Below are 288,358 nucleotides of genomic sequence, written 5' to 3' on the forward strand. Positions count from 1 at the left end.
CTCATAACAGGCTCCTCAGGTCCAAACAGGTTCCCTAGGTAAAAGTTATTTCGGGCACTCTAATGTGAGGTCCAACCAGGACCCCAACCACTCCATTAGGCATCTCAGACGAAATTGCCACCCATATGTGAAGTTTTCATTCAAATCCATCCAGTGGAAGGTCCAGAACAGGCTCCCTGTCAAAGTTCTGCCCAGCATAAACCAACGGGAGGTCTGACCAGGACCCTACCCCACCTAAAACCTAGCCATGGTTCAACTGGACTACCTTACGTTGGTTTCATCCCAATCGGTGCAGGGGTGCCCGTATGCACACCGCCACAGACAGACAAACAAGCAAACTATTTTTTTTATGTAAGATATAGAAGTTCGAAAACTATCTATTTAAATGTTATTTTTATTGTGAATTCAAGATTAAGACTAGTACTGTATTATTCATATGTATTCTGAATAATTGTAATTTTTTTTGTTCATTGCAAATACATAAAATTGATTCCACATAGGAATTTCTGATAAGTGAGAGTAATCATTCCAGGTATTGTATTATACTGTATATTATAAATTCTGTTATCATACATATTTCCCTCAAGCCTAAATGAATTCTGTGTCAGTATGAATCATTATTTTTTTAGAATGTATTTACTCGTGTGCAGTGGGCCCCCTCAACTGAGCAACAGGGGCCCCACACCTTACCTTGTGCAGGCAAGAAGGTCCCTCCTCTTCCACAGTGACATCTTCCCAGTTATATTTGAGAAGATGCAAAGATGGTGAATGCGAAGTTGTCACTAGAAAGATGGCACCACGAAGTAGGAGGGACCTGCTTGCTGGCTCGCGTTAAGTATGCTATGGGTGCAAGATGTTAAGTATGGGGACCTCTGGACCCCATGTGAACTGCACAGCCTACAACCATTATAAATATAACTATGTTATAAGGCTTTCTTATCACATCACCAATTTTAGACCTTTTTTCCATATGGTGTTGCTCAGTAGGTGAAACATTTGGTTTATGTCCTTGAGGAAGTTGCTTTAAATGTTTACTATCGGTTATAAATAATAGTTAATGTATTCTGAAAGAAACTATGTGAGTGACTAAATGCCTGGGACACCCGGTGGATGGGTTTTAAGCTGCTTGGACCATGAATTTTTGGAAACTAATAAAAACTGTCATTCTTGGAATTCTTTCTACTATGTAACCAAATTTTTTTGTAATCAATGTTTTTGGAGTCTCTCAAATCACATACAAGGTCAGCATAGTATAAAGGTAAACAAATTCTCTTAAATTGAGTATTTCTTTTTGTTTTCCTTCTTGAGTAAATTATGTTAGTGCTTTCTGATATTCCTGTATTGTTTTAAAACTTTAGGTATAGAAGTATGATATAAGGGCCTGATTCAGAGCTGCTCGCTGTTTGTGAGCGCACGCTCTGAATCAGGGCGTGGATTTTTTTTTTTCGGCCTCCAGGCTGCTCGCTAAGCTGTGGGTGACCACCCACAGCTTTTGCGAGTGGCCTGGCGATGGTCGCGATTATCACAACCATCAGGCTTGCGAGGAGACCCTGTGGTAGGGTCTCAGCTCTCGCAAGCCTGAGTGGACTTCCTGCTCTAATAAAGCAGGAAGTCCACTACTGATATCACAAGTGATGTCAGTAGGGCCGCCCACAAATGCCAGGCGTTCCTAAGGGAATGTTTGCTTTTGTGCAGCCAAGCCCCCTCCCCGCCTACAAAACAGGGCGAGCTGTCAATCAACATCGACAGCCGCCCCGTCTTGTTGCGAGACCCGCTGCTACGGAGCTGCGGTCGTAGTACCGGTCTCGCGCATGCGCACACCGGAGGCGGTGCATGCGAAGTCGGGGACCATCGACCCGCTTGCGAGCGCTGTGCGCTCGCGAGTGGGTCTGAATCAGGCCCTAAGTCTGAATGCTTCCTTTAATAGTAATTTCTATTTAGTAACACTTTCCCTCTCCCTTCATCGGCCTTTAGCTTAGAGTATATGCAGAATATTTATTTTTTTTATAAATCTTTGAAGATCAATATACTGTATGTGTTGAATGTATTTATTTTGTATTATAGGTTTAAATTGTAATCCTTTATTTAGTAGTGTTATAAAATGATGTTGATTATGTGTTACTTCAGTTAAAATCCCAGTTGAATTGATTTCCTGGGGTGTATTTACTAAAGGTTGATTTTAATAAATTTTGATCAATTTAAGATTAATGAAAATCAATCAACATCGATGTTGTGTTTCTGGGGTTAAATCACAAATGTAATAATACTTAAAAAATCAAATAAAAAATGATCTCGTAGTGAATGTGTGATATAGCCCCAGAGACACAAAATTGGTGCCGATTGATTTTGATCAATTTTCACTGATTTTGAAGCTATTAAAATTGACCTTTAGTAAATATACCCCCTTGTCTTTTTCCATATAATTTACCCTTTCCCACCCCAAAATTGTTTGCACTATTTTGACATTTTATTTCATTTTTTAAGGGTGCGGAGGCTCCCTGTTTCTTTTTCCACATATTTAATTATTAATATTCGATCATTTTAATTTTTTTCTACTTTTCATATTGTTCATTTTGTTAATGTTTATATACTTATACAGTATATTGTTTATATAAATTTCATTAATATTTTCTATCAACTGTATGTTTTCTTTCTTCAATTGTAAGTTAGATGAGTGTTCTTTCCAACTTATTTAATTTGTTATTACATTTCTTTTTTAAATCTGATTCACCATAATTGAATGTAGATTTGGGAAAAAAAAGTTACTTTAGCATAGAGTATTGTTTTCCACAAATATTTGATTTCAAGTAAAAGTATGTTTTACATCCTAAGGAATTATGAACAGAAATTAAAGTCACGTCTTTGGTTACTTTAAAAAAAATCTGTAGATTTTCTTTAAATTTGTTTTCTGCTTATTTTCCATATTAATATAGCACAAGTTGAATGAGCACATGTTTGCTTATAACTAGCTGCCTTGGTAGTTTTGGAAGTTTTAAAAATCTTTTTATCCTTCTGTAGAAATTGGTGATTCCTGCAGCCTGTGGGATTCCATTGAAATAATTCCCAACCTCTCAAAGGGTTGGGTATGAAATCCTGGCTTTCGGGATGCCACTGGTCAGAATACCAATAGCGGCATCCCGACGGCCAGAATCCTGACACCCATAGGAATGCATGGTAAGTATTTTCCCATCCACTGCCCTAACCCCTACCCTAACCCTAACCCTCCCTCCCCGGTGCCTAACCCTAACCTCTCCCCTAGTGCCTAAGCCTAACCTCCCCCTCCCCGCACCCTAATTATAGCACCCCCTCCCCGGTGCCTAAACCTAACCTCTCCCCTAGTGCTTAAGCCTAACCTCCCCTAGCCTAAACCTAGCACCCCCTCCCCGATGCCTAAACCTAACCTCCCCCTAGTGCCTAAACCTAACCTCCCCGCACCCTAATCCTAACACTCCCTCCCCAGTGCCTAACCCTGACTCTCCCCCTACTGCCTAACCCTAACCCCGCTACCTAACCCTAACCTCCCCCTAACACCCCGATGCTTACCTTTGGGATGCCGACAGTCGGGATAGTGGAGCTGGGACCTCGACCTGTTGGGATTTCAGCGCCGGTATTTAGACCGTCAGCATCCAGCGCGATGAGATGCCAACTACATCCCCTCTCAAAGATGTGCATGTGTTACATTCAGGTGCAATGTGACTACAGTACAGTACTAAAATTTATAAAAATGTACATTATTGTATGTCTGTATACATTGTTAAAACTAATAGTGCTTTTCCTATTTCATTATACTTTTTATAATAATAATTGTTTGAGATCCTACACGCTTAGAGGTATATTTCTGTTTTCTTTTAGTTTTGCAAACCGACAATTCACTAAAGGCACAACCGACAGACCACTCGCCCAAAATACTGACTTTAGAACATCGTAGTAACTATCGATTATTTTACATAGACCAGTATAGAAACCGGAGATAAAATAAGCATTGTTTTTAAAACTGAGCAAAAACCAACACTAAAATGACAGCAAATCCATCCAAACAATAGACTCAGATGACTGGGGCTGGTTGTGGATTTGGGGGTGGACCCCACGCATATTATTTTCTAATTTTAACCATTTTTGTAATATTTAAAGCTAACAAAACCTGCACAGATAATAGTGAAGTGCTTCACCTCTGCAGCAGATTGACAGCAGGTTTGCCATTGAACCTGCTGCGGCATAAGGGTTTAAAATCCTACAGGTACCCACCAAATGACAGTCAAAACCGGTGCATAGTAAATGCTGGGTTGTAGACTGCAATTCGAAGTCGATACCCATTGTTGACTGTCGGTTTTGAAATAAACTCTAAACCGATGGTTAGTAAATTTAGGGCCTGATTCAGACCCGCTCACAAGCGCTATGCGCCCATGAGCAGGTCAATGTTAGGCCACTGCACATGCACATGCCGGAGCCGGCTCCAACGTGCGCATGCGCGAGACCCGGCTAGCGAGGGGCGCTCCGTCACTCCGGGTCTCGCACCAAAAGGGGGCGGCTGTCGATTTTGCGATTTTTTTCGACAGCACGCACCGTTTTGGAGATGTGGCATGGGGGTGGCTTCACAAATGGAGGCGTTCCCATGCGAACGCCTGACGTTTGTGGGTGGCCCCACTGACATCACCAGTGATGTCAGTGGGAGAGCTTCCAGCTCTATTAGAGCCAGAAGCTCTCTGGGGCTTGCGGCCACGAGACCCTACCACAAGACCATCGCGACCATCATCCTGGCCACTCGCAATAGCTGTGGGTGGTAACCCACAGCTATGCGAGTGGCCAGGAGGCCGCTCCAAAAACAAAAAAAAATGCCCTGGTTCAGAGCGAGCGCTCTTTCAGAGCTTCCGGCTCTGAATCAGGGCCTTAATCTTTAGTGTTTTGCAAATATTTGTTCATCACATAAGCCACAATATGTGAAAATGTTCCATTTTACTCCATTTTAATTTAAAATAAATAATAAACATTGCTGAGATGAACATGAACCTTGAGATGTGAGCAGATCCCATGTTTTGGTTTTGGTGTAGGTTCTAGTTCATCATTGTGTTTTTGTTTTTGTTTTGGCAAAATCACCCTGAAGTGTTTTGGGTTGGATTCGGTTTTGGCTTTGGTTTGGATGCATTCAAAATCAATAAAAATCAATAAAAAATTTATAAAAATCATGTTACTTGGACCTGTTCACATTCAATCCAAAACCCAAGTTTGTTTTCTAAATCCAAGTTCCAAACTGACAGCAGACCCGAGCTGGGACTCGGTTCCACTCGGAACCCCAAAGTAATTCCGAACTGGGACTCGACTCAACTTGGAACTCCTAAGTTCGGGTGCGTTTCTACTTCAGGAAAACCGAACCGCACATCTCTAAATTACAAATGTCCTGTCAATAAAAATAGGAATAGAACTTTTAAAACCTTTGAAATGTTTATGGACTATTTATTTGCACTTGCTTTTTCTAGAGAAACCAGGTCTATGTTGACATGAATTATATATCTGTAATGATTTTTCAATATAATTTGCCTTCAGTTTCAATAATACATTATGTAAGGTATTTAAAAAATGTATATACAGTATATGAATTTTAGTAGGGCTATGTTTAGTCAACGAAAAGATACAGTGAATATTGTAGACTTTGTTAAAGTAAAATTTTAAACTGAATGAAGTGCAATAAAATAGAATACTTTCTGTACATTATTATACATATATCTTTATTTTTTTCATTATATACATAAATTCTCATTTCTATAAAATTAGCATAACTGTATGTATTTAGACTTCTTTTAATCAGCATATGATTTGCATATATCGCTTTGTTTTGTGAAAATACCGCTTATCTTCCGCTTGTAGAAATGTAATATTATAGATGTAATGTTTATACATCCATTTATTATGAATGTAGCCATGTAATGTTTACACTGTCTCTGCCCCTGAAACTAATTCCTCGACTCACCCATGTTACTGGAAGACAAGGACATCCAGCATTGGTTACTCTTTGGTGGGACCCTCAGGCTTCATCGAGATCCGCTTCATCGAGATCCAGCCACTCAGACAAAGAAGAGGATCCTCACCTATCCAACAATGATTATACCCAGATTCCTACCTGTACCTAATGATGTTATTCCCCAAAGACTATTTGAATGTAAACCTTTAAATTGTACTGCACTGAGCCTTGGAAATCAGTGCTTTCAGACTTAAAGCCTTGTGTCGGTGCCAGCCGCACATTGTAATGGTGGTACATTTTCTCTTTTCTTTGTGCAAATAAATCTTTTGGACTTTGGAACGCCAAGTAACTTGAACAGTGAAGAAAAGAAAAGGTGTAATTTTCTACCACTAAATGATCTTGCAGGAAAAATAATTGCTGAAGATAACCCTTGACCTCTCTCACTCCTGGTTTTCCCTTTAATCTTTGCTCCCCTTCTCCTCCACACTTCAGCACACGTGAGGATTGTGCTAGATCAGTGTTGGGTAACCTTGACACTCCAGCTGTTATGGAACTACATAACCCAGCATGCACTGCTACAGTTTTGCTATTAGGGCATGCTAAAACTGTGGCAGGGCATGCTGGGATATATAGATCCACAACAGCTGGAGTGTCAAGGTTAGCCAACACTGTGCTAGATGTTGGGCAAGAGACAGACAGGAGTCTGATTCACAGCAATCAGTTGCAAAACAGCCTAGCAGGAACGTGTGATAGATGCAGTATTAATGTGTTGTGGGAGAATAGGTGCTAATGTAACGTAGTATGTGGTATGTTAAGGAAATATGGGGGGATTAGTAGAAGGCAGTAGGGACTAATAAAATTATGTAGATGGGTTATTAATATTATGTGGTGGTTTTAGGGAGCTTTTAATATTATGTAAAGTGTGCAATGTTACTGTGATACAACAGCAAATAGGAAATACTCATTTAATATGGTGTCTCTCTTTTTATTATATGTTGGGGCTATAATTATATGTTTGCTGTGAGTTATTATTATGTTATTGTTACAATTACAACCAATAGAATGAGGTATCTATGTTAAATGTGAGAGCAAATAATTTAATGACAGTGATATTTAAGGAATGAGGCCTATTTAGAAATACGGTGTTACTGATTTAATGTCATCATTGCTGGTTGTTCCCTTGTTTTTTAAAGTTTCAGGAGTTTCTCTTCAACATTCCATAATCCAGGCAAGCAGCCATGGAGCTTAAGACACATCAGTTGTCTAAATGCCAAGAACAGGTAAGAGAGCAGTACAGTCTACAGTCCTGATACCGCTGGGTCCATTCTGATTTTAGGGAATTTGCCTGCACATTCTGAACTTTGTCGTGACCGCTGGGACTGTAAGGAGGTACTGTATGTCCTTGCTTCAGACTGTTCTTCACCCCTGGCAGAGGAGAAGACAGTGCTTCATTACACAGCAAAGCTGAAGTACACACTGCAGTTCCACAATGTAAGTGAGAGCATATGTCACACTCTCCCCAGCTATAGTACATACTCTATATTCTCTAACCAGTCTGCCTTGTCACAAATGACCCCTACACTACCTAGGAGCTAAAACGCCCCTGCTAAGTGATATTTGTTCCACATATTAGGCTGGTATGTAAGATCTACAGTACTATGTCTACAGGTAAAACTATGAACAGGGTGAGGAGAGTAGACAGGTAGAAAACAAAGAATAGTTATAAATGGAATATATTGTATTGTGACTAGGCTAAAGCTTTTAGTGCTGCACCACAGGAATTCACTTGTACTTTGTCTCTTTCAATATTTTATTAATAAGCTTGATAGTGGCTTAGAACAGAGATATGAGTAAAATGTATCTTTATTTTGCCCCTTACCGCAAAATTTGGCATTTTCATCATTAGAATTTGTCATAAAGTGTACTTGTATTTCTCTGATACCCTGCTAAGTGGCATTCCATGTGGGATGCAGTCATTATGTCGACATTAACAATGTCAGCAATCCTAATGTCAATTACACAATGTCAACAGTTATGATTTTGACATTGTTGGAATGTTGATATGGAACATGTCGACGTGAAATGCCAAAATTCTGCAGGGAGTGGAGGGTTAGGCTGTGGCAGTGGAAGTTTGCGGTTAGGCACTAGGGGAGGGTTAGGGTTAGGCTGTTAAGGGGAAGATAGTGTCGAAGCTGAATAATTGGCTGAGACAAGTTCAGTTTAAAATTGAATCGCAGCGATGCCATCTTGTGAATGGCCGCAAGACGCCATCTTGAAATTGAGATCGCATGATGCCATTTTACGAATGGCCGCCTAAGCGCCATTTTAGATAAACTCACAGTTTAGTACATGTGGCGATAATACTAATAGCACCATGCATTTGCATCTTTCACCATTTCTCATATACACATTAATACATACAATAGCGCTGTTAACTAGTCGCATATTAGCGAATGCATAGGACTTTGTATGAAACCGCTGTTTTATTAGCTTTATGCACATGCAACTGCCCCAAGTTAACTAGTGTCCTTATATCAAACCCTCAATACCCACACATTACATATCCACACATAAGGTTCAATAAGCTCTAAAGTGTATGACTTAAGTTGGTTCAGTTAGTTTAAATGCTGAGAAATAAAGATATTTGATAACTAAGGTATTATACATGCTAAACAAGTCATGTTTGGAGTTGTACTGATGCGTATCCTTTTTACAGTATTCCGGTGTTATCGGTGGGGAGATCGCATCACGCATTCTCGAGTTATGGATCGCAGAGTCTACAAGCAACAAAATGTATATTTTAGAAGCAACTGTTAGGATGCTGATGAAGGCGTGAAGAGGAAAACCCCCAGCTGTGAGAGGCAGGGAGAGTCTGTTTGAACCAGCCTGTTAAATGTTCTGTAACAGATGCTTCACCCCTGGGAACCAATGATCTCAGCAATAGACTTCCCTATTGTCCTGTTTATTCTGGGGGGGTATAAATATGAGTGTATGAACGCTGGTTCTGGGTCTTCATGCTGAATGCTGAATGACAAGGGGTCTCTTGCTGATGCCTATCTCTGGGTCTGGAAGCGCCTGCGTATGTATACTGTACTTGCGGTCTGTATAATTTCCTTTTGCGCCTAAATTGTGTCTTGATCAATTGCGTGTAACTGTCTGAACTTTTACCTGAATATCACTTGTGCTTTGGAACCACAGATTCCACGTCTAAGTCTTTATTTATGGTATGACTGCGTACGCAAATTAGCATCATCCTTAGAAGGTATAGGCAGGACATTAGAAGGTATAGGCAGGACATTAGAAGGTATAGGAAGGTGTGTATAGAGGTTCTGATCCAGTATCGTTAATAGGTTTAGGTGTTAGGGTTAGCGATACCACCAGGAGAGCTGCAGAATCAACTGGCAGTCACTGTCAGCTGACCCCCTGAGCTGGAAGACACCGCTGAAGCTGCTGGACCTGCTAAACTAGGTCATTCACCACTGGAACACCAGGAATGTTTTTTAACCATGTCGACATTTCACCATCATGACCAGATGAATGTTTATGTGGTGATTGTCATCATGCCAAGTATACCAACATTATGACCATGTCAACAAAATATATCAAACCCTTCCATGCAATAGGGAAGCAAAACCCTTTCGTCAAGAATGTAATGCCAGAACTTGGCCTGTCTTGTGGTGATACTGGATTCCCATGATATTTTGAAGTGATTTTGTCACCAACCTCTTCGCTTGAGTTGAGTCTGATCTTGATGACAACTTCACCAATAGCAGCCTCCATTCCCATGAAATATGATTGCTGGTACTTGGTGTTTCCCAAGCCTTAATCGCAGGTAGTGAAACTGAATTGGTTATAATTGCTGCTGCATTGTGTGTAAGGGAAATAAATGTGTATATTCACCCGAATACAGAGTGCCATGCAATTTTGTGATGTACTAAGATTAGTTTGATAATCACCATCATCATTCGGGTGCACTTGCACCAGCCTATACTTGGTGCAGTTTAAATGCCTGGAAACCAACATATTAATGCGTGCTCCTGAAATGTGCATGAATTTGCACTGCCCATAGTTGTGTATGCTTGGTTCTGGAGCATATGCAGTGTGAATACTTGCAAGATACACTCCGCAAACAGGTGCACATCCAAGTCAGCATCAAGTACAAGAGTCTTCTAATGTGCACAATGCATGACCTAAGTGTGACCAGTAGCTCCTCCTTACACTATAGACTAACTTGAAAGGTCACAGTGTAACATAGACCATTAGATGCAGGTTGTAGTACCTGTTTAAAGCAGTGTGGAGACGTTTCATGTGATGAATATTACCTTTAAATTGTTACCCCACTCCCTTTACCTTATGTTCTCTGTTAGGGCCCTCTTCCCTCTTGTCCCTTCCCTTACACTATTCTTACCATCATATTTTGTCTCCCTTTCCTCTCTGACACTGTCTACGACCATATAACAGCATCATTGAGAGGTTTTGTGCCTTCCGATGCCACCCACCACTAACTGGGAACTCTAGTTACAATAAGTTGCCCTACCATTTCCCCTGTACTTGTCACTTCTTATCTGTGGTTTTATTGCAGTGTTTGTATTTATGCTTTGTATTGTTCACCGTGGTGCATTGTATTTTATGCTGTTTATTGTACTAGTTTTAATGTTAATTCTTGTACGCCCCTGCTTACACCTTGTACACCTAACAAATAAAAGATAATAATAAAGATTGCACTGCAGATCAAAGTAGGCAATCCATAAGTTATGGGAAAAGCACTAACGCAAGTAGGGAAATGTCTAGTAATGTCCTCAATGAATTCTGTTTATATACTGCTATGCAAATCAAGGAGCCTCTTCCTTACTTCAGTGTGAATGGCTCCCCTCATCCAACACTTCTTCTCTGCCTGTGAAAATATCTGTACTCATCTAATTGGTAATTATGTTCCACAAATTTAAATCCAAAGCTGTATTTGTTCTGTAGAGTGCTTATTATGCCCTTTGCAAATGTCATCCAAAGAAATGTAACACCTGCTTACTGCTCTTCTGTAGCCAGAGCCGCAACTACGGCTCGCGCAGCCCGGTGCAGGCCACACCCCTCCACGTGATGCCTACACCAAGGGGGCGGGGCTACTAACACCAAGCATTACAACAATGCCCGGAGCATCCTGAGGATTCTCCGGGCGGCTGTTAGGGCATCGATGTGCCTGCTCCAGGCAGTACTGCTGCAGAGATTCTGGCTGCAGAGTGCCATTCAAGGCACCCTGCTAGCCAGATACAGGAGCTATGGGTGAGCGACGGTGCCGTCCACAGGGCTCTGCGCACTGTGCGGCTGAACCGTTCGCACACCCTTAGTTACGACCCTGTCTGTAGCATCCCTCTGGGAATCAGCAGGGTTACACAAGGTCTGTCACTCTCTCATCTTAGAGATGCCTCCACCGGAGTTGGTAAAGCTTCCTTGATGAACTGGACTAAGGGGTACGCTCGAGAAACACCTGACAATAGCGAATGAGTGTAAAGTTAGGGCTAATACCTATTAAGGTCTCAGACATTAACAGCACAAAAACTTTGTGCCTCCGAAGTGAAATAATGTTTATTTTGTTACACAGGAAACCTTGGTACTTCACTTCTAAAATAAAGTTACTGGTAGAATGTTCAGGCATGAAACTCATATCACATAAAAATAACATTTAATGTCTCGTGAGAAACAGACACATAAAGACTAGTTTCTATATCTTTAGGTTACTTACTCCCACACTGGATAATTATTAACCATAATAAGTCAGAAGAACTATTTCATTACAATAACCTCTAGGGCTAAATTAATTTGACCTACCAGTTTTAGCCTCCTACTCAGTTGTAACTAACTACTGTCCTTTACACATAAGTAACTTGTATATAGTATAATGTTATACAAGAAGCTGTACATTCATACATAAATATGTATTTCTGTATGATATTATATTTATCAACCCCTTTACACAGTTCGGCTTATTTGGCACTGATGACAGAAATAGAGTAATTTATGAAAGCCGTTGTGTTTCTCCATAAATGTTACTACAAACAGCATAAGGTCAGAGTATCCTTATTTATCTTGCAGGTATATATAAAGTTAATTGGTCTGTTTGTTTGTTTATTTGTCTATCTGTATGTCTTTCCAGTTACGCATTCGGACACCCCTGAACCGACTGGGATGAAACCAACGTGAGGTGGTCCAGTTGGATCCTGGCCAGGTTTTAGGGGGGTTAGGGTCCCGGTCGGACATCCCGTTGGTGTACGCTGGGCAGACCTTTGTCCCGGGGAGCCTGTTCTGAGCCTTCCACTGGATGGATTTGGATAGAAACTTCATCAGAGTGGTAACATTGGATCCCAGAAGACATACTACGGGGTTGAGATCCCGGTCAGACCTCCTGTTGGTATACAGTATGCTGGGTAGAACTTTGACCCGGGGACCCTGGGCAGAACTTTGACCTGTTCTTGTCAGGGTTCAGCTAGGATCGTCCATCTCTTACCTCCGCGATGGCTTCCCCTGACTTCTCGGCGGGTGATGCACTGAGTATTCTGTCTTAGGCATATTCTCGGGCAACCATCTGTGTTTCTCTATTCCCAAGGGGTTTGGATACCAGATCATAGGACCGCGACCTGCCTGCTGGGTGCAGTTAAAACCCATATCCCGATTGGTAGGGGTCACTAGTGAACACCTCCCAGCAGGTTAGACTCCACATCAGTCATAGGGTCTCTTTAACGTCCAAACTCTGTGGATGAGGAGATCACACATTCAGGCTCCTCGTCTCCGATTTCTACCCCAACCTGGGACATCTGCTTTCAACCCTTCAGTGGCAAGCGTGACAGTTCTGGGCCTTCCACTGAATGGATTTGGATAAAAACTTCACATCGGGGTGGCAATTGGTCTGGGATGGAGTGGTTGGGGTCCCAGTCAGACCTCACAGCGGAGTGCACCGGGCAGAACTTTTACCCTGTGAGCCTGTTTTGGGCCTTCAACTGGATGATGTGGACGACATCACATAATAAAACTTAATAACTTGAAAGGTACTTCAGCTAGTATTCAATAACAATGTTCAACACAAGGTAATTGTTGTTAAGGACATCACTTGTTGAGCTTGGCTACTAGGTATAGATATATTTAGTTGTAACACTGTACTTCAAATATATAACAACAATATATTTTCCTTTATGCAGTTACTGTTTTAGGCCTTGATGGTGCACATTAAATTATCTCAGACACAAGCCCAGACTTGATAATTACCACAAGTCCTGTTGTTTATGGAAGATTATGGAGACACTGGTATGACTGTTGAAGTTCCTCACCCTCTCCCTCAATTTCTGGTACTTGTTGTTATATTGTTTCCTTTAGAGGGAAAATTTGGAAAGAGTACTGATGACACTGTATAATGTAACTCCCTGGAACTGTGTCAATATATCATGAAATAGTTTCCACTCAGCAAATACTCACTAAGCACGTATTTTTAGCTTATACTTATTGCTAGCTAGGGCGGCCAGGGCTTTCCTGTCAACCCTCACAGTGCTGCTAATGATGACAGAATAGCTATAATTAATTATGGTGTCCCTTTAGCATATATTCTGCATGCAGTCAATAGATTAAATTAGCATGCCAAATTGGCAGTGCTCGGTTAAACTGCCCACACACATAATGATTTTTTACCCGATTTGGCCGATTTCGACAAATTGGGAGGACAATCATGTAAAATATGTCCAAATCGTAAGTTTCTACTCACGATCACGATGCCAATGCGAGTCCCCTCTCGTCGTACCTTGCATCTTCACATCTGCCATGCTGTAGGGCAGATTTGCTAATCTGCAACATGATGATGCAAATCGGGAGGTTTTTTTTTCACTAGATCATCGCACAATTCATCGTACATCGCGGAATTTGACGGACAGGACCCTGTACATGTCCATCCGCCATCTTGTGCAGTATCGTGGAGAGAAGGACAACGAAGGACAATTTGAGCAAGCACAACAAGTCTGCAAATCTTTATTTTGGTGAGTATATTGCTGCTGTTGATGCACCACCACTGTCCACCAATGTGAGCCACCCACCTATCCTCCATATAAATGCATGATCCAGCCACCGGCCGCCGAAATGAGGCAGGCGGTGGCTAGGTCATGCATTATACACCCTGTCCACCAATGTGTGCCACCCACCTACCCATGTGTGCTAGCCACCCACCTACCCACCATATTAATGCATGAGCCAGCCACCGCCTGCAGAAATGAGGTAGACGGTGGCTGGCTCATGGATTCACCTCCCAGCTACCCACCCATGTGTGCCAGCCACCCACCTACCCACCATATTAATGCATGAGCCAGCCACCACCTGCAGAAATGAGGTGGCCGGTGGCTGGCTCATGCATTCACCTCCCACCTACCCACCCATGTGTGCCAGCCACCCACCTACCCACCATATTAATTCATGAGCCAGCCACTGCCTGCAGAAATGAGGTGGCCGGTGGCTGGCTCATGCATTCACCTCCCACCTACCCACCCATGTATCTCACTGGCCACCTATCCACTCACTGGCCACCAATGTCATGGACAACCTAATAAATGTCCGAAAAATCATAAAACACTCAAAAAATAATAAAAAGGCAAAAACAATAAAAAACATTACAATATCAAAACATATCTAAAATTTGTTTTTGTTATTGTGATACATGTGTTTATAATGTATGAATATTCCACCATAAACAATTGTATGTCGACAACATAAACAAATACATTGCAATTTATATTACAATACTAGTAAAAATACATTACATTCCTGTAAAAAACATATTACAATACAATAAAAATACATTAAAACCCTGTAAAAAAACATAACAATACTAATAAAATACATTACATTCCATTAAAAAAAAAATAACAATACTAATAAAAATACATTACACTACATTCCGGTAAAAAAAAGTACAATAAAAATACCTTAAAACACTTTAAAAAAAACATTAAAAATGCACAAAACTATTTAAAATTTTAGCTTAATAAAATGTCCATATTTGTTTTTCTTCACAGCAATGTCTATGGATACCGAACAAGAGTTTGTGACTGGATTTTTGGAGATCCTCCAGTCAAAGGAGTGTCTATGTCAGATATCCAGTAAAAAGTACCACAACAAGTCTCAGAAGTTGGCAGCTTTGGGGGTGTTGTTAGACTACACCAAAAAGTATATTGCGGATGCTGACCTCAAAACAGTCCGGAACAAAATTCAGAACCTGCGTACCATCTACATAAAGGAGAAAAAAAAAGTTGAAAATTCCAAAAGTTCCGGAGCAGGCACACATGACTTGTACCAGCCAATACTGTGGTACTATCACCTCATAAGCTTTCTGGGTGAACAGGAGCCACAACGTCAGTCAATTGTCCTGATGGACGAGCGAGAGGGAGAAGAAGCGGCAGAAGTGAGTGGACCATCTGCGGAAGTTTTGGTAAGTAGAGACACAGTTCGTAAACCAAAACCTATTATTGTTTTATGTAGTTCAATCCAAATTGTCCAATATAGTCATTTATCTCACAGACAGTCCTCCTGCCATGGCACCACACCTGGTCAGTTGAAATAGGCCATGTACTCCTCCCTCACTTCTTTGGCACGTGCGGTTGATGTTGTAGAAATTGTTGGTGCAGACACAGAAGTAAACTGGGCAATGTCCTCCGGAGGTCCTACATCTTCTGGTGTAGCTGGGACTGGTCCTCGTTGGGTAGTTTTTCTTCGCAGTAAGTTACACTGCATGCCATCACAACCCAGTCTCGGCACATATCAACAGTCGCATGAGGAAAATGGATCAGCAAAATAGGAAAAACTTCCACAGGTTCACCTATGACCTTTTAAGTAAGTCTCTCAACAACATCTTACACGACTCCACTTATATTGCTGACCCACTGCTTTATTCCCCTGACCCAAACACCTATGTCAGCCCTCCCCCCAGCCCAGTTGGAGATTACTCCCCCAACCAGCACCCCAAGCACAAGCCATACCATTTTTAGCGCTCTGCTGGATGCGGCAGATAGATCTCCCAATTATTCCCAAATTTAATTAATTAACTTTTTTTTTCTTGCCTGTACTATTACCAAATTTTATCACTCCCAATAGGTGCTGGCTGTATGCTATACGGTGGTGATGAAACTAATTGGACAAGGTCACTACACACATGGCACAAGTACAGATTGCTGGAAGCTGGGGCCACCAATCTGTACTTGTGTCATGTATGTATTGGCCTGTTCAATCTGGTGTCTGACCCACCGTACAACATGAAACAGGCTACCTATTGGGATTGAGAAAATTTGGTGATAGTTTTTTTTTATTTTTCTTTATGTTGCCTGTACTATAACCAAATTGTATCACTCCCAATAGGTGCTGGCTGTATGCTATACAGTTTTGATGACGCTAATTGGACAAGGTTACTACACACATGGCGCAAGTACAGATTGCTGGAAGCCGGGGCCACCAATCTGTACTTGTGCCATGTGTGTATTGGCCTGTTCAATCTGGTGTCTGACCCACCATACAACATACAGCAGGCTACCTATTGGGATTGATAAAATTTGGTGATAATGCTATTTTGTACAATTTATATCCCTGTTTATTTTATATATTCAAAATATACAAATGTTATTGCATACAGTTCAGTGCTCTGTTTAGTTTGCCAACAGTTCAGTGCACAGTTTGGTTAATGCAGCCTTATTAGCAGTAATAATAAAGAGTTTAATTAAAAACCAACGCAAAAATTGTGAGTGACTACTGTGCAGTGTTATTGCCACAGTGGCTGTGTTATAATGAGTAAAAATATAAAACATCCCAAATTATGTAATTGACTACTTTGTTGTGTTGTTGACATACAAATGTTATTAATGACTGCTATGCAGCACAGTTTTGTTAATTGTACCTTATTGGCTGTCACAGTTAAATAGTTAAATTTAAAACAAACAAAGAACAAAAACAAAACAAACTTTTTTCTTTGACAAGAAACAAATGTGTGGTGTGTTTATTTTCTTACCTTGCAATACTGGTACTGCAGCACTTTAACGATAGCCTTGCAAGTCTCCGGAATGATGCACCCCAACGCCTGGGGGGAAATGAGGGTCCCAAACTTCAGGTCTTCAAATTACCTTCCTGTAGCCAGGTACCTCAGGGTAGCCACCAGTCTCTCTTCAGCATGACACACCTTTTACTTCCTGAGGAAGCCGCTGATTTGGATTAAAGGCGGAGAAACGCATTTAAGTGGATACGGTACATGCCGGTCTGTGTAAACCTTTGTCTCAGCGGGAGACCAGAGAGCAGCGGTATTGAGTTGAATACCGGTACCTCTGTATTTAAAACGCCCCTTAAGAGGGCTTTTTTGTATGGACAGAATATATATGTGAGTGCACCACATTTGTCAATTACCGCACCTCTGGCTACATATGCTGTTTAATACCCTTATTAAAGGGAAGAACTAAATACAGTTATACAGTCTGTTAAAAATCCCTACACCTAAACTTTGGAAATACACCATCGCTTACCTGCTTGTATTGTGGAGAACGGAATTCTTTTAAGGTGGACACTGTATAGCAATATATGCTACTAACTGTATCAATTTAGTTTCAAGGGTGTCTCAAAACAATGTTTTGTTGCCAATAGCGCTTGGAACTGATACGGATTCAGTTCACACTGTGTGATTAACTGCCTAATAATTCTGGACACAGCATGCATGCATTCAGTTTCAGCTGTATTTAAGACCGGGCTCTATATTATTTTTTTTCATTATTTATGAATCAGCTATTTTGGAAGAGGACATATTTAATAGGGTCCCATTGATGTCATCAGATTGATCTGAGCATAGCTCTTACTTTTTATTTGTGATTAAAACATTGTTTTTACATTTGGTCATACAGACAGTGCTTCATTTCTTTATCTGTAATATTCTTTTCTTTGTTTGGTAGGAAAGGTATAACCTATCCTGATGTGATAGCAGCAGTCTGAGAGCCTTAAATTCAGCAGTGCTAATTTCAGTGCCAGATTCTATTTCTTTTTCTCTTCAGCAGGGATTGCCCTCTGCCACCTTGTGTCCTGTCTCCGGATGTGGGGGGTCACAAGATGCAGCAATTCCTGGAAGGTGGCGTCATCCATGTGCAGGTAGTTACGATAGTCCTCCGGGTTGTTCTCCTTGATCTCCATCAGCAGGGACACGTGAGAGCGGGTATCCCTTTGCAGCAGCCATTCCTTAGTTCCACATGTTCTCGTCCTTCTTTGCTGGGCCCTCTCCTTAATCACCCGGACCCCAGCTTCGGCGACCCACACTCTGTACTGATAGGGACGCAACAGCACAGAATTCAGGAACAGGATAGAATGCAGGTAGGTAGAACACACTTGCAGGTAGAAGAAACTTTGTAAAAGGCAAGCCAAATACAAAGAGCACAGTAGCAATGTACAGGATTCAGCAGGAACACACCTAGCCTCACTAGTAACAGAGCTGAATGTGCACATGGCTAAAACGGCGCCTGCTTTTTATACTGACTGGCTAGCCCCTCCCATTGTTATTATTATTATTTAAATTTCCCACCAATCGTGAAAGCCTCTGGTGTTGTTTTGTAAAACTCACGAATCATCGTGCACATTCTCATGATGTGTAAGATCCGATAAATCGTGAGATCGTGATTCAAATTGGGAGCTTTTTTTCCCAAATCAGGATCACGACTGCCGGGGAGCTCCCGGGGAGAGTTCAGGGGAAATCTTGTATATCGGCTGATTGGGAACACGTCGCTATGTGTGTGGGCAGCTTAAGTAACGTATACCACATAAAGTACCCCAGCTGCTCAGACAATGAGAGTAGTCCAGCCCCACAGAATATTTGACCAATGTAAATCAGAGCATTCCAATATACTATGAATGAGAAATTGCTGGTGCCACAATCAGCCTATGGCAATTAATATAACCAAATCTTGAACAATAGGTGCTAGCCGCCACACAGTACAGATGTAGGACAAAGTAACAGGCTTAAACGCTGGTATGGATGCAATCAGGGGCGGGATGCATCACATCCAAAATGCGATGCTTGATGCATCAAGCCCTTTATCTCCTCCTCTGTCACGTGCCCCTCTCCCTTCCTGCCAAGGGCATGCGGCATCCTGGCCCCGGTGCTTCCATCGCCTTCTTCTGCATGCAGGGCTGTGTCTAATAAGTTTCCATCCACTGCCACACTGAGGGGGAGATGTGTTAAGCCTTGGAGAAAGATACATTGGGGAGAAAGCACCACCCAATCAGCTCCTAACTGTCACTTTACAGGCTGTGTTTGATAAATGTTAGGAGCTAACCGTTTGACACTTTATCTCTCCCCAAGGCTTAGTACATCTACACCTGTGTCTCCATTAAACTACAAACTATACAACATATATCACACGAGGCAAGATAAAATAAATACATCTATATACATTAGCCACAGATCACCCTTTCAGGGGGTTACAGAGACAATAGGCAGGGCCGGATTAAGAACCACATGGACCTGGGGCTGGATATTATTAAGGGCCTATTGTGAGAAGTGGAGCTGTGATTAGTGCTGTGTGGGTGTGGCGGTGTCCTGTGGGTGTGGACACACCCTACACTGTCAGCCCCAATGTCTCCCTAAATATGTAAAATTTTAAGAATTGCATTATTTTGTGAGGGAAATAGAAGTACAACTTTAATACTTATGATTTATGGTCGACCATTTGGTTAGCTTGGCAGCTGGTCATTATCATGATGGTGGGCCTATGTTTGTGTGGAGGCCTGGGGATGTAGATCCACCTACCCCATTATTAATCTGGACCTTGAAATAGGGCATATTATTGACAAACTAATGTTTTTTCTTGACAGATATTTTGTAGGATATGGTCCTATAGTTAATACACTACATTAGCCTAAATTGGAATAGCTATTTATAACTGCCTTTGAGCATTTTTTTCTAGGTGAGACAAAACTCCAGCATGTCAGTAGTCATTATCATCTATCAGCTTCATTATCTGTATATTCTGGTGTCGCCCAAACACAAAATGAAATATGAGCATATATTTCTGTTGACATAAGATAATGGTATGTCTAATCCTTTTTATTATTATATGTGACTTCTGTATGACTTGTTAATTGGAAACTAAATAAAGGCACTACACAATTTTGCAATAAATATTAATTGAATAAACTACAAAAACTATTATAAATTTTTTAATATGTATGGAATATAATTTGCCTATTTTTATTTCTTATATCCAAAGGGAAACTAAATATTTTTATAAATTTTTTGATCTATCATACTTAGGGCCGAACTCAAATAGAGGTGAAAAGTCGTGGCCGGCGAAATGCATTTGCTGCAGCAATCTTTTTGCCTTATTCGCCTGTTTAGACGCAAATTTTTTGGGTACTTTGACAATGCGCGCTTCCGCTTTTCATCCTATTCAATTCCACAAAAGGTGAAAAAGCATATGTGCGAATGCAGCGAATGGCAAAACTAGCGAAAAGGACAGTATATTTTGGGGAAATCAGTCTGTACCCCATAAAAAACCTAACTGACCCTGGAAATCAATATAAAAGTGTATTAATAGCCCTAATACAAGTATTCAGGGTTCTTCAATTAAGTCAAAGGGTTGTTATATGTATATTGCATAATTGTGAAAAAATTATCTAAAGCAATTTCTTTTGTGAAAAATAATTGCTGTAGTTAAATTGAGGGTACATTTAAATGGGTGCTAGTAGTTTGTTAAGTCTATAAAGTGCCTTTTAAAAACTTAAATAAAAACACCTGCTGCAGCCACCTGCAATCCTAAAAACGCCCGTCCCATCCATACAGCACCCCAAAATACCAGACCCAGAACTTTATACCCATTTTCAAACACTTTTAACATTTTCACTGCAAAAATGACATTAGTTTTTTTAGGGGAAATTAAGATTTTTTTTTATTTTTTTAGCCTGATTAGTCATTAGGAGGGTGTTCAAAGGGTTCTGAACCAAGTCCCCAAATTTTTAGCCCAAAATAGGGATTTTGCACAACTTTTCTCCTGCCTCTGGGTGGAGAAACTTTTACGCTTGTTTTTGTCTATGGAGTTTTTGCACATGCGAAAACGTCCTGGAATTGAATAGGGCGATACGCTGGAATGTGGCAAAAACATCGCATCGACAAACGCTTTTCGCCAATCACGGCTTTTCGCCTCTAATTGAATCCGGCCCTTAAATGGAAAACAGAAGACCATGAAAATTAAAATTTTAAATACCTGTCACGGTCCTGCGTACAGACCCTCCAGATACACCAATCTGAGAATCGCCACCCGTGACTTTTACAGGTTACCTCAGCACATGTGGTTAAATAAAGCGGGTAACTGCCACCAGCAGAATAAACTGTAATGCTAAAGGTAGGCTTCTGCTCCCACCTGCAGACACAATTATCAATACTTAGAGAAATAGGTAACATGAGCCATATGTGGCCTTGGGTCATAAAAGCACAGGTCCAGAACTAGAATTAAGGTTTTAATTCAAGAATATCTTCAAAGCTTAGTTACAAAAATTACAATGATAATAATGTTAAAAAGGAATCACACAATTACTCGCAAGTTCAGAAATAAAATAAAATGGAATAAACAAATCACTCCATTGATTTTGAGTGGTTTTGGGATGGGTCCGTCACACTGGCGAATTATGGAACAATCTGTACCTTTCGATAGCCTCATGCAGAATGAACACTGAACTACCAGTGTGTCACATTTTTATGCCTGCTTCTCCAGGCATCCCCCTCACCCCCCTCCCTGGGGTGATTTTAACCCTTGTCAGCTCAGGGTGTATTGTCCAGCTGGCTGAAGCTATAGGGTTCCACGGTCATGTAAACAGGGGTTATTTTAATTATACATTCAGCTCTCTTAGAAGTTGAGAGGTTTGGGATCACAGACTTATGTCAATAAACATACCCCAGATTTAGGTGAAGGAATACACACCTTTGAAGACTGTGTGTCTCTGGTATAAGTAACCTCTCTTTGAGCTCTATTCCTGAACAGAACACAAAGCTCTTAATGACTTATTTTAAAAAGAGCCTGGTCAGATGTCTTGTAATTTCCATGAATATATTTCTTATGCCCTAAACATCCAAACAGTTTTATGGCTGGCCCAGGAAGATAGACTTTCCTATGACCTTACTTGCTCATCTTCAAAGGGCATTTGTCCAGAGGAGTTTTGTCATCTTTCACACACAAATGATATTACATACAAATTTACAAGGGGACGTTACATGTTTATACCAACACAGAGTTTTGTCTCCTATCCATATACAAAGGATGCTACACACCAATTTACAGTATAAGGGAATGTTACAGGTTTCTACTAATGCAATATCATGTGCAGTTATGCGCATGCGGAAGCGAAATCAATTTTTCCACGACAACCAATACAAAATGAGTATAACTGAGAGTTACTAGGACTCTTATTCCCCACCAGCCAATCACAGGTAACAAGGTTGTGATTGATTAGAGGGAAAGGGAGTCAGTTCTGATTACCAACATACGTTTGTACCGTATGCATGGGTAAATATCATGGGGATTTTTCAGGAGAACCTTACCATTTGGAATAAAATAGACCAATATATATATATATATATATATATTCAATGATGTAGTGAATTATTTGTTCAGTTGCTGTTTATTTTAACATTTGGTATAATAAGTAATGATGCTGTTCCAATCCTCCTTAACCGCCACATGCAAAACGAATTACAAAGAGCGCCAGCTCTTTTCAGGATGGGACCAGAAGCCCTTGAATGAGGTTGGCTTGTTGCTGCACATGAGTATTCAAAATTGATTACAATTTCCACTAAATACCGCATGACTTGCAGAATTCTCCGGGTATCACCCTTCTTGGGGGTCAACGAACAACATCTTTGATAAAGCCTTTTATTTCTGATAAAGCCTCCGTTGTGGGGGGTGAAACACATCAGCCCAGTACCTTGACTGGATCCCCAATCACATTTGTCATTTGTGATCATCTTTAACAACTTGAACAAAGAAAGAGTGTATCGCTGGTAGACAACAAGAATAATTTAATACACAATGAAACAATAATCATAAATGCACATTTACATATAATGGATGCGCCTAATGTCTGTTATAGTAAAATAACCAAGCTGCTGTGAAATAGGGGTAGTGAAAAGTACCTTCAATATAACTTCCCTAACGATATCAGTCCATATATTGGGAAATTATATGTGTTGAATAAGGGTCTCACCCAATGTAGAGATGTCCACAATGTCCAATCCACAATAGTAAAGGATTAATTCAATAGGCTTGACACAGGAGTGTAGGAGATGGAGGTAAAATGAATGTTCGTTACTCTGAGGGTGCCGTGGTATATTCCCCGCTTGGGTCCGGATAGCTCACCTCAGCTGAAAGTGGTAACTAGGTAAGATGGTCTCCTCTGAAATCTCCTGGGACCTCAGAGGCGATGTAAACAGTCACCTGCCTGGACTGGAAGGTGTGTCCGCTCTGTCCACTCTCCTCCTTAGTGCCAGCGACCTGCCGGGCTGCTTCCATGTAATGCAGCCTGCTGGGCTGCCACCGTGTACTTCCGTCTGTGAACAGCTGAGGTGAGCTATCCGGACCCAAGCGGGGAATATACCACGGCACCCTCAGAGTAACGAACATTCATTTTACCTCCATCTCCTACACTCCTGTGTCAAGCCTATTGAATTAATCCTTTACTATTGTGGATTGGACATTGTGGACATCTCTACATTGGGTGAGACCCTTATTCAATACATATAATTTCCCAATATATGGACTGATATCGTTAGGGAAGGTATATTGAAGGTACTTTTCACTACCCCTATTTTACAGCAGCTTGGTTATTTTACTATAACAGCCATTAGGCGCATCCATTATATGTAAATGTGCATTTATGATTATTGTTTCATTGTGTATTCAATTATTCTTGTTGTCTACCAGCGCTACACTCTTTCTTTGTTCAGATTCCATTTATTGGGTTGCAGATCCCATTACGTGTAGCAGCTCAGTAGCACAACTGATTTTCACACAGAATCCATTGCGCACCTACTTTTTATTATCTATGACAACTTACCTGGACCACTGCAAAATTTCTGAGATGAATTCACATACTTGATTACTGTTCATGGAGATCCACATGAAGGAATGGCTGAACTTCCATCCGACACTGGTCAGAGGAAGCGACATAGCTACAGCAGGTTGAGTCTTTCTATACTTGGGTGGCCACTCCACTGCACAGTATATTTCTTGGACTATTTTCACAGCCGGACTTCATGGTAATTATACCCAGTTTATATGTCAGCGATCTAACTTCTGGGACAGTTTGTTCCTCAACTGTGGACTTCTCATTTAACATTTTTGCCTGAAAGGATATCATCACTTGTGTTGCGATTTGCTATGGAGACTAAGACTGCATCGGGATCTCAATCTAAGATTCTTTATAAAATTGCTCATAAGAAAGCTGAATACTTTGAATCTGGATATTTTATATTAATATTTTTTTATATGTTCTTCTTTTTAGATATTTATCTTATATATTAAGAAATATTTGAAAATTATGATTTATTGTTTACTGTCTCCTGATCACCAGGGGTATGTAGAATATTTTTTTCAGTAATTATATTTATATATTAGCGCTGTTCTAAAAAAAAGTTGATTTTCTTTTTGTGTGTAATGCTGAACTACTCATGTACTGTAGTTTGTTTGTGCTGACCAAACTCCATCTACATGGAGGTTTAAATGTATTTTCATCCAGTGCATTACCCTATGTACTAAAACCTACTACAGTATTTGTAATCTCCCCCTGTTCTTTATCTGTACCTATAGCGTGAAGGTTTAGTGGATGGTGATCATTTGTTGGAGCAGCAGCATTCATGGAACTAGGTGGAACTATATGAATTTATATCTATATACCATGTGTTATATCTATGAATTTTATATATTGTACTTTTATGGATAAGTAAACTTAATAGATGATGTCCCTTTTAGTAGACAACATTCTGTATGAGGAACTGCCTCTTAAATGAATTGTTGATAAGATCAGACTGTGGGCCGTATTCAATTAGTTTCGCACCCGCGATTCTTTTCCGCATGCCGCACTTTTTGCCCACTTTGCATGTTTTTTACGCAAAAACTTTTCGTGCACGCCCTCGTTATTCGCCGTATTCAATTCCAAAGAATGCAAAAACGAGTCCAGGCGAAACTCAAACATGCGAAAAGTGCTGTCCTTTTTGGGGAAATCAGCCTGACACCCACCAAAAGATGCACTAACATTGGGGATCAGTATAGATATCCCCGATTAGCCCCCTGGAGCTATTTGGTGTACTTAAGTGCTTTAATTTGCCTCTATATTGCGTCTTTGCAGAAGTAGTGAAGAATAGCATTTAGCAATTTTTTGGGGTGGAAATAACTATTCTCAGCAAATTTGGGGTACTTGAAAATGGGTGCAAGCATGGTTAAAAATTGCTAAAGTGAGGTCTTAAAAAGCGTTAAAACGCACCTTCAGCAAGAACATGCAATCAAAAAACACCTCCCCCATACTTGCAGACCCGCCCAAAGTCTATTTTGCTAGTTTTTAAGTTGGACCTTCAACTTTTTCACCTCCTTTTTCAAAGTCATTTTTTGGGATGTTCTTTTTTTTTTTAGTTTTTTTACCCAGTTATCCTTTGGGGGGCTGTCCAAAGGGTGCAGAGTGGTTTCCGCACCTTTGCACCTCAAAAAGTGCACTTTTTTCCGCCGGGTATTCATAGGCGAAACTTTTTCGCCTATTACATTGCTTTGACTTTCCGCGTACGCGAAAAGACTTTGCAATTGAATACGGTGAATAGTTTACGCCAGGCGAAAAGATGCAATCGGTGATACTTTTTCGGCGATCACGGCTTTTCGCACCTAATTGAATACGGCCCTGTGTGCACTACAATATTATATGGAAGGTTTTTACTGAGATCAATAACTTGAAGAACCCTATTAAACAAATACACAATGATAAAATCTCAGAGGCATTCCTGTCTTTAAATAAGAAGTCGATTAGTTTACAGTGAAAATGGAATATGAAATCACCCAGGTATTTTAGAACAAGGCCAGAGAATATATTAATATCATTTTGGTTAAGTGTATCTGATACCGTAGTTCATAAGCCTGTTGTAGTCGCCAGATTTGTAGATTAAGCTAGCCATAAAAATAACTGAAAGGAAGCAATGAAGCGTGAAATAGGCATAAAGATATATATTCAAAAGATGAAAGAATACTGTGTTCAGGGTTGTAAATAGTGACTCTCCGTATGCGCGGTTATGAAATATTATGTTGTGTATCTGATCCAGATAATTAGGCTAATGCTGCCTGGGAGACTAAGGTTTGGAACTCTATCAATACAAAAACAACAATAAGTCTGTACTACTTAACACTATACTGAAAAAGTAATATATGTACCATGTTGCACCACATTAGCTGTTTCTCAAACATATGTTAGAGAGGGGGCGCACATGGATGAATAGTGTCATCTGTTTACAACAAGGTTATTCCATCTGTACATAGTGCCTGCACAGTATAACAAGATTTCCTCTTGCAACATCCTTAGGAATACAGACATTACTTACTGTACCTTGCATTTATTTGCCGTTTATTTCTACAAATGTACTGTTTTATTTGTTTTCCTGATAATATGGTTTACAGGTCACTGGCAGCAACATCTTCCTGATTTCACCATTTGTCTTAGGTATTGTAGCACGCAACTTACTGAGACGTATTAAGAGGGTGGCTGTTTGTGTTTGTGTAAAACAAATATAGATTGTGGTTTTATTTGATATCATGCTCCTTAAATAGCTGGAAAAAGGACCTTATTACATGGTTTATTAAATGTAACATGACAGGCAAGCAATTTCTATGGTAGGAACTTGCATCTATTGTGAGTGGAGGGTGTGTAGATTTTAATTACAGTTTATACAACAGAGGCATAAAATATGTTTTCCATTTGAATATCATTTTAAAAAAATCTAGTTTTAATGATCTTTTGTTACTTCATGGCATTCATGTAGTAAATTATTGCTTAATGTGCAATTTCAGAGGTTTTAGGGACGTATATATTGGGGTTTGTATGGCCTGCAGTATTTTACAAGTAAAGTCAAACACAGATGAGCTATTATATCTGTTGGTGTAGTTTGTTTCCAAGTGAGAGAATACAATTTACCGTAACTACTGTGTATGATGGAAACATGATGCTATTATGAAAATGACATTTTATCACATAAAATATAAATCAAAGACACTTGCAAAAATGTAACACAACATATACAGTATAAAGTCTCATACAGTACTGTAAAAAAAGCCTCAGCCCACTTTCAACTCACGACTTTTTCCACATTTATTTGTATTTATAGAAATTTGCATAGAGACAAAGGGCTTCATTCAGAGGCAGCCGTACGGTCTACGACCGCACGGCCGCCTCGATTTTTGGCCAGTGCGCATGCGCACGAGGGAGCCGGCTCCTTTGTGCGCATGCGTGAGACCCACTACGACCGACAGCGCCGGTCGTAGCGGGTCTCTTTCCAAAGGGGGCGAGCTGTCGATGTTGATTGACAGCTCGCCCCGTTTGGAAGGTGGGCCGGGGGGGTGGCAGCCCTAACGGAAGCGCTCCCATGGGAACGCCTGCCGTTTTGGGGAGGCCCCACTGACATCAGTGATGTCAGTGGAGAGCTTCCGGCTCTGACAGAGCCAGAAGCTCTCCGGGGCTTACGACAAGTGAGATCATACCCTAGGGTCTCGTCGTAAGCCCCGATGGTCGCGATGGTCTATGACCATCGCGACCATCACCCTAGCGGTCGTTAGAGCTGTGGGTGTAAACCCACAGCCTAACGACCGAAACAGAGGCGGGCGGTCAGGATGCAAGCGGCCGCCCAGTTTCTGAGCGACCGCTTGCATCCTCCGACCGCCTCTGAATGAGGGCCCAAATACCCTTAAGGAAAAACATTCTATAATTAAAATGTATATTTTCGATTTTGGCTACATTGTGGGATAAAAATCCGGGCGCTGTACTAATTGTATGAAAGTGGCTTTGGGAAAAATCATGGATCTTTCATTTCTTATTTTCTGTTTTTCTGTATATAAAAGTACAGTAACTATCAGGCCCGCCGAGAGCCACGGTGGGCCCGGATAAAAGCGGCGCTGCGCGCTGGGGATGGGGGCGCTCTGAGCCACCTCAGCCTGGCGCATAACCAGTGGGGGGCACTATCAGCTTGACCGCTCCCCCCAAAGGCATAGGAGACTGCTGTGGCTGCTTCTTAGCAGCCGCGAGCAGTCTCCCAGTGCAGCCCAGCACACAGCAGCGTGTGCTGGGCTGCTGTGATGTAAGAGGGGGGGAGTGGTGCCGGACCCGGGCCCCCGCCAGGCCCCTCCAGCAAGCCCGGGCCCGAGTAATTTGTACCCGCTCACCCCCCTCCTCTCGGCGCCCCTGGTAACTATACAGGCTCACAAAGCACCAGTGTACACTACACTTTTATTTCCTGATCAGGTTGAACAATGGGAAAAACAACTTTCTGTAATACGTGTCTGTTCTTCTTTCATACAAAGTTACAGGTTGAGAAATATTTTAAAGTTTTGAAAGTTGTATTATTTCTTTGCTAAATATAGAGAAACAAGAGGTCACAGAATATGTATTTAATATTAAATGGTATATACACCTATTGTTGGGTAACACTGTCAACCTTTTGTTATACTAACACTCAATTTGGGCTTTTTTATTTATAAACAGTATAAAAGAATCCTCATCGGAAAGTGGTGCTGCAAATATGTGCAATCCAGGGAACACTATGTCACTTTTCTTTCTTTTTTTCTTTCTCAAATCCACGGTCATCTCTAAAGCATATTTTTTTCCTGGCTTTGTTTTTGGTTAATTTTAGTTAAAGATGAACATATAACAATCCTAGGGGGTATATTTACTAAAGTGAGAGTTTTTACAATTGGAGATATTGCCCACAGCAACCAATCAGATTCTAGCTATTATCTTCTAGCAGGTACTAGATAAATGTTAAATAGAATCTGATTGGTTGCTATGGGCAACGTCTCCACTTCTAAAAACCCACACTTTAGTAAATATACCCCCTAAAGTATAATTAAAAAACCTTTTGAATTAGGTGAATAGGCAATGTTGTTAACATGACATTTGATCAAATAAATGCCAACATGTTGCTGCTTATTATACTGGATCCTAAAATGTACAGAGAAAAAGAAATAAATAAATAAATATATATATATATATAATATATATATATAATTTAATTGAAGCATATACAGTGCCCTGCCAAAAGAGATTATTTCTACGACACTACAGGTCCCAAAAGTTGCAACCTGGATACAGTACATGTGGCAACATAAACAGTTCCTGGACAATAATCCTTATGACAGCTGCTGTCCGAGGCTGTGTTTGACTGGGTGACAGTTTTATAGACTTTTATGTCGGTATCTGGGTGTCTCCGTTGAAATATCATGTTTTATAGGTGTGACTAAAGTTAAGAGAACAAGAGTTAGTAGTAGATATGGCCCTGACTGATTAAAAACTCTTAAGTCGGAGAAATTCTTTTGAAGCTTTCAGTGAAAAATTACTTCTTGCACTAATGGTTTTCGTGCTTTGCGCACACCTTTCATTCTAGCTGTGCTATTGTGGTTATTCATTAATCCACAAGACTGGTGCTCTGGATAATACCACTCAGTAGCTCACAAAGACTTCAGTGTGGCCATTCTTAAACTTGATTGTTTCATCAATATTTGTAAATGTTGTCTGTTTCTAAAATTGATTGATTTATCTGAGAGTTCACTTAACAATTTTTAATTTATATGTGATGTCAAAGAGTTAGTCAGAACTTTGTTGTGTGAGCTTGTGGGTCACAAGTAACCCTTTCTACATTTCTGTACATAAAGCACAATTGGGGGAGATTTATCACAGCTTGGAGAGAGATAAAGTGGAGAAAGGTAAAGTACCAAACCAATCAGCGGCTAACTGTCATTTTTCAAACACAGAGAGGGGTATTCAATATGGGAGCGAAAAGTCCGTGCTGGACTTTTTGCTCCACATCGGAGAATTTTCAGGGATAAAGTATCGGGCGCGCGCCCGCTTTATCCCCGTATTCAATATAAAACCTCCGAAAACGGGACCTGGCGAAGTGGGATTTGCGTAAAAAAGTGAAATTTTCCTTAAAAAAATTGTAGGACCCCCCTAAAGTAGTAAAAACATGGGGGATCACTATGGGTACCCCCATTTTAGCCTGCAAATGAAAGTCGGGGATTTAAACAGCTGCGGCAGGTGCTTTTTTCCCGACATTGAATAAGTGATGCAGAAGAGCACTTAGGTTATTTTTTTCGTTTTTTTAAGTGGTCCCATCAAATTTGGGGTACATGAAAATGGGTACTAGCATATTTTGATGTCCCTAAAGTAATTTTTTAAAAATTCTGCAATTGTGCACCTGCCGCTATAAATCTATTCTAGAATACACCTGCCGCATACTTGCAGAATAGCCTTGAAACTATTTCCCTATTGTTAAACAATTTTTTCCCTTTTTTTTTTTTTTCACCCCAATTTTTTTATACATTTTTTGGGGTGTCCATATTTTTTTTTAAACTTTTTTTGACACAGTTATTTTTTAAATGACATTCCCAGGGGTGCAGGCTATTTATTTTAAGCCTGCACCCCTAAACCCCAATTCTGCACTTTTTTTCGACACCTATTCAATGGTGAAAAGTTATCCCCTTTTTTTATCAAAGACTTTTCGAACCTGCGAAAAGTCTTTGAAATTGAATACGGTGTAAAACTAAAACCTGCGATAATGACGTCATAGGTGCGAAATTAATGCAAAAACTGAGTTTTTCGCTCCATATTGAATTCCCCTAAGACTGTAAAATGACAGATAGAATCTGATTGGTTGTTACTTCTCCAATTTATCTGTCTCGAAGCTTTGATAAATCTCCCCCATAATGTTTGTAATAAAACCGATGGTTGCCTGTCTGTGTCTACCTGTAACAGAACAAGGCCATTTCATATACTTTTAGCCCATAGTGAGAGCAAAAGTAACACGTTTATCCATTAATACTAAGCAGTTCAACTCACCTTACAAACAAACATACAGTAGGTGAGTCATATCTGAAAAGTAGCAAGACGAGAACCATTTTTAAAAAAAGGAAATGACCTAAGATTTCATTAGAAGACAACACCTTGTAAGTGCTGCAAGTAAAAAAGAAAGAAAACATATAGGAATCTTCATAAACAAAACATCCTATCAAAAAAAAAAGTGGAAGGGACAAAAAGGGCCATTATATTTTTGTTAAGGGCACTTACCTCGCATATGCTTGCTCATCCTAACTCAAGCCTCCATGCTCCTCCTTCATTGTCTCTTCCCTCTGTGTCACCTGTGTCTGTTTGCCCCTCCCTTCTACAGTGTAAGCTCACACGAGCAGGGCCCTCTTTGCTCCTTCCATGCCCACATTTTAGCCATAGGGTCAACGGGCAGAGCTACCTCAATGGGGACAATCCAAGTAGGTGTGAATTGTGAGTAGTGACTTTGTTTCACGAAACTCAGCAACTTTGCACGAATGCGCGCACCTGAGAATTCTCCAATCCAATTAAAAATGCCTATACGTGATACTCACAGTGGAGGTTTGTGAAATGACTGCCAAATGCGCTGTGAGAGATGTGCATGAAAAACTGGGGAGACCCTCCAGGACCCCCCAAAATTGATCATTTCATTAGCAAAACAACCTGCAGTGTGCTGTCCCCAACTGCAGGTCAGTGTCCCACGAGATTTCTAGAGGGAAGTGCAGGATTGAAAAAGACTCATTGTTTTACCTCATTGGCATTATAAATAGAAATTAAATAATACCCATCATTTACAGTAGCCCATCAGTACCCTCAAAGGCACCAGCCCTGTAGTCAGAGCTGGATTGAGGGCTACATGGGCCTGGAGCTGAAAATGATCAAGGGCCTATTATGAAAAGCAAAGAGGTGTGACCATTGTTCTGTGGATGTGGCCAATGCCATGTGGGCATGTACACCCCTATTCTCTCAGTCCCAATGTCTCCCTAAAAATGTAAAAGAAAAAAAAGCTTAATTTTGTGTGGTAAATAGAAATACAATTTGATTACTTATGATTTATGGCAGATGGCCAGCCAACATCATGCTGTCATGACTATGGGCCTATTTTTATGTGGAGGCCTCGAGCTGTAGCTCTCTCTGCCCCATTATTAATCTGGCCCTGCCTGTAGTAGTGACCAGCACAGTGAGTTAACACTGAGTTATATCACTCACTCCCCAAAACCACATCTATCTGGTAATCTGGAAGATTTCTGCATTTGATGTATATAGATAATTATTCTTTCTAATACCTGGAGTAAATTTTTATGTGACATTTGGTGGTTCTCAATTGAGCAGCAAGCAGAGTTTACTGCGTAGCACATCCACTTTGATAACCAATTGGAGAATATCCTCCATTTTAACCAAATTTAGCATCCCACCTACCAAACAACAACACTTGGGTCTCATTTATCAACGAGTTTTATCACTCAAAACGAGTGATAAAACTAGCTGTGTATGATAAATGGTGCTCCAGCCAATTAGCTCTCAACTGTCATTTTTCAAACATATGACAGTTGGGAGCTGATTGGCTGGAGCACCATTTATCATACACAGCACGTTTTATCACTTGTTTTGAGTGATAAAACTTGTTGATAAATGAGGCCTTGAGAACTACCATCAAAACTGTATGTCACGATATATACCATCTATTACAACTAATAGGAGGGACACATTTGGGAGCACTCATGAACTGATCGGATGCTATTACACAGTAATCTCTACAATAGACTTTAAGTGCACCACCGTAGCATGGTCATGTGCATAAGCTGACAATGGTTAACTCAAATAGGGGTGAGTAGGTTTGAACATCTATTAGTGAATGAAGTAAAACTTTAAAACTTTAAAGTAATTTGTTAAAAAATATATTATATTATTGGTTACCTAACTACCTAGGGAGGATTACTCAAGGTCAAGTAATAATGAGGTAACACTGTGATTATTTGTAAAATAGTTAGGTTAATGCTAAACTATTTGCTCCACAATTGTTAAATGACTTTGCATTGTAATGTTTTGCCACCTTATCTGCTGAAACAATTGAACTGTAATATAAATGTGCATGTGTATAAAGTGCATGAATAGAGAAGCTAAGCTTTGTTAATAAAATCCTAATAGGAGTAAAGTCATTTACTATGAGCAACGTGACATTTAGCAAGGTGAAGCTGCTAAAATAGTAAAGGGGCATCCCCAAGCCCTGGTGGATTGTGGATCAACATGTAGAGGCTTGGGTGGAGGAACAGCCAAGAGAAGATCTGCAGCAGGAGCAAGATTACCCTGAGCAGAGGAAAGTCTGAAGATCTTTGTAGGTGAGTATAACATTTTTATTAAGGTCGTGAGCAACATTTTCAAGTTTAGCACAAATCAATAATATAATTTATAAAACATGTTCACAATGCAGGGAATTATCCATTGCTACTTGCAGTTGATGTTAAAAAGACATATGCCGCGTACACACTAGACGATATGCTCCATGAGCGATATCATCTAGTGTTTCCACTGCAGTGTCGGGCTCAACGTCATTAACAGCATTGAGCGCACACACTGAACGATATCGTTAACGATATCGTTCAGTGCCGGCATCCTCTCTCATCCCTGAACATGCAAAACCTGATGATATTGTCAGGTGGGCCTGCATGTTTAGGCGATGAATGACATCTTCAATGACCCATGGGAGCGTGCATCATTGGCCATTCACCGCGTACACACTGGACGATATTTGACTCGATGAACGATAACGATATCATATCATTATGATATCATTATCGTTCAAATCGGGCAACTTATCGTCTAGGGTGTACGCGGCTTTAAATATATTTAATGGAGTCTTTGTGGTATTGCACAAAATGGGGATCACCCCAGAATTTCAAACAATTCATTAACATACTTTATACATACCTGGTTTTCTGCATAATGATAAGTGGAGTCCTATCAGAGACATTCTCCATATCAGATGGATAGCCCATTATTATCAATCTATCCTTATAAAGGAATCTTTGGCAAGTGCACTTAGGGGTTCATTCAGACCAACTCGCGAGCGGCAGTACGCTCGCAAGTGGGTCGATGTTCCCCACTGCGCATGCGCACGACAGAGGGAGCTCCGTCGTGCGCATGCGCGAGACCCGGGGAGCGACGGGTTTCCATCGTTCCGGGTCTCGCACCAAAGGGGGCGTGCCGGGGGCGTGGCGGCCAGAGAGAGGCGTTCCCATGGGAACGCCTACCGTCTGAAGCCGGCCCCACTGACATCACTAGTGATGTCAGTGGGAGTGATTTTGGCTCTGATAGAGCCAAAATCACTCCAGGGCTTGTGGCAGGGAGACCCTACCGCAGGGTCTCCATCGCAAGTCCGATGGTCGTGATGGTCAAGACCATCGCGACCATCTTTTTGGCCGCTCGCATATGCTGTGGGTGGTCACCCACAGCTATACGAGCGGCCAGGAGGCCGCTCCATTTTCATGGAGGAGGGCCCTGATTCAGAGCGAGCGCTCTGGTCAGAGCATTCGGCTCTGAATCAGGCCCTTAGCTCCAATAAAAGTGCAAGCGGCATTAGCTATCCATGTTGATAGTACACTGTTGATGATTTCAAGCCAATAATCTTTCTTCCACACATTCTGGGCTAGCTCACTCTGCTTTACCACATTATGCTATTTCACAATGAATACATTTAAAACTGAGACAATGAATCAAATATATCTCCAATGTTCCTTGGATACCTGAAGAGAAAATTTCCATACCAGTGGACTAAGGAACTCATTCAGAGCCGCTCGCAAAATGCGAGCGCTCGCTCTGAATGAGGGCAGCCTCTTCTCTGTCAAGAGCCAGCCTCCTGGCCGCTCGCTAAGCTGTGGGTGACCACCCACAGCTTTAGCGAGCAGCCAGGTTGATGGTCGCGATGGTCAAGACCATCGCGACCATCGGGGCTTGCAACAAGACCCTTGTGGTAGGGTCTCGTCTTCCGCAAGCCCCAGTGAGCTTTCGGCTCTAATAGAGCCGGAAGCTCACCACTGACATCACGAGTGTTGTCAGTGGGGCCACCCCAAACGCCAGGCGTTCCTTCGGGAACGCCTCCGTTTGGCCAGCCACCCCCCCCAACCCACCTACAAAACAGGGTGAGCTGTTGATCACCATCGACAGCCCCCGCTTTTGTAGTGAGCCCCGGAGCGAGAGAATTTTTCTCTCGCTCCAGGGCTTGCACACACGCACTGCGGCCTCAGCATCGACCCGCTTGCGAACACTCAGCGCTTGCGAGCGTGTCTGAATGAGACCCTAATGCTTACATTCCTTAACAGGGCACAAAACTTACATCTAAAACCAGGAACCTATTCAGAAGTCCGTCTAAGTAAAGTTCTAGCTGAATAGGACAAACTATTTATTTCATGTTTTTTGGATTAATTAGTAGACTTATAATGACTGTAACACCAAAACTACTATAATTATTTCAATAGGATACTCAAGTCCTCTGTATGTAAGGCCACAATGGCACCCAGCAACCAGTATCACTGATGCAGTGCAGCCCAGTGCGTCCTTTGGATGGTTACACTCCAGGCACGTACCCTGCTTGTACCATCCGAAGACCCTCCAGGCAGTGCCGTTCTTCCCAGTGCTGGCGGGCCCACCCCCTCAGCACACTGTTGTGTCATCATGCACTCAGTGGGGCGGGGCCAACACAGGGCATAGTGCCGCCCTGTTCCAGCACTGTCTGTATGGGACATGAATGTTCAACTAACTAATCTGGAGTCAAGGACCCCATGTTTAAAATTCTGAACATTAACAAGATCAGAGAAAGAGATGGCTAGGGAGTCCCAAATGTTATGAATTACTACGGAGCCATTCTATTGAAAAGGTTAGGGGAATGGCAAAATAAAAGTCTAGACAAACTATGGATAATAGATGAGAAAGGGTTGGAAGAACAGTTCCCTTAGACATTCTACCATGGCTACAACTACAAGAAGGTCAAAAGGAATAGGAATTCTTTCTAATCCCAGCATTAGAGCTGGTTTGAGTTTGGGATGGTGCCTGGAAAATCAGAACCCTTCCATCCAAATATCCCATTACACTAAATCCTAAATTCCCACCATCATTAGATGCATGTGATATCTCGAATAGAGGGACCAAATACTGCTTTTTCACACGTTTATTAAATTAGGGTTGGCAGATAAAACCCAGCTTCTTCATATTCCTCTTCTTATGTGACACCTAGGGGTAAATTTACAAAAGTGAGAGTTTTAAAAGTGAGTTTTAAAAGTGATGTTGCCCATAGCAACCAATCAGATTCTAGCTATTATCTTCTTGAAGGTGCTAGTTAAATGTTAAGTAGAATCTGATTGGTTGCTATGGGCAACATCACTTTTGAAACTCACTTCTAAAAACTCTCATTTTAGTAAATTTACCCCCTAGAATATCTCAGACATGGGATCTTGTATTTTTCCTAGAAATGAGATTAGTGTAAAGTATTTATTTGCTTATATTTATGATACCTATATCATAATGGTCTGATTCATAGTTGTATGTAAGTAATTATACAGTAAGTTTTTTCTAAAGATTATTTCTCCTTTAATGTAGTACAATATTTTTGCTGCAAAGAAAATAATTGTAGAGCATAACAAAATAAATACAGGTTAATTCCCGCTGAACTTAGAATTTAAAATTGTAAGCAGGTTTTGCCTTACAGTGATTATGAAATTGATATAATGATAAAGATCTGCATTCTTTATTCTTATCTTATCACTTCTGCTTGGCCTGAATAACATATGTACTTTCATATCAATATGACCCAATTTACCCAAATAATTGCTTCTATGTTCCTATTTTATTAGTGAATAAGCTAATTATATATTTAATATTTTATATAAGTTACCAAATGTTATAACAGCTATACAAAACATTTATTTAAAAGTAATCTTTCTGTATGTCACCTCTTTATAAGACCACGCTTATAACAACAGTTTTACAGCAGACAGATATATGCTGGTTCTAGTACTAGAGAGTGGCATGGCTGAACATGGGAGTGTGGTCATACATGCTTTGATAACTAAATGCCCCTGGATATTAAGTGCACCTCCATTGCTGACCCAGTTCCTAAGATAAAGGTGATATAGAAAGAATTGATTAACTGCTTTATATTTTCTTACTCGCCGAGAGGTGACACCAAGGTGCAGACTCCCTCTTCCTGACAGGAGCCGGGTACTGCACTGTAGCATTAAGTGCAGCACTCGGCTCCTGACACTGAGGGAGAAGGCCAGCACTCCACACAGGTACTTTCTGCACCCCCCCCATTTCCACCCGAAGTAATATGCATGGGGGTTTGGGCCATGAGGCCACACCCCCTGCCCATGTGGCCACCCCTTTTCAGCAGTAGCGGCCCTCCCCGCACCGGGTGACACTGATGGGAGGGACGCCACTGGTGTTTTATGACTTAAGTATTTTCAAAAATAATTTACAGGAAAAGACAGAGGGGGCAATGTATCACGCCTTGGAGAGAGGTAAAGAAGTTGCCCAAAGCAACCAATCAGCTTCTAACTGACATTTTATCTAGCACAGTCTATGAAATGACTGAAGTTGATTGGTTACTTTAGGCAACTGCTCCACTTTATCTCTCTCCTAGGCTTGATACATCTCCCCCAGTGGAAGATGGCAAGTGTGGTTTTTCCTAGGTATTGTTATAATAATATGAATTTAAAATGTCTTCAGTGTATAGATCAGTGGTTCCCAAAGTGGGTGCTGCTGGGTACTTGCAGGGGTGCCACGGGTGGGTGGTCAAGGACCAAAGAAAATTATTTTTGGTTAAAACCAAGCACAACCCTGTCCACCACCATGGAGGTAGTGGGAGCACTCATCAACTGAAGATGGCGAATGCTCCCGTAATCAAGCTCCGAAAATATATTTTCGGAGCTTGATGAATTTATCCCCATACGGGCCATTCTGTGAGAGAAAGGTAAGTATACCTGTGACATCTCCTGCTTTACCTTCTTGAAGAATGACCCGATAACTTAATTTCTACAATTGCAGGTGAAAATGTTCATTTTCACCTGCTTTTGTAGAAATTAAGTGATGATGAATAGACCCAAATAAATAAATCCACAGAATCCAGGTTACTCTTAGGTGTTGGAACTCAACTTAGTCTAATATTTGTATTCAATTAAAAATATTTCATGTGTAGAAATAATTATGAATGCCCCAACCCATCATGTCGAAATTTGGTTGAATCTAAAATGACTTGGGTTTAATTTTTAAGATTCAGATAACATACCCAAATCAAGATTTTGTGCAAATTTGCTTATCAGGCCCTTCCTGCTTTTAATATTCAAAGAAGTAAAAATGAATGGTACATTTTTTAGAAAACTGAACTGACCCGAATTTAGGGGATCCTAGTGGATCCGAATGCTGACTCGGGTCTTCCCGCTAAGCTCGAATCAGTCAGATCTCGCATGTTTTGGGTTGCATATAAAAGTCCCTTCCTCATGATCGGGCACCATTTCACACAGGAGAGCAGAGGGAGAGAGTGTGGCACTGTGGGCTGTAGTTCTGCACACACAAAAAAAACCACCATTAGCATACCACCAAGGCACCGGGATCGGTATGAATGTTCAAATCTCGACTGGCACCAATGAAAATCCTGATCGGTAAGTACTCTAACTTTACCTAACCCTTCCCCCCCCAACCCTAACCCTCCCTTAGGGGTGCCTAACCCTACCCTCCCCCCCTAGTGCCTAACCCTAACCCCCCAGTGAGTGCCTAAACCTAGCCCCCCATCTCCGCAGCCTAAACCTAACCGTCCTGGGGGAGTGCCTAACTCTAACCTACCCCTCCCCTAGCCTGACCCTAACCTTCCCTGGGGGTGCCTAACCCTAAGTCCTCCCCGGGAGCCCCTAACCTAACCCTCCCCCCCTCCCCCCCCACCCCCGCGGCTGTCTGCACCCTCCGCCTGGCTTACCTTCATTTGGTATGCCGGGCGTCGGGATAATGATAGGCGTCGGGATTTTGATGACTATCATTTGTCCCGTCGAGATTTCACAGTCGGGAAGCCGGCAGTCGGCATTTCGACTGCATGCCCAGGGCACCATTAGGGTGCCATTAGGACAGAGTGTAGGACAAATAGTTATAATAGTAGTACATAGATAGGGTAGGTGTCTGGGAAGGGGACTATAGGCATCATTGTCAGCAGGGTCAGATCCAGAAAAATATTACAGGGGGGGCACTGTGATTTGGAGAGAGTAATTGCGGGGTTTGGCCAGGTGGGGGAGACGGAGAGGGGATGTGGCCCCACACGTCTGCTGTAAATACATTGGGGGTCATTCAGACCAGCTCGTGAGCAGCAGTACGCTCGCAAGCAGGTCGATGTTCCCCCACTGCGCATGCGCAAGACCCGGCGAGCGACGGGCTCTCCATCGCTCCAAAGGGGGCGTGCTGTCGATGTTGATTGACAGCACGCCCCCTTTGGTGGGCGTGCCGGGGGCGTGCCTGCCAGACGGAGGCGTTCCCATGGGAACGCCTACCGTCTCAAGCCGGCCCCACTGACATCATTAGTGATGTCAGTGGGAGTGATTTTGGCTCTGATAGAGCCAAAATCACTCCAGGGCTTGCGGCAGCGAGACCCTACCGCAGGGTCTCCGTCGCAAGCCCGATGGTCGCGATGGTCTTGACCATCGCGACCATCATCATGGACGCTCGCATAAGCTGTGGGTGGTAACCCACAGCTATGCGAGCGTCCATGAGGACGCTCCTAAAACAGGTAAGTGGGCCCTGATTCAGAGCGAGCGCTCTGGTCAGAGCGTCCGGCTCTGAATCAGGCCCATAGTGTCCACCTAAAGTTGTTGTGCCAAATGTTATAGCAAATGAACATCCCACTTATATTTTGTGCATCCCAGTAATTGACATTAGTAAGTATGTAAATTTAAAGTAGATAGGCAGGGGTCTGGGGGCCGCCCAGGCCCCCTGACGCTTTATGGATTTTGATAGTGTGAAATTAAGTTTAGATGCATTTTCTACACTTCTGCCACCAACTGAGACTCAAATGTTGGGCCACTTAAAAAAAATTATAGCAACTTACTTTTATTAGTCTGTCACACTCTTTAATGGACAAAGTGTGCTGACCTTACCTGGCACCTTTCTATGACATTATACTGCAAACTTTTTAAACTCAACTGTGCTGACCACAGGTTGCAGCCCTCTGGTCAGGTTTCCCTATACAGGTGCTGGTGAACTTTGGACGGAGTGCAGGAGACTTTAGCGTAGTCGACAGGTCGGGTCAAAACCAAACAGACAAGATGGTACCAGGGGGCAGGCGTAAATGGGTCACAGAAAATAGCCGAGGTCAGATCCAGATATCAATGGAGAACCAGGGGTCAGACAGAATCAGAGTCACAAACAAAGGCTAAGTTAGAACCAATAATCAGGATATGCACAGGAACGCTGGAGTATGGTAATGGAGCCTATATTCTGGCACCTGTCATTTGCCAGAGACTCCCTCTTATAGGGAGGAGTTCAAATCTTCCGCCAAACGTGAAATATATAATACTGAAGGAGGATTTAAAAATACTGGATTTCACCATAAACTGGGACTTCTCAATTCCAAAACTCAAGTACCACCAACAGATCATTTTTTGTGCATGTCTATAATCATGCACATGTGAGTTAATCTATTTGCTGGGTCAGTAGTTATCCCACCTGCTTCCACAGACAGAAGTCCTCAAAACATGACCTGGTAGGGGTACTTGACACTTGAGGCTGAGAGGCTGAGAAACACTGCCATAAAGCAATTTAAAAAAACACAAAAAAAAATAAAACCATAGAATGAGAAAATAAAATGTACATAAACTGAACACGGCCTACAGTATACAAGTCATGTCCTTCAGATATCAGGCAAATCTTCACTAACACAGACCATTAGAGCAAGGTCTGTCTCCTGCCTGGAGGAGGAGGCGGCGTCACACGGAGAAAAGGAGAAGGAGGCGGCATGGAAAGGAGGAGGCACTGTGGTCTCTCACCACACACAGGAGCCAGGAAAGTCACAGGTGCCAGGAGGAGATGCGGAGTCAGAGAAAGGCTGCCGCTGCCTGGGCGCACTGCTGCTTAACATCCATCGCAGCGGCCACCTGGCAAATACATATTATGGTGGGGACTAGACAGCCCCAGGGCATACAGCACTTTGTGCGACAGCACTGGCCGCACCACCCTAGTTACGGCCCTGAACAAACGGCAGATTTAAAATTGTGTCAGAGGTATCTTGCAGCAATCTGTATTGCACAGAAAAGTTTCTTGACAAAATAACATTTGTTTTCAGTTGGATTCCACTGGTTTTCAGTTGGACAACCTGTACTACGGCAATCCATTGCCACAATGTTACTGACAAATTATGAGTTACTCACTGTACATATGCCTGCTGCCTAAAAACTGGTCATTTCAGATTTTTTTACTTGAGGACACTAGAGGGAGCTAATTAGACTTGTTCAGTGAAATCCTGTCTCAGAATATAAAGCAAGTACTGTAAGTACTGTAACTGAGCTATTACAATTGTGATTCATCATATTTTAAAGAGTGAACTAGCTATAGCATAGTGAAAGTATGAACAATTGTGTGCAAACCATACTGGGGGTTGTGTTTTTTTATACATTTATTAGTTTAATTGACATAATCAATTTAAATGTTAAAAATAAAAATAAATTCCTTAATACCCCTGCATAAGACCAAAACACATATGCACTCATGGAAAAATAAAAGTACTGAAAGTACAAGAAAAAAATCCTTTAATTTCCTGATAGTTCAGTGGGTCTGTAAACGGTATAGATATACAAAGAAACACCCGTGTTTGCTTGCTGCAATCCTGTTTCTTTGTTGCAGACTGCAACACTTCAAAGTAAACTAAGGCCCTCATTCAGAGCCGTACACTCTGAGCAGAGCGCACGCTCTGAATGAGGGCCGCCCTCCATAACTATGGAACGTCCTCCTGGACGCTCGTATAGCTGTGGGTCACCACCCACAGCCTATACGAGCGTGCAGTTTGATGGCCGCGATGGTCTTGACCATCGCGACCATCGCCACTGCGAGCCGGAGCCTGCGGTTGAGTTTTTCAACCGCAAGGCCCGGAGTGATTTTGGGTCTATCAGAGCCAAAATCACTCCCACTGACATCACTAGTGATGTCAGTGGGCCGGCTTCTGACGGTAGGCGTTCCCTTGGGAACGCCCCCGGCAGGGAGGCACGCCCACCAAAGGGGGCGTGCTGTCAATCAACATCGACAGCACGCCCCCTTTGATCAGACACAACGAGCGAGGAAAGTCCTTCGCTCGTCGCGTCTGGCGCATTTGCACGACGGAACTCCCGCCGTCGTGCGCATGCGCAGTGCACAACATCGACCCACTTGCGAGCGGACAGCCGCTTGCGAGTGGGTCTGAATCAGGTTCTAAGTTCTAATTGCAACAGTTTCTACTTGTTAGTTGTAAATCCTTATATCTATCCACAGGATTATTATAATCATCAGCCAGATGCTAATTATTATGAGGATGCAATAAATGGCCTTTTGCCACTTCCTTATCTGTGTATTTGTACTAAAGTAAATGTCACCCGCTTGCAGGTCATGGGATCCGGATCACCATATTACCTGATGCTGTCTGCGCAGCGGCGCCAAGAGGAAGGGGGGAGCGGGTACACTATTTACCAGGTTCCGGGCTTGCTAGAGTGGCCTGGCGGGGGCCCGGGTCCAGCGCCGCCTTCCTCCCTCTTCCCCACCCACACAGCAGCCCAGCACACAGTGCGCTGAGCAGCAGCAGTCTCCTATACCTGTGGGGGGAGCGATCACACTGATCGCGCCCCCCAGCTTTGCGCTGGGCTGAGGGGCACACGACGCCCCCCTCCCCAGTGCACAGCACCACGCAAAAGTGTTATTGGGTTTTTTTTACCTCAAGAGGGAGTGGAAATGCCTCCTGTGATTAAGCCACGTCCCCTTCACCTGGGCCCGGCCGGGATCTCTATACCCCTGTATCTGCATGTTAGATACTCATGATTGCCTGGTTCCGCCAGTTTAGCCCTTAATGCTGGCCGACCCGGGGCTTCATAGCGGTGATATTAAAAAGCATCAAACTGTAATGTCAGCATCTGAGTAGTATCACTGACTGACTGGTCCATTTGTGATGTACTTTGGCAAGCCGGTCACAGAAGTGCTGGAGGGGCCCGACTCCATACTTCTGTTATTCAGCGCCGATAAACTGTATTTCCAATACTAATGTATCAGCTCAGCACTCACAGGGCTGTTGAAGGAGCCTGTCTCCGTACTTCTGTAATCAGCACTGATTGGCTGTGTTATCAGTGCTGATGGACCGTCTGGGAAAATAAAGGAATGGAGCCAATTTCCGACGTAGGGTAGTTGTGAATTGTCACAGTCAGTGGCAGGGCCGGACTGGGACTAAAAATAGGCCCTGGCATTTTAAAGCACACAGGCCCACCTCGCGTCAGCACCTGGCTCCTGGCATAGACTCCTCCCCTTCCTAATCCTGACTCCTCCCACATCTTAGTCTATGCGCTTACACATATAATTAATATTAGAACATAAAAGTGTACATCATTCTCTGTATTAAAATACACACAAAAGAGCACATCCTGCAGGGGATTCATACATGTGCCATATTTAAACATTTGGTATTTGGTTAGTTCTGTTAGGTAAAGCTGGCGCTACATTGGTATATGTCACGCACAAAGTAAAGGAAAGGCATTTTCCCAATTGACCAAGGCCTAGCCTAGCAGTTGTAGAGGATTAGATGGTGTTCACTGTAGGAATTTTTTAGGGCATGGCTGCTGAGCAGAGGAGGACACGTCTGTGCCACCAAAGCAGAGCTGTTACCTCACATTTTGATGCCCTGTAGACATAAAGAGCTTTGGTTTTTGGTAGTATGCGCACCGTAGGCACGTGTCAAAAAAAACAGTTGTGTGTTCGCTGAGGAGCGTGAGCACACAATAGTACCCCCAATTCAAATTATTCCATTCCATTGTCACATAACACTGCAGAGTAGTGCCCCTCATTCAAGTTACACACAGTAATGCCCCTTACACCCAGTGATCGCACTAAATGAAAAAAAGTGTGGGTCCCAGGGACCCCTCACTTTAAAAAAAATGGGGTCCTGCTCCATAGTGTCTGGGTCCTATGACAATTTATGCCTCACTGCATGTAGCACATAACAAAAGCACAGAACAGCAGAAGGGGTACAGACATGAGGAGAATAGGGGGCACTTAGTACACAGAAGAGCAGAAGGGGTACAGACATGGGGACAGGGGAACAGGGGTCACAGAGGTGGGAGGGCAGAGTACACGGGAGAGCAGAAGGGGTACAGACACGGGGAGAGGGGAACAGGGGTCACAGAGGTGGGAGGGCAGCATACACGGGAGAGCAGAAGGGGTACAGACATGGGGAGAGGGGAACAGGAGTCACAGAGGTGGAAGGGCAGAGTACACGGGAGAGCAGAAGGGATACAGACATGGGGAGAGGGGAACAGGGGTCACAGAGGTGGGAGGGCAGAGTACATGGGAGAGCAGAAGGGGTACAGACATGGGGAGAGGGGAACAGGGGGCACAAAGGTGGGAGGGCAGAGTACACGGGAGAGCAGAACATGTAGAGACATGGGGAGAGGGGAACAAGGGTCACAGAGGTGGAAGGCAGAGTATACGGGAGAGCAGATCATGTACAGGCATGGGGAGAGGGGCACAGGTGGGAGGGCAGAGTACACAGGAGAGCAGAACATGTACAGATATGGGGAGAGGGGAACAGGGGGCACAGAAGTGGGAGGGCAGAGTATACGGGAGAGCAGATCATGTACAGGCATGGGGAGAGGGGCACAGGTGGGAGGGCAGAGTACACAGGAGAGCAGAACATGTACAGATATGGGGAGAGGGGAACAGGGGGCACAGGTGGGAGGGGAGAGCAGAACATGTATAGACATGGGGAGAGGGGAACAGGGGGCACAGAGATGGGAGGGCAGAGTACATGGGAGAGCAGAACATGTACAGACATGGGGAGAGGGAAACAGGGGGCACAGATGGGAGGGGAAGGGGGGAGGGTAAGTATGAAAAGCTCAGTTTTCAACAAACAAAAAAATTTGGTGAAAAGTGAGAAAAATATGGGAAACAATATGTGTATATATAGTTCACACTAGCTGTAATGTGTCCAAGCAGAGCCGGATTAAGGTCTGTGGGGGCCCCTGGGCAACAAACTTGACAGGGGGCCCTATCAATGATCCAAATATATATATACACACATTATACACACACATACATATATATATATATTAGGGATGTGCAGGCTCGGATAGGTTCGAGTTTGCACGTGGAGTTCGGATTTTTCCCTCCAAAAAAACGGAACTCAGAACGAGGCAAAACGTCATCTTACATGGACGAACATCATCATTCCTGGTCTTTTGTCCAGGAATGATGATGTTCGTCCATGTAAGATGACGTTTTGCCTCGTTCTGAGTTCCGTTTTTTTGGAGGGAAAAATCCGAACTCCACGTGCAAACTCGAACCTATCCGAGCCTGCACATCCCTAATATATATATATATATATATATATATATATATACAAGCAATCCAGAAAACCCGGCACTCATACCATGGGGACAAAGATACTTGCTATGGTGCCTTTCCAAAGGTGCATGACGCCTCCTCCATGTAAAATAAGAAAGACGGACGGCACTCCATAGACTGATGTAAACAAATAAAGAGGTCGTTTAATGTGGAGTGCTGTCCGTCTTTCTTATTTTATATATACATACATATATATATATATATATATATATATATACATATATCCATATATATATACACACATATACACACACACTATAGATATACTGTATATATATATACACACACATACATATACACACTATATATATATATATATATACACACATATACATATATACACACAACACATACACAGTGGGTGTATAATATATATATATATACACACACATACATATATATATACATACACACACATATATGTATATATATATATATACACATATACACACACACACTATAGATATACTGTATATATATATATATATATACACACACACATATACACACACAACACATACACAGTGGGTGTATAATATATATATATATATACATACACACACACATTATACACACACATACATATATACACACACACACTATAGATATATATGTATATATATATATATATATATATATATATATATATATATATACACATACTGTCAGGTGCATAAATTTTGGGACATTGACAGAATTTTCATATTTTGGCCTCTATTCACCACCACAATGGCTTTGAAATGAAACAAACAAGATGTGCTTTAACTGCAGACTTTCAGATTTAATTTGAGGGTAATTACATCCAAATCAGGGGAACGGTGTAGGAATTACAACGGTTTCTATATGTGCCTCCCACTTTTTAAGGGGCCAAAAGTAATGGGACTATCAACTCAAAAGCTATTTCATGGACAGGTGTGGGCTATTCCCTTGTTATTTCATTATCAATTAAGCAGGTAAAAGGTCTGGAGTTGATTCTAGGTGTGACATTTGCATTTGGAATCAGTTGCTGTCGACTCTCAATATGAGATCCAAAGAGCTGTCACTATCAGTGAAGCAAGCCATCATTAGGCTGAAAAATCAAAACAAACCCATGTTGTGCAGTCAGTTCTCCATAGGGGCTGTGTCCACTCCAAAGTCCTGTGCAGTGTCCCAGTCCTAAAGGAGTGCTGTAGTGTTGTCCAGGGGGTGCTCTGTCCATCAGGAGTGCTCCCCCCAAGTGCTAAAAAAATAATATATTTTCTGTGTTTGTGAATTGTGTGCGCAGTAGCCGCACGTGCATCAACAAAGTAGTGCCAAGCGTGCGCCTGTGTCATAAGTAAAGGGCCGGCTGGCTTGACCGTTAAGGGTGCTGTAACCCCCGAAAGTACACTCCAGTCCAAACCAAAAAAAAAATTATTTTTTGTGTTTGTGAATTGTGTGCGCAGTAGCCGCACGTGCATCAACAAAGTAGTGCCAAGCGTGCGCCTGTGTCATAAGTAAAGGGCCGGCTGGCTTGACCGTTAAGGGTGCTGTAACCCCCGAAAGTACACTCCAGTCCAAACCAAAAAAAAAATTATTTTCTGTGTTTGTGAATTGTGTGCGCAGTAGCCGCACGTGCATCAACAAAGTAGTGCCAAGCGTGCGCCTGTGTCATAAGTAAAGGGCTGGCTGGCTTGACCGTTAAGGGTGCTGTAACCCCCGAAAGTACACTCCAGTCCAAACCAAAAAAAAAATTATTTTCTGTGTTTGTGAATTGTGTGCGCAGTAGCCGCACGTGCATCAACAAAGTAGTGCCAAGCGTGCGCCTGTGTCATAAGTAAAGGGCCGGCTGGCTTGACAGTTAAAGGGTGCTGTAACCCCCAAAGTACACTCCAGTCCAAACCAAAAAAAAAATGATTTTCTGTGTTTGTGAATTGTGTGCGCAGTAGCCGCACGTGCATCAACAAAGTAGTGCCAAGCGTGCGCCTGTGTCATAAGTAAAGGGCCGGCTGGCTTGACCGTTAAAGGGTGCTGTAACCCCCAAAGTACACTCCAGTCCAAACCAAAAAAAAAATTATTTTCTGTGTTTGTGAATTGTGTGCGCAGTAGCCGCACGTGCATCAACAAAGTAGTGCCAAGCGTGCGCCTGTGTCATAAGTAAAGGGCCGCCTGGCTTGACCGTTAAAGGGTGCTGTAACCCCCGAAAGTACACTCCAGTCCAAACCAAAAAAAAATTATTTTCTGTGTTTGTGAATTGTGTGCGCAGTAGCCGCACGTGCATCAACAAAGTAGTGCCAAGCGTGCGCCTGTGTCATAAGTAAAGGGCCGGCTGGCTTGACCGTTAAAGGGTGCTGTAACCCCCGAAAGTACACTCCAGTCCAAACCAAAAAAAAATTATTTTCTGTGTTTGTGAATTGTGTGCGCAGTAGCCGCACGTGCATCAACAAAGTAGTGCCAAGCGTGCGCCTGTGTCATAAGTAAAGGGCCGGCTGGCTTGACCGTTAAGGGTGCTGTAACCCCCGAGAGTACACTCCAGTCCAAACCAAAAAAAAAAATTATTTTCTGTGTTTGTGAATTGTGTGCGCAGTAGCCGCACGTGCATCAACAAAGTAGTGCCAAGCGTGCGCCTGTGTCATAAGTAAAGGGCCAGCTGGCTTGACCGTTAAAGGGTGCTGTAACCCCCGAAAGTACACTCCAGTCCAAACCAAAAAAAAATTATTTTCTGTGTTTGTGAATTGTGTGCGCAGTAGCCGCACGTGCATCAACAAAGTAGTGCCAAGCGTGCGCCTGTGTCATAAGTAAAGGGCCGGCTGGCTTGACCGTTAAAGGGTGCTGTAACCCCCAAAGTACACTCCAGTCCAAACCAAAAAAAAAATTATTTTCTGTGTTTGTGAATTGTGTGCGCAGTAGCCGCACGTGCAGCAACAAAGTAGTGCCAAGCGTGCGCCTGTGTCATAAGTAAAGGGCCGGCTGGCTTGACCGTTAAAGGGTGCTGTAACCCCCGAAAGTACACTCCAGTCCAAACCAAAAAAAAATTATTTTCTGTGTTTGTGAATTGTGTGCGCAGTAGCCGCACGTGCATCAGCAAAGTAGTGCCAAGCGTGCGCCTGTGTCATAAGTAAAGGGCCGGCTGGCTTGACCGTTAAAGGGTGCTGTAACCCCCAAAGTACACTCCAGTCCAAACCAAAAAAAAAATTATTTTCTGTGTTTGTGAATTGTGTGCGCAGTAGCCGCACGTGCATCAACAAAGTAGTGCCAAGCGTGCGCCTGTGTCATAAGTAAAGGGCCGGCTGGCTTGACCGTTAAAGGGTGCTGTAACCCCCAAAGTACACTCCAGTCCAAACCAAAAAAAAAATTATTTTCTGTGTTTAGCCGCACGTATATATCAAATCGATATAACATAAATGGAGGACCAAACTTTCTCCGATAAAAATAAAATAGTGAAAGATCAAGAACCACTTCCTCCTAGTGCTGAAGCTGCTGCCACTAGTCATGACATAGACGATAACATGCCATCAACGTCGTCTGCCAAGGCCGATGCCCAATGTCATAGTAGAGGGCACATACAATCCCAAATGGCAAAGTTCAGGAAAATGACCTTAAAAAAGACATTTAAATCAGCTGAAGAGAAACGTAAACTTGCCAATATGCCATTTACGACACGGAGTGGCAAGGAACGGCTAAGGTCGATCCCTAGTATGTTCATGACTAGTGGTTCAGCTTCACATGACGATGGAAGCCCTCCTCCCACTAAAAAAATCAAAAGAGTTAAGCTGGCAAAAGCACAGCGAAGAACTGTGCTTTCTAAGAAGATATCACAAATCCCCAAGGAGAGTCCAAGTGTGGTGGTGGTTGCGATGCCTGACCTTCCCAGCACTGGACGGGAAGAGGTGGCTCTTTCCACCATTTGCACGCCCCCTGCAAGTGCTGAAAGGAGCACCCACAGTCCACTTGCTGATATGCAAATTGAAGATGTCACTGTTGAAGTACAACAGGATGAGGATACTGGTGTAGCTGGCGCTGAGGAGGAAGTTGGCGAGGAGGATTCTGATGGTGATGTGGTTTGTTTAAATCAGGCTCCGGGGGAGACAGTTGTTGTCCGTGGGATGAAAAAGCCCATCACGGTCATGCCTGGGCAGAAGACCAAACATTCCACCTCTTTGGTCTGGCAATATTTCTATCCAAATCCGGACAACAACTGTCTTGCCATATGTACCATATGTAAAGGTGAAATAAGTAGGGGTAGGGACGTCAACCACCTAGGAACATCCTCCCTTATACGGCACCTGCAGCGCGTTCATAAAAAGTTACTGTCAAGTTCAGAAACTTTGGCTAAGACCGTAAGCAGTCCAGGGACACCTAAATCCCGTTGTCCTGTTGTATCCAAGCGCCTGCAAACCACACCGTCAACTCCCTCCTCGTCAATTTCCTCCTTAGTCAGGATCGGAAGTAGTCCTGCAGGCCATGTCACTGGCATGACTGACTCTCCTATCCGGGATTCCTCTGGAGGATCCTGCATTGCTACGCCTACTGCTGCCGCTGCTGCTGTTGCTGCTGCTGGGAGTCGTTCATCATCCCAGAGAGGAAGTAGGAACACCACTACTTTTACTAAACAATTGACCCTCCAACAGTCCTTAGCGAGGAGGATGAAGTACGACAGCAGCCATCCTGAAGCAAAACGTATAACTGAGGCCTTGACTGCTATGTTGGTGTTAGACGTGCGTCCGGTATCCGCCATTAGTGCAGTGGGATTTAGACAATTGATGGAGGTAGTGTGTCCCCGGTTCCAAATCCCGTCTAGATTCCACTTCACTAGGCAGGCGATACCGAGACTGTACAGAAACGTCAGAAAAAGTGTCCTCAGTGTCCTGAAAAATGCCGTTGTACACAATGTCCACTTAACCACGGACATGTGGACAAGTGGAACAGGGCAGACTAAGGACTATATGACTGTGACAGCCCACTGGGTAGATGTATCACCTTACGCAGCAACAGCAGCAGCGTCACCAGTAGCAGCATCTCAGAAACGCCAGCTCGTTACAAGGCAGGCTACGCTGTGTATCACCGGTTTCAGTAAGAGGCACACCGCCGACAACCTCTTAGAGAAACTGAGGGAAATCATCGCCCAGTGGCTTACCCCACTTAGACTCTCCTGGGGATTTGTGATATCTGACAACGCCACCAATATTGTGCGGGCATTACATCTGGGCAAATTCCAGCACGTCCCATGTTTTGCTCACACAATAAACTTGGTGGTGCAGAATTTTCTGAAAAGCGACAGGGGCGTGCAGGAGACGCTTTGGGTGGCCCGAAAAATTTCTGGCCACTTTCGCCATTCAGCGACTGCGTGCCGAAGACTGGAGCGCCAGCAAACACTCTTGAACCTGCCCCGCCATCACCTGAAGCAAGAGGTTGTGACGCGGTGGAACTCAACCCTCTATATGCTTCAGAGGATGGAGGAGCAGCAAAAGGCCATACAAGCCTATACATCCACCTATGACATAGGCAAAGGAGGGGGTATGCACCTGACTCAAGCGCAGTGGAGAATGATTTCCGTGTTGTGCAAGGTTCTCCAGCCCTTCGAACTTGCCACACGTGAAGTCAGTTCAGACACAGCCAGCTTGAGTCAGGTCATTCCCCTCATCAGGCTTTTGCAGAAGCAGCTGGAGAAAGTGAAGGAGGAGCTAAGACGGAGCGATTCCGCTCGGCATGTGGGACTTGTGGATGAAGCCCTTCATTCGCTTTGCCAGGATTCCAGGGTGGTCAATCTGTTGAAATCAGACCACTACATTTTGGCCACCGTGCTCGATCCTAGGTTTAAAGCCTATGTGGTGTCTCTCTTTCCGGCCGACACAAGCCTGCAGAGGTGCAAAGACCTGCTGGTGAACACACTGTCAGCTGAAGCGGAACGTGACACGTCAACGGCTCCTTCTTCATTTTCTCCCGCAACTGGGGCTGCCAGGAAAAAACTTAGGTATCCTAAGCAACCCGCTGGCGGTGATGCAGGGCAGGCAGGACCAAGTTTGGACATCTGGTCCAGACTGAAGGACCTGGCAACAATTTCTGACATGTCTACTGTCACTGCATATGATACTGTCACCATTGACAGAATGGTGGAGGATTACATCGGTGACAGCATCCAAGTAGGCATGTCAGACAGTCCATACCTGTACTGGCAGGAAAAAGAGGCAATTTGGAGGCCCCTGTACAAGCTGGCTCTATTTTACCTGAGTTGCCCCCCCTCCAGTGTGTACTCCGAAAGAGTGTTTAGTGCAGCCGGGAACCTTGTCAGCGAAAGGCGTAGGAGGTTGCTTCCACAGAATGTGGAGAAGATGATGTTCATCAAAATGAATTATCAGCTCTTCCAGGGAGACCAGCCTCCAGAAGGTACAGAGGGACCTGTGGTGGTGGATTCAAGTGGGGACGAGTTAATACATTGTGAGGATGAGGATGTACACACTGAAGAGGGTGAGGAATCGGTGGATGAGGAGGATGAGGATGACATCTTGCCTCCGTAGAGCCAGTTTGTGCAGGGACACATTAATTGCCAGCTTGTTTTGTGGGGGCCCAAACGAACCAATCATTTCAGCCACAGTTGTGTGGCAGACCCTGGCGCTGAAATGATTGATTTGTTAAAGTGTGCATGTCCTGTTTATACAACATAAGGGTGGGTGGGAGGGCCCAAGGACAATTCCATCTTGCACTTCTTTTTTTTCTTTGCATTATGTACAGTTTGGGGCCTAGTTTTTCTAACTGCCATCCTGTCTGCCACTGCAGTGCCACTCCTAGATGGGTCACGTGTTTGTGCCGCCCACTCGTGTCGCTTAGCATAGTCATCCAGCTACCTCGGTGCAACCTTTTGGACATGAAAACACTATTGTGAGGTGTGAGGTGTTCAGAATAGACTGGAAATGAGTGGAAATTAAGGTTATTGAGGTTAATAATAGCATAGGAGCAGAGAAACCAACAAATTCTGTGATTTTAGCTGTTTTTATGCTTTTTAAAAAAAAAATACAGATCCAAAACACAAAACCCAGAACCCAAAACACGGAAGGGTGGTTTTGGCAAAACCAATCCAGATCCAAAACACGAAGAAAGATCCAGATCCAAAACCAAAACACAAAACACGAAAAGTGGCCGGTGCACACCCCTAATACACACTATATATATATACACATATATACACACATATACATATATACACACAACACATACACAGTGGGTGTAAAATATATATATATATTTCATTTAATATTGTGCCCGCCCAACCCCACAACCAGTAGCACCACCACACACATAAAAAAAACATTATTTGACTCACCTTCCAGGCTCCACGCCAGGGCAATCACACAGCAGCAGACCCGGGGCACCAGCTGCAGGTCCTGTATTTTCACATCCGCGGTCTTCAGATGCAGCTGTCGAGGAAGTGGGCTGGCGTGGGGCTGCGCAGCGCGACCTTTGACGTCATGCCTGCAGTGCCGCACAGCCTCACCGTGCAGCCTGCCCGCTTTCCAAAGCAGCGCTGCGCTCTGATCTAAAGTGCTCAGTGAGCGCTGCCCGCCTGCAGTCATCGGTGACTGCCGAGGAGGACCGAAGCGGAGACAGCTAAATGCTGTACTCCGCCGGTCTTAGTATTGGAAGGGCAGTAGTGGCAGGGGACAGGGTGTGGGGGTCCCTGGACGACCGCCCCTGTCACCCTGCCTTTAATCCGGCCCTGTGTCCAAGGCACACAGTAAACAACACTCAGAGAGGGCTGTTGCAGCAATCCAATAGAACATGTTGTGGATATATAAATAAGCATATGGTACAGTACACAAGCCTCCTCCTCTATCCTGCCCAGTCACCAGCAGCTTGCAGAATTCCAGCCATATAGACAGGGGCGGCCCTAGCCCAAATTTTTTGGTAAGCAAATATATTTTTTGGTTCTCCTATGCATATTATTGCGCGTGCCCAAACAAATTAAGGGGCCGTGGTCTCATGAAAAAAGCCATAATAATTACACATACCCCTTTCTCGTCACTGTGGGAACATTCTTTTCCATATGTACCTTAATGCAGTCCCCCCAGTCATTCCCGTTATACAGTACTCCCAGTATGCAATGCCCCCAGTAGTGACCCCCTTATACTGTGCCCCCAGTAGTTGTCCCCCCCTGTGCAATGCAGTGCCCCAGGAGTGGTCCCCCTTATGCAGTCTCCCAGTAGTGCCCCTTATATAGTGCCCCCAGTAGTAGTCCCTCCCTATGCAGTACCCCTTATACAGCACCCCCTGTAGTGGTCCTCCCTTTTCAGTGCCCCCAGGAGAGGTCCCCCTTATGCAGGCCTCCAGTAGTGCCCCCAGTAGTGATCCCCCTATGCAGTGTCCCTTATACAGTGCCCCAGTAGTGGTCCTCCCCGTGCAGTGCCCCTTTTGCCCCCAGTAGTAAGCCCCTTATATAGTGTCCCCAGTAGTAGTCCTCCCATGCAGTGCCCCCAATAGTGGTACCCCTTATGCAGTGCCCTTTAAATAGTGGCCCCAGTTGTAGTCCCCCCCTATGCAGTATCCCCAGTATTGCCCTTTATATAGAGCCCCCAGTAGTGGTCCCCCGATGCAGTCCCCCCAGTGGTAGTCCCCCCCTATGCAGTACCCTCAGTATTGCCTTTTATATAGAGCCCCCAGTAGTGATCCCCCGATGTAGTGCCCTTTATATAGAGCTCCCAGTAGTGGTGCAGTGATCCCAGTGGTAGTCTCCCCCCTATGCAGTGCCCCTAGTAGTAGTCCCCTCCCCTTGTAGTGCCCCTAGTAGTAGTCCCCTCCCCTTGTAGTGCCCCTAGTAGTAGTCCCCCCTTGTAGCCCTTGTGGTGCCCCTAGTAGTAGAGTAGTAGTCCCCCCCTTGTAGTGCCCCTATTAGTAGTCCCCCCATATGCAGTACCCCCAGTAGTGGTCCCCCAATGCAGTGCCCCTACTAGTAGCCCCCCCTTGTAGTAGTAGTCCCCCTAGTAGTAATCCCCCCACAGTAGTACCCCTAGTAGTTGTCCCCTCCCTTGTAATAGTAGTCCCCCTAGTAGTAATCCCCCCACAGTAGTACCACCCCTGATGCAGTGTCCCTAGTAGTTGTCCCCCCCCCTTGTAGTAGTAGTCCCCCTAGTAGTAATCCCCCCACAGTAGTGCCATCCCCCAGTAGACACACACTTAATGGAAAAAAAAAACACTTACCTGAAAAGCAGGGGAGGCAGCATGCAGGTCTTGCTCGGGATTTTGCAGAACTAGCTGCTCAATGTTACGTGAGGTACAGCTGGTCCTCTAGCGTCTGGCAGCAGAACATGGCAAATGAAGACCTCTCAAATGTCAATGTGCTACGATGTCTCCTATGAGGCGGCGGCCATTTTGGGAGAGACAATGTCAATAGTACTGTATCCATGTAGACGGACAGACCAGCCCACGCAGCCATCGGCCCTTCTGGCATTTGCATCATATAATTGTTTAAAATGAGGAAATCAATTAATTACTATGGTTGTTGCTAGAAATGGGCAGCTGTCAAATATATAAAAATATATCCAATTTCCTTTACCAGAGTGTACTGATATAATTGTAAAATCTAAAAACCAATATGAAACCTAATATTAATTTTGATAACAGCCCAACAGATGAGGCGCAAAACCCCAATGTGCTGAAACAAGAGATATATTTAGACTCATCCATCAGACCCACTGACAGTCCGTGCCACTATTTGTTAAGGTAATATACAGTATGTAAGGAATACACCTACTGGGGAAATTATGCATAACTAATGATATACTAGAGGGGTAGGAGAGATGACCCTGATTCCATCATAAGGACTTACTAGTGCAATAATGTAAGGACACCATAAATTAACTAGATAGGAAGAGAGTTCAAAATTGTAATAGTATTAAGGACATATAATGCGCATCACACCAGATAAGCTGGAAGGAGAGATCTGTTAAAACTCATCTACCAGACAAGCCCTCAGGCCACACTCCTACCCGTCTATGTGATGTATTATGAGAAATACCCCACCATATGACCTATAGATCCAGCTACTAGATGCACTAGGGGAGCCCCATATGGACGTTAGCAATTAAGGTCCTAAGGTGTCAATGGTCATTGGGAATCCCGCCATATGCATTGAACTGGCATAAAAGGACAAGGCTATGAGGATCTTTATACTAGAGTTGTCAGACTATATGTTGTTATGTTCCTCCGAGTCATTTAAGCCATAGGGGGATAGGGTGTGGAGCAGGAAGATCCAGAATGCTTCTCGTTTACAGACTCTATTGAACCTATTTCCCCCTCTTAGAGTTGGTTTAATGTTTTCTATAGCTCTCACTGTAAGGCCCTTTAAGTTCCCTTTCTGGAACAGAGCTATGTAGCTTGATAGACTATGTGTTTTTAAATTTTTTAGGATGTTCCATTTATGTTCTGAAAATCTTGTATGTAGGGGGCTTATAATCCTCCCTACATACTGGATGCCACATTTGCATTTTGTCACATAAATGGCAAAATTAGAACTACAATTTAGAAAACCGACTTTATCAAACTCTTCTTTAGTACTAAAAGGAACAAATGATAAAGCATTTGTTATCTGTAATACATTTATCTTTACAGCATTTAAAGAAACAATTTGGTTTTGGTGGTAATTGAAATTTCAGGTCGGTTTTATTAACAGACCTTAGATTTCTTTTAAATTGACTCATGGCTAATTTTTGTTTTAGTGTGTGAGCTTTTCTGAAAGCCACTAGATTATTTTTGGGCAGAATTGGTTCAAGAAACCTATCTGACGGTAAAATCACAGAATTTTTTAAAATAATTCTCTTGATATCTTTGGCCACCATATTATATTGAGTAATAAGAGCCAAAGACTTCTCAGTTTTGAGACCATTTGTGTTATTTACCTTCTCCTTTTGAATTAATGATGTTCTTGAACAGAGTAAGGTGTCTGTCAGAGCTTTTTCAAGGATATGGATTGGATAGCCAAGTCTAACAAAGACAGCAAACATGGTGTCTGCTTGGCTTTTGAAAGCCTCCTCCATTGAACAGTTTTGCCGTAAACGAAGAAACTGCCCATTGGGTATATTGATTTTCCACGGGTTGTAGTGGCTACTTTTATAATGTAAATAGTCTTTATAATCTACATCCTTGATACATGTCGAGGACCCAATTTTATTATCACATATAGAGATAGTTATGTCAAGAAAATTCAAGGTGATTTTGCTGAAATTCTGAGTAAATTTTAAGCCAAAAGAAGTGGACTTTAGGTGATTTGTGAAATTAGTGATTGAAGTGTCAATCCCATCCTAAATAAAAAAAAAGGTCATCTATATATCTGCCATAGAGGACCAGATTTGTCCCGAAATTGCCCTTCCAGATATACTTCTCTTCAAGCCAACCCAAATAAAGGTTGGCGAGGCTCAGGGCGAACCTGGTCCCCACAGCGTAAATAAATTTGTGCATCATAAGAAAATAAATTGTGTTCTAAAATAAATCTAATAGATTATAAAATGAAGTTTCGTAAGGTCCCTTCTACTTACGATCACAACTAAGGTCATAATTAACTGCTAGAAGACCTAATTCATGGAGTATATTGGTATACAGAGATGATACATGACATGTTAGTAATGTATAAGAATTTCTCGGAGATTTTCTAATTTCTGTAAAACATTAGTAGTATATTTTATATATGAAGGAAGGGACATTACATAGTTCTGTAAATGTACAGTACATCAACAAGGCTGACAAATTTGTGGTAAGTGAACCTACCCCTGAAATTATAGGATGCCCTGGTGAAGAAACAAGTGATTTGTGAACTTTGTGTAAGTGGTAATATACTGCTATAACTGGATGTGAAAGGGAATTGTGGGGTCTGAAGATAATTTTCTATTAAATGATTTCTCATTGAGTTATCTAGTGGTTTCAGATACATAGGGGTAAATTAACTAAAGTGAGAGTTTTTAGAAGTGGAGTTGTTGCCCATAGCAACCAATCAGATTCTAGCTATTATCTTCTAGAAGGTGCTAGTTAAATGTTAAGTAGAATCTGATTGGTTGCTATGGGCAACATCTCCACTTCTAAAAACTCTCACCTTAGTAAATATACCTTATAGTCTTCCAAACTCTCACCTCAGTAAATTTACTTTATAGTCTTCCAAATTATTTGCTGGCTTGTTTAATTATAATGTCTTTATCCTTAATAAGTTTTTTGAGAACCACTTTTTCAGATTTTGAGAGTTTATCCTTAATACCAAATCCATCTGATCTATCACACAAGTTCTTAAAATTTCTCATTGTGGTGGTGTAAAAAACCTCCAGAAAGGGACCTCTATGTTGTAAAAGATAAAAATCAGATGGTTTTCTTAAATTTAGTGAAATTTGGTACTTTTATATCAAAGATCATACTTGGTTTGTGTGGCCGGAGGCTGGCCACACGTGGTCAATGGCTGCCGCGGCACTGAAGGAGTTAACCCCTGTGCTGCGGTGCCATTTTCTAAAGGGACAATGGGCGCTAGGTGCCAATTTTAAATGTACTAATAGGCGCTCGGCACCCTGTTGTAAATTGTATCATCGGCGCTAGGTGCCGGATGTGTGAAATATGTTTTAGGCTGCCGTGGCCAGACCCGCTCTGTGGCCACGGCAGCGCTATGGTTAACCCCTGGTGCGCTCCACTGGGGGACTGTCTGAAGTGCCGCATACTGCCGGAGTTGAGCTCCGGCCGAGCAGCGATGGCAATGTTAAACTCCCCAGCGTGCTAGACTGGGGGTGGGGGATATATGTTGGCGCCGTAGCCCCGGGTCATCTCCGGTGGCTGCGGCAGAGTGACAGGAGTCCCAGCTCCACAGGACAGTGCAGGGAGCAGTTAAGTGCTCCACGCTGGGGCGGGAGCTTAGCTCCCGGCGCCCCAGCAGGCTGTAGCTGACTGCCTGGGACCAGGAGCAATGCTCCCGGTGCTCCTGGGCAGCAGGAAGCCACTGCAGCCGGGACAAGTGTCCCGGCTGTAGGACTAAGCGCAGCAGGCAGGGAGGACTGGGCTAGCCGGCTCCCTGCACGGCGCTGGTTAACCCCGGTGCACGGCACCGGGGGCACAGTGTGCTGCCCTGGGGGATGGGAGCACTGCTCCTGGTGCCCCAGCTCCCCAACGCAGCGTGGCCAGCAGTTAACCCTCGGTGCGCTGCACCAAGGGGAGAACTGTGGTAGCCGCACGCTGGGGGTCGGGAGTGCTAGCTCCCGATACCCCAGTGCAGAGGATAGGCCATATGTTGGAAGACTGGAGAAGCCGGCTTCCAGTGCAGCGGGGTTGTGTGGGGGCAGTACAGAGCGCTCAGGAGGAAGCAGCAGCTGAGCGCTGCTGAGTAAAAGCACAGCTGCTGCAGCCAGGGCATGGTCCCAGGCTGCAGAGCTGAGAGCCCTATGCTGGGGACTGGGAGCTCGGCTCCCAGTGCCCCAGCATGGAAGGACTGAGTTAAGTAAAGCCCAGCGCTGGGCACAGTTAAAAGCACACCCCTAGGTACATATTGTTAAATGAAATGTATAATATGAAATGCATGTATGTTAAATGTATAATTTAATGAAAAGTGCACTTACCTGTGGTCTGTGGAGGTCCAGGGGGATCCGGAGCTCTCTGTGGGCTGCCGGGTCCCCCAGCCTCTTCCCTAGGGGAATAAAATGTTGTCCTATGCAGCCTCATGCCTGGAAGTGGTATGAGGGGGTGCATAGGGAGCTGGCTAATGCAGCCAGCTAAGTGGATTTAGGGAGCTTCAAATCGCTTCCCTTCCATGGTCAGGAAACCGTGCCCGGGGACCCTGTTTGCCTACCTCTGGGTTCATTCCCAAAGTTACAATAATTGGGCCAACATAAAAGATTTATGAAATGTAGAACACAAAATTAAAAACAATTCGCAAGAAAGGAGAGGGGAGTTTTGACCAGAAAGGAATATGAGCCAAGCACAGAAGGAGTGTGGGAAAAGTCGCCATTGCTGTCACCGTTTTTTCACCCGTTTGGCTGGGGGAGGGAGGGCGCCAGACCGGGTCCGGGATGTCATCGGGTTTGCCTGTCCAGAGGCAGATGTTGTGGCCTCTGGACTAGGCACAGGGCTAGGCACATTTGGAGGATTGGCTGATGTTGTGCCAGAGGTGGAGGATCCTGATGTTCCGGCAGGAAGGGAGGTCGGCTCCACCATGTGCTGGCGAACGAGCTGCTCCAGGGCATTGGCGATGCGGATGTTGGCCCTGGTATTTTCCGCCAGGGCCTGACCAATGGTCACGTTGGCCGCAGCATTTTGCTCCAGGGCCTCAGCCACCCGTAGCAGACTGGCGTCCATCCTCTGCAGAATCTCCGTATGGAAATCCGATTTGAAATTGAGTTCTGTGAGGAGGGCCACTGCCTGCGAGGGGGATTGCCCTGGACTGGCTCCTGCAGGGTCCTCAGCCGGATGTACTGGTTCCTCCCCTGCAGAGCCAGCAGAAATTCGGCGGCCAAGGCTCCCCTCTGGAGCAGACTCATCCGCCTGTGTCTCTGTTAGGAAAAATGAGAAAAGACTCACATTAGAATCTACATATTGGCCCACTAACATTTCAGAGTTGGTGACATCACAAGATTTACCTAGGACAACATGAGGAGCCGCAAAGTCTGGCATGTCCGTATCCATGTTGGACACGCCAAACACCTCCACAGGCTGCACACACCCCTGTGCCAGCTCTTCTAAATCCGTCAACTCCAATGACACAGGGGTGGGTCCCCACCTGTCCCCCTTGCATGCCTAGCCCTGTCCGCGAGTTTTTGCTTTAGGCGATATTTGAAGTCGCCCCATCTGTGGGATAAAATGGGAACCATTATCCTTTTGTTTAAAATGGGGTTTGTTTATAGGGGGGGGCAAGTGTTTACTTACCGCCGTTTGACATCCCGGGCTAGACGGACATAATCACCCACCCTATTGACAGCAACGGCTACCTCTTCCCACATTCTCCACTTCTGGCTTGTACTCATATTCCTGTCTGCCTGTGGCAGGATGTCCACACACTTCTGAATCAAAACCTCCATCTCCTTTCTTGTGAAATGTGGCTGCCTTTTCTTTTTGGCAGCTTTGGCCGGAATACTGGGCCCAGCAGCCTCTTCCATGTCATCCTCCTCACCTATTTGTGTAAATATGCAGATTTCTCAAATTCACAACTTGCCCAATCTTATGTTTCAAATTAATCATTGAGACAAAATGCATGAAAGACTTACCGCCTGACTCTTGTCCATTGTTTCCCTGGTCTGTAGCCATGTCTGAGGTCCAAACAAGAAATACACCAGAATTTAAATGTTGTTTCGTGACGTATTTATACATGCGTCCTTATTTTGCGGCCGCATCATTGATTGTGCGTTCCTATGATCCCTCCTTAATTTGTGCGGGAAACGAAACACTATTTATGGCTTGGTGTGTCTCAAGTCGAGGTGGCGTTTTTGGATTGTTGGAGGTTACCTTGGTTGGAGTTTCTTGTTTGCGGATTAAGGAGTTGGCGTTTGGAGTTTATTTTGTTTGCTAGATTTGCGTTTTTATTTTCCGTTCGCTTTTTTGGGGATTTTTTTTTGGCCTCGTTTCTTGATTTGGTAAGTTTTGTGAAGTCTAACTTTGGTTCAATTGGTGTCTCCTTTTGTTTGTTATTGTTCTTAATTTTTTGATCCATAATTTCATCTCTTTTAGGTTTTTTTTTATTTCGGACCCAAAGACCTTTTGATTGGGAATCTTATATATTTGCTCTTGGTAAGTCCATTTTTTAACTTGTATTTGTGAACTAATTAGCGCATTTTTCTATGTTTGTTTATTAACTTGTATTTGCGAACTAATTAGCGCATTTTTCTCTGTTTGTATAGTGACTTGTATTGGCGAACTAATTAGCGCATTTTTCTCTGTTTGTTTATTAACTTGTATTTGCAAACTAATTAGCGCATTTTTCTCTGTTTGTACAGTGACTTGTATTGGCGAACTAATTAGCGCATTTTTCTATGTTTGTTTATTAACTTGTATTTGCGAACTAATTAGCGCATTTTTAAATGCTTATTCATCCTGTAAAATTGTTTGTGGTTGCCCTTTAGCATTTTTGGCTTACATTTGACCCCATTTTGATGTACTGTGTGCAATGTCGTTTTGCTCTTTGCCCAAATGTGTGTTTCGCCTATTTTATGTTTTGTCTAGCACAAAATTTAGAAACATAAATGCACAGACTAAACTTTTACAAATTAATATTGGGATTATTTTCAGTTTTGACGTATCATGACAATACCCCGGCATGTAAGCAGCAATGGATGGTATCATCAAGCTAAGTTGTTTTAATTTTCTTTTGGGGTGGGTCCAAAGCCTTACATTCAAATCTTGCCATTTCAGGTTGATCTTGGGCGGATTGTTCTGGCCATGCTCCCGGAAGCCGACCAACCTCAATCTCGTCCAAGGCGTAGGCATCGTAGGCGTGCAAGGCCCCAGATATTTCGAACACGTGTCACCCTTTTTGGAATGCCCGATGATGAGGTTTTAAGACGCTACCGTCTTCCTCCCAAAATCATCATAGACACTCTCTCATTAATAGAGAGTGATCTTGAGCGGCAAATTGACAGTCCAACAGCAATACCACCACTTACGCAATTTATGGCGGTGTTACATTTGTGTGCCTCAGGATCGTTTCAAACAACGGTGGGAATAGTGGCGGGCATCTCACAATCCTCCTTTTCCAGGATCCTGAGGGCAGTGATGGAGGCACTTTTCAAGCACCTCCATCATTTTATTAAAATGCCTTTGCATATGGGTGCCCTTAGTGTGGCCAAGGCCAATTTTTACCAAATAGCTGGCTTCTCACACATCATAGGGGTTGTGGATGGTACTCACATACCACTTCAGCCTCCAGCACGGCTGGAGGCAATATTTCACAACCGTAAACACTATCACTCCCTGAATGTAATGGTGGTATGTGATGCCTCCCTCCAGATCCTGTCCCTGAATGCAAAATTACCAGGAAGTGCACATGACTCCTTCGTCATCCGGCAATCAGGGATATGGCACAAATTAAACAACCTACAAGCTGGTGATGCGTGGCTTCTGGGTAAGTGGAGACCTTTAGTACATAACAATGTTAAGCTTGATACACAGTGATCCTGATGTTGTCTATTCTTTTTCACAGGAGACAGTGGATACCCTTGCATGCCCTGGCTGCTCACTCCTTATTTGGCTCCCACACCAGGCCCACAAAGTGAGTTTAATACCACACTTACAGCCACCAGGCAAGTGGTGGAGCGCTGTATCGGCCTTTTAAAAGGCCGATTCAGATGCCTCCACCGCTCTGGTGGCGAGCTCATGTATTTGCCGGATATGGTTTAGAAAATTGTGGTCCTGTGTGGGATATTTCACAACATCGCCATAAGGAGTGGTGTCCCAATGCAGCCAGAGGATGCCTTACCTGAGGATGCCCCCCCCCGAGGTTGGTCGGAGGTCAGTATGTGGGGGGGCCATATGCGATGATGTGGTGGCCCGATATTTTAGGTAATTATTGACCAAACAACAGTGTGTATACCCAATGTGTTACGGTTTTTTGGCGTTCATCTTTTTTGCTATTAATTCTTGCACCATCTTCTGTTTGTTTGCATAATCTTTGCCACTCCCACGATGACTACTTCCTGCTACCCTTCAAAAACCTTTATGTGGAAACTTCTGGAATATATTATGACACCCATATCGCAACGCCAAATTTTTGAAATCATGTGGGCATGGACCTTCGTCAACCAGTTCTTGATTTGTTGTGTGTTTGTTTCCTGTTTTTGGTATGTGGTGTATTTCTGATTATCACTGTGTGTTTTGTTTGTGAGTGACCACTTTGTTTTTTGATTTCTGTTGTGAATAAATATTTGGAGAGTGTAATTTGTTTCCTTTTTGGGCACGTTAGAAGCAAGTGTAAACAAACTCCCAAACGTTAATTTTACCTAAGGGGTAACCCAGTAATGAAGCAAGTGGAGCTAAAATGTAATATGTTTTCGGGGTACTAACCAACACACCAAGGAATCCTGTACAATCAGTTGCCTTCGTAAGATTGGCCGAAGCAGATTGGCCACCAAATAGGAACCTGTAAAATGTTGTAAACTATCATGTTGTCCACCCCAAAAATGGAAAATGACATTGGTACTGGGAGGTGTTTCTTGTGCCTGTTTGCCTTCAAAATACAACACACAATCTGTAGTGAGATTCTTTGGCAATCCTTGCTTGAAGAGTCTACTTATGTCAGTGTAAAGAATCTTGGATTTACTAAAAACGCATGAGACAGAGCGTGAATTAAAACTGATTTATTTGTAAACAATTTGAAAAAAAAAAAAAAACTAATTCCTAAGGAGGACCGCCAGATGGTCAAGGCCCTGCAGAAGCCCGGTGACTTGCTCCCGCATACGTGCCACACACTGACAGATTTCTGCCCGATGCCTCTGTTCCTCTGTGGGTGACAAAAGTTTGGGGATTAATACATCAATAATGAAGCAACATTCAAAAAAAACACAAAACAAGCAAACCAAAACTTAAAAGCTTGTGGCAAAAAAAAACATTACACGGATAAAACCCAGCACCCCAAAATGTCCAAGGCCAAAAATACAAGGGCCCTAAAAAAATGCACACAGGTGTGATATGTGTATGGTGAAATCAGCAGGAACAGGTAAAGACAACCCCCAAAAATACCCTAAGGCGACAGAAAGCCAACAAAAATGGGGACGACACATGATTACATACAAACAGTTTGTGGTGACCAAAAAAAAAACATACCGTTCGGCAAAACGCCAGAGCGAGAAGCCACTCCCTCGACCACCTCGGAGGTGGCTACATTCCCCAAACCTAGGGGCAGGGTGTTGGAAGAATCCTGGGAGGGGGTATTTGGAGGAGGGGCGGATGGAGGAGAGGGGGATTTGGGCTGGAGGGGAAGTAGACCAGAAATCTCGGCCACAGGGTCTGGGGAGGAGGGGGTAATTGAGGAATTGGGGGTTGGAGAGAGGGGCCGGGACCGGCGTCTTGTCTGCCGATGACGCCGTAGTCTTTGCTGTGCCCCTAAAAGATGTAAAAAATATTGTGGTTAGTTTCAACAGGAATCCAAATAAAAAAATATATATATATATAAGTACAATGACTAAATAGGACAGACATGAAAACATGCACATGCAGATATGACTACAATGACTAAATAGCACAGACATGAAAACATGCACATGCAGATATGACTACAATGACTAAATAGGACAGACATGAAAACATGCACATGCAGATATGACTACAATGACTAAATAGGACAGACATGAAAACATGCACATGCAGATATGACTACAATGACTAAATAGGACAGACATGAAAACATGCACATGCAGATATGACTACAATGACTAAATAGGACAGACATGAAAACATGCACATGCAGATATGACTACAATGACTAAATAGGACAGACATGAAAACATGCACACGCAGTTAGGGCCCACAAGATAAACTTGAAAACCACAGTCCATAAAACTTACTTTCCTCGATCTGCATGCGAAAGCATGCCAGCAAGCGGGGCATACGCCGGTGCAGGTCCGACCACCTGCGCTCCAGCTGGCCAATATGTCGGCGTGAGCCGAAGGAGCGCAGGCGGCGACGTACCTCCGCATATGCGGAACGCTTTCTGCTATTTGAGATGGGTGGAGGCTGACTGGTGATCCGCCTGTCCATCACCTCCGTGAGCACCAGCAGTTCGCGCCTGGTGAATGCGGCGGATCTCATGATGGCAATGGTGTATTTTTAGAAAATAATTTTTAATAAAGCACCAAAAAAAAATTTGATTGGCTAATGTATTTGGGAAATTAACAGGACAAATTCTATTGGTTAGTGTATGAGTCATGTGTTCGACAGGGCCACAAATCTCTTGAGAGTTATGATAGGCTTGATGCAGTGACATGCGTAAGCAAATTTAAATAAAGAAATGAACCACAGAAAATTTGTGGGGATACAAACAAATAGAACAATTGTTTAATTGTGGCTTACATGTCTTTTGAACAATAAAAGCTAAGGTTTTAGCCCTATGTATTCTGCGAGTAAACACAAACACGGACAAGATTAAAGTTTATTGCATTGTGTTGAAAAAAAAAAAACAATTAAGCTAATTGATACATTGATTGGCATGATACGATTGAGGGAGGTAGGCAGAAAAAACGAGCAGGTAATCGGAATCTGACAGTCCCACTTCCGGTTTGTACTTGTGCGTGCGTTCCCTTCAAGCCATTTCGGGGATGTACGCTCGCTATTTGGCACGCTCGTTAGTTAGAGGAGGGGTCGCCTGAGTTTGGGGCGGATTTTTAGCTGCGTACGAAAATACGAGCGAGTGCTTGAATTTAAATATTTTTTTACGTACGCCGAACATACGTACGCCCACTTGCGAGTGGGTCTGAATCAGGGCCTTTATTCCTTTGGAGTTGCATCATCTTTTAGTTATTATAAAGTCATCTGGGTCAAGGATGGAACTCTCCTAATGGGAATAAAAAGATACCTTTTTGTGAACGCCTATACCTGATTTCAGGTGAGTGTATTCCCAGTGGGGAATAAGCGATGAAAATTGGTGTGTTTGTCTATGACCAGAGTAAAACACTTCAAAAAGATACCTTTATATGAACGCATCTCACCTACTTTAGGTGAGTAGCTTTTAACATTAATTGCGGACCATTGGAAGTAACACATCATTTGGAGTATAATCGTGTATTATTCTGTCTCCCTGTTTTGAGATCATTGCATTATCCATGAAAGAATAGGAGAAGACGTGACCTATGAGGGACAGCGCTCTTTGGACCACTCATATTGTTGTATTTCTGCTCGTTCAGAGCGTCCGGCTCTGAATCATGCCCACTGTGTGCTAGTGTGTATGTAATATATACACTTGCTACATATATATATATATATGTGTGTGCATGTATAACATATATATATATATATATATATATATATATATATATATATATTAGGGGTGTGCACCGGCCACTTTTCGTGTTTTGTGTTTTGGTTTTGGATCTGGATCTTTCTTCGTGTTTTGGATCTGGAGTGGTTTTGCCAAAACCACCCTTCCGTGTTTTGGGTTCTGGGTTTTGTGTTTTGGATCTGTATTTTTTTTTAAAAAAGCATAAAAACAGCTAAAATCACAGAATTTGTAGGTTTTTCTGCTCCTATGCTATTATTAACCTCAATAACCTTAATTTCCACTCATTTCCAGTCTATTCTGAACACCTCACACCTCACAATAGTGTTTTTATGTCCAAAACGTTGCACCGAGGTAGCTGGATGACTATGCTAAGCGACACGAGTGGGCGGCACAAACACGTGACCCATCTAGGCGTGAAACTGCAGTGGCAGACAGGATGGCAGTTTGAAAAACTAGGCCCCAAACTGTACATAATGCAAAGAAAAAAAAGAGGTGCAAGATGGAATTGTCCTTGGGCCCTCCCACCCACCCTTATGTTGTATAAACAGGACATGCACACTTTAACAAACCAATCATTTCAGCGCCAGGGTCTGCCACACAACTGTGGCTGAAATGATTGGTTCGTTTGGGCCCCCACAAAACAAGCTGGCAATTAATGTGTCCCTGCACAAACTGGCTCTATGGAGGCAAGATGTCATCCTCATCCTCCTCATCCACCGATTCCTCACCCTCTTCAGTGTGTACATCCTCATCCTCACAAAGTATTAACTCGTCCCCACTTGAATCCACCACCACAGGTCCCTCTGTACCTTCTGGAGGCTGGTCTCCCTGGAAGAGCTGATAATTCATTTTGATGAACATCATCTTCTCCACATTCTGTGGAAGCAACCTCCTACGCCTTTCGCTGACAAGGTTCCCGGCTGCACTAAACACTCTTTCGGAGTACACACTGGAGGGGGGGCAACTCAGGTAAAATAGAGCCAGTTTGTACAGGGGCCTCCAAATTGCCTCTTTTTCCTGCCAGTACAGGTATGGACTGTCTGCCATGCCTACTTGGATGCTGTCACCGATGTAATCCTCCACCATTCTGTCAATGGTGACAGTATCATATGCAGTGACAGTAGACATGTCAGAAATTGTTGCCAGGTCCTTCAGTCCGGACCAGATGTCCAAACTTGGTCCTGCCTGCCCTGCATCACCGCCAGCGGGTTGCTTAGGATACCTAAGTTTTTTCCTGGCAGCCCCAGTTGCAGGAGAAAATGAAGAAGGAGCCGTTGACGTGTCACGTTCCGCTTCAGCTGACAGTGTGTTCACCAGCAGGTCTTTGCACCTCTGCAGGCTTGTGTCGGCCGGAAAGAGAGACACCACATAGGCTTTAAACCTAGGATCGAGCACGGTGGCCAAAACGTAGTGGTCTGATTTCAACAGATTGACCACCCTGGAATCCTGGCAAAGCGAATGAAGGGCTTCATCCACAAGTCCCACATGCCGAGCGGAATCGCTCCGTCTTAGCTCCTCCTTCACTTTCTCCAGCTGCTTCTGCAAAAGCCTGATGAGGGGAATGACCTGACTCAAGCTGGCAGTGTCTGAACTGACTTCACGTGTGGCAAGTTCGAAGGGCTGGAGAACCTTGCACAACACGGAAATCATTCTCCACTGCGCTTGAGTCAGGTGCATACCCCCTCCTTTGCCTATGTCATAGGTGGATGTATAGGCTTGTATGGCCTTTTGCTGCTCCTCCATCCTCTGAAGCATATAGAGGGTTGAGTTCCACCGCGTCACAACCTCTTGCTTCAGGTGATGGCGGGGCAGGTTCAAGAGTGTTTGCTGGCGCTCCAGTCTTCGGCACGCAGTCGCTGAATGGCGAAAGTGGCCAGAAATTTTTCGGGCCACCCAAAGCGTCTCCTGCACGCCCCTGTCGCTTTTCAGAAAATTCTGCACCACCAAGTTTATTGTGTGAGCAAAACATAGGACGTGCTGGAATTTGCCCAGATGTAATGCCCGCACAATATTGGTGGCGTTGTCAGATATCACAAATCCCCAGGAGAGTCTAAGTGGGGTAAGCCACTGGGCGATGATTTCCCTCAGTTTCTCTAAGAGGTTGTCGGCGGTGTGCCTCTTACTGAAACCGGTGATACACAGCGTAGCCTGCCTTGTAACGAGCTGGCATTTCTGAGATGCTGCTACTGGTGATGCTGCTGCTGTTGCTGCGTAAGGTGATACATCTACCCAGTGGGCTGTCACAGTCATATAGTCCTTAGTCTGCCCTGTTCCACTTGTCCACATGTCTGTGGTTAAGTGGACATTGTGTACAACGGCATTTTTCAGGACACTGAGGACACTTTTTCTGACGTTTCTGTACAGTCTCGGTATCGCCTGCCTAGTGAAGTGGAATCTAGACGGGATTTGGAACCGGGGACACACTACCTCCATCAATTGTCTAAATCCCACTGCACTAATGGCGGATACCGGACGCACGTCTAACACCAACATAGCAGTCAAGGCCTCAGTTATACGTTTTGCTTCAGGATGACTGCTGTCGTACTTCATCCTCCTCGCTAAGGACTGTTGGAGGGTCAATTGTTTAGTAAAAGTAGTGGTGTTCCTACTTCCTCTCTGGGATGATGAACGACTCCCAGCAGCAGCAACAGCAGCAGCGGCAGCAGTAGGCGTAGCAATGCAGGATCCTCCGGAGGAATCCCGGATAGGAGAGTCAGTCATGCCAGTGACATGGCCTGCAGGACTACTTCCAATCCTAACTAAGGAGGAAATTGACGAGGAGGGAGTTGACGGTGTGGTTTGCAGGCGCTTGGATACAACAGGACAACGGGATTTAGGTGTCCCTGGACTGCTTACGGTCTTAGCCAAAGTTTCTGAACTTGACAGTAACTTTTTATGAACGCGCTGCAGGTGCCGTATAAGGGAGGATGTTCCTAGGTGGTTGACGTCCTACCCCTACTTATTTCACCTTTACATATGGTACATATGGCAAGACAGTTGTTGTCCGGATTTGGATAGAAATATTGCCAGACCAAAGAGGTGGAATGTTTGGTCTTCTGCCCAGGCATGACCGTGATGGGCTTTTTCATCCCACGGACAACAACTGTCTCCCCCGGAGCCTGATTTAAACAAACCACATCACCATCAGAATCCTCCTCGCCAACTTCCTCCTCAGCGCCAGCTACACCAGTATCCTCATCCTGTTGTACTTCAACAGTGACATCTTCAATTTGCATATCAGCAAGTGGACTGTGGGTGCTCCTTTCAGCACTTGCAGGGGGCGTGCAAATGGTGGAAAGAGCCACCTCTTCCCGTCCAGTGCTGGGAAGGTCAGGCATCGCAACCACCACCACACTTGGACTCTCCTTGGGGATTTGTGATATCTTCTTAGAAAGCACAGTTCTTCGCTGTGCTTTTGCCAGCTTAACTCTTTTGATTTTTTTAGTGGGAGGAGGGCTTCCATCGTCATGTGAAGCTGAACCACTAGTCATGAACATACTAGGGATCGACCTTAGTCGTTCCTTGCCACTCCGTGTCGTAAATGGCATATTGGCAAGTTTACGTTTCTCTTCAGCTGATTTAAATGTCTTTTTTAAGGTCATTTTCCTGAACTTTGCCATTTGGGATTGTATGTGCCCTCTACTATGACATTGGGCATCGGCCTTGGCAGACGACGTTGATGGCATGTTATCGTCTATGTCATGACTAGTGGCAGCAGCTTCAGCACTAGGAGGAAGTGGTTCTTGATCTTTCTCTATTTTATTTTTATCGGAGAAAGTTTGGTCCTCCATTTATGTTATATCGATTTGATATATACGTGCGGCTAAACACAGAAAATAATTTTTTTTTGGGTTTGGACTGGAGTGTACTTTGTGGGTTACAGCACCCTTTAACGGTCAAGCCAACCGGCCCTTTACTTATGACACAGGCGCACGCTTGGTACTACTTTGTTGATGCACGTGCGGCTACTGCGCACACAATTCACAAACACAGAAAATAATTTTTTTTTGGTTTGGACTGGAGTGTACTTTCGGGGGTTACAGCACCCTTTAACGGTCAAGCCAGCCGGCCCTTTACTTATGACACAGGCGCACGCTTGGCACTACTTTGTTGATGCACGTGCGGCTACTGCGCACACAATTCACAAACACAGAAAATAATTTTTTTTTGGTTTGGACTGGAGTGTACTTTCGGGGGTTACAGCACCCTTTAACGGTCAAGCCAGCCGGCCCTTTACTTATGACACAGGCGCACGCTTGGCACTACTTTGTTGATGCACGTGCGGCTACTGCGCACACAATTCACAAACACAGAAAATAATTTTTTTTTTGGTTTGGACTGGAGTGTACTTTCGGGGGTTACAGCACCCTTAACGGTCAAGCCAGCCGGCCCTTTACTTATGACACAGGCGCACGCGTGGCACTACTTTGTTGATGCACGTGCGGCTACTGCGCACACAATTCACAAACACAGAAAATAATTTTTTTTTGGTTTGGACTGGAGTGTACTTTCGGGGGTTACAGCACCCTTTAACGGTCAAGCCAGCCGGCCCTTTACTTATGACACAGGCGCACGCTTGGCACTACTTTGTTGATGCATGTGCGGCTACTGCGCACACAATTCACAAACACAGAAAATAATTTTTTTTTTGGTTTGGACTGGAGTGTACTTTGGGGGTTACAGCACCCTTTAACGGTCAAGCCAGCCGGCCCTTTACTTATGACACAGGCGCACGCTTGGCACTACTTTGTTGATGCACGTGCGGCTACTGCGCACACAATTCACAAACACAGAAAATAATTTTTTTTTTGGTTTGGACTGGAGTGTACTTTCGGGGGTTACAGCACCCTTAACGGTCAAGCCAGCCGGCCCTTTACTTATGACACAGGCGCACGCTTGGCACTACTTTGTTGATGCACGTGCGGCTACTGCGCACACAATTCACAAACACAGAAAATAATTTTTTTTTGGTTTGGACTGGAGTGTACTTTCGGGGGTTACAGCACCCTTTAACGGTCAAGCCAGCTGGCCCTTTACTTATGACACAGGCGCACGCTTGGCACTACTTTGTTGATGCACGTGCGGCTACTGCGCACACAATTCACAAACACAGAAAATAATTTTTTTTTTGGTTTGGACTGGAGTGTACTTTCGGGGGTTACAGCACCCTTAACGGTCAAGCCAGCCGGCCCTTTACTTATGACACAGGCGCACGCTTGGCACTACTTTGTTGATGCACGTGCGGCTACTGCGCACACAATTCACAAACACAGAAAATAATTTTTTTTTGGTTTGGACTGGAGTGTACTTTCGGGGGTTACAGCACCCTTTAACGGTCAAGCCAGCCGGCCCTTTACTTATGACACAGGCGCACGCTTGGCACTACTTTGTTGATGCACGTGCGGCTACTGCGCACACAATTCACAAACACAGAAAATAATTTTTTTTTTGGTTTGGACTGGAGTGTACTTTCGGGGGTTACAGCACTTTAACGGTCAAGCCAGCCGGCCCTTTACTTATGACACAGGCGCACGCTTGGCACTACTTTGTTGATGCACGTGCGGCTACTGCGCACACAATTCACAAACACAGAAAATAATTTTTTTTTTGGTTTGGACTGGAGTGTACTTTCGGGGGTTACAGCACCCTTAACGGTCAAGCCAGCCGGCCCTTTACTTATGACACAGGCGCACGCTTGGCACTACTTTGTTGATGCACGTGCGGCTACTGCGCACACAATTCACAAACACAGAAAATAATTTTTTTTTTGGTTTGGACTGGAGTGTACTTTCGGGGGTTACAGCACCCTTAACGGTCAAGCCAGCCGGCCCTTTACTTATGACACAGGCGCACGCTTGGCACTACTGTGTTGATGCACGTGCGGCTACTGCGCACACAATTCACAAACACAGAAAATAATTTTTTTTTTGGTTTGGACTGGAGTGTACTTTCGGGGGTTACAGCACCCTTAACGGTCAAGCCAGCCGGCCCTTTACTTATGACACAGGCGCACGCTTGGCACTACTTTGTTGATGCACGTGCGGCTACTGCGCACACAATTCACAAACACAGAAAATAATTTTTTTTTTGGTTTGGACTGGAGTGTACTTTCGGGGGTTACAGCACCCTTAACGGTCAAGCCAGCCGGCCCTTTACTTATGACACAGGCGCACGCTTGGCACTACTTTGTTGATGCACGTGCGGCTACTGCGCACACAATTCACAAACACAGAAAATAATTTTTTTTTGGTTTGGACTGGAGTGTACTTTCGGGGGTTACAGCACCCTTTAACGGTCAAGCCAGCCGGCCCTTTACTTATGACACAGGCGCACGCTTGGCACTACTTTGTTGATGCACGTGCGGCTACTGCGCACACAATTCACAAACACAGAAAATATATTATATTTTTAGCACTTGGGGGGAGCACCCCTGATGGACAGAGCACCCCCTGGACAACACTACAGCACCTCTTTAGGACTGGGACACTGCACAGGACTTTGGAGTGGACACAGCCCCTATGGAGAACTGACTGCACAACACAGTCCAGCCAGCCCCTATGGACTTTGAAGTAGTGGACACAGCCCCTATTAACAACAGCAGCACAGCACAACACAGCCAGCCCCTATGGACTTTGAAGTAGTGGACAACAGCAGCACTACACTACACTACACTACACAGCCCTAACTCCCACCCTCCCTCTTCACTGTCCACAGCCGAGTGAGAAAATGGCGCCGACGTGGGTACCTTATATAGGATCCAAAACCCGCGAGACTCGGAAGGCGGGAAGATGACGTTTTGCCTCGATTTCAGAATCCGAGTCAGGCGGGAAAAGTCGAGCCTGATTTGGATCGGACTCGGATCGGGGGGGCTCGGGGGGGTTCGGATTTCAGAAATCCGAACCCGCTCACCCCTAATATATATATATATATATATATATATATATTAGGGGTGTGCACCGGCCACTTTTCGTGTTTTTTGTTTTGGTTTTGGATCTGGATTGGTTTTGCCAAAACCACCCTTCCGTGTTTTGGGTTCTGGGTTTTGTGTTTTGGATCTGTATTTTTTTGAAAAAAAGCATAAAAACAGCTAAAATCACAGAATTTGTGGGTTTTTCTGCTCCTATGCTATTATTAACCTCAATAACCTTAATTTCCATTCATTTCCAGTCTATTCTGAACACCTCACACCTCACAATAGTGTTTTTATGTCCAAAAGGTTGCATCGAGGTAGCTGGATGACTATGCTAAGAGATACGAGTGGGCGGCACAAACACGTGGTCCATCTAGAAGTGGCACTGCAGTGGCAGACAGGATGGCAGTTTGAAAAACTAGGCCCCAAACTATACATAATGCAAAGAAAAAAAAGAGGTGCAAGATGGAATTGTCCTTGGGCCCTCCCACCCACCCTTATGTTGTATAAACAGGACATGCACACTTTAACAAACCAATCATTTCAGCGCCAGGGTCTGCCACACGACTGTGGCTGAAATGATTGGTTCGTTTGGGCCCCCACAAAACAAGCTGGCAATTAATCTGTCCCTGCACAAACTGGCTCTACGGAGGCAAGATGTCGTCCTCATCCTCCTCATCCACCGATTCCTCACCCTCTTCAGTGTTGTGTACATCCTCATCCTCACAGAGTATTAATTCGTCCCCGCTGGAATCCACAACCACAGGTCCCTCTGTACGTTCTGGAGGCTGGTCTCCCTGGAAGAGTTGATAATTCATTTTATGAACATCATCTTCTCCACATTTTGTGGAAGCAACCTCCTACGCCTTTCGCTGACAAGGTTCCCGGCTGCACTAAACACTCTTTCGGAGTAAACACTGGAGGGGGGGCAACTCAGGTAAAATAGAGCCAGTTTGTACAAGGACCTCCAAATTGCTTCTTTTTCCTGCCAGTACAGGTACGGACTGTCTGACATGCCTACTTGGATGCTGTCACCGATGTAATCCTTTAACAGACAGACGCACGCTTGTCGCTGCTGCTTTAAGGATGCAGGTGCGGCTACAGCCCACACATTTCACAAAGACAGAAAAAAAAAGAAGAATATTTTTATTGTTTGTGGAGCGCACTTTGAGGGTGTCACCACCCTTTAACAGACAGACGCACGCTTGTCGCTGCTGCTTTAAGGATGCAGGTGCAGCTACAGCCCACACATTTCACAAAGACAGAAAAAAAAATAAGATTTTTTTTATTGTTTGTGGAGCGCACTTTGAGGGTTACACCACCCTTTAACAGACAGACGCACGCTTGTCGCTGCTGCTTTAAGGATTCAGGTGCGGCTACAGCCCACACATTTCACAAAGACAGAAAAAAAAATAAGAATTTTTTTATTGTTTGTGGAGCGCACTTTGAGGGTTACAACACCCTTTAACAGACAGACGCACGCTTGTCGCTGCTGCCTTAAGGATGCAGGTGCGGATACAGCCCACACATTTCACAAAGACAGAAAAAAAAATAAGAATTTTATAATTGTTTGTGGAGCACACTTTGAGGGTGTCACCACCCTTTAAAAGACAGACGCACGCTTGTTGCTGCTGCTTTGAGGATGCAAGTGCAGCTACAGCCCACACAATTCACAAAGACAGAAAAAAAAAGAAGAATATTTTTATTGTTTGTGTAGCACACTTTGAGGGTGTCACCACCCTTTAACAGACAGACGCACGCTTGTCGCTGCTGCTTTGAGGATGCAAGTGCGGCTACATCACACACAAGTCACAAACACATTAAAAAAATAGTTTTTTATTTTTTGGAGCACTTTGAGAGTTACACCACCCTTTAACAGACAGACGCACGCTTGTCGCTGCTGCTTTGAGGATGCAAGTGTGGCTACAGCCCACACAATTCACAAAGACAGAAAAAAAAAGAACAATATTTTTATTGCTTGTGTAGCACACTTTGAGGGTGTCACCACCCTTTAACAGACAGACGCATGCTTGTCACTGCTGCTTTAAGGATGCAGGTGCGGCTACAGCCCACACATTTCACAAAGACAGAAAAAAAAAGAACAATATTTTTATTGTTTGTGTAGCACACTTTGAGGGTGTCACCACCCTTTAACAGACAGACGCACGCTTGTCGCTGCTGCTTTGAGGATGCAAGTGCGGCTATAGCCCACACAATTCACAAAGACAGAAAAAAAAGAACAATATTTTTATTGTTTGTGTAGCACACTTTGAGGGTGTCACCACCCTTTAACAGACGGACGCATGCTAGTCGCTGCTGCTTTAAGGATGCAGGTGCGGCTCCAGCCCACACATTTCACAAAGACAGAAAAAAAAAGAACAATATTTTTATTGTTTGTGTAGCACACTTTGAGGGTGTCACCACCCTTTAACAGACAGGCGCATGCTTCTCGCTGCTGCTTTAAGGATGCAGGTGTGGCTACAGCCCACACATTTCACAAAGACAGAAAAAAAAAGAACAATATTTTTATTGTTTGTGTAGCACACTTTGAGGGTGTCACCACCCTTTAACAGACAGGCGCATGCTTCTCGCTGCTGCTTTAAGGATGCAGGTGTGGCTACAGCCCACACATTTCACAAAGACAGAAAAAAAAAGAACAATATTTTTATTGTTTGTGTAGCACACTTTGAGGGTGTCACCACCCTTTAACAGACAGACGCACACTTGTCGCTGCTGCTTTGAGGATGCAAGTGCAGCTACAGCCCACACAATTCACAAATACAGAAAAAAAAAGAAGAATATTTTTATTGTTTGTGTAGCACACTTTGAGGGTGTCACCACCCTTTAACAGACAGACGCACGCTTGTCGCTGCTGCTTTGAGGATGCAGGTGGAATCTAGACGGGATTTGGAACCGGGGACACACTACCTCCATCAATTGTCTAAATCCCACTGCACTAATGGCGGATACCGGACGCACATCTAACAACAACATAGCAGTCAAGGCCTCAGTTATACGTTTTGCTTCAGGATGACTGCTGTCGTACTTCATCCTCATCGCTAAGGACTGTTGGAGGGTCAATTGTTTAGTAAAAGTAGTGATGTTCCTACTTCCTCTCTGGGATGATGAACAACTCCCAGCAGCAGCAACAGCACTAGGAGGAAGTGGTTCTTGATCTTTCCCTATTTTATTTTTATCGGAGAAAGTTTGGTCCTCCATTTATGTTATATTGATATATACGTGCGGCTAAAGCGCACACAAACACAGAAAATATTTTTTTATTTTTGCTGGAGAGTAGTGCACTTTGTGGGTTACACCACCCTTTAAGAAATGAGCCAGCCGGCTCTTTACTTATGGGACACAGGTGCACGCTTGGCGCTGCTCCTTTGTTGATGCACGTGCAGCCACAGTGCACACAATTCACAAACACAGAAAATATTTTTTTTTTGTTTGGACTGGAGTGTACTTTGGGGGTTACAGCACCCTTTAACGGTCAAGCCAGCCGGCCCTTTACTTATGACACAGGCGCACGCTTGGCACTACTTTGTTGATGCACGTGCGGCTACTGCGCACACAATTCACAAACACAGAAAATAATTTTTTTTTTGGTTTGGACTGGAGTGTACTTTGGGGGTTACAGCACCCTTTAACGGTCAAGCCAGCCGGCCCTTTACTTATGACACAGGCGCAAGCTTGGCACTACTTTGTTGATGCACGTGCGGCTACTGCGCACACAATTCACAAACACAGAAAATAATTTTTTTTTTGGTTTGGACTGGAGTGTACTTTGGGGGTTACAGCACCCTTTAACGGTCAAGCCAGCCGGCCCTTTACTTATGACACAGGCGCACGCTTGGCACTACTTTGTTGATGCACGTGCGGCTACTGCGCACACAATTCACAAACACAGAAAATAATTTTTTTTTGGTTTGGACTGGAGTGTACTTTGGGGGTTATAGCACCCTTTAATGGTCAAGCCAGCCGGCCCTTTACTTATGACACAGGCGCACGCTTGGCACTACTTTGTTGATGCACGTGCGGCTACTGCGCACACAATTCACAAACACAGAAAAAATATTATTTTTTTAACACTTGGGGGGAGCACCCCTGATGGACAGAGCACCCCCTGGACAACACTACAGCACCCCTATAGGAATGGGACACTGCACAGGACTTTGGAGTGGACACAGCCCCTATGGAGAACTGACTGCACAACACAGTCCACCCAGCCCCTATGGACTTTGAAGTAGTGGACACAGCCCCTATTAACAACAGCAGCACAGCACAACACAGCCAGCCCCTATGGACTTTGAAGTAGTAGACAACAGCAGCACAGCACAACACTACTCTGCACTACACTGCTCCTTTGTTGATGCCGGCTGGCTCATTTCTTAAAGGGTGGTGTAACCCACAAAGTGCACTACTCTCCAGCAAAAATAAAAAAATATTTTCTGTGTTTGTGTGCGCTTTAGCCGCACGTATATATCAATATTACATAAATGGAGGACCAAACTTTCTCTGTTAAAAATAAAATAGGGAAAGATCAAGAACCACTTCCTCCTAGTGCTGTTGCTGCTGCTGGGAGTTGTTCATCATGCCAGAGAGGAAGTAGGAACACCACCACTTTTACTAAACAATTGACCCTCCAACAGTCCCTAGCGATGAGGATGAAGTACGACAGCAGTCATCCTGAAGCAAAACGTATAACTGAGGCCTTGACTGCTATGTTGGTGTTAGACGTGGGTCCGGTATGCGCCATTAGTGCAGTGGGATTTAGACAATTGATGGAGGTAGTGTGTCCCCGGTTCCAAATCCCGTCTAGATTCCACCTGCATCCTCAAAGCAGCAGCGACAAGCGTGCGTCTGTCTGTTAAAGGGTGGTGTAACCCTCAAAGTGCGCTCCACAAACAATAAAAATATTCTTCTTTTTTTTTCTGTCTTTGTGAATTGTGTGGGCTGTAGCCGCACCTGCATCCTCAAAGCAGCAGCGACAAGCGTGCGTCTGTCTCTTAAAGGGTGGTGTAACCCTCAAAGTGTGCTCCACAAACAATAAAAATATTCTTCTTTTTTTTCTGTCTTTGTGAAATGTGTGGGCTGTAGCCGCACCTGCATCCTTAAAGCAGCAGCGACAAGCGTGCGTCTGTCTGTTAAAGGGTGGTGTAACCCTCAAAGTGCGCTCCACAAACAATAAAAATATTCTTCTTATTTTCTCTGTCTTTGTGAATTGTGTGGGCTGTAGCCGCACTTGCATCCTCAAAGCAGCAGTGACAAGCGTGCGTCTGTCTGTTAAAGGGTGGTGTAACCCTCAAAGTGCTCCAAAAAATAAAAAATATTTTTTTTATGTGTTTGTGACTTGAGTGCGATGTAGCCGCACGTACAGCAACACAGTAGCAGCGCCAAGCGTGCGCCTGTGTCATAAGTCAAGGGCCGGTTTGGACATCTGGTCCGGACTGAAGGACCTGCCAACAATTTCTGAAAAGTCTACTGTCACTGCATATGATACTGTCCTCAAAGCAGCAGCGACAAGCGTGCGTCTGTCTGTTAAAGGGTGGTGTAACCCTCAAAGTGCGCTCCACAAACAATTAAAAATTTCTTATTTTTTTTCTGTCTTTGTGAAATGTGTGGGCTGTAGCCACACCTGCATCCTTAAAGCAGCAGCAACAAGCGTGCGTCTGTCTGTTAAAGGGTGGTGTAACCCTCAAAGTGCGCTCCACAAACAATAAAAAAATTCTTATTTTTTTTTCTGTCTTTGAGAAATGTGTGGGCTGTAGCCGCACCTGCATCCTTAAAGCAGCAGCGACAAGCGTGCGTCTGTCTGTTAAAGGGTGGTGACACCCTCAAAGTGCGCTCCACAAACAATAAAAATATTCTTCTTTTTTTTCTGTCTTTGTGAATTGTGTGGGCTGTAGCCGCACCTGCATCCTCAAAGCAGCAGCGACAAGCGTGCGTCTGTCTGTTAAAGGGTGGTGTAACCCTCAAAGTGTGCTCCACAAACAATAAAAATATTCTTCTTTTTTTTTCTGTCTTTGTGAAATGTGTGGGCTGTAGCCGCACCTGCATCCTTAAAGCAGCAGCGACAAGCGTGCGTCTGTCTGTTAAAGGGTGGTGTAACCCTCAAAGTGCGCTCCACAAACAATAAAAATATTCTTCTTTTTTTTCTGTCTTTGTGAATTGTGTGCACTTGCATCCTCAAAGCAGCAGCGACAAGCGTGCGTCTGTCTGTTAAAGGGTGGTGTAACCCTCAAAGTGCTCCAAAAAATAAAAAATATTTTTTTTTATGTGTTTGTGACTTAAGTGCGATGTAGCCACACGTGCAGCAACACAGTAGCAGTGCCAAGCGTGCGCCTGTGTTATAAGTCAAGGGCCAGTTTGGACATCTGGTCCGGACTGAAGGACGTGCCAACAATTTCTGACAAGTCTACTGTCACTGCATATGATACTGTCCTCAAAGCAGCAGTGACAAGCGTGCATCTGTCTGTTAAAGGGTGGTGTAACCCTCAAAGTGCGCTCCACAAACAATTAAAAAATTCTTATTTTTTTTTCTGTCTTTGTGAAATGTGTGGGCTGTAGCCGCACCTGCATCCTTAAAGCAGCAGCGACAAGCGTGCGTCTGTCTGTTAAAGGGTGGTGTAACCCTCAAAGTGCGCTCCACAAACAATTAAAAAATTCTTATTTTTTTTTCTGTCTTTGTGAAATGTGTGGGCTGTATCCGCACCTGCATCCTTAAGGCAGCAGCGACAAGCGTGCGTCTGTCTGTTAAAGGGTGGTGTAACCCTCAAAGTGGGCTCCACAAACAATTAAAAAATTCTTATTTTTTTTTCTGTCTTTGTGAAATGTGTGGGCTGTATCCGCACCTGCATCCTTAAGGCAGCAGCGACAAGCATGCGTCTGTTAAAGGGTGTTGTAACCCTCAAAGTGCGCTCCACAAACAATAAAAAAATTCTTATTTTTTTTTCTGTCTTTGTGAAATGTGTGGGCTGTAGCCACACCTGCATCCTTAAAGCAGCAGCAACAAGCGTGCGTCTGTCTGTTAAAGGGTGGTGTAACCCTCAAAGTGCGCTCCACAAACAATAAAAAAATTCTTATTTTTTTTCTGTCTTTGTGAAATGTGTGGGCTGTAGCCGCACCTGCACCCTTAAAGCAGCAGCGACAAGCGTGCGTCTGTCTGTTAAAGGGTGGTGACACCCTCAAAGTGCGCTCCACAAACAATAAAAATATTCTTCTTTTTTTTTCTGTCTTTGTGAATTGTGTGGGCTGTAGCCGCACCTGCATCCTCAAAGCAGCAGTGACAAGCGTGCGTCTGTCTGTTAAAGGGTGGTGTAAACCTCAAAGTGTGCTCCACAAACAATAAAAATATTCTTCTTTTTTTTTCTGTCTTTGTGAAATGTGTGGGCTGTAGCCGCACCTGCATCCTTAAAGCAGCAGCGACAAGTGTGCGTCTGTCTGTTAAAGGGTGGTGTAACCCTCAAAGTGCGCTCCACAAACAATAAAAATATTCTTCTTTTTTTTTCTGTCTTTGTGAATTGTGTGCACTTGCATCCTCAAAGCAGCAGCGACAAGCGTGCGTCTGTCTGTTAAAGGGTGGTGACACCCTCAAAGTGCGCTCCACAAACAATAAAAATATTTTTCTTTTTTTTTCTGTCTTTGTGAAATGTGTGGGCTGTAGCCGCACCTGCATCCTTAAAGCAGCAGCGACAAGCGTGCGTCTGTCTGTTAAAGGATTACATCGGTGACAGCATCCAAGTAGGCATGTCAGACAGTCCGTACCTGTACTGGCAGGAAAAAGAAGCAATTTGGAGGTCCTTGTACAAACTGGCTCTATTTTACCTGAGTTGCCCCCCCTCCAGTGTTTACTCCGAAAGAGTGTTTAGTGCAGCCGGGAACCTTGTCAGCGAAAGGCGTAGGAGGTTGCTTCCACAAAATGTGGAGAAGATGATGTTCATAAAATGAATTATCAACTCTTCCAGGGAGACCAGCCTCCAGAACGTACAGAGGGACCTGTGGTTGTGGATTCCAGCGGGGACGAATTAATACTCTGTGAGGATGAGGATGTACACAACACTGAAGAGGGTGAGGAATCGGAGGATGAGGACGACATCTTGCCTCCGTAGAGCCAGTTTGTGCAGGGACAGATTAATTGCCAGCTTGTTTTGTGGGGGCCCAAACGAACCAATCATTTCAGCCACAGTCGTGTGGCAGACCCTGGCGCTGAAATGATTGGTTTGTTAAAGTGTGCATGTCCTGTTTATACAACATAAGGGTGGGTGGGAGGACAATTCCATCTTGCACCTCTTTTTTTTCTTTGCATTATGTACTGTTTGGGGCCTAGTTTTTCAAACTGCCATCCTGTCTGCCACTGCAGTGTCACTCCTAGATGGACCACGTGTTTGTGCCGCCCACTCGTATCTCTTAGCATAGTCATCCAGCTACCTCGGTGCAACCTTTTGGATATAAAAACACTATTGTGAGGTGTGAGGTGTTCAGAATAGACTGGAAATGAGTGGAAATTAAGGTTATTGAGGTTAATAATAGCATAGGAGCAGAAAAACACACAAATTCTGTGATTTTAGCTGTTTTTATGCTTTTTTTAAAAAAAATACAGATCCAAAACACAAAACCCAGAATCCAAAACACGGAAGGGTGGTTTTGGCAAAACCAATCCAGATCCAAAACACGAAGAAAGATCCAGATCCAAAACCAAAACACAAAACACGAAAAGTGGCCGGTGCACACCCCTAGTATATATATATATATATATATATATATATATATATATATATATATATATATATATATATTAGAACCCCCCAGAAAATCCTGTGTTTGCCGATGCCCACATAGGGTCGGTGTGACCCTGCCGAGGCTCCATGTGGCTTGGTGGGGGCCCCCACAAGTTAGTTGCCCCAGGGCCCCCACAAGCCATAATCCGGCCCTGTGAGTCTGAATTTGTGTATAGAGAGCTCTGATGCAAGCGGCCATGGATTTTCATCACGCTAAGTTTCATTGCCACTACTGTATGTTTGTGTATGAACCAATTCCTGTGTGGTTAATGTTACAGCCTAGCATCTCTAGTACATTGTGAGTAGCTTCTCGATGCAGCTGCAATGCATATAACACACAAACGTTAAAGAAAAGTATGGTACGTTACCTCTCTTAGGGGTCTATTTACTAAGCAGTGTTAGGAGACAGAGTGAAAAGTGATAAGAAAGTGATAAGGTGCCAGCCAATCAGCTCCCAACTGTCATCTCACATGTTGTATTTGAAAAAATAACAGTTGGGAGCTGATTGGCTGGCACCTTATCACTTTTCACTGTCTCCTAACACTGCTTAGTAAATAGACCCCTTTGAGCATCTCAGTCGCGTCAGGCATATCACAGTATAGACAGACACCAGGTGTATAAGGAAACATCTGTAGTGACTAGGGGTGAGCGGGTTCGGATTTCTGAAATCCGAACCCCCCCGAACCCCCCCGATCCGAGTCCGATCCGAGTCAGGCTCGACTTTTCCCGCCTGACTCGGATCTGAAATCGAGGCAAAACTTCATCATCCCGCCTTCCGAGTCTTGCGGGTTTTGGATCCTAAATAAGGTACCTGCAGTGTCCCATTCCTAAAGGGGTGCTGTAGTGTTGTCCAGGGGGTGCTCTGTCCATCAGGGGTGCTCCCCCCAAGTGCTAAAAAAATAATATATTTTCTGTGTTTGTGAATTGTGTGCGCAGTAGCCGCACGTGCATCAACAAAGTAGTGCCAAGCGTGCGCCTGTGTCATAAGTAAAGGGCCGGCTGGCTTGACCATTAAAGGGTGCTGTAACCCCCAAAGTACACTCCAGTCCAAACCAAAAAAAAAATTATTTTCTGTGTTTGTGAATTGTGTGCGCAGTAGCCGCACGTGCATCAACAAAGTAGTGCCAAGCGTGCGCCTGTGTCATAAGTAAAGGGCCGGCTGGCTTGACCGTTAAAGGGTGCTGTAACCCCCAAAGTACACTCCAGTCCAAACCAAAAAAAAATTATTTTCTGTGTTTGTGAATTGTGTGCGCAGTAGCCGCACGTGCATCAACAAAGTAGTGCCAAGTGTGTGCCTGTGTCATAAGTAAAGGGCCGGCTGGCTTGACCGTTAAAGGGTGCTGTAACCCCCAAAGTACACTCCAGTCCAAACCAAAAAAAAATTTATTTTCTGTGTTTGTGAATTGTGTGCGCAGTAGCCGCACGTGCATCAACAAAGTAGTGCCAAGCGTGCGCCTGTGTCATAAGAAAAGGGCCGGCTGGCTTGACCGTTAAAGGGTGCTGTAACCCCCAAAGTACACTCCAGTCCAAACCAAAAAAATAATTATTTTCTGTGTTTGTGAATTGTGTGCGCAGTAGCCGCACGTGCATCAACAAAGTAGTGCCAAGCGTGCGCCTGTGTCATAAGTAAAGGGCCGGCTGGCTTGACCATTAAAGGGTGCTGTAACCCCCAAAGTACACTCCAGTCCAAACCAAAAAAAAAATTATTTTCTGTGTTTGTGACTTGTGTGCGCAGTAGCCGCACGTGCATCAACAAAGTAGTGCCATGCGTGCGCCTGTGTCGTAAGTAAAGGGCCGGCTGGCTTGATCGTTAAAGGGTGCTGTAACCCCCAAAGTACACTCCAGTCCAAACCAAAAAAAAATAATTTTCTGTGTTTGTGAATTGTGTGCGCAGTAGCCGCACATGCATCAACAAAGTAGTGCCAAGCGTGCGCCTGTGTCATAAGTAAAGGGCCGGCTGGCTTGACCGTTAAAGGGTGCTGTAACCCCCAAAGTACACTCCAAACCAAAAAAAAAATATTTTCTGTGTTTGTGACTTGTGTGCACTGTGGCTGCACGTGCATAAACAAAGGAGCAGCGCCAAGCGTGCGCCTGTGTCCCATAAGTAAAGAGCCGGCTGGCTCATTTCTTAAAGGGTGGTGTAACCCACAAAGTGCACTACTCTCCAGCAAAAATAAAAAAATATTTTCTGTGTTTGTGTGCGCTTTAGCCGCACGTATATATCAATATAACATAAATGGAGGACCAAACTTTCTCCGATAAAAATAAAATAGGGAAAGATCAAGAACCACTTCCTCCTAGTGCTATTGCTGCTGCTGCTGCTGGGAGTTGTTCATCATCCCAGAGAGGAAGTAGGAACATCACTACTTTTACTAAACAATTGACCCTCCAACAGTCCCTAGCGATGAGGATGAAGTACAACAGCAGTCATCCTGAAGCAAAACGTATAACTGAGGCCTTGACTGCTATGTTGGTGTTAGACGTGGGTCCGGTATCCGCCATTAGTGCAGTGGGATTTAGACAATTGATGGAGGTAGTGTGTACCTGGTTCCAAATCCCATCTAGATTCCACCTGCATCCTCAAAGCAGCAGCGACAAGCGTGCGTCTGTCTGTTAAAGGGTGGTGACACCCTCAAAGTGTGCTACACAAACAATAAAAATATTGTTCTTTTTTTTCGGTCTTTGTGAAATGTGTGGGCTGTAGCCGCACCTGCATCCTTAAAGCAGCAGCGACAAGCGTGCGTCTGTCCGTTAAAGGGTGGTGACACCCGCAAAGTGTGCTACACAAACAATAAAAATATTCTTCTTTTTTTTTCTGTCTTTGTGAATTGTGTGGGCTGTAGCTGCACTTGCATCCTCAAAGCAGCAGCAACAAGCGTGCGTCTGTCTTTTAAAGGGTGGTGACACCCTCAAAGTGTGCTCCACAAACAATTATAAAATTCTTATTTTTTTTTCTGTCTTTGTGAAATGTGTGGGCTGTATCCGCACCTGCATCCTTAAGGCAGCAGCGACAAGCGTGCGTCTGTCTGTTAAAGGGTGTTGTAACCCTCAAAGTGCGCTCCACAAACAATAAAAATATTGTTCTTTTTTTTCGGTCTTTGTGAAATGTGTGGGCTGTAGCCGCACCTGCATCCTTAAAGCAGCAGCGACAAGCGTGCGTCTGTCCGTTAAAGGGTGGTGACACCCGCAAAGTGTGCTACACAAACAATTAAAATATTGTTCTTTTTTTTTCTGTCTTTGTGAAATGTGTGGGCTGTAGCCGCTCCTGCATCCTTAAAGCAGCAGTGACAAGCGTGCGTCCGTCTGTTAAAGGGTGGTGACACCCTCAAAGTGTGCTACACAAACAATTAAAATATTCTTCTTTTTTTTTCTGTCTTTGTGAATTGTGTGGGCTGTAGCCGCACTTGCATCCTCAAAGCAGCAGCGACAAGCGTGCGTCTGTCTGTTAAAGGATTACATCGGTGACAGCATCCAAGTAGGCATGTCAGACAGTCCGTACCTGTACTGGCAGGAAAAAGAAGCAATTTGGAGGTCCTTGTACAAACTGGCTCTATTTTACCTGAGTTGCCCCCCCTCCAGTGTGTACTCCGAAAGAGTGTTTAGTGCAGCCGGGAACCTTGTCAGCGAAAGGCGTAGGAGGTTGCTTCCACAAAATGTGGAGAAGATGATGTTCATAAAATGAATTATCAACTCTTCCAGGGAGTCCAGCCTCCAGAACGTACAGAGGGACCTGTGGTTCTAGCGGGGACGAATTAATACTCTGTGAGGATGAGGATGTTCACACTGAAGAGGGTGAGGAATCGGTGGATGAGGATGACATCTTGCCTCCGTAGAGCCAGTTTGTGCAGGGACAGATTAATTGCCAGCTTGTTTTGTGGGGGCCCAAACGAACCAATCATTTCAGCCACAGTCGTGTGGCAGACCCTGGCGCTGAAATGATTGGTTTGTTAAAGTGTGCATGTCCTGTTTATACAACATAAGGGTGGGTGGGAGGGCCCAAGGACAATTCCATCTTGCACCTCTTTTTTTTCTTTGCATTATGTACAGTTTGGGGCCTAGTTTTTCAAACTGCCATCCTGTCTGCCACTGCAGTTTCACGCCTAGATGGGTCACGTGTTTGTGCCGCCCACTCGTGTCGCTTAGCATAGTCATCCAGCTACCTCGGTGCAACCTTTTGGACATAAAAACACTATTGTGAGGTGTGAGGTGTTCAGAATAGACTGGAAATGAGTGGAAATTAAGGTTATTGAGGTTAATAATAGCATTGGAGCAGAAAAACCTACAAATTCTGTGATTTTAGCTGTTTTTATGCTTTTTTTCAAAAAAATACAGATCCAAAACACAAAACCCAGAACCCAAAACACGGAAGGGTGGTTTTGGCAAAACCAATCCAGATCCAAAATACGAAGAAAGATCCAGATCCAAAACCAAAACACAAAACACGAAAAGTGGCCGGTGCACACCCCTAGTAGTGACCTTTATCTGATGGTCTCAATTATGTTGTTGTTGTTGCTTTAACTTCTGCATAGAGGAGTGAGTTATGCTAGACGTTCTAATACAGAAAGTGCCATGTTAAAAATCCATATTAATGTGTAATCCCATGGTAATTTGTTTGCTTACTCAGGTATTCCTGTGCTTTTTTAAAATACTGCTGTACTTTTCCATAATTGCTTAGCAGTGGATTTATACTGCAGTGAGCAGGTATGTAAGATAATAATGTGCATGATCCAAATAGATAAATATGTGTTTGTTTGTTTTTTAATAATTTCAATCTGTGTTTCGGAGGCTATAATTGTAGTGTTATGAGAGGGTTTTGGAGACTTTGGAAGATGCTTTGTGTACCCCTGGTGTACAGATGGGCTGAGAGAATTGAAAATATATATACATATGTAACCCTGTTTCGCACTAGGGTAATAAACTATAGTGCCTCCACCCAAGCTAAGTGTGATAGTAAATGGTTATGCCTGCTTGGGTGGACCCAAAGAACATTTTTTTTACCCAAAAAATATGTAATTTATCCTATATGTATGGGCATTTATAGTTTCTTTTTCTTTTCCTTACAGAGCTCTCTTCTCATGTAATTTCCAGGTCGTGCACGAGGTAAGTGACCAAACAACGTTAGTTTTCTTTGTTTTTTAAATAAAGCTTTATCACATATTTTAAATATATATAAGGGATAACACTTATAACATTAATACAAAACACAATATGCCTTTTATGTGATTGACAGAAAGTTTCACAATATGGTGATAATGTTATTACTCACACTGTATTTTGTTGATCTAATACCATGGAAATACCTAAGTTTGTCACTGTCTACTAGCTAAACTTCACAATGTAAATGCCGCGCAGCATCACTGGTAAAATTAATTATAAAGTTTATAAGCATACTTCTTTCCCTAAAGCATTCCATTCCTTCTATAACACTTTTACATAGTAACTCCTCTTTATCTCATAGGTACGGTGATATAGTAATTGAAATAAGTATTTTGCTGTATCTGTGACCTGAATCCTTTAGAAATAACAAGTCTTTGCTCCTGCAGATGGGGGTTTCTAAAGACAGTTCAGCTACACTGAATGAATATAAATTAGTTGAATTTCCTATAAGAGTGTAACTTCCTCCTGTACTATCACTTTTGTCCATTGCTATTAGATTAGTACTTTCAGGAGTAAAAGGTTATGAAGACTAATGCTAGGTACACACTAGATGACTTGCAAACGATTGCAATGTCGTCAACGATTTCCCCTGAACTCTCGGGCAAGTTATGTAGTGCATACACACTGTACAATCTTACAAACGACCAAATTATATATCTTGCGTCGTTTGGTGGTTAGATCTTTAACTATGTAATGTAACCATATCCCCTGATTGTCCGGTAGTGCATACATACTGCACGATCTGCGGCAAATTGTTAACGAGATTGACAGATTTTCTGTACAAAAAATCTTAAGATGCGACGAACAACACCGCAGGAACACGCATAGTATGTACACACTTGGCGATTTGAATGATTTGTCGTTCCGATGCATTGGAATCGGCCAAATCGTTCAAAATATCGTCTAGTGTGCAGGGACCTTTAATTGTATATAACGTTTGAAAGATGCTGATAACTGTAAAAAGGGAATTAGTAGCTGCTTTTCAATTGTATAAAACTCAGCATAATGGTGCCTACACACGGAGCGATCAGACAGCGATACCGATATCGCTGTCTGATCGTCATGCACCCTCCCTGGTGTGCTGGATGATCGACATCGATCATCCAGCATACCACCTACTCACCAACGACTAAGCGACCCGCGATTGCGGGTCCCTATATTAACTTGCTCGATATTGAGCAAGTTGACCTGCATGCACAGCTGATGGACGATATCGCTATCGTCCATACGTGGCCGCATATCGCTGGTCGTCGGTGAGTTTGCAGGGACCTAAAAAATTAGCGATTTCAACGATAATGATATCGTTATCGTTCAAATCGCTCATTTATATCGCCCCATGTGTATGCACCATAAGTCTTTTTTTAAACCAGTACATACAAAATATTATTTATCAGTATTAATCCATTTGGAAATCAAGAAGTCGTAACAGTTGCAGAATTAAGTCAACCCCTAACTCTTATTAAAGCAGTACCATTAGCTTCCTTTAATAGTTGTGAGACTGTCATTTACTTTTATTCCACACAGACTAGAGAGTGCTCAAATAACAGGGGTAGGAAACCTTTTTTCTGCAGAGGGCCATTTTGATATATATAACATTATTCGCGGGGGCAGTGCAGGCCACGCCCCCTCCATGTAATGTCACACGGGGCGGGACCACAATTGCCGGTGATTATAGCAATGCCTGGGGCTTCCTCAGGATGCTCCGGGGAGCTGTAAGGGCAGAGGTGTGACTGTCTGAAGCATCCTAAGGACGCTCCTGGTGTCACTGCTGTATAGATTCTGGCAGCAGGGTGCCATTCTAGGACCAGTTGAGGCTAGCAGAAAAAAGCTCAGAGGGCCAGACCAAATGATTCCGGGTGCCTTATACGGCCCCCAGGCCTGAGGTTCCCCATCCGAGCTCTAGAAGGTGAACCACAGCCCCAGGATATAGTTGGTGTGCGTGCTGTAAAACTTGAAATAATATGTATAATTTTTCATTTTTTTAATGCTGTAATTGTGTTTATATGTTTGTTCTAATTTTATTTTTGTAAATATTGTTAACATACAGATGTGTCCTCATTCACCAAGCATCTACACGCAAGCTGGGCTGCAACTTTAACTGCACAGGGATTAGTTTTATACACGTATAAAGTTGAAGCACAATGGAACTTGGCATGAGAAAAAGCACTTTATACAGATTCAGACGCAGTCACTCATAATTGTGCAAGTCATACATCAAATAGATCAGTGTAATCTAGCAAAGTAGCTTTGTTGCTTCCAGTTTCTTTATTTATGTGAATGAGATGCACATTTTGAACGAGAAACCCAGAAACCACTGGATGGCCTTCAGCGTAGTGGGTTGCTCCCAGTTCAAGATGGCCTTCACCTTGCCAGGATCCATGGAGAAACCTTGCAAAGAAATACTGTACCCCAAGAATGACACCTCTTTAACATCAAACTCTCATTTCTCCAGTTTGACATACAATTTGTTATCCAGTAATCTTCGCAAGATCTGCCTGACATGTCTCAGATGTTCCTCCACAGATTTGGAATAGATGAGGATGTCATTTAAATAAACCACTGCAAAGACTCCAAAGAAATCCCTTAACACTTCATTAATAAAATCTTGAAAAATGGCTGGGGCGTTGGAAAGGCCAAACGGCATAACCAGGTATTCAAAATGTCTCGAATGAGTGTTAAATGCCATCTTCCACTCATCCCCTTCTCTGATGCGAATGAGGTTATATGCACCTCTGAGATCCATTTTTGAGAAGTTGGAAGCCTCAGGCAGTTGGTCAAAGAGAGCAGAGATGAGCGAAAAGGGATACACATTCTTGACTGTAATATTTTTCAGTCCACGGAAGTCAGTGCAGGGTCAGAGGGATCCATCCTTCTTCTGGACAAAGAAAAACCCCACTCCTGCAGGGGATTTAGAAGGACAAATGAACCCCTTATCCAGAGCCTCTTGAATATATTCCTGCATGGCTTTATCCTCAGGAATGGACAATGCATATAATCTGCCCTAAGAAAGCCTAGCACCTGATAACAAATCAATGGCGTAGTCGAAAGAACGGTGAGGCAGCAGAACATCAGCTTTTTTCTTGAAGAAGACCTCGGCTAGGTCACGATTTGGAGCCGGAACAGATGAGGAGATGATAGCAGCCAGACGAATAGGTCGGGACAGACATTGGGAGAAGCAAGTCGATCCCCATTCAAGAATTTCACCATTTTGCCACTAGATCAAGGGGTTGTGTTTCTTCAGCCATGGTAACCCCAAAACAACTGGGGCCAACAGACACTGTAGAAGAAGAAATGACAATTCTTTCCGATGTAGAGCTCTAATTGACAGCTGCAAAGGAGGAGTCCGGAAGAGCACTGGGAGTTCAGAAAGACTGGCCCCATCCAGACCATTCACTAACACAGGAGTGGACAAGGGCCCCAGACTCAGGCACAAAGTTTTAAAAAAGGACATGTCCATGAAATTACCTGCTGCTCCACTATCAACAAATGCAGCGACAGCGACATGCTTGTTGGATTGATGGATGATTGTGGTTAAAAGGACAGAATTTTCTGGGGAGATGGATGCAAGATCTAGATGTACCTCCCCTAGCTCACCTAGACCTTGCCTTTTCCCGACTTATGCGGACAGAGCTGGGCAACATGACCTCTACCGCCACAGTAAAGGCACAAAACCAATTAGTGTCTCCTATGTTTCTCTTTGGCCGAAAGACTAAACGCTCCCAGCTGCATTAGTTCTTCAGACTCGGATGGAGCCATCCATAATGGAGATCGTGGGGGCCGAGAAGGCAATTTCTTTTCAACTCGGCACTCCCGGAGCCATCGGTCGAAATGAGTAGTCAAGTTTATGAGATTGTCCAAGGAACTCGGAGCAGGATACTGGACTAGGATATCTTTTATTTCATCCCTGACAAACACCAACAAAACTGGCTTCGTAAGGCTGGGTCATTCCAGCCAGCATCGACAGCCCATTTACGGAACTCCGTACAATAGTCCTCTGCGGCTCTGTTCTCCTGTTTCAGAGACCCGAGACAAGCCTCCACCATAGCCGCTTTATCCGGGTCATCATAGAGCAGTCCCAATGCAGCAAAAAATGATTCAACTGTCAATAATGTCGAACTGGTAGAGGGCAGACCAAAGGCCCAGGTTTGTGGGTCGCCCTGTAGTAAAGAGATATTTATCCCCACTCAGGGCCGGCTCTAGGGGTGTTCGACCAGTGCGGTCGCACAGGGGTGCCACCGGTAGAGGGGCGGCACCCCTCCCCAGCATCCCGATTTCAGCGGGACAGTACTGTCCCGCTGTTCCACCCGTGGGCCGAAGTGGCCCGCTGGTGGTCAAATTGGGAGGTTGGAGACCCCCACCGCTGCAGCTGTGTGGCGGTGCCGGACCCCCGGAGTGCCCCCGGAGTGTGAATGGATGACGCACGCATGCGCACGGCAACCATTCACTGACAGGAGAGGGCTGGGGGAAGCCCAGCCAATGACGGAGTGCTGGGCTTTACCCACAGCCTGACGTTATTTGGAGGTGTGCCATGCGGGCACGCCTACAAATAACATCACAGAGGGGGCGCGCGATGGTAGGGCACCTTCTCGAGGGCCGGCACAAGGTGCAACGAACCCTGGAGCCGGCCCTGTCCCCACTTGTTTGGTTTCAGAAACTGAGGACCTGGGTTGGAGCCTAAAGTAAAGCTTGCAGCTCTCTTTGAAATTTTAAAAATCTTTTCGGTTCCCTGAAAACCAATCAGGCAGATTTAATTTAGTTTCTCCTACAGTGGGAGCTGTAGCACCACGAGTCTCCTCAATCTGGAGGACCACAAAAATACCCTAATAATAACTTTTTTGGGCCAGTGATAATGTTAAGCCACAGGTGTGCTCTATGGTAATTGTCCTGCAACAGCCTTGAGGGCTGGTATGGTCTTGGCTAGATGCAGCCGTGGAGCAGCTTTGGGAGCTGAGATGACTTGCTTGATGGACCCATGGGCCATATAGCAGCCTTGAGGGCTGGAAGAGCCTTGGCTGACTGTGGCCTGTGGGCCTTGAGATGAGATTCGGCCTTTGGGCCATGAAGCAGCCTTGAGGGCTGGAAATGCCTTGGCTGGCTGTGGCCTGTGGGCCAGAGATGAGATGCAGCCTTTGGGTCGTGTAGCAATCTTGAGAGCTGGAAGTGCCCCGGCTGGCTGTGGCCTGTGGCCTTGAGATGAGGTGCGGCCTTTGGGCCGAGTAGCATCCTTGAGGGCTGGAAGTGCCTTGGCTGACTGTGGCCCGTGGGCCTTGAATTGAGATGTGGCCTTTGGGCCCTGTAGCAGCCTTGAGGGCTGGAAGTGCCTTGGCTGGCTATGGCCTGTGGGCCTTGAGATGAGGTGCGGTCTTTGGGCCGTGTAGCAGCCTTGAGGGCTGGAAGTGCCTTGGCTGGCTGCTGTTTCTGAAGACTGCTGGAGGTACATGGTTTGCGTACTGAGGACGCTGAAGTGCGACCTGTCCTGCCGGGTTGACACAAGCAGCTGACGCTGGAGTGCAGCCTGTGACGTCGGCTTGACACAGGCTTGAGTACTCTGGCTTGCGTACGAAAGACGCTGGAGTGCGGCCTGTGCCGCCGGGTTGACACAGGCAGCTGACGCTGAAGTGCGGCCTGTGCTGCCAGGTTCACACAAGTGCGAGTACGCTGGTTTGCATGCTGAGAACGCTGGAGTGCGGCTTGTGCCACCGGGTTGACACAAGCAGCAGATGCTGGAGTGCGGACTGTGCCACCTGGAAGACACAAACAGCAGGTAGATGGTATGTGAACTGCGCCGCCCAGATGATACAAACGACAGGTATACAGAACAGGCAGGAGGACTGGATACTCGACTGGATAACAGGAGACAATGCTAGAACCGGAAACACGTGAAACACTATCACCGGCATCGGGGCAGCGTTCACAGCAGAAGGACATAGATGCAAGAGCCAATACGGATTGACCCCAGAATGATGGTCATGAGGTAAGAGCAGCGTTCGCAGTGTGGCGGCTTGTGACAGTAGACCCCTATGGGGTCTATTTACTAAGCAGTGTTAGGAGACAGAGTGAAAAGTGATAAGAAAGTGATAAGGTGCCAGCCAATCAGGGGTGTATCTAGGGGTCCGAGCGCCCATGGCAAAGTAATGGAATGGCACCCCCTCCCCCCATATTTTCTGTATAAATACACACACTGTACTTAAAACCTCTCCCTAGCCAGCCCCCGTGTCTCACCTGCCAGTTACAGTAACACTACAGAGGATAATATATATATGTATATAAGGCGCTGAAAGAGGGTCACTGAGGGTGGGTCTCACCAAAAAAAATCAATTGAATAATGTAAAAATAAATGTAATTATAAATATATAATGCGTATAAAAATCAATAAACACACTTAAATTTGCAGGCCGTATACCAGAGTAGTCTCTCTGGGAGACAAACACAACCAAAAAATGTCTATAGACAAAATTGTATATAAACACTACGGTGCACGTGTGACTTAATGCATGTAATAATAATAACCAATATGAGTAATTAGGGCTATTGTAAATGGCTACTGGCATGAAAATAGAGTCGTGTGAAAACCTTCATAAAATGCACAGTTTAATAAATATCATAGGCATAATGACATGTAAATAATATAGGTAAATACATAAATGTATATAAGATAAAAAGTGTAGTATATAATCAGAGGTAGTTCTCTCACATGGAAAATCAATCGTGTGCTGTTAAATAGTCTCGTATATAGTTACCAGTACCACTCTCAAGTAAAGTGTGCAGGTGATATCCCAGCTGGAAATAATCTCTGCAGCCTGTGTAGTCCTTCAGAACTTTTGTGGAGAAGGCATTTCATATGGCACGGTGTCACTTCAAATGTAGACAGTGTGAATGGTGTCCAAGTGGGTTAATAATATCCTGCAGCTGGTGCAGTCCCTTGTATCTTGGTCTCCAGTGTCCCAATCGGGAGCAGGTATGTCCAAATGACACTGTCTGAGGTCCGTGATGTTCCTTTTCCCGTTGCTATCTCCGCCTCCGACAACTTCTGCTTCTTCTTATCCCGCACTTGTCTGACGCAGTCTCACCGTCTACGGACAGCGATACAAGATACAAGGGACTGCACCAGCTGCAGGATATTATTAACCCACTTGGACACCATTCACACTGTCTACATTTGAAGTGACACCGTGCCATATGAAATGCCTTCTCCACAAAAGTTCTGAAGGACTACACAGGCTGCAGAGATTATTTCCAGCTGGGATATCACCTGCACACTTTACTTGAGAGTGGTACTGGTAACTATATACGAGACTATTTAACAGCACACGATTGATTTTCCATGTGAGAGAACTACCTCTGATTATATACTACACTTTTTATCTTATATACATTTATGTATTTACCTATATTATTTACATGTCATTATGCCTATGATATTTATTAAACTGTGCATTTTATGAAGGTTTTCACATGACTCTATTTTCATGCCAGTAGCCATTTACAATAGCCCTAATTACTCATATTGGTTATTACATGCATTAAGTCACACGTGCGCCGTAGTGTTTATATACAATTTTGTCTATATACAGTAACACTACACCCTGTCACATACTCACACTACACCCTATCACCTGTAACACTACACCCTGTCACATACTCACACTACGCCCTGTCACCTGTAACATTACATCCTGTCACATACTCACACTACACCCTATCACCTGTAACACTACACCCTGTCACACACTCACACTACACCCTGTCACATAGTCACACTACACCCTGTCACCTGTAACACTACACCCTGTCACATACTCACACTACACCCTATCACCTGAAACACTACATCCTGTCACATACTCACACTACACCCTGTCACACACTCACACTACATCCTGTCACATACTCACCCTGTCACCTGTAAAACTACACCCTGTCACACACTCACACTATGCACTGTCACATACTCACACTCAGCCTGTCACACTACACTCTGTCACATACTCAAACTCTACTCTGTCACCTGTAACACTACACCCTGTCACATACTCACACGACACCCTGTCACCTGTAACACTACACCCTGTCACACACTCACACTACACCCTGTCACCTGTAACACTACACCCTGTCACATACGCACACTACACCCTGTCACCTGTAACACTACATCCTATCACACACTCACACTACACCCTGTCACCTGTAACCCTACACCCTGTCACATACTCACACTACACCCTGTCACCTGTAACACTACATCCTGTCACACACTCACACTACATCCTGTCACCTGTAACACTACATCCTGTCACATACTCACACTACACCCTGTCAAATACTCACACTACACCCTGTCACACACTCACACTACATCCTGTCACATACTCACACTACACCCTGTCACACACTCACACTACATCATGTCACATACTCACCCTGTCACCTGTAACACTACACACTGTCATCTGTAACACTACATCCTGTCACACACTCACACTACATCCTGTAACATACTCACACTACACCCTGTCACACTCACACTATATCCTGTCACACACTCACACTACATCCTGTCACATACTCACACTACGTACTGTCACATACCCAAACTATACCCTGTCACCTGTAACACTACACCCTGTCACACACTCACAGTACACCCTGTCACACACTCACACTACATCCTGTCACATACTCACACTACGCACTGTCACATACTCACACTACACCCTGTCACCTGTAACACTACACCCTGTCACACACTCACACTACGCACTGTCACATACTCACACTCAGCCTGTCACACTACACCCTGTCACACACTCACATTCAGCCAGTCTTACTACACCCTGTCATATACCCACACTCAGCCTGTCACACTACACCCTGTCATATACTCACACTACGCACTGTCACATACTCACACTCAGCCTGTCACACTACACCCTGTCACATACTCACACTCAACCTGTCACACTACACCCTGTCATATTCTCACATTCAGCCTGTCACACTACACCCTGTCATATACTCACACTCAGCCTGTCACACTACACCCTGTCATATACTCACACTCAGCCTGTCACACTACACCCTGTCACACACTCACACTATACCCTGTCACATACTCACACTACACCCTGTCACATACTCACCCTGTCACATACTCACACTACACCTTGTCACCTGTAACACTACACCCTGCCACATACTCACACTACACCCTATCACCTGTAACACTACACCCTGTCACATACTCACACTACACCCTGTCACCTGTAACACTACACCCTGTCACATACTCACACTACACCCTGTCACATACTCACACTACACCCTATCACCTGTAACACTACACCCTGTCACATACTCACACTACACCCTGTCACCTGTAACACTACACCCTGTCCACACTCACACTACACCCTGTCACATACTCACACTACACCCTGTCACCTGTAACACTACACCCTATCACATACTCACACTACACCCTATCACATGTAACACTACACCTTGTCACATACTCACACTACACCCTGTCACCTGTAACACTACACCCTGTCACATACTCACACTACACCCTGTCACCTGTAACACTACATCCTGTCACACACTCACACTACATTCTGTCACATACTCACACTATACCCTGTCACACAGTCACACTACATCATGACACATACTCACCCTGTCACCTGTAACACTCCACCGTGTCACACACTAACACTACACCCTGTCACCTGTAACACTACACCCTGTCACACACTCACACTACACCCTGTCACCTGTAACACTACACCCTGTCACACACTCACACTACACCCTGTCACATACTCACAATATACCCTGTCACACATTCACACTACATCCTGACACATACTCACACTATATCCTGTCACACACTCACACTACATCCTGACACATACTCACCCTGTCACACACTCACACTACACCCTGTCACCTGTAACACTACATCCTGTCACACACTCACACTACATCCTGTCACCTGTAACACTACACCCTGTCACACACTCACACTACACCCTGTCACATACTCACACTACACCCTGTCACCTGTAACACTACATCCTGTCACATACTCACACTACACCCTATCACCTGTAACACTACATCCTGTCACATACTCACACTACACCCTGTCACACACTCACACTACACCCTGTCATATACTCACACTCAGCCTGTCACACTACACCCTGTCATATACTCACACTCAGCCTGTCACACTACACCCTGTCACACACTCACACTATACCCTGTCACATACTCACACTACACCCTGTCACATACTCACCCTGTCACATACTCACTCTACACCCTGTCACCTGTAACACTACACCCTGCCACATACTCACACTACACCCTATCACCTGTAACACTACATCCTGTCACATACTCACACTACACCCTGTCACACACTCACACTACACCCTGTCATATACTCATACTCAGCCTGTCACACTACACCCTGTCATATACTCACACAGCCTGTCACACTACACCCTGTCACACACTCACACTATACCCTGTCACATACTCACACTACACCCTGTCACATACTCACCCTGTCACATACTCACACTACACCCTGTCACCTGTAACACTACACCCTGCCACATACTCACACTACACCCTATCACCTGTAACACTACACCCTGTCACATACTCACACTACACCCTGTCACCTGTAACACTACACTCTGTCACACACTCACACTACACCCTGTCACATACTCACACTACACCCTATCACCTGTAACACTACACCCTGTCACATACTCACACTACACCCTGTCACCTGTAACACTATACCCTGTCACACACTCACACTACACCCTGTCACATACTCACACTACACCCTGTCACCTGTAACACTACACCCTGTCACATACTCACACTACACCCTATCACATGTAACACTACACCCTGTCACATACTCACACTACACCCTGTCACCTGTAACACTACACCCTGTCACATACTCACACTACACCCTGTCACCTGTAACACTACATCCTGTCACACACTCACACTACATCCTGTCACATACTCACACTATACCCTGTCACACAGTCACACTACATCATGGCACATACTCACCCTGTCACCTGTAACACTCTACCGTGTCACACACTAACACTACACCCTGTCACCTGTAACACTACACCCTGTCACACACTCACACTACACCCTGTCACCTGTAACACTACACCCTGTCACACCCTCACACTACACCCTGTCACCTGTAACACTACACCCTGTCACATACTCACACTACACCCTGTCACCTGTAACACTATACCGTCACACACTCACACTACACCCTGTCACATACTCACCCTGTCACACACTTACACTACACCCTGTCACCTGTAACACTACACCCTGTCACACACTCACACTACACCCTGTCACATACTCACAATATACCCTGTCACACACTCACACTACATCCTGACACATACTCACACTATACCCTGTCACACACTCACACTACATCCTGACACATACTCACCCTGTCACACACTCACACTACACCCTGTCACCTGTAACACTACATCCTGTCACACACTCACACTACATCCTGTCACCTGTAACACTACACCCTGTCACACACTCACACTACACCCTGTCACATACTCACACTACACCCTGTCACCTGTAACACTACATCCTGTCACATACTCACACTACACCCTATCACCTGTAACACTACATCCTGTCACATACTCACACTACACCCTGTCACACACTCACACTACACCCTGTCACATACTCACAATACACCCTGTCACCTGTAACACTACACCCTGTCACATACTCACACTACACCCTATCACATGTAACACTACACCCTGTCACATACTCACACTACACCCTGTCACCTGTAACACTACACCATGTCACATACTCACACTACACCCTATCACCTGTAACACTACATCCTGTCACACACTCACACTACATCCTGTCACATACTCACACTATACCCTGTCACACAGTCACACTACATCATGACACATACTCACCCTGTCACCTGTAAAACTCCACCGTGTCACACACTAACACTACACCCTGTCACCTGTAACACTACACCCTGTCACACACTCACACTACACCCTGTCACCTGTAACACTACATCCTGTCACACACTCACACTACACCCTGTCACCTGTAACACTACACCCTGTCACATACTCACACTACACCCTGTCACCTGTAACACTATACCCTGTCACACACTCACACTACACCCTGTCACATACTCACAATATACCCTGTCACACACTCACACTACATCCTGACACATACTCACACTATACCCTGTCACACACTCACACTACATCCTGACACATACTCACCCTGTCACACACTCACACTACACCCTGTCACCTGTAACACTACATCCTGTCACACACTCACACTTCATCCTGTCACCTGTAACACTACACCCTGTCACACACTCACACTACACCCTGTCACATACTCACACTACACCCTGTCACATGTAACACTACATCCTGTCAAATACTCACACTACACCCTATCACCTGTAACACTACATCCTGTCACATACTCACACTACACCCTGTCACACACTCACACTACATCCTGTCACATACTCACCCTGTCACCCGTAACACTACACCCTGTCACACACTCACACTACACCCTGTCACCTGTTACACTACATCCTGTCACACACTCACACTACATCCTGTCACATACTCACACTACACCCTGTTACACTCATACAACATCCTGTCACACACTCACACTACATCCTGTCACATACTCACACTACGCACTGTCACATACTCACACTACACCCTGTCATCTGTAACACTACACCCTGTCACAAACTCACACTACACCCTGTCACACACTCACACTACATTCTGTCACATACTCACACTACGCACTGTCACATACTCACACTACACCCTGTCACCTGTAACACTACACCCTGTCACACACTCACACTACATTCTGTCACATACTCACACTACGCACTGTCACATACTCACACTACACCCTGTCACCTGTAACACTACACCCTGTCACACACTCACAGTACACCCTGTCACACACTCACACTACATCCTGTCACATACTCACACTACGCACTGTCACATACTCACACTACACCCTGTCACCTGTAACACTACACCCTGTCACACACTCACACTACGCACTGTCACATACTCACACTCAGCCTGTCACACTACACCCTGTCACACACTCACATTCAGCCTGTCTTACTACACCCTGTCATATACCCACACTCAGCCTGTCACACTACACCCTGTCATATACTCACACTACGCACTGTCACATACTCACACTCAGCCTGTCACACTACACCCTGTCACATACTCACACTACACCCTGTCATATTCTCACACTCAGCCTGTCACACTACACCCTGTCATATACTCACACTCAGCTTGTCACACTACACCCTGTCATATACTCACACTCAGCCTGTCACACTACACCCTGTCACACACTCACTCTATACCCTGTCACATACTCACACTACACCCTGTCACATACTCACCCTTTCACATACTCACACTACACCCTGTCACCTGTAACACTACACCCTGCCACATACTCACACTACACCCTATCACCTGTAACACTACACCCTGTCACATACTCACACTACACCCTGTCACCTGTAACACTACACTCTGTCACACACTCACACTACACCCTGTCACATACTCACACTACACCCTATCACCTGTAACACTACACCCTGTCACATACTCACACTACACCCTGTCACCTGTAACACTACACCCTGTCACACACTCACACTACACCCTGTCACATACTCACACTACACCCTGTCACCTGTAACACTACACCCTGTCACATACTCACACTACACCCTATCACATGTAACACTACACCCTGTCACATACTCACACTACACCCTGTCACCTGTAACACTACACCCTGTCACATACTCACACTACACCCTGTCACCTGTAACACTACATCCTGTCACACACTCACACTACATTCTGTCACATACTCACACTATACCCTGTCACACAGTCACACTACATCATGACACATACTCACCCTGTCACCTGTAACACTCCACCGTGTCACACACTAACACTACACCCTGTCACCTGTAACACTACACCCTGTCACACACTCACACTACACCCTGTCACCTGTAACACTACACCCTGTCACACACTCACACTACACCCTGTCACATACTCACAATATACCCTGTCACACATTCACACTACATCCTGACACATACTCACACTATACCCTGTCACACACTCACACTACATCCTGACACATACTCACCCTGTCACACACTCACACTACACCCTGTCACCTGTAACACTACATCCTGTCACACACTCACACTACATCCTGTCACCTGTAACACTACACCCTGTCACACACTCACACTACACCCTGTCACATACTCACACTACACCCTGTCACCTGTAACACTACATCCTGTCACATACTCACACTACACCCTATCACCTGTAACACTACATCCTGTCACATACTCACACTACACCCTGTCACACACTCACACTACACCCTGTCATACACTCACACTCAGCCTGTCACACTACACCCTGTCATATACTCACACTCAGCCTGTCACACTACACCCTGTCACACACTCACACTATACCCTGTCACATACTCACACTACACCCTGTCACATACTCACCCTTTCACATACTCACTCTACACCCTGTCACCTGTAACACTACACCCTGCCACATACTCACACTACACCCTATCACCTGTAACACTACATCCTGTCACATACTCACACTACACCCTGTCACACACTCACACTACACCCTGTCATATACTCACACTCAGCCTGTCACACTACACCCTGTCATATACTCACACAGCCTGTCACACTACACCCTGTCACACACTCACACTATACCCTGTCACATACTCACACTACACCCTGTCACATACTCACCCTGTCACATACTCACACTACACCCTGTCACCTGTAACACTACACCCTGCCACATACTCACACTACACCCTATCACCTGTAACACTACACCCTGTCACATACTCACACTACACCCTGTCACCTGTAACACTACACTCTGTCACACACTCACACTACACCCTGTCACATACTCACACTACACCCTATCACCTGTAACACTACACCCTGTCACATACTCACACTACACCCTGTCACCTGTAACACTACACCCTGTCACACACTCACACTACACCCTGTCACATACTCACACTACACCCTGTCACCTGTAACACTACACCCTGTCACATACTCACACTACACCCTATCACATGTAACACTACACCCTGTCACATACTCACACTACACCCTGTCACATACTCACCCTTTCACATACTCACACTACACCCTGTCACCTGTAACACTACACCCTGCCACATACTCACACTACACCCTATCACCTGTAACACTACACCCTGTCACATACTCACACTACACCCTGTCACCTGTAACACTACACTCTGTCACACACTCACACTACACCCTGTCACATACTCACACTACACCCTATCACCTGTAACACTACACCCTGTCACATACTCACACTACACCCTGTCACCTGTAACACTACACCCTGTCACACACTCACACTACACCCTGTCACATACTCACACTACACCCTGTCACCTGTAACACTACACCCTGTCACATACTCACACTACACCCTATCATATGTAACACTACACCCTGTCACATACTCACACTACACCCTGTCACCTGTAACACTACACCCTGTCACATACTCACACTACACCCTGTCACCTGTAACACTACATCCTGTCACACACTCACACTACATTCTGTCACATACTCACACTATACCCTGTCACACAGTCACACTACATCATGACACATACTCACCCTGTCACCTGTAACACTCCACCGTGTCACACACTAACACTACACCCTGTCACCTGTAACACTACACCCTGTCACACACTCACACTACACCCTGTCACCTGTAACACTACACCCTGTCACACACTCACACTACACCCTGTCACATACTCACAATATACCCTGTCACACATTCACACTACATCCTGACACATACTCACACTATACCCTGTCACACACTCACACTACATCCTGACACATACTCACCCTGTCACACACTCACACTACACCCTGTCACCTGTAACACTACATCCTGTCACACACTCACACTACATCCTGTCACCTGTAACACTACACCCTGTCACACACTCACACTACACCCTGTCACATACTCACACTACACCCTGTCACCTGTAACACTACATCCTGTCACATACTCACACTACACCCTATCACCTGTAACACTACATCCTGTCACATACTCACACTACACCCTGTCACACACTCACACTACACCCTGTCATACACTCACACTCAGCCTGTCACACTACACCCTGTCATATACTCACACTCAGCCTGTCACACTACACCCTGTCACACACTCACACTATACCCTGTCACATACTCACACTACAGCCTGTCACATACTCACCCTGTCACATACTCACTCTACACCCTGTCACCTGTAACACTACACCCTGCCACATACTCACACTACACCCTATCACCTGTAACACTACATCCTGTCACATACTCACACTACACCCTGTCACACACTCACACTACACCCTGTCATATACTCACACTCAGCCTGTCACACTACACCCTGTCATATACTCACACAGCCTGTCACACTACACCCTGTCACACACTCACACTATACCCTGTCACATACTCACACTACACCCTGTCACATACTCACCCTGTCACATACTCACACTACACCCTGTCACCTGTAACACTACACCCTGCCACATACTCACACTACACCCTATCACCTGTAACACTACACCCTGTCACATACTCACACTACACCCTGTCACCTGTAACACTACACTGTGTCACACACTCACACTACACCCTGTCACATACTCACACTACACCCTATCACCTGTAACACTACACCCTGTCACATACTCACACTACACCCTGTCACCTGTAACACTACACCCTGTCACACACTCACACTACACCCTGTCACATACTCACACTACACCCTGTCACCTGTAACACTACACCCTGTCACATACTCACACTACACCCTATCACATGTAACACTACACCCTGTCACATACTCACACTACACCCTGTCACCTGTAACACTACACCCTGTCACATACTCACACTACACCCTGTCACCTGTAACACTACATCCTGTCACACACTCACACTACATCCTGTCACATACTCACACTATACCCTGTCACACAGTCACACTACATCATGACACATACTCACCCTGTCACCTGTAACACTCTACCGTGTCACACACTAACACTACACCCTGTCACCTGTAACACTACACCCTGTCACACACTCACACTACACCCTGTCACCTGTAACACTACACCCTGTCACACCCTCACACTACACCCTGTCACCTGTAACACTACACCCTGTCACATACTCACACTACACCCTGTCACCTGTAACACTATACCGTCACACACTCACACTACACCCTGTCACATACTCACCCTGTCACACACTTACACTACCCCCTGTCAACTGTAACACTACACCCTGTCACACACTCACACTACACCCTGTCACATACTCACAATATACCCTGTCACACACTCACACTACATCCTGACACATACTCACACTATACCCTGTCACACACTCACACTACATCCTGACACATACTCACCCTGTCACACACTCACACTACACCCTGTCACCTGTAACACTACATCCTGTCACCCACTCACACTACATCCTGTCACCTGTAACACTACACCCTGTCACACACTCACACTACACCCTGTCACATACTCACACTACACCCTGTCACCTGTAACACTACATCCTGTCACATACTCACACTACACCCTATCACCTGTAACACTACATCCTGTCACATACTCACACTACACCCTGTCACACACTCACACTACACCCTGTCACATACTCACACTACACCTTGTCACCTGTAACACTACACCCTGTCACATACTCACACTACACCCTATCACATGTAACACTACACCCTGTCACATACTCACACTACACCCTGTCACCTGTAACACTACACCATGTCACATACTCACACTACACCCTATCACCTGTAACACTACATCCTGTCACACACTCACACTACATCCTGTCACATACTCACACTATACCCTGTCACACAGTCACACTACATCATGACACATACTCACCCTGTCACCTGTAACACTCCACCATGTCACACACTAACACTACACCCTGTCACCTGTAACACTACACCCTGTCACACACTCACACTACACCCTGTCACCTGTAACACTACATCCTGTCACACACTCACACTACACCCTGTCACCTGTAACACTACACCCTGTCACATACTCACACTACACCCTGTCACCTGTAACACTATACCCTGTCACACACTCACACTACACCCTGTCACATACTCACAATATACCCTGTCACACACTCACACTACATCCTGACACATACTCACACTATACCCTGTCACACACTCACACTACATCCTGACACATACTCACCCTGTCACACACTCACACTACACCCTGTCACCTGTAACACTACATCCTGTCACACACTCACACTACATCCTGTCACCTGTAACACTACACCCTGTCACACACTCACACTACACCCTGTCACATACTCACACTACACCCTGTCACATGTAACACTACATCCTGTCACATACACACACTACACCCTATCACCTGTAACACTACATCCTGTCACATACTCACACTACACCCTGTCACACACTCACACTACATCCTGTCACATACTCACCCTGTCACCTGTAACACTACACCCTGTCACACACTCACACTACACCCTGTCACCTGTAACACTACATCCTGTCACACACTCACACTACATCCTGTCACATACTCACACTACACCCTGTTACACTCACACAATATCCTGTCACACACTCACACTACATCCTGTCACATACTCACACTACGCACTGTCACATACTCACACTACACCCTGTCATCTGTAACACTACACCCTGTCACAAACTCACACTACACCCTGTCACACACTCACACTACATTCTGTCACATACTCACACTACGCACTGTCACATACTCACACTACACCCTGTCACCTGTAACACTACACCCTGTCACACACTCACACTACATTCTGTCACATACTCACACTACGCACTGTCACATACTCACACTACACCCTGTCACCTGTAACACTACACCCTGTCACATACTCACACTACGCACTGTCACATACTCACACTCAGCCTGTCACACTACACCCTGTCACACACTCACATTCAGCCTGTCACACTACACCCTGTCATATACTCACACTACACACTGTCACATACTCACACTCAGCCTGTCACACTACACCCTGTCACATACTCACACTCAACCTGTCACACTACACCCTGTCATATACTCACACTCAGCCTGTCACACTACACCCTGTCATATACTCACACTACGCACTGTCACATACTCACACTCAGCCTTTCACACTACACCCTGTCACATACTCACACTCAACCTGTCACACTACACCCTGTCATATACTCACACTCAGCCTGTCACACTACACCCTGTCACATACTCACACTACGCACTGTCACATACTCACACTCAGCCTGTCACACTACACTCTGTCACATACTCAAACTCACCCTGTCACCTGTAACACTACACCCTGTCACATACTCACACTACACCCTGTCACCTGTAACACTACACCCTGTCACACACTCACACTACACCCTGTCACCTGTAACACTACACCCTGTCACATACTCACACTACACCCTGTCACCTGTAACACTACATCCTGTCACACACTCACACTACACCCGTCACCTGTAACACTACACCCTGTCACATACTCACACTACACCCTGTCACCTGTAACACTACATCCTGTCACACACTCACACTACATCCTGTCACCTGTAACACTACATCCTGTCACACTACACCCTGTCACATACTCACACTACACCCTATCACACAATCACACTACATCCTGTCACATTCTCACACTACATCCTGTCACATACTCACACTACACCCTGTCACCTGTAACACTACATCCTGTCACACACTCACACTACACCCGTCACCTGTAACACTACACCCTGTCACATACTCACACTACACCCTGTCACCTGTAACACTACACCCTGTCACACACTAACACTACACCCTGTCACCTGTAACACTACACCCTGTCACACACTCACACTACACCCTGTCACCTGTAACACTACATCCTGTCACACACTCACACTACACCCTGTCACCTGTAACACTACACCCTGTCACATACTCACACTACACCCTGTCACCTGTAACACTATACCCTGTCACACACTCACACTACACCCTGTCACATACTCACAATATACCCTGTCACACACTCACACTACATCCTGACACATACTCACACTATACCCTGTCACACACTCACACTACATCCTGACACATACTCACCCTGTCACACACTCACACTACACCCTGTCACCTGTAACACTACATCCTGTCACACACTCACACTACATCCTGTCACCTGTAACACTACACCCTGTCACACACTCACACTACACCCTGTCACATACTCACACTACACCCTGTCACATGTAACACTACATCCTGTCACATACACACACTACACCCTATCACCTGTAACACTACATCCTGTCACATACTCACACTACACCCTGTCACACACTCACACTACATCCTGTCACATACTCACCCTGTCACCTGTAACACTACACCCTGTCACACACTCACACTACACCCTGTCACCTGTAACACTACATCCTGTCACACACTCACACTACATCCTGTCACATACTCACACTACACCCTGTTACACTCACACAATATCCTGTCACACACTCACACTACATCCTGTCACATACTCACACTACGCACTGTCACATACTCACACTACACCCTGTCATCTGTAACACTACACCCTGTCACAAACTCACACTACACCCTGTCACACACTCACACTACATTCTGTCACATACTCACACTACGCACTGTCACATACTCACACTACACCCTGTCACCTGTAACACTACACCCTGTCACACACTCACACTACATTCTGTCACATACTCACACTACGCACTGTCACATACTCACACTACACCCTGTCACCTGTAACACTACACCCTGTCACATACTCACACTACGCACTGTCACATACTCACACTCAGCCTGTCACACTACACCCTGTCACACACTCACATTCAGCCTGTCACACTACACCCTGTCATATACTCACACTACACACTGTCACATACTCACACTCAGCCTGTCACACTACACCCTGTCACATACTCACACTCAACCTGTCACACTACACCCTGTCATATACTCACACTCAGCCTGTCACACTACACCCTGTCATATACTCACACTACGCACTGTCACATACTCACACTCAGCCTTTCACACTACACCCTGTCACATACTCACACTCAACCTGTCACACTACACCCTGTCATATACTCACACTCAGCCTGTCACACTACACCCTGTCACATACTCACACTACGCACTGTCACATACTCACACTCAGCCTGTCACACTACACTCTGTCACATACTCAAACTCACCCTGTCACCTGTAACACTACACCCTGTCACATACTCACACTACACCCTGTCACCTGTAACACTACACCCTGTCACACACTCACACTACACCCTGTCACCTGTAACACTACACCCTGTCACATACTCACACTACACCCTGTCACCTGTAACACTACATCCTGTCACACACTCACACTACACCCGTCACCTGTAACACTACACCCTGTCACATACTCACACTACACCCTGTCACCTGTAACACTACATCCTGTCACACACTCACACTACATCCTGTCACCTGTAACACTACATCCTGTCACACTACACCCTGTCACATACTCACACTACACCCTATCACACAATCACACTACATCCTGTCACATTCTCACACTACATCCTGTCACACACTCACACTACATCATGTCACATACTCACCCTGTCACCTGTAACACTACACCCTGTCACACACTCACACTACACCCTGTCACCTGTAACACTACATCCTGTCACACACTCACACTACATCCTGTCACATACTCACACTACACCCTGTCACACACTCACACTACATCCTGTCACACACTCACACTACATCCTGTCACATACTCACACTACGCACTGTCACATACTCACACTACACCCTGTCGCCTGTAACATTACACCCTGTCACAAACTCACACTACACCCTGTCACACACTCACACTACATCCTGTCACATACTCACACTACGCACTGTCACATACTCACACTACACCCTGTCACCTGTAACACTACACCCTGTCACACACTCACACTACACCCTGTCACCTGTAACACTACACCCTGTCACACCCTCACACTACACCCTGTCACCTGTAACACTACACCCTGTCACATACTCACACTACACCCTGTCACCTGTAACACTATACCGTCACACACTCACACTACACCCTGTCACATACTCACCCTGTCACACACTCACACTACACCCTGTCACCTGTAACACTACACCCTGTCACACACTCACACTACACCCTGTCACATACTCACAATATACCCTGTCACACACTCACACTACATCCTGACACATACTCACACTATACCCTGTCACACACTCACACTACATCCTGACACATACTCACCCTGTCACACACTCACACTACACCCTGTCACCTGTAACACTACATCCTGTCACACACTCACACTACATCCTGTCACCTGTAACACTACACCCTGTCACACACTCACACTACACCCTGTCACATACTCACACTACACCCTGTCACCTGTAACACTACATCCTGTCACATACTCACACTACACCCTATCACCTGTAACACTACATCCTGTCACATACTCACACTACACCCTGTCACACACTCACACTACACCCTGTCACATACTCACACTACACCCTGTCACCTGTAACACTACACCCTGTCACATACTCACACTACACCCTATCACATGTAACACTACACCCTGTCACATACTCACACTACACCCTGTCACCTGTAACACTACACCATGTCACATACTCACACTACACCCTATCACCTGTAACACTACATCCTGTCACACACTCACACTACATCCTGTCACATACTCACACTATACCCTGTCACACAGTCACACTACATCATGACACATACTCACCCTGTCACCTGTAACACTCCACCATGTCACACACTAACACTACACCCTGTCACCTGTAACACTACACCCTGTCACACACTCACACTACACCCTGTCACCTGTAACACTACATCCTGTCACACACTCACACTACACCCTGTCACCTGTAACACTACACCCTGTCACATACTCACACTACACCCTGTCACCTGTAACACTATACCCTGTCACACACTCACACTACACCCTGTCACATACTCACAATATACCCTGTCACACACTCACACTACATCCTGACACATACTCACACTATACCCTGTCACACACTCACACTACATCCTGACACATACTCACCCTGTCACACACTCACACTACACCCTGTCACCTGTAACACTACATCCTGTCACACACTCACACTACATCCTGTCACCTGTAACACTACACCCTGTCACACACTCACACTACACCCTGTCACATACTCACACTACACCCTGTCACATGTAACACTACATCCTGTCACATACTCACACTACACCCTATCACCTGTAACACTACATCCTGTCACATACTCACACTACACCCTGTCACACACTCACACTACATCCTGTCACATACTCACCCTGTCACCTGTAACACTACACCCTGTCACACACTCACACTACACCCTGTCACCTGTAACACTACATCCTGTCACACACTCACACTACATCCTGTCACATACTCACACTACACCCTGTTACACTCACACAATATCCTGTCACACACTCACACTACATCCTGTCACATACTCACACTACGCACTGTCACATACTCACACTACACCCTGTCATCTGTAACACTACACCCTGTCACAAACTCACACTACACCCTGTCACACACTCACACTACATTCTGTCACATACTCACACTACGCACTGTCACATACTCACACTACACCCTGTCACCTGTAACACTACACCCTGTCACACACTCACACTACATTCTGTCACATACTCACACTACGCACTGTCACATACTCACACTACACCCTGTCACCTGTAACACTACACCCTGTCACACACTCACACTACGCACTGTCACATACTCACACTCAGCCTGTCACACTACACCCTGTCACACACTCACATTCAGCCTGTCACACTACACCCTGTCATATACTCACACTACACACTGTCACATACTCACACTCAGCCTGTCACACTACACCCTGTCACATACTCTCACTCAACCTGTCACACTACACCCTGTCATATACTCACACTCAGCCTGTCACACTACAACCTGTCATATACTCACACTACGCACTGTCACATACTCACACTCAGCCTGTCACACTACACCCTGTCACATACTCACACTCAACCTGTCACACTACACCCTGTCATATACTCACACTCAGCCTGTCACACTACACCCTGTCACATACTCACACTACGCACTGTCACATACTCACACTCAGCCTGTCACACTACACTCTGACACATACTCAAACTCACCCTGTCACCTGTAACACTACACCCTGTCACATACTCACACTACACCCTGTCACCTGTAACACTACACCCTGTCACACACTCACACTACACCCTGTCACCTGTAACACTACACCCTGTCACATACTCACACTACACCCTGTCACCTGTAACACTACATCCTGTCACACACTCACACTACACCCCGTCACCTGTAACACTACACCCTGTCACATACTCACACTACACCCTGTCACCTGTAACACTACATCCTGTCACACACTCACACTACATCCTGTCACCTGTAACACTACATCCTGTCACACTACACCCTGTCACATACTCACACTACACCCTGTCACACAATCACACTACATCCTGTCACATTCTCACACTACATCCTGTCACACACTCACACTACATCATGTCACATACTCACCCTGTCACCTGTAACACTACACCCTGTCACACACTCACACTACACCCTGTCACCTGTAACACTACATCCTGTCACACACTCACACTACATCCTGTCACATACTCACACTACACCCTGTCACACACTCACACTACATCCTGTCACACACTCACACTACATCCTGTCACATACTCACACTACGCACTGTCACATACTCACACTACACCCTGTCGCCTGTAACACTACACCCTGTCACAAACTCACACTACACCCTGTCACACACTCACACTACATCCTGTCACATACTCACACTACGCACTGTCACATACTCACACTACACCCTGTCACCTGTAACACTACACCCTGTCACACACTCACACTACACCCTGTCACCTGTAACACTACACCCTGTCACACCCTCACACTACACCCTGTCACCTGTAACACTACACCCTGTCACATACTCACACTACACCCTGTCACCTGTAACACTATACCGTCACACACTCACACTACACCCTGTCACATACTCACCCTGTCACACACTCACACTACACCCTGTCACCTGTAACACTACACCCTGTCACACACTCACACTACACCCTGTCACATACTCACAATATACCCTGTCACACACTCACACTACATCCTGACACATACTCACACTATACCCTGTCACACACTCACACTACATCCTGACACATACTCACCCTGTCACACACTCACACTACACCCTGTCACCTGTAACACTACATCCTGTCACACACTCACACTACATCCTGTCACCTGTAACACTACACCCTGTCACACACTCACACTACACCCTGTCACATACTCACACTACACCCTGTCACCTGTAACACTACATCCTGTCACATACTCACACTACACCCTATCACCTGTAACACTACATCCTGTCACATACTCACACTACACCCTGTCACACACTCACACTACACCCTGTCACATACTCACACTACACCCTGTCACCTGTAACACTACACCCTGTCACATACTCACACTACACCCTATCACATGTAACACTACACCCTGTCACATACTCACACTACACCCTGTCACCTGTAACACTACACCATGTCACATACTCACACTACACCCTATCACCTGTAACACTACATCCTGTCACACACTCACACTACATCCTGTCACATACTCACACTATACCCTGTCACACAGTCACACTACATCATGACACATACTCACCCTGTCACCTGTAACACTCCACCATGTCACACACTAACACTACACCCTGTCACCTGTAACACTACACCCTGTCACACACTCACACTACACCCTGTCACCTGTAACACTACATCCTGTCACACACTCACACTACACCCTGTCACCTGTAACACTACACCCTGTCACATACTCACACTACACCCTGTCACCTGTAACACTATACCCTGTCACACACTCACACTACACCCTGTCACACACTCACACTACATCCTGTCACATACTCACCCTGTCACCTGTAACACTACACCCTGTCACACACTCACACTACACCCTGTCACCTGTAACACTACATCCTGTCACACACTCACACTACATCCTGTCACATACTCACACTACACCCTGTTACACTCACACAATATCCTGTCACACACTCACACTACATCCTGTCACATACTCACACTACGCACTGTCACATACTCACACTACACCCTGTCATCTGTAACACTACACCCTGTCACAAACTCACACTACACCCTGTCACACACTCACACTACATTCTGTCACATACTCACACTACGCACTGTCACATACTCACACTACACCCTGTCACCTGTAACACTACACCCTGTCACACACTCACACTACATTCTGTCACATACTCACACTACGCACTGTCACATACTCACACTACACCCTGTCACCTGTAACACTACACCCTGTCACACACTCACACTACGCACTGTCACATACTCACACTCAGCCTGTCACACTACACCCTGTCACACACTCACATTCAGCCTGTCACACTACACCCTGTCATATACTCACACTACACACTGTCACATACTCACACTCAGCCTGTCACACTACACCCTGTCACATACTCACACTCAACCTGTCACACTACACCCTGTCATATACTCACACTCAGCCTGTCACACTACACCCTGTCATATACTCACACTACGCACTGTCACATACTCACACTCAGCCTGTCACACTACACCCTGTCACATACTCACACTCAACCTGTCACACTACACCCTGTCATATACTCACACTCAGCCTGTCACACTACACCCTGTCACATACTCACACTACGCACTGTCACATACTCACACTCAGCCTGTCACACTACACTCTGTCACATACTCAAACTCACCCTGTCACCTGTAACACTACACCCTGTCACATACTCACACTACACCCTGTCACCTGTAACACTACACCCTGTCACACACTCACACTACACCCTGTCACCTGTAACACTACACCCTGTCACATACTCACACTACACCCTGTCACCTGTAACACTACATCCTGTCACACACTCACACTACACCCCGTCACCTGTAACACTACACCCTGTCACATACTCACACTACACCCTGTCACCTGTAACACTACATCCTGTCACACACTCACACTACATCCTGTCACCTGTAACACTACATCCTGTCACACTACACCCTGTCACATACTCACACTACACCCTATCACACAATCACACTACATCCTGTCACATTCTCACACTACATCCTGTCACACACTCACACTACATCATGTCACATACTCACCCTGTCACCTGTAACACTACACCCTGTCACACACTCACACTACACCCTGTCACCTGTAACACTACATCCTGTCACACACTCACACTACATCCTGTCACATACTCACACTACACCCTGTCACACACTCACACTACATCCTGTCACACACTCACACTACATCCTGTCACATACTCACACTACGCACTGTCACATACTCACACTACACCCTGTCGCCTGTAACACTACACCCTGTCACAAACTCACACTACACCCTGTCACACACTCACACTACATCCTGTCACATACTCACACTACGCACTGTCACATACTCACACTACACCCTGTCACCTGTAACACTACACCCTGTCACACACTCACACTACACCCTGTCACCTGTAACACTACACCCTGTCACACCCTCACACTACACCCTGTCACCTGTAACACTACACCCTGTCACATACTCACACTACACCCTGTCACCTGTAACACTATACCGTCACACACTCACACTACACCCTGTCACATACTCACCCTGTCACACACTCACACTACACCCTGTCACCTGTAACACTACACCCTGTCACACACTCACACTACACCCTGTCACATACTCACAATATACCCTGTCACACACTCACACTACATCCTGACACATACTCACACTATACCCTGTCACACACTCACACTACATCCTGACACATACTCACCCTGTCACACACTCACACTACACCCTGTCACCTGTAACACTACATCCTGTCACACACTCACACTACATCCTGTCACCTGTAACACTACACCCTGTCACACACTCACACTACACCCTGTCACATACTCACACTACACCCTGTCACCTGTAACACTACATCCTGTCACATACTCACACTACACCCTATCACCTGTAACACTACATCCTGTCACATACTCACACTACACCCTGTCACACACTCACACTACACCCTGTCACATACTCACACTACACCCTGTCACCTGTAACACTACACCCTGTCACATACTCACACTACACCCTATCACATGTAACACTACACCCTGTCACATACTCACACTACACCCTGTCACCTGTAACACTACACCATGTCACATACTCACACTACACCCTATCACCTGTAACACTACATCCTGTCACATACTCACACTACACCCTGTCACACACTCACACTACACCCTGTCACATACTCACACTACACCCTGTCACCTGTAACACTACACCCTGTCACATACTCACACTACACCCTATCACATGTAACACTACACCCTGTCACATACTCACACTACACCCTGTCACCTGTAACACTACACCATGTCACATACTCACACTACACCCTATCACCTGTAACACTACATCCTGTCACACACTCACACTACATCCTGTCACATACTCACACTATACCCTGTCACACAGTCACACTACATCATGACACATACTCACCCTGTCACCTGTAACACTCCACCATGTCACACACTAACACTACACCCTGTCACCTGTAACACTACACCCTGTCACACACTCACACTACACCCTGTCACCTGTAACACTACATCCTGTCACACACTCACACTACACCCTGTCACCTGTAACACTACACCCTGTCACATACTCACACTACACCCTGTCACCTGTAACACTATACCCTGTCACACACTCACACTACACCCTGTCACACACTCACACTACATCCTGTCACATACTCACCCTGTCACCTGTAACACTACACCCTGTCACACACTCACACTACACCCTGTCACCTGTAACACTACATCCTGTCACACACTCACACTACATCCTGTCACATACTCACACTACACCCTGTTACACTCACACAATATCCTGTCACACACTCACACTACATCCTGTCACATACTCACACTACGCACTGTCACATACTCACACTACACCCTGTCATCTGTAACACTACACCCTGTCACAAACTCACACTACACCCTGTCACACACTCACACTACATTCTGTCACATACTCACACTACGCACTGTCACATACTCACACTACACCCTGTCACCTGTAACACTACACCCTGTCACACACTCACACTACATTCTGTCACATACTCACACTACGCACTGTCACATACTCACACTACACCCTGTCACCTGTAACACTACACCCTGTCACACACTCACACTACGCACTGTCACATACTCACACTCAGCCTGTCACACTACACCCTGTCACACACTCACATTCAGCCTGTCACACTACACCCTGTCATATACTCACACTACACACTGTCACATACTCACACTCAGCCTATCACACTACACCCTGTCACATACTCACACTCAACCTGTCACACTACACCCTGTCATATACTCACACTCAGCCTGTCACACTACACCCTGTCATATACTCACACTACGCACTGTCACATACTCACACTCAGCCTGTCACACTACACCCTGTCACATACTCACACTCAACCTGTCACACTACACCCTGTCATATACTCACACTCAGCCTGTCACACTACACCCTGTCACATACTCACACTACGCACTGTCACATACTCACACTCAGCCTGTCACACTACACTCTGTCACATACTCAAACTCACCCTGTCACCTGTAACACTACACCCTGTCACATACTCACACTACACCCTGTCACCTGTAACACTACACCCTGTCACACACTCACACTACACCCTGTCACCTGTAACACTACACCCTGTCACATACTCACACTACACCCTGTCACCTGTAACACTACATCCTGTCACACACTCACACTACACCCCGTCACCTGTAACACTACACCCTGTCACATACTCACACTACACCCTGTCACCTGTAACACTACATCCTGTCACACACTCACACTACATCCTGTCACCTGTAACACTACATCCTGTCACACTACACCCTGTCACATACTCACACTACACCCTATCACACAATCACACTACATCCTGTCACATTCTCACACTACATCCTGTCACACACTCACACTACATCATGTCACATACTCACCCTGTCACCTGTAACACTACACCCTGTCACACACTCACACTACACCCTGTCACCTGTAACACTACATCCTGTCACAAACTCACACTACATCCTGTCACATACTCACACTACACCCTGTCACACACTCACACTACATCCTGTCACACACTCACACTACATCCTGTCACATACTCACACTACGCACTGTCACATACTCACACTACACCCTGTCGCCTGTAACACTACACCCTGTCACAAACTCACACTACACCCTGTCACACACTCACACTACATCCTGTCACATACTCACACTACGCACTGTCACATACTCACACTACACCCTGTCACCTGTAACACTACACCCTGTCACACACTCACACTACACCCTGTCACCTGTAACACTACACCCTGTCACACCCTCACACTACACCCTGTCACCTGTAACACTACACCCTGTCACATACTCACACTACACCCTGTCACCTGTAACACTATACCGTCACACACTCACACTACACCCTGTCACATACTCACCCTGTCACACACTCACACTACACCCTGTCACCTGTAACACTACACCCTGTCACACACTCACACTACACCCTGTCACATACTCACAATATACCCTGTCACACACTCACACTACATCCTGACACATACTCACACTATACCCTGTCACACACTCACACTACATCCTGACACATACTCACCCTGTCACACACTCACACTACACCCTGTCACCTGTAACACTACATCCTGTCACACACTCACACTACATCCTGTCACCTGTAACACTACACCCTGTCACACACTCACACTACACCCTGTCACATACTCACACTACACCCTGTCACCTGTAACACTACATCCTGTCACATACTCACACTACACCCTATCACCTGTAACACTACATCCTGTCACATACTCACACTACACCCTGTCACACACTCACACTACACCCTGTCACATACTCACACTACACCCTGTCACCTGTAACACTACACCCTGTCACATACTCACACTACACCCTATCACATGTAACACTACACCCTGTCACATACTCACACTACACCCTGTCACCTGTAACACTACACCATGTCACATACTCACACTACACCCTATCACCTGTAACACTACATCCTGTCACACACTCACACTACATCCTGTCACATACTCACACTATACCCTGTCACACAGTCACACTACATCATGACACATACTCACCCTGTCACCTGTAACACTCCACCATGTCACACACTAACACTACACCCTGTCACCTGTAACACTACACCCTGTCACACACTCACACTACACCCTGTCACCTGTAACACTACATCCTGTCACACACTCACACTACACCCTGTCACCTGTAACACTACACCCTGTCACATACTCACACTACACCCTGTCACCTGTAACACTATACCCTGTCACACACTCACACTACACCCTGTCACATACTCACAATATACCCTGTCACACACTCACACTACATCCTGACACATACTCACACTATACCCTGTCACACACTCACACTACATCCTGACACATACTCACCCTGTCACACACTCACACTACACCCTGTCACCTGTAACACTACATCCTGTCACACACTCACACTACATCCTGTCACCTGTAACACTACACCCTGTCACACACTCACACTACACCCTGTCACATACTCACACTACACCCTGTCACATGTAACACTACATCCTGTCACATACTCACACTACACCCTATCACCTGTAACACTACATCCTGTCACATACTCACACTACACCCTGTCACACACTCACACTACATCCTGTCACATACTCACCCTGTCACCTGTAACACTACACCCTGTCACACACTCACACTACACCCTGTCACCTGTAACACTACATCCTGTCACACACTCACACTACATCCTGTCACATACTCACACTACACCCTGTTACACTCACACAATATCCTGTCACACACTCACACTACATCCTGTCACATACTCACACTACGCACTGTCACATACTCACACTACACCCTGTCATCTGTAACACTACACCCTGTCACAAACTCACACTACACCCTGTCACACACTCACACTACATTCTGTCACATACTCACACTACGCACTGTCACATACTCACACTACACCCTGTCACCTGTAACACTACACCCTGTCACACACTCACACTACATTCTGTCACATACTCACACTACGCACTGTCACATACTCACACTACACCCTGTCACCTGTAACACTACACCCTGTCACACACTCACACTACGCACTGTCACATACTCACACTCAGCCTGTCACACTACACCCTGTCACACACTCACATTCAGCCTGTCACACTACACCCTGTCATATACTCACACTACACACTGTCACATACTCACACTCAGCCTGTCACACTACACCCTGTCACATACTCTCACTCAACCTGTCACACTACACCCTGTCATATACTCACACTCAGCCTGTCACACTACAACCTGTCATATACTCACACTACGCACTGTCACATACTCACACTCAGCCTGTCACACTACACCCTGTCACATACTCACACTCAACCTGTCACACTACACCCTGTCATATACTCACACTCAGCCTGTCACACTACACCCTGTCACATACTCACACTACGCACTGTCACATACTCACACTCAGCCTGTCACACTACACTCTGTCACATACTCAAACTCACCCTGTCACCTGTAACACTACACCCTGTCACATACTCACACTACACCCTGTCACCTGTAACACTACACCCTGTCACACACTCACACTACACCCTGTCACCTGTAACACTACACCCTGTCACATACTCACACTACACCCTGTCACCTGTAACACTACATCCTGTCACACACTCACACTACACCCCGTCACCTGTAACACTACACCCTGTCACATACTCACACTACACCCTGTCACCTGTAACACTACATCCTGTCACACACTCACACTACATCCTGTCACCTGTAACACTACATCCTGTCACACTACACCCTGTCACATACTCACACTACACCCTGTCACACAATCACACTACATCCTGTCACATTCTCACACTACATCCTGTCACACACTCACACTACATCATGTCACATACTCACCCTGTCACCTGTAACACTACACCCTGTCACACACTCACACTACACCCTGTCACCTGTAACACTACATCCTGTCACACACTCACACTACATCCTGTCACATACTCACACTACACCCTGTCACACACTCACACTACATCCTGTCACACACTCACACTACATCCTGTCACATACTCACACTACGCACTGTCACATACTCACACTACACCCTGTCACCTGTAACACTACACCCTGTCACACACTCACACTACACCCTGTCACCTGTAACACTACACCCTGTCACACCCTCACACTACACCCTGTCACCTGTAACACTACACCCTGTCACATACTCACACTACACCCTGTCACCTGTAACACTATACCGTCACACACTCACACTACACCCTGTCACATACTCACCCTGTCACACACTCACACTACACCCTGTCACCTGTAACACTACACCCTGTCACACACTCACACTACACCCTGTCACATACTCACAATATACCCTGTCACACACTCACACTACATCCTGACACATACTCACACTATACCCTGTCACACACTCACACTACATCCTGACACATACTCACCCTGTCACACACTCACACTACACCCTGTCACCTGTAACACTACATCCTGTCACACACTCACACTACATCCTGTCACCTGTAACACTACACCCTGTCACACACTCACACTACACCCTGTCACATACTCACACTACACCCTGTCACCTGTAACACTACATCCTGTCACATACTCACACTACACCCTATCACCTGTAACACTACATCCTGTCACATACTCACACTACACCCTGTCACACACTCACACTACACCCTGTCACATACTCACACTACACCCTGTCACATACTCACACTACACCCTGTCACCTGTAACACTACACCCTGTCACATACTCACACTACACCCTATCACATGTAACACTACACCCTGTCACATACTCACACTACACCCTGTCACCTGTAACACTACACCATGTCACATACTCACACTACACCCTATCACCTGTAACACTACATCCTGTCACACACTCACACTACATCCTGTCACATACTCACACTATACCCTGTCACACAGTCACACTACATCATGACACATACTCACCCTGTCACCTGTAACACTCCACCATGTCACACACTAACACTACACCCTGTCACCTGTAACACTACACCCTGTCACACACTTACACTACACCCTGTCACCTGTAACACTACATCCTGTCACACACTCACACTACACCCTGTCACCTGTAACACTACACCCTGTCACATACTCACACTACACCCTGTCACCTGTAACACTATACCCTGTCACACACTCACACTACACCCTGTCACATACTCACAATATACCCTGTCACACACTCACACTACATCCTGACACATACTCACACTATACCCTGTCACACACTCACACTACATCCTGACACATACTCACCCTGTCACACACTCACACTACACCCTGTCACCTGTAACACTACATCCTGTCACACACTCACACTACATCCTGTCACCTGTAACACTACACCCTGTCACACACTCACACTACACCCTGTCACATACTCACACTACACCCTGTCACATGTAACACTACATCCTGTCACATACTCACACTACACCCTATCACCTGTAACACTACATCCTGTCACATACTCACACTACACCCTGTCACACACTCACACTACATCCTGTCACATACTCACCCTGTCACCTGTAACACTACACCCTGTCACACACTCACACTACACCCTGTCACCTGTAACACTACATCCTGTCACACACTCACACTACATCCTGTCACATACTCACACTACACCCTGTTACACTCACACAATATCCTGTCACACACTCACACTACATCCTGTCACATACTCACACTACGCACTGTCACATACTCACACTACACCCTGTCATCTGTAACACTACACCCTGTCACAAACTCACACTACACCCTGTCACACACTCACACTACATTCTGTCACATACTCACACTACGCACTGTCACATACTCACACTACACCCTGTCACCTGTAACACTACACCCTGTCACACACTCACACTACATTCTGTCACATACTCACACTACGCACTGTCACATACTCACACTACACCCTGTCACCTGTAACACTACACCCTGTCACACACTCACACTACGCACTGTCACATACTCACACTCAGCCTGTCACACTACACCCTGTCACACACTCACATTCAGCCTGTCACACTACACCCTGTCATATACTCACACTACACACTGTCACATACTCACACTCAGCCTGTCACACTACACCCTGTCACATACTCTCACTCAACCTGTCACACTACACCCTGTCATATACTCACACTCAGCCTGTCACACTACAACCTGTCATATACTCACACTACGCACTGTCACATACTCACACTCAGCCTGTCACACTACACCCTGTCACATACTCACACTCAACCTGTCACACTACACCCTGTCATATACTCACACTCAGCCTGTCACACTACACCCTGTCACATACTCACACTACGCACTGTCACATACTCACACTCAGCCTGTCACACTACACTCTGTCACATACTCAAACTCACCCTGTCACCTGTAACACTACACCCTGTCACATACTCACACTACACCCTGTCACCTGTAACACTACACCCTGTCACACACTCACACTACACCCTGTCACCTGTAACACTACACCCTGTCACATACTCACACTACACCCTGTCACCTGTAACACTACATCCTGTCACACACTCACACTACACCCCGTCACCTGTAACACTACACCCTGTCACATACTCACACTACACCCTGTCACCTGTAACACTACATCCTGTCACACACTCACACTACATCCTGTCACCTGTAACACTACATCCTGTCACACTACACCCTGTCACATACTCACACTACACCCTGTCACACAATCACACTACATCCTGTCACATTCTCACACTACATCCTGTCACACACTCACACTACATCATGTCACATACTCACCCTGTCACCTGTAACACTACACCCTGTCACACACTCACACTACACCCTGTCACCTGTAACACTACATCCTGTCACACACTCACACTACATCCTGTCACATACTCACACTACACCCTGTCACACACTCACACTACATCCTGTCACACACTCACACTACATCCTGTCACATACTCACACTACGCACTGTCACATACTCACACTACACCCTGTCGCCTGTAACACTACACCCTGTCACAAACTCACACTACACCCTGTCACACACTCACACTACATCCTGTCACATACTCACACTACGCACTGTCACATACTCACACTACACCCTGTCACCTGTAACACTACACCCTGTCACACACTCACACTACACCCTGTCACCTGTAACACTACACCCTGTCACACTCTCACACTACACCCTGTCACCTGTAACACTACACCCTGTCACATACTCACACTACACCCTGTCACCTGTAACACTATACCGTCACACACTCACACTACACCCTGTCACATACTCACCCTGTCACACACTCACACTACACCCTGTCACCTGTAACACTACACCCTGTCACACACTCACACTACACCCTGTCACATACTCACAATATACCCTGTCACACACTCACACTACATCCTGACACATACTCACACTATACCCTGTCACACACTCACACTACATCCTGACACATACTCACCCTGTCACACACTCACACTACACCCTGTCACCTGTAACACTACATCCTGTCACACACTCACACTACATCCTGTCACCTGTAACACTACACCCTGTCACACACTCACACTACACCCTGTCACATACTCACACTACACCCTGTCACATGTAACACTACATCCTGTCACATACTCACACTACACCCTATCACCTGTAACACTACATCCTGTCACATACTCACACTACACCCTGTCACACACTCACACTACATCCTGTCACATACTCACCCTGTCACCTGTAACACTACACCCTGTCACACACTCACACTACACCCTGTCACCTGTAACACTACATCCTGTCACACACTCACACTACATCCTGTCACATACTCACACTACACCCTGTTACACTCACACAATATCCTGTCACACACTCACACTACATCCTGTCACATACTCACACTACGCACTGTCACATACTCACACTACACCCTGTCATCTGTAACACTACACCCTGTCACAAACTCACACTACACCCTGTCACACACTCACATTACATTCTGTCACATACTCACACTACGCACTGTCACATACTCACACTACACCCTGTCACCTGTAACACTACACCCTGTCACACACTCACACTACATTCTGTCACATACTCACACTACGCACTGTCACCTGTAACACTACACCCTGTCACACACTCACACTACGCACTGTCACATACTCACACTCAGCCTGTCACACTACACCCTGTCACACACTCACATTCAGCCTGTCACACTACACCCTGTCATATACTCACACTACACACTGTCACATACTCACACTCAGCCTGTCACACTACACCCTGTCACATACTCACACTCAACCTGTCACACTACACCCTGTCATATACTCACACTCAGCCTGTCACACTACACCCTGTCATATACTCACACTACGCACTGTCACATACTCACACTCAGCCTGTCACACTACACCCTGTCACATACTCACACTCAACCTGTCACACTACACCCTGTCATATACTCACACTCAGCCTGTCACACTACACCCTGTCACATACTCACACTACGCACTGTCACATACTCACACTCAGCCTGTCACACTACACTCTGTCACATACTCAAACTCACCCTGTCACCTGTAACACTACACCCTGTCACATACTCACACTACACCCTGTCACCTGTAACACTACACCCTGTCACACACTCACACTACACCCTGTCACCTGTAACACTACACCCTGTCACATACTCACACTACACCCTGTCACCTGTAACACTACATCCTGTCACACACTCACACTACACCCCGTCACCTGTAACACTACACCCTGTCACATACTCACACTATACCCTGTCACCTGTAACACTACATCCTGTCACACACTCACACTACATCCTGTCACCTGTAACACTACATCCTGTCACACTACACCCTGTCACATACTCACACTACACCCTGTCACACAATCACACTACATCCTGTCACATTCTCACACTACATCCTGTCACACACTCACACTACATCATGTCACATACTCACCCTGTCACCTGTAACACTACACCCTGTCACACACTCACACTACACCCTGTCACCTGTAACACTACATCCTGTCACACACTCACACTACATCCTGTCACATACTCACACTACACCCTGTCACACACTCACACTACATCCTGTCACACACTCACACTACATCCTGTCACATACTCACACTACGCACTGTCACATACTCACACTACACCCTGTCGCCTGTAACACTACACCCTGTCACAAACTCACACTACACCCTGTCACACACTCACACTACATCCTGTCACATACTCACACTACGCACTGTCACATACTCACACTACACCCTGTCACCTGTAACACTACACCCTGTCACACACTCACACTACGCACTGTCACATACTCACACTCAGCCTGTCACACTACACCCTGTCACACACTCACATTCAGCCTGTCACACTACACCTTGTCATATACTCACACTACACACTGTCACATACTCACACTCAGCCTGTCACACTACACCCTGTCACATACTCACACTCATCCTGTCACACTACACCCTGTCATATACTCACACTCAGCCTGTCACACTACACCCTGTCATATACTCACACTCAGCCTGTCACACTACACCCTGTCATATACTCACACTATGCACTGTCACATACTCACACTCAGCCTGTCACACTACACCCTGTCACATACTCACACTCAACCTGTCACACTACACCCTGTCATATACTCACACTCAGCCTGTCACACTACACCCTGTCACATAATCACACTCAACTTGTCACACTATACCCTGTCATATACTCACACTACGCACTGTCACATACTCACACTCAGCCTGTCACACTACACCCTGTCACACACTCACATTCAGCCTGTCACACTACACCCTGTCATATACCTACACTCAGCCTGTCACACTACACCCTGTCACATACTCACACTACGCACTGTCACATACTCACACTCAGCCTGTCACACTACACCCTGTCACATACTCACACTACACCCTGTCATATACTCACACTCAGCCTGTCACACTACACCCTGCCATATACTCACACTCAGCCTGTCACACTACACCCTGTCATATACTCACACTACGCACTGTCACATACTCATACTCAGCCTGTCACACTACACCCTGTCACATACTCACACTCAACCTGTCACACTACACCCTGTCATATACTCACACTCAGCCTGTCACACTACACCCTGTCACATATTCACACTCAACCTGTCACACTACACCCTGTCATATACTCACACTCAGCCTGTCACACTACACCCTGTCATATACTCACACTCAACCTGTCACACTACACCCTGTCATATACTCACACTCAGCCTGTCACACTACACCCTGTCATATACTCACACTCAGCCTGTCACACTACACCCTGTCATATACTCACACGCAGCCTGTCACACTACACCCTGTCACACACTCACTCTCAGCCTGTCACACTACACCCTGTCACACACTCACACTCAGCCTGTCACACTATACTTTATCACATACCTCTGGGGTCCCGCTGTCAGCCCGCACAGGAGCATCCGGAAGGTACCCTCCCACATTCTCCGCTCCTCGGTTCCCGGCGGCATGTGAGATGGATCCCTGGGTGTCCTGCTGTCAGCCCGCACAGGAGCAGCCGGCAGGTACACTCCTTCATCCTACGCTCCCCGGCGGCATGTGAGACAGAGTCAGCCGCGAGCCCGGGTGTCTTGCTGTCAGGCGCACAGGAGCAACCGTCAGGTACCCTCCTTCATCCTCCGCTCCCCGGTGCCCGGCGTCATGTGAGAAGGAGACTCAGCCGCGGCTGTCGGGGAGGCCGAGCGGGGGAGGATCCGGGGACAGGGAGGAGGAGGCTGGGGGAGGACGGGCGGGGAGGTGCTGGGGTGGGTGAGGAGGTGGTGCCGGGAAGTAGGGGGTGGGTGACTCCCTCTCACTCACCAGCGACTCCCAGGTCCTGGACGGACATCATAGGGGCGTACCTAGGACTCCACAGCAGTCCTGTCTATTTCTACCCCTTGACCATGGGAGGCACTGCCGGACGGCGCCCCCTCCTCGGCCGGCGCCCCTGGCGAGTGCCATCCTGGCCAATGGGTAGATACGCCCCTGCAGCCAATCAGTTCCCAACTGTCATTTTTCATACACAGCCTGTGAGATAACAGTTGGGAGCTGATTGGCTGGCACCTTATCACTTTTCACTCTGTCTCCTAACACTGCTTAGTAAATAGACTCCTATATCTTATATGTCTACAGTACATTTCAAATCCTTTGCTGTTATTACAGAGAGAGAGAAAGAGAGCCTGTGTTTCCGAGTCCCAACAGATGCAGAGAGGAGCCAATGATACTGCCATGCAAAACAGTCTGTGGTGAAGCCAGGTGTTGTCAGCCTGATTTGCTTAGTGAGCCGAGTGTGCAGAAGTTTCAATGTCCACTGTAAAGGCACATATCCACTACACGAATAATGAATGACTGTACGATTACAACATCGTTATCGTTCAATTGTTCATAATACTGTGCAGTGGATATTGTGCTGACACTGAACGATATGTCGTTAAGTGCAGACACCCTCTCTCATCCCTGAACATGCACAACCTTGGGCATTATGTTCAGGTGAAGACAGATCCCTACAACGACCAGCGGGAGAGCGTGCATCACTGGTCGTTGCCGGCATACTCACTGCACAATTAATGAACGATTGAACGATAATGATTTCGTAATTATTCAATCATCCATTTATATCGTGTAGTGGATATGTGCCTTAAGGGGCATCCAGAGAGCAGCATCTGTACTAGACTTGTCCGCCCCTGATTACTGATTGGGGCAGAAGGTAGGATAGCTAGAGGGGAGAGATGCTGTAACCTGTGGTGAGGTGAGATCAGGTCAATAAAAGAGACAGAGTGACAATACCAGGATATCATAGTGTCAGCTCTGGGGTCATCAAGTGAAGTAATGTATAGTAATTGTGATTCATGCAACAAAGTGCTGTACAGGAAAGTAAAGTTGTAATAAAAATGATGCTTTATTTCATCTGAGAGATGGTCTGTCACTCATTCATTTTGTTGTCCATAATTGTACTGGGCTATCATGCTTGTTATGTCAGCTCCACACTTAACTTTAGCTAGCTACTAAGCCTGCATGTGAAGGTGCAACTGTCTATGTACTCACTGTATCCTGGGCAAAGAGAACGGAACTAGACCTGTATGGTGAGTCCAGAGGTTTGGACCCCATGGGATATCCCTGTGACACCTGCCTGTGGAACTCCTGAGAGAAGGATGTGCGGTGCACTGTTGGGCACACAGCGATATTGAGGTTAAGGCTGGGACTGAGTCGCGGCTGATGCAGGATATAAACTGAGCCTAACAGGTATCTGCCATGTACATTCTCTGGGGATTAGCCTCCCTCCCTCTCTGCCCCCTAATCGACACACAAGGGATGTATCAGGTCTCCCAAAGTGGAGACATATTTTCAACTATATACACTCTACAGTATTAATTATATGGAGTTCTATAACAGGCATCACATTTAAGTGACTGATATCACGGTCTCAGGACTGAGAGATTTGTACATCTGGAGCAAACAGGATATTGTTATACTTGAGATTGCTTTGATATAGGTGTGGACACAGCAAATATCTCTTTAAGGATTTATGTAGATACTTGAGATCCACCTCCTTTAGCAACCAAAACGAGCTGAAGTCTAATGTTTGTTGTGTTTTATAAACTAATATGTAACAACTGTTTTTATTTATATCATTTGTTTATGGAGAATATATGTGAATTTTGAGTAATTTTATTTGACCGGTCAATTTATTATTTGAGATAATAAATCTGTTTTGTAGGTTATTTCTAATTAGTTTGTGTTTTCTTTCATACCTATCTTCTCTTGTACGATCAGCGCAGAGCCAATTTGTAAATTTCTGTAATAAAAATTATGCTTTATTTCATCTGAGATATGGTCTGTCACTCATTCATTTGTTGTCCATAATTGTACTGGGCTATCATACTTATGTCAGCTCCACACTCACCTAGCTAGATACTAATCCTGCATGTGAAGGTGCACCTGTCTATGTACTCACTGTGTCCTGGGGGAAGAGGACGGAACTAGACCTGGATGGTGGCAGAAACTAGACTTGGGTGGATGATCTCCATCCGTAGATGCCTGACAATCTCAGAGACAGAAAGGGGGCTAGATTAAACATATTCACATAGAGTCATTATTTAACACAGGTAGATTTTGTTGTTTGAATTGACTTCAGAATCAAGGAGCTGTGCTATCTGGTCCATCAGGTGTGTAGCCAAACTTTGCAAACTTTCAGCCATAGGTAATTAGGCCGAAAGTAAATACACAACCCTGGATACATATTGTTTTCAAATAGTGGCTTTAATTACAAGCACACTAATTGATCTGTTATTTCACAAAATACACCCGTCTGCTTCTCTCCGCTGAAAACCCTCTTTACAGGTCATTGGTAATTTTCCCAGCCAGGGCACTGCACGTCACAATAAATATTCTCTAACAGTACATTGTGAGCCAAGCGGAGAGATCTAGGTCACTGACAATGCCCTGTGGACAAGCACATCACTCATCCTCTGGGCACCTCTGTTGGTATTGTTCAATGCAGTGCACACATCCAGAGGGCATTAAACTGTTGATGATGAGAGAAATCATGTGCTCAGCTGCCAAGAATGAAAACTCCAAGACTGGGAAGAGCAGTCAGAAAAGTCATTTTAGCTAAATTTTTCATCTAAAAATATACTATACTAGTAATGTTTGCAATAATATTCTATTACAGTTAGTGCTAATATGCAATCTATAGCCTAAACATTAACACATTACATGGAAGATTGTTCAAAAACCTATTAATATGGCCAGAGTCGGACTGAACTCATTAAAATCTGTAGGCACAGAGCTTTGGCGCCTCAAGCCTCACCTTAGCCACTAATCATATCCCTTTGATGTATAACATTCTGCAGTTTTGCTGGACCTGTCAGAGCCTGATGTATAAACCCTACTTGGCAAGATGCATTTTGCTTCAGCTATTTCATTAAATTCAGGTATACTGTACCCTTCTCCTACCTAACTAATTCTAAACTCCAAAACCTCAGTTGTGCTAAAATCAGGTGATTCTTCTCAATTCCTTCTCTGATTTTAATTCTTTTGCTTAAAAAAAAAAAGGAGAAAAACTTTCTCCACAACTAAAGGCCCACATACATCTGCAATGTATTGGAGCAATTTCCTGATCCCCAGATACATCAGAGAAATACATCTGTGATGGATTGCCGCGATCCCGCGTTGCTGCAACCCGACATTGCAGGATCGCAGAAATCCAACATGTTGGATTTTCCCGATTTGACGATCGTGATCAAAAAATGATCGTGATTGTCTAATCGGGGACATTTAACATTTAAAAAATCAGCGATCCTGCGACGGATCGCTGAGCATTGATGGTGGGGGGGTCGGCGTCTCCACCCGGAAACGTCGGCATTTCCCATCGCATTGCTTCATCGCGACAATCCGTCGCAGATGTATGGGCAGCTTAAGATTTCCCTGATTTGCCGATCCTGACCAAAATATGATCGAGATCGACAAATCAGGGATTTTTAACATGAAGAATTAACAGATTCACCGACGGGTCATGAACATTAATAGTCGCCGATTTGAGTTTCCGACGGGCAGATCGGCGGTTTCGGGTGCATCAGGGAAATGGCAGGCAGATGCCTTTTATCCTAGCACTCAGTACTAATGATTTATAAAGAAAGCTGTAGGTGATAGTGTGGTTATTGTAAATACCTCAAGAGGAGGGGAAAAAATAAATACCTAAAAAGTTTAAATTATATCACTGCACTATATAATAACATAAAAAAGAGACAACTAAAACTAGTGGTGGGTATGTATGCTTCTGGGCATGCAAACACAAAGAGGCTTTTATAAATCTCACAATATTTAATGGTAAGTAAAAAAACATATATCACAATTTATTATCCACATATAAAAAACACAATTATATTAATTTGCAGAATTGGGATCCTGTATGCACCAAAAAGATAGTTGTTGATTTTCAGCTCCTCAGCACATGTCTACCAGGGCATATTGCTAAATGCAGGCATCTATGCAGATGTGTCCTTACTTACCAATTATTTTACTGGCACATGATGTGGCACATCAAGATGTGATATGGCTTCCTAAGAGCATGATTCAGCAATGCTGAGCACAGATTCCTGATTATCGGGAATCTGGGCATGCGCAGGATCTGTTCATGTGCACAATGGATCCTGCCTGATCGCACACATCCCCTCCTATGCCTTTGCCTGACTCACAGACAGATGCATTTACAGTGCGGTGTGGGGGCAGGGATGGCCAGCATTCCCGGAAATGAGGGCATGTCACGGATGCGGTTTCCTGGCCTTGCAAGCCTGCATGAGCTGAGACTTACTCAGGTGGGTGGCGCCGTCCACCATCGCGAGCGACAGTCGCGATGATGATCCCAGCCTGCAACGTTGGACATAGTGCTGGGATCGTAAATGCATCAGGCGGTGTCAGACATCGCCTGCCTCTTATAGCATTTCAGTGTCTGGCTTGTTATTTCCTTTGTAAGTTATCCTGCTCACTGCTGACCCTGTTTGGTCTGACTATTTTGCTTGTTATCCATTCCAACATGTTAGCCATGGGATGTAGTTGGGATACCTACAGCCGGGATGCCTGCTCTTGAAATCCCCGCGCCGGAATCCCTACGTCTGTCCAGAAGACCGGCACCGGAATCCCACCAGTAGTGGAGATGCCGACGCCAGAATCCCGACAACCGGAACCCTGTTCGTAAGTACAGTAGGGCCGGTTAGGTGTTAGCCATGGGGGGGGGGGGGGTGAGTTAGGTTTAGGTGCCACAGGGAGGTTAGGGTTAGTCTGGGGGGATTAGGGTTAGGCTATGGACAGGGGGGTTTAGGTTTAGCACCACTGAGGGAGAGTTAGGGTTAGACATTAATGGGGGGAGGGTTAGGTTTATTCACCAAGGGGGGAGGGTTAGGTGTAGGCACTAATGGCGAGGGATAGAGTGCGGGGTAGGGAGGGATAGGGTTCGGGTGCAGAAAAGGAGGGTTAGAGGATTAAAAGGAGGGGCTTAGGATACTTACCTAACCCATCGGGATACCGAGCATCAGGATTCAGCTGTTGATATTTTGACAGCTGGCATCCCGACTGCTGGTATTTCATACCCACACCGTCAGCCATGACACACTAAAGGGATATAAAGTCTGCCAAAGCTTTCCCGCAAAGTAGAACTACTTTGGCAAAAGTCTTGTACTACAAATTGATTCCACAAATGTTTCTGTTATCTACCACTCCTATCAGCACTAAACAAATACAAAAGCACACACACCGCGCTGGTATAGAAATAAATGTAAAATTAAATTTAATATACAAGCAAAAAATATTGCAAATGAGATAGTAATAAATAATTATGACATATATCAGAAACAAACAAAATTAATGACAAAAAATAAAATAAAAACTGAAGGATAAAAATAGTAAATATGTAAATAACTAGCAGATGTGCAAATGATAATACTAGTTGTGCTGGGTTGGAATAAAAAATGATGATTCCTGCATGGAAGAGTTCCAGATGAGCATATGAAAGATGTTTTGAAAAAGTCCCAGGAACGGGACGAAACGCGTTGCTGCCCTTACCTATTCAAAGCGTCTTGTCCTGCAACTTGCTCCTGCAAAGTGCTGCCAGTGCCCGCAGTGTCAGATCCCGGCGCAAGGATAATCCATAAGCCGCGGCCGCGCTTAATCATTTACCCGGATCTCCTCTCAGCGTTTCCTTGGCCCTGGTTTCCGGCAGGTATCCACACTATGTAGCCGGACGGAGAGCCACTGCACCGGATCTTTGAGACAGCGCATCTCTGAGTGTATTCTGACCTGGTCAGTGATATATTGCTTAGCAGGTGAGACACTACATCATCTTTACCCTGCAATTGATTGAGACTTTGGAACTGGTCAGTACTTTTAAATTATTTCAGCATTGTGTGCCCGACGGGGTTAACACTCCAAGCATCCAAAAGCCATTAATTGCTATACAAGCTCCAGATTATCTATCATTGTGGATATCTCAACTGATACATTGTTTGCAGACAAGCGGTTACATAATTTCAAAACTATGAATTAACTAGCCAAGTGTGTCAAAACATCTTTCATATGCTTGTGGGGTTGCAATTATTCCCCTTTATCGCACCGCTGCAGGTTTGTCCTTGACATAGGTTTCAGTGTGGTATTCAAGCGCTAGGGTATTTTCTTTTGTACTCCTATCAGCACTGCCAGACACACTTACTTCCAGGATTCTAACTACAATCTCTTATCCCCACTCAGGTTCCTAACCCCAAGCACCTTTATCAAATGTTTAAATCTCTTCTGTTAGCAGAGCTGTTGTATTTACCGGATCAAATCCTTTACTTTCATACTCTGTCAGTAGCTACACACTAGGAAGCTCTCTGTGTGGTAAAACTATTTTTGTTTAACAACATACAGAGATGACAGGATTAACATTAATAACAGACATTACTTCATCACATCACATCTTCTTTGATGTCACACCAACACTTTGTGTCACTGCCACCTGCTGTCCTTCCAGTGTAATCACTCAGACACTTAAGCTGGCCACACACTAGACCAACTTACATCCAACCAGCCAACTTGTTGATTGGTTGGAATGAAAATCTGGTAAGGAATGGGAGTAAATGATGATCAGCAATTGCTCCTAAATGCCAGAAAACAGATGAAAACGGTCGTCAGACAAGTTTGTTAAATGTTTGATCTAAACAATTTGTTCAAACAACAGTTTTTGTTAATTTTCCGGCGTTTGGGAGCAAATTGCTGATTGTCATTTGCTTTCATTCCATACCAGATTTTCATTCCAACCAATCAACAAGTTGGCTGGTTGGATGTAAGTTGGTCTAGTGTGTGGCCAGCTTTAAGCTTCAGGGGCTTATTCATCAGCACTTAATTTTCACAAAAGTAGGTGAAAATGCAGTTTCACCTGCAATTTTAGAAATTTAATTATTGGGATATTCATCAAGAGAGTAAAGCAGGAGATATCACAGATATCTCCTGCTTACCTTCCTCTTGCGGAATGGCCTGCTGTCCCCATACACTAGTATCACTGATATCTCCTGCTTACCTTCCTCTTGCGGAATGGCCCGCTGTCCCCATACACTAGTATCACAGATATCTCCTGCTTACCTTCCTCTTGCGGAATGGCCCGCTGTCCCCATACACTACTATCACTGATATCTCCTGCTTACCTTCCTCTTGCGGAGTGGCCCGCTGTCCCCATACACTAGTATCACAGATATCTCCTGCTTACCTTCCTCTTGCGGAATGGCCTGCTGTCTCCATACACTTGTATCACTGATATCTCCTGCTTACCTTCCTCTTGCGGAATGGCCCGCTGTCCCCATACACTAGTATCACAGATATCTCCTGCTTACTTTCCTTTTGCGGAATGGCCTGCTGTCCCCATACACTAGTATCACAGATATCTCCTACTTACCTTCCTCTTGCGGAATGGCCTGCTGTCCCCATACACTAGTATCACAGATATCTCCTACTTACCTTCCTCTCACGGAATGGCCTGCTGTCCCCATACACTAGTATCACAGATATCTCCTGCTTACCTTCCTCTTGCGGAATGGCCCGCTGTCCCCATACACTAGTATAACAGATATCTCCTACTTACCTTCCTCTCACGGAATGGCCCGCTGTCCCCATACACTAGTATAACAGATATCTCCTACTTACCTTCCTCTTGCGGAATGGCCCGCTGTCCCCATACACTAGTATCACAGATATCTCCTGTTTACCTTCCTCTTACGGAATGGCCTGCTGTCCCCATACACTAATATCACAGATATCTCCTGCTTTCCTCTTGTGGAATGGCCTGCTGTCCCCATACACTAGTATCACAGATATCTCCTGCTTACCTTCCTCTCATGGAATGGCCCGCTGTCCCCATACACTAGTGTCACAGATATCTCCTACTTACCTTCCTCTTGCGGAATGGCCCATTGTCCCCATACACTAGTATCACAGATATCTCCTACTTACCTTCCTCTAGCGGAATGGCCCGCTGTCACCATACACTAGTATCACAGATATCTCCTGCTAACCTTCCTCTCACGGAATGGCCCGCTGTCTCCATACACTAGTATCACAGATATCTCCTGCTTACCTTCCTCTAGCGGAATGGCCCTCTGTCCCCATACACTAGTATCACAGATATCTCCTACTTACCTTCCTCTAGCGGATTTGCCCGCTGTCCCCATACACTAGTATGGGGATAGAATTCATCAAGCTCCGAAATTATATTTTCTTGACTGCTCCGGGCTTGCAACCCACTCCTTCCCTATGGGATCCCTCCACCCCTGTCCGTCTCCTTAAGCCAGATGTCGGGGCTCTTGTGCGCATGTGTGACCTGTAGGTCGCACACGCGCAGTTCCGTCACTGCTCAGAAAGGAGCAGTGAAAAGATTCACTGCTCCAAATGCACTACACGATCTTGACGATTTGTCATTCCGATGCGTCGGAATCAGCCAAATCGTTAGCAATATTGTGTAGTGTGTAGGGGCCTTGACTTGAATGACAAGATTGACATGATCCAATGTGAAATAGTATCCTTTATCTCAACCATAGATCTGTTTAATTTAATCCCTGCACATTTGGCACCTTCATTTAATTTCACAAATTATCTACTCTCTTTTTATTATTATAATCTACTACCTGTCCACTTGTGGACCGGTAGGTCAACAAATCAGTATATCTCTGTTTCTGAGCTCATGCCAGCCTGAATTAAAATCTATTTTCTAATTCTCATTCCACTGGTAACTTTCTATCATTATTAGTATTAAGGTATTACCAAGGCTGGCAACAGAAATCTCAGGGCCCAGCACACTGATGTCTATCGGTGCCCCACCTTCTCACCACCACCCCTGACCACGCACTCACACTTCCCTCCCCTGCATGAGTGATATGTGATGCGTGATAATGTTAACTGAAAGATATACCAGCCTTTAAATAAAGTTAAAATACACTATAACTTGCCACACTGTCTCTCTGTCACTGATGATGCAGGCTGTAGTTCTTGTCTGCCATCTCTTCCAAGGTCTTCTTGATGACAGTGCTGTTGATGCCCCAGGGATAGGAGGGATGGTGTCTGCATCCAGCTATCCTCAGTCCTCAGCCCCTCATCATCTTCCTCAAATTTAGCATCTCATAACCATGCTCAGGCCAAAAGCCCCTCATCACCTTCCTCAAATTCAGCCTCTCATCACCATCCTCAGCCCAAAAGCCCCTCTTCACCTTCCTCAACCTCAGACCCTCATCACCATTCTCAGCCTCTCATCACCATTCTCAGCCCCTCATCACCTTTCTCAGCCTCTCATCACCATTCTCAGCCTCTCACTACCATGCTCAGCCCAAAAGCCCCTCATCACCTTCCTCAAATTCAGCCTCTCATCACCATCCTCAGCCCAAAAGCCCCTCATCACCTTACTCAGCCTCAGACCCTCATCACCATCCTATGACCTCAGCACATTTATCAGACACCTATCACCTTCCTCAGCCCTCAACCCCTTCACTTTCTTCAGTCCCCAACCCCTTCACCTTGCTCAGACCCCAACCCCCTTCACCTTCCTCAGCCCCCAACCCCCTTCACCATCCTCAGCCCCCATCACTCCAACCCCTATACCTTCACTAAGACTGTCCTTTTTTAACCACATCTAATCATCTCCATTTACTGTTACATTTATCTTAGAAACATTCTCACAAAAGACTCTGCAAAAACTTTAATTCATGCACTTATTATCTCCCCCACTGATTTATGCAATTCCTTACTTACTAGACTTCTGCACACTATCCAACTATTGGGCCAATCAGGTGATAATTGGCTGATCGGCCCAATAATTCGATAACGTGTATGCAGTAACGTTGGAGTGTTTGAAGCCGATAACCAGCTTCAAATTCTCTTGCAATGCTAAGATCAGGGGAACGGCATTGCGTGTGCTACACACAAGATTTCATTCATGATGTCCTGATCTCCTTCAAAAGATGAAAGGAAAGTGCACATTTAGTAAAAAAAATTCAAACATATTTACTCTTGCAAACTGTTAAATTATTGTAATTGTTAAATAATTATTTACAGGTTTTGTTTAACTGGTGATCATGTGACACAAGATCCTTTAACCTTTCATGGATATAACACTGGGCCTGATTCAGAGGCGCTCGCAAAAAGCGCTGTTTTTTTTCAGAGCGTCCTCCAGGCAGCTCGCATAGCTGTGGGTTACCACCCACAGATATAGCGAGCGGCCATGATGATGGTCGCAATGGTCAAGACCATCGGGCTTGCGACGAGACCTTTGTGGTAGGGTCTCATAGCCGCAAGCCCCAGAGAGCTTTCGGCTCTAATAGAGCCGGAAACTCTCTCACTGACATCACTGGTGATGTCAGTGGGGCCGCCCACAAACGGCAGGCATTAGCTTGGGAACGCCTGTTTATGAAGCCACCCCCCCGGCCACGCCTAGGGTATTTGGATCCCAGGGCAAATTTTAAAATGGAGCCCCCCTTCCCCCTATGTGCGTGTGCCAAAGGCGCAGGCGTCGAAAAATGGGCATGGTCAAAATGGCATGGTCACTTAAAAATGGGCGTGTCAACATGACACACCCCATTCTCGTCACTCTGCACTATGCACCTTAATGGAGTGCTCCTTATACAGTCCCCCCTATACAGTGCCTCCAGTAGTGGTCCCCCCTATGCAGTGACCCTTATATAGTGTCCCCAGTAGTAGTCCCACCCATGCAGTGTCCCCAGTAGTGGTACCCCCTATGCAGTGCCCTTTATATAGAGCCCCCAGTAGTAGTCACCCCTATGCCAGGCCCCCAACAGTGATCCCCCTTATACAGTGCCCCCTGTAGTGGTCCTCCTTATTTAGTGGCTCCAGTAGTGGTCCCCCCTAGTGCAGTGGTCCTTGTGCCCCCAGTAGTAAGCCCCTTATATAGTGCCCACAGTAGTAGTCCCCCCCCATGCAGTGCCCCCAGTAGTGGGTCTCCTTATGCAGGCCCCCAGTAGTGATCCCCCTATCCAGTGCCTCTTATACAGTTCCCCCTGTAGTGGTCCTCACAGTGTAGTGTGCCCAGTAGTAAGCCCCCCCAGTAGTAGTCCCCAGTAGAGGTCTCCCCTTACAAAGCAGTGCCCCCAGTAGTAGACCTCCCCAGGAGATGTTCCCCCCCCAGTAGTAGTCCTCCCACCACAGTTGTACCCTCAGTAGAGCCAACAAATACAAAAAAAAATAAATAAAAAAAAACTTACCTGAATCCGCGCTCCGGCTCCCACTGTGGTCCGCGTGTCAGTCTTCCTGGGCTGACGCGCTTTGCATTATGGGAGAGACATCATGATGTCTCTCCCATTACTCACTGCAGGAGCCGGAAGGCGGAGCTCTTGAGTGAGCTCCAGCTCGGCTCTGGCAGTGGGCGCTGCAGCAGTTAATGAGAGTCTGTCTGACTCTCATTGGCTGCTGGTTAACACACACATCGCCACCGCGCTGGCGGCGAAGTTTGTGTAAAAATGCACAGCCTCAGCCCGCCTCCAACCCTTCTTCTAGCACTATTGGGTAAGCGCTCAGGGGGAGGGAAGGGGCTCGCCTGTGGAGCACAGGACCGACGCTGGGCTCAGGGAAGCCTAGTGCCGGTCCTGTGTAAATGTGTAGTACTGACCGCACTCACTGCGGTTGGTACTACACTGGATAACTAGGCCGGCCCCCTCCCGCACTGCCAGTCCCACGGCGCCCAGGACACGTGCCCCACCAGCCAGTGGCAGACCTAGACTTATCTTTTGGGGGGGGCGGCTTTCCGTTTGGTCCTGACTCCTCCCCTCTCCAGTCCCAACTCCTCCTCTTTCCAGTCCCCCCCCCCTACCCAATGTAAAGAGCAGGAGCGAGGAAAAACTCGGGAGAATATAACAGCAACCCCCAATAGTTAGCTGCAGCGTTAGGCTCACTCTCCAGGGGTGGGAAAGATATTTGAGGATATCTATAAGTTCCTGATATGAGATATCAGGGAGTGTGGATCCCCTATAGCTGTGAGCCCAGTACAAGGAGCCTCCACCCACCAGTCATTACTCTATGCATTTAATGTGCCACTTACCCCAAAGCTCCAGCAGCAGCCAGATGCCCCAGCAGCCGACTCTCCTCATCCACAGTGAAGTGACCCCACCGCCTGACACCCGGGTGTGATAATACTGCACCAGCCCCGGTGGTGAGATGGGAGTCAGAGGCCCAGGGAGGATGTGCACAGTCCAGGTGACCGGGTAAGATGGGTTCAGAGCCTGGGGGCCCCCACTGCCGTATGCCTGGTGTAGTCCGCACCCTACCCTCCTGCCTGCCGCTGTCTCAAGTGTCCATGTGTTCCTCCATCGACGGAGCCATCTCCTGGCAACCTGCGGATGCCGCCTCCCCCTGTGCCTGGCCAGCCCCTACCAGCCCTCTATGCGAACTGCAGTTCGGGGGGATGTGCCGCATCGGGATGTGGCCCTGCCAGCCAATAGGTTAAGTGGGGAGGTGGAGGTATCTGTGAGACGCTGCAGCATGGAGCTAAGCCCGGCGCAGCGGTAGACATCTGAGCTGACAGGAGAGAGCATCTGTGAGATGAACTGCCGGGACACTGTACATCCGGTCGCAGTCACACTGGTGCTAGGGGTGGCGATCGCCCCAATCGCCCCCCTGGATCCGCCACTGCCGCCAGCCCTACCCTAGTTACGCCACAGATTACAGGAAACAAGATTATTGTTGGATAAAGGAGCAAACAACAGATGTGGGAGAGTTTGTTTTACATTATATTTTATGTGGAATATGACATTTCCACATTTATTAATAACATGCAAGACACTATTTTTTCTTGTGTAGGTGACAGTTTATTACATTACACATTGTGTGTACTTTTTACTACTAATGCTTTATTATCGTAAAATAATCGAGAAGTCCGCATTTCAATTTTTAATGTTGTGGTTTATTCAGCATTTTAAATGAACACAAAGTGCCAACAGCATCCCCAGTTGTCACCAACACAAGGCTTCAATTCAGAACGCACTGACCTCCAACAGCCAATGCAACATAACTTATAGGGTAACCGTTACAGATTCCACAAGTCATTGGTTGAAAGTAGTGATCCAGATACACTTGAAGCTGCCATCAGCCGCTAGGGCGTTTATATTAACAAACATTATATGAATATAAATATATGACTTGGTGTCATGCAGTGTACTTGACCCTTGACAGCTCTGTGTACTTGATAAAATAAAATGTATTGAAGGAAAACTGTTTAGGATGAATCATTACCAACCTTCATACTCATGGGGAGATGTATCAAACTTCTAAAGAAGAAATTGGCCACAGCAACCAATCAGCTTCTAGCTAACATTTATCAAGTACATTTTATAAAAATCTGATTGGTTTCTATAGGCAGCGCCTCCTCTTGTCCTCTGTACATCTCCCCCTTAATAATACAAGGTAATTGTATTCTTTGTTATTGCTGGATAGGTATGAACATTTTTATTTACCATATTTTAAGAACCTGGGCCCCATTTATGAATGTGTTTTATAAGGGGCACAATATAGCGCTGCTGCTTGCCGCATTTTTTTCTAGTTATATATAACACTAACCTGCTCGCCAGTGAGTGGTAGTGTTAATGAAGCTGGCAGCAGTGTTTTACTGTGCCCGATTGCGCTGAAAAATGTAGTCGGCTTGTAGGATGTCCTGGATTTCACGGCTTGTGCAGGCTGTTTGGGAGGATGCCGAGTGTGTGTTCCTTAAGCAGACCATACATAAGGATGATATTGTTCCAACCAGCCAACTAGTTGGCTGGTTGGAATGATAGTTGAGCCGTGTGTGGGAGCAAACAATAATCGTTCATTTGCTCCCCCACACCTAAAAACGGCCAATAACAGTTGTTCCAACTAGTTTGATTTTTTTCCCAACTAATCGTTCTAGTGTACCCCCAACTAAATGATAAGTAGGTGAACAATGGTCGGCAGTGCCCACCTACTTTTGTCACCATCCTCATGCCGATCATGCTGGACTGCTGCCCCTGTCAGCCCATGATTGGCAGTGGCGCAAAAGCCGGGAGAAGGATCAGCAGCAGCTGCGTCGGTCCATCACTGCCGGGCTGTTGCCCCCGTCATCCCAGGACTGGCGGCAGCTGTGGAGCAGGAGCCATGTGGAGGATCAGCAGCAGCTGCGGCACTCCATCACTACCGAGCTGTTGCCCGTCATCCCGGGCTCGGCAACAAAGGTGGAGCAGGAGCCGGGAGGTGTATCAATAGGACACAGAGATCACAGGTACACCCCCACGTTCACAGGTGCAGCGTGGGTGCCCACCCCAGAATCGGCAAACCCCTTCCTCCGCAATGCAACCAGTCCTGTGGCAGACATACTGCAAGTACCCAGCACTGAGGTTACCTGCTTACATGCTGGGTATAATTCCTGTACTGTATATGGAATATAGTGTCAATGTGTTTATATAATGAGCCCATGTATAGTGTCACTCTGTATATAGGGGGCCCCTGTATAGTGTCAGTGTGTATATGGAACCCTGTATAGTGTCAATGTGTGTATATATAAATGAACCCTTATATAGATATACCCCATGACCACCACCAGCAACAGCACCTTCAGTGCCACCTGCCCACACCAAGCCCCTCCCGTGCGATCACCACCCGCAACAGCACTTTCACATTCTTCTACCTTCCTGCGATCACATACAACACACCCCACCACCACTCCCTGCAGAAGCACCTTCAGTCTCCCCTGCCCACACCCCCGTGATCACCCCACCCACCCGCAATCACTTCCCCGCGATCACACACATACACGCGATCACCCCCTTGAGCATGAGTTAATATTTTCACTTGAATTTACCATTCTGCTCTTGCCAGGAGACGGGTGCTGATAAGAGCCGATGCCGGCCAACAGCTGGAAGCAGCGTGATACCTTATGCTATCACACCGCTTCCTAGTTTGGGTCCTTGACATACACTGCACAGGCGTTACTTTAATCCTTAATTTATTACATACTCCCGCTGTACAAAAGTATACCAAAGGGTACATTTTAATAATTTTAAATAATAAATAGACATGCAAAAAAATAGTTCTTTAAAAAAAAAAAAAAATGTATTCGAATCATGCAGAAGTAAGCACAACCTTGCCGCCTACTTCTGCAACATCACAAGTTGGAGAGAAGTTGGCTGGTGTGCTCGGCTGGTCAGTTGGACGGTTGGAGGAAAGTTGGTCTGATGTATGGCTAGCATTAATCAGAAAAAAAATAAGTAAATAAAGCTACTTCTGGACTTCAGCCTGTTGCGAGGTGACAGAGGTGCAGCAAAGGATTCTGGGTATGGACCCGGATGCAACCGCCTCCCTGCCGAGACCTTAGCACTCAACAGCGCTAGATAAAAACAGCAGAACCCTGGAGAGATTCAAGAAACACAACGAGCAGTAAGTAAAAAAAAATGTTCGTTGTTAAATACCAAATCCTGCTGCTGTCTGTCATTAGAAAACCTGCGCTATCAGTGTTGATAGACAGCAGCAGCTCCATTTACCGTAGGTAAGGATTGGTAAGAAAAAAATAAATCACTCATTCATAAATGGGGCCCACTGTCTTTTAATTTTATAAAGCCACATCAGCTCCTAATACTGTTAATAAAGACAAGTATACTGAGAAATATGGGTCAATAACCTCCGTTATACTCAGACAGTGATATAAACTGTCTCTCACTAAAACTAATGATGTATAGGAGAATAGGTTTCCCCATCTCTGGAACCCTTCTTATAAGAGGAGAAGTTGCACCAAATCAAGGGAGAGATGAACCAAACTTTGGAAAGAGATAAAGTGGAGAAGTTGCCAATAGCAACCAACCAACTTCTAACTAGGGGTGTTCACCGGCCACTTTTCGTGTTTTGTGTTTTGGTTTTGGATCTGGATCTTTCTTCGTGTTTTGGATCTGGATTGGTTTTGCCAAAACCACCCTTCCGTGTTTTGGGTTCTGGGTTTTGTGTTTTGGATCTGTATTTTTTTGAAAAAAAGCATAAAAACAGCTAAAATCACAGAATTTGTGGGTTTTTCTGCTCCTATGCTATTATTAACCTCAATAACCTTAATTTCCACTAATTTCCAGACTATTCTGAACACCTCACATCTCACAATAGTGTTTTTATGTCCAAAAGGTTGCACCGAGGTAGCTGGATGACTATGCTAAGAGATATGAGTGGGCGGCACAAACACGTGGTCCATCTAGGAGTGGCACTGCAGTGGCAGACAGGATGGCAGTTTGAAAAACTAGGCCCCAAACTATACATAATGCAAAGAAAAAAAAGAGGTGCAAGATGGAATTGTCCTTGGGCCCTCCCACCCACCCTTATGTTGTATAAACAGGACATGCACACTTTAACAAACCAAACATTTCAGCGCCAGGGTCTGCCACACGACTGTGGCTGAAATGATTGGTTCGTTTGGGCCCCCACAAAACAAGCTGGCAATTAATCTGTCCCTGCAAAAACTGGCTCTACGGAGGCAAGATGTCGTCCTCATCCTCCTCATCCACCGATTCCTCACCCTCTTCAGTGTTGTGTACATCCTCACAGAGTATTAATTTGTCCCCGCTGGATTCCACAACCACAGGTCCCTCTGTACGTTCTGGAGGCTCGTCTCCCTGGAAGAGTTGATAATTCATTTTATGAACATCATCTTCTCCACATTTTGTGGAAGCAACCTCCTACGCCTTTCGCTGACAAGGTTCCCGGCTGCACTAAACACTCTTTCGGAGTACACACTGGAGGGAGGGCAACTCAGGTAAAATAGAGCCAGTTTGTACAGGGACCTCCAAATTGCTTCTTTTTCCTGCCAGTACAGGTACGGACTGTCTGACATGCCTACTTGGATGCTGTCACCGATGTAATCCTTTAACAGACAGACGCACGCTTGTCGCTGCTGCTTTGAGGATGCAAGTGCGGCTACAGCCCACACAATTCACAAAGACAGGAAAAAAAAAAGAATATTTTTATTGTTTGTGGAGCGCACTTTGAGGGTTACACCACCCTTTAACAGACAGACGCACGCTTGTCGCTGCTGCTTTGAGGATGCAAGTGCGGCTACAGCCCACACAATTCACAAAGACAGAAAAAAGAAGAATATTTTTATTGTTTGTGTAGCACACTTTGAGGGTGTCACCACCCTTTAACAGACAGACGCACGCTTGTCGCTGCTGCTTTAAGGATGCAGGTGCGGCTATAGCCCACACATTTCACAAAGACAGAAAAAAAAAGAACAATATTTTTATTGTTTGTGTAGCACACTTTGAGGGTGTCACCACCCTTTAACAGACAGACGCACGTTTGTCGCTGCTGCTTTAAGGATGCAGGTGCGGCTACAGCCCACACATTTCACAAAGACAGAAAAAAAAGAAGAATATTTTTATTGTTTGTGGAGCGCACTTTGAGGGTTACACCACCCTTTAACAGACAGACGCACGCTTGTCGCTGCTGCTTTGAGGATGCAAGTGCGGCTACAGCCCACACAATTCACAAAGACAGAAAAAAGAAGAAGAATATTTTTATTGTTTGTGGAGCGCACTTTGAGGGTTACACCATCCTTTAACAGACAGACGCACGCTTGTCGCTGCTGCTTTGTGGATGCAGGTGGAATCTAGACGGGATTTGGAACCGGGGACACACTACCTCCATCAATTGTCTAAATCCCACTGCACTAATGGCGGATACCGGACGCACGTCTAACACCAACATAGCAGTCAAGGCCTCAGTTATACGTTTTGCTTCAGGATGACTGCTGTCATACTTCATCCTCATCGCTAGGGACTGTTGGAGGGTCAATTGTTTAGTAAAAGTAGTGATGTTCCTACTTCCTCTCTGGGATGATGAACAACTCCCAGCAGCAGCAACAGCACTAGGAGGAAGTGGTTCTTGATCTTTCCCTATTTTATTTTTATCTGAGAAAGTTTGGTCCTCCATTTATGTTATATTGATATATACGTGCGGCTAAAGCGCACACAAACACAGAAAATATTTTTTTATTTTTGCTGGAGAGTAGTGCACTTTGTGGGTTACACCACCCTTTAAGAAATGAGCCAGCCGGATCTTTACTTATGGGACACAGGCGCACGCTTGGCGCTGCTCCTTTGTTGATGCACGTGCAGCCACAGTGCACACAAGTCACAAACACAGAAAATATTTTTTTTTTTGGTTTGGACTGGAGTGTACTTTGGGGGTTACAGCACCCTTTAGCGGTCAAGCCAGCCGGCCCTTTACTTATGACATAGGCGCACGCTTGGCACTACTTTGTTGATGCACGTGCGGCTACTGCGCACACAATTCACAAACACAGAAAAAATATTTTGTTATTTGGTTTGGAGTGTACTTTGGGGGTTACAGCACCCTTTAACGGTCAAGCCAGCCGGCCCTTTACTTATGACACAGGCGCACGCTTGGCACTACTTTGTTGATGCACGTGCGGCTACTGCGCACACAATTCACAAACACAGAAAAAATATTTTGTTATTTGGTTTGGAGTGTACTTTGGGGGTTACAGCACCCTTTAACGGTCAAGCCAGCCGGCCCTTTACTTATGACACAGGCGCACGCTTGGCACTACTTTGTTGATGCACGTGCGGCTACTGCGCACACAATTCACAAACACAGAAAATATTTTTTTTTTTTTAGTTTGGACTGGAGTGTACTTTGGGGGTTACAGCACCCTTTAACGGTCAAGCCAGCCGGCCCTTTACTTATGACACAGGCGCACGCTTGGCACTACTTTGTTGATGCACGTGCGGCTACTGCGCACACAATTCACAAACACAGAAAAAATATTATTTTTTTAGCACTTGGGGGGAGCACCCCTGATGGACAGAGCACCCCCTGGACAACACTACAGCACCCCTTTAGGACTGGGACACTGCACAGGACTTTGGAGTGGACACAGCCCCTATGGAGAACTGACTGCACAACACAGTCCAGCCAGCCCCTATGGACTTTGAAGTAGTGGACACAGCCCCTATTAACAACAGCAGCACAACACAGCCAGCCCCTATGGACTTTGAAGTAGTGGACAACAGCAGCACAGCGCAGCACAGCACAGCACAACACTACTCTGCACTACACTACACTACACAGCCCAGCCAGCCCTAACTCCCAACCTCCCTCTTCACTGTCCACAGCCGAGTGAGAAAATGGCGCCGACGCGGGTACCTTATATAGGGTACAAAACCCACGAGACCCGGAAGGCGGGATGATGACGTTTTGCCTCGATTTCAGATCCGAGTCAGGCGGGAAAAGTCGAGCCTGACTCGGATCTGACTCGGATCGGGGGGGTTCGGATTTCAGAAATCCGAACCCGCTCACCCCTACTTCTAACACGTGCAAACAGAAGAAATACAGTTTGTATAATTTCAGTAAAGCTTTGTACTGGTGATTACTACTACAAAGAAGCATGCACTCAGTCAGCTTATATAGGAGGAGATGTACTAAGCCTTGAAAAGTGATAAAGTGGAGAGTGATAAAGTATCAACCAATCAGCTCCTAACCACCATTTTTCAAATAATGTAAAGTGACAGTTAGGAGCTGATTGATTGGTACTAACAACGGCTTGCGTCGCCCGGTGCAGGCCACACCCCCTCCATGTGACGTCACATGGAGGGACAGAGCTACAAACATCAAGTATTACAGCAATGCCCGGGCATCCTTAGTTCGCTCCGGCCGGCTATTAGGGCAGCAATTTGCATGTCTGAAACGTCTTAGGGATGCTCCAGGCGGCACTGCTACATAGATTCTGGTTGCAGGGCGTCCACAGGGCTCTGCACTCTGTGCGGGACTACCTCTCGCACACCCCTAGTTACGGCCCTAGTACTTTATCACTCTCCACTTTACCATGGCTACTGTCATACTACTCACTGTGCATTAGCCCTTAAGCCTCTTGGGGCATATTGAAGGATCCTCCATGTGCTGTCATGATATGTGGCTGCTCACATCACTGATAATTACGTGAGAGCAATATCGCTCACATGAGGTAAAATGAGAAGCATTGCAGTCACAATCTGCCACGTTATTAGCGTTCCCAATCCATTTCAACTGCACATCACCCACATTGCAAATTGTTGAATCAGCCCCTTATGTTCTGCGGTAGCCGCAGCCAACAGTGTATATTCCACTGAACTCACAAGTAGACTTTCGTCTCGCTAAACAGCCACAAGTTATTCTGCAGAGTATCATTAGATCAGTTTATGAGATCAGAGCAGCAGCATGGAGTATTCACCTAGGCTAGCATGATTAGCTAGTCCAGGTAATGAGAAAGCCATCTTCATTCCCATGCTAACACTATCGGGTATATTTACTAAGGTGCGGGTTTTTAGAAGTGGTTTTGTTGCCCATAGCAACCAATCAGATTCTAGCTATTACCTTCTAGAAGGTGCTAGATAAATGTTAAGTAGAATCTGATTGGTTGCTATGGGCAACAAAACCACTTCTAAAAACCTGCACCTTAGTAAATATACCCCTATGTGTTCATTCAGTCAGTGGTGCTGAGAGAGGGGGTATCATCCGGGCCCTGAAAATGTCTCAATGGCCCTGCATTCAGTGACATACTATTTACTATATACATATATTTTCTAGATGAATTAATCACTCCAGCTACAGTATCAATAAAGCTAGGACCTTTTTGCCAACCTTACGTCAAATATTTACTTAAGTTTCTAACAAACTTGTAAAATATTTAAAATAAAATAGCTTATTTTTGTAAATGTAGAGAACCTTTATATACACTTGTATTCTCCACCTGCCATCAGGCTACAGAACAGGTGGGATATGGAACAGCCAAAGAAACCTTAACTTTAACATCAGCATGACACTACAAAGCACTGTGTGTATGTCAGTCATTGTTTATTCAAAGATTGCTTCACAGAATCTTATAAAATATCATTAAGGTTACTCATAAACATGAGCATTTCCACCTGTAAAGCCAACAAGGCAAACAGTAAACACATATCTAACAAAAATGATATTTACATTTCATCAGAAAATGTCATTAACTTGTATATATGTGAGTAAAAAGTGACAAGATATTAGTACGACATATTATTTCATCATACACGGACACATAAAATTATGTTCCAGGATTTCGTATGCGTAATTTGCAATGCAGCACTCTATTACATAAAGTTTGTTTCTCAGGGCTGATACAGGAAAGCTTTAAACACTGCCCAAGATAAGGCTATTTGATTATTTTCTGTGTACCTGATACCGATAACTTGATCTTCATGTGTAAATATTGTGCTGTTAAACATGGTAATGACTTCCCCAGCTTTCTCTCCCAAGGCTGGTGAATAGGGAGTGAATGAATTACAAAAAACTTATATAGTTTTAGATGAAACTTGCTAAATGACCCTATTTGACTGGTGGGAAGCTTAAAAACAGTAATAAAATGTAAAGTGAATAAGAATGTAAATGAAACAGGTGCTGATTGTAGATATGTACTGTATATATGGATATTTTAATAGTTAGAACTTGAAAAGAAAACATTGATGTTAAATATTTTGTTTTTATTAACAATTATTTCAGTCAACAGAGGGTTATTATGGTTCCAAGAGCAAGATTTAACCAAGGCTGATCCATGGCAAATGCTGGATTTCTAGAGGACAGTTTACAAATGTCTGTTTTAGCACACATTTCCTGTATTATAATAAATTGCCCAGTCATTTAATGGGCCCAATACATCAGAGATGGATTGCCATGATCCTGCAACCCGGCATCGCAGGATCTCAGAAATCCAACATGTCGGATTTCGGCGATTTGATGATCGCGATAAAAATATGATCGCAATCGTCAAATCGGGGACATTTAACATGTGAAATGTCCACGATCCGGCAACGGATCGCAGAACATCGATGGTGGGCGATCGGAAATATCCGATGGTGATCGGAAATGCCCTGCATCGCGGCAATCTGTCGCAGATGTATGGGCACCATTACTGTGCACTCAGGGGTGTCTTAAGAGAGGAGGGGGCCCGTGTGCACTCCTCGTGCGGGGCCCCCTCCTCTCTCCCCGGTGGCCGGCAGCCGACTGACGTGGCTAACCAGCCACCAGAGCCTTAGTAGACTCCGGGCACTAGAGTGTGCCCGTAGTCTACTGCGCATGCGCAGAACGCCGGAAAATGGCCGCAGCGGTGTTCTGAGCAGTGCAGACACCCGACGTGGGACCACGGACAGGTAAGTTTAAAATAATATGGGTGCGGTGCGTGGCCCCCCTGGACCCGGGGTCGGTGTGCCCCGCACACACTGCACCCATTATAGATACGCCACATAGGAATAGAAAGCAGCATTTTCATGAAGCATCTCACTAAAAAAGACTACAACCATCAGAAAAAAATATAAACATTCAACAGTCTCTAAATAATACAAATAAACGCTATGCAGTTCTGAGTTCAACAATTAAAATGTCGACACTTTGAACACAGACAGTGTCAGGTCAAAGCTGTAATGCAGAATTCAATTAAGATGTTGAGCTTTGCTATCTTGATGAGAGAGCTTTTTATCAAGCATAGTAGAAGAACAAGTGCCCCCAGGATGCCTGTTCTGGTAATGACGTCTCATAATTTTTTTCATAGCAAACGTCATCCCTATCCCTGTCTCATGTGGAAAGGAGAAGGGGGCTGGACTGCACACTCTAATTGTAAACATAATAAGAGGTGCTAGAGTACCTTGATGAGACTTGAAGTGCCATGCAGAAAAAAGAAAATGTAGGTGTCCCTTCTTTCCCCTTATTGCAAATCCAGCCCATATTGGCCACTGAATCAGGGCTTTAATGTGTACTCAGTGAAAGATTTAAAGAACCTGATTCAATAAGGATCTCCCACATATCCTCACTTCCCACTATTTCTTTATCAATTGATGGCACAATTATCTCATCTAGCCCCAAAGTGCACTGACTTATACTCATCCTTCTCCTTCAAACCACATATCCAGAACCTCTCGCAGTCCTGTCGTTTACATCTCAAAATTATGTCCAAGATCAGACACTATCTCACCTAGGATGCTACTAAAACCCTCATACACTCACTGGTCGTCTCCAGATTGGACTACTGTAACCTTCTCCTATCTGGCCTCCCCAACTCCCATCTCTCTCCTCTCTAGTCTGTACTCAATGCTGCTGCTTGGCTCATCTTCCTTTCCAAACGCTCTACATCTGCCTCCCCTCTCCTACAAGCCCTCCCCTTCCCTTTCAGAACCCAATTCAATGTTCTCACGCTCGCTTACAAAACCCTCGGCCATTCCTCTCCCATTTATATCTCTGACCTCTTCTCCCTCCACTCTCCTGTCTGCCCTCTTCGCTCAACTAATGCATGCCGCCTCACATGCCAACTGATTACTTCCTCCCACTCCCGCCTCCAAGATTTTGCCCGTGCTGCTCCCCACCTTTGGAACTCTCTTCCTCTCCCCATTAGACTCTCCACCTCTCTACAATCATTCAAATGGGCTCTCAAGACCCCCTACTTCATTAAAGCCTTCCACCTCTCATCCTAACTTGCTGCTACATGTTCCTTCCTCCCCGTCTACCCCATCTGTATCACACCTGTTTGCCTGCCCCTCCCTTTTAGAATGTAAGCTTATACCAGCAGGGCCCTCTACCTGCTTGTGCTTCTACCTATTTTACTTTCATCTACTTCTTACTCCCCACTAGGGCACCTAACACTTGTTGCTTATGCTCTGCTGCTTATGTGGGTGTTATGGTCGCTAATGTGACATTGTATATTATCCATGTCCTTGTCCTGCATTCTATTGTATTGTACTGTAAGTCACTGGTCACCTGTTTGTTTATGTACTTTGTAAGGTGCTGCAGAACACTTGTGGCACCATATAAATAAATGATAATGCTATTAATAATAATAATATTGCGATTGCAGCTCCGCAATCACACACAGGTCTGCTGTGAAAATATGCTAATGATTGCTATCACAATGCCGTCGCACAGCCAGCATAGAGACGCCCACTGCCTCCCACTACCGCTATCTTACATCTGTAATACCTTGCAAACATCCAAAAACATCGGTAACATTGAGTAGCATCGGCCCCTCATGCAGAATTACAGCAGCCCTGACCTACTTAGAAATTGCTAACCTCGTTGCATGCAGTAAGTACTCAAGCTGTGTATGCAATCGCACTGGCTAATTTATGTGCACCCATGCAACAGCGTTCAAACGGAATGACACGCCTGCGTTTCTCTGACCACTCCCTCTCACCACCCCCAAACGCTGACTGCCTGTCAATCACTCTGCGATGGCTCTCCGTGGTCTGTGTGATCGCAGTGGTGCCTTCGCGCACACGCGCTGCAGTGCATGCGCAGTACGCAACAGTAGGCTGTCTGCGTCAGTGGCGTAAGTTCATCCAAGACACCCGGAGGCAAGTTATAATTTGGTACCCCCCCCCCTCACAGCCGCTGACACTCCTAATGTAGCAATGTGCATGCAGACAGGCTATAGATAGATGAAGGCAGCAGCTGATGGTCTGACATGGAGCTCTCCACTAGTGTATGGTGGCATCCCAGGTGCCGGGAAGGGGTGCCATGTATTGGGCGGCCGTACACTCCAGGTAAATAGTTTCAGCCCTAAGTGGGGTGAATATGTTGTGGACAATGGAGGAGGTGCCCCTTCAGAGCTGGAGCCCGGCGGTAGGTGCCTCCATTGTCTCCCATAGTTCTGCCCCTGGTCTGCGTACTCTTAGCAATAGCGATCCTTAATGAATCAGGCCTTCAGTTCTCTCTTATGAAGGTACTTCTCTTTTATAATCTGCTGTATAATGTGGATTGAAACAATTTTCCTTGTATTTTACTCTGTAGCTCTGGAATTTATCATTTCTAATTTTCGGTAAAAAATATTGTTATAAACATTGGAATACATTTACATAAAAGCGAAATAGACTGAAATACAGCTTTGGACCTGTTGTGTGCATAGATTTAGTGTGAATACACCTAATATTTTGCTGGTTTGTAGTTTGCCAGAGAAATAAAAGTTGGGGAGAAGGTGATCTTGGCAAAACACTGAATAGGTCTTCTTTGTGGAGGTCATTTTCATTCTGTGGAGTGAGATTATTGTAATGAGACAAAGGTGTGGATAAAAGTTATTTGCAGGGGTGTTCCTTGTAGTATACGACCATTACCATTCTCTTAAAGGACCTGAGTTCTAAGCCTTAAATTGCTTTGATGGCTTTAACCTTAAGAACATTTTCTAATAAATTGCTGATAAATATTATGTCAAGCAGAATTTCCAATTACAAATCTGACATTTGTATCACAAGGCCCTTGCACATTGTTGGACTCAGGTGGACTTAATGTCATCCTGGCCCTTGACACCATAGGTCCCCTACGAGAACCTGGAGTTGGCTGACATTTGGGACTATGTACTAGCAAAGGCCCTGACTCATCCAGGCCCCCACACCACCTGGCCCTCGGCTCCCTGCACACCATCTACAGTAGGGTACCACGGTTTCCACGTGGACTGTTATGCTTGCTATCCTAATGTCTCTTACCCATTCTTCAGGATTGAAAGCTCTCATGGTCAGCATCATCTACACACATTACTCATCTCTGTCTTGCCTATATTGTATGTCACAAGATGAATTCTTCTGTTGGCCATGCAATTTGATCATATTTCATCCATTCATTTGTATTGTTCTTCTGTGTACCGTTGCGTATCATCAGCAAAAAAGCACGGATATCAAGTTATCATATGCATACCACTGCAGCATGGTGCATGTCCCCAGGAATAAGGCACAGGCTCCATTTTCCTAGAGACCTGCACATGCGCAGTAGATTATGGCACCAAGCCAATGTCTACTGTGCTGCCAGAGAGGAAGTGGCCAATACCGAAGCTGCACACGTGCCCTCTCCTCACTTAAACCTCCCCTGATCAGACATGGGGGTGGGGGAATCTGAGGCTATGGAGAGACCCAGGGGGGCTGAGGTTATGTAGAGACACGATGTAGCTGAGGCTGCTGGGGAGACACAGTGGGAAATCTGAGGATGCTGGAGAGACACAGTGGGATGAGACTGCAGGTAAGACACACAGGGGAGGGGCTGGAGATTGTCCACAACTTTAAAGATTAGAAGTAAAAGGCTGGGGCATAATCATCTTCGTTAAGACACCAATTCAAAACAAAACCATATTACAGTACCTCCGTTGTATATTGTTGACATTGGTTATATTCCCATGTAAACAGATGTCTTCCCAACCATGTGATTGCCTACATGGATAATGAATATCGACTGAAGTTATTGTCTGCCCAGAGAGGATCCATTTCTTCAGAGGTTCCCCGTTGCAGAGGTAAGAAAAGACTCAAGCCGTCTGGCCTGTACCTAGCAGGGAGGGATGGGGGAATCAAGCAAAATTAGTGTCAGATTTCTGTTGCCTGTACTGGCTCCCACCTAGCTCTGGCGCTGCTGTCTGGGGATGATTCTGCTCATCTCCAGCCTCTGCCACCAGCAGCAGCTGTCCCAGTTGCTGTGCTGCCACTGGGAAAGCTGCTGCTGATGGCAGTGCCTGGAGACAATTTGAATTGGTCCCTGCACTGCCCAAGAAGATACTCTGGAGTCTCCCCCTGGTGCAGGTAGGTACTGCGCTGCTGCTCCCTCATGAAAGTGCGGGAGGAGGAGGCACACAGCAGGCACAGGGGAACCCTTGTCTTAAGTGCCCTGGGACCCCCTAAGGCTTAATCCGGCCCTGCAGATAAGTGCTTTGATTTAGAGACACAATAGTGCTAAGTGAAAGAGGCCATGATTCTGAGATTTGTGCAACCCCAATGTTTTATGTACAACTCCGATTGTTGGGGGCCTGCACATGTGCAAAACGGGTTCTGTGACCTCTCAAGTAGTGCCCCCAAGCCGCAGCAAGATTGACATGCTGCGGCCATTTGGGGGCGGATGCAGGGGTATAGTTTGCCTGCATTTCCGTAAACGGGGTCGAGTCGCCCTCATTTTCTGGGAGTGCCTGGGCCAGGGTCTGCAGACTTCCTGACCCTGGCTGAGAATGTACTTTGCCCATGTTGAGTATTCTTCAGCTTACTCAGATAGGTAATTACTGCGGCCATTGCGATCCGATGCTGTATTTTTGGATGCAGCACTTGGATCACAGATGCTGACAGGAGGCATCTCTTTCCTACAGACACCTCCTGCTGCATTAGAATAGGATGGTGTTGCACAGGCGCTTCCATGTGGCTGTGCAATACCGTCCATCTCTGATTGAGGTTTAGAGGTCTTTTCCCTGCACTGCACATGAGGCCTGTTAGCAGTGCCATAAATTTGTGTGGGAAATAAAATGATTGTCATGACAATATTGTACATAGAAAATATATTAGGCTCAGCACTGAACAGTTACCAAAACTTGCAGAGTGGCTCCAGGGCAGAAACAATTGCCCAACACCGCGATCATGGCGAATCACGTCATCAGGCCCTGAGGCCCTGACCCCATATATATATATATAATTTTTATTTTTTTCATTTATTTTTATTCTCTCCACAGTCAATCCCTTTTTATGTATGGGGCAGAGTGCCCTCCATGGGATACTAAAACTTCTGCTGATCACAAGGAAATGTACTTTTTGGCTTTTCTTTTGGTCATCATCATTTCCAGTGATCTGTGTGTGTACCTAGATACAAAACTACTAGCCCGAGGTTAAATATCGTAGATGCAATTTTAACAATGAGCACTAACTTGTGTCAAATCACCAACAATTTGGCCTCCAAACCACCAGATATAACACCCAATGTTTTGGATTTTCGAAATACAAATGTTTGTCAATGTGGGGCCATTTGCAATGGGTTGTGATAAACAAAACGACAGCTTTTCTGCGATTTTAGAGTTTGCCTCTAAAACAAATAGTGATTTGCAACTCACCGAATAAATTGTAAGTAAGGGCCCAAATGGCACTGAGTTACATTTCTTCTAGATCTGGGTTGCCATCAATATGAAACTGAATGTACTTGAACTTTATCCTATTATTGATGCTGAAGCCGAGCTTGTATACCCAGCTTCAGATTAATACAGCTGCATCAAACAATTTAAACATTATTTTCAGGCTTCATTAGTTTACAATAACAATTCAAACAGTGCACTGTTCTTAACATGGCCAAGCTAAATTACTTACAACTAATTAATACAGACTCACAAAGCTTGGATACAATACAAAGCACTTCTTTGGTCTGTAGTAAGAATAAATAATTAAACATTGCAAATGGACTGTAACACCAGGAATGGAGAATCTTGTGCAAAATAATTCCATTTATTTACTTTGCAGAGTAAACTACAGTAGCTTTATGTTATATTCTGTGCATGGAATGAAGGACCAATAACATATGAACATGGGACAATTACAGAGGGATATCATTGATAAGGTATTGTATCTTTAACATTCTACATTAGTTTGTGCCATGGTTTTACATTTTACTCTTGGGGTAAATTTACTAAAGTGAGAGTTTTTAGAAGTGAGTTTTAAAAGTGATGTTGCCTATAGCAACCAACCAGATTCTAATTGAGATTTAACTAGCACCTTCTAGAAGATAATAGCTAGAATCTCATTGGTTGCTGGCAACATCACTTTTAAAGCTCACTTCTAAAAACTCTCACTTTAGTAAATGTACCCCTTGATATGACTTTGTGGATGTGAGAACAGCAAGCCCTAAAATCTAATAACCTATAGGTCCTATTTTTTTTCTTTTATTAATAACCTGAGAGGATTATTCATTTATGTTTACTTATTGCAAGTATAATGTGAATTGAGCACAATAATGCAATTAATGTTTACTTAGGGTACACTTATGCACCTGTCTGCAGGACACATAAATGCCTTCATTGAAGTTGGGGGTCAGGAATGTTGTAACATTTTTGTTCATTTAAACTTCTCACCTACTGTAACATTTACACTTCTTTAAATTACAGGTATCACAGCCTATGTCAAACTCTAATTGGCTGCACTATACAAAGGCTTGTACACCATATCAGATAGTATATGAGCACATCCTCCTCTCATTGCAGCATCATCCACTGATGCCAAGACATTCTGCTAAACTCTGTGCTGACACTTTGAGCCTTCACTCACCTCACGAGGATCCCTAAATAATTCTTAAATGTGAACACTACAATAAAGATACAACAGTTGAAGAACAGATGAGAAATGGACAGCACGGATGGTGTAATGGTTACCATTACAGCCTTATAGGACTGAGGTTGTGGATTTGATTCCCACTATGGCCCTAATTGTTTGGAGTTTGTGTATTCTCCCCGTGCTTGCCTGGAGTTCCTCCGGGTACTCCAGTACCACCCCACACTCCATAAATATACTGGTAGGTTAATTGGCTCCCAACAAAAATTACCCCTAGTATGTAAGTACATTTGTGTGGTAGGGAATATAGATTGTATTCTCCACTTGGGGAGGGGCTGATATGAATGACTGCATATTCTCCGTAAAGCGCTGTGGTATGTGTGCACTATATAAATTACTGGTAATAAAACTGGTGATAAATAATATTTTCTATAGTAAAAATCTATTTATATAATAATGAATGGTAGTTTTGTAGCCTGACAACGGGCGATTATAGTCAGAAACGTTGCCAACAGCACTGGTGTGCTTGTTTTTTATTGCCTGATAAACAGACCGCTGAGTGCCGCCATTGGAGATGTATATAATAATATAGATAGATAGATAGATAGATAGATAGATAGATAGATAGATAGATAGATAGATAGATAGATAGATAGCTAAATGCAAGTCAGTAGTAATCTCCAGCAATCTGTGTTGTACATATCTCTGTACCCATGGATACTATCTATAATTATCAGTGCACTCTATCCCTGGTGCAAAAGACTCATCTGAAGACAGACGTATATATGTCTAATCATAGTCCGCCATTCCATCTACACTCCTTCGCTGAACTTTGCATACATAAGAGGAACTCTATATTACAGCCCAGTCACAGCAACTCAGTAGAAAATGGTGATGTAACTGGAATAAATATAAATCTGCATTGCCCATAGTTTCATCCACTTGGTTCCGGAGCATACGCAGTACAAAAATACGCACAATACACTCAGCAAACAGACTTGCATTCATCTCTGCATTAGCAATGTGGTTTCATTGTTCACGCATGAGATTTTACTTGAATATTACTAGGTTACTAGGTAAGTGAACAACTACAGTAATCTGTTTGTCTGTTTAGATATTTAGGGGTCTATTTACTAAGCCTTGGATGGAGTTAACGTGAACAGGGAGATAAAGTACCAGCCAATCAGCTCCTAACTGCCATGTCACAGGCTGTGTTTGAAAAATGTAAATTAGTAGCTGGTTGGTTGGTACTTTATCTCTGTCCACTTTATCTCCATGCAAAGCTTAGTAAATAGACCCCTTAGTTGGAACTATTGTGCGGCCCCCTGTGATCCATTTACATTTTATTAAGACATTGTGAACCAACACATAGGGGTATATTTATTGTGCGGGTTTATGGAAGTGAAGTAGTTGCCCATAGCAACCAATCAGATTCTAGTTATCATTTATCTAGCACCTTTCTAGAAGATAATAGCTAGAATCTGATTGGATGCTATGGGCAACATCTCCACTTCTAAATACCCTCACTTTAGTAAATATACCCAATAGTTTTTTCTTTTTCTTTATAGTATAATTTATATTCATTTTATTTATTGATTTCGCACTTGCTCACAAGCATTCTTCAGCGCTGTTTTTTGAACCTCAGCATTTACTTGTTGTGCGTCATGTTCCAAGATTCCTTCATGAATATAATCTATTAATCTGCAATGCAAAGTTCTGAAAGAAAGAAAAGGATCTTAATAGGGAGACTCCACCTGCATTTAAGAATTGCCTCAAAGCTTTTAATACATTTTTAGCTACGATGCTGTGATCTTGTTGGCAAATAAGAGACGTAGATCATACGCATTAGCACTATCGCTGTATCCTGCTTCTGGGTGCAGAAAATCAGATACAGTAATAGGTTAATGCACTTATCAATGCATTTGGTATTTAGCATCAAGATGAAGGGTGATAGGGAACAGATCCTGTTAGGTTAACAATACATAGGCTTTTATCTTAGAGGGAGGAGCTACACAATGCTATATAAGATTCATGGCTTTCATGACAGCCTCTTACCACACTCCTTGGCAGCAGCAGAACTGCCATAGAAAAGGGTGTATTTGGGGAACAGCTTGAGGAAGAAACGATAGAGGGGTAACCACAGGCATTCTGCTATGAAGCTCTTCTTTCCCCTCTGCCTCAGCATCTTGCTGAACAGTGCAGGTATGTAGCAACAACACGTATGGAACACGAAGACATGTCATCCACATAACCCAGGACATCGCAACACATACATTACAAAGCTCCAATAATTCATTCATTCAATATTTCAAGTGGATGTCTAGGACTTACAATACATTGTTACAACCTACATGACAAAATGGCAAAGCTGTCATCTTCCTATTTACATATCTGAGGTCCAAGATGGAATAATCTGCAATAGGAACCTCTTCATTTTTACCCAGAGGCTATTTTTTGTTCTGGATTACATGATTTGAACCTGCAGAGTTAAATATACACAATATTGGGCAAACGTCTATCATTGTTGAGAATGTATGAGTCAGGGTTGGGTTCTACAACTGTTGTTGGAGTAGAGATCCTTACTCTGGATTGGATTGTTAGCCTCCTGAATTATGGTCTTTTGTCATAGACACGGGAACAATAATTCAATAGCATATGTCACAGAGGAATACATACGAATTACCGCCGGACGCAAGTCCGGTGGTTCAAATCCCGACAGCGGCTGGCCGACATGGCTGAAAATCCTGATCGTCCGCAGGTAAGTATAAACTGACCTAACCCCCCTAACCCTAACCCTCCTTAGGGGTGCCTAACCCTAACCTTCCCCCCAGTGCCTAACCCTAATCCCCCCTCTAAATGCCTAACCCAACCTAATCCCCCCTTCTCAGCTGCCTAAACCTAAGTCCCCGGGGGCGTGCCTAACCCTAACCCTCCCTCCCCCTAACCTACCCCTAACCTCCCGGGGGGTTGCCTATCCCTAAGTTCCCCCCCGGGGGTGCCTAACCCTAACCCTCCCTCCCCCTAGCCTAACCCTAACCCCCCAGGGGGATGCCTAACCATAAGTCCCCCCCGGGAGCCCTAAACTTAACCCTCACCCCCCCAGCGGCTGTCTGCAGCGGCGCCCGGCATCACTTCGATTGGGATGCCGTGCGCCGGTCACCCAGCGTCAGTAAAATGACATTTAACCCGCGCCGGGATAAAGCAGTCAGGAAGCCTCGGGCTTACGTGCGCCGGCTTCCCGACTGCATACCGTCACAGTGACTCATTTTAAATGGAATAAGTAGTTTTTCTTTTTTTTTATGACAAAGGAGTATCTCCAGCTCTGGATTATTTCCAGTATACACTATAAAGAGTGACAGGACTAGAAAGTGAGAGTGAAGAAAGGACAAGAGTCAGTAAAGTAACCATGATGGGAAGCTTGGCCATTCAGAAAACTGCTTTGTATGTTGGTAAAAAAAAACATCTTTCCTCTTGTCCCATTGGATGCCACAATGCCACATAAACAGGTCTGGGTATGAGAAGTTGGTTATACAAATATTTGTGTTTATAATGAATATATGCACAGATAATAATTAGTGCAGAATCATTTTTTTTTGCCAATATTAACAAATCACAGTTGCCTAGTCTTTATCACTAAACTCATCAAAAGGGCCTCTTACACATCTTTAGTTCACAAATATGTTTCTTAAAAACAGGTATGCAACACAGTACTCTATATTGTGGACTAGCCCAGTGGTTCCCAAACTGTGCGCCATGGCACCCTGGGGTGCCTTGGGACACTTGCAGGAGTGCCTCTGGTTGGTGGTCCAGCACCAAATCAAATTATTTATGGTCAATGTAATGTAAATATGTGAACAAACAGAAGTGCAAACCTGTCCACAACCACATAACTGACCTAAGGATGACAGGTGAGCACAATTACTTCACTTTTTTTACTAAATTTTTTCTGAATGTGTCAATAACAAACATTTGGCTTAGGCGTGCCGTGAAAGCAATGCTGATACTCTAGGGCGCCGTGATTCAAAAAAGTTTGGGAACCAATGACTTAAGTTGTATTTCCATTATGCGTATCTAATCTCCTTTTATTGCATCCAAGGATTTTACATTCTTTTGCAGCAGTTCTCTGGCTCTGGTTGCAGCAGATCAATATCTAAATAGTTTTTGGTCTCTGATCTCCCCAATTTTATCCAGCTAATGTAAAAGTAAAATGACCTAAGTGCATTAGCTATACAATAAGATCTAACCCAGTTGCTTTTAACATCTTGCTGCTAATCATTGGTTATTTTATTATCCATCTCCCAACATAAGAGTGTGCACATCTATTTTCCCGAGAATATATTTCTCTCAGCTGCCCAATGTCTCTATCTGCAGTTCCCTTCTTATACTTTTGTTAAGACAAAAAGTAGAATATCAGGAACCAACATAATACGATGTATAGGTTTAATGGCAAATTCTGACCAAAACGCGTTAGTTGTGTTTCTGTTTTCTTATTTATGGTGGGTTAGTACATACAAATCAACCCTTTTCATTCATGTAGGAGGGGATCTTGTGTCCCTCTGGAAGCACTATCATAATATGATCCTACAGGCTCAGTAATTATTAGGAGGGTTTCACAGGAACCATAATGACACCACTGATCCATGCCAACATGATTATCCATTTACTGGCATATATTAAATTAAGATACATAGGAGACTTATCAAACCATGGAGAAAGATAAAGTGAAGAGAGATAAAGTACCAACCAATCAGCTTCTAACAGTCTTTTTACGGGCTGTGTTTGAAAAATAACAAAATCTGATTGGTTGTTAGTTTATCTCTCTCCACTTTATCTCTCTTCAAGCTTTGATAAATCTCCCAAATTGCCAAATTTTCAATAAATGGGGTAACTCCATTCAAAACTGAAGTTGCTTTATTAAAATCATTATGCTGAGAGCTACAGCTCACTGTAACAACTTTTTAAATTTTAAATAAAATATCTGCACAAAAATGCCTACTGAAAACTCTGAGAAATAGTGTTGCATACATTACACAGTTGTGCAACAAAAACTAGACACTTTTTAGTAAAATTGTATTTTACAAAATGTCTTTTGTACTATTGATGTGTTACAAAACCTGTTTTTATATCCATATATATAGGCCAAAAGTAATAGTCCGTGATTTGTGGGAGCCGACGCGATTCCAAGGAGATAGTCACTAGATTTAAAGCACCATTTAGTTTAAAGTCAAAACCTGGATTTTGCCTTTAAACTAATTGGCACTTTCAATCTAGTGACTATCATGCCAGAATTGCACCGTACAGTTCCACCAAATGAGGATAAATGGGAGGTGTAAGTCATACCTCTATGTACCTTGTCATTTATTCAATCTCCTCTGTATTTCCCCCTTAACGTCTTACTTGTTGCCACTCTCCAAAAAGTTCTTATTTATGAACTGACAATAAGCTGCCGTCAACAGTGTCTCCCATCTTTGCCATGAAAGAATGTAACTCTATCCGAGTTACCATAAGTGGTCAATCCAATAAGTTTCCCTCTCACAGATAATCAGTTTTGGAGTTCTAGATAAATTCACAGTTGTGCCAAATCATTTCCATTTCTTTATTATGGATTTGACAGTGCTTCATAGGGGGAATTAAAAGTCTTTGAGATTGTGTTAGGTTTTTGTCCTGATTGGTCATTTTCAATAATATTTAATCCTTTGACAGTTCTTTGATCTTCATGTTGAAGCTCTTGTTTGGAAAATCACTAACCAAATCTGGGACATCCCAAAAGAACAAGTGTACAGTATTTATATTATCAACTCAAACTCTTAAATTGTCTTCAGGTAGACTCATATCAATTACAGGACCTATTCAATACTGCTCCAAGATTGACTTAGGTGTATTGTAGCAAAGGGTTCTCCATGTCTTACGAAAATGTAAGAAAATACATATAAATAAATTGCAATTGATGACAAATACTTTTTGCAGCTTTTGTATGTACTGTATATAGTGATTTACAACATTTTGGCATGGTCTCTGAGAAAAGAAGTTTTAACTTATTTTTGCTTTTTCATCCACAGCTCTGTCTCAGTCACAAGTAATTCCTGATGATCCAAACGACTATTTAAAATCAGGTAAACTCAGTCTTGATTTGCCAAGTTTTCAAAACTCATGTAAAATGAATCACTGTCTCTGACCCTAATCAGCATGTAAATGTTGTACTCCCACATTGCGTTGCAGGGTATTTACATAGTATTGTACTCGCTCAGCCACAGAGAAACTGGATATATACAAAATAAACCTGAGGAATAATGGCTGTTTTTTCCAAGTGATGTTTCAGGGTTTTCAAACAGGCATTTTTATTGGCTTTAGTGATCTTCAAAGGTTCAGTATGTCAGTATTAGAGATGTGCGGGTCCGGATTTCTGAAATCCGAACACAACCGAATTTAGGGGTTCTGGGCCTGATTTAGAGCCGCTCGTAAGCGGCCGCTCGTTCGCTCTGAGAAATGTTCGCACAACTGCGCATGCATATGGTTCGCAATGCGCATGGGCAAACCAGTCATTGTAGGAAGTCGTGCGCTAGTAAAACAACGAGGGGCTGTTAATTTGATTGACAGAATGTACCGTTTGTGGGTGGTAACAGGGGAAGGTGCTTGAAAACGAGTGGAGATCCGAACGCAGGAGTGCCTAACGGTCAAAATGGCGTTTAATGGGAGTGCATAATTAGTAATGGAGCGTCATCGACCACGTCACTTGGTTGTCTTTTAGCCTGAACTGCTCGCAGTGATAGCGGGAAGTAAATCCTACCACAAGCACTGTGAGCAGTTCAGATGCCTTTCGATGTTCCCGATTAATCTAATTAATAATGGAGATGACGTGTGATGTGAACGGCAAAGGGGCGTCTTTACAAAATAGTGAACGCATTTTTCAGACGTTCGCTCAGACATAGAGGCATCAACACACCGCAAAGAGCACTCAATTTAAATATCCGGCCCATTTTTAACAACGAGCGTCCGCAAATAGTGTCCGGGTCTGAATCAGGCCCCCTAAGTAGAATAGGGTCAAGGTTCAGATTCACTTTTGTGTCTTGGGTCAAACCGAGTCCTGGTTTGGATCTGTTGCCAGTTTGGAATTCGGATATAAAAAACGATCTTGGGTCCTGGATTCGGACATTTTAGCTGTTTTTTTCGCTTATTAACCAATTTTTATTGATTTTTATCCAAAACCTAAACCAAAACACATGAGGGTGGTTTTGCAAAACCAAAATACGAAGATGAATCCAAATTCGAAAAACAAAACATGGGGGCCCGCAAACATCTCTAGTCAGCATGTTCTGTCCCATTAGGTACAAAATCTGCTCCCTAACATCCAACTTAATTTACTTTTCTGATTACCAGTGCTGAGTAAACTGATGTGAAGCGTATTTTTAAGACATAACTGAATTAAATTATAAACAGTAGTAACTTAATTTGGAAGTTGTGTACCTGGAGTCATGTAGCAGTTTTTGCGTGCATGGGCGTACCAGAAATAATAAATAATGTGTAAATTTGGTCTGGCACTTTTATGTGTCAGCAGAAATTATTATCATAAATTCTATATTTGAATTATATTTTATGTGTTGTGTGACCCTGATCACTAGCTACTTTACTTTGGAGTTCAGTAGGATCTGTTCAACAGATTTGTGTCCACACAAGCATACTGATGCTAAAAATGTCCACACATGGCGTTATGTGCAAAAACTGCATTAGAGACAATATGATAAGGTTATTTTACCTACCCAGGCTCATATTTCTATAGTGGGATGACAGCATACATACTGTACTGCAATACTGTAATAGCTATGATGCAATATACTTGGATCATTCATATGGGTATCATAAAGGCCACCATATCAGTCTACCTCTGCCTAATCTGCAGGCCAGGATGTACCCTTGAAGAGAGGCGGCAGTCACTTAAATATTAAAGACATTCTTGAGAGGTGCCCAGAAAATATAATTTTTCTTTGGGTAAGCCCTGAGCACCCTCCAGGTTAAAGGAAGCCTGTATAAAGTCTAGAGCTGTGCGAGGACCCCTATCTTTTTGTTTTGGTTTTTGATCTGGATTCATTTTTCTGTTTTGGTTTTGCAAAACCACAGTCACGTATTTTGGTTTTGGATCTGTATTTTGTTTTTTTAAATAATAAAAATAAACAACTAAAATCATGTAATTTGGACCTGTTTACATGCAATCCGAAACCCGACTTCAGTTTTTAAAACCGATTTCCGAGCTGATTTAGAAAACGAAGCCGGGACTCGGTTTGACTTGGAACCCCAAAGTGATTCCGAAGTCAGACTCGGTTTGACTCGGAACCCCTTAATTCAGTTGTTATAGCCATGGTTTCAGGCACTGTCTAGAGGTATGCACGTAGGAAGACATCCCATTGTAATTACTAGGAAATATGATTTTCTTATAGTATTTCTTACACTACTGTTTATACAATATCACATACCTGGAATATCTGACCAATTTAGTAACTTTATTATATTTGTTTTTCAGGTTCAAGTCCAAATGACATAATGTGTAAGTTCCATTCAGCTGAGTTTGTTTTCTTACTTTTCTTTATACCTAACTTGCTCTGGCCACGATAAATATCCAAGGCCGGGACCTAGGATGATGATGGCAGTATGATGTGGGATGTAGTCGACATACCGGCCTGCGGTATGATGTAACTCACATATAGCAGGCAATGCAGCCAGCAGCAGCTTGTCGTCATTTATGAACTGCGTGCAGCATGGGTTAAATCGCATGTGGCTTAGGAGTTGAAACGGCCACATGTTGGAGGCGGTAACGTGTTACTGATAATAAATCCAGCAGTTTTGAGGGAAACTTACCAGCAATATGCAGTGATATATGGTGACTAAGCCGTCAGGAAGTTTGGTTCTTGATAAATGTAGCCCTCGGCTGTTGTTCTTACACATTACTTAAAAATATGAGTTCTCAGTGGAATACTCATTACACCATCTCCCACTCCTCACACACCCATCTAACCTCCCAAACAAATGTCTAATAATCAAATAAATACTTCTTATCTTATGAGAAAAGAGCAGACAGAGATAAGGGGTACACTGGGAGAAGGTCCAAACTGGGATATAAGAATAGTGGTACTTTAAATGGACTGTTTATAATGGGAATTGTCACTAAATGTACAGAAGATCATTGTATACAAATGTTTATATAAAATATTTATTTATAAGTTCCTTAAATAAATCATTTGGGAAAGTTGTATGGCATTCATGTGTCTTTAACAAAGCAGCTAGAGTATATGAAATAATTTTCATGACCAGAGGGGTAGATGTATTTCTTAACGTCAGTAAAGTTCAGAGCCGTAACTAGACTTTTTGGAGCCCTGTGCCAGAGAAAGCATTGGTGCCCTCCCCCCCATTTTTTAAATAGGGACATAACATAGTGCACCTGAAAAAGGGGCATGGCCTCATGGGGAAGGACCAGGGAAGAGATAGGGGAGGCCAGGAAATGCTGGGGATAAAAGAAGAGGAAGCTACAAGTGAGAATGATGATAAATGGGAAAATTGACAGACCCAAAAAGCGCCCCCTGCCCTGTGGTGCCCTGTGCCATGGCACAGGTCGCACTGTCCCAGTAATGGCCCTGGTAAAGTTAAAGTAAGTGTACTGTAGTATGGGGGTAATTTTCATTTCTAACTACACAATGTATGTGTAACACCATGTCATAGGTCACATGCAATATTCATTCTTGGTATTGGGTGATGGTTTTTTGAATCAGATAAATGACAGTTTATTGAGGTGACCCAGTAATATTACAGTGCTATAACCTTGTGTCTCTGTTTGTTTGCAGCATTCCAGCGATACATAATTCCACTTTCAAATGGTAAGTGCCTTGATCTAAGGTTATCTATTTGCACAGTGGTATCCCTTTGGCTAGGTACACATCAGAATGACGTACAAAAGACCCGATGGGCGTTCCAATTTCCCTTTATCCCAGACCATGTACACAACATGCAATCCTCTGAATAACGGCACGATACATCATGTCAGAGCATTGTATCCAATTAATCTTTTCTCCTGGACAATCTATGCAATCACCGTATAGATTACTCGCAGGTCAGGTGATGTCTTCAGAGGAAAGACTGACCCAGTACATCTTGTGGTCTTCCGGTTGAGCGTACACACTGCATGATGTGCTCTACATCATTCATGACCTCTTCCCATGTTACGTGCAGCACATCAGATGGGAAGATGCATTGAATGATGCACGGGAACATGTGATTGAGCGTACACACTGTGATGTGAAAGAGGTGTCATTCCAATTTGCCTCAAAACTACATATTGTCCAATATATTGCCTAATGTGTACCAGGCCTTTCTCAAGGGGGGTATCCACTAGACGATAAATTTGAACGATTGAACGATAATGATAAAATCGTTCAATAATCGTTCGATAATTGTTCAAACATCGTTTGCAAATCGTGCAGTAATTGTTTCTAACGATGTACGATGCGCGCTCCCACTGGTCGTTTGATCGTCTCCTCCATCGACTGAACATGCAGGTCAATTTCACTTGATTGCTTACAAATCGTTTACACATCGTTTACACATCGTTCATGCTGAACGTTCAAACGATGAACCACTCACTGTCTGCCCACTATAGCTGAAAGCTCTCAATCACAGATTAAAACAACATAGTTTATTGTTAGATCTTTTGCAAATCGTTTGCAAATCTTTGGCAAATTGTTCAGAGTGGAAGATCATATTTCAAGGGAAACTTCAAGGGAAAATCGTTAAGAGGTTGGACAGGGATAAAATCGTCTAGTGGATGCCCCCCATCAGTCAGCAAATAAAATTGATTATATGTGTCGAAAATTATATTTATTACACAGGGTTTTTTAATGAACTAAAAGTATTTTGGGGGTCCATACCAATTATGCATTTATAGAAATATCCATCCACTCACATGAAAGCACATATGTAAGTAGTTGATAAGTGAAGTACCTAGTCTATGATTTAATAGCATTGATGTAATCCATACTGCATGCCATATCCTTTTCAGCTACCATATCTGAACAATGCCTAGGGCCATACAGTATAAAAGACTGGTACCCTAATCCCTGGTGAAGAATTCTAGGGTTCAGCTTCTGGAGTTTATATTTTAAATATATTTTTCACTTTTACATTTCTTACAGACACCACGGACCCAGTAGAGGCAGAGTATGACTCCACTAACAGTAAGTGGGAATTAATATTATTTCTATTCTACCAGGGTCAGAATGCAGCATCACCAAACCCAATAGCAATACTTTTGGGTGTGTCAAGCAATGCTTCCACAATCTACATGGTACAGTACCTCTCTGCATATGCACAGAGAAGTTTCTACGGGTAGCAGTCGGGAAGCCGACGGACGTAGTCCCGACCGCCAGCTTCCCGACTGTCTACCCCGGGAGCCCGACACCCGGCTTACCGATCGAAGGTAAGCCAGGCGCCTGGTGCGGACAGCCGTGGGGGGAGTTAGGTTAGAGGCTCCCAGGGGGGACTTAGGGTTAGGCACCCCCGGAGGTTAGGCTAGAGCAAGGGGGGGTTAGGGTTAGGCACCCCAGGGGGACATAGGGTTAGGTGGTAGGGAAGGGAGGGTTAGGTTTAGGTGCCTAGAGGGGGGATTAGGGTTAGGCACTTGGAGGGGAGGTTAGGGTTAGGCACCCCTAAGGGAGGTTTAGGGTTAGGGGTAGAATAGGGTTAGTAAATACTTACCTTTGGACAAATGGGGATTTTCACCCCTGCCGGGCTGCCATGCCATGCGGCCGGCGGTAAAGCATACTGATTCCGTTTCTACTAGGGCTTTAAATCATATGCACTAGACCAGCACGTGCTAAAAACCGGGCTTGATGCATGTGCAGTGAAGTCCCAGTCAGGGCTTTCTTGCCTATGCACCCAGGAATGCAGAGAGTGAGCGGAAGCAGTTAAAAAGTACCTGGGCCTGTCTGGGGACCTGGGCTGCTAAAGAGTCTCAGCCACAACCAGAAGATTATGTGGCCATTCATGTCCCCTTCAGTGGGTGGTGCAACATATAAATAGGGCTCCAATATACACAGTGGATGTATCCACACCCCCTAGTACCTTGGTCCGACAGATCTCCTGGCAGCCCACTATGTACCAGACCCAAGAGGTCTCACTTTGCTCTTCACTACCAGACCAATGCTTGCTCAGATGCCCCCATTCTGCTTGTCTCATATCAGTGCGTGAGCAATGGGAGCGTCACCTGACATTACAGGACTGCCATTCCCTTCTGGGCCTTGTAGTGAATGAACCATACTACACAAAGACATATTTATATGCTTACATCATCCTACCTTAAATCCTCCACCTTCCAGTGACTATAAATGATGTACTATGAAGCATATGCAGGTCCACTGCAACGTCTCAGATTATAACTCGTTTCATGAGTGATTTAGGGGTTTATGTATCAAGCAGTGAAAAGTGTGGAGAAGTGGACCAGTGGAGAAGTTGCCCATAGCAACCAATCAGCTCCTACTGTACCTATTATTTTATAGACTGTACTTGATAAATACTACTTCAAAGCTGATTGGTTGCTATGGGCAACATCTTCACTGGTTCACTTCTCCACATTTTTCACTGCTTGTTTACATAAACCCCATAGTTTCTTCATCAGAGAATTATCACTCATCCCCACTTAGTAACTGGACCGCTCACCAATAAAAACAGGAATATCTAATAATATAAGCCCAAAGGATAATGTGACACCTACACTATAGTTATTTACAGCACATATTTTTCTTTACAGATGATTACTTTACTGGTGGTCTTGGAGTGGGACCTGCCAACTATACAAGTTGTAAGTGTGTGTTATCTCCGTAAAAAAATAGAAATAAAGACTATTGTGATATAAATGTTGCAGATCTCTTGTCATGTAATGTTACCAGAACCAAAGATGGAAAATTATTATGCAAGAATAATGAAGTATTTTACAAAAAATATATAACAAAATAGAACATTTAATTTGTTTTTTTTTAATTAGGCACAAGAGGGATATTCCCTTGTCAAGACACATATGCAGTCTCAGTAACCTTAATAAATTATCTTATGGGTTATATTTTGTCTGTTTAGGCTCCAGTAAAGGGATTTGTTCCACATGGGGCAACAACCACTTCTTCACCTTTGACAATGACCTTTACGAGTTTACTGGATCTTGCAACTATGTGTTTGCTACTGTCTGCAATAGTAACACACCTGAATTCAACGTCCAAGTACAGCGATCCAGTGGAACATCCATTACCAGGATTATAATTCAGGTTGGACCCATCAATGTGGTGGCCAAAGGAAGCACAGTCACAATCAATGGAAAGTAAGTCTGCAAAACCTGTAGATAAAGGACTCTATCTCCCATCGACTAGTACAGGTGTGGGGAACCTTTTTTCTGTCGAGGGCCATTTTGATATATATAACATCATTTGCGGGCCCGTTGCAGGCCGCGGTCCCTCAATGTGATGTCACACGGGGCGGGGCCACAATTGATTACAGCAATACCCAGAGCATCCTGAGGATGCTCCGGGGAGGTGTAAGGGCAGCGGTGTACCATCAAAAGGGTGCTAATAATGCTCTTGGTGGCACTGCTGCATAGATTCTGGCTGCAGGGTGCCATTCTGAGCACCCTGCTAGCCAGATGAGGCTAGCAGAAAAAAGCTCTGAGGGCCAGACCAAATTATTCCCCGTGCCTTATACGGCCCCAGGGCCTAAGGTTCCCCATCCCTGGTCTAGTATTTTTATGAACGCAGAGATTTCCTAAAATTAGATTAGATTTATATGAATCCTTAATATGAAACACTAGTTATTAATGCTTTTCTAATGTCCGCTTTCTTTTTGGCTAGGAGAATTAATTTGCCTTTCACTACAAGTGGCATTGAAATTTTTAAAACTGGAGCTATATCAAAGCTGTTTGCTAAACAAAAAGGTTTCGAGCTAATAGCGACATGGAGCGGTGACAGCAATCTTATGGTAAGTTGGGTGTGACGTAAAGAATAGATGTCATGTATGGCAGTATTATTATTATTATTATTATTAACAGTTACTTATATAATTGCACTTTACAATTGGGAACAAACAATAATAAAACAAGACTGGGTAATAACAGACAGACAGATATAGAGGTAGGAGGGCCCTGCTCGCAAGCTTACAATCTATAAGGAAATAGGCATTGATACACAAGGATAACTGCCTCATCAGGGGCATTTTAAGAGTGGAGGGTGCCCCTGTGCAGTCTCCAATTGGGGCCCTGGAATCGGTATGAAATACCGCCGGCCGCATGTTCGAGTCCTGGCATCGGCAGGCCGACAGAAGCAGAGTTCCCGCTGGAAATCCAGATCGTCCCTAAGGTAAGTATAAACTAACTTAACCTAACCCCCTAACCCTAACCCTCCTTAGGGGTGCCTAACCCTAACCCCCCCCCCAAGTGCCTAACCCTAATCCCCCCTCTAAGTGCCTAACCCCCCCTTCCCCGCTGCCTAGTCCCCCGGGGGGGTGCCTAACCCTAACTCCCCCTAGCCTAACCCTAACCCTCCCGGGGGGGTGCCTAACCCTAAGTCCCCCTGGGTGCCCTAAACCTAACCCTCCCCACCCATGGCTGTTCGCTTGCGGCGCCCGGCATCTCTTCGATCGGGATGCCGGGCACCTGTCTCCTGGCGTCAGGAAAATGTCAGGCGTCTACATCTAGACGCCCGGAATTTCACCCTCGCTGGGATATGGCAGTCGGGAACCCGGCTGTCGGTATAAAGGCAGCCGGTTTCCCAATTGCATCCCGGGCCCCCACCTCTCTGGCAGTGCAGTAGATTCTGGCTTAATGCATGGGACTCTGGGAAAATGGTGCCTGTGCCTTATTGCCTTGGTCATCTTTACTGCGCAAGTCACTGTTTGTCCTTTATGCACAGCCAGAGTTTTTGTACCTAGCTCCACCAAAATTGGCATGGTAGTGTAGTTTGACCAGGATTAAGTTTTTGGCTGTTTGAAGTTCATCAGGGCCATCAAGGTCTACATGGTGCCCACCAAGTAGGACGTGTAGTCTCTAATTTGAAATTGTGTTTTAAGCAAGTTCGCTCAGGACGTCTTCCAGTGTCTAAAACTGCGCTGATCTGAAGACACAGGCTGATATGTCCTAGTAGGGGCAGACCTAACAGAAGAGCAGTGAGCTGGAGGATTAACTGTCACACCCCACCTGCACTGACAGTTCATATATCCTCCAAGCACATTTTCATATGCCCTGGTCTACAATGTTGGTGTGCAGAGATTTCTGCTCGGCAATGATTTGGGAAGCTATACTGATTTCTGTCCTGTAAGTCACTCTACTCCTGATATACCTCATTCCAAACAGTCAGAGTGGGGGTTCCAACAGCCTTTTCATTCTGTCTCCTAATGGAAAAACAAGCATTGTTTATACCTCAGAGTTGAGATAACTGTCTAAAATCTCTATATAAAAGGATACATAGGTCTTTTTTAGAGCTAAAACCATGTCAGCAAATAGTGGGGTCCTTTCCAGGATCAGTGGAATGGGGTTATAGGTGAGGAAAACGTAAAAAATGAAGGCTTTACTGCAAGTTCCATTCTGCAACCCGGGCAACACAGGGTATCCCAGCTAGTATTACATATTGGTACAGCCAGATTGAAGAGGTTCTTGGTGGGCTGTATGATCCAGTTACACAGGAATGTTGGCTTGTGTTAGAGGTATTCTTAAGAATTAAAATTAAGATATTACAGTAGAGAAGGCGCTGTAATAATAGACTTATATTAAGAAAAGGATGATAAAATATATATTGGTAACAAAAACAAAGACAAAAACCTCCCTTTTGTATGAATGGTGATGTTGGGGATCTAAATTCAAATCCCAGGTATACATAAAGAGAATAAAGTTGATACAATAGTATAACACCTTTGGTACACAACAAATATGTTAATTAAGAGATATTAAAGAGCTGCTATAGGACAGAGGACCTTGGCATAACCTACTGTAGCACAGGGCACTTTTATCTGGCACTAAAGCACTTTTAAGGAGAGAGGAAGTTGGAGAGATCAGGGTTATTAAAAACTCCTCCCTGTGATTTTCTCTCTCGGTGTGACCTTTGCAAAGGTTCCCTAATACCAAACAGATTGTTTGGAATAAAGTTCACATATTTAAACATTGAAAAACAGAGTACATTGTATATTAAATATTTCTTAATAAACAGGTTGAAATTGACAGAATATACATGAATAAAACCTGTGGACTTTGCGGGAACTTTAATGACATTCACAAGGATGACTTTGTGGTGAATGGTAAGTTCTTTAAACCCTTTCTGGGAATATCACTCAACCGGTTTAGAAAAAGTCTACAAAAATATTGTTAGATGAACTTTTAGCTAGAGATGTACAGGTCCGGTTCTACTTGATTCTTTTCGCCAAATTAGCACAAGTTCGGATTTATCCTATTGGGTTTCCAAAACACATGAGAGCCAGATCGCCAATAAGATGCTATTTTTCAGATCCAGACGGAACCGAGTAGAACCAAACTGCACATCTCTACTTTTAGCAAACATGGTAATGAACTAATGAGAAAAAGACTCGCCACTGTGCCTTCATAAAAACTGGAGTAAACCTGTCACTTAACCGCAGTGGAAACATTCACTTTTTTGGGTGGAACTAATATTCAGGGGAATGTAGCCTACCAAGTCACTAGTATCCTTTAACGCATTTAGAATATTAGGGGGAGATTTATCAAATCTTGGAGAGAGATAAAGTACCAACCAGGTTGTGTTTGCAAAATGACAATTAGAAGCTGATTGTACAGTCCTTTAATATCTTTCCACTTTATCTCTCTCCAGGATTTGATAAATATCCCCCCTAGTCAGTCAGTCAGTGACCTCTTATGAGAGGAGGGTCCAATGTGCAGTCTCCAACCGGGCCTTCCCTTTGCACCAGCTCAAGAGCAGTGTAGACTCTAACCCTTTGTTGGAGCCTACTGAGGACATCTTCCGGGAAAATTAAGCCATCGCCATTTTCCCAGCAATTTTTCTATAGTGCATATCTCCAGGAAAGTGGTGCCAGTGCCATTTGTCTGGATATTTCTTCAGCAGTGGCTGCAAAGTAGGTATATTCAATGGGTGTAGGGTGTGCAGCCCTCTTAACCTAGAAGCAGGTATGTACTGCACGCTCTGCACTCATTGTAGATACGCCAATATAGGCAGTGCCTCAGTGATGTTACTGGTTCCTATCAAATTGATAGACTGCATACTGGCTCGGCCCACAAAATACATGCCCCTGGTATATGTAGGTGACGAATACACTTTAATTCAAACAATATGAGGAAAACTGTAGATACTGTAAGTATAACTATTTAAATAGGCGTATGACTAGGTAGGGAGAAGAATATGTAAGGGTTAGGTCTAGACCTTCTCTGTATGTAAATTTGGAGTAGGACTTAATATAATGGTGGTGGATTGAGAGTAGGCAGTCCCAGGAACCCCAGTTATAGATAACGTGTCCCCCAGACCAACCACAGGAGAATATAATAGCAGACAAGTACATGGTGTTAATGCTAATATACAGTTAGTTAGCGTTCTTTAGTCACCATAATAAGGTATCAATATTTGGCTACCCCACCCAAGTCTGATGTATATATCTGGAAGGGCATAACTAGCCCATATGTTATATATGCATTTGTATTGTGAATGTTTTATTACATTATTAAATGAAGTTCTATAGCAAGCAGTCTTCCTTGGTCTTTACATCCAATCACAGCTAAGTGTGTTTAATGAAGGAAATACAGTACATGGAGAGGGGTTGGAATCAATCCTGCCTTAAGCGCCAATTTATTTATGTAATTTCTGCAGAATATCATTTGGAAACTGTAATTTCCGCATGATTTACGTATCTTGCCTAATTAACAAAGGCCTAGTGCAGGAGATCTCTGAGTTATTCTCAATGGATAATGCAGTCTGGCGCAATTTACCAAGATTAGAAAAAGTTAATCTTTTCAGAACTTGGCCCCAATACATAGCTAACGCCATCTTCAGATGACAGTTGCCGATACTTCATGGTATGGACCTACAGCTTCAGATTTTTCTTTTGGAGACTTTTGCAATGTATAGCCCATTGGCTACAATAGCTAATACCATTTAAAGTTGGCGTTAGCTATCGGGGCCAATTCTGGAATGTGAACAAAAATGGAGGGACTGCGCAGATATAAACATATCACCAATTTTTTTTAATCCTGGGAATACTGCTTTTGGGGGATTCCGACAAAAACTGTTTGGTAAATATGCTTCTTAGGGCCATATTCAGAGGTGGACGCTAGTAAAACATCGGGCACAACCACCCGATGTTTTTCTTCTGCGCATGCATCCGAGACGCACTGCGCATGCGTGCCGAAGGTGACCGCCAGTGGACTCACATCAAAAGACGTAGTTCCACTGACACCGGTGGCCCCTCGACCTACTGACATTTTGCTCCTGCCGTAGGCAGGTGCAATGTCTGATAGTGCGGCCGATGCATCCACCAATCTGTACACACATAGATGGATTTGCGCCGCGGCCAGTGGGCATTTCAATAGGACGTCCATCAAGCAAGCCACTAAAATTGCAGCCGTTACTGTACTGCATCCAACCTATGATTCAGGCCCTTAGTCATGTACTGTAAGTTGTAGCACCTAATGTACAGGGTGCTTAAACACATGTCTTATCAATTACAAAAAAATATAAGGGGATCAAAAATATATGGCTAACCATCTATGTACAGTCTGAAGCATCAGGCAGTTACACATGTCTTACAGTGCTCTGTATATAATTAAGTGTATTGATTCTTTGTCAATGTAAATAACCCTAATTTTGCTTGTTTTCAAGGAAAAATGTTGACGCCTTATCAGTATGCCAATTTGCAACAGATTGATGACCCTAATGTAATTTGCCCTCTTCAAGTACCTCAAATAAGCATTTCAAACAGCAACCAATATGTAAGTAATTCTCTTGACATTGGGTATAAAGTCCAATGATGGTATGATGGAAATAAGGGCATTTCAGTGCTTTACATATAGATAACACCTCTTTTTTTTAAGCTGCAAAATAGTCAGTGAGTCATGTCCATACTGATATCATATTCATATTAAACCATTTATATAAATCGGTTTCTAGTTATCAAAATGTAAAAGTAGGTAATTTAATTTGCCTTTAGCATATTATGCCTATACTTTTCACCAAACTATTGTAAAAAAAATTAAAGCAAAGAAACAAACAAATAAAGATTGAAATAAAATGTTGACTCAAAAGGTATATGCACAGTAATTGTGTTTCGGGAATTATATAGGAAGCGATAGGCTCTATCTAATCATATGGATTCACCAGGTGGCATTGGCAGGCTATCCCATGAGTGATTCATACTATCAAGACGAACCCACTGAATACTGTCTTCTCCATGCATTCAGGTGATGAGGTTGCAATAATGAAACAAATTGTGGTAGTGTGTCTTTGTTTTGGCAGGCATGCAGTCATAAAGCAGTACACAAACTAAGGAAGATAAGTTCATAGTGGAGACGGTTATAAAGAAAATATGGCCTTTAATGGATTTATTTGCCTTTTACTGTATTTTTAATTTTTTTTTATTTGCATTTCTTCAAGATAAATCAATGTTATGATCTTCTGGATCAAGTCTCCACCTCGTGTTTGGTTTCCAAGATTCCATTTCTTAAACGCTGCCAGCAAGACTTAGAGGAATGTTCAATTCCTGGGGACTCAAACTGCACATGTGCGACCCTCTCTGAGTACTCCACAAGGTGTGCCCTGTGCTCCCAGCCATTGAGCAACTGGAGGACCAAGAACCTTTGTTGTGAGTACATTTAAGAACGTCAGGGATTTGCCACAGCAAGAAGATTTAGGGGTCTGTGGGCCTGATTCAGACCCGTTCGCTAGATATGGACGCTCGCTCCCAGCGTCTGCAAATTTGGCTAAGTGACGTCAAGGCAGGAGATCGCACGGCAAGGCATAAGCACGCCCACTTTGTCTTGGCGTGCGAACGCCCTGTGTATGCAGACGCCCACCAGCCTGTCTTTAGCCGCCCACTAGTGCACGTCATCTCCAGGAAGTGTATGCAACCATCGGTACATCGGGTTCCATCGAAAGTGAACGCAGCACTTGAGTTTGACTGTACCCTACCACAAGCACTGCGAGCACTTCAGTGTATAATTCAACCAGGTGACATGTACTATGACGCTGGCTGTTAATTATGCACGCCTCTGAAACGCCTCTGTTCGCACCTCCACTCCCCTGTTTCCAGTGGCCTGCCCCTGTTACCACCCACAAACGGCTTCTCCTGTCACTCATTTGACTGGGCTGTCTCTGCTGGGCGAGCGATTGCTTCCCGATCGCTCGGACTAGTTCGCGGTACGCGCGCTGTGATGCATACACATGCGCACTTTGCAAAACATCGCTCTCTCCAAGTGTTTCCTTGCTAGCGAATGGGTCTGAATCAGGCCTTGTGTACTAAGCCTAGGATGGAGATAATGTGAACGGAGATAATGTCCCAGCCAATCAGCTCCTGTCACAGGCTGTCTTTGAAAAATGACAGGAGCTCATAGGTTTGTACTTTATCTCGATCCACTTTGTCTCTCTCCAAGGCTTAGTACATCTACCCCATAGCCCATTTGTTTTATTTATTTATTTATTATCTGCAGTAATATGGGACTATGGGCCTGATTCAGAGTTGGGAATAGAGAGAGATCTCTCTCAACTGATCGTCTTGGTGAAACCATGCTGCACTGCAGGTGGGGCAGATTTAAAATGTGCAGAGGATTTAGATTTGGGAGGGAGGTGTCCAAACTGACATCTAAAGTGCAGTGTAATAATAAAGCTGTGCAGTGTTTGTGGGCTACATGTAAAAGCAGCCAGTATTTACACTACATGCAAAAAAATGTATGGATTTACACCCCTTGCATTGCAACATGGTTCGCCCAGGTACACAGTTAAGTGCTATCTCTCTTTATTCCCAAATCTGAATCAGGCCCTTTATAATATCACAATGTTCACACAACAGTTTTTATTTAATTTATCCCCCTCTCATTATTTTCTGTTTTTCATTTGCTTTGTTGTTTGCTTCTTATCTTTCTGCTGTTTTTCCTAAGCAAACAAATAGATAAGTCTACAATAAAAAGACCACACGGCAAAACAAAGCCATCAGACCACAGTTTACAAAATGATGTAATATTATTGGTCCTAGGAGTCATTGTACACAACACTGAATGGAACGTCTCACCAATTATCTGGATGGATGGCTGCTTTGTCTGCTGTTAGTTACTGTGGCAGCAGCTATTATGTTGCTCAGTTTCGCAATTTGCCATCTTCTCTGCGATTTCCTGGATGTGTCCGTATCACACCTGTGTTGACAGATGATTAACACATGATTTTATAACAACTAATTACGCAGACCAAGTAACCCTTAAATGAACCCCAAACGGTCAATGAGGGTAACAGGGATTTCATTTTATAAGTAGTACATCATTTCATTTCCAGATGCGCAGTGAAAGAGAAGAACATAGGAATATTATTTTTAGACTGTTGCAATAACATAATCACCAAGGGGCCCATTTATCAAAGTGCATTTGAGGTAAATTCCCCGAAAACACCTGTTTTCGGGGGTTTACCTCAAATACTAAGTATCCCCTGAATGTATGAAGGAGAGACCGCAGCAGGTATCTCCGATACCTGCTGCGATCCCTCCATTGCCGCCGGCAGCCGCCTCCCCCATAGGTTTGTATGGGGGATGCAATGCTGCCAAATGTATCAATATCGGGAATGCTTCGCATTCCCGATATTGACCCCAGCAGCTAACGCTATCTGAAGATAGCGTTAGCCGCTGTGTCCTATGGGCACTCACCGCATTTCAGCCGGCGGAGGGATCTTCCAGATCCCTCCGCCGGCAATGGGCGCCGCTCATGTGCAGTCCTCGGGACTGCGCATGCGCAGTAGCCCGGAATGCGCTCCGGCCACATCGCAGGGACGGGCTCTTTTCGGAGCCCGTCTCCCTGCATGTGCCGGATCATACATTCGGCCGGTATGATCGCATTTTGCAATGCGATCATGGCCGGTACTGCATGCCCTGATCGCATTGCAAAATGCGATCCTTAATAAATGGGCCCCCAAGATAAAATAATGCCTATTGCTCCTGTACAGCGGACAGTACATGGAGAACAATGTGTACAGTATACTGGCCAGTATGCAGAGTTATATACATCTTGTAATGCATCTGCCCCTTACGTGTGCACCTGATATGCTATTGGTCTTCATTATCATCAGTCCATACTTGCACCTACTGTACGTTATACTAGATGCAAAAGATACGCTTCCAAACAGGTGTGTCTACACTATACATAGGCATGCACTCAGCTCCTCAGCATGCGCAATCGGTCTCTGAGACTGGCCCTATAGCGTTGAACATAACATTTGTGAGCATTGGAAGGCCCATCATATACCTAGGGGTCTACGTACTAAGCCTTGGAGATAGATAAATTGGATGGAGATAAAATACCAACCAATCAGCTCCTAACTGTCACTTTGCAGGCTGTTTGAGAAATTACAGTTAGGAGCTGCTTGGTTGGTACTTTATTTCTCTCCAAGCCTTAGTACATAGGCCCAACAGTCTCATTAGTGGGCTGAGCAGGCTAAAATTGAAGAAGTAGCAAAAATGATGTTTAGTGAATAGTAGATGTATCATATGAGGCAAGTTGTTATGGTATATTATACATTATTGGTAGACCCAGTAAACTAGAAATTCAGGATTCTACTTTTCTTTTTTTCCCTAGCCTTGGACACGTGCCTGTCTAACCAGGCTTATGAGGAATGTGCAAGTCCATGCAGCCCCACTTGCTCCAATCCCCAGTATACCTGCAACTCACCCTGCGTGTATGGATGCTTCTGCCCGTCAGGTAATTCAATGCTGCTAAATTATAGACAAGGTTATATCACTCAAAGCATTGGGGGATAAAAACTACAATCAGTTTGGAGCCCAACTCCATGTTCCTTTTTCTTGCCTCATAACTCACTCACACTTACAATTCTTTAATATCCACTCAGGGCTGTAAACCTTCTATATAACACACAACAATCCTCATATTCGAAGTGTATTAGAACAAACATAATGCCACATATTTACCCTCATTGGTTTTCTCTGACCAGAACCTGAGCAGAGCATCCTTGCAATGTTCACCTACTTTTGTATAAATTAAGGATCGGGACTAATCATTATAAAGTTAATTCAGGAGATATCACTGATATCTCCTGCTTACCTTTCATCCCCGATCTAGCCGACTGTCCCATATACTAGTATAGGAATATAGGGACCTCCCGCATCCCCGCTCCTTCTCTATTGGAAGGAATCCCGGGTTACGAAGAGGGATCCTTTTGGATCCATTCACCCATGTCCATCTCCTTCCGCCAGACACAGGAGCTTTGTGCGCCTGCGTGAAGCCCAATTGGATACTTAATTTTAGGGGACCGTCCGGTCGTTCCCTGATAATTAACATAATGAATGGACACCTAGGTGTAGATGTATTAAGTCTTAAAGAGAGATAAAGTTCCAACCAATCAGCTCCCACTGTCAGTTTACAGGCTGTGTTTGAAAAATAACAGGAGCTGATTGGTTGGTACTTTATCTCTCTCCAAGGCTTAGTACATCTACCCTTACATCTACAGTTGTCAAGCACAGTTGCCACAGGAGCTCTTGTAGATGAATTGTGAGCTCACTATTTACTGAATAACCGGTGCTCAGTAGTGGAGCGATTAGAGAAATGATAGGGTGCAGCATAGTGAGTAGTAGTAATATAATATATCTGTATGGGTATAGTGAAGGTGGCAAATGTCCTTATCTTTAGCACATACAGTATAGATGTCAAAATGTCCTGAAGATATGATATATTTCACAGCTACTTATACACCTATTCACGTCTGGTGTACTAGAAAACAGAAAGCCAAAGATAACCTGCACAGATCATTATTTGTCAGCTGAATACTGAAGCGGTATGAGCACTGTGTAGGGAAATCTGAAGCAGGGGCGGTGCTAGGGTGTTCGGCGCCCCCCTGCAAAATATAAATTTGTGCCCTCCCATTTTCTATAAAGGGACAATTCCACAAAAAAAGGGACATGGTCTTCCAAGGAAGGGACATGGCCACACAATAGTTACCCCAATGCAAATTATGCCACACAGTAGCACAATCTTTTTCACATTACATCACAGGTAACGCCCCTGATTCATATTACACCACATAGTAGTGACCCTTATTCACATTACACCACATAGTAGTGACCCTTATTCACATTACACCACATAGTAGTGACCCTTACTCACATTACACCACATAGTAGTAACCTTGATTCACATTACACCACATAGTAGTGACCCTTATTCACATTACACCACATAGTAGTAACTTTGATTCACTTTACACCACATAGTAGTGACCCTTATTCACATTACACCACATAGTAGTGCCCCTGATTCATATTACACCACATAATAGTGTCCCTTATTCACATTACACCACATAGTAGTGACCCTTATTCACATTACACCACATAGTAGTGACCCTTATTCACATTACACCACATAGTAGTGACCCTAATTCACATTACACCACATAGTAGTAACCTTGATTCACATTACACCACATAGTAGTGACCCTTATTCACATTACACCACATAGTAGTGACCCTTATTCACATTACACCACATAGTAGTAACCTTGATTCACATTACACCACATAGTAGTGACCCTTATTCACATTACACCACATAGTAGTAACTTTGATTCACATTACACCACATAGTAGTGACCCTTATTCACATTACACCACATAGTAGTGCCCCTGATTCATATTACACCACATAATAGTGACCCTTATTCACATTACACCACATAGTAGTGACCCTGATTCACATTACACCACATAGTAGTGACCCTGATTCACACTACACCACATAGTAGTGACCCTGATTCACATTACACCACATAGTAGTGACCCTTATTCACATTACACCACATAGCAGTGACCCTGATTCATATTACACCACATAGTAGTGTCCCTGATTCACATTACACCACATAGTAGTGACCCTGATTCACATTACACCACATAGTAGTGACCCTGATTCACATTACACCACATAGTAGTGACCCTTATTCACATTACACCACATAGCAGTGACCCTGATTCATATTACACCACATAGTAGTGTCCCTGATTCACATTACACTACAAAGTAGTGACCCTTATTCACATTATGATTATGACACACAGTTGTGCTCCTTATTCACGTTACTCCACACAGTAGTAGTGTCCCTTATACACATAATGCCACATAGTAGTAGTACCCCTTATACACATAATGCCACGGTAGTAGTGTCCCTTATACACATAATGCCACAGTTGTAGTGGCCCTTATCCACATAATACTCCCAGTAGTGACCCTTATACACATAATGCCCACAGTACTGCCCCTTATACATATAATGTCCACAATACTGACTCTTATACACACAATGCCCACAATAGTAGTGCCCTTTGCACATAATGCCTTCAGTAGTAGTGCCCCTTATACACAATGCCCACAGTAGCAGTGCCCCTTACACATAATGCCCACAGTAGCAGTGTCCCAAACACATAATGGCCACTGTACTAGTGTTTCTTACACATTATGCTACACAGACACACAGCACTGTACTTACCTGAAGCCCTGCTTCTACGCCCACCGCCATCCGACAGCTACTTGCGGTTGGCACTATGGGAGAGACGTCATGACGTATATCCCTACTACACACACTGGGGGAGCTGGAAGGCAGAGCTCAGGAGTGAGTTCCAGCCTCCAGCTATAGGGAAGGAGCAGCAGGACGCCCACTGGTAACAAAATGTCAAGGGGTGCCCGTCAAATGGAGAAGGCGATGCTGCCTCTCCAGACCGGCACCTCCCTGCTATGCAAAGCCGGCTTACCACATTGTGCTGGACCTGATCTGAAGAGTGTTTTAGGATACATATGTGACACACTGTTGAGCACTGTAGGACAAGGGAGATATAGAGGCCGTGTTAAAAGAGCAGGGAGGAAGTGCAGGACATAGATGTGCTTATGACATGGATAGTAAAGTGAATAGAACACAAGCAAAGAGGGTCCTGTTGATGAAAGCTTACTATCTAAAGAGACTAAAAGAAGCTGTACAAAGAGAATAGGATGCTGGGTGGGTGAGTAGATGGAGGAGTGGAAGGGATGACGGTTAGGAGAAGAGTTGGGTTTTTATGATAGGTGAGTTTTCAGGGTGCGTTTCCAGCTGTGAAAACTAGCGAATAGTCAGAGTGTGTGGGAGTGAGTTCCAGAAATGGGGAGCAGTGTTGGAGATTTATGCTTCGCTAATCATCGATCATATATTTTCTGTAATAATAATGTTTGGAGTTGATCATTTTATCAGCAGGAGGATATAAATGAATTTAAAAAAGTAATTTAAATTGTAGCATCTTTCAGTTAGAAAAAAAAGATGACATAAACTTGGTTATCAGAGCTGTCTAACATATTGTTCGGAGTATTTGCATGTGTTGTATACCTGGAATAAGCATAAGATAATCATCATTCTCCTCTCTCAGGAACTGTCCTTGATGACCTATCCAAGAATAACACCTGTGTGCCAGTCAGCGACTGCCCTTGTTTTTTTAATGGACAGCTCTACAGCCCTGGAGATCATATTAGTACAGACTGCAGTAGCTGGTGCGTAAGTAAACCAAACAAGGGAGGAAGTTATTCTATCCATTGTGTAACAGTGTTATGTTCTGTGCCAAGAGGACATAGAGTTTGCAGATAGACTTTCACAAATGCTACAGGTGTTTCCATTTCGCAGCTTGGTCACACGAATGCTTTGTGACTTTGCATTTTGAGATACTCCACACAGAGGTCAATATTTTTAACCAAATAATTTCTGTATTTTAGCTATGAAATGACAAAGATGAGGATGCATAATGAAAGTGATAGTGCGGGGGTACATATTAGGAGATGGCAAATTCCACAATACTTTTCCACCAGTAGCTGATTGAACTTCTCATCATCAATCCAAATTGGACATATCTCGATCCTCAAGGCACGCTAACAGTCCAGGTTTTAAGGGTAGCCATACCTGAGCACATGTGACTCAATTAGTACTGCATTTATTTTGATATAACCATGTGTGCTCAAGCATGGATAGCCTCAAAACCTGGACTGTTAGTGTGCCCTGAAGGCAGAGGTTGGGAAAAAGTGGCATATTATGACAGACTGCCCTCCACCCACAATTCACATGTATCCTAATCAATCTGGGAACACCTCAGACAATGCACCTCGGGACGGTGTATTAGTGAGATGCCCATGCTGCTTACAATTTTTAAAAGTTCATATAATAATTAATAACTATTATTATTATTATTAGTATTATATGGACCTTTAAATTTATGGATTATTCATGATTATAAAAAAAAATGGTTACTTCATTTTACGGAAGTGCTGTGATTTCTAAACCTTTCATCAGGTTAATATTACTATATATTTCAGCGACAGTCTGTCCCACATCCGTAATTACTGACTTTAAACAATGACCACCAACCCTGTTGCCAGCAGTGCTTGCCACAGCAGACAAAACATATAAATTATCTTTGATTGTAAATATGATAAGTGTGGTTGAGTTTTTTAAAACTGAGAATAATTATTTTAAATTACACATAACAAAGATTTCACGTAAGTGTTCGACTATTTATAGACCGAAATAGCAAATATGGGATATTCCCATACAGTTCAGTCCCTGCAAACAAATGAAATGTAATAAAGACTCATTACATGACAGACCACACCGAACGACGGCAAATAGTCCTTGAGTAATACTAATTTCCATATCATTTCATTTGTCTCCATTCAGTTACTGTGGCAGCTTCAATTCATATTTCACAACACGGTGTGTCATTACAGCTTCCTTATCTGTGTCACATCAGAATATATTGTGGCAGGTAGTGACAAATAGGCTAATCCCTCCAATCCACTATAAGACAGTGTTCCCAGCAGCCAGCACGTAAATTCCCATAGACGCCTGTACCATACCTCTTTTCTATTATTGGCAAGCATTGCTGTTATTGTGTTTCAAGAGCAATGCCTCTGGATCAGTGAGGTTCTCATCATTACTCAAATAACTCATTAGCAATGAAAGCACAACTCATACGATAGCCAGGGCCAGATTAACAGTGAGGCAGATGGGACAACAGTTCCAGGGCTCCACATAAAAATAGGTCCAACCTCATTACAGCATAATGATGATCAGCCACCCAGCTGGACACACGGTCAGCCATAAATTATATGTATTAAGATGTATTTCTCTTTTCCTCACAAAATTATAATTTTTTTCTACTTTTATGTATCTAAGGAGACATTGGGGCTGATTGTGTAAGGGGTGTACAGGCCCACATACAGCTCAACCATTTCTTACAATAGGCCCTTGATTATATTTAGCCAACAGCCCTTGTGGTCCTTAATACGACCTTGACGATTGCTCTCACCTCTCTCCTGTAAAACAGGGCTGTACCTAGGGTGGTTTGACATGTGCCGTGGCACAGGGCATCACAGGGCAGGGGGCATCATTCCGGCCTGTCAATTTTCTGTTTATAATCATTCTCACTTGTAGTTTCCTATTTTTTTATTCCCAGCATCTCCTGGCCAACCCTATCTTTACCCTAGCTGACTCCTCCTCCATCTGGCCACCTCCCCAAGCTCCTTCAGTCATATCCTCTTTTATTTACACATACATTTCAAAATACTGTCATACCCAGGACTCAAACCAATCACCTCTCACATGACAGTCAGACACCTTACACATGGAGCTACAGTATCTTCCCCACAAGTTCTTTTTGAGTGCGCATATTATGTCCCTAAGGGGGGGTGCCAATGCTCTTTCTGGCCCAGGGCACCAAAAAGTCGAGTTACGGCTCTGCTGTAAAATATACCTTTGCAAACCATGTGGTGTGTGTACTAAGCCTTGGAGAGAGAGAAAGTGGAGAGAGAGAAAGTACCAACCAATCAGCTCCTATCTGTTATTTTTCAAACACAGTCTGTACTCTTGAATTCAATAATAAAAATCATTAATTTTATTGTTGTTAATAAAACATGTTATCAGACTATTGTTAGCAAAACACCAAAACAAATTTCCTAGTAAAATATTTAGAAATAAAAATATTTTTGAAAATTGGTAAGAAAAGTTGTGAATAAAATAATGTTAATATTAGATTGTATCAAATTTCTGTTTTATTCAGTATCATTGTGTCAGTTACAGTAGGTTTAATATTAATATGAAATTATTATTAATTGCTTCATTTAAGGATATATATGACTATTAAAGTTAGTATCCAATCTATACTTTGGTATTAGTTTTTATTGCTGTATAACTCTAGAATTGTGATGGAATGCTGGATTTAGCAATCCTATTTCCACATCACTTACCAATATTCATATAATAATATTCACATTTATCTAGATTTTATTGTTACAATATAGCTTAATTTTATTTTAAATTCAAATATTTTCAACAAATATTGTTGTTGCTACTTTGTACTCTGTAGATCTAGGCCAATAACCATTTTTATTGTTCTTACTGTTGCAATAAAGGTACAAGTAGATGTACCGTAGTTGTTGTTGGGTGTGGTATAAGAAATCAACAGACAAAAGGTCGACAATGTATAGGTCGACACCAAAAGATCTACAGGCAAAAGGCCGACAGTGGCAAAAAGTCGAGAGGTACAAATGGTGGACTGAGAAAAGGTCGATAGTGCAAAAGGTCAACAGGTACAAATGGTAAACACAAAAATGGTTGAAACACTTTTTAAAAAAATGTTAAGCCTAAGCCTAACCCTCCTCCTAGAGCCTAACCACATCCTTCCCTCTGGTACCTAACCCTCCCCCAAGTGCCTAAACCTAACTATAGACTAACCCCAACCCTTCCCTAGTGCCTAACCCTAACTATCCCCTCCCCAAAGTGCCTGACCCTAACCTTAAATATGTTGATAAAACAAAAAAAATGTTGACCTGTTTTTGTGTTGACCAATTGAACCTATCTACCTTTTGTACCTGTTGACCTTTTGCACTGTCAATCTTTTTTCAGTTAACCTTTTGTTCCTGACGACCTTCTGTATTGCCTGTCGACCATTTGGTGTTGACCTATACATTGTCGACCTTTTGTCTGCGAACCTTTCACCCGGATACCGTTGTTTCTACTCTGTATTTTTGAAGAGATATTCTGCCTAATACTGGGCAGCTTAGTTTCTACAATGAAATTTATAATTAAGCTAGGACACACCCCTCCTAAATTTAAATCTGCCCCATCTGGAGTGCAACATGTTTTTGTCAAGGTACAATGTTATTCTTAATTTGGTAGTATTGGACCAGCCTATTTTTGCTCTATAGCTGGATACATACTATACGATATATCAACCGATATATCCTCTGTGACGGATCAGAATCGGTGATGGATCGCAATGACCATCGTATAGTGTGTACCCTGATAACCACTCAAATTATCGCATGATTAACTGGGTGGTCGCATCTACCCATTGGACGTACTGCACATCAGATTGGATGATGAGACGTATGATGCGGTATAGTTACATTATACATGTAACAATATATCACACCATCGTACAGCAGATGTACAGTGTGTAAGATGATGCGCTATATCATTACATTGAATCGCTGCGTCGCTGGGTCGCCTGGTCATCCAGATGTGTACCAATATTTAGTATGGACTCTCATGATACCACAAAAAGCGGATGATTGAAGATTCAAACTAAAAATAAAATACGTAGCTTTATAGGGCATCTAAATCGGGTACATTTACCTCCTTTCAGCACAACTGTTTTTCCAGTTGTTTTCCACCCAGTAATAGAATTTGCTCCTAACTATAAATTAGCCCCAAAGCATTAAATTCAGAACTTGGTCCACTACTTTAAGACAATATCCTAAATACTATTTTCTTCTTTTCTATAGTGAGTGCCAAGTGGGCCAGTGGAGTTGCAAAAGTACTCCTTGCCCTGGGCGATGTTCTATAGAAGGCGGCTCCTTTATCACCACCTTTGACACTAACACATTTCGGTTTCATGGAGCCTGCATGTATGCCCTGGTCACAGTAAGTCAGTCATAGATGAACTATGAAGTCATGAAGACAATAATTGAGGGAGAGATTTATCAAACCTTCAAAATAGAGCACATGGAGGTGATGAACATAGGAACCAATCAGATTTCAGCTATTATTTTATAGAATGTACTAGATAAATAATAGCTGAAGACTGATTGGATAATAAGGGCAATACCTCCACTTGTCCACTTTAGAAGGTTTGGCAAGTCTCCCTCTGACTGTACAGTATGTTACTGTATCTTGTTGTACTAATTATTGACCCTTTATATATTTAGGCTTCTTTGAGCTGTTGTCTATGGTGATCTAGTGCAGCAAGAGGTAACGCTATAATTGGACAAGAAGGCCTCCAATACTGCACCTTAGCCTATGTCCAACAATTATAACTAAGAACTTCTTAAACAAGTTGATCCAGAGATGCTTTATGTTTATAATATATAGCATCATCAATAATATTATAATATTCAATCGTAACCTAAAAATAAAATAATAAAACAAACATATATTTCATTTTTAAAAACTCACCATGTTGGATTTTTTTTAACAGCTGAGAAGAAATGTAACAGATGCAATAGCTGGTGCAAACTACAGGGCATCAGTAACATGTAGAGATAACATGCAATTTTGGTTGGTCAATATAGTTAAATTAACCAACTACTGTACCTTGTGTGATCTGCAAAGTGACTGTTACTTACAATTAAAATCTGACCTAACTTGAATAAATTATAATGAGTATGATGGAAAAGTAGTTTAAAGACAACCCCAAGGCCATGCTTGTGGAGTTATCATTCCATCTGCAGGCATAGCCACCATGGCAATCAATTTAGCTGACATGCAAATTTAATCCGACTTTAGAAATTTGTTGTCAGAAATGTTAATTAACAAATCACTCACAAGCAACATAAAGAAGCTAATTAATAAGCATCAACATTTGTCACATGTCTATTGCTTTATAAAAGGGGATTACAGCCCTTAAAACAATCATTCCTCCAGGATTATACTAGCGGGAAATATCTGTGAATTCTCCCTGGAAGTAGGACCAGAGAGAGTCACAGGGGCATATTTATTATAGTTGTGGCCAGCACCCTGATAATAAGGATTTCTTATCAATGCAATTAGCAGCAATAAAGAATCCTTATTTGCCTAAATGTATTTTTACGGAGTCTCCGGGACAGAGGGTCTCATTCAGACCCGCTCGCGAGCGCAGGACGCTCGCAAGCGGGTCGATGGTGCCCTAGTGCGCATGCGCACGACGGAGGGAGCTCCGTCGTGCGCATGCGCGAGACCCGCATAGCGACAGCCAAGCTGTCGCTCCAGGTCTCGCACCAAAGGGGGCGTGCTGTCGATGGTGAGTGACAGCACGCCCCCTTTGGTGGGCGTGCCGGGGGCGTGACTGCCAGACGGGTGCGTTCCCATGGGATCACCTACCGTCTGGGTCCGGCCCCACTGACATCACTAGTGATGTCAGTGGGAGTGATTTTGGCACTGATAGAGCCAAAATCACTCCTGGGCTTGCTGCAGCGAGACCCTACCGCAGGGTCTCGTCGCAAACCCGATGGTCGCGATGGTCTTGACCATCGTGACCATCATCATGGACGCTTGCTTAAGCTGTGGGTGGTAACCCACAGCTATGCGAGCGTCCAAGAGGCCGCTCCAAGGTTAGGTAGGAGGGCACTGATTCAGAGCGAGCGCTCTGGTCAGAGCGTCCGGCTCTGAATCAGGCCCAGAGGCTCTAACAGGAGCTGATCCCTGCAATCAGTATAGTAAAGTCATTGCAACTGCGATGACTTTAGTTTTTATTTCGGCCTATGGATGCCTTTCCTAAAAATGTCTGCTGAGTATAGCGTATTCTGGGGCTTGGTAAAGCTGACAAGTTTACAGCTGCTAAAAAAAGACAAATTACAAGTGCACAACTCAAAATTACTAATTCTATACATTTTGCAATAGAATTTTGCAATAAATAGAGGTTTTAGCATAATCATGGCCAAGATTATGGTCTTACCCACCACTTCACGGTAAGCTCTTAGGGTAGGTCCCTAACAGTTTGCCGCTGCTGTCAGGGATTGCAGGACCATGGCATTTTAGGGGGATACTTAATATTTGCGGGTACTCCTCCAAAAAAATAGGTGTTTTGGGGGGATATCCTGCAAGTATTAATTGATAAATAGGCCTCACAGGGTTCTGGAGCTAAAGTCAGGCGTATTCCTTCAGGGAGCATGCTTTTCACCCCTTCTCTCCCAGTGGTGTGGTCATACTTTCTCACCATGGGGAGATGTACTAAGCTCTGGAAAGTGATACATTGAAGAGTGATAAACTACCAACCAATCAGCTTCTGTAATTTTTCAGGCTGTGTTTGAAAAATGAAAGTTAGGAGCCGATTGATTGGTAGTTTATCACTTTCCAGAGCTTAGTACATTTGCTCCCATGTGTGACAATAAAGAGCTGTTCCCCCATTTATACTTTGTCACCCCATATTTCACACTCTCACACACAATACATTAGGTGTAGCGCTGACACTACCACCATTTAACTTATGGATATATTTATGCAATGCAGATTCATATTGTACTTCATCTTGATGTATGTAACATTCTGCACTTTATTTTGTGATTGACATAACAGTTTGTTGCATTGCATTACACAGAGCCCTGATTTTCCTGATAGCGCCAGTGTCATGGGATCTTTTGAGAAATGTGGTGTGAGTTCATCAGAAACCTGTTTCACAAGTGTCACCTACACATATTCAACTGTAAGTGTCTTTTACATGTTCAAATCTGAACTCCTGCAAATGAATTTGTACAATATCAGCAGGTCGCTAGGTAACTAACAACCTTATCCAGTTATTAGAAAATGCCTGGGCTAGTTTAAAAGTGAATGTGGTTATCAAGGAGATGTCTAAGGGGTCTAGTTACTAAGCAGTGATAAGTGACAGAGTGAAAAGTGATAACTCTGTGATAAGTGCCAGCCAATCAGCTCCCAACTGTCATTTTTCAAACACAGCCTGTGAGAGGACAGTTGGGAGCTGATTGGCTGGGACCTTATCACTGACTTATCACTTTTCACTCTGTCACTTATCACTGCTTAGTACATAGACCCCTAAATGCCTTCTTAAAGTATGGTTTAATGAAAATGATTCTCCAGTTTTCAGAACATGAAGATAATTCTTTGGATTCAAATTATTGGTATGGTTTATTGTAATACAGTACTTATTGTACTTCATTGAAATATATATATATTAGGGATGTGCGCCGGACCATTTTTGCCGGATTTGGATTTGGTTCTAATTCGTCGTCCGGCTTTGGATTTGGATTTGGATTTGCCAAATTGCGGTGACTGGCTTTGGATTTGGATTTGGATTTGGATTTTTTTACAAAAATTGACAAAAAAAGCTAAAATCACATAAATTGGTCTTTTTTTTCTTCCTAGAGTATTATTAACCTCAATAACATTAATTTCCAGTCAATTTAGACCATATCACAGCTTATAATATTGTTTTCAACATTATTGGCCAAAGGTTGCAGTGAGCTGACTGGTTACTAAGCGACAAAGCAGCGGCACAACGACACAGACACCACAGTATAAAGCACATCTATGACACATTGCCACACAGCAGTGGCAGAAATGAAAAGTAGGGCACCCACCCAGTGGGGTACGGCCAGCAGAGTCATAGTACTTGTTTACAAAGTGGGCTACGGCCCTAGGAGTCACAGTGCACAATCTTATTAGCATTACACCACACATAGGGCCTGATTCACATTACACCATAAAGTAGTGTCTCTTATTTATGTTACGACACACAGTAGTGCCCCTTTTACACAATGCCCACAGTAGTGACCCTTTTACACAATGCCCACAGTAGCGGTGTCCCTTACACAATGTCCCCCAGCAGTGGTGCCCCCTATGCAGTCCCCTTAGTAGTAGGGTCCACTATGCAGTGCCCCCAGTAGAATGCCCCCCATTAGCAGGCCCCCCCCAGTAGTATGCCCCCCATTAGCAGGCCCCCCCAGTAGTATGCCCCCCATTAGCATGCCACCCAGTAGTATGCCCCCCCAGTAGTATGGCTCCCCTAGTAGTAGGCTGCCCCAGTAGCAGGCCCCCCCAGTAGTAGGCTGCCCCAGTAGTAGCCCCCCCTGTAGTATGGCCCCCCCTGTAGTATGGCCCCCCCTGTAGTAGGCTGCCCCAGTAGCAGCCCCCCCCCAGTAGTAGTAAGCCCCCCCAGTAGTATGGCCCCCCCCAGTAGCAGGCCCCTCAGTAGTATGGCCCCCCCAGTAGCAGACCCCCCCCAGTAGTATAGCCCCCCCAGCAGCAGGCCCCTCTGTAGTATGGCCCCCCCAGTAGTATAGCCCCGCCCAGTAGCAGACCCCCCCCAGTAGTGCAGACCCCCCCAGTAGTATAGCCCCCCCCAGTAGCAGGCCCCTCTGTAGTATGGCCCCCCAATAGTGCAGATCCCCCCCAGTAGTATGGCCCCCCCAGTAGCAGACCCCCCCCAGTAGTATAGCCCCCCCCAGTAGCAGGCCCCTCTGTAGTATGGCCCCCCCAGTAGTATTGCCCCCCCCAGTAGCAGACCCCCCCCAGTAGTGCAGACCCCCCCCAGTAGTATAGCCCCCCCCAGTAGCAGGCCCCTCTGTAGTATGGCCCCCCAAGTAGTATAGCCCCCCCCAGTAGCGCCCCCGGACCTTTGACAAGTAAAAAAATAAAAAAAATAAAACTTACCTGATTCCCCGCTCCCGCGCCGTCCGCTCTGTCACACGCTGAGGAGGGAGCCGGAAGACGGAGCTCATGTGTGAGCTCCAGCCGGCTCCCTCCGTGCAGCAGCCAATGAGAGTCTGTGTGACTCTCATTGGCTGCTGTAACAAACACACAGCTGCCGCTGGCGGCTGTGTGTCTGTGTCTGTGTAGGGCAGAGCGCTATCACTGCGCTCTGCCCTACACGCGAGGAGACCTGATGTCGGATTCTCTAGTGAGAATCCGACATCAGGCGGCCGCCGTTCGGCCCCGAACGGGGATCCGAGTCAGGCGGTGAACTGTTCGGGTGGACTCGGATCCCCAATGTTCGGAGCTGTTCGGATTCCACAGAATCCGAACCGCTCATCTCTAATATATATATATATATATATATATTATTTTTTTTTATATATATATATATATATATTGCCAACCTCTTGGTATTATAGAAATGTTATAGGTATATATCATTGTGGAGGAAATGACATGTCCTTGAACATTTTCAGCCCCAGGCCAACCTGCCCTTAATCTGTCCCTGTCTACATGCTGTAAATTCTTTATTCCATTACTCCTCAATTCCCATGTATATATCGCTCATCTATCTCTTAATAATGTAGTCAGCTGATGTGGTTTAGGAGGAAGGTAGGCTCCTGTATTTCCTTGTGCTTGCCTATGAAAGAGCTTACTATCAGCTGGTAAAATCATTTGACCTATGCCGCACTGTTACAGATCTACTAGCAAAACATAGTGTGTAAATCCTCAATGGATTTTTTACACACCTCCTAACGGAATCGGTCCCATGCCGGGGTTTCACTGTCGGGAAGCCAGCAGTCGGCATTTCGACCGCCGACTTCCTGACTACATACCCTCCTAACCTTCCTGGATTGCAGTTTTACAATCCTGATATAGAAACCCTGAAATGAGTGGGAATTACAGTGAAGTAGGTTGGACTTCATCTACCATGTTTGGGCATAGTAGGGACGTAGCTTGTCCACACAAAAAGGGAGGGACTTATATCTGCATATATATATTGGGAGGTATGAAGAATATAATATTGTATGTACCTTGCTCTATTTAAGCAGATGACTAATCACAGTTTTATCACACACTTTTTATTTAGGGTGCAATAATACTGTCCAAGCAGGACCAAATCACAGTGGACGGACAAGTTAAAGACCTGCCTTATGTTATGAGTGAGTACACGCTATTGTTTCTGATGACTTTCAGCCACTTACATACCTTTCATGTATTCTGTTTGCCTGTAGCACTGAAGCATGCCATTAGTGACATTGCTGCTGGAGGTTAGAGGGTCTGTGGGTCTCATTCAGATCCGGTCGCAAGCACCGATGCACTCGCAACCGGGTCGTGGTTAGCCCTGCGCACGTGCAGCGGCCGCACTGCGCGTGCGCAAGCCCCGGAGCGAGAGAGAAGCTCTCTACAAAAGGGGTGGCTGTCGTTGTTGATCGACAGCTCGCCCCGTTTTGTAGGCGGGGTGGAGGGTGGTTTCACAAACGGAGGCGTTCCTTAAGGAACGCCTGCCGTTTTGTGGGCGGCCGCACTGACATCATCAGTAATGTCAGTGGGGAGCTTCCTGCTCGATCAGAGCAGGAAGCTCCCTGGGGCTTGCGGTTGCCGAGACCCAACCTTAGGGTCTTGTCGCAAGACCTGATGGTCACGATGGTGAACACCATCGCGACCATCAACCTGGTCGGTCACTAAGCTGTGGGTGGTACTAAGCTTAGCTAGCGACCAGGAGGCTGCACTTAAAAAAAGGAAGCGGCCGCCCTCATTCAGAGAGAGTGATCGCTTCTTGCGACCGCCTCTGAATGAGGGCCTGTGTGTGCTGGGGTTATGTATTCTGCACTGAAACACACCTGGGGTATGCCAGGAATCCTCAACTCCTGCATGTTGCCAATCAAACAAAGTGCATGTGTAAGGCCAACAAAAAATTCCTAATTTAGTTATCGTGCATTCTTTTCAAACACACAGATGTGATATGATTATAAGGGGTATATTTTGATATTTGTTGTGCGACAGAGTCATTATATGTGTCATAATAATTGTGTCTCTTGTGACTAGAATTCGTTGAAAACATTTTTTTAGGTACCACCAGTTTGATTATCATCATTCCGATTAGATGATTTGAATTTATATGAGATTAGTGTGTACCTCTTTTCATTTATATATTTTGATATTTGTGGTGCAACAGAGTCATTATATGTGTCACAATATATGTTTCCCTATGACTAGAATCTGTGTCTATATATTTTAAGTACCACGATTTTGATTATTTTCATCTTGATTAAGATGACTTATATTTATATGTGTTAAGTGTGTATGTCAATTGTGATGGATTTCACTGGACATATCTTTATGATTTGTTCCTTTTTTCTTAACCAACTCCATGACTAGGATGATTAGTTAATTGTTTACTTATCAGTAGATCCAGTGTATTTCCAGAATCCCCCCTTTTTTTCTTTTAAGGTTCTTTGTTAAAGGTTAAGTTTTATATTCTTTTTCATTTCATCATATTACGGCTATTATATCATATTCAAGAGTGCCCCAATACAGACATTATTTGTCTTTCCCCGTGCTTTTGCTTCGAGCAAAAGTATCTCTTCATGTGTTCTGCACAAAGTCTAGGGGTGCACCACCAACCATTGGTTATCTAGGATTGTCCAAGTGATGAACCTGTATGTTGGTTCTTACAATCATCTACCAATTATTTTTTGACAACTATAAGATCCTTGACTAGTGCGGACTCATCTCCTTTTTTCTTTCGATATACTGTACAGTGCCTGCGATCACAGTATGTGGTTAGATATGGCAGTAGGGCCAGCCCACCTGAGCTGAATGTTTGGGATTCTTTTTGTCCACCTATGGGAACCATTCCACAATCCAAGTCCTCTGCTTTGAGGAGCATTGGAGCAAGTCCAGGAATCTTGAGGAGTGGCAGAAGAACCTAGCACCAGCCAGGACATATATGTACACATTGCTCTCCTTATACAATAATTAATATAGATGGTCTAGTATAGTCTGTAGGAAAGAATTAAAAAAAAAATGTACTGTCTATATTAAACATGTTTATCTCATAATAGTGGTCAGGAAAAGGTTACACATCCCATAAAATAACGCGGGTGACGTAATTTCGCCAGGCGGAAACTTTTCGCCGTATTCGATTTCAAAGACTTTTCGCCTAGGCGGAAAGTCAGTGCAATGGACCTGGCGGAAAAGTTTTGCCTACGAATAGCAGGCGGAAAAAGTGCAGAATTGGGGTTTTGGGGTGCAACGTTTTGGGAACCCCCGTGCAGCCTTAAGACAGTCCCCCAAAGGTAAACTGTCAAAATAAAAAACAAAAACACTTAAGAACACCCCAGAAAATTACTTTAGTTTTGGGGGCGAAAAAAAACAAAGTTGGGGGACAAAGTTAAATACTAGTGAAATAGACTCCAGGGGGGTCCTCAAGCATGCCCCAGGTGGTTTTTTTATTGCAGGTGCTTGCGGAAGGTGGATTTTTCAAGATTTTTAAAACTTCACTTTATCAACTTTCAAATATGCTGCCCCCCATTTTCAGGTACCTCAAATTTGCTGAGACTAGTTATTTTCTCCAAAAGAATCTGCTAAATGCTATTCTTCACCATTAATGCAAAGACGCTAATTGGAACCTATTGAGAACATTTAAGTACCCCAAATATCTTCAGCAGGCCTATTCGAGGGTATCCATAGTCACCCGACTGAAAATGGGGGTGTGGCCTAATTACCATAGGCCACGTCCCCTATGTGACATTATTTAGAGGCGTGCCCGCATGGCACGCCTCCAAATAACGTCAGGCTGGGGGGAGCCTCTCTAGCTGGGCTTCCCCCAGCCCTCTCCCGTCACTGAATGGATGCGCGCAGCATCCATTCAGACTCCGGCAGTTTTTTACTCATGGGCTGGCTGCTGGCACTGACAGGCAGACTGTATGTGGTGGGGTGCGGCACGCCGGCACATAGTCACACACACACAGCCTGCCCTGCCAGTGCCAGCAGCCAGCCTGAGACCATGATGATGTGATAAGATTCACTTACCGTCTCTCCTCCGCACGGACGCCCTCGTCGCATCAATCAGGCCTCCGCGTCCACCCAGTGCTCAGCCACAGGGACCAGGGTGCAGAGTCTGCAAACACGCTGGGTGAAAGCGCAGCAGCGGGGTGGGTGGGCTGGGCAGAGCCTGGCATGACCGTGGCAGGGCCGGGCCAGCCAGGAAAAATGGTGGCTGAAAATTGGCGCGCCCACTGTAGGTGGCGCCCTCGTGCCGCCGCTCAGGTGGAACATGCCTGGAGCCGGCCCTGTTGGAGAGGACTTTCTGCCTGTTCAAGTTTCACCGGGTGCCGTTTTCGCCTACTTTCAAATTGAATATGGGGAATCGCGGGGACGTGCGCGAAAAGTTTTCGCACCCAAAACACGCAATATAGGTGAAAAGTCCGGCAGGCAAAAAAGTATCGCAGGTGAGAATCAAATTGAATACATGCCTTGGAAGGAGAAGATGCTGCCACTGGGCATGTTCCGTCCTGTATACTGCATGTTGCGTGTAGTAAATTTGGATTATATACTACTGCTATATGGGTCATGACTTGTGCTGCTGGTCGGGAAGAATTGCCTGCCACCCCTTGCTCTGAATATACCTGATTATGTCTAACTAAATTCTAACACCAGCCAGACCCTGAACAGAAATCTGTTTAGACTATAAACAATCCTTTCCTGTCACGGTCCTGTACCTATCTGGAATTATTTTTTTCTCTGCACTATACAGCATATTATTGCATATTAATTGTGTATGTCTAGTTTCGTGGAGATAATTCTATCTATATGTTTTGATGAAGATGAGAGTCCAATTTATTGTTGTTTCATAGTTCCTGGCTAGTTACTAATAGCTGTGTTGCCAGTTTATGGCGGTCTTCTTGTGCATCAACCAAACTGCAAAAAAGGTACGGCATACTGTACATATTATGGATTTTTCTGTCTTTACAGATGACATTATGGTGATAAGACAGTCCTCCACATATATCACCCTCTATACAACATTTGGTCTCGAGCTTATGATACAGAGAATTCCTGTTTTCACGGTCTACATTAAATTGGACAGAAGTTATTTTGGAAACACCAAAGGTAGGAGGATCCAGGATTTAGGACTTATCGGAAGACTGGTATTAGATATTCCTATAAAGTCCACAACACCAAAACAAACCCAGAGAAGGGACTGAATTGTTGGTAGACGATCTATAGGCAGGACAGCAGAGACTCAGCAAAGACAGCTAGAATTGTGGTCTGGAGACTTAGCCACCTTCTTAGTTTAGCCACCTCCTCCTATTACCTCCCAGGAATTCCCAGTAAAGATCATAGACTGTGCGTCCGATTCTGTACTGCGTCTCTGAGCGCTGATAATCACGCTTGGGCTTTGCAACTTTGCGCATGGGCAGGCTCACAGCATCAACCAACTGCAAGTGGCATCGGCACTGCGGCGTACAACTCACAATCAGGCCCACTACAAATCTCTATTAATTGGAAACAAAAACTAAAAAGAACCAATACCAATAATATGTCTTAAACTGGGTACACACTATGCGATGTCATTCGTACAGCCAACGAACAACATATTGCTAAGTGCATCTATCCGTGTGTACAGACGATATATCTGTGAACGATTTCATTCACGGTCATATCCGTTAGGCCCTGCAGCACAGCCAATGCAGATTTATCTTATATACTGTCTGGCTGTGTGTACGGGTGACCCGCCGACCGCTCGCACACTGGTTGCCAGGACCGCCAACACTTACAGCACAACTGAGCAGGCAAATTCAAATGTGTACACAGCATTAACGTGTAGACAGTGTAAAATTGACTGACCGTCTCTAGTGATTTCTTGACCTGGTCAAAATCTAGGACTTACGCATAAAATATTTAACTGAATATGCATTGTATCATCTGAGTAAGTTAGTCACACACTACATATACAAATAAATTAGTCATATTGGGGCTTATTCACTTTGCAGCTCCCTAAAGCTGGCTAAAAAAAAATTATAATCTGTGTGATGTGTATGATGCTAACAATAACTCCATTGTTTTCCATTATATCAGGCCTGTGTGGAAACTTCAACAGCGAAACCATGGATGACTTCATGTCCAGCTCTGGTATAGTAGAGGGGTCAGTGACAGTGTTTGTGGACTCCTGGAGAGCAGCTACAAACTGCAAACCATCCCAGAATATGGATGTCAATCCTTGTGCCATGAGTATATCTAATGGTAAGTACATCTTATCTCTACTCTTATACACCTGACATTGGGACTGAGGGCTTGATTTAGACCCGCTCGCGAGCGCTGAGCGCTCGCAAGTGGGTCGATGGTGCCCAAGTGCGCATGCGCACGACGGAGTCGGCTCCATCGTTCGCATGCGCGAGACCCGAATAACGATGGCCAAGCCGTCGTTAATGGGTCTTGCAACAAAGGGGCGTGCTCTCAATGGTGATTGACAGCACACCCCCTTTGGTGGGCGTTCCGGGGGCGTGGCATAGGAACGCCAGTGCTGTGCCCTCTCCTTTGCCCCAGCTCACAGGAGGAGAGCTCGGGGAGCCGGGAGGGAGCTCCTTGAATGTAAGAGGCCACAGCAGGCAGGGATCTTTTCATATTCCCTCTACTGTATCGGAAGCTGTACGCCATCTCAGGGTGGCGTACAGTATCACTGTCAAGTTCCGCAAACAAAGGCTTTTTCGGCACTTGATGAATTACATCATTTCCACATTCCCATACTATAGTATGGGGACTGTGGAAATTATTAGGGGAGAATTGTAAACAGGAGATGTTAGTGATTCATCCTGCGTTACTAGAATGACAAATAACTAGGGGTGTGCACCGGCCACTTTTCGTGTTTTGTGTTTTGGTTTTGGATCTGGATCTTTCTTCGTGTTTTGGATCTGGATTGGTTTTGCCAAAACCACCCTTCCGTGTTTTGGGTTCTGGGTTTTGTGTTTTGGATCTGTATTTTTTTGAAAAAAAGCATAAAAACAGCTAAAATCACAGAATTTGTAGGTTTTTCTGCTCCTATGCTATTATTAACCTCAATAACCTTAATTTCCACTCATTTCCAGTCTATTCTGAACACCTCACACCTCACAATAGTGTTTTTATGTCCAAAAGGTTGCACCGAGGTAGCTGGATGACTATGCTAAGCGACACGAGTGGGCGGCACAAACACGTGACCCATCTAGGAGTGACACTGCAGTGGCAGGCAGGATGGCAGTTAGAAAAACTAGGCCCCAAACTGTACATAATGCAAAGAAAAAAAGAGGTGCAAGATGGAATTGTCCTTGGGCCCTCCCACCCACCCTTATGTTGTATAAACAGGACATGCACACTTTAACAAATCAATCATTTCAGCGCCAGGGTCTGCCACACAACTGTGGCTGAAATGATTGGTTCGTTTGGGCCCCCACAAAACAAGCTGGCAATTAATGTGTCCCTGCACAAACTGGCTCTACGGAGGCAAGATGTCATCCTCATCCTCCTCATCCACCGATTCCTCACCCTCTTCAGTGTGTACATCCTCATCCTCACAAAGTATTAACTCGTCCCCACTTGAATCCACCACCACAGGTCCCTCTGTACCTTCTGGAGGCTGGTCTCCCTGGAAGAGCTGATAATTCATTTTGATGAACATCATCTTCTCCACATTCTGTGGAAGCAACCTCCTACGCCTTTCGCTGACAAGGTTCCTGGCTGCACTAAACACTCTTTCGGAGTACACACTGGAGGGGGGGCAACTCAGGTAAAATAGAGCCAGTTTGTACAGGGGCCTCCAAATTGCCTCTTTTTCCTGCCAGTACAGGTATGGACTGTCTGACATGCCTACTTGGATGCTGTCACCGATGTAATCCTCCACCATTCTGTCAATGGTGACAGTATCATATGCAGTGACAGTAGACATGTCAGAAATTGTTGCCAGGTCCTTCAGTCCGGACCAGATGTCCAAACTTGGTCCTGCCTGCCCTGCATCACCGCCAGCGGGTTGCTTAGGATACCTAAGTTTTTTCCTGGCAGCCCCAGTTGCGGGAGAAAATGAAGAAGGAGCCGTTGACGTGTCACGTTCCGCTTCAGCTGACAGTGTGTTCACCAGCAGGTCTTTGCACCTCTGCAGGCTTGTGTCGGCCGGAAAGAGAGACACCACATAGGCTTTAAACCTAGGATCGAGCACGGTGGCCAAAATGTAGTGGTCTGATTTCAACAGATTGACCACCCTGGAATCCTGGCAAAGCGAATGAAGGGCTTCATCCACAAGTCCCACATGCCGAGCGGAATCGCTCCGTCTTAGCTCCTCCTTCACTTTCTCCAGCTGCTTCTGCAAAAGCCTGATGAGGGGAATGACCTGACTCAAGCTGGCAGTGTCTGAACTGACTTCACGTGTGGCAAGTTCGAAGGGCTGAAGAACCTTGCACAACACGGAAATCATTCTCCACTGCGCTTGAGTCAGGTGCATACCCCCTCCTTTGCCTATGTCATAGGTGGATGTATAGGCTTGTATGGCCTTTTGCTGCTCCTCCATCCTCTGAAGCATATAGAGGGTTGAGTTCCACCGCGTCACAACCTCTTGCTTCAGGTGATGGCGGGGCAGGTTCAAGAGTGTTTGCTGGCGCTCCAGTCTTCGGCACGCAGTCGCTGAATGGCGAAAGTGGCCAGAAATTTTTCGGGCCACCCAAAGCGTCTCCTGCACGCCCCTGTCGCTTTTCAGAAAATTCTGCACCACCAAGTTTATTGTGTGAGCAAAACATGGGACGTGCTGGAATTTGCCCAGATGTAATGCCCGCACAATATTGGTGGCGTTGTCAGATATCACAAATCCCCAGGAGAGTCTAAGTGGGGTAAGCCACTGGGCGATGATTTCCCTCAGTTTCTCTAAGAGGTTGTCGGCGGTGTGCCTCTTACTGAAACCGGTGATACACAGCGTAGCCTGCCTTGTAACGAGCTGGCGTTTCTGAGATGCTGCTACTGGTGACGCTGCTGCTGTTGCTGCGTAAGGTGATACATCTACCCAGTGGGCTGTCACAGTCATATAGTCCTTAGTCTGCCCTGTTCCACTTGTCCACATGTCCGTGGTTAAGTGGACATTGTGTACAACGGCATTTTTCAGGACACTGAGGACACTTTTTCTGACGTTTCTGTACAGTCTCGGTATCGCCTGCCTAGTGAAGTGGAATCTAGACGGGATTTGGAACCGGGGACACACTACCTCCATCAATTGTCTAAATCCCACTGCACTAATGGCGGATACCGGACGCACGTCTAACACCAACATAGCAGTCAAGGCCTCAGTTATACGTTTTGCTTCAGGATGACTGCTGTCGTACTTCATCCTCCTCGCTAAGGACTGTTGGAGGGTCAATTGTTTAGTAAAAGTAGTGGTGTTCCTACTTCCTCTCTGGGATGATGAACGACTCCCAGCAGCAGCAGCAACAGCAGCAGCGGCAGCAGTAGGCGTAGCAATGCAGGATCCTCCGGAGGAATCCCGGATAGGAGAGTCAGTCATGCCAGTGATATGGCCTGCAGGACTACTTCCGATCCTGACTAAGGAGGAAATTGACGAGGAGGGAGTTGACGGTGTGGTTTGCAGGCGCTTGGATACAACAGGACAACGGGATTTAGGTGTCCCTGGACTGCTTACGGTCTGAGCCAAAGTTTCTGAACTTGACAGTAACTTTTTATGAACGCGCTGCAGGTGCCGTATAAGGGAGGATGTTCCTAGGTGGTTGACGTCCCTACCCCTACTTATTTCACCTTTACATATGGTACATATGGCAAGACAGTTGTTGTCCGGATTTGGATAGAAATATTGCCAGACCAAAGAGGTGGAATGTTTGGTCTTCTGCCCAGGCATGACCGTGATGGGCTTTTTCATCCCACGGACAACAACTGTCTCCCCCGGAGCCTGATTTAAACAAACCACATCACCATCAGAATCCTCCTCGCCAACTTCCTCCTCAGCGCCAGCTACACCAGTATCCTCATCCTGTTGTACTTCAACAGTGACATCTTCAATTTGCATATCAGCAAGTGGACTGTGGGTGCTCCTTTCAGCACTTGCAGGGGGCGTGCAAATGGTGGAAAGAGCCACCTCTTCCCGTCCAGTGCTGGGAAGGTCAGGCATCGCAACCACCACCACACTTGGACTCTCTTTGGGGATTTGTGATATCTTCTTAGAAAGCACAGTTCTTCGCTGTGCTTTTGCCAGCTTAACTCTTTTGATTTTTTTAGTGGGAGGAGTGCTTCCATCGTCATGTGAAGCTGAACCACTAGTCATGAACATACTAGGGATCGACCTTAGCCGTTCCTTGCCACTCCGTGTCGTAAATGGCATATTGGCAAGTTTACGTTTCTCTTCAGCTGATTTAAATGTCTTTTTCAAGGTCATTTTCCTGAACTTTGCCATTTGGGATTGTATGTGCCCTCTACTATGACATTGGGCATCGGCCTTGGCAGACGACGTTGATGGCATGTTATCGTCTATGTCATGACTAGTGGCAGCAGCTTCAGCACTAGGAGGAAGTGGTTCTTGATCTTTCTCTATTTTATTTTTATCGGAGAAAGTTTGGTCCTCCATTTATGTTATATCGATTTGATATATACGTGCGGCTAAACACAGAAAATAAATTTTTTTTTGGTTCGGACTGGAGTGTACTTTGTGGGTTACAGCACCCTTTAACGGTCAAGCCAGCCGGCCCTTTACTTATGACACAGGCGCACGCTTGGCACTACTTTGTTGATGCACGTGCGGCTACTGCGCACACAATTCACAAACACAGAAAATAATTTTTTTTTGGTTTGGACTGGAGTGTACTTTCGGGGGTTACAGCACCCTTTAACGGTCAAGCCAGCCGGCCCTTTACTTATGACACAGGCGCACGCTTGGCACTACTTTGTTGATGCACGTGCGGCTACTGCGCACACAATTCACAAACACAGAAAATAATTTTTTTTTAGGTTTGGACTGGAGTGTACTTTCGGGGGTTACAGCACCCTTAACGGTCAAGCCAGCCGGCCCTTTACTTATGACACAGGCGCACGCTTGGCACTACTTTGTTGATGCACGTGCGGCTACTGCGCACACAATTCACAAACACAGAAAATAATTTTTTTTTTTGGTTTGGACTGGAGTGTACTTTCGGGGGTTACAGCACCCTTAACGGTCAAGCCAGCCGGCCCTTTACTTATGACACAGGCGCACGCTTGGCACTACTTTGTTGATGCACGTGCGGCTACTGCGCACACAATTCACAAACACAGAAAATAATTTTTTTTTTGGTTTGGACTGGAGTGTACTTTCGGGGGTTACAGCACCCTTAACGGTCAAGCCAGCCGGCCCTTTACTTATGACACAGGCGAACGCTTGACACTACTTTGTTGATGCACGTGCGGCTACTGCGCACACAATTCACAAACACAGAAAATAATTTTTTTTTGGTTTGGACTGGAGTGTACTTTCAGGGGTTACAGCACCCTTTAACGGTCAAGCCAGCCGGCCCTTTACTTATGACACAGGCGCACGCTTGGCACTACTTTGTTGATGCACGTGCGGCTACTGCGCACACAATTCACAAACACAGAAAATAATTTTTTTTTGGTTTGGACTGGAGTGTACTTTCGGGGGTTACAGCACCCTTTAACGGTCAAGCCAGCCGGCCCTTTACTTATGACACAGGGGCACTCTTGGCACTACTTTGTTGATGCACGTGCGGCTACTGCGCACACAATTCACAAACACAGAAAATAATTTTTTTTTAGGTTTGGACTGGAGTGTACTTTCGGGGGTTACAGCACCCTTAACGGTCAAGCCAGCCGGCCCTTTACTTATGACACAGGCGCACGCTTGGCACTACTTTGTTGATGCACGTGCGGCTACTGCGCACACAATTCACAAACACAGAAAATAATTTTTTTTTGGTTTGGACTGGAGTGTACTTTCGGGGGTTACAGCACCCTTTAACGGTCAAGCCAGCCGGCCCTTTACTTATGACACAGGCGCACGCTTGGCACTACTTTGTTGATGCACGTGCGGCTACTGCGCACACAATTCACAAACACAGAAAATAATTTTTTTTTAGGTTTGGACTGGAGTGTACTTTCGGGGGTTACAGCACCCTTAACGGTCAAGCCAGCCGGCCCTTTACTTATGACACAGGCGCACGCTTGGCACTACTTTGTTGATGCACGTGCGGCTACTGCGCACACAATTCACAAACACAGAAAATAATTTTTTTTTTGGTTTGGACTGGAGTGTACTTTCGGGGGTTACAGCACCCTTAACGGTCAAGCCAGCCGGCCCTTTACTTATGACACAGGCGCACGCTTGGCACTACTTTGTTGATGCACGTGCGGCTACTGCGCACACAATTCACAAACACAGAAAATATATTATTTTTTTAGCACTTGGGGGGAGCACCCCTGATGGACAGAGCACCCCCTGGACAACACTACAGCACCCCTTTAGGACTGGGACACTGCACAGGACTTTGGAACTGACTGCACAACACAGTCCAGCCAGCCCCTATGGACTTTGAAGTAGTGGACACAGCCCCTATTAACAACAGCAGCACAGCACAACACAGCCAGCCCCTATGGACTTTGAAGTAGTGGACAACAGCAGCACTACACTACACTACACTACACAGCACTAACTCCCACCCTCCCTCTTCACTGTCCACAGCCGAGTGAGAAAATGGCGCCGACGCGGGTACCTTATATAGGATCCAAAACCCGCGAGACTCGGAAGGCGGGATGATGACGTTTTGCCTCGATGTCAGATCCGAGTCAGGCGGGAAAAGTCGAGCCTGACTCGGATCGGACTCGGATCGGGGGGGCTCGGGGGGGTTCGGATTTCAGAAACAAATAACCCTATCACTTAATTTTTATAAAAATAGGTGAAAATCTTAATTTTCACCTACTTTTGTAGAGATTAAGTGATGATGATTAGAGCCCTATGACACAGAGGACCTATTTCCTTTCCCTGTGTGCTTTTCAGTAGGCCAGCCCACTATGTAAATTACAGAAGATTTGGCACTTTTCACAAAGACGATCTGCCAGTGTTTACGGAGTAAAATATTAATTGGCAAATGTCCTCACACCAGATATATCTTTAGATGGCAGTGACGTATGAACAACCATCATCTGCAGATATATCTTTCAGGTGTGTACCCACCTTTAGTTTCCTGCTGGAGTAGGTTTACAGCAGCTGTATTTGTTGGAAGGTAAACATGCTGTATCTTTGCGCAGCAGCATCTTGTAAATTCAAATAAAGAAGTTTATTACAATAATACAAAGCATATCTCGTACATACATTAGATCTAAGCATAAATTATTACACCATAAAAGTCCGGGGTAAAACACCACTGTCAGGGAAGGAACCACCGGCGTAATACAGAAGATGATGCTTGCGATCTATTTATGTGATAAATGAGGTGCAAGCTGTTTGAGATTAAATTAATCCCTTGTTGCAGCACATTCTTCACCCAGTCCTAGTTCACCAGTGGCTTGGCTGACCCAGATCACGCCTCTCTTCCCAAGTCTGCTCACTTGGGCTCGGTGGTATAGTTGACATCAGTTCACATTTCCTGGATATCATGAGTGTGGCCATAAAGTTGCATGCAACTGAGATGGGTTCTTATGCTGACATGCGGCAGAAGATAAGGCAACAGGGGAACCAGGCCACTCATGTGAACATGCGCTGTTACATTCGTAAACCCAGCTCATGTGCAGCACTACCTACAGCGGCGGTAAGTTTGTGTGCCCCCCTCAACCTCCCCTCCCCCCTCCACTCTCCGCTCACCCTTGTCCCGCACTTACCTGCCCACGCAGCAGCCTCCGGCTCCGTCCTGCTGGTCTGACATGTGGACTCCCAGCACACCACAGTACAGTTTAGAAAAAAAAAAAACTTTTCTTTTTTTTTTTTTTTTAAACTTTATTGTGTTCTGCTGGGAGAACACAGTGTGCAAGCAACCACCAGAGCCAGAGGGGGGACCAGAGCGCCGAAGGGAGCTGTGGGGGACCTGTCCAGATGACCGCAGGTAAGTCTCACCTGCTATTCGTCACCTCACAGTGGCGGATAGTACATCCATTAAATTCCGAAAATACATAATTTTCGGAATTTGATGAATACCATAATTTCCAATGAGTGTTCAAATTAACGCAGGGGGACTTAGCAAGGAGATATCAGTGATATCTCCTGTGCTAAGTGTCATCATGAATACTAAAATAACGTTATTTAAGGAAAATGTCCTTAAAAACTTTATTTTAGTGTTGATGAATAGGCCCCTATGAAATGTTTTGTAGTTAATGGTACATTTCGGACTGACAGTAATAATCAAGTGTCCAAGTGACGTCTCCAGCAAGTAGCAGCTCTAGGCATGTGCCTTGTGTGCCTAATGGGAATTCACCACTGAGGAGCCTGATGTCCACAATTTAAAAATGTTTGTAAAGACTTTGTAATAAAGATACAGGTCAGGGCATGTGGAGTATAAAATAACTTCATACAGGGAGTAAGGTACTGCTTGTGAAGAGTTAGGGGTATATTTACTAACGTGACAGTTTTTAGAAATGGAGATGTTGCCCATAGCAACCAATCAGATTCTACTTAACATTTAACTAGCACATTCTAGAAGATAATAGCTACAATATGATTGGTTGCTATGGGCAACATCTCCACTTCTAAAAACTCTCGCTTTAGTAAATATACTCCTTATAGTGCAAACTTGTTTTGTGTTTAAATGATCATAGATAGAATTTGTAACTACTTTCTTCTTTTCATCAGAAATATTTGCACAGACACACTGCTCTGCTCTGGTGAACACGGGAAGCGCATTTGAGATATGTCATTCATTTGTAGATCCGGAACCCTACTACAAGGTAAAAGTGACAAAGATTTATCTTTAGGGCAAATTGATGTTACTACTTCAAGTTTGTATGCCTCACCTCTGGGAGATCCCTGGAGGGCAGGACTAAATAGGACATTGGGGCCACCTCCAACCAACCCAGCTGCAGGGCACAATGCAGCAAATCGCCAAGTCACTTAGGGCTCTATTCATTAACATTATTTTTACTAAAATAAAGTGAAAAAGGGTGTTTTCACACCCATTTCACTTTATTTTAGTTTCACCTGTAGTTACTACAGGGCAATTGGAGTAGAATTAGTAAAATTCTACTCCAACCCCTAATATCACTTATTTTTAGAAACGCAGATCGCATTTCCCATAACGCGCGGGTCTGCGATCGCGGGGGGCGGGGCCTAGCGTCAGTGGGGGGTAGCAGCGACGGTGGGTCTGCGCATGCGCGGGCTCTTAGTCGCGGTATTTTTTCCGAAAATACCGCGACTAGAGTGCGGATGGGCTTTATCACAAGCTCTGTCCCTGCAAGGGATTTATAGTAAATCCCTGTGATATTGCCTGAATTCGCAATGCGAATTCACTCGGTAATATCACACTACAATCCACATTCAATATGCGGATTGTAGTAAATAGAGCCCTTAGTGTGGGCAGGGCTAAAAGAAGCAAATTTTTGCTCAGCTCACTCCCAAGACATCCTGGAGCAGCAGGCACGTGTGGGATACATAGTACTTTGACAATGTATTGTCCAACTAATCAAATTTGTAGTATCAAACCAACTGTACAGTTTAATGTCACTTAAGGGACTATGTATCAAGCCATTTTTTACATCAATTTATACAGAAACTACATGTTTCTACAATATTTGATGTAGTGAACCTATGTACTAATAGCTAAGCAGCTCCTGCATAGGGTTGAGTGATAACAAAAGCTATGCTTTTCGAAGTTTAGCACTGGTAGTTTTTACCAACTTCAGATGGCGTAAACTACTGTAAGCCTATGAGGGCTCCAGGGGCAGGCAGGGGCGCCGAGAGGGGGGGAGCGGGTACAGATTACCCGGGCCCAGGCTTCCTGAGGGGCACGGTGGGGGCCCGGGTCTGGCGCCACCCCCCCCCCTTCCTCACAGCAGCCCAGCACACAGTGTGTGCTGAGCTGCAGTGGGAGACTGCTCGTGGCTGCTGAACGCAGTCACAGCAGTCTCCTATGTCTGTGGGGGGGAGCGATCACCTTGATCATGCCCCCCCCTGGCTTTGAACCGGGCTGAGGGAGCTCAGAGTGCTCCCCCCTCCCCAGCACGCAGCGCCGCTGCAAATCTTTTTTTTTACCTTTTTTCAGGAAGGGGGCATGACCACGCCTCCTGTGATTAGGCCACGCCCCCTGTTACCCAGGTCCGCCGCGGCTCTTGGCATTCCTGGGGGCAGGAGAGAGATATGACATGCGCAGTGTCATCTTTCCCCCAGGGACGTCTTTCACTTCTGTGAAAGACTTCTCCTAAATGCTGGGGATATAACTCGTGGAGGCAGCAGTTACCGCAACCGCTGTCCCCGTAGTACATAGCCGGGGTATTTTTATTAAAAATCAAAATATCCCCGGCAGTACAGTGATTATTAGTACATAGACCTTTTAATTAGAATACACACAGGAGTAGATTGGGAACTTACAGTCCCGTGAAAATATTCTAAAAGTGTTGTAATATTATATGCATGGCCAAAATCTTTGTGGGAACGATCAAATTGCCTAGAGACAGATAGTGTATGTGCCACCTCACTGCAGGTGTGGGTGATTACTCCACACCACAGGAGTGGGTATTGCAACTCTGCAAGTGCCATTTCTATTCCTTTAGACCAGGGGTGGGGAACCTTTTTTCGTCCGAAGGCCATTTTAATATATATAACATTATTCGCGAGCCCAGTGCAGGCCACGCCCCCACCATGTGATCTCACACGGGGGCGAGATCACAATCTTCGGTGATTACAGCAATGCCTGGAGCATCCTGGGGATGCTACGGGGAGCTGTAAGGGCAGCGGTGTGACTGTCTGAAGTGTCCTAAGGATGCTCCAGGAGGCACTGCTGCATAGATTCTGGCTGTAGGGTGCCAATCTAGGCACCCTGCTAACCAGATGAGGCTAGCAGAAAAAAGCTCAGAGGAACACACCAAATGATTCCGGGGGCCTTATACGGCCCCCAGACCTGAGGTTCCCCATCCCTGCTTTAGACAGTGCTAGGTCAACCTCCAGCCTCTTTCCCTTGAAATACATTGATAGTGCTGGAGCATGCAGCTCCTGTATAAAGGCTAAGCAGCGTGAAGCTGAATATAAATCACCATAGGGTTGAGTGATAACAAAGATTTCTCCATGATACAGTAACTTGGACAGCACACAGGGGTCTATGTACTAAGTCTTAGAGAGAGATAAAGTGGCTGGACATAAAGTACCAACCAATCAGCTCCTAACATGTCACTTTACAGGCTGTGTTTAAAAAATGTCAGGAGCTGATTGGTTTGTACTTTATCTCCGTCCACTTTATCTCTCTCCAACGCTTAGCACAACGCTTCCAGTGACTACTCCAAAACAAAGAGAGCCTTCTAGTAACTAGATTCCTCTACTGAGGGTTAGTACTAATTAATAGTAATGTAAAACATTAAAATGTTGACAAATGTGAGTTACTGTGACAGTATTAATAAAGCAGTGATAGTAAACAGTAGTTATGGTGTATGCTGGCAGTTGTAGTATGCAGTAAATGAAAGAGAGATGTACGCCTTACAGTTACTTTTTATTACCATAGAACTGGTATATGGACATCTCCACTGTCAGACTGTTCCTGCAAAATTAACTGTCAAAAATATGACATTAACTGTTAAAAATTGGGGCTGTCCCACCAGAGTGGGCAGTAGACAGACAGTGATGCGGACCACCTGCTGCTGGTAGCCGCAATCTAGCTGCTGGTTGGTAAGACTTTGAAAAGATGGTGCCCCTGAAAAAGACAAAAATATGTATTATTTGATCTCCATTTAACAATTAGGCCTTTTTACTTCCAACTATCCCTAAAATTAAATGAACAGTATTCACATTTAATAAACCAGTCCTGCAATAAATTAATAGCAACTACTGTACAATAAATAATCTTCTTTCTCTACTCAGCCCCACATTCAGTCAATAGCTGTCCGGTTGTAGCCTAGGATCGGCCATTACTCACCTCAGCACCGGCTCCTGCTGACTTCTCAAGCGGTCAGACACCAGGTGCGGCGGCGAGTGACACGCTGAGAATTATACCTGGGGTCTGATAGGACATCCATGTGCTTGCTCCGTGATTTGGTTCCTGCGGTTACCAGCATGGGCGCAGCCATGACAGTCTACATCACCTGACTGCCCTTTAACCAACGGTAGCATTGGTTGCTGTCAGCTGACACTATCGTCCAATGGACTGCTACCTTAGGGTATTTAACTGGGCTCCAGACAACAGGAAGTTGGCTGTACAACATCATTACTTCCAGTGTATACTTGCTGTTGCAGCGTCCAGGTTCCAAGCTCCTTTCTTCCAGTAATACTCTTCTAGTGTTTACCTACGGTGTGTGTACTCAGTAAGTCATCCGAGTATTTTCCGCGGGTAATTAAATCTCCACATAGCACTTATTCTATAAGAGCCTGATTCAGAGAAGGACACAAATGCTATCACGACTGCGTTTTTGTATGCAGCAGCTGTGAGAGAATACTCGGGTGACGTACTGAGTACACACACATATACACCGTAGGTAAACACTAGGAGAGTATTACTGTAAGAAAGGAGCTTGGAACCTGGACGCTGCAACAGCAAGTATACACTAGAAGTAACAACGTTGTATAGGCAACTTCCTGTCGTCTGGAGCCCAGCTAAATACCCTAAGGTACTGTAGCAGTCCATTGGAGGATAGTGTCAGCTGACAGCAACCAATGTTACCGTTGGGTAAAGGGCAATCAGGTGATGTAGACTGTCATGGCTGCTCCCATGACGGTAACCGCAGGAACCAAATTACGAAGCAAGCACATGGATGTCCTAGCAGACCCCAGGTATAATCCTCAGTGTGTCACTCGCCACCGTACCTGGCGTCTGACCGCTCCAGAGGTCAGGGGAAGAAGCCGGCGCTGAGGTAATGGACAATCCTAGGCCGCAACCTGACAATAGCCTCCCAACTGCCCATGCAAAGGTAGAGGCTGTAATTACTTAACCACTTCAGTGTTAAGTAAAATTTTTAGTATGAACGATGAGTCTTATATCAGTGTTGGCTAAGGTAGAATGAAATTTCACACTGAGGGGAGAAAGAAAAGACAGAGTCTTTCATTCACGGAGGGATGGTTAGACAGGTCACAGGCGGGGCTGTCACACACTCGATTAATACAGAAAGGGATGCTGTCACGGTGGAGAAAGAGCAGGGACGGTGGAGAAAGAGCAGAGCAACAGATCAGATTGATCAGTGCAGCAAATTCAGAGAGGTGCTCATCAAGGGGGGAGAGGCCAGTCACTAGGAAGCAAAGCAATGTCAGGACTAGCATCATACTTCATGACATCATAGGGGACGCCAGTCTACCAGGAAACCTCCCAGAAACCTATGGCTAATCCACTCTGTCTATGAAGAAGTTTAATTTTATACTGGTGCAGTGGATACAGTAATGGATGCACTCTTCAGTTTTCCATTAATGTGAAACTACAAAATTATGTTGCCACAGTAAAGTCATATTCACAAGTGTATTGAAACTTTTACCACTGATATCCTGTATTTCAGAGATGTGTCTATGAAGGTTGCAATTACCAAGAGACTGTTAACTTTATCTGCTCTTCAATGGGCTCTTATGCCCGGGCCTGTGCAGCAAAAGGGCTCATACTGACAAACTGGAGAACTGTCACCAACTGCTGTGAGTAGAGATCATTTTGGAATATATACCAGGAGCGTGTTACAGAAAGTAAAGAAAATGAAGGGAACGGACAATACAATAAATCAGAGACATAACTTCTTAGAATTTCTGAACAAATAAAAATTGTCCCAACCTCCTTTTTCACATGTGGCACAATACAAGGCACATACAGTAAGCAAACATACAGTAGCTCTCATTCAGCAAGAATCCAGTGACATGAGGTGAGATCAATGGCTGGGGAGGCACACATGGAGATGGGCCTGAGTGCTGGGAGCCTGTCTCACCCCCTACTCACTGTAACTCTCCCCTCACTACACTAAGCTTCAGTGTCCATTGATTTTCCTACCTGCATCACTGTGTCCTCTCTTGCTGCTGCTGACTCAGCTCCAATATCTAAACATTGCAGTGCACTTCCTGGTCACATGACACATCCAAGGTGTCCATCAGTGCTCAAGGCATACCCCCCACACTCAGAGGCATGCCTCTATTAGCTCTCTTTCTGTGCAGCTTACTGCATGCGCAGTATGACAACAGAGGGACTACTGGGTCATAGACCTGGAAGTCCCTCATTCACAAAGGAGAGCTCTTACCAAGAGAGCTGTTCTTTGTGATTTTATTCATGCATATCGGAGTAACTAACGCAGCCATGCATGCGAAAGGTGGCGGGATGGATCGCATCCCGAATGCGATGAGTCATGCATACTGCCCCTGGTGTGGTATAGTTATAACTTACCTGGTCCGGTGGCTCCAGCAGTGTCTTCTTGGTCTGGCGGCTAGCTGATAAGGACTTCCAGCATGTCCTACGATGCTTCTGGCAGTGACTATATATAACGCCTATCTCTGACCCCTAACCCTATACTTTCCCTTTGTGCTGATCCCTAACCCCCCCCCCTCACAACCTAAAAATCCAGTCCGTGCAGAATGTTGACCATGTGAACATTTTGCAGAGGTGGACAAGTTGCATGTCAAGATTTCAACAATGTCGACATCATAACTGTCAACTATGTGGCATGCTTGCCAACTCTCCCTGATTGTCGGGGAGACTCCCTGAAATAGTAACAATCTCCCTGTCTCCCTGAAGAGTCCAGCAATCTCCCTGATTGCACCTTACCCCCATTATGTAGCTCTTATATTAAAGAAAGAAACAGAGATATATACATTCAAATGGGATCATTAGTATAATTTCCCTGCATTGGTTATAAGGCACAAAGGGGGTCATTCAGACGCACTCGCGAGCGGCAGTACGCGTGCAAGTGGGTCGATGTTCCCCACTGCGCATGCGCACGACGGAGGGAGCTCCATCGTGCGCATGCGCGAGACCCGGCGAGCGACGGGCTTTCCATCGCTCGGGGTCTCGCACCAAAGGGGGCGTGCTGTCGATGTTGATTGACAGCACGCCCCCTTTGGTGGGCGTGCCGGGGGCGTGCCTGCCAGACGGAGGCGTTCCCATGGGAACGCCTACCATCTGAAGCCGGCCCCACTGACATCACTAGTGATGTCAGTGGGAGTAATTTTGGCTCTGATAGAGCCAAAATCACTCCTGGCCTTGCGGCTGGGAAACCCGACCGCAGGGTTTCCCTCGCAAGTGCGATGGTCAAGACCATCGCGACCATCTTTTTGCACGCTCGTATATGCTGTGGGTGGTGACCCACAGCTATACGAGCGTCCAGGAGGACGCTCCATTTTAATGGAGGAGGGCCCTGATTCAGAGCGAGCGCTCTGGTCAGAGCGTCCGGCTCTGAATCAGGGCCAATGATCCCTATGGCTACATGTATTTTCTGAAAAGTATAAGTGTGTTTTCATAAACAAATAGATCTTACTAACTGCTTTGTGTCTCGTTTAAACTTAGATGTAAGACAATTTTATGACACGCCTCTCAGATGTAGCAGTACACGCCCACCTTACCGCCGCGCTCATAGGTGCAGCACAGATGGTGTAATGGTTAGCGTTACTGCCTCACAGCAATGAGGTCATGGGTTCAATTCCCACCATGACCCTAACTGTGTGGAGTTTGTATATTCTCCCTGTGCTTGCGTGGGTTTCCTCAGGGTACTCCGGTTTCCTCCCACACTCCAAAAATATACTGGCAGGTTAATCGGCTCCCCTCAAAATTGACCATAAGTGTGTATGTGTGTGAGCATGTGGTAGGGAATATAGGGCCTGATTCAGAGCCGGACGCTATTTGCACTCGCTCGTTCAGAAAAAGGGGCCGGATATTTAAATAGAGCGCTCGCTCTTTGCGGTCTCTTGACGCCTCTAAGTCTGAGCGAACGAAACATGCGCTCGCTATTTTTTTAAAAACGCCCCCTGGCCGCTCGCATCCTACGTCATTTCCGCTATTTATTAGATTAATCGAGTACATCGAAAGGCGTATGAACTGCTCGCAGTGCTTGTGGTAGGATTTTCCTACTGCAATCATGCGAACAGTTCAGGCTAAGAAACAACCAAGTGACGTGGTCGCTGACGCTGCTTTGTTAATTATACACACCCTTAAAACGCCCGTTTTGACCGTTTGGCACGCCTGCGTTCGGATCTCCACTCCCCGTTTTCAAGCACCTTCCCCTGTTACCACCCACAAACGCCTCATCCTGTCACTCAAAATAGCAGGCATTCGCTATTTTGCGAGCACACAATTTCCGGCCGCAATGACTGGTTCGCGCATGCGTACTACAACCCATACGCATGCGCAGTTGTGCGAACATCGCTCGGAGCGAACGAGCGGCCGCTTACGAGCGGCTCTGAATCAGGCCCATAGATTATAAGCTTCACTGGGGGAGGGACAGATGTGAATGGCCAAATATTCTCTCTGTAAAGCGCTGCGGAATGTGTGCGCTATATAAATAACTGGTAATAAATAAATAGGTGTTACTTTCACAATCTCCCTGAAATACTTTTTCAAAGTATGGTATGTGGTATCTGCATTGTAAATGTCAGGATTTTGACTGCATCCTTAATGAATGCACTTGCCGCACAAACGAGTGCATGACTTCACAAAACTGCATTCTGCGCCTTCAGAAAATCACCCAATCAAATTTTAGGATAATACAAGTTAAAAAGGTGTTCACTGTGTAAGCTGGTAATTGAATCACCATTCAGTGTTTTGGCATTATACCAAAAATCTAATTACCAATTGGCTTTAAAGTTTGTTTGAGAACTACACCAATGCCATGATTCAGAGCTAAAAGCAAATAAAAAAAAGAGCAAAACAGGAGCATTTTGCTCTTGGAACAAACCATGTTGCAATCCATGGGGTGCAAATGCATATATGTCCTTTGCATGCTGGGAAAATACTCACTGCTTTTGCTTGTAGAAAACAAATACAGGGTAACTTTGTTTTTAGTTACACTGAAATTTAGAATTAAACTAGTACATGTCCCTCCCAAATCTTTCTGCACACTTTAATCTGTCCCAGCTGTAGTGCAATATGAAGGTGCAAATTGCTCTATTTTTGCCCTTTTTTTATTTGCTCCTAACTCTGAATGCATTCCCAGGATTTTAAAGAGAAAATATACTTTGATTATACATTTTAGGTAACTTTTTTTATCTATTTAGGTTTTATGTATCATAATGGTTATCATTGCTGCCTCTCAGCTCTGGGACCATGGGTCAAATTCTGACCAGGGCAATGTATGTGAAGTTTGTATGTTCGCCCCGAGTGTTCCAGTTTCTGCCAAATGGGCCCTATTAGACTGTTATAGTACTCAATACAGCAATGCCATCTACTTTCCATTCTATGACACAACAGAAGAATTAGGGGTCCATTTATTAACAATCGATCTGGGTGTGATATTAGCGCCCATGATTGCATTGCAGTTGCGCCGAGATGTAATAAAGAACACTCGCATTCCGAAGCTTGGTAAATCTGACAGGATCGCATCCCCCATACAAACCTATGGGGGTCGGGGCTGCTTTTGGAAACAGAGGGACCGCAACAGATAACGGATATATCTGCTTCGATCCCTCCATATTACATTTTAGGGGATACTTATTATTTTTCGTGTATCCCCTGAAAAGGGGTGTTTTCAGGGAATATACCATAAATATTAAATGATAAATGGGCCCCTTAGCTTTCAAAAGTGTCATTGAACATAAATGTGGATTTGAAAGGCAGATAAACTGTACAAAATAAATGTATATTGTTTCCAAAAGAAGCACATTTCCCACATCTCATTTAAGGTTCAATTCTAATTTATTTTCTCCCCAGCTATTGAGTGCAGTGGTAACCAGACCTACAGTTATGATACCAGCGCCTGTGGTCGGACCTGTCTGTCGCTCTCCAATGTAAAGTTGGAGTGTTACCCCAATGACATCCCAATCGAAGGTTGTAATTGTCCTCTGGGGTATTACTTGGATAACAAACAGCAGTGCGTACCAAAGTCACATTGCCCTTGTTACCTGAATGAATATACTATCATCATGCCAAATCAGCAAACAGTCTTCAATGGACTTACTTGGTAAGGAGTAATATAATTATGACAACACTGATGAAACATAGATCAATGATAGACAATCTTCACTATCCCAGCAGTTAGTAAGCATTTCTCACATGGTTCTCAGCCAGCCAATAACTGCCAGGGGATCATTGGAGATGTAAGCGGATATTTATGAAAATCCAAACAAAGATTATTGTCTAAGAAAAGGTCTCGAAACCAGCAGAATTGTTTTTCCATCAGTTTTTCTAATTGTCCCCCACACATACCTCATCAACTTTCATGCCAAATTAGAATTAGGAAATATTGGGCCTGATTCAGAGCCACTCGTAAGCGGCAGCTCGTTCGCTCCGAGCGATGTTTGCCCAACTGCGCATGCGTACGGATCATTATACGCATGCGCGAACCAGTCAGTGCGGCCGAAATTCATGTGCTCGCAAAATAGCGAATGCCTGCTATTTTGAGTGACAGAATGAGGCGTATGTGGGTGGTAACAGGGGAAGGTGCTTGAAAACGGGGAGTGGAGATCCGATCGCAGGCGTGCTTAAAGGTCAAAACGGGCGTTTTAAGGGAGTGCATAATTAATCCAGCAGCGTCATTGACCACGTCACTTGTTTTTTTTTAGCTTAGAACTGCTCGCAAAATAGTGGTTGAAAAAACCAACCACTAGAATAGCGAGCAGTTCAGACGCTGTTCGATGTACTCGATTAATCTAATAAATAGCGGACATGACGTATGGTGCGAGCGGCTAGGGGGCGTATTTTTCAAATTTACGTTCGCATGTTTTGCTCGCTCGTTCAGACTTAGAGGCGTGAACAGACCGCAAAGTGCGAACGGTTCATTTGAATAGCCACCCCTTTTTAGAAAACGAACGACCGCAAATAGCGAGTGGCTCTGAATCAGGCCCATTATCCTATGTCTAACAATATCAGACATTATACATACATATCTTGTGTATTTCCTAACCATGTTTGCTTAGACAGGGCCGTAGCTAGGGTAGTGTAGCCGGTGCCATCACACAGGGCACCACAGGTCAGGGGGTGCTGTTTGGGCCTGTCAAATTTCTGTTTATTATCATTCTTGCTTGTAGCTTCCTCTTATTTCATCCCCAGCATCTCCTGGCCTCTCCTATCTCTTCCCTGGCCCTTCCTCATGAGGCCATTCCACTTTTGTGGGTGCATTATGTCCCTTTGAAAAATGAGGGGGGCGCCAATGCTCTTTCTGGTACAGGGCACCAAAAAGTCTAGTTATGGCTCTGTGCTTACAGCATATTCACATGAAACAGTGAGAGTATCCTGTAGCAGAGAAGAGAGTATTCTGTAGCAGAGAAGAACATGTTAGATGATGCTGTCGGACACATACTGGATGTCATTTACAATCAAAAGTAGTGCGTAATAACATCATTGTTACTCTGATTGGCTGAGCTGCATAGATGCCTGCAGTTCACACTAGTATGTACTCTGGGGGTGATTCAGTAGTGGATGGAATTGCAAAGCTGCACACAAATATGCAAATGCAGCAAGATGTGTCTGACACCCCCTGCTGCATTTGCGATCCCAGCAATGCAACCGAGGTCATAGGCTGGTATAACCATTACTCAGGCTGGCCGGCTTGCAAGACCAGGAAACTGCATCCGTGGATACAGCCCCTGGCCCCCGTTTCCAGGAACGCCGGCCATTCCCGCAGTGCCCCTTAAATGCTTCCGCCTGTCAATCAGGCAGAGGCATAGCAGGAACAGCGTGCAATCTCACAGGACCCATTCTGCACATGAGCAGAACAGGTCCTGCGCACGCGCAGATTCCCGATAATCGGGAATCTACGTTCAGCATTGCACTGAATTAGCCCCTCATTTATATCAGGCATGCATCACATACACTTATATACGTATTCCCCTTTAGGTGTCAATAAAACATGTACAACTCTCCATTTTGTGTACAGAAATATAAAATTGGGAAAACACACATACAAAGACATTGTGGGCCTCATTCTGAGTCAGACGCAGAATCACGCGCCTTAGCATCTGTTGGAGGTCGCCCGTCTGCTACTGTTTGCAAATGCCTGTACAAGCTCTTTTCTTGATGCACATCCATGCAGCCAAATGTACAATTACTGAGACGCCCACTTTTAGCGCCCATGCACACTGTAATACTGATTGGTACTGACTTACACGCAACCATTGGTCACACCATCAAAACTATAGGGCAGGTGCAGTTTCTCTGTCTGACCACAGCCTCCTATACTTGTGTCTGTGCTTCTGTGAATGCAGCCACTTGTAATGACCCTCCCATGGCACTCCCATAATACGCCCACTGAACGGACCATTTTTGGCATTTCTAGCCACCTCCCAGTCACCGCTCAGAAACACCCATCAGTTTTCCACAACTGTTTCAATCGCAACAGCGCCTTTGCAGACAAAAGGTCATGCCCCCTTTCACACGCGAGGTATGCATAAGTGAGACAACGGGAGTCACCATACCCCTTGACGCCTCTGCAACCATGCTGTATGTGTGCATCCTCCTATTTTTCGGGCACGTGTAGAAAGATTTTGCTTATTTTACTCTAAGCAAACTGTCTTAAGTTCAAGTCGGCATCAGCCCCTTAAGAAGCAATATTATGTATCTAAGTGCAGTGGTGTCCCTCCCTGTGGTTACACACATGGTGGATAGGATTGTAGTGCGCGCGGTGGCAAAAAGGGGGCATGACCTCATGGGTAGGGGTGTGGCCTCACGAGTAGGTACATGGCCTTGTGGCCCAAACTCCCGTTTTAGTCACTCCAGGAGGCCTGTGGATGCAGATTGCCCCCGGGGACCACTCTGTGTGCAGTGCCGGCTCCTTCACTGTGTCAGGAGCTGATTGCTGCACATAATGCTACCGTGCAGCACCCGTCTCCTGGCACTGAAGAGGAGTCGGCACTTTGGTATCACCCCTTGGCGAGTGACACCTAGGTGCTGCCCGCGCCCCCCTTGTAAGTCTGTAGTTTTAGTAAGCCAGGTTTACTTTATTATTTTATGTCTGTTTTGCAGTTATTGCATCAGTGGAAGACTAAGCTGCATTGGAAGGAAATCTTATTTTGCAGGTACTAGCCTACTCCCTTTGCCAATTTGTTTTATTATTATTATGTTTCATTTCATTTGTTTCATCTCTCTGCTTCTCTCTTCTTAAGAAACTTGCATAGCCCCAAAAGTCATGAAAACTTGCGGGTCCCTGTCTGATAAATATGGAGCTGCTTGTGCCCCTACGTGTCAGATCCTGGCTACTGGCATCCGCTGTGTAAGTTTCATCTCAATGTTTTGGTTTTTTGGACGCCACATTTTTAAGATAAATCACAGGTGAGTGCCCACCTGAGGTAGTAACAGAGATGACGCTCTTCCCATTTCTTACACAGACTACCATAAACAGTTAAAGAAGAATTCTGTGAACTTTAAAGATTATTATTGTAGCTTTTAACCATGAGCATGTTTAGCGACAAGCTAATTACCACTAATTTACACTTTTGCCACAAGATTTTGTTCTTTAAAACTAACTTTAATTTTGCTCCCTGGCAAAATTGCCTCAGTTACAGTAGCCCCCTTGTGGGCACCCCCTGACAAAGCGTCTTCACAACTTACCAATGGTTTCAAGGCATCTACCTCCCCATTTCTTTTGAATCATACACAGTTCCATATTACAGATGACTTAACATCCTGTTTCCATATATTCATTTGTTATTTTGTTGGGTATGGGTTGCCGGCACAGGAGTAGCGAGGGTGGTTCCAGTGGAGCATTAGCTCCAGGCTCCAAAATGGACAGAGGGTGCCATCCAGGTTTCCGGAATTTATGGGGCGCTGGACAGTATGACAGCCGCCTGTTAGTTTTATCTTGTTTGTTTGCTCTATATCCTAAATAAGTTGTGGATTTTAGATCTGTTTCTACATTGTCTCCCCTCCAGCCCTTCCTCCTCTGTGATCATCTTCTGTTACCTCCCCTTTTCCTGTCAGGTTGATTACATTCACTTCTCACCTCTTTAATTCCCTCCCCTCTCTACCCTGTGATCGGCTCTATTTGCCCCTGTCCTCTCCTTTCTTATTCACTTCTGTCACTGCCCATCTCCTCTCCTTTTCTTATTGGCTTCTGTCACTGCCCCTCTCCTCTCCTTTTCTTATTGGCTTCTGTCACTGCCCCTATCCTCTCCTTTTCTTATTGGCTTCTGTCACTGCCCCTATCCTCTCCTTTCTTATTGGCTTCTGTCACTGCCCCTATCCTCTCCTTTTCTTATTGGCTTCTGTCACTGCCCCTCTCCTTTCTTATTGGCTTCTGTCACTGCCCCTATCCTCTCCTTTTCTTATTGGCTTCTGTCACTGCCCCTCTCCTCTCCTTTTCTTATTGGCTTCTGTCACTCCCCCTCTCCTCTCCTTTTCTTATTGGCTTCTGTCACTGCCCATCTCCTCTCCTTTTCTTATTGGCTCCTGTCACTGCCCCTATCCTCTCCTTTTCTTATTGGCTTCTGTCACTGCCCCTCTCCTCTCCTTTTCTTATTGGCTTCTGTCACTGCCCCTATCCTCTCCTTTCTTATTGGCTTCTGTCACTGCCCCTATCCTCTCCTTTTCTTATTGGCTTCTGTCACTGCCCCTCTCATTTTCTTATTGGCTTCTGTCAATGCCCCTCTCCTCTCCTTTTTTATTGGCTTCTGTCATTGCCCCTCTCCTCTCTTTTTCTTATTGGCTTCTGTCACTGCCCCTCTCCTCTCCTTTTCTTATTGGCTTCTGTCACTGCCCCTATCCTCTCCTTTCTTATTGGCTTCTGTCACTGCCCCTATCCTCTCATTTTCTTATTGGCTTCTGTCACTGCCCTTCTCATTTTCTTATTGGCTTCTGTCAATGCCCATCTCCTCTCCTTTTTTATTGGCTTCTGTCATTGCCCCTCTCCTCTCTTTTTCTTATTGGCTTCTGTCACTGCCCCTCTCCTCTCATTTTCTTATTGGCTTCTGTCACTGCCCCTCTCCTCTCCTTTTCTTATTGGCTTCTGTCACTGCCCCTCTCCTCTCCTTTTCTTATTGGCTTCTGTCACTGCCCCTATCCTCTCCTTTCTTATTGGCTTCTGTCACTGCCCCTATCCTCTCCTTTTCTTATTGGCTTCTGTCACTGCCCCTCTCATTTTCTTATTGGCTTCTGTCAATGCCCCTCTCCTCTCTTTTTTTATTGGCTTCTGTCATTGCCCCTCTCCTCTCTTTTTCTTATTGGCTTCTGTCACTGCCCCTCTCCTCTCCTTTTCTTATTGGCTTCTGTCACTGCCCCTATCCTCTCCTTTCTTATTGGCTTCTGTCACTGCCCCTATCCTCTCATTTTCTTATTGGCTTCTGTCACTGCCCCTCTCATTTTCTTATTGGCTTCTGTCAATGCCCCTCTCCTCTCCTTTTTTATTGGCTTCTGTCATTGCCCCTCTCCTCTCTTTTTCTTATTGGCTTCTGTCACTGCCCCTCTCCTCTCATTTTCTTATTGGCTTCTGTCATTGCCCCTATCCTCTCCTTTTCTTATTGGCTTCTGTCACTGCCCCTCTCATTTTCTTATTGGCTTCTGTCACTGCCCCTCTCCTCTCCTTTTTTATTGGCTTCTGTCATTGCCCCTCTCCTCTGCTTTTCTTATTGGCTTCTGTCACTGCCCCTCTCCTCTCCTTTTTTATTGGCTTCTGTCATTGCCCCTCTCCTCTCCTTTTCTTATTGGCTTCTGTCACTGCCCCTCTCCTCTCCTTTCTTATTGGCTTCTGTCACTGCCCCTCTCCTCTCCTTTTCTTATTGGCTTCTGTCACTGCCCCTATCCTCTCCTTTCTTATTGGCTTCTGTCACTGCCCATCTCCTCTCCTGTTCTTATTGGCTTCTCTCACTGCCCCTCTCCTCTCCTTTTCTTATTGGCTTCTGTCACTGCCCATCTCCTCTCCTTTTCTTATTGGCTTCTGTCACTGCCCCTATCCTCTCCTTTCTTATTGGCTTCTGTCACTGCCCCTCTCCTCTCATTTTCTTATTGGCTTCTGTCACTGCCCCTATCCTCTCCCTTTCTTATTGGCTTCTGTCACTGCCCCTCTCCTCTCCTTTTTTATTGGCTTCTGTCATTGCCTCTCTCCTCTGCTTTTCTTATTGGCTTCTGTCACTGCCCCTCTCCTCTCCTTTTTTATTGGCTTCTGTCATTGCCCCTCTCCTTTTCTTATTGGCTTCTGTCACTGCCCCTCTCCTCTCCTTTCTTATTGGCTTCTGTCACTGCCCCTCTCCTCTCCTTTTCTTATTGGCTTCTGTCACTGCCCCTATCCTCTCCTTTCTTATTGGCTTCTGTCACTGCCCATCTCCTCTCCTGTTCTTATTGGCTTCTGTCACTGCCCATCTCCTCTCCTGTTCTTATTGGCTTCTCTCACTGCCCCTCTCCTCTCCTTTTCTTATTGGCTTCTGTCACTGCCCATCTCCTCTCCTGTTCTTATTGGCTTCTGTCACTGCCCCTATCCTCTCCTTTTCTTATTGGCTTCTGTCACTGCCCCTATCCTCTCCTGTTCTTATTGGCTTCTGTCACTGCCCCTATCCTCTCCTTTCTTATTGGCATCTGTCACTGCCCTCTCCTTTCTTATTGGCTTTTGTCACTGCCCCTATCCTCTCCTTTCTTATTGGCTTCTGTCACTGCCCATCTCCTCTCCTTTTCTTATTGGCTTCTGTCACTGCCCCTATCCTCTCCTGTTCTTATTGGCTTCTGTCACTGGCCCTCTCTGATTGACTTTGCCCTTTACCTCTCATTTCTTATTGGTTTCTTTCACCACCCCTCTCCTCTCCTTTTCTTATTGGTTTCTGTCACCTCCCCTCTCTGATGGCACTTTCCTCTCCCCTTCCCCTCCCTCCTTCTCTCCTCATTTGTTCATTGTGCTCCAATGGACTTAAAAGTGACACATTTGAGGTAAAGTCCTAAACATCAATTATAAGGTATGAGATTAAAAAAAGTCACTGCTTTGCTATTTACAGTAATGGAGGTTCCCAGGCATGACCACACAGTATTATTTGAAAGGTCTTTTAAAAAATATTAGGAGACCTGAAATAATAATAATGGTGATAGACAGAACATGGTTAGTAGATTAGTAGTACTCACATAATATAGGTGCAATGTATATTTGTGAAGTAGGAGCATAGCTGAGAAGGGAGTTTCCCATAGGTGTTCCCACTCCAGTGTTGGCTGCTTGGGGCAGTGATTGCAGTAATACGCTGTGACCCTGTGAAATATCACTCTAGCACATGTATTCTGTCAGTTAAATGCTCAGAATATATAAAACAATCTTCTCTATTGACTAATAACAATGATTCAAAGGAGATAAAAGTCAGATCCTATGTGCTATACATAAATAAGGCAGTGACAAAGCAGCTACCCCTTAATGCCAGATTCTATTCCCCCAATGGGACCTCAATGCCCAGCATGATACTGCCACTGTTTGCTGTTTTTCTCTTAACTTCAGTATTCCCCCGCAGGCTGGCCATACCCCACTGGCACAGTTCAGTACAGGGAGGGTGGGCGCTATGACATGCACTTTCTCTGGGTGCCATGGTTCCATGCTACTCCTCTGGTTGCCGGCAGTCAGAATCCTGACGCCGGAAACCCGACAGGATTAATAACGACACTTGTTGGTCAGTATGCTAACCCTCCGTTCCTGGTGCCAAACCCTAACCGCCACACCCTAAACCTTGCCCTCCCCCTTACTGTCTAACCCTAACCCTCTCCCTAGTGCCTAACCCCGCACCCTAAGCCCCAATACTTACCTTCGGTATGCCAACAGTCGGTACCGGGACACTGACTGCTGACTACATCCTTGCATACATGTATGTATACAGTGTATATGTAGATTAAATCTTACAACAGTGAAACAAGAATAATTTTTTAAACTTGCTCGCACTTCTAGGTAGCCAAAAACTGTGAGGTTGGATGTGTTTGCCCAGCTGGCATGTATGAGGATCTAGATGGCAGCTGTGTGGCACAAAGTGAATGTTCCTGTGAATATGGAGGCACCATCTACAGAAGTGGAGAGTCCATGTATAGCGAGTGCCAGAGCTGGTGAGAGAGACAATGTACAACGTCACATAATTAATAATAATAATAATGAAAAAGCTGCATAGGTTTGTAACAACAGAAAGTTATTCTGACAATTGCTCTATTGTTAGTTCAGTCAGGGCACCTACATAGAAAGATGGAAATTACAGGTGTATGTCCCTATATTTTTACTCCCCAAAGCACAACGTTCTACTTTATATCTGCAGCACCTGCAGCGGAGGCCATTGGCAATGCCAAGATAAAGACAACTGTGCCTCCACCTGTATGATGTATGGGGAGAGCCATATCAAAACCTTTGATGGACAACAATATTTGTTTGATGGGGACTGTGAATACACTCTAGCGACGGTAAGTTTTGCCATGCATTAAATGAATATTTAATATCGGTTGACAGCACACCAGGGCCAGATTAACAGCGAGGTGGCTTGGACTGCAGCTACAGGCCTCCATATACAATTAGGCCCATCAATATAAAAGCATGATGTGTACCAGCCCCCGAGATGGCCATAAATCATAAGTATTACAATGCATTTATATTTCCCTCACAAAATAATGCAATTTATGTACTTTTACAGTCGGGGCCATAGTGAGCCTTACCAGGCCACAGTAATATAGGGCATACATGCCTACCCTCCTGGTTTTCGCGGGAGGCTCACGATTTTTCGGGTAACCCCCCGCACCCCTGGAAGGGTAAGCACTTCTCCCACATTCTGCCCATTTCCTAGTGAAGTGGGCAAAATGGGGAGAATTTCCGTGACGATCGCTGGTCCCTGTGTAGGGGGCGGGGCTTAATGATGTGATTCTCAGTGCATCAAGTAATTTAGCCCCACCCCCAATTTGCCATTAAGGGGGTGGGGCTTAATGACATGAACCATCATGCCCCGCCCCCATCACAGCCCACCTGCTTCTCCTACCAAGACTTCTCCCGGGGAGGAGAAGCCAAAGGTAGACAACTATGATTTAGGGGGGCGTGACCAATGTCAGTAAACGTGGCAACGCCTCCTTAAAGAAAAATGAGTATTTGCTGCATCGCGGCAGAGGAGACTGCTGCTGCTGATCAACTGCAGTTGTCTCCCTGGTCTTACTGCAGCCGAGCATAAAGCAGCATGCACTGGGCTGCAGAGCCAGTGATACTGCCACTGACAAGTAAGGGTGGCAAAGGGGGGAGCGGATTGACCCAGGCCACTCCATTAAGCTCGGTCCTGGCTAATTAGTACCCCCCCTCTTGCTGCCACTGCTGATAGTATAGGATTGGACACACCCACACAGCACGAGTCACAGTTTTTCTGCTTCTCACAATGGGCCTTTGCTCATTTTTAGTCCCTGACACATGTGGTCCTTAATCTGGCCCTGCAGCACACATTCTGAGACTATTCTGTATTCACATGCAGTGCAGACTACTTTATTAATCACATGCAGTGCAGACTACTTTATTAATCACATGCAGTGCAGACTACTTCATTAATCACAGGCAGTGCAGACTACTTCATTAATCACAGGCAGTGCAGACTACTTTATTAATCACATGCAGTGCAGACTACTTTATTAATCACATGCAGTGCTGACTACTTTATTAATCACATGCAGTGCTGACTACTTTATTAATCACATGCAGTGCTGACTACTTTATTAATCACATGCAGTGCTGACTTTATTAGCCACATTCCATACAGACTTCTCTAACTACAAATTGCTGAAATCTATAAACACCATATGGAATTTCACTTTACTGTATATTCAGAACTCCTTAAGAAATAAAGCAGACAATAATATAGTGTACACTGTCGGCCTGATTCATGTTTGCAAGAAATTGCACAGCTGCAAGGAAGAGGCTGTGCAATTCCGTGTAAGGAATACATCCGAATTAACTTGTGTCCGGCGGTTCAAATCCCAACAGCGGCAGGCCGACACGGCTGAAAATCCCGATCGTCCGCAGGTAAGTATGAACTAACCTAACCCCCCTAACCCTAACCCTCCTTAGGGGTGCCTAACCCTAACCTTCCCCCCCAGTGCCTAACCCTAATCCCCCCTCTAAGTGCCTAAACCTAAACCCCCCCTACCCGCCACCTAAACCTAAGTCCCCCGGGGGGGTGCCTAACCCTAACCCTCCCTCCCCCTTGCCGAACCCTAACCTCCCGGGGGGTGCCTTACCCTAAGTCCCCCCCGGGAGCCCTAATCCTAAACCTCCCCTCCCCCCGTGGCTGTCCACAGCAGCGCCCGCCATCACTTCAATCGGGATACTGGGCTCCGGTCTCCCGTTGTCTGTAAAATGACTGGCGTCTACAATTAGACGCCTGTCATTCAACCCTCGCAGAGATAAAGCAGTCTGGAAGCCGGCTGTCGGGCTTACGTCAACCGGCTTCCCGATTGCATACCCGTGTCATTAAAATTTAAATGCAACAGGAGGCACCTGTAGGAGGTAGACGCCTCTTGTTACCATTTGTGAGATCCGAGTTCTGCATGTGAGGATGCAGCCTCGGATCACCATTGCAAGCATGGTTTCAGGCACTGGCCAGTCTGCATAAGCTGAAACTTACTCAGGCAGACTGTAGAATCTGGACATCCAGGTCCAGGAAGTCTGCAACAACGACAACGCAGACCCTGGACCCGTCACGCATTCAAAATGGGGTGCCACCGCCGCTACGCCTCCCAAATGCCACAGCATGCTGATTGATATGATAACCTTCCAACATTGTATTTGTACGTAAACCATAGGGTTTATGTGCAAATATGAATTAGGCCTTTGTTTTTAGAGCACTTAAGTGACCAGAACTAGTGCTACTGCAATCACCTGTAATAGGTGAAAATTGTGCTGTGGACAATATGTCCATCGGTGGCTACAGGTGATTGGCCATAAAATTTTAAATTCAATCAGCCATGTATTGGTAAAGTTTAAGCATTTGTAGATATGGAAATAAAACAGATTTTTACCAGAATAAAATATTTTATTTAAAAAATAATATTAAAATATTTAGCTACTTTTATCGCAAATGTTTAATATTATTTTTTAAATAAAATATTTAGCTACTTTTATCGCAAATGTTTATTTAAAAATTAATATTAAACATTTGCGATAAAAGTAGCTAATACAGTAGTTACAGAGTAATGCAGAATAGGAACAAAAACATCCAATAATCCTCCCCAAGCAACACGTTTCTCAGACTACTGATAGCTTCCTCAGGTATGGTTACTATTCAACAAACACTGGGTACTATATTTGTTATATGTTTGAATTATTTTGGTTATACAATTGCTTATGCACTTATGGATCAAAGGAGTGACATAATTTAATTTGAATTACACTATCACAACATCTGCCTCTTTTGAGAGGGGTTCCTTTGCGCTGGAGAACAATTTATATCAAGTTTGAAAGGTTCTTCTCTTATTTCTGACGCATTTGGGACCTTACCTTATTATGTGTCCATTGGCACTAGTCAATTTGTGTGTTCTCTACAATGTGCCCATATAAGCTTATGGCATTGTGAAATGCTCCTCTCCATATAATTACTGTAATTCTCCAATTTTCATGAGCAGTGTTTAGCTATTATAGTGTATCAGCAGTGCATGTGAGTGATATACTGTATCATTCACATGCACTGCTGATACAGTATATCACTTACATGCACATGCACTGCTGATACAGTATATCACTCACATGCACATGCACTGCTGATACAGGATATCTCTCACATGCACTGCTGATACAGGATATCTCTCACATGCACTGCTGATACAGTATATCACCCACATGCACTGCTGATACAGTATATCACTCACATGCACATGCACTGCTGATACAGTATATCACTCACATGCACATGCACTGCTGATACAGTATATCACTCACATGCACATGCACTGCTGATACAGTATATCACTCACATGCACATGCCCTGCTGATACAGTATATCACTCACATGCGCATGCACTGCTGATACAGGATATCACTCACATGCATTGCTGATACAGGATATCTCTCAAATGCACTGCTGATACAATATATCACTCACATGCACATGCACTGCTGATACATGATATCACTCACATGCACTGCTGATACATGATATCACTCATATGCACATGCACTGCTGATACAGGATATCTCTCACATGCACTGCTGATACAGTATATCACTCATATGCACATGTAATGCTGATACAGGATATCACTCATATGCACATGCACTGCTGATACAGTATATCACTCACATGCACATGCACTGCTGATACAGGATATCTCTCACATGCACTGCTGATACAGTATATCACTCACATGCACTGCTGATGCAGTATATCACTCACATGCACATGCACTGCTGATACAGGATTTCACTCATATGCACATGCACTGCTGATACAGTATATCACTCACATGCACATGCATTGCTGATACAGGATATCTCTCAGATGCCCTGCTGATACAGTATATCACTCACATGCACATGTACTGCTGATACAGTATATCACTCACATGCACTGCTGATACAGGATATCACTCACATGCACTGCTGATACAGTATATCACTCACATGCACATGCACTGCTGATACAGTATACCACTCACGTGCACATGCACTGGTGATACAGTATATCACTCACATGTACTACTGAAACAGTATATCACTCACTTGTAATGCTGATACAGTATATTACTCACATGCACTGCTGATGCAGTATATCACTCACATGCACTGCTGATACAGTATATCACTCACATGCACTGCTGATACAGTATATCACTCACATGCACATGCACTGCTGATAAAGTATATCACTCACATGCACATGCACTGCTGATACAGTATATCACTCATATGCACATGCCCTGCTGATACAGGATATCACTCATATGCACATGCACTGCTGATACAGTATATCACTCACATGCACTGCTGATACAGGATATCACTCACATGCACTGCTGATAGAGTATATCACTCACATGCACATGCACTGCTGATACAGTATATCACTCACATGCACATGCACTGCTGATACAGTATATCACTCACATGCACATGCACTGCTGATACAGTATATCACTCACATGCACATGTAATGCTGATACAGGATATCACTCATATGCACTGCTGATACAGTATATCACTCGCATGCACTGTTGATACAGTATATCACTCACATGCACTGCTGATACAGTATACCACTCACGTGCACATGCACTGGTGATACAGTATATCTCTCACATGCACTGGTGATACAGTATATCACTCACATGTACTGCTGAAACAGTATATCACTCACTTGTACTGCTGAAACAGTATATTACTCACATGCACTGCTGATACAGTATATCACTCACATGCACATGCACTGCTGATACAGTATATCACTCACATGCACATACACTGCTGATACGGTATATCACTCACATGCACATGCACTGCTGATACAGTATATCACTCACATGCACATGCACTGCTGATACAGGATATCACTCATATGCACATGCACTGCTGATACAGTATATCACTCACATGCACATGCACTGCTGATACAGGATATCTCTCACATGCACTGCTGATACAGTATATCACTCACATGCACATGCACTGCTGATACAGGATATCTCTCACATGCACTGCTGATACAGTATATCACTCACATGCACATGCACTGCTGATACAGTATATCACTCACATGCACTGCTGATAAAGTATATCACTCACATGCACATGCACTGCTGATACAGTATATCACTCAAATGCACATGCCCTGCTGATACAGGATATCACTCATATGCACATGCACTGCTGATACAGTATATCACTCACATGCACATGCACTGCTGATACAGGATATCTCTCACATGCACTGCTGATACAGTATATCACTCACATGCACTGCTGATACAGGATATCTCTCACATGCACTGCTGATACAGTATATCACTCACATGCACATGCACTGCTGATACAGGATATCTCTCACATGCACTGCTGATACAGTATATCACTCACATGCACATGCACTGCTGATACAGTATATCACTCACATGCACTGCTGATAAAGTATATCACTCACATGCACATGCACTGCTGATACAGTATATCACTCAAATGCACATGCCCTGCTGATACAGGATATCACTCATATGCACATGCACTGCTGATACAGTATATCACTCACATGCACATGCACTGCTGATACAGGATATCTCTCACATGCACTGCTGATACAGTATATCACTCACATGCACATGTAATGCTGATACAGGATATCACTCATATGCACTGCTGATACAGTATATCACTCACATGCACTGCTGATACAGTATATCACTCACATGCACTGCTGATACAGTATATCACTCACATGCACATGCACTGGTGATACAGTATACCACTCACGTGCACATGCACTGGTGATACAGTATATCACTCACATGTACTACTGAAACAGTATATCACTCACTTGTAATGCTGATACAGTATATTACTCACATGCACTGCTGATGCAGTATATCACTCACATGCACTGCTGATACAGTATATCACTCACATGTACTGCTGACACAGTATATTACTCACATGCACTGCTGATACAGTATATCACTATAAATGCACATGCACTGCTGATACAGTATATCACTCACATGCACTGCTGATACAGTATATCACTCACATGCACATGCACTGTTGATTCAGTATATCACTCACTTGTACTGCTGATACAGTATATCACTCACATGCACTGCTGATACAGTATATCACTCACATGCACATGCACTGGTGATACAGTATATCACTCACGTGCACATGCACTGGTGATACAGTATATCACTCACATGCACTGCTGATACAGTTTATCACTCACATGTACTGCTGAAACAGTATATCACTCACTTGTACTGCTGATACAGTATATTACTCACATGCACTGCTGATACAGTATATCACTCACATGCACATGCACTGTTGATGCAGTATATCACTCACATGCACATGCACTGCTGATACAGTATATCACTCACATGCACATGCACTGCTGATACAGGATATCACTCATATGCACATGCACTGCTGATACAGTATATCACTCACATGCACATGCATTGCTGATACAGGATATCTCTCACATGCACTGCTGATACAGTATATCACTCACATGCACATGCACTGCTGATACAGTATATCACTCACATTCACTGCTGATAAAGTATATCACTCACATGCACATGCACTGCTGATACAGTATATCACTCACATGCACATGCCCTGCTGATACAGGATATGACTCATATGCACATGCACTGCTGATACACTATATCACTCACATGCACTGCTGATACAGGAAATCTCTCACATGCACTGCTGATACAGTATATCACTCACATGCACATGTAATGCTGATACAGGATATCTCTCATATGCACTGCTGATACAGTATATCACTCACATGCACTGGTGATACAGTATACCACTCACGTGCACATGCACTGGTGATACAGTATATCACTCACATGCACTGCTGAAACAGTATATCACTCACATGCACTGCTGATACAGTATATCACTCACATGTACTGCTGATACAGTATATCACTCACATGTACTGCTGACACAGTATATTACTCACATGCACTGCTGATACAGTAAATCACTATAAATGCACATGCACTGCTGATACAGTATATCACTCACATGCACATGCACTGCTGATACAGGATATCTCTCACATGCACTGCTGATACAGTATATCACTCACATGCACATGTAATGCTGATACAGGATATCACTCATATGCACTGCTGATACAGTATATCACTCACATGCACTGCTGATACAGTATATCACTCACATGCACTGCTGATACAGTATATCACTCACATGCACATGCACTGGTGATACAGTATACCACTCACGTGCACATGCACTGGTGATACAGTATATCACTCACATGTACTACTGAAACAGTATATCACTCACTTGTAATGCTGATACAGTATATTACTCACATGCACTGCTGATGCAGTATATCACTCACATGCACTGCTGATACAGTATATCACTCACATGTACTGCTGACACAGTATATTACTCACATGCACTGCTGATACAGTATATCACTATAAATGCACATGCACTGCTGATACAGTATATCACTCACATGCACTGCTGATACAGTATATCACTCACATGCACATGCACTGTTGATTCAGTATATCACTCACATGCACTGCTGATACAGTATATCACTCACATGCACATGCACTGGTGATACAGTATATCACTTACGTGCACATGCACTGGTGATACAGTATATCACTCACATGCACTGCTGATACAGTTTATCACTCACATGTACTGCTGAAACAGTATATCACTCACTTGTACTGCTGATACAGTATATTACTCACATGCACTGCTGATACAGTATATCACTCACATGCACATGCACTGTTGATGCAGTATATCACTCACATGCACATGCACTGCTGATACAGTATATCACTCACATGCACATGCACTGCTGATACAGGATATCACTCATATGCACATGCACTGCTGATACAGTATATCACTCACATGCACATGCATTGCTGATACAGGATATCTCTCACATGCACTGCTGATACAGTATATCACTCACATGCACATGCACTGCTGATACAGTATATCACTCACATGCACTGCTGATAAAGTATATCACTCACATGCACATGCACTGCTGATACAGTATATCACTCACATGCACATGCCCTGCTGATACAGGATATGACTCATATGCACATGCACTGCTGATACACTATATCACTCACATGCACTGCTGATACAGGAAATCTCTCACATGCACTGCTGATACAGTATATCACTCACATGCACATGTAATGCTGATACAGGATATCTCTCATATGCACTGCTGATACAGTATATCACTCACATGCACTGGTGATACAGTATACCACTCACGTGCACATGCACTGGTGATACAGTATATCACTCACATGCACTGCTGAAACAGTATATCACTCACTTGTACCGCTGATACAGTATATTACACACATGCACTGCTGATACAGTATATCACTCACATGTACTGCTGATACAGTATATCACTCACATGTACTGCTGACACAGTATATTACTCACATGCACTGCTGATACAGTAAATCACTATAAATGCACATGCACTGCTGATACAGTATATCACTCACATGCACATGCACTGGTGATACAGTATATCACTCACGTGCACATGCTGTTGGGCTTACGTCAACCGGCTTCCAGATTGCATACCCGTGTCATAAAATTTAAATGCAACAGGAGGCGCCTGTAGGAGGTAGACGCCTCTTGTTACCATTTGTGAGATCCGAGTTCTGCATGTGAGGATGCAGCCTCGGATCACCATTGCAAGCATAGTTTCAGGCACTGGCCAGTCTGCATAAGCTGAAACTTACTCAGGCAGACTGTAGAATCTGGACATCCAGGTCCAGGAAGTCTGCAACAACGACAACGCAGACCCTGGACCCGTCACGCCTTCAAAATGGGGTGCCAACCCCGCTACGCCCCCCAAATGCCACAGCATGCTGATTGATATGATGACCTTCCAACATTGTATTTGTACGTAAACCATAGGGTTTATGTACAAATATGAATTAGGCCTTTGTTTTTAGAGCACTTAAGTGACCAGAACTAGTGCTACTGCAATCACCTGTAATAGGTGAAAATTGTGCTGTGGACAATATGTCCATCGGTGGCTACAGGTGATTGGCCATAAAATTTTAAATTCAATCAGCCATGTATTGGTAAAGTTTAAGCATTTGTAGATATGGAAATAAAACAGATTTTTACCAGAATAAAATATTTTATTTAAAAAGTAATATTAAACATTTGCGATAAAAGTAGCTAAATATTTTACTTAAAAATTAATATTAAACATTTGCGATAAAAGTAGCTAATACAGTAGTTACAGAGTAATGCAGAATAGGAACAAAAACGTCCAATAATCCTCCCCAAGCAACACGTTTCTCAGACTACTGATAGCTTCCTCAGGTATGGTTACTATTCAACAAACACTGGGTACTAGGGCCCTCATTCAGAGCCTCTCGCTAGCGGCAGTACGCTCGTTCCGAGCGATGTTCGCACATCTGCGCATGCGTACGGATCGTTATACGCATGCGCGAACCAGTCAGTGCGGCCGAAATTCATGTGCTCGCAATATAGCGAATGCCTGCTATTTTGAGTGACAGAATGAGGCGTATGTGGGTGGTAACAGGGGAAGGTGCTGGAAAATGGGGAGTGGAAATCCGAACACAGGCGTGCTTAAAGGTCAAAACGGGCATTTTATGGGTGTGCATAATTAATACAGCAGCGTCATTGACCACGTCACTGGGTTATTTTATAGCCAGAACTGCTCGCAAGATTGTGGTAGCAAAAACCAACCACAAGAATAGCGAGCAGTTCATACGCTGGTCGATGTACTCGATTAATCTAATAAATAGCGGACATGACGTATGGTGCGAGCGGCCAGGGGGCGTTTTTAACAAATAAACGAGCGTATGTTTTGCTCGCTCGTTCAGACTTAGAGGTATGAACAGACTGCAATTTGCGAACGGATCATTTGAATAGCCACCCCTTGTTTTTGAACAAATGACCGCAAATAGCGAACGGCTCTGAATCAGGCCCTATATTTGTTATATGTTTGAATTATTTTGGTTCTACAATTGCTTATGCACTTATGGATCAAAGGAGTGACATAATTTAATATGAATAACACTATCACAACATCTGCCTCTTTTGAGAGGGGTACCTTTGCGCTGGAGAACAATTTATATCAAGTTTGAAAGGTTCTTCTCTTATTTCTGACGCATTTGGGACCTTACCTTATTATGTGTCCATTGGCACTAGTCAATTTGTGTGTTCTCTACAATGTGCCCATATAAGCTTATGGCATTGTGAAATGTTCATCTCCATATAATTACTGTAATTCTCCAATTTTCATGAGCAGTGTTTAGCTGATATAGTGTATCAGCAATGCATGTGAGTGATATACTGTATCATTCACATGCACTGCTGATACAGTATATCACTCACATGCACATGCACTGCTGATACAGGATATCACTCATATGCACATGCACTGGTGATACAGTATATCACTCACGTGCACATGCACTGCTGATACAGTATATTTCTCACGTGCACATGCACTGCTGATACAGTATATCACTCTCATGCACTGCTGATACAGTATATCACTCACATGCACATGCACTGCTGATATAGTATATCACTCACATGCACATGCACTGCTGATACAGTATATCACTCACATGCACATGCACTGCTGATACAGGATATCTCTCACATGCACTGCTGATATAGTATATCACTCACATGCACATGCACTGCTGATACAGTATATCACTCAAATGCACTGCTGATAAAGTATATCACTCACATGCACATGCCCTGCTGATACAGTATATCACTCACGTGCACATGCACTGCTGATACAGTATATTTCTCACGTGCACATGCACTGCTGATACAGTATATCACTCTCATGCACTGCTGATACAGTATATCACTCACATGCACATGCACTGCTGATATAGTATATCACTCACATGCACATGCACTGCTGATACAGTATATCACTCACGTGCACATGCACTGCTGATACAGTATATTTCTCACGTGCACATGCACTGCTGATACAGTATATCACTCTCATGCACTGCTGATACAGTATATCACTCACATGCACATGCACTGCTGATATAGTATATCACTCACATGCACATGCACTGCTGATACAGTATATCACTCACATGCACATGCACTGCTGATACAGGATATCTCTCACATGCACTGCTGATATAGTATATCACTCACATGCACATGCACTGCTGATACAGTATATCACTCAAATGCACTGCTGATAAAGTATATCACTCACATGCACATGCCCTGCTGATACAGTATATCACTCACATGCACATGCCCTGCTGATACAGGATATCTCTCACATGCACTGCTGATACAGTATATCACTCACATGCACATGTAATTCTGATACAGGATATCACTCATATGCACTGCTGATACAGTATATCACTGACATGCACTGCTGATACAGTATATCACTCACATGCACTGCTGATACAGTATATCACTCACATGCACATGCACTGCTGATACAGTATATCACTCACATGCACTGCTGATACTGTATATCACTCACATGCACTGCTGATACAGTATATCACTCACATGTACTGCTGATACAGTATATCACTCACATGCACTGATGATACAGTATATCACTCACATGCACATGCACTGGTGATACAGTATACCACTCACGTGCACATGCACTGCTGATACAGTATATCACTCACATGCACATGTACTGCTGATACAGTATATCACTCACATGCACTGCTGATACAGTATATCACTCACAAGCATAGCTGATACAGTATATTACTCACAAGTACTGCTGATACAGTATATCACTCACATGCACTGCTGATTAACTATATCACTCACATGCACATGCACTGCTGATACACTATATCACTCACATGCACATGCACTGCTGATACAGTATATCACTCACAAGCACAGCTGATACAGTATATCACTCACTTGCACTGCTGATACAGTATATCACTCACATGTACTGCTGATACAGTATAACACTCACATGTACTGCTGAAACATTATATCACTCACATGCACTGCTCATACAGTATATCACTCTCATGCACTGCTGATACAGTATATCACTCACATGCACATTTACTGCTGATACAGTATATCACTCACATGCACTGCTGATACAGTATATCACTCACATGCACATGCACTGCTGATACAGTATATCACTCACATGCACTGCTGATACAGTATATCACTCACATGTACTGCTGATACAGTATATCACTCACAAGCACAGCTGATACAGTATATCACTCACATGTACTGCTGATACAGTATATCACTCACATTCACTGCTGATATAGTATATCACTCACATGCACTGCTGATACACTATATCTCTCACATGCACTGCTGATACAGTATAACACTCACAAGCACAGCTGATACAGTATATCACTCTCATTCAATGCTGATTCAGTAGATCACTCACATGCACATGTACTGCTGATAAAGTATATCACTCACATGCACTGCTGGTACAGTATATCACTCACATGCACTGCTGATACAGTATTCCACTTTCATGCACTGCTGATACAGTAGATCACTCACATGCACATGTACTGCTGATAAAGTACATCACTCACATGCACTGCTGATACAGTATATCACTCACATGCACTGCTGATTCAGTAGATCACTCACATGCACATGTACTGCTGATAAAGTATATCACTCACATGCACTGCTGGTACAGTAAATCACTCACATGCACTGCTGATACAGTATTCCACTTTCATGCACTGCTGATACAGTAGTTCACTCACATGCACATGTACTGCTGATAAAGTATATCACTCACATGCACTGCTGATACAGTATATCACTCACAAGCACTGCTGATACAGTATATCACTCACATGCACTGCTGATACAGTATATCACTCACATGCACTGCTGATACACTATATCACTCACATGCACATGTACTGCTGATAAAGTATATCACTTACATGCACTGCTGATATACTGTATCAGCAGTGCTTGTGAGTGATATACTGTATCAGCAGTGCATGTAAGTGATATACTTTATCAGCAGTGCATGTGAGTGATATACTGTATCAGCAGTGCATGTGAGTGATATACTGTATCAGCAGTGCATGTGAGTGATATACTATATCAGCAGTGAATGTGAGTGATATACTGTATCAGCTGTGCTTGTGAGTGTTATACTGTATCAGCAGTGCATGTGAGAGATATAGTGTATCAGCAGTGCATGTGAGTGATATACTATATCAGCAGTGAATGTGAGTGATATACTGTATCAGCAGTACATGTGAGTGATATACTGTATCAGCAGTACATGTGAGTGATATACTGTATCAGCAGTGCTTGTGAGTGATATACTATATCAGCAGTGAATGTGAGTGATATACTATATCAGCAGTGAATGTGAGTGATATACTGTATCAGCAGTACATGTGAGTGATATACTGTATCAGCAGTGCTTGTGAGTGATATACTATATCAGCAGTGAATGTGAGTGATATACTATATCAGCAGTGAATGTGAGTGATATACTGTATCAGCAGTACATGTGAGTGAAATACTGTATCAGCAGTGCTTGTGAGTGATATACTGTATCACTCACATGCACTGCTGATACAGTATATCACTCACAAGCACAGCTGAATTTAAGTGTCCGACTTTCTGCACTATATGCATAGCATTACTAATTCTCGCGCACCCCTCCCCCCCCTCTTTTTTCTCAGGATGGATGTGGCTTGAACACTTCAATGGCATCTTTTAAAGTAGTGACGGAGAATGTCATCTGTGGAACCACTGGAGCTACCTGTTCTCGGACAATCACCATCACCATCGGGGTGAGGATAGTAACAGCACAGTGACACCTTAGGTCATAGCTGTGTAATGATTCCAGTAATGTTTACACTTTTGAAACAGTTAAATATTAATATTATATTCTACCGCACCTCTAAGGATGTAAGCAAGGCTTAAGAGAATACATTCCTATACATGCCTGCTGTTTACTTTATTATGTACCATGTCTGTTTCACAGAATACAGAGCTGAAGTTGTTTGATGAAAAGTACACTATCTCCCAATATACACCCAGCCTGGATATGAGAGTACAGAACAATTCCCTCTACACCATGTTTGAGTTCACAATCCCTGATAAGTTCTACATCTCACTGGTCTGGAACAAGAATATGAATTTGATGATCAAGATTTTAAAGCTGGGAAAGGTAAGTAGGTCTGGGCAGGGTGACGTTTTGCTTGCATCTTTGGTTTATCAACAAGGATTTTATAGTTAATTATTAAGCTGTAAAACCAAGCGCTGAGGAAATTTCAGTGACTGGCAGCAACAAAATCAAATAACTTTTCTAATAAAGTTCTCCTAAACTTTGCTTGTTTCTTTTATTTTTTATATATATTTGTGATGAGACAAATACTTCTTCAGTAATGGTATGTTTATCTTCTGAATATATAGGCAAGAATGTATGCATCTTGAGATTTGACCGCCTCTGTCTAAATGTAATAGAGTATGAGCCAACGCCACTGCTGGAATACATGCGAGTATTCCTGTTTTTTTAAAACAGCAACCATTTTAAAGGCAATACCAAGCTGGTTTTACCTGTAACATGCTTGCTGTTTTCAAAAAAATGGGAATACTCGCATGTATTTCTGCAACAGCGCTGGCTCGTACTCCTACATTTAACCCTGAGACTGCAATCACAATGTCTTATAATTGCAAAGTCCCAAGCAGACCACTGCGATCCATGGGTGTTCATGGGTGGAGTTGGGAAGGTGACGAAAGTGTTTGCAAAAAGAAGGCGGTCCGTGGGCGTGTTATGGGAGTTCCAGAGGTGTGTCTGCGCTTATGGCTGCATTCCCAATCGTATAACCACAGTTTCAGAGGCCATTTTTTGAGAAACAGTTGACCCAGAATCTGCATCCGATGTTGCATCGATGGTGGAGTATTCTCATCCCTCCGAGGATCTGCATACAATGCATATAGGGGAAGTGAGTGCAGCAACATTTGCACAGACAAATGAGGATGCAATAGCATACATCTCTGCATCAGGCCCTATTCAGCCCTTTAGGTGGCCAGTTTAGCCCTTCTAGAAAATCGGATCGGGCAATGTCTGGTCTTTGCCCTTGTATATGGCCATCATGCAGTCAAAATAATTGCCACCAAATTTGATAATTTGGTCCCAAAAATGTGTGGACGGATCTGTGTAAGTTGTCTACACACATGTATGGCTACTTAGATAAAAATTGGCTGCTCGGCAGCCAGGTACTAATGAGAGAGACAGACAATTGTTGACAAGCTTGTATGAGAACACTGGCCCTGATTCAGAGCCGGACACTCTGACAGAGCGCTCGCTCTGAATCAGGGCCGGCCTTCTTGTTTTTTAGAGCGGCCTCCTGGCCGCTCGCATAGCTGTGGGTGACCACCCACAGCTATAGCGAGCGGCCAGGAAGATGGTCGCGATGGTCAAGACCACCGTGACCATCCGACTTGCGACGAGACCCTTGTGGTAGGGTCTCGTTGCCGCAAGCCCCAGATAGATTTCGGCTCTAACAGAGCCGAAATCTCTCCCACTGATATCACTCGTGATGTCAGTGGGGCCGCCCCCAAACGGAGGCATTCACATGGGAACGCCTCAGTTTGGGCAGCCAACCCCCCGGCCCGCCCACCAAAGGGGGCGTGCTGTCACTCAACATCGACAGCATGCCCCCTTTGGCACGAGACCCGGAGCAACGGTTTGCCCGTCGCTATCCGGGTCTCGCGCATGAGCACGACGGAGCCAGCTCCGTCGTGCGCATGCACACTGGGACACCATCGACCCGCTTGCGAGCGCATAGGGCTCGCGAGCGGGTCTGAATCAGGCCCTCTGTATGTTGTCTGTGGGAAGGGATGGTGGTAAAAAGAAACTCTGCAGACAGCTTGTTGTATTTGATTTGATACATTAATAAAACACAAGGGAATAGATAATTGAAACAGAAATGTTGGACATTGAGTAAAATCTTCAATTTTGGACAGAAAATACCACATAAAACCCGGAACCAAACAATGACCTCCCTGGGGCAAACAAATTTCAGTCCAAGGTATTGTGTTGAACAGTTGCTGCCATTAACAAACTTTTGTGGGATCTGCTGATAATCTGCACATCAGAGACCAGACAGGACGTTTGTACAGGATGAGAGACTGCTCCTGATTGGCTGGTTTCTAATAAGTAGGCGGGTTTAATAAGCATTAATTATTTGCAAAGGAAACTCCTTTAGAGCAGTCTGTGTCGATTCTATGAGTTTTATTTTCTCCCAGTTGATTATAGCAAATTAAGAAAAGATGAAGATTGTATCTTAGTTACTAGAAACACTGATACACAAAAATGGCAAGTTCCTTAAATCAATTTATTGGTCCACTGCAGGTGCTTCCAAGGGAGGGGCTAATGTAGACAAGAAGAACCACAGAATTCCCCCAGCACACTATAATGGACCAGTAAATTAGATTTACATCCTATATGATAGTAGCAATGCAGACATCTCAGGTTGCATATACAGTATTTGCAAACATAGTGGTCACCAGCCACCTCAAGGCGTCTCCGAGATCCTAACACATAGCACCCACTATGGGTCATACCTTTGTGTATTATCTTCTGCTATATAACTAGAAACACTAGTAAGTGGACATGTTTGTTATTTAACATACAGGGCACTATAATTTATTATTAAAGATATGGGTGCATTATTATTTCATGTTATTTACCTGGTACTCACAGGGCAGGGAAAGGGCCCAGTTTTGCTTTGCATGTTGCAAGCATCCCTAGCTATGGAGCCCGAACATATCCACCATCTGCACCAAACAAATATTTGGCTTAGTGGTATAGGGTGCTGGGATACCTGCTAATTATGTATAGGGAATGTTGCTTGATACTAACTGTGACTTCTTTTCATGTGCTACATGATGACATTGACCATGATTTCTAATCATCCAGGAATCAATATGTGGCCTTTGTGGCAATTACAATGGAAACATGAAGGATGACTTTGAAACCAGGAGCATGTATGTATCCTCCACTCAGCTTGAATTCATCAACTCATGGAAAGACAGACCAACATGCATGGATGTCAGCTCCCTTCCAGATGCATGCATAACAAATCCACAACGGAAGCCCTGGGCTGAACAGAACTGTCATATAATTAAGACACAGGTCTTTGAGCCCTGCCATAAACTGGTAAGAGAATCAAGGTATTGCAATAGTGCATATATCTTCTAGGTTATGCAATTTTAGAATTATATTATCTGGTAGAGAAGGTAAGTAAATCTAGCCCTAGATCTCTGCAGCTTCATGCCTTGTGGCTAATTTGGTGCTGATAGTTGGAGTGAGGTTAGTACAGTGGAGAAAGTCCAGCACTCTGCTCACAAATAGAAAACGATGTTCCTGTGCCCTCCGTGGTAGACAAATAACTAAAGATATGAAAGAAGACAGTGGTACATTGAGACTTTAGTTAGGTTTATACATTTAGCATACAAAGTATATCACATTCGAGCGCGACAAGCTGCTATAATCGTACAATAGATACAATATACAGCGCTAAGCGGTAAAAAAACAAAACTTTCATTTTTTTATGGGATCAAATTCCTCCAAGGAGTAACCTTTCTGATGTAATTCTTGAATATTCCCAGTGTTATCTCTCTCACACAGTTCATTTGTGCAAAAAAATTATTCTTTCATATCTTTGTTTATATAAGCGAGAAAACGTGTCTGTCTGTCCATCTTTTTGTCCTTTATACTCAACCAGAGTTTTGGACCTAGCTCCACCAAATTTGGCAGGGTGGTGTAGTTTGACCAGGATTAGATTTATGCCTAGGTTTGAACTTCATCAGGGCCACACACTGTCACATAATCGTTAAAAATGGGGACACTCTTAAATTACACAGGCTGCAGGGCTGGCTCCAGTGGAAACTGGCAGTCTGCCAAAAACCTATGAGAAAGTTACAAAAAGAGAAACAATACAATGGTGTAGTATGTCAAGACTCAAGTTGTTGATTCCACCCTGGTGTTCTTGTATGTTCTGAAGAGGTGTAGTAATTAATACATGAATCCCTCCATCTTTTTCTTTACAAGAATGATGAGTGGCGTACCGAACTCACAAGAGAACAGACAGTGGCACTTATGTAAATGTTTCTTTAGTCCTTCTAGAGGAATATATTGTACCCCAACTCACTGTGGTGTAGATGGAAACATGCATATAAAGGTATCTTTAAATCTTAAATGATTTGACTGGCGTACCCCAAATCACAATTAGAAATGCTGGATCAATCATATCAAGGTACTGTATCTTTAAATGCCTCACACATTGTAGAAGTTTAGTCAAATAAAGTATTTGATTGGCCATAACCAAAATTTCATGCAGGTACATAAATGATTGCTAAAATGGAATAAAAATCACACAAGAAATTACATAAAAAATGACAGAGCACACTTCATAAACTCCTCATAAGGAGAAGACCATGGGAAGATGTAAAAAGCCTAATCTTGCGAGGTCTGGAGGCAAGGTTGTTATCAGGGTCCCGATGATCAAACTCCTTGAAGTGGAGTCTATGGCCCTCATTCAGAGCCGCTCGTTAGCGGCAGTACGCTCGTTCCGAGCGATGTTTGCACATCTGCGCATGCGTACGCTTTTTAGTACGCATGCGCGAACCAGTCAGTGCGGCCGAAAATCGTTTGTACGCTATATAGCGAGTGCCTGCTATTTTGAGTGACAGAATGAGGCGTATGTGGGTGGTAACAGGGGAAGGTGCTTGAAAATGGGGAGTGGAGATCCGAACGCAGGCGTGCTTAAAGGTCAAAACGGGCGTTTTATGGGTGTGTATATTTAAAACAGCAGCGTCATTGACCACGTCACTGGGTTATTTTATAGCCAGAACTGCTCGCAAATTTGTGGTAGCAAACACCAACCACAAGAATAGCGAGCAGTTCATACGCTGGTCGATGTACTCGATTAATCTAATAAATAGCGGACATGACGTATGGTGCGAGCGGCCAGGGGGCGTTTTTAACAAATAAACGAGCGTATGTTTTGCTCGTTCGTTCAGACTTAGAGGTGTGAACAGACTGCAATGTGCGTACGGATCATTTGAATAGCCACCCCTTGTTTTTAAACGAACGACCGCAAATAGCGAACGGCTCTGAATGAGGGCCTATGTCACAAATGAAAGCACCCCTCTGCCCCCAACGTGTTTCGATCCTCCTGAATCTTTGTCAAGGTATGCAGAGGGGAGCACCAGAGGTGTTATTAATACCACATACTGGGAGTAGGACAGGAAGTGAGGTCATCTTCCAAATCAAAGTGTAAGGTACAAATGTGGCAATGTTAGTCTGTATATACCAACCACAGATACTTTTGGAAAGGTGCACTATAGCTCACTGTATTCTAAAAAGCATTTAAAGAGGGGCAAAATCATAAAATGTAAATCAGTTCCAATCAATTCGCTGGACCAGAAACAGAATAGTATAAAACCCCTTCGGTAGCTGTACCTGGAAGTGACGTGAGTGAGGGCGGAAGTGGATGTTTTTGCCCACACTTTTCAGGAAAATAAGAAATTCGGCCCCTTGCAGGCTCGCTTTGCTCGCCACGCTGAGGGCACGGTGGCTCGCTTCGCTCACCACAGGAAAATATTCCCCCTCTATGCCCACTTGGATGGTAGGGAATGACGTTGGACACTGGCTGATGACATCAACGTACACAAACGGAAGGGGATGTATCTTATTCTGACCAAAAACACCACGCCGGAAGTGCACGTATGTTCCAGGACCCGGCGTGTGTTCGAGCAACCGGAAGTGATACCAGAAGGAGTCACCGCCAGATGTATGCGTGCCACAGATAACCTGTGCATTCCATAGTACCGGAAGACATGCATGGTAGGCAAGATAGAATCTAAGAATAAAAAAATAAATATGCATGCCACGCGTGAGCTGTGCATTCCGCAGTACAGGAAAGAGTCCTCTCTCCCAGGATATAAATATTTTCAAAACATAAAACAACTAAATTGCCAAATCACTAAAACATATGTAAAACATATAATTATATAGCAAATATAAAATGATGTACATATATGGTATGATGTACAATGTTTCAGGGCCTGCAGGCCCTTTTGTCAAGGTAATAAACAAAGTAACAATACTGTGCTTACCTTACATAGGTGTACCCATGCCATGTAAATGGATGCAGTCTGGAGGACGCCACCCATGGAGTGCGGCATGGCTTTGCTTTCTGATGACGTGCACTAACTAAAGTCTACGGGTGCCGCCGTGTTCTTTTATATCTTTGTTTTTTTTGTATAGAAATATATATATATATTAGTTAGTTGCCCCAGTTATAAAATTCGTATAATTCCTCCAAGGTGCGGCACTCCACAAATGACACACACAACAGCGGCTGCAGAAAGTCAATATTTCAATGCTTAACACAATAGCATTATTTTCTGATGAAAATGCTACTTTGTTAAGCATTGAAAGTGGGGACTCTCTTAAATTACACAGGTGCTTTGGCTGGCTCCGGTAGAAATTTGCAGTCTGACAAAACCTGTGAGAAGTTACAAAAGTATAATTTTAACCTCAGTCTGAGCAAACTTAATGACTCATGCAAGTTCATATTAAATCCAGAGCCTCTATGTTTGCATGTAAGGGCTTAATATAACTTAGTGGGCCACATCCTAAAAGTCCCCTCCAACCAGAGGTAAACAAAAACACATTTGACCCCACACAGAGCCCATTCATGTTATGCCACACAGAGCCCATGTTAGGGCACGTGCGTGACTCTTTTGAGTATAGTCCTGCTACAGCCTTGAGGGCTGGAATTCTTGGGTGGATGCGGCCCTACAACAGCTTTGAGAGCTGGAAGAAGACTTTGTTAGGTGGGCCTGAAGGCCGTAGATTATGAAGCGGCCTTTGGGCCCTGCAGCAGCCTTGAGGGCTGGTATAACTTGGCTTGCTGTGGCCAGTGGGGCGTAGAATATGAAGCAGCCTCTGGGCCATGCAGCAGCCTGGAAGGCTGGAATAACTTGGCTTGCTGCGGTCCATGGAATATGAAGCAGCCACTGGGCTGTGTAGGGCCAGAGCAACTTGGCTAGATGTGGCAGCAGCCGGGTATAACTGTAACAAAGTTACTGGTATTGGATCGCGGACTGCACACTAATGTTACTGGAGTGCGTCCTGTGCTGCCGGGTTGACACAAGCAACTGACGCTGTAATGCGGCCTGGGCCGACGGGTTGAACCAAGCAGCTAACGCTGTAGTGCGGCCAAGGCTGCTGCATTGACACAAGCAGCTGACGCTATAGTGCGGCCTGTGCCGCCGAGTTGACACAAGCAGCTGACGCTGTAGTGCAGTCTGTGCCACCGGGTTGACACAGACAGATGACGCTGTAGTGCGTACTCTGGACACTGAGTACTGTCCGTGCCACCTGGATGACACGAACGGCAAGGGGACAGACTTATGGACCGTGCTGCCTGGATGACTCAAACGGCAAGTAGATGATATGCAGAACTGTGCCGCCTAGATGACACAAATGGCAGAACAACAATATGCTATAGGAGGCAGGAAAACTGGAGCTTAACTGGAAGACAGGATACAAAGCCAGAACCGGAAACATGAAAACTCTATCACCGGCATCGGAGTAGCGTTAGCTCCAGCAGGATATAGTTTCAGGAGCCGATCCTGAACTGATCCTCAGATTAATGGACAGGAGGTAGGTGGAGATTCAGCGAACACTTCTCAGGCATTCGCCTCGCACAGCGTTCACAGTGCGGTGGCTTGTGACATTCAGGGTATGCCACACAGATCTCATTCAGTTTATGCCACACAGTAGTACCCCAAAACACATTATGCCATGTAGTAGTATTGTCGCTTTTACATAATGCCACACAGTAAACCCCTTAAACTACACAGTAATGCCTCTTACACAATATACCACACAATAATGCCCTTTACAAATTATGCTACATAGTAGTAGTGCCCCATATAACACATTATTCCACACAATAATGCCCCTTAAACTACAGTAATTCCTCTTACACAATATACCACATAGTAATGCCCTTTACAGATTATGCTACATAGTAGTAGTACCCCATATAGCACATTATTCCACACAATAGTAGCACCCCTTACACATTATGCCCCCCCAGAAACTCACCTCCCCATGTTGCTCCAGCAGCCTCTCGCCTGTCCCTGTGTGCCATCAACAGCCAGCAGGTGTGTATTTGGGGCCAGGCCGGTAGCTAATTACAGCTGGCACATAGGCATGCAGTGGCAGACATGGACAGACAGCACCGGCACAATTTAAATCTGGTGCCAGTCGTGAGCCAATCGGAGCTCGCAGACCGGCAGCCAATGAGGAGCCGCCATTGCTGATTGGCTGCGAGTCAGTGAACTCTGTTCACTTCGCGACCGGCGGCGCTGTCTCTCCATGACTGCCTGCCAGTGCAGTGCTCCAGCTGTAATCAGCTGGCGGGCCGGCACCAAATCAACATTGCTGACACCCGGGCACCCCTCGACGGCCTTGACTGGACCAGCCCACCTTATGTGCGTGGCTGGGTGCAGGGGGAGCAGCGGGCCACAGTTGGAGCTTGGGCACCATAGCAGCTGCGCCCATGGTAGTTACGACACTGTTTGCAAGCATGTTATAGGGCAGCACAGACGGTGTAATGGTTAGCGTTACTGCCTCACAACAATGAGGTCATGGGTTCAATTCCCACCATGGCCCAAACTGTGTGGAGTTTATATATTCTCCCTGTGCTTGCGTGGGTTTCCTCCCACACTCCAAAAATATACTGGCAGGTTAATTGGCTCCCTACAAAATTGACCATAGTGAGCATGTGGTAGGGAATATAGACTGTAAGCTCCACTGGAGCAGGGACAGATGTGAATGGGCAAATATTCTCTGTGTAAAGCGCTGCGGAATATGTGTGCGCTATATAAATAACTGGTAATAAATAAAAATATTAAATATTAGCAAACAGTGGGGTCCTTTTCAGAATCAATGGAATGGTGTTATAGGCGAGGACAATGTAAACAAATAAAGGCTGCAGGTGTAGTTCAGGGTTCTGTTTCCATGACTTCACATTATCATCCAACACCTCTACAAGTTGGTAATAAATTTCAGCTGCTAATGTGCCCTTTAGACACAGAAATGTTATCACACTACGCACATCAATGTTTCCACCAGTCCAGCCATATTACAACTGTATGACTGATATGAGACGCTGATATGCTCTGTCCTGGTGGGAAATTAGAATGAAATAGAGAACATTACACATGTGAGAGGTCTTGTTACCTTGCTTATGGAATAACCCTCATATATATCAAGGGTAACTAGTATGCAAACAACTTCACTCAAAGGGCTTGATCCAATTGGGAGCAAGTTCCTACCAACGCCAGGACAAGCGGCTGTATGTTGCATTTACGGTACCGACAGACTCACACATTTTTGTTCACAGACTTATAAGGTTATGAGTAACAATGTGCGAGTCCAGACTGAAATCAGACCACGAGGGGGCGAATTGTAAGCTCTAACAAATTTGTCGCCCTCAGCTCTATAACAGATTTCTTACCCTCGTTCCCCTCTCCTTTAACACATTTGTCCCCCTCACAGTTAACACACTCACCTCTGCAACACACTTTCTACATCAGGGTCCAGAGGGTATCTACAGGATACCTTGGGGGTATAGGTGATGACGTCAGGCATCGGGCACCATAGAGTTAAAGTTTTCAGCCTCCCAGGATGCACTAGGGTCCCCCTCCTATACTCCGCCCCCGAGCCAAGGCATCTCAGTTTCGTTTGGTGCCCGGCTGGAGTCGGATGCACCTGTTTAGAGGGGGGCTAAGGATAGCCCCTGAAGTTTTCTTCACAAGCAGCTGTGGCTGCTCATCTGGATGTACAGCATGGACAGTCAGTACTGACGTCCATGCTGTCTTCCCTACACCCCCGCCGGTACCAGAACGCCGGTACTGATCCGGGGATGCTGGTAAGCATCTGGGGTCACAGCTAGCGGTGACCCCAGATGTTTGGGACCATGGCCGGATTCAAGGGGGCAGCAGGTTAGCAGCGGGGTCCTACGGTGGGTCCCTGCTGAAACATGGTCCAGAGTCCCCAGGCAGGGGGCTCCCTGGAGACTGGCTGCAGCGTGGAGCCAGGTAACTAACTTGCGCTTCGACTACCCCCCTGGGACAGCGGACCACTGCTGAGCGGTAGCGCTGCGGCGTCCCAGGGGTTAATTGCATGCCAGGGGAGCGCGCCTTCTCTGTAACACAGCCGGCGCCTCCCCCGCTGCACACAGCCCTCTCTGCTCTGCTGACTGGCCCTGTGGCAGCGCTCCTCTCCCAGGCCGGCCTCCTCTCTGCTCCTCGGTGGCCATCTTTTGCTGGAAGCATGGTGAGCGCTGCTGGACGCTGAAGATCGGTGGCATTGCGGTCTGGGTCCCCCGGCATACCTATCCTCCGTTGGTTCAGGTCTGTGTATGCAGCACTGTGTCCTACCAGGCTCTGTGTCTGCATAGTTGAGGATCAGCGCTGATAGTGCAGGAATTGATTTCTTTGCATTGTATGTGACTTCTGCTAGCGTCTGCTGCCTGTACTTTCACTTTCTACTGTCAGCCATTTCACTGTCCCTGTTCTTCTTCTGCTAAAGCCCTTGCAGTGCGGTGATTGCAGGGTGGTTCTCCCACTATACTAACGAGTATCAGTGTGAGGGGTCACATACTTACCATCATGTCTGAGAGTGAATTTCCTCTCCAGCTTATGTGTACTAAGTGCAATATACCAATAGTGGAGGGGGAGGGTAACGCGGAGGGGCTATGTCGGCAGTGTTATTTATTGGCGCGGCCAATTACTGTCACGGCTCCGGTACAGGAGCCGCCCTGGGCTTGTTTCGCCAAAGCGCTTACAACCCTCATGGGCCAGTTAGCTCCGCAGCCTGCGTTCTCACAGATGGGATTGTCCCAGCAGTCAGTGGTGTCGTCACCCATGCAGGGTTTCCCGAGACAATTGATGGTACCCCACAGTCTCCCTATTTCCCCTCCCCAGGTCTCTCAGGAGCCTGCGTGGGTTAATTCACTGACAAGTTCTGTACAGCATTTGTCGGACGTGTTACAAGGGGAGTCTGTGTTGAGGCCACATAAGCGGCCGGTGGCGTCTCTGTCCGCTCCTTATGAGGATGACGCGTGACGATGATGGGGAGATTCTGGATCTTTCTGACCAGGAACCTCTCCGCTCTAAAGAGTCGGACGCTAAGTCCAAGGTTTATATTCCTGGACTTATTCGGGCAGTCCGCACAGCTTTAGTGATTGAGGATGATGATACTCCGGTGTCCAAATCTAAATATGCCTTTTTTAAGAATATTAAGGGAGACGCCACAGTGTTTCCTCTTTCGGGTCAGTTAGTAGACCATTTAGAGGAGGCGTGGAAACACCCTGGCAAACGGTATCAGCCTCAGAGATGCTTGGAGGTGGCTTATCTGTTTGCGGACAATTATTTTTCTAAGTGGGAATCCCCTCCACAGGTGGATTCTCATGTGACACGCCTAGTCCGAAGTGCCACATTGCCCATGCCCTCCATGTCTTCCTTGAAGGATGCTACGGACCATAAGGTGGAGATCTGCTAAAGTCCATTTATTCCCTTGTGGGGGGGGGGCAGCCAGCCCGGCTATGGCCATTTGTTGGGTAGCCAGAGCTATGGATCGCTGGGCTGATAGTTTGGAGGCGTCTTTTGATTCCGACTGTTCGGCTGAACAGACCGAGTTCATAGGCAATCTCCAGGATTCGGCCACTTATATCAATGAAGCGGCCATGAATATCAGTACCCTGGCTTCTCGGATTTCTTCGGCAGCTGTAGCTGCTCATCGCACCTTATGGTTGCGATCTTGGAAGGCGGACGCTTATTCCAAGAAGGGCTTGGAAGCTTTGCCTTTTAATGGAGAAGTCCTATTTGGTCCGGATCTGGACAAAATTGTAGCCACGCTGGCGGCAGTCAAATCGGCATGTCTCCCGTCTGCTGCAGTTCCTTCCAGTTCAGGTACGTCGTCCTTTTGGCCTTACAGGGCCCAGGGTAGGCCTAAGACACAGTCTTTTCCCCGACAGGCTGGCCCCAAAAAATCGGCCAAGCCCCGGAAACAGGCCTGGAGTACCAGACATCTGGCCCCTAAGCCAGATGACAAGCCTGTGGCCTGACGGTCTGGGCCTACCTTTGGGGGATCCCAAAGTGGGAGGCCACCTGCTGCAGTTCGCCCAGTGTTGGTCGGTTACCACGACAGACACTTGGGTTCACGAGGTGGTTTCTCATGGGTACGCCCTCTCCTTCCGGCACAGGCCCCCGTCCCGATTCTTCACCATGGGTCTTCCATCAGACCGGAACAAAGCCATGGAACTGCGGAAGGTTTTGCACACTATGCTCCAGGCTGGAGTTACAGTGCCTGTTCCATTCTCCCAGAGGGGCCAGGGTTTCTATTCCATTCTATTTCTGTTTTTGGTGCAGAAACCCAATGGGTCGTACCGTCCGATCCTCAACCTCAAAGCACTCAACAAGTTCTTGCGGGTGCCGAGGTTTCGGATGGAGACCCTACAGTCCATCATTCTGGCGCTGGAACCTGGGGATTACATGGTGTCGTTGGACATACAGGACGCTTACCTGCATGTCCCTATTCTTTTACGCCATCAACAGTTCCTCAGGTTTGCAATCCGCAACGATCACTTCCAGTTCCGGGCGTTACCTTTTGGGCTGGCGACAGCACCACGTCTATTCACCAAGGTTATGGTGGTCATGGCGGCTTCCTTGCGGCTGCAGGGAGTCTGCATGTTGCCGTACCTGGACGACCTTCTGTTGGTGGCAGGATTTCCAGAGCTCCTTCTACTCCACTTGGACCTGACCATTGCGGTACTGCAATGGCATGGCTGGTTAATAAACTGCCAGAAGTCCACCCTGACCCCGTCTCAGAGGATTCTGCACCTCGGAGCCTTATTGGACTCCAGACAGCAAAGGATCTTTGTGACGGGGAAAAGATCTCTGCCTTACAGTTGAGGGTGCGCAGTTGTCTGCAGAGTCGCCGAGTGTCTCTGCATTCGGCGATGAGGTTACTGGGCTCCATGGTGTCAGTATTCGACATGGTGGAATATGCCCAGTTTCACTCCAGACCTCTGCAGCACTTGATCCTGTCCAAATGGAATGGACTGCCTCAGAGTCTATGGTTCCAGACGATGGTACTCACTCCGGAGGTTCACCTGTCCATAGCCTGGTGGTTGCAGACGACCCATCTCAACAAGGGTCGTCCATTCTGGGTGGCGAACGGACGCCAGCCTTCGGGGCTGGGGAGCTGTCATGGGTCCACACTTGTTCCAGGGCAGATGGACTCAGGCGGAAAAGGAGCTTCCGATAAACATCTTGGAACTCCGCGCTGTTTTCAATGCTCTCCAGCAGGCACAGCGGGTTCTCCAAGGTCACCCCATGCAGGTCCAGTCAGACAACGCCACCACCGTGGACTACATAAATCGGCAAGGAGGAACCCGAAGTCGGGTGGCACTCGTAGAGGTGTCCCGCATCCTGGTCTGGGCGGAGCGCAATCTCCCGGCCATATCAGCAGTCTTCATCCCGGGAGTTCTCAATTGGGAGGCGGACTTTCTCAGTCGCCAGGACGTTCATCCGGGGGAATGGTCTTTGCACCAGGACGTCTTTCAACTTCTGGTGGACAGGTGGGGTCTTCCAGAGATCGACCTCATGGCATCACGGCACAACAAGTTGCCGGTGTACGGGTCTCGCACAAGAGACGACAAGGCGTCTCTGGTGGATGCTCTGTCCGTCCAGTGGACGTTCTGGTTTGCTTATCTCTTTCCTCCGTTTTCCCTTCTTCCACGGGTAATCCGGAAATTCAAACAGTAAGGAGGGACGCTCCTGTTGATAGCTCCCGCGTGGCCTAGGCGGCACTGGTTCTCAGACCTTCAGGGTCTGTCCGTGGACAGTCCTCTGCGGTTGCCGCTATGACCGGACCTTCTGTCACAGGGTCCTTGTCTTCACCCGGACCTGACTCGGCTGTCTTTGACGGCATGGCTCTTGAGACGGCCATGTTAAGGTCCAGGGGGTTTTCCAGCTCTGTAGTACGAACTATGCTAAGAGCTCGGAAACTTTCTTCTGCAAGAATATACCATCGTGTGTGGCATACGTTCTTCCAGTGGTGTCGGCCGAGAGGTTATGCACCTCGCGAGTTCCGTCTGTCCAGAGTGTTAGCTTTCCTACAGGTGGGACTAGACCATGGGCTTCGCCTTGCTTCTCTGAAGGTACAGGTGTCTGCCCTGTCCGTCTGGTTCCATCGTAGGATTGCTGCGATCCCTGATGTGCACACCTTTATGCAAGGTGTTCTACAAATTCAGCCACCTTTTGTTCCACCGGTGGCGCCCTGGGATTTAGCTGTGGTCCTGAGGGCTCTCCAGGGACCGCCGGTTGAACCACTGGGCTCAGTGGACCTTAAATGGCTGACAGCTAAAACAATTTTCCTTCTGGCCATTGCTTCGGCCAGACGTGTTTCTGACTTAGGGGCTCTCTCTTGTAGACCCCCTTTTCTGATTTTTCATAGGAACAGGGCGGTGCTACTTCCCAAAGTAGTTTCGAGTTTCCACATCAACGAGGAAATCATTGTGCCAGCTTTTAACTCACCTGACCTTTCCGTGGGTGAGGCCACTTTGGATGTTGTACGGGCCTTAAGGATTTATGTTGACAGCACTTCTTCATTTAGGAAGTCGGACGCCTTGTTTGTCCTCTATGGCTTCCGTAAAAAGGGTTTGCCTGCTTCAAAGCAGACTTTAGCAGGCTGGATTCGTATGGCCAATTCAGAAGCTTTTCTTCATGAAGGCCTTCCGGTTCCTTCCTCTGTGAGGGCTCATTCCACTAGGTCTGTGGGTCCTTCGTGGGCAGCTCGAAGTGGGGCCTCTGCAGTCCAGATCTGCAAGGCTGCCACGTGGTCCTCTGTCCAAACCTTTGTGAGGTATTACGCGTTTGACACCTTTGCCTCTCAGGATGCTTACTTCGGGCAGCGGATTCTCCTTTCAGCACAGGAGCGTCCCCACCCTTGAAGGATACTGCTTTGGGACATCCCCAAGGTATCCTGTGGATACCCTATAGACCCTGATGTAGAAAATATGAGATATGGTATGAACTTACCTTTGTTATCTCTATTTCTACGAAGTCCATAGGGTTCCACAGGACTCCCGCCCTGTCGCACCTGTGCTGCAGATGCGTTTTTCTCTGGTCACCGGTTTTTCCGTCTCCCTCTGGTGAGAATGTGATTCTTGTGTGTGTCCAGATCTTTTTTCTCTCACTTCCTTATCTTCCTCCGGCCTATGGCTTGGTACGTAAATGAGATGCCTTGAATCGGGGGTGTGGTATAGGAGGGGAACCCTAATGCATCCTGGGAGGCTGAAAACTAACTCTAAGGTGCGCGATGCCTGACATCATCACCTATACCCCCAAGGTATACTGTGGAACCCTATGGACTTCGTAGAAATAGAGATAACAAAGGTAAGTTCTTACCATATCTCATATTTTTCCTCCTCTTATCTAACACACTCACCTCTGTAACAGATTTGTCCTCCTCACATCTAACACACTCACCTCTGTAATACACTTGTCCTCCTCTCATCTAACACACTCACCTCTGTAACACACTTGTCCTCCTCACATCTAACACACTCACCTCTGTAACACATTTGTTGTCCTTACATCTAACACACTCACCTCTGTAACACATTTGTTGTCCTTACATCTAACACACTCACCTCTGTAACACATTTGTTGTCCTCCTCACATCTAAACAAGTACCTCTGTAACACACTTGTACTCCTCACATCTAACACACACCTCTGTCACATTTGTCCTCCTCACATCTAACACACTCACCTCTGTAACACACTTGTCCTCCTCACATCTAACACACTCACCTCTGTAACACACTTGTTCACCTCACATCTAACACACACCCCTCTGTAACACACTTGTAATCCTCACATCTAACACACTCACCTCTGTAACACATTTGTCCTCCTTACATCTAACACACTCACCTCTGTAACACATTTGTTGTCCTCCTCATTTCTAACACACTCACCTCTGTAACACACCTTTCCTCCTCACAACTAACACACGCACCTCTGTAAAACATTTGTCCTCCTCACATCTAACACACTCACCTCTGTAACACTTTTGTTGTCCTCCTCACATCTATACACACACCTCTAACACATTTGTCCTCCTCACATCTAACACACTCACCTCTGTAACACATTTGTTGTCCTCCTCATTTCTAACACACTCACCTCTGTAACACACCTTTCCTCCTCACATCTAACACACGCACCTCTGTAAAACATTTGTTGTCCTCCTCACAACTACACACACACCTCTGTAACACAGTTGTCCTCCTCACATCTAACACACTCACCTCTGTAACACATTTGTCCTCCTCACATCTAACACACTCACCTCTGTAACACATTTGTTGTCCTCCTCATTTCTAACACACTCACCTCTGTAACACACCTTTCCTCCTCACATCTAACACACTCACCTCTGTAACACATTTGTTGTCCTCCTCACAACTACACACACACCTCTGTAACACATTTGTCCTCCTCACATCTAACACACTCACCTCTGTAACAAACTTGTCCTCCTCACATCTAACACACTCACCTCTGTAACACATTTGTCCTCCTCACATCTAACACACTCACCTCTGTAACATACTTGTCCTCCTCACATCTAACACACTCATCTCTGTAACACATTTGTCCTCCTCACATCTACACACGCACCTCTGTAACACACTTGTACTCCTCACATCTAACACACACACCTTTCCTCTTCACATCTAACACACGCTCCTCTGTAACACATTTGTCCTCCTCACATCTAACACACTCACCTCTGTAACACAATTGTCCTCCTCACATGTAACACACTCACCTCTGTAACACACTTGTCCTCCTCACATCTAACACACTCACCTCTGTAACATACTTGTGCTACTCACATCTAACACACTCACCTCTGTAACACATTTGTCCTCCTCACATCTTACACACACACCTCTGTAACACACTTGTCCTCCTCACATCTAACATACTTACCTCAGTAACAAATTTGTCCTCCTCACATCTAACACACTCACCTCTGTAACACACTTGTCCTCCTCACATCTAACACACTCACCTCTGTAACACATTTGTCCTCCTCACATCTAAAATACACCTCTGTCACATTTGTCCTCCTCACATCTAACACACTCACCTCTGTAACACAATTGTCCTCCTCACATCTAACACACTCACCTCTGTAACACACTTGTCCTCCTCACATCTAACACACTCACCTCTGTAACATACTTGTGCTACTCACATCTAACACTCTCACCTCTGTAAGACATTTGTTGTCCTCCTCACATCTAACACACTCACCTCTGTAACACATTTGTCCTCCTCACATCTACACACGCACCTCTGTAACACACTTGTACTCCTCACATCTAACACACACACCTCTGTAACACACCTTTCCTCTTCACATCTAACACACGCTCCTCTGTAACACATTTGTACTCCTCACATCTAACACACTTACCTCAGTAACACATTTGTCCTCCTCACATCTAACACACTCACCTTTGTAACACATTTGTCCTCCTCACATCTAACACACTCACCTCTGTAACACAATTGTCCTCCTCACATGTAACACACTCACCTCTGTAACACACTTGTCCTCCTCACATCTAACACACTCACCTCTGTAACATACTTGTGCTACTCACATCTAACACACTCACCTCTGTAACACATTTGTCCTCCTCACATCTTACACACACACCTCTGTAACACACTTGTCCTTCTCACATCTAACATACTTACCTCAGTAACAAATTTGTCCTCCTCACATCTAACACACTCACCTCTGTAACACACTTGTCCTCCTCACATCTAACACACTCACCTCTGTAACACATTTGTCCTCCTCACATCTAAAATACACCTCTGTCACATTTGTCCTCCTCACATCTAACACACTCACCTCTAACACAATTGTCCTCCTCACATCTAACACACTCACCTCTGTAACACACTTGTCCTCCTCACATCTAACACACTCACCTCTGTAACATACTTGTGCTACTCACATCTAACACTCTCACCTCTGTAAGACATTTGTTGTCCTCCTCACATCTAACACACTCACCTCTGTAACACATTTGTCCTCCTCACATCTTACACACACACCTCTGTAACACACTTGTCCTCCTCTCATCTAACATACTTACCTCAGTAACAAATTTGTCCTCCTCACATCTAACACACTCACCTCTGTAACACACTTGTCCTCCTCACATCTAACACACTCACCTCTGTAACACACTTGTCCTCCTTACATCTAACACACTCACCTCTGTAACACACTTGTAATCCTCACATCTAACACACTCACCTCTGTAACACATTTGTCCTCCTTACATCTAACACACTCACCTCTGTAACACATTTGTTGTCCTCCTCATTTCTAACACACTCACCTCTGTAACACACCTTTCCTCCTCACAACTAACACACGCACCTCTGTAAAACATTTGTCCTCCTCACATCTAACACACTCACCTCTGTAACACTTTTGTTGTCCTCCTCACATCTATACACACACCTCTAACACATTTGTCCTCCTCACATCTAACACACTCACCTCTGTAACACATTTGTTGTCCTCCTCATTTCTAACACACTCACCTCTGTAACACATTTGTCCTCCTCACATCTAACACACTCACCTCTGTAACATACTTGTCCTCCTCACATCTAACACACTCATCTCTGTAACACATTTGTCCTCCTCACATGTAACACACTCACCTCTGTAACACACTTGTCCTCCTCACATCTAACACACTCACCTCTGTAACATACTTGTGCTACTCACATCTAACACACTCACCTCTGTAACACATTTGTCCTCCTCACATCTTACACACACACCTCTGTAACACACTTGTCCTCCTCACATCTAACATACTTACCTCAGTAACAAATTTGTCCTCCTCACATCTAACACACTCACCTCTGTAACACACTTGTCCTCCTCACATCTAACACACTCACCTCTGTAACACATTTGTCCTCCTCACATCTAAAATACACCTCTGTCACATTTGTCCTCCTCACATCTAACACACTCACCTCTGTAACACAATTGTCCTCCTCACATCTAACACACTCACCTCTGTAACACACTTGTCCTCCTCACATCTAACACACTCACCTCTGTAACATACTTGTGCTACTCACATCTAACACTCTCACCTCTGTAAGACATTTGTTGTCCTCCTCACATCTAACACACTCACCTCTGTAACACATTTGTCCTCCTCACATCTTACACACACACCTCTGTAACACACTTGTCCTCCTCTCATCTAACATACTTACCTCAGTAACACATTTGTCCTCCTCACATCTAACACACTCACCTTTGTAACACATTTGTCCTCCTCACATCTAACACACTCACCTCTGTAACACAATTGTCCTCCTCACATGTAACACACTCACCTCTGTAACACACTTGTCCTCCTCACATCTAACACACTCACCTCTGTAACATACTTGTGCTACTCACATCTAACACACTCACCTCTGTAACACATTTGTCCTCCTCACATCTTACACACACACCTCTGTAACACACTTGTCCTTCTCACATCTAACATACTTACCTCAGTAACAAATTTGTCCTCCTCACATCTAACACACTCACCTCTGTAACACACTTGTCCTCCTCACATCTAACACACTCACCTCTGTAACACATTTGTCCTCCTCACATCTAAAATACACCTCTGTCACATTTGTCCTCCTCACATCTAACACACTCACCTCTAACACAATTGTCCTCCTCACATCTAACACACTCACCTCTGTAACACACTTGTCCTCCTCACATCTAACACACTCACCTCTGTAACATACTTGTGCTACTCACATCTAACACTCTCACCTCTGTAAGACATTTGTTGTCCTCCTCACATCTAACACACTCACCTCTGTAACACATTTGTCCTCCTCACATCTTACACACACACCTCTGTAACACACTTGTCCTCCTCTCATCTAACATACTTACCTCAGTAACAAATTTGTCCTCCTCACATCTAACACACTCACCTCTGTAACACACTTGTCCTCCTCACATCTAACACACTCACCTCTGTAACACACTTGTCCTCGTCATTTCTAACACACTCACCTCTGTAACACATTTGTCCTCCTCACATCTAACACACTCACCTTTGTAACACATTTGTCCTCCTCACATCTAGCACACTCACCTCTGTAACACATTTGTCCTCCTCACATCTAACACACACACCTCTGTAACACATTTGTTGTCCTCCTCACATCTACACACGCACCTCTGTAACACACTTGTACTCCTCACATCTAACACACACACCTCTGTAACACACCTTTCCTCTTCACATCTAACACACGCTCCTCTGTAACACATTTGTCCTCCTCACATCTAACACACTCACCTCTATCACATTTGTCCTCCTCACATCTAACACACTCACCTCTGTAACACATTTGCTGTCCTCCTCACATCTAACACACTCACCTCTGTAACACATTTGTTGTCCTCCTCACATCTACACACACACCTCTGTAACATATTTGTCCTCCTCACATCTAACACACTCACCTCTGTAACACACTTGTCCTCCTCACATCTAACACACTCACCTCTGTAACACATTTGTCCTGCTCACATCTAACACACTCACCTCTGTAACATACTTGTGCTCCTCACATCTAACACACTCACCTCTGTAAGACATTTATCCTCCTCACATCTAAAACACACCTCTGTCACATTTATCCTCCTCACATCTAACACACTCACCTCTGTAACACACTTGTCCTCCTCACATCTAACACACTCACCTCTGTAACACATTTGTCCTCCTCACATCTAACACACTCACCTCTGTAACACACTTTTCCTCCTCACATCTAACACACGAACCTCTGAAACACATTTGTCCTCCTCACATCTAACACACTCACCTCTGTAACACATTTGTTGTCCTCTTCATTTCTAACACACGCACCTCTGTAACACATTTGTCCTCCTCACATCTAACACACTCACCCCTGTAACACACTTGTGCTCCTCACATCTAGCACACTCACCTCTGTAACACAATTGTCCTACTCACATGTAACACACGCACCTCTGTAACACATTTTTCCTCCTCACATCTAACACACTCACCTCTGTAAGACATTTGTCCTCACATCTAACACACTCACCTCTGTAAAACACTTGTCCTCCTCATTTCTAACACACTCACCTCTGTAACACATTTGTCCTCCTCACATCTAACACACTCACCTATGTAACACATTTGTCCTCCTCACATCTAACACACGCACCTCTGTAACACATTTGTCCTCCTCATATCTAATACACTCACCCCTGTAATACACTTTTCCTCCTCACATCTAACACACTCACCTCTGTAAAACATTTGTTGTCCTCCTCACATCTACACACGCACCTCTGTAACACATTTGTCGTCCTCACATCTAACACACGAACCTCTGTAACACATATGTCCTCCTCACATCTAACACACTCTGCTCTGTAACAAATTTGTTGTACTCCTCATTTCTAACACACGCACCTCTGTAACACACTTGTCCCCCTCATTTCTAACACACTCACCTCTGTAACACATTTGTCCTCCTTACATCTAACACACTCACCTCTGTAACACATTTGTTGTCCTCCTCACATCTAAACACGCACCTCTGTAACACACTTGTACTCCTCACATCTAACACACACACCTCTGTAACACACCTTTCCTCTTCACATCTAACACACGCACCTCTGTAACACATTTGTCCTCCTCACATCTAGCACACACACCTCTGTAACACATTTGTTGTCCTCCTCACATCTACACACGCACCTCTGTAACACACTTGTACTCCTCACATCTAACACACACACCTCTGTAACACACCTTTCCTCTTCACATCTAACACACGCTCCTCTGTAACACATTTGTCCTCCTCACATCTAACACACTCACCTCTATCACATTTGTCCTCCTCACATCTAACACACTCACCTCTGTAACACATTTGCTGTCCTCCTCACATCTAACACACTCACCTCTGTAACACATTTGTTGTCCTCCTCACATCTACACACACACCTCTGTAACATATTTGTCCTCCTCACATCTAACACACTCACCTCTGTAACACACTTGTCCTCCTCACATCTAACACACTCACCTCTGTAACACATTTGTCCTGCTCACATCTAACACACTCACCTCTGTAACATACTTGTGCTCCTCACATCTAACACACTCACCTCTGTAAGACATTTATCCTCCTCACATCTAAAACACACCTCTGTCACATTTATCCTCCTCACATCTAACACACTCACCTCTGTAACACACTTGTCCTCCTCACATCTAACACACTCACCTCTGTAACACATTTGTCCTCCTCACATCTAACACACTCACCTCTGTAACACACTTTTCCTCCTCACATCTAACACACGAACCTCTGAAACACATTTGTCCTCCTCACATCTAACACACTCACCTCTGTAACACATTTGTTGTCCTCTTCATTTCTAACACACGCACCTCTGTAACACATTTGTCCTCCTCACATCTAACACACTCACCCCTGTAACACACTTGTGCTCCTCACATCTAGCACACTCACCTCTGTAACACAATTGTCCTACTCACATGTAACACACGCACCTCTGTAACACATTTTTCCTCCTCACATCTAACACACTCACCTCTGTAAGACATTTGTCCTCACATCTAACACACTCACCTCTGTAAAACACTTGTCCTCCTCATTTCTAACACACTCACCTCTGTAACACATTTGTCCTCCTCACATCTAACACACTCACCTATGTAACACATTTGTCCTCCTCACATCTAACACACGCACCTCTGTAACACATTTGTCCTCCTCATATCTAATACACTCACCCCTGTAATACACTTTTCCTCCTCACATCTAACACACTCACCTCTGTAAAACATTTGTTGTCCTCCTCACATCTACACACGCACCTCTGTAACACATTTGTCGTCCTCACATCTAACACACGAACCTCTGTAACACATATGTCCTCCTCACATCTAACACACTCTGCTCTGTAACAAATTTGTTGTACTCCTCATTTCTAACACACGCACCTCTGTAACACACTTGTCCCCCTCATTTCTAACACACTCACCTCTGTAACACATTTGTCCTCCTTACATCTAACACACTCACCTCTGTAACACATTTGTTGTCCTCCTCACATCTAAACACGCACCTCTGTAACACACTTGTACTCCTCACATCTAACACACACACCTCTGTAACACACCTTTCCTCTTCACATCTAACACACGCACCTCTGTAACACATTTGTCCTCCTCACATCTAACACACTCACCTCTGTAACACACTTGTAATCCTCACATCTAACACACTCACCTCTGTAACACAATTGTCCTACTCACATGTAACACACGCACCTCTGTAACACATTTGTCCTGCTCACATCTAACACACACCTCTGTCACATTTGTCCTCCTCACATCTAACACACGCACCCCTGTAACACACTTGTGCTCCTCACATCTAGCACACTCACCTCTGTAACACAATTGTCCTACTCACATGTAACACACGCACCTCTGTAACACATTTGTCCTGCTCACATCTAACACACTCAACTCTGTAACACATTTTTCCTCCTCACATCTAACACACTCACCTCTGTAAGACATTTGTCCTCACATCTAACACACTCACCTCTGTAAAACACTTGTCCCCCTCATTTCTAACACACTCACCTCTGTAACACATTTGTCCTCCTCACATCTAAAATACACCTCTGTCACATTTGTCCTCCTCACATCTAACACACTCACCTCTGTAACACAATTGTCCTCCTCACATCTAACACACTCACCTCTGTAACACACTTGTCCTCCTCACATCTAACACACTCACCTCTGTAACATACTTGTGCTACTCACATCTAACACTCTCACCTCTGTAAGACATTTGTTGTCCTCCTCACATCTAACACACTCACCTCTGTAACACATTTGTCCTCCTCACATCTTACACACACACCTCTGTAACACACTTGTCCTCCTCTCATCTAACATACTTACCTCAGTAACACATTTGTCCTCCTCACATCTAACACACTCACCTTTGTAACACATTTGTCCTCCTCACATCTAACACACTCACCTCTGTAACACAATTGTCCTCCTCACATGTAACACACTCACCTCTGTAACACACTTGTCCTCCTCACATCTAACACACTCACCTCTGTAACATACTTGTGCTACTCACATCTAACACACTCACCTCTGTAACACATTTGTCCTCCTCACATCTTACACACACACCTCTGTAACACACTTGTCCTTCTCACATCTAACATACTTACCTCAGTAACAAATTTGTCCTCCTCACATCTAACACACTCACCTCTGTAACACACTTGTCCTCCTCACATCTAACACACTCACCTCTGTAACACATTTGTCCTCCTCACATCTAAAATACACCTCTGTCACATTTGTCCTCCTCACATCTAACACACTCACCTCTAACACAATTGTCCTCCTCACATCTAACACACTCACCTCTGTAACACACTTGTCCTCCTCACATCTAACACACTCACCTCTGTAACATACTTGTGCTACTCACATCTAACACTCTCACCTCTGTAAGACATTTGTTGTCCTCCTCACATCTAACACACTCACCTCTGTAACACATTTGTCCTCCTCACATCTTACACACACACCTCTGTAACACACTTGTCCTCCTCTCATCTAACATACTTACCTCAGTAACAAATTTGTCCTCCTCACATCTAACACACTCACCTCTGTAACACACTTGTCCTCCTCACATCTAACACACTCACCTCTGTAACACACTTGTCCTCGTCATTTCTAACACACTCACCTCTGTAACACATTTGTCCTCCTCACATCTAACACACTCACCTTTGTAACACATTTGTCCTCCTCACATCTAGCACACTCACCTCTGTAACACATTTGTCCTCCTCACATCTAACACACACACCTCTGTAACACATTTGTTGTCCTCCTCACATCTACACACGCACCTCTGTAACACACTTGTACTCCTCACATCTAACACACACACCTCTGTAACACACCTTTCCTCTTCACATCTAACACACGCTCCTCTGTAACACATTTGTCCTCCTCACATCTAACACACTCACCTCTATCACATTTGTCCTCCTCACATCTAACACACTCACCTCTGTAACACATTTGCTGTCCTCCTCACATCTAACACACTCACCTCTGTAACACATTTGTTGTCCTCCTCACATCTACACACACACCTCTGTAACATATTTGTCCTCCTCACATCTAACACACTCACCTCTGTAACACACTTGTCCTCCTCACATCTAACACACTCACCTCTGTAACACATTTGTCCTGCTCACATCTAACACACTCACCTCTGTAACATACTTGTGCTCCTCACATCTAACACACTCACCTCTGTAAGACATTTATCCTCCTCACATCTAAAACACACCTCTGTCACATTTATCCTCCTCACATCTAACACACTCACCTCTGTAACACACTTGTCCTCCTCACATCTAACACACTCACCTCTGTAACACATTTGTCCTCCTCACATCTAACACACTCACCTCTGTAACACACTTTTCCTCCTCACATCTAACACACGAACCTCTGAAACACATTTGTCCTCCTCACATCTAACACACTCACCTCTGTAACACATTTGTTGTCCTCTTCATTTCTAACACACGCACCTCTGTAACACATTTGTCCTCCTCACATCTAACACACTCACCCCTGTAACACACTTGTGCTCCTCACATCTAGCACACTCACCTCTGTAACACAATTGTCCTACTCACATGTAACACACGCACCTCTGTAACACATTTTTCCTCCTCACATCTAACACACTCACCTCTGTAAGACATTTGTCCTCACATCTAACACACTCACCTCTGTAAAACACTTGTCCTCCTCATTTCTAACACACTCACCTCTGTAACACATTTGTCCTCCTCACATCTAACACACTCACCTATGTAACACATTTGTCCTCCTCACATCTAACACATGCACCTCTGTAACACATTTGTCCTCCTCATATCTAATACACTCACCCCTGTAATACACTTTTCCTCCTCACATCTAACACACTCACCTCTGTAAAACATTTGTTGTCCTCCTCACATCTACACACGCACCTCTGTAACACATTTGTCGTCCTCACATCTAACACACGAACCTCTGTAACACATATGTCCTCCTCACATCTAACACACTCTGCTCTGTAACAAATTTGTTGTACTCCTCATTTCTAACACACGCACCTCTGTAACACACTTGTCCCCCTCATTTCTAACACACTCACCTCTGTAACACATTTGTCCTCCTTACATCTAACACACTCACCTCTGTAACACATTTGTTGTCCTCCTCACATCTAAACACGCACCTCTGTAACACACTTGTACTCCTCACATCTAACACACACACCTCTGTAACACACCTTTCCTCTTCACATCTAACACACGCACCTCTGTAACACATTTGTCCTCCTCACATCTAACACACTCACCTCTGTAACACACTTGTAATCCTCACATCTAACACACTCACCTCTGTAACACAATTGTCCTACTCACATGTAACACACGCACCTCTGTAACACATTTGTCCTGCTCACATCTAACACACACCTCTGTCACATTTGTCCTCCTCACATCTAACACACGCACCCCTGTAACACACTTGTGCTCCTCACATCTAGCACACTCACCTCTGTAACACAATTGTCCTACTCACATGTAACACACGCACCTCTGTAACACATTTGTCCTGCTCACATCTAACACACTCAACTCTGTAACACATTTTTCCTCCTCACATCTAACACACTCACCTCTGTAAGACATTTGTCCTCACATCTAACACACTCACCTCTGTAAAACACTTGTCCCCCTCATTTCTAACACACTCACCTCTGTAACACATTTGTCCTCACATCTAACACACTCACCTATGTAACACATTTGTCCTCACATCTAACACACTCACCTCTGTAACACACTTGTAATCCTCACATCTAACACACTCACCTCTGTAACAAATTTGCCCTCCTCACATCTAACACACTCACCTCTGTAACACACTTGTCCTCCTCACATCTAACACACTCACCTCTGTAACACACTTGTCCTCCTCACATCTAACACACACACCTCTGTAACACACTTGTCCTCCTCACATCTAATACACACACCTCTGTAACACACTTTTCCTCCTCACTTCTAACACACTCATCTCTGTAACACATTTGTCCTCCTCACATCTAACACACTCACCTCTGTAACACATTTGTTGTACTCCTCATTTCTAACACACTCACCTCTGTAACACACCTTTCCTTCTCACATCTAACACACTCACCTCTGTAACATATTTGTTGTCCTCCTCACAACTACACACACACCTCTGTAACACATTTTGTCCTCCTCACATCTAACACACTCACCTCTGTAACAAACTTGTCCTCCTCACATCTAGCACACTCACCTCTGTAACACATTTGTCCTCCTCACATCTAACACACTCACCTCTGTAACATACTTGTCCTCCTCACATCTAACACACTTACCTCTGTAACACATTTGTCCTCCTCACATCTTACACACACACCTCTGTAACACACTTGTCCTCCTCACATCTAACACACTCACCTATGTAACACATTTGTCCTCCTCACATCTAACACACGCACCTCTGTAACACATTTGTCCTCCTCATATCTAATACACTCACCCCTGTAATACACTTTTCCTCCTCACATCTAACACACTCACCTCTGTAAAACATTTGTTGTCCTCCTCACATCTACACACGCACCTCTGTAACACATTTGTCGTCCTCACATCTAACACACGAACCTCTGTAACACATATGTCCTCCTCACATCTAACACACTCTGCTCTGTAACAAATTTGTTGTACTCCTCATTTCTAACACACGCACCTCTGTAACACACTTGTCCCCCTCATTTCTAACACACTCACCTCTGTAACACATTTGTCCTCCTTACATCTAACACACTCACCTCTGTAACACATTTGTTGTCCTCCTCACATCTAAACACGCACCTCTGTAACACACTTGTACTCCTCACATCTAACACACACACCTCTGTAACACACCTTTCCTCTTCACATCTAACACACGCACCTCTGTAACACATTTGTCCTCCTCATATCTAACACACTCACCTCTGTAACACACTTGTAATCCTCACATCTAACACACTCACCTCTGTAACACAATTGTCCTACTCACATGTAACACACGCACCTCTGTAACACATTTGTCCTGCTCACATCTAACACACACCTCTGTCACATTTGTCCTCCTCACATCTAACACACGCACCCCTGTAACACACTTGTGCTCCTCACATCTAGCACACTCACCTCTGTAACACAATTGTCCTACTCACATGTAACACACGCACCTCTGTAACACATTTGTCCTGCTCACATCTAACACACTCAACTCTGTAACACATTTTTCCTCCTCACATCTAACACACTCACCTCTGTAAGACATTTGTCCTCACATCTAACACACTCACCTCTGTAAAACACTTGTCCCCCTCATTTCTAACACACTCACCTCTGTAACACATTTGTCCTCACATCTAACACACTCACCTATGTAACACATTTGTCCTCACATCTAACACACTCACCTCTGTAACACACTTGTAATCCTCACATCTAACACACTCACCTCTGTAACAAATTTGCCCTCCTCACATCTAACACACTCACCTCTGTAACACACTTGTCCTCCTCACATCTAACACACTCACCTCTGTAACACACTTGTCCTCCTCACATCTAACACACACACCTCTGTAACACACTTGTCCTCCTCACATCTAATACACACACCTCTGTAACACACTTTTCCTCCTCACTTCTAACACACTCACCTCTGTAACACATTTGTCCTCCTCACATCTAACACACTCACCTCTGTAACACATTTGTTGTCCTCCTCATTTCTAACACACTCACCTCTGTAACACACCTTTCCTCCTCACATCTAACACACGCACCTCTGTAACACATTTGTCCTCCTCACATCTAACACACTCACCTCTGTAACACATTTGTTGTACTCCTCATTTCTAACACACTCACCTCTGTAACACACCTTTCCTTCTCACATCTAACACACTCACCTCTGTAACATATTTGTTGTCCTCCTCACAACTACACACACACCTCTGTAACACATTTTGTCCTCCTCACATCTAACACACTCACCTCTGTAACAAACTTGTCCTCCTCACATCTAGCACACTCACCTCTGTAACACATTTGTCCTCCTCACATCTAACACACTCACCTCTGTAACATACTTGTCCTCCTCACATCTAACACACTTACCTCTGTAACACATTTGTCCTCCTCACATCTTACACACACACCTCTGTAACACACTTGTCCTCCTCACATCTAACACACTCACCTAAGTAACACATTTGTCCTACTCACATCTAACACACTCACCTCTGTAACACACTTGTCCTCCTCACATCTAACACACTCACCTCTGTAATACACTTGTCCTCCTCACATCTAACACACTCACCTCTGTAACACACTTGTCCTCCTCACATCTAACACACTCACCTCTGTAACACACTTGTCCTCCTCACATCTAATACACACACCTCTGTAACACACTTTTCCTCTTCACATCTAACACACTCACCTCTGTTACACACTTGTCCTCCTCACATCTAACACACTCACCTCTGTAACACGTTTGTCCTCCTCACATCTAACACACTCACCTCTGTAACACATTTGTTGTCCTCCTCATTTCTAACACACTCACTTCTGTAACACAACTTTCCTCCTCACATCTAACACACTCACCTCTGTAACACATTTGTCCTCCTCACATCTCACACACTCACCTTTGTAACACATTTGTCCTCCTCACATCTAGCACACTCACCTCTGTAACACATTTGTCCTCCTCACATCTAACACACACACATCTGTAACACATTTGTTGTCCTCCTCACATCTACACACGCACCTCTGTAACACACTTGTACTCCTCACATCTAACACACATACCTCTGTAACACACCTTTCCTCTTCAAATCTAACACACGCTCCTCTGTAACACATTTGTCCTCCTCACATCTAACACACACACCTCTGTCACATTTGTCCTCCTCACATCTAACACACTCACCTCTGTAACACACTTGTCCTCCTCACATCTAACACACTCACCTCTGTAACACATTTGTCCTCCTCACATCTAACACACTCACCTCTGTAACACATTTGTCCTCCTCACATCTAACACACTCACCCCTGTAACACACTTTTCCTCCTCACTTCTAACACACTCACCTCTGTAACACATTTGTCCTCCTCTTATCTAACACACTCACCTCTGTAACACACCTTTCCTCATCACATCTAACACACTCACCTCTGTAACACATTTGTTGTCCTCCTCACATCTATACACACACCTCTGTAACACATTTGTCCTCCTCACATCTAACACACTCACCTCTGTAACACATTTGTTGTCCTCCTCATTTCTAACACACTCACCTCTGTAACACATTTGCTGGCCTCCTCACATCTAACACACTCACCTCTAAAACACATTTGTTGTCCTCCTCACATCTACACACACACCTCTGTAACACATTTGTCCTCCTCACATCTAACACACTCACCTCTGTAACACACTTGTCCTCCTCACATCTAACACACTCACCTCTGTTACACATTTGTCCTGCTCACATCTAACACACTCACCTCTGTAACATACTTGTGCTCCTCACATCTAACACACTTACCTCTGTAAGACATTTATCCTCCTCACATCTAAAACACACCTCTGTCACATTTGTCCTCCTCACATCTAACACACTCACCTCTGTAACACACTTGTCCTCCTCACATCTAACACACTCACCTCTGTAACACATTTGTCCTCCTCACATCTAACACACTCACCTCTGTAACACACTTGTCCTCCTCTCATCTAACACACTCACCTCTGTAACACACTTGTCCTCCTCACATCTAACACACTCACCTCTGTAACACGCTTTTCCTCCTCACATCTAACACACTCACCTGTGTTACACACTTGTCCTCCTCACTTCTAACACACTCACCTCTGTAACACATTTGTCCTCCTCATTTCTAGCACACGCACCTCTGTAACTCATTTGTCATCCTCACATCTAACACACTCACCTCTGTAACACATTTGTCCTCACATCTAACACACTCACCTCTGTTACACATTTGTCCTCCTCATTTCTAGCACACGCACCTCTGTAACTCATTTGTCATCCTCACATCTAACACACTCACCTCTGTAACACATTTGTCCTCACATCTAACACACTCACCTCTGTAACACACTTGTCCTCCTCACATCTAACACACTCACCTCTGTAACACATTTGTCCTGCTCACATCTAACACACTCACCTCTGTAACATACTTGTGCTCCTCACATCTAACACACTTACCTCTGTAAGACATTTATCCTCCTCACATCTAAAACACACCTCTGTCACATTTGTCCTCCTCACATCTAACACACTCACCTCTGTAACACACTTGTCCTCCTCACATCTAACACACTCACCTCTGTAACACATTTGTCCTCCTCACATCTAACACACTCACCTCTGTAACACACTTGTCCTCCTCTCATCTAACACACTCACCTCTGTTACACACTTGTCCTCCTCACATCTAACACACTCACCTCTGTTACACACTTGTCCTCCTCACTTCTAACACACTCACCTCTGTAACACATTTGTCCTCCTCATTTCTAGCACACGCACCTCTGTAACTCATTTGTCATCCTCACATCTAACACACTCACCTCTGTAACACATTTGTCCTCACATCTAACACACTCACCTCTGTAACACACTTGTCCTCCTCATTTCTAACACACTCACCTCTGTAACACATTTGTCCTCCTTACATCTAACACACTCACCTCTGTAACACATTTGTTGTCCTCCTCACATCTAAACACGTACCTCTGTAACACACTTGTACTCCTCACATCTAACACACACACCTCTGTAACACACCTTTCCTCTACACATCTAACACACGCACCTCTGTAACACATTTGTCCTCCTCACTTCTAACACACTCACCTCTGTAACACACTTGTAATCCTCACATCTAACACACTCACCTCTGTAACACATTTGTCCTCCTTACATCTAACACACTCACCTCTGTAACACATTTGTTGTCCTCCTCACATCTAAACACGTACCTCTGTAACACACTTGTACTCCTCACATCTAACACACACCTCTGTCACATTTGTCCTCCTCACATCTAACACACTCACCTCTGTAACACACTTGTCCTCCTCACATCTAACACACTCACCTCTGTAACACACTTGTCCTCCTCACATCTAACACACACCCCTCTGTAACACATTTCTCCTCCTCACATCTAACACACTCACCTCTGTAACACACTTGTCCTCCTCACATCTAACACACTCTCCTCTGTAACACACTTGTCCTCCTCACATCTAATACACACACTTCTGTAACACACTTTTCCTCCTCACTTCTAACACACTCACCTCTGTAACACATTTGTCCTCCTCACATCTAACACACTCACCTCTGTAACACATTTGTTGTCCTCCTCATTTCTAACACACTGACCTCTGTAACACACCTTTCCTCCTCACATCTAACACACGCACCTCTGTAACACATTTGTCCTCCTCACATCTAACACACACACCTCTGTAACACATTTGTTGTCCTCCTCACATCTACACACACACCCCTGTAACACATTTGTCCTCCTCACATCTAACACACTCACCTCTGTAACACACTTGTCCTCCTCACATCTAACACACTCACCTCTGTAACACATTTGTCCTGCTCACATCTAACACACTCACCTCTGTAACATACTTGTGCTCCTCACATCTAACACACTCACCTCTGTAAGACATTTATCCTCCTCACATCTAAAACACACCTCTGTCACATTTATCCTCCTCACATCTAACACACTCACCTCTGTAACACACTTGTCCTCCTCACATCTAACACACTCACCTCTGTAACACATTTGTCCTCCTCACATCTAACACACTCACCTCTGTAACACACTTTTCCTCCTCACATCTAACACACGAACCTCTGAAACACATTTGTCCTCCTCACATCTAACACACTCACCTCTGTAACACATTTGTTGTCCTCTTCATTTCTAACACACGCACCTCTGTAACACATTTGTCCTCCTCAGATCTAACACACTCACCTCTGTAACACACCATTCCTCCTCACATCTAACACACGCACCTCTGTAACACATTTGTCCTCCTCACATCTAACACACTCACCCCTGTAACACACTTGTGCTCCTCACATCTAGCACACTCACCTCTGTAACACAATTGTCCTTCTCACATGTAACACAAGCACCTCTGTAACACATTTTTCCTCCTCACATCTAACACACTCACCTCTGTAAGACATTTGTCCTCACATCTAACACACTCCCCTCTGTAAAACACTTGTCCTCCTCATTTCTAACACACTCACCTCTGTAACACATTTGTCCTCCTCACATGTAACACACTCACCTATGTAACACATTTGTCCTCCTCACATCTAACACACGCACCTCTGTAACACATTTGTCCTCCTCATATCTAATACACTCACCCCTGTAATACACTTTTCCTCCTCACATCTAACACACTCACCTCTGTAAAACATTTGTTGTCCTCCTCACATCTACACACGCACCTCTGTAACACATTTGTCGTCCTCACATCTAACACACGAACCTCTGTAACACATATGTCCTCCTCACATCTAACACACTCTGCTCTGTAACAAATTTGTTGTACTCCTCATTTCTAACACACGCACCTCTGTAACACACTTGTCCCCCTCATTTCTAACACACTCACCTCTGTAACACATTTGTCCTCCTTACATCTAACACACTCACCTCTGTAACACATTTGTTGTCCTCCTCACATCTAAACACGCACCTCTGTAACACACTTGTACTCCTCACATCTAACACACACACCTCTGTAACACACCTTTCCTCTTCACATCTAACACACGCACCTCTGTAACACATTTGTCCTCCTCACATCTAACACACTCACCTCTGTAACACACTTGTAATCCTCACATCTAACACACTCACCTCTGTAACACATTTGTTGTCCTCCTCATTTCTAACACACTCACCTCTGTAACACATTTGCTGGCCTCCACACATCTAACACACTCACCTCTAAAACACATTTGTTGTCCTCCTCACATCTACACACACACCTCTGTAACACATTTGTCCTCCTCACATCTAACACACTCACCTCTGTAACACATTTGTCCTGCTCACATCTAACACACACCTCTGTCACATTTGTCCTCCTCACATCTAACACACGCACCCCTGTAACACACTTGTGCTCCTCACATCTAGCACACTCACCTCTGTAACACAATTGTCCTACTCACATGTAACACACGCACCTCTGTAACACATTTGTCCTGCTCACATCTAACACACTCAACTCTGTAACACATTTTTCCTCCTCACATCTAACACACTCACCTCTGTAAGACATTTGTCCTCACATCTAACACACTCACCTCTGTAAAACACTTGTCCTCCTCATTTCTAACACACTCACCTCTGTAACACATTTGTCCTCCTCACATCTAACACACTCATCTATGTAACACATTTGTCCTCACATCTAACACACTCACCTCTGTAACACACTTGTAATCCTCACATCTAACACACTCACCTCTGTAACACATTTGCCCTCCTCACATCTAACACACTCACCTCTGTAACACACTTGTCCTCCTCACATCTAACACACTCACCTCTGTAACACACTTGTCCTCCTCACATCTAACACACACACCTCTGTAACACACTTGTCCTCCTCACATCTAATACACACACCTCTGTAACACACTTTTCTTCCTCACTTCTAACACACTCACCTCTCTAACACATTTGTCCTCACATCTAACACACTCACCTCTGTAACACATTTGTTGTCCTCCTCATTTCTAACACACTCACCTCTGTAGCACACCTTTCCTCCTCACATCTAACACACGCACCTCTGTAACACATTTGTCCTCCTCACATCTAACACACTCACCTCTGTAACACATTTGTTGTACTCCTCATTTCTAACACACGCACCTCTGTAACACACCTTTCCTTCTCACATCTAACACACTCACCTCTGTAACATATTTGTTGTCCTCCTCACAACTACACACACACCTCTGTAACACATTTTGTCCTCCTCACATCTAACACACTCACCTCTGTAACACATTTGTCCTCCTCACATCTAAGACACACACCTGTGTGACATTTGTCCTCCTCACATCTAACACACTCACCTTTGTAACACACTTGTCCTCCTCACATCTAACACACTCACCTCTGTAACACATTTGTCCTCCTCACATCTAACACACTCACCTCTGTAACACATTTGTCCTCCTCACATCTAACACACTCACCCCTGTAACACACTTTTCCTCCTCACTTCTAACACACTCACCTCTGTAACACATTTGTCCTCCTCTTATCTAACACACTCACCTCTGTAACACACCTTTCCTCATCACATCTAACACACTCACCTCTGTAACACATTTGTTGTCCTCCTCACATCTATACACACACCTCTGTAACACATTTGTCCTCCTCACATCTAACACACTCACCTCTGTAACACATTTGTTGTCCTCCTCATTTCTAACACACTCACCTCTGTAACACATTTGCTGGCCTCCTCACATCTAACACACTCACCTCTAAAACACATTTGTTGTCCTCCTCACATCTACACACACACCTCTGTAACACATTTGACCTCCTCACTTCTAACACACTCACCTCTGTAACACACTTGTCCTCCTCACATCTAACACACTCACCTCTGTAACACATTTGTCCTGCTCACATCTAACACACTCACCTCTGTAACATACTTGTGCTCCTCACATCTAACACACTTACCTCTGTAAGAAATTTATCCTCCTCACATCTAAAACACACCTCTGTCACATTTGTCCTCCTCACATCTAACACACTCACCTCTGTAACACACTTGTCCTCCTCACATCTAACACACTCACCTCTGTAACACACTTGTCCTCCTCTCATCTAACACACTCACCTCTGTAACACACTTGTCCTCCTCACATCTAACACACTCACCTCTGTAACACGCTTTTCCTCCTCACATCTAACACACTCACCTCTGTTACACACTTGTCCTCCTCACTTCTAACACACTCACCTCTGTAACACATTTGTCCTCCTCATTTCTAGCACACGCACCTCTGTAACTCATTTGTCATCCTCACATCTAACACACTCACCTCTGTAACACATTTGTCCTCACATCTAACACACTCACCTCTGTTCCACATTTGTCCTCCTCATTTCTAGCACACGCACCTCTGTAACTCATTTGTCATCCTCACATCTAACACACTCACCTCTGTAACACATTTGTCCTCCTCACATCTAACACACTCACCTCTGTAACACACTTGTCCTCCTCACATCTAACACACTCACCTCTGTAACACATTTGTCCTGCTCACATCTAACACACTCACCTCTGTAACATACTTGTGCTCCTCACATCTAACACACTTACCTCTGTAGGACATTTATCCTCCTCACATCTAAAACACACCTCTGTCACATTTGTCCTCCTCACATCTAACACACTCACCTCTGTAACACACTTGTCCTCCTCACATCTAACACACTCACCTCTGTAACACATTTGTCCTCCTCACATCTAACACACTCACCTCTGTAACACACTTGTCCTCCTCTCATCTAACACACTCACCTCTGTAACACACTTGTCCTCCTCACATCTAACACACTCACCTCTGTAACACGCTTTTCCTCCTCACATCTAACACACTCACCTCTGTTACACACTTGTCCTCCTCACTTCTAACACACTCACCTCTGTAACACATTTGTCCTCCTCATTTCTAGCACACGCACCTCTGTAACTCATTTGTCATCCTCACATCTAACACACTCACCTCTGTAACACATTTGTCCTCACATCTAACACACTCACCTCTGTAACACACTTGTCCTCCTCATTTCTAACACACTCACCTCTGTAACACATTTGTCCTCCTTACATCTAACACACTCACCTCTGTAACACATTTGTTGTCCTCCTCACATCTAAACACGTACCTCTGTAACACACTTGTACTCCTCACATCTAACACACACACCTCTGTAACACACCTTTCCTCTACACATCTAACACACGCACCTCTGTAACACATTTGTCCTCCTCACTTCTAACACACTCACCTCTGTAACACACTTGTAATCCTCACATCTAACACACTCACCTCTGTAACACATTTGTCCTCCTTACATCTAACACACTCACCTCTGTAACACATTTGTTGTCCTCCTCACATCTCATCACGTACCTCTGTAACACACTTGTACTCCTCACATCTAACACACACCTCTGTCACATTTGTCCTCCTCACATCTAACACACTCACCTCTGTAACACACTTGTCCTCCTCACATCTAACACACTCACCTCTGTAACACATTTCTCCTCCTCACATCTAACACACTCACCTCTGTAACACACTTGTCCTCCTCACATCTAACACAGTCTCCTCTGTAACACACTTGTCCTCCTCACATCTAATACACACACCTCTGTAACACACTTTTCCTCCTCACTTCTAACACACTCACCTCAGTAACACATTTGTCCTCCTCACATCTAACACACTCACCTCTGTAACACATTTGTTGTCCTCCTCATTTCTAACACACTCACCTCTGTAACACACCTTTCCTCCTCACATCTAACACACGCACCTCTGTAACACATTTGTCCTCCTCACATCTAACACACACACCTCTGTAACACATTTGTTGTCCTCCTCACATCTACACACACACCTCTGTAACACATTTGTCCTCCTCACATCTAACACACTCACCTCTGTAACACACTTGTCCTCCTCACATCTAACACACTCACCTCTGTAACACACTTGTCCTCCTCACATCTAACACACACACCTCTGTAACACATTTCTCCTCCTCACATCTAACACACTCACCTCTGTAACACACTTGTCCTCCTCACATCTAACACACTCACCTCTGTAACACACTTGTCCTCCTCACATCTAATACACACACCTCTGTAACACTTTTCCTCCTCACTTCTAACACACTCACCTCTGTAACACATTTCTCCTCACATCTAACACACTCACCTCTGTAACACATTTGTTGTCCTCCTCATTTCTAACACACTCACCTCTGTAACACACCTTTCCTCCTCACATCTAACACACGCACCTCTGTAACACATTTGTCCTCCTCACATCTAACACACTCACCTCTGTAACAAATTTGTTGTCCTCATTTCTAACACACTCACCTCTGTAACACATTTGTTGTCCTCCTCACAACTACACACACACCTCTGTAACACATTTGTCCTCCTCACATCTAACACACTCACCTCTGTAACAAACTTGTCCTGCTCACATCTAGCACACTCACCTCTGTAACACATTTGTCCTCCTCACATCTAACACACTCACCTCTGTAACATACTTGTCCTCCTCACATCTAACACACTCACCTCTGTAACACACCTTTCCTCTACACATCTAACACACGCACCTCTGTAACACATTTGTCCTCCTCACTTCTAACACACTCACCTCTGTAACACACTTGTAATCCTCACATCTAACACACTCACCTCTGTAACACATTTGTCCTCCTTACATCTAACACACTCACCTCTGTAACACATTTGTTCTCCTCACATCTTACACACACACCTCTGTAACACACTTGTCCTCCTCACATCTAACACACTCACCTAAGTAACACATTTGTCCTCCTCACATCTAACACACTCACCTCTGTAACACGCTTTTCCTCCTCACATCTAACACACTCACCTCTGTTACACACTTGTCATCCTCACTTCTAACACACTCACCTCTGTAACACATTTGTCCTCCTCATTTCTAGCACACGCACCTCTGTAACTCATTTGTCATCCTCACATCTAACACACTCACCTCTGTAACACACTTGTCCTCCTCACATCTAACACACTCACCTCTGTAACACACTTGTCCTCCTCACATCTAACACACACACCTCTGTAACACATTTGTCCTCCTCACATCTAACACACTCACCCCTGTAACACACTTTTCCTCCTCACTTCTAACACACTCACCTCTGTAACACATTTGTCCTCCTCATATCTAACACACTCACCTCTGTAACACATTTGTTGACCTTCTCATTTCTAACACACTCACCTCTGTAACACACCTTTCCTCATCACATCTAACACACTCACCTCTGTAACACATTTGTTGTCCTCCTCACATCTATACACACACCTCTGTAACACATTTGTGTCCTCCTCATTTCTAACACACTCACCTCTGTAACACATTTGCTGTCCTCCTCACATCTAACACACTCACCTCTGTAACACATTTGTCCTCCTCACATCTAACACACTCACCTCTGTAACACACTTGTCCTCCTCACATCTAACACACTCACCTCTGTAACACATCTGCCCTCCTCACATCTAACACACTCACCTCTGTAACACACTTGTCCTCCTCACATCTAACACACTCACCTCTGTAACACATTTGTCCTGCTCACATCTAACACACTCACCTCTGTAACATACTTGTGCTCCTCACATCTAACACACTCACCTCTGTAAGACATTTATCCTCCTCACATCTAAAACACACTCACCTCTGTAACACACTTGTCCTCCTCTCATCTAACACACTCACCTCTGTAACACACTTGTCCTCCTCACATCTAACACACTCACCTCTGTAACACGCTTTTCCTCCTCACATCTAACACACTCACCTGTGTTACACACTTGTCCTCCTCACTTCTAACACACTCACCTCTGTAACACATTTGTCCTCCTCATTTCTAGCACACGCACCTCTGTAACTCATTTGTCATCCTCACATCTAACACACTCACCTCTGTAACACATTTGTCCTCCTCACATCTAACACACTCACCTCTGTAACACATTTGTCCTCACATCTAACACACTCACCTCTGTAACACATTTGTCATCCTCACATCTATACACACACCTCTAACACATTTGTCCTCCTCACATCTAACACACTCACCTCTGTAAGACATTTGTTGTCCTCCTCATTTCTAACACACTCACCTCTGTAACACACCTTTCCTCCTCACATCTAACACACTCACCTCTGTAACACATTTGTTGTCCTCCTCACAACTACACACACACCTCTGTATCACATTTGTCCTCCTTACATCTAACACACTCACCTCTGTAACACATTTGTTGTCCTCCTCACATCTAAACACGTACCTCTGTAACACACTTGTACTCCTCACATCTAACACACACACCTCTGTAACACACCTTTCCTCTTCACATCTAACACACGCACCTCTGTAACACATTTGTCCTCCTCACTTCTAACACACTCACCTCTGTAACACACTTGTAATCCTCACATCTAACACACTCACCTCTGTAACACATTTGTCCTCCTTACATCTAACACACTCACCTCTGTAACACATTTGTTGTCCTCCTCACATCTAAACACGTACCTCTGTAACACACTTGTACTCCTCTCATCTAACACACACCTCTGTCACATTTGTCCTCCTCACATCTAACACACTCACCTCTGTAACACACTTGTCCTCCTCACATCTAACACACTCACCTCTGTAACACACTTGTCCTCCTCACATCTAACACACACCCCTCTGTAACACATTTGTCCTCCTCACATCTAACACACTCACCTCTGTAACACACTTGTCCTCCTCACATCTAACACACTCTCCTCTGTAACACACTTGTCCTCCTCACATCTAATACACACACCTCTGTAACACACTTTTCCTCCTCACTTCTAACACACTCACCTCTGTAACACATTTGTCCTCCTCACATCTAACACACTCACCTCTGTAACACATTTGTTGTCCTCCTCATTTCTAACACACTCACCTCTGTAACACAACTTTCCTCCTCACATCTAACACACGCACCTCTGTAAAACACTTGTCCTCCTCACATCTAATACACACACCTCTGTAACACACTTTTCCTCCTCACTTCTAACACACTCACCTCTGTAACACATTTGTCCTCCTCACATCTAACACACTCACCTCTGTAACACATTTGTTGTCCTCCTCATTTCTAACACACTCACCTCTGTAACACACCTTTCCTCCTCACATCTAACACACGCACCTCTGTAAAACATTTGTCCTCCTCACATCTAACACACTCACATCTGTAACATTTTTGTTGTCCTCCTCACATCTATACACACACCTCTAACACATTTGTCCTCCTCACATCTAACACACTCACCTCTGTAAGACATTTGTTGTCCTCCTCATTTCTAACACACTCACCTCTGTAACACACCTTTCCTCCTCACATCTAACACACACACCTCTGTCACATTTGTCCTCCTCACATCTAACACACTCACCTCTGTAACACACTTGTCCTCCTCACATCTAACACACTCACCTCTGTAACACATTTGTCCTCCTCACATCTAACACACTCACCTCTGTAACACATTTGTCCTCCTCACATCTAACACACTCACCCCTGTAACACACTTTTCCTCCTCACTTCTAACACACTCACCTCTGTAACACATTTGTTGTCCTCCTCACATCTATACACACACCTCTGTAACACATTTGTCCTCCTCACATCTAACACACTCACCTCTGTAACACATTTGTTGTCCTCCTCATTTCTAACACACTCACCTCTGTAACACATTTGCTGGCCTCCTCACATCTAACACACTCACCTCTAAAACACATTTGTTGTCCTCCTCACATCTACACACACACCTCTGTAACACATTTGTCCTCCTCACATCTAACACACTCACCTCTGTAACACACTTGTCCTCCTCACATCTAACACACTCACCTCTGTAACACATTTGTCCTGCTCACATCTAACACACTCACCTCTGTAACATACTTGTGCTCCTCACATCTAACACACTTACCTCTGTAAGACATTTATCCTCCTCACATCTAAAACACACCTCTGTCACATTTGTCCTCCTCACATCTAACACACTCACCTCTGTAACGCACTTGTCCTCCTCACATCTAACACACTCACCTCTGTAACACATTTGTCCTCCTCACATCTAACACACTCACCTCTGTAACACACTTGTCCTCCTCTCATCTAACACACTCACCTCTGTAACACACTTGTCCTCCTCACATCTAACACACTCACCTCTGTAACACGCTTTTCCTCCTCACATCTAACACACTCACCTCTGTTACACACTTGTCCTCCTCACTTCTAACACACTCACCTCTGTAACACATTTGTCCTCCTCATTTCTAGCACACGCACCTCTGTAACTCATTTGTCATCCTCACATCTAACACACTCACCTCTGTAACACATTTGTCCTCACATCTAACACACTCACCTCTGTTACACATTTGTCCTCCTCATTTCTAGCACACGCACCTCTGTAACTCATTTGTCATCCTCACATCTAACACACTCACCTCTGTAACACATTTGTCCTCCTCACATCTAACACACTCACCTCTGTAACACACTTGTCCTCCTCACATCTAACACACTCACCTCTGTAACACATTTGTCCTGCTCACATCTAACACACTCACCTCTGTAACATACTTGTGCTCCTCACATCTAACACACTTACCTCTGTAAGACATTTATCCTCCTCACATCTAAAACACACCTCTGTCACATTTGTCCTCCTCACATCTAACACACTCACCTCTGTAACACACTTGTCCTCCTCACATCTAACACACTCACCTCTGTAACACATTTGTCCTCCTCACATCTAACACACTCACCTCTGTAACACACTTGTCCTCCTCTCATCTAACACACTCACCTCTGTAACACACTTGTCCTCCTCACATCTAACACACTCACCTCTGTAACACGCTTTTCCTCCTCACATCTAACACACTCACCTCTGTTACACACTTGTCCTCCTCACTTCTAACACACTCACCTCTGTAACACATTTGTCCTCCTCATTTCTAGCACACGCACCTCTGTAACTCATTTGTTATCCTCACATCTAACACACTCACCTCTGTAACACATTTGTCCTCACATCTAACACACTCACCTCTGTAACACACTTGTCCTCCTCATTTCTAACACACTCACCTCTGTAACACATTTGTCCTCCTTACATCTAACACACTCACCTCTGTAACACATTTGTTGTCCTCCTCACATCTAAACACGTACCTCTGTAACACACTTGTACTCCTCACATCTAACACACACACCTCTGTAACACACCTTTCCTCTACACATCTAACACACGCACCTCTGTAACACATTTGTCCTCCTCACTTCTAACACACTCACCTCTGTAACACACTTGTAATCCTCACATCTAACACACTCACCTCTGTAACACATTTGTCCTCCTTACATCTAACACACTCACCTCTGTAACACATTTGTTGTCCTCCTCACATCTAAACACGTACCTCTGTAACACACTTGTACTCCTCACATCTAACACACACCTCTGTCACATTTGTCCTCCTCACATCTAACACACTCACCTCTGTAACACTCTTGTCCTCCTCACATCTAACACACTCACCTCTGTAACACACTTGTCCCCCTCACATCTAACACACACCCCTCTGTAACACATTTCTCCTCCTCACATCTAACACACTCACCTCTGTAACACACTTGTCCTCCTCACATCTAACACACTCTCCTCTGTAACACACTTGTCCTCCTCACATCTAATACACACACCTCTGTAACACACTTTTCCTCCTCACTTCTAACACACTCACCTCTGTAACACATTTGTCCTCCTCACATCTAACACACTCACCTCTGTAACACATTTGTTGTCCTCCTCATTTCTAACACACTCACCTCTGTAACACACCTTTCCTCCTCACATCTAACACACGCACCTCTGTAACACATTTGTCCTCCTCACATCTAACACACACACCTCTGTAACACATTTGTTGTCCTCCTCACATCTACACACACACCTCTGTAACACATTTGTCCTCCTCACATCTAACACACTCACCTCTGTAACACACTTGTCCTCCTCACATCTAACACACTCACCTCTGTAACACACTTGTCCTCCTCACATCTAACACACACACCTCTGTAACACATTTCTCCTCCTCACATCTAACACACTCACCTCTGTAACACACTTGTCCTCCTCACATCTAACACACTCACCTCTGTAACACACTTGTCCTCCTCACATCTAATACACACACCTCTGTAACACTTTTCCTCCTCACTTCTAACACACTCACCTCTGTAACACATTTGTCCTCCTCACATCTAACACACTCACCTCTGTAACACATTTGTTGTCCTCCTCATTTATAACACACTCACCTCTGTAACACACCTTTCCTCCTCACATCTAACACACGCACCTCTGTAACACATTTGTCCTCCTCACATCTAACACACTCACCTCTGTAACACTATTGTTGTCCTCCTCACATCTATACACACACCTCTGTAACACATTTGTCCTCCTCACATCTAACACACTCACCTCTGTAACACATTTGTTGTTCTCCTCATTTCTAACACACTCACCTCTGTAACACATTTGTTGTCCTCCTCACAACTACACACACACCTCTGTAACACATTTGTCCTCCTCACATCTAACACACTCACCTCTGTAACAAACTTGTCCTGCTCACATCTAGCACACTCACCTCTGTAACACATTTGTCCTCCTCACATCTAACACACTCACCTCTGTAACATACTTGTCCTCCTCACATCTAACACACTCACCTCTGTAACACATTTGTCCTCCTCACATCTTACACACACACCTCTGTAACACACTTGTCCTCCTCACATCTAACACACTCACCTAAGTAACACATTTGTCCTCCTCACATCTAACACACTCACCTCTGTAACACGCTTTTCCTCCTCACATCTAACACACTCACCTCTGTTACACACTTGTCATCCTCACTTCTAACACACTCACCTCTGTAACACATTTGTCCTCCTCATTTCTAGCACACGCACCTCTGTAACTCATTTGTCATCCTCACATCTAACACACTCACCTCTGTAACACACTTGTCCTCCTCACATCTAACACACTCACCTCTGTAACACACTTGTCCTCCTCACATCTAACACACACACCTCTGTAACACATTTGTCCTCCTCACATCTAACACACTCACCCCTGTTACACACTTGTCCTCCTCACTTCTAACACACTCACCTCTGTAACACATTTGTCCTCCTCATTTCTAGCACACGCACCTCTGTAACTCATTTGTTATCCTCACATCTAACACACTCACCTCTGTAACACATTTGTCCTCACATCTAACACACTCACCTCTGTAACACACTTGTCCTCCTCATTTCTAACACACTCACCTCTGTAACACATTTGTCCTCCTTACATCTAACACACTCACCTCTGTAACACATTTGTTGTCCTCCTCACATCTAAACACGTACCTCTGTAACACACTTGTACTCCTCACATCTAACACACACACCTCTGTAACACACCTTTCCTCTACACATCTAACACACGCACCTCTGTAACACATTTGTCCTCCTCACTTCTAACACACTCACCTCTGTAACACACTTGTAATCCTCACATCTAACACACTCACCTCTGTAACACATTTGTCCTCCTTACATCTAACACACTCACCTCTGTAACACATTTGTTGTCCTCCTCACATCTAAACACGTACCTCTGTAACACACTTGTACTCCTCACATATAACACACACCTCTGTCACATTTGTCCTCCTCACATCTAACACACTCACCTCTGTAACACACTTGTCCTCCTCACATCTAACACACTCACCTCTGTAACACACTTGTCCTCCTCACATCTAACACACACCCCTCTGTAACACATTTCTCCTCCTCACATCTAACACACTCACCTCTGTAACACACTTGTCCTCCTCACATCTAACACACTCTCCTCTGTAACACACTTGTCCTCCTCACATCTAATACACACACCTCTGTAACACACTTTTCCTCCTCACTTCTAACACACTCACCTCTGTAACACATTTGTCCTCCTCACATCTAACACACTCACCTCTGTAACACATTTGTTGTCCTCCTCATTTCTAACACACTCACCTCTGTAACACACCTTTCCTCCTCACATCTAACACACGCACCTCTGTAAAACATTTGTCCTCCTCACATCTAACACACACACCTCTGTAACACATTTGTTGTCCTCCTCACATCTACACACACACCTCTGTAACACATTTGTCCTCCTCACATCTAACACACTCACCTCTGTAACACACTTGTCCTCCTCACATCTAACACACTCACCTCTGTAACACACTTGTCCTCCTCACATCTAACACACACACCTCTGTAACACATTTCTCCTCCTCACATCTAACACACTCACCTCTGTAACACACTTGTCCTCCTCACATCTAACACACTCACCTCTGTAACACACTTGTCCTCCTCACATCTAATACACACACCTCTGTAACACTTTTCCTCCTCACTTCTAACACACTCACCTCTGTAACACATTTGTCCTCCTCACATCTAACACACTCACCTCTGTAACACATTTGTTGTCCTCCTCATTTATAACACACTCACCTCTGTAACACACCTTTCCTCCTCACATCTAACACACGCACCTCTGTAACACATTTGTCCTCCTCACATCTAACACACTCACCTCTGTAACACTATTGTTGTCCTCCTCACATCTATACACACACCTCTGTAACACATTTGTCCTCCTCACATCTAACACACTCACCTCTGTAACACATTTGTTGTCCTCCTCATTTCTAACACACTCACCTCTGTAACACATTTGTTGTCCTCCTCACAACTACACACACACCTCTGTAACACATTTGTCCTCCTCACATCTAACACACTCACCTCTGTAACAAACTTGTCCTGCTCACATCTGGCACACTCACCTCTGTAACACATTTGTCCTCCTCCCATCTAACACACTCACCTCTGTAACATACTTGTCCTCCTCACATCTAACACACTCACCTCTGTAACACATTTGTCCTCCTCACATCTTACACACACACCTCTGTAAC

General features: G+C 44.7%; 1 protein-coding gene across 1 annotated transcript; it reads left to right on the top strand.

The window, feature by feature from the left end:
• The first annotated feature begins 5,967 nt into the window (after window positions 1-5,967).
• MUC6 (mucin 6, oligomeric mucus/gel-forming) lies at window positions 5,968-221,408 on the top strand. The gene is made up of 26 exons (XM_088471031.1): window positions 5,968-6,154; window positions 7,185-7,236; window positions 13,901-13,968; window positions 14,998-15,333; window positions 163,937-163,990; window positions 166,393-166,416; window positions 167,708-167,740; window positions 169,052-169,093; window positions 170,988-171,225; window positions 171,749-171,875; window positions 174,095-174,182; window positions 176,744-176,853; window positions 177,515-177,722; window positions 180,691-180,813; window positions 184,515-184,635; window positions 188,917-189,055; window positions 191,706-191,810; window positions 194,907-194,979; window positions 198,797-198,934; window positions 199,904-200,068; window positions 208,617-208,711; window positions 213,446-213,575; window positions 217,780-218,029; window positions 221,029-221,081; window positions 221,169-221,275; window positions 221,391-221,408. The coding sequence occupies exons 1-26, from the start codon at window positions 5,968-5,970 to the stop codon at window positions 221,406-221,408; spliced, it is 3,084 nt and encodes a 1,027-aa protein (XP_088327157.1).
• The last annotated feature ends 66,950 nt before the right edge of the window (window positions 221,409-288,358 follow it).

The sequence above is a fragment of the Taudactylus pleione genome, unplaced genomic scaffold (assembly GCF_031769625.1).
Source record: "Taudactylus pleione unplaced genomic scaffold, aTauple2 ptg000109l, whole genome shotgun sequence".
NCBI lineage: Eukaryota > Metazoa > Chordata > Amphibia > Anura > Myobatrachidae > Taudactylus > Taudactylus pleione.

Bases quoted from the DNA above. Each gene is read 5' to 3' on its own strand.
- MUC6 (XM_088471031.1), top strand. From the start codon at position 5,968: ATGTTACTGGAAGACAAGGACATCCAGCATTGGTTACTCTTTGGTGGG. The intron at 7,237-13,900 runs GTAAGAGAGCAG...CATCTTGTGCAG, and splicing joins TGTCTAAATGCCAAGAACAG to TATCGTGGAGAGAAGGACAA. The intron at 174,183-176,743 runs GTAAGTTCTTTA...CTTGTTTTCAAG, and splicing joins GGATGACTTTGTGGTGAATG to GAAAAATGTTGACGCCTTAT.